The sequence below is a fragment of the Rhinopithecus roxellana genome, chromosome 14, assembly GCF_007565055.1.
Source record: "Rhinopithecus roxellana isolate Shanxi Qingling chromosome 14, ASM756505v1, whole genome shotgun sequence".
NCBI lineage: Eukaryota > Metazoa > Chordata > Mammalia > Primates > Cercopithecidae > Rhinopithecus > Rhinopithecus roxellana.
In genome coordinates, this window is record NC_044562.1 from 30,994,712 (window position 1) to 31,233,904 (window position 239,193).

At 44.6% G+C, this 239,193-nt stretch overlaps 6 protein-coding genes, 1 long non-coding RNA gene, 1 other non-coding gene and 1 pseudogene across 22 annotated transcripts; 4 read left to right on the forward strand and 5 right to left on the reverse strand.

Moving 5' to 3' along the window:
* Positions 1–8,398: 8,398 nt before the first annotated feature.
* On the reverse strand, positions 8,399–39,615 carry CNOT9 (CCR4-NOT transcription complex subunit 9). Of its 3 annotated transcripts, none has more exons than XM_010360236.2 (8): positions 39,201–39,614; positions 26,157–26,336; positions 24,154–24,269; positions 22,551–22,660; positions 17,653–17,762; positions 13,004–13,102; positions 12,698–12,789; positions 8,399–11,323 (listed from the first exon to the last, which is right to left on the reverse strand). In XM_010360236.2, the coding sequence occupies exons 1-8, from the start codon at positions 39,222–39,224 to the stop codon at positions 11,278–11,280; spliced, it is 777 nt and encodes a 258-aa protein (XP_010358538.1). In that variant the 5' UTR covers positions 39,225–39,614; the 3' UTR covers positions 8,399–11,277. The 3 variants fall into 3 exon arrangements, with proteins under 3 accessions (XP_010358538.1, XP_010358537.1, XP_030772080.1); XM_010360235.2 differs by having other exon boundaries at positions 8,399–10,738; positions 39,201–39,611; XM_030916220.1 differs by lacking the exon at positions 26,157–26,336 and having other exon boundaries at positions 8,399–10,738; positions 39,201–39,615.
* LOC115893312 lies at positions 16,027–16,133 on the forward strand. Its single transcript, XR_004053330.1, has one exon. It is a non-coding gene; the product is annotated as a U6 spliceosomal RNA (small nuclear RNA).
* A 205-nt stretch (positions 39,616–39,820) lies between the features above and the next one.
* On the forward strand, positions 39,821–161,602 carry USP37 (ubiquitin specific peptidase 37). 5 transcript variants are annotated; one of them, XM_030916214.1, is made up of 26 exons: positions 39,822–40,007; positions 45,306–45,446; positions 47,544–47,607; positions 49,694–49,917; positions 55,088–55,259; positions 59,482–59,582; positions 62,604–62,782; positions 63,401–63,478; positions 76,060–76,157; positions 78,014–78,098; positions 97,656–97,817; positions 108,456–108,587; positions 108,747–108,870; positions 111,045–111,235; positions 117,264–117,381; positions 119,948–120,027; positions 123,450–123,614; positions 125,997–126,062; positions 128,748–128,889; positions 131,212–131,467; positions 141,305–141,471; positions 147,815–147,875; positions 151,285–151,400; positions 154,622–154,691; positions 156,067–156,205; positions 156,787–161,602. In XM_030916214.1, exons 4-26 carry the CDS (start codon positions 49,762–49,764, stop codon positions 156,872–156,874), a joined length of 2,946 nt encoding a protein of 981 aa, XP_030772074.1. In that variant the 5' UTR covers positions 39,822–40,007; positions 45,306–45,446; positions 47,544–47,607; positions 49,694–49,761; the 3' UTR covers positions 156,875–161,602. The 5 variants fall into 5 exon arrangements, with proteins under 5 accessions (XP_030772078.1, XP_030772074.1, XP_030772077.1 ...); XM_030916215.1 differs by lacking the exon at positions 39,822–40,007 and adding an exon at positions 40,035–40,160; XM_030916217.1 differs by lacking the exon at positions 125,997–126,062.
* Positions 67,573–68,297, reverse strand: LOC115893189 (annotated as a pseudogene).
* Positions 160,338–194,900, reverse strand: VIL1 (villin 1). Its single transcript, XM_010360233.2, has 20 exons — positions 194,824–194,900; positions 190,395–190,480; positions 189,904–189,978; positions 188,469–188,665; positions 186,497–186,605; positions 186,233–186,343; positions 185,061–185,263; positions 184,873–184,951; positions 184,600–184,698; positions 183,678–183,831; positions 182,595–182,695; positions 182,368–182,505; positions 181,602–181,760; positions 178,778–178,957; positions 178,055–178,200; positions 176,875–177,019; positions 176,188–176,376; positions 174,471–174,539; positions 171,704–171,844; positions 160,338–162,649 (listed from the first exon to the last, which is right to left on the reverse strand). Exons 2-20 carry the CDS (start codon positions 190,467–190,469, stop codon positions 162,536–162,538), a joined length of 2,484 nt encoding a protein of 827 aa, XP_010358535.2. The 5' UTR covers positions 190,470–190,480; positions 194,824–194,900; the 3' UTR covers positions 160,338–162,535.
* Positions 194,901–206,579: 11,679 nt separating this feature from the next.
* Positions 206,580–207,841, forward strand: LOC115893153. The gene is made up of 2 exons (XM_030916082.1): positions 206,580–206,665; positions 206,817–207,841. The coding sequence occupies exons 1-2, from the start codon at positions 206,652–206,654 to the stop codon at positions 207,808–207,810; spliced, it is 1,008 nt and encodes a 335-aa protein (XP_030771942.1). The 5' UTR covers positions 206,580–206,651; the 3' UTR covers positions 207,811–207,841.
* CTDSP1 (CTD small phosphatase 1) lies at positions 207,827–213,977 on the reverse strand. Of its 4 annotated transcripts, none has more exons than XM_010360230.2 (7): positions 213,580–213,977; positions 212,036–212,184; positions 211,534–211,638; positions 211,344–211,400; positions 210,626–210,718; positions 210,336–210,521; positions 207,827–209,451 (listed from the first exon to the last, which is right to left on the reverse strand). In XM_010360230.2, the coding sequence occupies exons 1-7, from the start codon at positions 213,644–213,646 to the stop codon at positions 209,323–209,325; spliced, it is 786 nt and encodes a 261-aa protein (XP_010358532.1). In that variant the 5' UTR covers positions 213,647–213,977; the 3' UTR covers positions 207,827–209,322. The 4 variants fall into 4 exon arrangements, with proteins under 4 accessions (XP_010358532.1, XP_010358533.1, XP_010358530.1 ...); XM_010360231.2 differs by having other exon boundaries at positions 211,534–211,635; positions 213,580–213,973; XM_010360228.2 differs by lacking the exon at positions 213,580–213,977 and having other exon boundaries at positions 212,036–212,720.
* An 822-nt stretch (positions 213,978–214,799) lies between these two features.
* Positions 214,800–218,360, forward strand: LOC115893154. The gene is made up of 2 exons (XR_004053096.1): positions 214,800–214,931; positions 215,423–218,360. It is a non-coding gene; the product is annotated as an uncharacterized LOC115893154 (long non-coding RNA).
* SLC11A1 (solute carrier family 11 member 1) lies at positions 216,798–233,486 on the reverse strand. 6 transcript variants are annotated; one of them, XM_010360223.2, is made up of 15 exons: positions 232,872–233,486; positions 232,153–232,286; positions 230,905–231,027; positions 230,003–230,122; positions 228,545–228,651; positions 228,050–228,120; positions 227,650–227,717; positions 227,326–227,481; positions 224,884–225,042; positions 222,998–223,087; positions 222,768–222,887; positions 220,885–221,034; positions 219,506–219,579; positions 218,910–219,063; positions 216,798–218,770 (listed from the first exon to the last, which is right to left on the reverse strand). In XM_010360223.2, exons 1-15 carry the CDS (start codon positions 232,876–232,878, stop codon positions 218,660–218,662), a joined length of 1,644 nt encoding a protein of 547 aa, XP_010358525.1. In that variant the 5' UTR covers positions 232,879–233,486; the 3' UTR covers positions 216,798–218,659. The 6 variants fall into 6 exon arrangements, 4 of the variants coding, with proteins under 4 accessions (XP_010358525.1, XP_030771940.1, XP_010358528.1 ...); XM_030916080.1 differs by lacking the exon at positions 230,905–231,027 and having other exon boundaries at positions 217,867–218,770; XR_004053095.1 differs by lacking the exon at positions 216,798–218,770 and having other exon boundaries at positions 218,996–219,063; positions 220,885–221,074.
* Between the last annotated feature and the right edge of the window lie 5,707 nt (positions 233,487–239,193).

Consider the following 239,193-nt stretch of genomic DNA (forward strand, 5'->3'; position numbering starts at 1 on the left):
CATTTAAAAATCATCAATATAAGGCCAGGCACAGTGGCTCACACCTGTAATTCCAGCACTTTGGGAGGCCAAGGTGGGAGGATTGCTTGAGTCCAGGAGTTTCAGACCAGCCAGGGCAACATAGCAAGACTCTGTCTCTTAAAAAAAAAATTAAGGCCGGACACGGTGGCTCACGCCCGTAATCCCAGAACTTTGGGAGGCCAAGATGGGCAGATCATGAGGTCAGGAGTTAGAGACCAGCCTGAACAACATGGTGAAACCTGATCTCAGCTAAATATATAAAATTATATAAAAATTATAAAAATATATAAAATTTATAAAATATATAAAATTAGCCAGGCATGATGGCATGCGCCTGTAATCCCAGCTACTCAGGAGGAGGCTGAGGCAGGAGAATCGCTTGAACTCAGGAGGCAGAGGTTGCAGTGAGCTGAGATTGCAACACTGCACTCCAGCCTGGGCAACAGAGCAAGACTCTGTCTCAAAAAAAAAAAAAAAAAAAAAAGGACTGGGCACGGTGCCTGTAATCCCAGCACTTCAGGAGCCCAAGGCAGGTTTATCACTTGAAGTCAGGAGTTTGAGACCAGCCTGGTCAACATGGTGAAACCCCGTCTCTACTAAAAATACAAAAATTAGCCAGGCATGGTGGTACACACCTGTAATCCCAGCTACTCAGGAGGCTGAGGCAGGAGCATTGCTTGAACCTGGGAGGTGGAGGTTGCAGTGAGCTGAGACGGCGCCATTGCACTCCAGCCTGGGTGACAGAGCAAGATTGTGTCTCAAAAAAAAAAAAAAAAAAAAAAATCAATATGAGATCACTTGTAGAATTAAAAGCTAGGATATATAACTTCAAAAGACCAGAGAATACATCATCCTGATACCAAAGCCTGGCAGAGACACAACAAAAAAAGAGAATTTTAGACCAATATCCCTGATGAACATCGATGCAAAAATCCTCAATAAAATACTGGCAAACCGGATTCAGCAGCACATCAAAAAGCTTACCCACCATGATCAAGTGGGCTTCATCCCTGGGATGCAAGGCTGGTTCAACATTCGCAAATCAATAAACATAATCCAGCATATAAACAGAACCAAAGTCAAGAACCACATGATTATCTCAATAGATGCAGAAAAGGCTTTTGACAAAATTCAACAGCCCTTCATGCTAAAAACGCTCAATAAATTCGGTATTGATGGAACGTACCTCAAAATAATAAGAGCTATTTAGGACAAACCCACAGCCAATATCATACTGAATGGGCAAAAACTGGAAAAATTCCCTTTGAAAACTGGTACAAGACAGGGATGCCCTCTCTCACCACTCCTATTCAACATAGTGTTGGAAGTTCTGGCTAGGGCAATCAGGCAAGAGAAAGAAATAAAGAGTATTCAGTTAGGAAAAGAAGAAGTCAAATTGTCCCTGTTTGCAGATGACATGATTGTATATTTAGAAAACCCCATCGTCTCAGCCCAAAATATCCTTAAGCTGATAAGCAACTTCAGCAAAGTCTCAGGATACAAAATTAATGTGCAAAAATCACAAGCATTCTTATACACCAGCAACAGACAAGCAGAGAGCCAAATCAGGAATGAACTTCCATTCACAATTGCTTCAAAGAGAATAAAATACCTAGGAATCCAACTTACAAGGGATGTAAAGGACCTCTTCAAGGAGAACTACAAACCACTGCTCAGTGAAATAAAAGAGGACACTAACAAATAGAAGAACATACCATGCTCATGGATAGGAAGAATCACTATCGTGAAAATGGCCATACTGCCCAAGGTTATTTATAGATTCAATGCCATCCCCATCAAGCTACCAATGAGTTTCTTCACAGAATTGGAAAAAACTGCTTTAAAGTTCATATGGAACCAAAAAAGAGCCCGCATTGCCAAGACAATCCTAAGTCAAAAGGACAAAGCTGGAGGCGTCACGCTACCTGACTTCAAACTATACTACAAGGCTACAGTAACCAAAACAGCATGGTACTGGTACCAAAACAGAGCTATAGACCAATGGAACAGAACAGAGTCCTCAGAAATAATACCACACATCTACAGCCATCTGATCTTTGACAAACCTGAGAGAAACAAGAAATGGGGAAAGGATTCCCTATTTAATAAATGGTGCTGGGAAAATTGGCTAGCCATAAGTAGAAAGCTGAAACTGGATCCTTTCCTTACTCCTTATACGAAGATTAATTCAAGATGGATTAGAGACTTAAATGTTAGACCTAATACCATAAAAACCCTAGAAGAAAATCTAGGTAGTACCATTCAGGACATAGGCATGGGCAAGGACTTCATGTCTAAAACACCAAAAGCAACGGCAGCAAAAGCCAAAATTGACAAATGGGATCTAATTAAACTAAAGAGCTTCTGCACAGCAAAAGAAACTACCATCAGAGTAGTGGCGCATGCCTGTAATCCCAGCTACTCAGGAGGCTGAGGCTGGAGAATCGCTTGAACCCAGGAGGCAGAGGTTGTGGTTAGCCAAGATCATACCATTGCACTCCAGCCTAGGCAACAAGAGCAAAACTTGGCCTCAAAAAAAAAAAAAAAAAAGAATTGCTTGAACTCGGGAGGCAGAGGTTGCAGTGAGCTGAGATCATGCCACTGCAATCCAGCCTGTGTGACAGAGCAAGACTCTCAAAAAAAAAAAAAAAAAAAAAAAGAAAGAAAGTTAGAACTCCAATTTTGTTCTTAAGATTGCCTTGGCTGCACACGGTGGCTCACGCCTATAATGGCAGCACTTTGGGAGCCCAGGAGTTTGAGACCAGCCTGAGGCACACAGTAAGATTTTGTCTCTACAAAAAACAAAAATATGGTCGGACGCAGTGGCTCACACCTATAATCCCAGCACTTTGGGAGGCCAAGGTAGGTAAATTACAAGGTCAGGAGTTCAAGACCAGCCTGGCCAAGATGGTGAAATCCCAACTCTACTAAAAATACAACCAAAAAATTAGCCAGGGATAGTGGCAGACACCTGTAATCCCAGCTACTCGGGAGGCTTAGGCAGAGAATTCTTGAACCCGGGAGGTAGAGGTTGCAGTGAGCCGAGATCACGCCACTACACTCCAGTCTGGACAACAGAGCAAGACTCCGTCTCTAAATAAATAAATAAACAAATACATAATAAATTTTAAAAAATAAAAATAAAAATATTAGCTGGGTGTGGTGGTGCACACCTGTAGTCCCAGCTACTTGGGACTGAGGTGAAAGGATTGCTTGAGTTCAGGAGTTTGAGGCTGCAGTGAGCCATGATCACTCTACTGCACTCCAGCATGGGTGACACAGACCCTGTCTTCAAAAAAAAAAAAAAATTGCCTTGGCTCTTCTGGCAAAATTTTAGAATCAGCTTACTAATTTTCAGAAAAATAAACCTGCTGGGATTTCACTTAGAACTGAACTTAACAGGCTGGGCGCGGTGGCTCAAGCCTGTAATCCCAGCACTTTGGGAGGCCGAGACGGGCGGATCACGAGGTCAGGAGATCGAGACCATCCTGGCTAACACTGTGAAACCCCGTCTCTACTAAAAAATACAAAAAAAAAAAAAAAAAAAAAAACTAGCCGGGCGAGGTGGCGGGCGCCTGTAGTCCCAGCTACTCGGGAGGCTGAGGCAAGAGAATGGCGTAAACCCGGGAGGCGGAGCTTGCAGTGAGCTGAGATCCGGCCACTGCACTCCAGCCCTGGCGACAGAGCGAGACTCCGTCTCAAAAAAAAAAAAAAAAAAAAAGAACTGAATTTAACAAGCAGATCAATTTGAGAGAATTGGCATCCTCATAGTATTTTTAATATTATTTTCCAATCCATGGATATGATATATTCCTTCAATTATATAGCTTTTAAATTTCTCTCCAGAATGCTTCATTGTTTTCAATGTAAAGTTTCTGCATACCCTTTGATATATCTATTTCTAGCTACTTGATTTCTTATGCTTTATAAACTATTTTTGAAATTTTACTTTCTATTTATTGTTGTGTATAAAAACATATAATTGACTTTTTTTTGAGACAAAGTCACACTCTGTTGCCCAAGCTGGAGTGCAATGGCGAGATCTTGGCTCACTGCAACCTCCACCTCCGGGGTTCAAGCGATTCTTCTGCCTCAGCCTCCCAAGTTGCTGGGTCTACAGGCACATGCCACCACGCCCAGTTAATTTTTGTATTTTTGGTAGAGATGGGATTTCACTTTTTTTTTTTTTTTTTTTTTTTTGACACGGAGTCTCGCTCTGCCCAGGCCGTAATGCGGTGGTACAATCTCCGCTCACTGCAAGCTCCACCTCCCAGGTTCACACCATTCTCCTGCCTCAGCCTCCCCAGTAGCTGGGACTACACGCGCCTGCCACCACGCCTGGCTAATTTTTTGGATTTTTAGTAGAGACGAGGTTTCACCGTGTTAGCCAGGATGGTCTCGATCTTCTGACCTTGTGATCCGCCTGCCTCAGCCTCCCAAAGTGCTGGGATTATAGGCGTGAGCCACTGCGCCCGGCAGGCTTTCACTATTTTGGCCAGGCTGGTCTTGAACTCCTGACCTTGTGATCCTCCCACCTTGGCCTCCCAAAGTGCTGGGATTACAGGCATGAGCCACCGTGCCCGGCCATAACTGACTTTTTTTTTGTATATTGACCTTATAGTCTGTGACCTTGCTAAATTCACTTATTAGTATCATTATTATTATTTTTGAGACGGAGTCTCACTGTGTTGCCCAGGTTGGAGTGCAGTGGCGTGATCTCAGCTCACTGCAACCTCCACCTCCTGGGTTCAAGCCTACCTCAGCCTCCTGAGTAGCTGGGATTACAGGCGCTTGCCACCATGTCTGGCTAATTTTTGTATTTTTAGTAGAGATGGGATTTCACCATGTTGGTCAGGCTGGTCTTGAACTCCTGACCTCGTGATCTGCCCGCCTCGGCCTCCCAAAGGAAGGGGATTACAGGCGTGAGCCACTGCGCCCGGCCTCACTTATTACTTTTTAGGGGTTTGTAGGTTATTTCAGATTATCTACATACACAATCATGTTAGCAAATACCAAGATTTTTTTCTTTAAAATATTTTTTTTACTGACTGATAAAGGGAGGTATGATAGTTGACAAATGTGTTTAATTCCTTGTCTCATAAAGAATATAATATTTTATTGAGAGGTTTACTGTAGAGTTTTTGTTGATTCCCCCCCCCCCCCTTTTTTTTTGAGACAGAGTCTCACTCTGTCACCGAGGCTAGAGTGCAGTGGCACAATCTTGGCTCACTGAAACCTCCACCTCCCAGGTTCAAGCGATTCTCCTGACTCAGCCATCCAAGTAGCTGAGGTTACAGGCACCCGCCACCATGCCTGATTTTTGTATTTTTAGTAGAGAGGGGGTTTCACCATGTTGGCCGGGCTGGTCTCAAACTCCTCAGGTGATCTGCCCGCCTCGGCCTCCCAAAGTGTTGGGATTACAGGTGTGAGCCACTGTGCCCAGACTGTAGACCTCATCTGTATCTATCTAGATGATTGTGTGACTTTTCTCCTTTTATGTTGATGTATGAATTGCATTGTATTTTTTTTTTTTTTTTTTTTTTTTAAGATAGAGTCTCACTCTTGCATAAGCTGGAGTGCATTGGCATGATCTTAGCTCACTGTAACCTCTGCCTCCCCGGTTCAAGCGATTCTCCTGCCTCAACCTCCCGAGTAGCTGAAATTACAGGCATGCACGACCACACTCGGCTAATTTTTGTGTTTTTAGTAGAGACAGGTTTTCACCATGTTGGCCAGGCTGGTCTCGAACTCCTGGCCTCAAGTGATCCACCCATCTTGGCCTCCCAAAGTGCTGGGATTACAGGCGTGAGCCATCACGCCTCGCAATTGATTTTCAAATTTTGAATCACTCTTCTATTTTTGCAATAAACCCGTTAGATCTAATGCATTATCATTTTTATATATTGATAGATCTAGTATGTCTGGGAATCTTACATATACATTCATGGGAGAGGTTGGTCCCTGGTTTTCCTTTCTTGTAATGTTCTTAACCAGTTATGCTGCTTCAAAAGTGAATGGGGGCCGGGCGCCTGTAGCTACACGGGAGGCTGAGGCAGAAGAATGGCGTGAACCTGGGAGGTAGAGCTTGCAATGAGTGGAGATCGCCCCACTGCACTCCAGCCTGGGTGACAGAGCGAGACTCCGTCTCAAAAAAAAAAAAAAAAAAAAAAGTGAATTGGAATTTCTTTCCCTTTTCTGGAACTTCATATTAGATTACTGGCTTTGGTGTTCCTTCTTTTGCAATGTGTGAATTTAAGGTTATATATTTCTTTTCTTTTTCTTAGACAAAGTCTCACTCTATCACCCAGGCTGGAGTGCAGCAGTGCCATCTTGGTTCACAGAAACCTCTGTCTCCTGGGTTCAAGCGATTCTTAATCCTCAGCCTTCCAAGTAGCTGGGATTACAGATGTACACCGCCATGCCAGGCTAATTTTTGTATTTTTAGTAGAGATGGGGTTTTGACATGTTGGCCAGACTGGTCTTGAACTCCTGGCTTTGAGTAATCCACCCATCTCAGCCTCCCAAAGTGCTGGGATTATGGGTGTGAGCCACCACACCCTGCCGAGGTTATGTATTTTTTACTCACGGCACCCTCCAACTCCTGGGCTCAAGCAATCCTCTTGCCTCAGCCTCCCAAGAGCTGGGAGTACAGGAGAGCACCACCACACTCAGCTTTTATGTATTTACAAAGATGGGGTCGGCTGGGCGCGGTGGCTCATGTCTGCAATCCCAGCATTTTTGGAGGCCAAGGTGGGCAGATCACTTGAAGTCAGGAGACCAGCCTGGCCCACATGGTGAAACCCCGTCTCCACTAAGAAAATAAAATTAGGTGGGTGTGGTGGCGTGTGCCTGTAATCCCAACTACTTAGAAGACTGAAGCAGGACAATCACTTGAACCCAGGAGGCTTTGGTTCCAGTGAGCAGAGATCACACCACTGCACTCCACCCTGGGTAAGAGAGACTCTTCCTTAAAAACAAAAACATATATATCTATATGTATGTATATATATATATTTTTTTCTAGTTTCCTTTGCGATTTTCTTGACCCACGGGTTATTTAGAATTATACTGCCTAAGTTTCAAACAGCTAGGGACTTTCTAGTTCTTTTTCCTAGCTTACTCCCACTGTGGTCAGAGAATATTGTATTAAATTTTTTGAAAACTTTTTGAGGCTTGATGGTCCAGCTATGATCAGTTTTGATAAATGCTTAGGTGTAATTAAGAAGAATATGTATACTATTGGTTAAGAGTGCAGTGTTCTCTGAATGTCAATTAAGCCAGGTATGTTAATTGTGTTATTTAAATTTTCTGCTTGTTGGCCAGGCACAGTGGCTCATGCCTATAATCCCAGCACTTTGGGAGGCAGAGGCTGGTGGATCACCTTAGGCCAGGAGTTCGAGACCAGCCTGGCCAACACGGTGAAACCCTCTCTATTAAAAATACAAAAATTAGCAGGATGTGGAGGAGGGTGGCTGTAATCCCAGCTACCCAGGAGGCTGAGGCAGGAGAATTGCTTAAACCTGGGAGGCAGAAGTTGCAGTGAGCTGAGATCATGCCATTGCACTCCAGCCTGGGCATTAAGAGCGAAACTCCATTTCCCAAAAACAAAACAAACCAACACATTTTCTGCTTGTTATATCTGCTTTTGAAATAAACATATCAAAATATTTTTCTAAAAATTAAATTCCATAATGTATCAGGAAAGAAAAATATTTTATTCTATGGTTTCCTATTCCAAATTTTTTCTTTGGGTTTTTGAAAGCAACAACTTTGTATATCCCCCTTTCCTAGCCTTTAAGCAGCAGGAACAGTGAGCAGAGGAATAACATGTAGTTAGTAAGTAAGGCATGCTCTGAAGGCCACCAATGCTGCTCCTGTTCCACCAATGAAACAGCCACAGGCCCTCTAAGGCCCTTGAAAAAAGAACATGGAAGCATAGGTCAGCTGTGTCCCACTGAGAGTCAGGTATGGAAACAATCCTGGAGATGTGCTCCAAGCCTTGAACTTGAGGAAATGAACATCAAAGTTCATGATAAGGTGTTTCAAGCATTACCTTGTCACTGTGGAAGTCTCTCCCTACACTGGCACTAAGTTCTGGCCAATATGGCCAGGAGTGAAGTTCTGTCCCAGTAAAAGATACTTTCATCAGGCAAGGGGCATCATCCCCCTCCCAGCCTCCCAAACAGCTTTTGTACCTCAGATGGAGTCTCCCCAAAAACATGTTCACAAAAGAACCACCACTGCCATCTTGGTAGGGCTGTGTGTGTGTGTTGTGTAGGTGGATAGAGGGTAGAAGCAGGCATGACAAGGATCACCTGACCAAAGTGCCTAGTTACCCATATACTGACAGAATAAAATCTCCAGTGTAAAGGAAAAATTATTTTTACAAAAACAGAAGCATGTTTTATTTCAATCCTGTTGAGGGAGAGGGATGGGAAAACACAAAATAAGGGGAGGGGTCTCTTTATATAATACACACATCAGGATCAACTACAATGAATAATATCCATTCCACCCCTCCCCCACCAACTCCTATGTGGGTTCCAAGGCCAGCTAAGAATAGATGGGACAAGAATTAAGACACTTTGGCACAGTAACATGGCCAATGCACCGAAAGATGGAGAGAAGAGAATGTCCCAGGGAGCAAGGCCCTGGGCCTCAGCTGCTTCCCCAGTGGAGGGGGAATGAGAAAACTTTGGCTCAGCAGGAAGGCGGTTGTCAAAAAATCAGGGTTACCTTAACTGGACTCTCCAGACTCTGTATTCAGACTACAGACTAGAGCCAAGATGTGTATCCAGTCCATTCTGTTCTCTGCTTTCTCTAAGATCACTTCTCTTCAGGCTTGCGATTATTGAGGGTTTGCCTGCTTCTCCTCTTCATCTCGGAAGGCAAGGGGAGTAAGTGCTTATTCTGCCCTTCTTACATCTAGGCTACTTAATTACTATTTTCTTGCCTCTAAAAAGACAGAAGCCAACTAACAAGTCCGGCTCTCTTTGTGAAAGTCGGCTTGAAGGAGCCCTTGTGTTGGCAAAACTGCCTCCGCAAAAAATTTTTTTTTTTTTTTGAGCCTGCCCCTTATAGACCCTCCCTCCCCAGACTTGTTCAGACACCTCAATTGTGTGAGAAGTGGGCAGAAAAGACTTGGTCCCTCTCCAGAGTTGGATTAAGCAATCCCATCTTTGATTGGAGATGGGGATGAGAAAGCAGGTGCTAGCAGGGGAAAGGACTGGGGAAAGCAAGGCAGTTTACACTTGGTTGCAGATTCAAGCCTATGGATTGTGAAGAGCCATCTAAGCTCCAGAGAAGAGGAAATCTCTGACACGGTAAGAACAAGTGAATATTTTAGCGGCAACCCTGTAATTCCCATAGACCAAAAGAGAATGTGTCAAAAAAAAAAAAAAAAAAAAAAAAAAGACTGAGTGAGCAGAATTCAGCCCTCCATCTTCAACCATCTTCAATTTGAATAAAATTAACTCATACAGCTAATACTGCTCAAGTATAATCACGAAGACAGATGGAGCTGCTGAAATTCACACTAAAACAAATAATAGGATCAAGTGGACTGTCACCTTAATCCCAAGCACCTCCCTTTTACAGTTACCGAGAAAGTATCTTTGAAAACTTGGATTGAAGGTGAGGTCCACCACCGCCCCTTGTCCCTCAATACAATACCCTTCCAAGACAGCCTGATGAATTAAGACGTCTGTTTTAAGTTTAATAGAAGGGAAGTTTAAAAAAGGGAAAGCACTGAGATTTGGGAAAACTAGCAGCTAAAGCCAGAAACAAGGTTAAGGTCCTTGTGGCATTCCAGACTGGGAGTAGAATGGGAGAACGGAAACAGGTGGTAGGTTCCTGCTGTCCTTTGGCTTTACATCTTTCCCCTGCCCTCCCATTTCTCCCAACAGCTTGATGCAGCTATTGGCCTGCCAGAGGGGATGTAATGCCCAGACCAACTTTTTATTGAGCTTATGCAGCTAACAGACTTGTAAACAGTGCCAATTGACAAAGTTTTGCTGAATATTACAGCTTGTGCCCACTAAACACACCTCTCTCTGAGATTAAAAACAAAAAAACCAAAGTAAACAAATACTGAGAGAGAATGAAGAGACACATCTTGAGTCTTCCAGGAAGGCAAAATAAAAAACGCCACATGGCTTGGTCCCAGGCGTTCACCATGCCTAGAGTGCTGCTGCTATCACCACTGCCTCCCCTCCCTGCCAGTGGCTAGGTAGAGGTAGGGGAGAAGGGTCATCTTAGACATGCTGCAAATACAGCATTTGCTGGTGTTGACACCCTCCTGGGGCTGTGGTGGCAGACTGCTGTGTCAGGAGCCCACTTCCTGGGAGTAGCAGAGGGAGCCCAGGTCCTCAAGACGGCCTGAGATGGCAGCCCATGCACCTCAGCAGGGGTACCTTGCCCCTTTTCTCCAGTGCGGTTCAGCATTGAGGTTGTCTATTCCCAGTCGGTGATAAAACCTGAGCTGTTTTCCTCATAGGTTCCCCCTCCTTTCCCCAATTTGGGGGAGTAGTGGGAGGGAACAGGCAAGGATCACTGAGGGGGCAGGGGGATACCCCTGGGATCGGTGACCTGGCCCTCTTGCAGGTTCTTCACCAGTTGTGCAAGCCAGCGTTTCGTGGTGGTGTCATCTTTTAGCACCTGGGCGAAGGTTGTGTCTTTCAGCTGGTCAGGGAGGCACTGCCTGAGTGCTTCACGTGCCCTACATCAGAAACAAACAAACCAACCAGGGAGACCAACAAATAAACCCACATTTTGTGGACAGGGAAGAGCCCCCTTCTTAGACCTAAGTATTTAGTATACCGTGAATCTATGGCTCCTTAAGACGCCATTAAAATTCTCTAAAGCTGTATTAGGCATAGGCTCAGAGATCTCCAAAATCTGTATCCACAAACATTTTCTGAATGATGTCCCAATGTAGAATTTCATGAAAAAGCAAAATTAAAAGCTTCAATAGTTTACTTCCATTAAAACAGCTTTCTGATTTATTACAATAAATGCTGTCAAAATACTCATGTTAGAAATATATGGATTATGGCAAATAAAATATTTCAAAAATCAGTACATTAACAAGGATATAATCAAGATTATGATAACTTAATGAATTTTAATTCTATACTAAGTTATCAATTTGTGTCTTTACAGAAATTGCTTCAGTTTTATGGTTAAAAACCTTAATAAGAGATGAACAGTGAAAACAAAACTATGGTAGCAGCATTATCAGATGAACTTTTAAATGTTTCATTTTCTTTGAAAAGATGACCAGCAGAAAGTCAAATCTGAAAACCTAAAAAAGGTAAATGTTAACTATTTATAGAGCTATTTTAAACAAAGTTATAGATTTTGCACTCAGACTAGTTTTCTTTAGAAACTAGTCTGACTAGTTTTCTTTAGAAACTAGTCTGACTAGTTTTCTTTAGAAACTAGTCTGACTAGTTTTCTTTAGAAACTAGTCTGACTAGTTTTCTTTAGAAACTAGTCTGACTAGTTTTCTTTAGAAACTAGTCTGACTAGTTTTCTTTAGAAACTAGTCTGACTAGTTTTCTTTAGAAACTAGTCTGACTAGTTTTCTTTAGAAACTAGTCTGACTAGTTTTCTTTAGAAACTAGTCTGACTAGTTTTTTAAACAGACTAGAATTTTAAACAGACACATTTTTAAACTTTGGTGAAAACAAGAACCACTGAAGAACAGGATAAAATGGTCAACAAACAGGTAGGGCTTGAAGAAACTCAGTGGCAGGAGACTGAGTTCACATTAAATCAAATCAAGCTAGCTCTGCTCCCAGGAACACAGAAATCGCTCCATTATGTGGTTTAGCAGAATATGAGCAAGTTGCTTTCAGCATGAATTATGGATTTACAAAGCAAAAGGTCAAACATTTCTAAAATGCATTATATCTACAATGTATGATTTCTGGCAGAAAGATTATGAACATAAGCAGATAAAATAATTAGCTCAAGAAACTTATAGGAATCAAGGAGAGAACTGGAAATAGAATTCAAGAGCCCTCTGGGCTGTGTTCCTTTTTAAGAGATCTTTGAAAATATACTTCTCTTTCTGACCACATAGAGTAGCAACAGAAAATTCAAACAACAGGAGTAATGCATCATAAGGTTTCCCTGGAATCGCCTAGACTCTGTGGAATTTCACAGTAGGATTGAGAGTTACAGTGAGAAGATGAAACTCTGATGGCTATTAAAATTCAGCATTTCAGATTTTTTTTTTTTTTTTTTTTGAGACGGAGTCTCGCTATCTCCCAGGCTAGAGTGCAGTGGCCCGATCTCGGCTCACTACAACCTCCGCCTCCCGGGTTCAAGTGATTCTCCTGCCTCAGCCTCCCGAGTAGCTGGGACTACAGGCGTCCGCCACCACTCCCGGCTAATTTTTTTTTGTATCACCATATTGGCCAGGCTGGTCTTGAACTCCTGACCTTGTGATCCGCCTGCCTCGGCCTCCCAAAGTGCTGGGATTACAGGCGTGAGCCACCACACCCGGCCAGCATTTCAGATTTTAAAAGGAATCTAAGTTCTGTCTCAGACAAATTAAATGTAGTTATATCTCTACTTCCCTGTCCTAAAGACACAGGAGCTATGCCATGAGATTGGGAAACTGTTCAGCAGAGTATTTCCCTAAAGTCCTATACATCCTATCAATGTTTACCTGGGATTATCTGAAAGTCGAAGGTAACATCTCACTACATGCTTCAGCAGACGGGCAGAAGGCTCTTTGGATAGCTGCAGGACCATCTTACCCTGTTTCCCCCAAAATAAGGGGAGGGGTTGGAAAAAAACACACAAAACACAAAAAAATTCTAATTGACATCAGAGATCAGATAGTCCAAGAATCATAAAAGGTTCCAAAATTGTTATTTCTAGTCAGAAGACTGAAGTTGTTCAGTGCCAGTTATTAAGAGATTAAGCTGTGTGATGAGAGGTAGTTGTAAAAGGGATAGATGAAAGAACTCACCAAGATCATGGCAACATGGGAGAAACGCTCATAAGTCTGACATATATAAGCCAAACCAGTGTCATCTAACAAGATCTTCTGGAGGATGAATGTGGCAACCTGAAGCAAAACAAAATCGAAGAGTTTATGAAGTTGCTCTGATTTAATCTTCTCATTGTCTACTCATTTTCCCAGGCATGACTATCAGTCAGAAAATTGAGCAAGTAGGGATCCTTGCATATTATGTACAACTTACCATATATGTATAGTACAAAGAATAATAAATATTACCATATTGAACATTACTTTGTACCAGTTTTTTTTTCTGGAGGCTTTACATGCTTTATCTTATTTTTATAATAAATTAATGAGGTAGGTACCATTATTATTCTCATTTTACATACAAGGGTAGGTTCTGGGTAATAATCAAATTCTTAAAAACTCAGGAGACCTTCTCATTTATAAAGTACCTACTATGTGCCAGGTATAACTGTTAATCAATAATACACCAGGTTAAGATCCCAAGTGACAAAGTTATTGTGGCAGAGCTGAGATCCAAGCCTCATTTGAACATCTAAGGCTCTTCTCTTTTCCATAAGCCAAGATGATTTATTCAGCTATGCCTCATCTCTTCCAGATGAAGGCCTTTCTTTTTTTTCTAGATGGAGTCTTACTCTGTCACTCAGACTGGAGTGCAGTGGCTCCATCTCAGCTCACTGCAACCTCTGCCACCCTGGTTCAACTGATTCTCCTGCCTCAGCCTCCTGAGTAGCTAGGATTACAGGCTCTTGCTACCGTGCCTGGTTAATTTTGGTACTTTTAGTAGAGACGGGGTTTCACCATCTTGGCCAGGGCTGGGCTTGAATCCCTTGACCTTGTGATCCACCTGCCTCGGCCTACCAGCGTGCTGGGATTACAGGCGTGAGCCACTGCATTTGGCCGAGGTAAGGCCTTTCTTGTTCTTAAAAGATCTTCTTGAAGAAGTAAGATTTTAAAGTTTCTCTTTGAAGATTATTCTAACAGTAATAAAACATACCCTGGCTGTGAAGCTTATACGTGGCCTCAATTTTCCCCTCAACTTAAGCTCATTAAGTCTTACATAGAAGAGATATTAAAATATTAGTTTAATTCAAATCAGACAATCACGATAATGATACTCTTTCTTAGCTGCTCATCAAAATGAATTGTGGAATTCTTTTACTATTTTATTGAGGTTATAACACTGTAGAAGGCTGAATAATGGCTCTCAAAGATATCCAGGCCCTAATCACCAAACTCTGCAAATGTTACCTTAAATGAACAATGGGACTTTGCAGATGTGATTAAGTTAAGGATCTTGAGATGGGGGATTATCCCAGTTTATCCAAGTAGGCCTTAAATGTAATCACGAAGTGTCCTTAAAATCGATGTAGAGAAGCCCAGGCAAAGTGGCCCATGCTGGTAATCTCAGCACTTTGGGAGGCCAAGGTGGGAGGATTGCTTGAGGCCAGGAGTTCAAGGATGCAGTGAGTTAGGATCATGCCACTGCACACCAGTCTGGGTGACAGAGAAAACACCATCTCTTAAAAAAAAAAAGAGAGAGATGTAGAGAGATTTTACCACAAAGGAGAAAGCAATGTGACAAGCAGAGAGAGATCTGAACATGCCATACCACTGGCTCTGAAGATGGAGGGGGCCATAATCCAGGGAATGCAAGAAATGCAGTTCTAGAAGCTGGAAAAGGCAAGAAAAAGACTCTCCTCTATATCCTCCAGAGAAAGCACGACCCTCCTGATACAATGACTTTAGAATGGTGAAACTCATTTATAACTTGTGACTTCCAAAACTATAAAACAGTAAACTTGCATTGTTTTAAGCCACTAAGCTTCTAGCTTGTGGTAATTTGTTACAGCAGCAGGTTATATAGGAACCTAATACAAACATATACACAGTAAAGTGTGTTAAGTACACTAATCTTAAGTGTATCTTGAATTTTTACCTATGTACACATTATGTACTATAACCAGATTAAAATACAGAATATTGTATAAAATACAGAATATTTGGAAGGTGGAGGCAGGCGGATTGCCTGAGCTTAGGAGTTCAAGGCTAGCATGGGCTACATGGCGAAAACCCATCTCTACTAAAAATACAAAAAATTAGCTGGGTATGGTGGTGCGTGCCTGTTAGTCCCAGCTACTCAGGAGGCTGAGGCACAAGAATTGCCTGAACCCGGGAGGCGGAGGTTGCAGTGAGCCAAGATCATTCCACTTCACTCCAGCCTGGGTGACAAAGTGAGACTCTATCTCAAAAAAAAAGAAAAGAAAAAGAAAAAAGTATTTCTACCAACTCATGATTCCAACATTCCCTTGCACCTTTCCCCAGTCAATGTCCTTCCCTCAGAGATAACCACAAATCCAACTTATTGCCAGTAATTGGCTTTGCTTGTTCTTGAACTTCACATAATCAACATACAGTATGAATTCCCATGTGTCTGGCTTCTTTTGCTCAGCAGTGCCTTTGAGAGTCATCCATATATTGTATATTTAAAATAAAAAGTTTAAAAATAGCCAGGTATAGGGATGTGTGCCAGTATCACAGCTACCTACTCGAGAGAGGGAAGTGGGAAGACTGCTTGAGCCCCGGAGTTCAAGGCTATAGTGTGCCATGATCATGCCTGTGAATAGTCACTGCATTGCAGTCTGGGCAAAATAGTGAAACCTCGTCTCTTTAAAAACAATAAATTGGCCAGGCACAGTGGCTCAGGCTTGTACTCTTAGTACTATGGCAAAAGGCAGGAAGATCCTTTGAGCCCAGGAGTTTAAGAGTAGCCCAGGCAACACAGGGAGAACCTGTCTCTACAAAAAATAAAAATAATTAGCTGAGTGTGGTGGAGCAGGCATGTGGTCCCAGCTACTTGTGAAGCTGAGGTGGGAGGATCAACTGAGTCTGGGAGGTCGAGGCTGCAGTGAGCCATGCCTCTGTACTCCAGCCCGGGTGACAGAAAGAGAGAGAGATCCTGTCTCAAAATAAATAAATAATTTAATTAAAAATTAAAAAAACCAGTGCTCACTTAGACAGCACATATACTAAAATTGGAACAACACAGAGAAGATTAGTGTGGCCCCTGTGCGAAGATAATACACAAATTCATAAAGCATTCCATATACATATTTTTAAAAATAAAAAAACCAAAAAAATCATTATATCCGCTTACACCCAACTCAAGAATATTTATTAGACTGAAAAAGTAATTTAATGTGACAAGGCACATTTTAGAGCAGAGGTTGAATACTACCAAAAATAGTCAGCAATATGGAAAAGTAACCTTGAAAAAAAATCAAATAATATGAAATTTAAAAATTGAAAGTGATTAGAGAAAAAAATACGAAAGACAGATAATAGAGCATAACATGTTGCTGAACCAAGAGGCTTGAACAAATAAAAGAGAAAAATATACAAATTAACAAAAAAGACACAAGTAATACGCTCTTTCAGAAAAAAATTGAGACTGGGTGCAGTGGCTCACGCCTGTAATCCCAGCACTTTGGGAGGCTGAGGTGGGAGGATCATCTGAGGTTAGGAGTTCAAGACCGGCCTGGCCAACATGGTGAAACCCAATCTCTGCTAAAAATACAAAAAAAAAAAAAAAAAAAATTAGCCGGGAGCGGTGGTGCGTGCCTGTAGTCCCAGCTATGTGGGAGGCTGAGGCAGAAGAACTGCTTGAACCTGAGAGGTGGAGGTTGCAGTGAGCTGCGATTATATCACTCTGTCTCAAACAACAACAACAACAACAACAACAACAAAAACAAATTGGCTGGGTGCAGTGGCTTACGACTGTAATCCCAGCACTTTGGGAGGCTGAGGTGGACGGATCACCTGAGGTCAGGAGTTCAACACCAGCCTGGTTCATATGGTGAAATCCCATTTCTACTAAAAATACAAATATTAGCAGGGCGTGGTGACATACGCCTGTAGTCCCAGCTACTTGGGAGGCTGAGGCAGGAGAATTGCTTGAACTTGGGAGGCGGAGGTTGCAATGAGCTGAGATTACATCACTGCACTCCAGCCTGGGTGACACAGCGAGACTCCATCTCAGAGGAAAAAAAAAAAAGATACATGATTATCATCAAATGAACTTTAAAAATAATAAAAGACACTTGGAGGTAACCACACAAAAAAGTAAGTTCATCTAAAAAAGGAAAGAATTAGGCTGACCCTGAGACTTCTCTGCAATATTCAATGTTAGAAGACAAAAGGACTATGGCAATAGAGGTCTGAGACAGAACAATGAGGTAAGAATTCTGTACCTTGTCATGTTGTCATTCACGGTTAAAGTACATAGTAAGCAGAAGCTCAAGTACATATAATTGATTATGTATTTAAAAAAAGTCTGGTTACAGAAGGAGCAGGATTGAAATTTTAAAATTAAAAAAATTAAACTGTAATAATATACTTAGAATTTACCTGTGGAGTGAGATATGGGTTTGGAGAAAAGAAATTTAGTGTTTAACTTGATTTTCTTCTGAATGGTTTGGGTTTTCCAATAATTGTTTTGTAACAATTTTTATTCAAAAGAGAAAAAATATTCATACAAATTTCAAAAGCTTGAAGACAGAAAATGATTCCAGAACCGTAAGGAAGCAGCTCAAGAGTCAACACAATGTAAAATCTAAGTTAAAAGCACATACTGTTTTAGAAAGTTCACTTCCAGATTCCATAATTCGCAAACATAAAGGGATAATTTCTGTTGTCAATAAAAAGTTGATTACTTCTTGTTCATCTGTTTTCACCAGGGCCCCTAAAGAAAATAAGGACAAACAAAATTATTTTACAGTTAGGGTTTCCAGTTAAAATTAACTTCAAACTGTTTATCCAGTGAGTTGTGGAACTTAAATAACAGAACACAAACTGGGGTTTGTTAGTTAAAGGGATCAGATTCACACTCATGTTAAAAAAAAAAAAAAGAGAGGAAGACGGTGGTGCAATAGCTCACACCTGTAATCCCAGCACTTTGGGAGGCCAAGGTGGGCAGATCACTTGAGGTCAGGAGTTCAAGACCAGCCTGGCCAACATGGTGAAACCCTGTCTCTACTAAAAATACAAAAATTAGCAAGGCATGGTGGCAGGCTCCTGTAATCCCAGCTACTCGAGAAGCTGAGACAGGAGAATCTATTGAACCTGAGAGGTTGCAGTGAGCTGAGATTGCACCACTGCACTCCAGTCTAGGCGACAGACTCTCTCAAAAAACAAAACAAAACAAAACAAAACAAAACAAAGCACAAAAACTATGCTTTCTGCACTAAATTGTCTTGGTACCTTTGTCAAAAATCAACTGACCATAGATCTATTTCTGGATTCTTCATTCTGCTCCAATGGTCTGTAAATCTTTCTTTTCTCCAATATTACACTGCCTCGACTACTATAGTTTTCCAGTAGGTGTGGAAATCAGGTAGTATATATCTTCTAACTTTGTTAAGAAATGTTTGGATATTCTAGTTCCTTTGACTTTCCATATAAATCTTAGGATCAGTCTATTAGAAGGCTGCCATAACAAAATACCATAGACTGGTGGCTTAAACAACTGAAATTTATTGTCTCATAGTTCTGGCAGCTGAAAGTCTGAGATCAAGCTGGACACTGTGGCTCACGCCTACAATCACAGCACTTTGGGAGGCTGAGGCAGCTGGATCACCTGAGGTCAGGAGTTCCAAGACCAGCATGGCCAACATGGTGAAACCCCGTCTCTATTAAAAATAAAAAAATTGGCTGGGCGTGGTGGCTCACGCCTGTAATCCCAGCACTTTGGGAGGCCGAGGCGGGCGGATCACGAGGTCAGGAGATCGAGACCATCCTGGCTAACACGGTGATACCCCGTCTCTACTAAAAATACAAAAAATTAGCCGGGCATAGTGGCAGGTGCCTGTAATCCCAGCTCCTCGGGAGGCTGGGGCAGGAAAATGGGGCAGTGAACCCGGGGGGCGGAGCTTGCAGTGAGCCGAGATCGCGCCACTGCACTCCAGCCTGGGCCACAGAGCAAGACTCCGTCTCAAAAAAACAAAAACAAAAACAAAACCCCAAAATTAGCCAGGTGTGGTGGTGCACACCTGTAGTCCCAGCTACTCAGGATGCTGAGGCAGGAGAACTGCTAGAACCCAGGAGGCAAAGGGTGCAGTGAGTCGAAATCATGCCACTGCACTCTAGCCTCGGCAACAGAGCAAGAATCTGTCTCAAAAAAAAAAAAAAAAAAAAAAAAGCTGAGATCAGGGTGCCAGCATGGTATAGTTCTTGTAAAGGCTCTCTTCCTGGCTTGTAGATGGCCACCTTCTCACTATGTCCTCACATGGCAGAGAGCGAATGAGGGAGAACAAGCTCTTTGGTGTCTCTTCTTAGAAGAATACTAACCTCACCATGAGGTGCCATGTCCTCATTTAAACCTAATTCTCTCTCAAAGGTCCCATCTCCAAATACCATGACATCAGGGGGTAGGGTTTCAAAGCATGAAATTTTGGGGAGGACACAATTCAGTCCATAGCAGTCAGCCTGCCAATTTCTAAAAAAAATGCTGCTGGGATTTTGTTGGAATTACTCTGAATCTATAGATCACTTCGTGGAGAACGAACAACTTAACAATACTGAATCACTGATACACCAATCAATGAACATGGTTTATCTCTGCATTTTATTTCATTAGAAATCAGTTTTGTAGTTTTCAGTTATAGATTACGGATACATTTTAAAAGATTTATACCCAAATTTTCACGTTTTGGTGTTGTTATAAATGGTAGTTTAAAAAAATTTCAGCTGGGTGCAATGGCTCACAACTATAATCCCAGCACTTTGGGAGGCCAAGGCGGGAGAACCATTTGAGCCCAGAAGTTTGAGACAAGCCTGGGCAACAAAGTGAGACCTTGTCTCTACAAAAAAATTAAAAAACGTAGCCAGGTGTGGTGACGTGCCTATGGTCTCAGTTTCTCAAGGCTGAGGTGGGAGGATTTGTGTGATTCCAGGAGTTTGAGGGTGCAGTGAGCCATGATCATGCCACTGCACTCAGAAGTGGGCGACAGAGCAAGACCTTGTCTTAAAGAAAAAAAAAAATCAATTTCCTATTGTTCACTGCTAGTATATGGAAATTTAATTTTAAGTTTTGAGACAGAGTCTCCCACTGCCACCCAGGCTGCAGCGCAGTAGCACAGTCTTGGCTCACTGCAATCACTGCATCTCTACCTCCCAGGTTCAAGAGATTCTCCTGCCTCAGCCTCCCCAGCAGCTGGGACTACAGGCACATGCCACCACGCCCGGCTAATTTTTGCCTTTTTTTTAGAATTCTTTTTCAGTAGAGATGGGGTTTCACCATGTTGGCTAGGCTGGTCTTGAACTCCTGACCTCAAGTGATCCACCCGCCTCGGCCTCCTAAAATGCTGGGATTACAGGTATGAGCCAACATGCCCAGACATGATTGATTTTTTATATGCTGACATTTGTATCCTGCAACCTTGCTAAACTTACTAGCTTTAGTTTTAGTAGTTTTTTGTAGATTATTTGGGATTGTCTATGAAATAATATTGTCTGTGAGTAGCTAGTACTGTTTTTTTACCTTTCTAATTTGAAGGCTCTTTATTAAATGGGAGTAGTGAGAATGAACATCCTTGCTTTGTACTTGATCTTAGGAAAAAAGTATTCAGTTTTTCAACATTAACTAAAACTTTTTCATGCTCAAGTTAATGTTTTTATATACATTTACTATGGGAGATAAGGGTAAACATTTTTTACTTAAGAAAATAGGCCGGGCGCAGTGGCTCGGCCGGGCGCGGTGGCTCAAGCCTGTAATCCCAGCACTTTGGGAGGCTGAGACGGGCGGATCACGAGGTCAGGAGATCGAGACCATCCTGGTTAACACGGTGAAACCCCGTCTCTACTAAAAAATACAAAAAAAACTAGCCGGGCGAGGTGGCGGGCGCCTGTAGTCCCAGCTACTCGGAGGCTGAGGCAGGAGAATGGCATAAACCCGGGAGGCGGAGCTTGCAGTGAGCTGAGAACCGGCCACTGCACTCCAGCCCGGGCGACAGAGCAAGACTCCGTCTCAAAAAAAAAAAAAAAAAGGAAAATAATGTATCAGCTATTTCAGCTCTCAGACTCCTGGGTAGCAAAGAACTATCTCTGGGCTTATGAAATGTTAATCCATTCAAGCACTTTTTTTGTTTTGTTTTCTTCCTTTCTCAATGCTTTTTTCTTAAAATTATAAACCACAATCAGGAAATACAATTTAAAAGTTTGGCATTTAAGGAGTAACCATTGTCTCATATACTCAATGTAATCCCAGCCTAAAGAAAACATTTATATCCTTAACTCATAAATGTGTCATCTAAGTAGAATGATTTAAGTTAGCGTTAAGGATATAAATGTTTTCTCAGTCAGTCTGGTTAGAGTTTTATCAATTTTACTGACTTTTCCCCAAAGAATCAGCTTGTCTGGTTTTATTAACAGTCTAATGCTGGTCTCACAAAGAGTTGAGAAATGTTCCCTCCTTTCTATGTTCTGGAAAAGTTTTGTAGAATTGGTTTATTTCTTCTTTATGTATTTGGTAAAATTTACTAGTGAAGACAGGTGAGCCGTTTTTATGTTAGAAGGTTTGCAACTGCAAAAACAATGTATTTCATAGATAGATATAAAACTATTCAGCTTACCTGTTTTTTCTTGAGTGCAATTTGGCAAATAGCATCTTTCAAAGAATGTTTTCATTTAATCTAAGTTGTGAAATTTATGAGTATGGAGTTGTAAGCAGTATTCCCTTACTTTCCTTTTAATGTCTGAAGAGTCTGAGATCTGAAATAGCTGATATATTATTTTAAGTAAAAAGTATTTTATCCATACCCCCACAGTAAATGTATTTATACATTAACTTGAGCATGAAAAAATTTAACTAGGTGAACTGACAGATTCATATTCCTGGAGTTATGGGAGAATTACAGGTTTTCAGAATGCTTAGTGTATTTGACATGCACATTCTTAGGGTGTTTCAGATATATGAAGCATTCTGGTATTAGAAGTAAGAAAAACAAACAAAAAAAGACAGTGGTGTGTGCCTGTGCCCATGGTCCCTATTACTTGGGAGGCTGAGGCAGGAGGATCACTTGAGCCTAGGAGTTCAAGTCCAGCCTGGGTAACACAGCAAGACCCTATCAGGAAGGGAGGGGAGGGAAGGGGAGGGGAGGGAAGGGGAGGGGAGGGGAGGGGAGGGGAGAAGAGAAGTCAAGTCCCAAATGTAAACTCTTATTCCTTTAATAATACTCTTTATATATTGAATCGAGTTCTTATGCTTTATTCTCCCTACAATTCCAGCAAATGTTTCTACATATATGCTGAATTTAATCCCAAAGGTTGGATCTCAAAGCCTTATTAACAATACTTAGAAGAGTGCCTGATAAGAGTCATCATGTTCCTGATACTTACTGATTAGTGAATGAGACAACCTCAAAGAGAAAAATGAATGACTGGTGTACAAAAATCATAAGCGGCAAGACAAAACATCCAACTTAGACTACTACTGTGAGTATTTCAGGCTTGCAAAACAATTCTAATAACTTACCAATAACTCCAAGGCTGGTGAGCCGAAGATACTCAAAGGGACGTGTTTTGCTGACAGTGTGCAAAAAGGGGTACAAAAAAAGTGGGATGTGTGCTGCGAGAAACGCTGACCTGGAAGAAAACAATAATTACATTCACAGCCCAGGGTTGATTTCTAAGGATCCTGAACTTTCAAATTTCTAGGTGGTTAATTCTGTAAGGCCTTAACATTGTCAGAGCAAGGAATCCTTAGGAAACAATGTTACTGGTCATTAGTTTCAATCAATGGTTCTCAAATGGGGTAAATTTTCCCCCATGTGGCAATGTTTGAAGACATTTTTGATTGTCACAACTCAGGATTATAGAGCACTGTTGGCATCCAGTGGGCAGAGGCCAGAGATGTCATTAAACATCCTACAATGCACAGGACAGTCCTCTCCTGCCCTCTCCTTCCCACCACAAAGATTCATCCAGCCCCAAATGTTAATGGTTCAAAAGTTGAAAACCCTAGTCCAGGTCACAGTGGCTAAGAAAACACATGATTTTCCCTGTAGTCAGCAGAAAGTACCTTATAAACTGATTAACTTAAAATACCCAATTGTGGATTTTAAAAAATAGACCACAAAATGCTATTAAGTGTCCAAGAGATTGTCCTAGATTACCTCCCTCACCTATGACTGAATAATAGTATTCACAGGTGCAGTTGAATAAACCTTACAAACCAAGACAACAAAACAAAGCAGCCATTATCAGGCTTACCTGCTATACTTTAAAAAGCACATTCTTTTTTTGTTAGGGCATTTCAGATACACAAACCATTCTGAAAACAGTTTAGTCAAGGCAACTAATATGGAAATCAGTCTATTATTTTACATTATTTATAGTTATACCTTGTAGAAGAGCCAACGCCCAAGATTTTTAACACTCAAAGTACTCTTGTGTTTTTGTTAAGTGCTTAAAAGTCATTTTCTTAGTAACTTCTCTAAAGCTATGTAAGGTCAGTGCCAACCTAGCATTCATATTTCATAAGGAAACTTGACAAAGAGGAAAGGCTTTAGTAAGACGACTGTTAAGTGCCTTTGGGGTCACAGAAGTCCACAAAGTAGATTCCTGAACAGGATTTCCCTTTTCTTAATTTTTCAGATATGACAGGTGGCAAAAATATTTTAACTCACATGCCAATTCTCGCCTATTATAGAGGCTGCTGTGAACGCTATGTTAAGAAGGATTTTGATGTTAAATCTGGGTTCAGTGGGGGAAAAGTGCTGGAAAAATATTTACTAAATTTATCTTATATGCCATGCACTATGCCTCACAGATGACACAGTGTTAATAACAGGTTAGGGAGTGAGAAGTAGCTATATGCCTGATACCTTTCCTGTAATGTCAACACTGTTTCTTTCAAGTTCTTTGGGTAAAAGTAAACAAGAATCCAGAAGACTAGGGGAGAGAGAGAGAGAGAGAGAGAGAGATACAGACACACACAGACACACACACACACACACGCACACACACACTCGCTTGCTCTCTCTCTCTCTTGCATGCCCTTCCTTTTATTATTCAGAGAAAGTTTAGGACCATATTCAATGTATAGCTCCCCCAAGTGACTCACCCAAAGCATTTACCTGGTTTCTGGATGTGATGCTACACATTGCAGTAATGCCAGAGCATTGCAAACTCTGTTAGACTGGTGTGCTGTCAAGGTTGGTGGGTTGATAGATGGATAAATATTTACAATTTCCTAAAAAATGGAAATCAGCATCAGATGAATAAAGAATAACTAAAAATTAATTCCCATGGTAATAAAGCAAAACAAAAAAAGGCAAAGAAAATAGTTCTTAATTCTGTGCATCTTTTAAGAACTGAATCATCAAAGAGGGAGCAGAAATAATGCTCATATCCTTTCATCACAAACTTACTTGGCTGAGACTAGCTAAGACATTTCTACATTTGTCTCTAGGAAGATTTCTATGGAGGCAAATGTAGTCATCTACACTTCCTCCTATATTCTCCAGCTACTGAGGCTATCAGTTGAGGGATACTCAAGTTTTTATAATTCCTCCTTTTGCCAGCATCCTGCTTTAAGTTACATTGATGAGATCGCTGGCCAGAAAGTGTTAAGTCAAACACAGTGACTCATAAAGAAGTTTGAATCTGGTTAGGTAGTAACTATAGTAAGGACATGAATCAATGGGTGGTGATACGCAGTGAATATATGCACTATCTGGCAAAAAGTAATGATTTACTCAATACGATTCCGTTTACATTTTTTTTTTTTTTTTGAGACAGCGTCTCACTCTATCATCCAGGCAGAGTGCAATGGCATGATCATGGCTCACTGCAGCCTCCACCTCCTGGGCTCAATTGATCCTCCCACTTCAGCTTCCCAAGAGGCTGGGATTACAGGGGTATACCACCAAGACTGGCTAATTTTTACATTTTTTTGTAGAGATGATGTTTTGCCATGTTGCCCAGGCTGGTCTCAAACTCCTGGGCTCAAGCAATCCTCCCAACTCGGTCTGCCAAAGTGCTGGGATTACAAGCATGAGCCACTGCACATGGCTACAATTTTCCATTTACATTATTTGTAAAACTTTTACATAGAAAAACGTTCCCATAACAAAGATCAGTTTCTTGGCTAAATGCAATAGAGATGGAATGTGAAATTACTTAAGAGTTGAAAAGTTAATCTAATTATTAGGAATTTGGGGCAATACTTTAATGGATGATCATGCCACTACCTAGGTATTTTAGTATTGTGCCATATCAATTAATTAGCCAACAGTGACCATTCTGGTTTGAACCTAACTTCAGTTATCTATTCTTTAATGTACAAGTGTACCCACCTTTAATACTACAGCTGTTATATTTTCAACATTTCCTTTCCAGGCCAGGCACGGTGGCTCACGCCTGTAATCCCAATACTTTGGGAGGCCGAGGTGGGTGGATCACGAGGTCAGGAGTTCAAGATCAGCCTGACCAACATGGTGAAACTCTGTATCTACTAAAAATAAAATTAAAAAAAAAAAAAAAAGCCAGGCATAGTGACGCATGCCTGTAATCCCAGCCACTCAGGAGGCTGAGGCAGGAGAACTGCTTGAACCCAGCAGGCAGAGGTTGCAGTGAGCCATGATTGCACCATTGCACTCCAGTCTGGGAGACAGAGCGAGACTCCGTCTCAAGAAAACAAAACAAAACAAAAAAACAAACAAAAACCCTCAAGAAACATTTCTTTTCCATAGAATATATTGTACCTTGTGGTCCTTATACTCTACCTTCCACCTTCCTCCCGCTGTCATGTAGATTTATCTTACAGTACTCCTAAAGCTGTGTCTGTCAAAGTGTAGTTCTTAGATCACCTGCATCACAATCACCTGGGGGTGGTGAAAGTGCTTATTAAAATATAGAGTAGACGGCCCACCTCAGACTGACTAAATTGAATCTCTTGGATAAAGATCCAAGAATTTGCATTTTAACAAATACCTCAGACCGTTCTAAAACAGGTTCTTACGAATGCAGATTCTTAAAGAATCATCCTCCTAAAGTCTTCAAATCATTTGGGCAAAAGTAAAGAAATATACAAGGGTAATGAAAAGAACTGAACTGCCAATCATGTATGTAAACCCACCTGTAAAAGTGCTGCAATAGTACCAAATGAATGCCACAGCATGGGTGCAAGGTCAGGAACAGACTCTCGCTTCTTACTTAGCTCCAGCAAAGCATTCTCCCTTGTCTCAGGACTGGACAGCTCATTGATCCACTGATAGATCTTTTCTCTATCCACTTGTGCCAGTGCAGTAGGCACAGGCTTCAGATGAAGACAAGAAAGTAAATATGAGTTTATTAGAGTCAAACCAAGTCTTACCCTGCAACAGAGTTTTAGAGGAAATATATTTTCCATGAATACCAGGGGAGCTTTTCTAAATATATACATTTGATGTCAACTATTCAATCTCTTTGGCAGTTACTGATGAAAATCTAAAATGCACACATACCCTTTGATAATTCCATGTTTAGGAATTTATCCTGTAGGTATAATTGGGCTGTGCTAAAGACATACCAGGATGTTTACTGTTTCACTGTTTTAAAAGCAGAAAACTGGCCAGGCGCGGTGGCACACGCCTGTAATCCCAGCATTTTGGGAGGCCATGGTGGGTGGATCACTTGAGGTCAGGAGTTCAAGACCAGCCTGGCCAACATGGCGAAACCCCGTCTCTACTAAAAATACAAACATTAGCTGGGTGTGGTGATGGGCGCCTGTAATCCCAGCTACTCAGGAGGCTGAGACAAGAGAATTGCTTGAACTTGGGAGGTGGAGGTTGTAGTGACCCGAGATACGGCTACCGAACTCCAACCTGGATGACAGAGCAAGACTGTGTCGCCAAAAAAAAAAAAAAAAAAAAAGCAAAAGCAAAAGCCAGGTGTGGTGGTGCATGCCTGTAGTCCTAGCTACTCAGGAGGCCGAGGCACTAGAGTTGCTTGAGGTGGAAGTTATAGTGAGCTGAGACTGCACCACTGCATTCCAGCTTGGGCGACAGAGTGAGACTCTGTCTCAATAAATACATAAATAAATGCAGAAAACTGGGCTAGGCGTGGTGGCTCACGCCTGTAATCCCAGCACTTTGGGAGGCCGAGACGGGTGGATCATGAGGTCAGGAGATGGAGACCATCCTGGCTAACACGATGAAACCCCATCTCTACTAAAAATACAAAAAGTTAGCCAAGTGTGGTGGTGTGCGCTTGTAGTCTCAGCTACTCAGGAGGCTGAGGCAGGAGAATGGGGTGAACCTGGGAGGCGGAGCTTGTAGTGAGCTGAGATCACGCCACTGCATTCCAGCCTGGGCGACAGTGCGAGACTCCATCTCAAAAAAAAAAAAAAAAAAAAAAAAGGCAGAAAACTAACAAGTATCTCTCAATAACAGACTGGTTAAATATTAGTGCAGCTTTATAATGTGATACTATGTAGTCCTTTAAAAAAAGGAGCAGCTCTCTATATACTGAATATTGATACTAAGTAAAAACAAAAAAAGGGTTACAGAACAGCATATAAAATGTTTCCATTAATACATATATATAAAAATAAAAAAATACATTCTTACATATTTACATATAACATTTCTAGAAGGACACATAAAAAACTGTTAACTGTAGTTACCTCTAAGGTTGGGGATTTATAGGGAGACTTACTTTTCATTGTTTACACTAAAACCTTTTGCATAAACTTTTTTTTTTTTTTTAAACCATATAAATAGTTTTTGAGAGAAAAAAAATTATGTCTTCCCATTACTGGTCCCTCCCCAGTGATTCTGACATCCCCCCTCAACTGAGCAGAAAATCTGTAATTTGGAAAAGCTCTCCCTCTTAATGATTCTGCAATATATTATCTAACTACATCCCTTTGAGAACCATTCATTACTTACTCATGTAGGAAATACAGACTTAACAGGCATGCTTTCATTATTATGCTAAAGAATCACAATACTCCCCCCAAATCTGAGTATTTTATTATTCTCTACAGTCATCAAATATCTTTGTGATCTTGGTTAAGTTCCTTAATTATTCTTATCTGGAAAACAAGATGGGAGACTAGAAAAATGATAATGGCTACCCCTAAGCTTTAAACTGCTAACAAATTCCTGGTGATTTCTATCTCTATGCCCAATATGTTCTCAGGTAATTGCCCCCAACCATGAGAAATAAAAGAGGAGGTGGGGAAAAGCTATCTACACTTGCAGATGAGATCACTAATGTTCAGAGGAATTAACTCACTCAATTTAACCAGGTATGAAGTTGCATATTCCTGTACTTTTTTGAACTATAATACAGTTTCTCACAGTACTTGCAAGTTCCCAATAGACCTTAGCATGACAGAATGATGACCTACTCATTGTACAGATGTAAAGACAAAGAACAAAAAGAACTGCCTTTGTTGAAGAACAGAATTAAGCATAAAATAGACTTTGAGGTGGATTCAAATTTACTCTATCCAACCTGAATAATGGCCTTTTAAAAATGGAAGCTTGATTATAAGCTCTTAGCTTGATGTTTATTATTTCACTAGCCTGACAGAAAGAACCACAAGGTGTTCTGCTAAATAGACTGAAATACAATGCAGCTTAAGCTTTCTTTGAGTGCCTTACAGTAATCTGCTAAAAGCTGTTTTGTAACTCCCTTCAGGGATGGCCCTCAAGGAATCAATCATAAGCTCTTAGAGCAACAATATGATAGAAGGAATCTGGTAGCTTTTTTCCTCCTTTCCCCACAGCAAAAGCAGTGTTGTTCAGGCACTTGCCCTTTCTAGGCAGCCACAAACACGCCCTCAACTTAAAAACTATTTTTGGAAATGTAATTCCTACCTGAAGATAGGGTATGTGTTTATTTAGAATATTACATCACCTTAGACGCTCAGCAGGAACACAAGATAAAATTTTAGCATTAGGTTTCCTGCCCAGTCTCTTGGATGACCCCACAATCCAGTAACTAAAGGGGGCCTCATAGACACTGGTCTGGCAATACAGTACCTATCCTGATTAATCAGTACCCATTCCAGTCGACCTTCCCCAAAGTCTTGTCATACAGATACCACCATCAGTAAACTCCATCACCCGTACTAGAGCCAGTCTGTGACTTGCAGTTGGCATCTCATACCCCATCTTTGCCCTCGTAACCACTGGTTTGCATACCATGACTCCTGAACACCAGGCCCCATCCCCATATATTCTCTTTCTGGAGCTGGCCTGATGCCCGCAGAGAAGATGGCACTGCTGGCAGTAGTGTGGGCACTCTGAAAGGCCAATGCCTGGTGCGTACATGGGTTCCTAAAGCCATGGACACCTGCTGCTAGCAATACTCCAATTTGTGAGATTATTTGTGGGGGTTGCAGCCTCCATGTGCTTTTGATTCTAAGAGAGCTAGAACCATGTCAGGTGGGTGGTAATGTGGCCCCCATGGGCACTAGCTTGGTGTTATGGGTTCTGCTGTCATTCTAGCCAAAAGGAGGGCAGTTTGGTGCCAGGAAATATCTAGGGTAGGGATCCTCCTTTTCATCATCCCTGTTGAATTTCACCCCCAATTTAATAGCAATAGTAAGTTACACCAACTGAATACCCACCTGTCATGGGATGAATACAATTTTTAAAAAATAAAAATGAGAGCTTAAAACATACAGGGCTTACTCTGCCAGGCACTGTCCTAAATACTTATAATACTTATCAGCACTCTCATTTTATAGATAAGGAAAATCTGAGGCACAGAGAAGTTATTTAAAATTTAAATGGCAAGCTAGGATTTGTACCCAGGTGGCACAGGGTGTGGCACAGTGTGTGCCACCCAGTGTGGCAACAGGGCCCACACTTTTAACTGCTTTGCTAATACTGCTTCTCATCTGCCTGAAAGACGAAATCTGATCTAAAGATGACTTTTTTTTTTTTTTCCTGAGATGGAGCCTCGCTCTCTCTCTCAGGCTGGAGTGCAGTGGTGTGATCTCAGCTTATTGCAACCTCCGCCTTCCAGGTTCAAGCGATTCTTCTGCCTCAGCCTCCCCAGTAGCTGGGACTACAGGCATGAGCCACCATGTCTGGCTAATTTTTGTATGTTTAGTAGAGTTGGGATCTCACCATTTTGGCCAGGCTGATCTCAAACTCCTGACCTCAAGTGATCTGCCTGCCTTGGCCTCCCAAAGTGCTGGAATTACAGGTGTAAGCCACTGTGCTCAGCCTAAAAATGACTTTCTAATAAATTATATTACTTGACCTAGACAATATAGTTAATACGTAAAAATCTCAGACAATAAGTAAAATGTTACTGGTGGTAGTTCAACAAAATCTGAAAGAACACTCAGTACCATGAACAGAGCATTGATGTTAGGAGAAATTCTCTACTTACTGAGATTACAAAGCACTTAATAGGTGTTGTTTTCAGAGAGAAGTCAGTGCAATAGTTTGACATAGTTTCCTATGTCACATTATGGATCAGATGGGGCATAATTTACTTAGTGAGAACCACCAACACACACACAGACATACAACAAGCAATTTTGTAACACACATATAGGAATTTCATTGTTTCGGAGAATAAAAGGGAAAACATTCTTATATTTTGAGTTATATATTAATCTATATAACCAGATGACTGGTAAAATATTTTGGACGTCATCCCTAAATAAAACACCAAAACTCAAAATGTATCTACTCTTCTTCCATATCCCAAGAGTTATTTAGGCCCGTCTTTCACAAAAAAGAATCTGTAATTGACATCTTTTTAAAAGGAGGTGGGCAATAGAATAAGGGGTATGGCAGGTGAGGGAAGAGAAAGTTCTGTTGTACTCTCCTTTTTTAAAAACATGGTTTCATTTAATGATCACAACAAGGTAGTTATTAACCTCATTTAACAACCGATGAAACCACAGGCAGACAACAGGCAGATTTACTCCTCATGCCACTCTGTAATGATCACCTCTAAAGATTCCTAGTTCAGATGCTACAACTCTTTGAACTTTTAATTCACTAATACATTTCTAGGGCTGTGGATGACATGGAACTCAATCTAGTAGCACACATTGCTCACTGACAGGCAAGCAAATTCATCTATGACTTCCCTACTGGAGATTACCTTATTTGAAGCATTAACAATAATTGCAGGATACCAACCAAGAGAGCAGAGGTTAACATTTTTTGAGGCACAGACCCTTTAAGAATCAAATGAAGGCCAGGCGTGGTGGCTCACGCCTGTAATCCCAGCACTTTGGGATGCTGAGGAGGGCGGATCACGAGGTCAGGAGTTCAAGACTATCCTGGCTAACATGGCGAAACCTCGTCTCTACTAAAACTACAAAAAAATTAGCCAGGTGTGGTGGCGGGCGCCTGTAGTCCCAGCTACTAGGGAGGCTGAGGCAGAATGGTGTAAACCTGGGAGGTGGATGGAGCTTGCAGTGAGCTGAGATCACGCCACTGCACTCCAGCCTGAGTGACAGAGTGAGACTCTGTCTCACGAAAAAAAAAAAAATCAAATCAAATGAAAATTGTGGATCCTTTCCTCAGAAAAATACACAACTGCAAAACCACAAAAACCTACACATAATTTTAGGGAGTTCACAGAGTTCCTGCAATGCATCCGTGTACCCAGGATTAAGAATCTGTTTATCAAACTGAAGAAAAGGAAAGACCTCAATTTGCAAGTAACTACATGAGTATATAATTGGAACACACACTGGCGTGGGAGCCTGAAGTGGCTTCAAAATCCAGTTTTGCTTTTTCTAGAATTGTGTGACCTAGGATAAGTCACTTAACTTTCCAAACCTCAATTTTCTCATTGTTAAAGTGAAGGAACTATATTAGATAATTTCCAGTCTCAGGCAGCCATAAAATCTTAGAAATTACTTAGTTCTTAGTTGTGAGAGTCTAATCTAAGCGACTCTTTTTTTAAAAAATAAACTTTGATGTATAATTTGCATACAATAAAACCGAACTCATTTTAACTATTGAAGTGTATACACTTCAACAGATTTTCGAGAAATTTATACACCTAAGTAACCGTTACCATAATGAAGATATAGATCCATTTGCCCTAAAGAGTTCTCTAATGCCCTTTTCAGTAAACCCCTTACTCAGCCTGAAGCAATCATGGTTGTTTTCTGCTACTATAGATTAGGTCTGCCTTTTACAGAAATTATTAATAGGCAGTAACATTTATTGAGCATACCATGTGTCAGGCACTGTGGATTACATCATTTTATTCTCAAAATTCTAAGAGGAAACAGGTTAACAGAGGTTTAACATGCTCGAGGTCACACAGCCAGTATACAGAAGAATGAGACTGAAATTCTACTCTCTAGAATCGATGAGTTCTACCTGGTCTAAAGGATAGAAAGCACAAATACTCCTCCAAGTTGAAGAAATTACTCTTAAGAACCCAACAAAACTTTTTTTTTTTTTTTTTGAGACGGAGTCTTGCTCTGCCACCCAGGCTGGAGTGCAGTGGCCGGATCTCAGCTCACTGCAAGCTCCGCCTCCCGGGTTTACGCCATTCTCCTGCCTCAGCCTCCCGAGTAGCTGGGACTATAGGCGCCCGCCTCGTCGCCCGGCTAGTTTTCTGTATTTTTAAGTAGAGACAGGGTTTCACCGTATTAGCCAGGATGGTCTCGATCTCCTGACCTCGTGATCCGCCCGTCTCGGCCTCCCAAAGTGCTGGGATTACAGGCTTGAGCCACCGCGCCCGGCCCCAACAAAACTTTTTAAAATTTAATATTCCCTTAGCACAGAACTCATTAACAGCTGGATTTGGATACACAGTGAGCTCAATTACATAGCTGGACACACAGAATCATCATGAGAAGTCTGATTTAGATTATGAGTTATCACCCTTAACACTTCCAAGAATAGAAAAAAGCTCTATTGTACATTACCGAAGATTATTAATTGTAACCTGCTAGAGTCAACAGTCCTGGCCAGGCACAGAGACAGGTTCACACCTGTAATCCCAGGCCGAGGTTGGTGGATCACTTGCGGTCAGGGGTTCAAGACCAGCCATGGTCAAAACAGTGAAACCCCGCCCCTACTAAAAATACAAAAATTTGCCTGCTGTGGTGATGTGTGCCTGTAATCCCAGCTACTCGGGAGGCTGAGGTGGGAGAATCGACTGAACCCAGAAGGTGGAGGTTGCAGTGAGCCAAGATCACGCCACTGCACTCCAGCCTGGTTAACAAAGCAAGACCCTGTCTCAAAAACATAAAATAAAATAAAAAAATAAAGTCAACAGTCCTGTTCTTTTAATGAGTGTGTTAAAAACTATTATATTGGCCGGGCGCGGTGGCTCAAGCCTATAATCCCAGCACTTTGGGAGGCCGAGACGGGCGGATCACGAGGTCAGGAGATCGAGACCATCCTGGCTAACAAGGTGAAACCCCGTCTCTACTAAAAAATACAAAAAAAAAAAAAAAAAATAGCCAGGCGAGGTGGCGGGCGCCTGTAGTCCCAGCTACTCGGGAGGCTGAGGCAGGAGAATGGCGTAAACCCGGGAGGCGGAGCTTGCAGTGAGCTGAGATCCGGCCACTGCACTCCAGCCTGGGCGACAGAGCGAGACTCGGTCTCAAAAAAAACAAAAACAAAAACAAAAACTATTATATTATCAAAATTTAGTAACTCTCCCTCCTTTTCTGTTTAATGATTTGTATATGGAAAATGTATTTCAAATGACACCTTTTTTTCTCTCAAGAAAGCTTAACACACAGATAAAACATTTACCAAAGCAAGTTAGCAATGGTTAATTCCAAGTGTCACAAACACAGTGTACTGACAGTTTAAGTTGGTCTTCTACTTCTGAAAGATCTTAACACACAATGTGAAAAGTATAAAGATGTTTATAAGTTATGTTAAATAAAACACATGGACATTTATCTATAAATGGTAAAGAAAATGATTTCCTTCTCTGAGTAAACTAAAAAATTGATATTGATGGTTTCTTAAACAGAAAATAGCCAAATTATCAATGTAACTTTATGTTTAAGGGCCAAAATAGCTGTTTATTTTCCTGCCAATAAATAAAGAATGGAATCAGACTGAAATAGAGATTATTTTCCCAAGTCTGGAGATCAACGTGTAGATTTGGGTGTCAGCACGGTATTCTAAGAAAATGAACTTTCTAGGGCCGGGCGCGGTGGCTCAAGCCTGTAATCCCAGCACTTTGGGAGGCCGAGGCGGGCGGATCACGAGGTCAGGAGATCGAGACCATCCTGGCTAACACGGTGAAACCCCGTCTCTACTAAAAAATACAAAAAACTAGCCGGGCGAGATGGCGGGCGCCTGTAGTCCCAGCTACTCGGAGGCTGAGGCAGGAGAATGGCCTAAACCCGGGAGGCGGAGCTTGCAGTGAGCTGAGAACCGGCCACTGCACTCCAGCCCCGGGGACAGAGCAAGACTCCGTCTCAAAAAAAAAAAAAAAAAAAAAAGAAAATGAACTTTCTAATAGTGCTGGAAGTACTAAATTAGCTTGCCTTCATAATTTTATAAGAGCCAGAATGTATCTTATTTTATTTTATTTATTTATCTATTTAAGACGGAATTTCGCTCTTGTTGCCCAGGCTGGAGTACAATGGTGCGATCTCAGCTCACTGCAACCTGTACCTCCCAGGTTCAAGCAATTGTCCTGCCTCAGCCTCCCAAGTAGCTGGGATTACAGGCGCATGCCACGACACCACGCTAATTTTTGTATTTTCAGCAGAGACAGGTTTCACCACGATGGCCAGGCTGCTCTCGAACTCCTGACCTCATGATCCACCTGCCTTGGCCTCCCAAAGTGCTGGGATGACAGGCATGAGCCACCGTGCCCAGCCCAGAATGTATTTTTTCAAAATAACTTTTCAAAAATGAAAGTGAGTAAGCAAAGATAAGTTAGGCAATTTGCCTAAAGCTTCATCAGGAGACTCGGGAGGAGAAAGTGAATTAGATCCTTTAGAGTGCAGTGTTTTTTCTACTTGCCAAAGAGGAAGGCATCTGGGAGTCCATGACAGCTTCAATAAAGAGATGTAAAATAACTAATGATGCTGCTGGTTAGGTGGAAAGTGAGAGAAAGACAAGTGTTTGGGGATGCTAGAATTGTCGGTGGAAATCAGAGGGAAATTAAAAACAAAACAAAAACACATCGCCTTAAAGGCTTACCTCTGGTTGTTTTACAAGCATAATATCCATTACAGAATACCTATGGCATGCAAAGATTTGTAGTTTTTTTTTTTCCCCCTTTGAGATGGGGTCTCACTATGTTGCCTAGGCTGAAGTGCAGTAGCACGATCATGGCTCACTGCAGCCTGGAAAATTTTCAAACATATTTTGTAGAGATAGGTTCCTACTGTGTTGCCAAGGCTGGTCTTGAACTCCTGGCCTCAAGTGATCCTCCTGCCTTGGCCTCCCAAAGTGCTGGGATTATAGGTGTGAGCCTTTAATTTGGGAATTCCCAAAGCTGAAGTCTGAGAACAAGTCACATATCAGTGAGTGAACCTAGCCAACCACTGAGCATTTTGTTATTCTTTCTTTTTTTTTTTTCTTTCAAAGATGGAGTCTTGCTCGTCTCCCAGGCTGGAGTGCAATGGCGTGATTTTGGCTCACTGCAACCTCTGCATCCTGGGTTCAAGCGATTCTCCTGCCTCAGCCTCCTGAGTAGCTGGGATTACAGGCGCCCGCCACCATGCCCAACTAATTTTTGTATTTTTAGTAGAGACGAAGTTTCACCATGTTGGCCAGGCTGATCTCGAACTCCTGACCTCAGGTGATCCACCCGCCTTGGCCTCCCAAAGTGCTGGGATTATAGGCGTGAGCCACAGTGCCTGGCCGCATTCTGTTATTCTTATTTAATCTTTAGAATAATCCTGTGTGGTATTTCTGTCCTTATTTATCAGAGGAGAGAAAAAAAGAAATTATGCTCAATGGTGGCAGTAACGAATATATGAAGATGTTAGGATGTATTCCATCAAGAATGACAACAGCAAGGCCGGGCGCAGTGGCTCATGCCTGTAATCCCAGCACTTTGGGAGGCTGAGGCGGGCAGATCACCTGAGGTCAGGAGATCGAGACCAGGCTGACCAACATGAAGAAACCCCGTCTCTACTAAAAATACAAAAGAATAAATAAATAAATAAAAGAAAAATTAGCCGGGTGTGGTGGCTAATGCCTGTATAATCCCAGCTAGTTGGGAGGTTGGGGCAGGAGAATCGCTTGAACCCGGGAGGCGGAGGTTGCTGTGAGTTCAGATCTTGCTATTGCACTCCAGCCTGGGCAACAAGAGTGAAACTCCGTCTCAAAAAAAAAAAAAAGAATCACAACAGCCTACTACACTAAACATTTCTAGCATACTACTACTCAAGAGTCAAAATTTAAGATACTTCCCATACTATCTCAAGTTTTCCTTCTACTGAATAATATCCTGCATTTACATGTGACTACATTCTCTCTCTCTTTAATAGACAAGGTCTTGCTATGTTGCTCAGGCTGGAGTCCAGTGGCCATTCACAGGTACCTTCATAGCACACAGTAGCCTGGGACTCCTGGGCTGAAGTGATCCTCCCTCCTTAGCCTCCCAAGTAGCTGGGACTATGGGCACACACCACCTGACTTACATTCTCATTTGGCAGTACTTTGTATCTCCCTAGCTGAAATGATGATTTACCTACTATTTAAAAAAAAGAGATAAAGGCACATATACACACTTTCACTGTTAGGCAGAAAATAAGCATCTTCTGAAGTGGCTTTGATTATTCTGGGGACTGTTGCATGCATTAATTATGCTTCTCAAATTCCAGTGAGTGATAGGTATCATTACTTTCCCTTTACCCAGATCAGAATAGTGCAGTTTGGTTCAATGGAAGACATGAAGAATTGAGAATGAGGTGGCTCAACTTTTTATGTTTTAGTTTCCTCACTAGCTAAATATATCCTAGTGAATGAGTGGTATCAAGGAATTTATCAGAGTTGCTATGAGGTCCAAATATCGTAAGCGAAAGTGCATCTAAAAGTTCAAATTTTAAAATTAATGTAAGGCATTGAAAATTTGAAGAAACATGTATTGAGCACTTATTATAAGTAATGTACCACAGCTTTAATGGTTGTTTAAAAGATGCCTTAGGGAGCGACAGAAAATAAAAGGAATAGCTACAGAGCTTGGGAAGGCACAGGGAAAAGAGTGGCTCAGTATCAAAGATAAAATTCTGGAGAAGACACAATCAGATTCTGAGAGATGGACAAGTCAACCTTAGAAATAATTTCCCTTATTGGGGCCGGGCGCGGTGGCTCAAGCTTGTAATCCCAGCACTTTGGGAGGCAGAGACGGGTGGATCACGAGGTCAGGAGATTGAGACCATCCTGGCTAACACGGCGAAACCCCGTCTCTACTAAAAAATACAAAAAAACTAGCCGGGCGAGATGGTGGACGCCTGTAGTCTCACCCACTCGGGAGGCTGAGGCAGGAGAATGGCGTAAACCCGGGAGGCGGAGTTTGCAGTGAGCCGAGATGCGGCCACTGCACTCCAGCCTGGGCGACAGAGCGAGACTCCGTCTCAAAAAAAGTCTTTCCCTTAATAGCAGCACACTCATCTTTCAACTTGCGTTTCCCCACATTACATATATAATTTGGGAGAAGGAACAAAAAAGCTAGGGGAATTGCAATCACCTAATTGAGATATAAAAGATACTCTCTATATTTAATAGTTATAAACACTTAGAAACATTATGATAGGAGGCAGAGATACCAACGGCACTGGAAATGACGATGGAGATCAAATTTCAAAAAGCAGTTTTCTATAGCTTAGTCACACTTGGCTCAATTTTTCACTTTTTGTACTTACAGGCATGGCAATTTTTGGTGCTTTATTTAGTAATTACGTCATTTTGCCTGATAATACAATTTCAGTACATCACTTTCCTTAAATCATTTCCCTTTGGTTAAACAGAAAAAGCAGAATTGGTCTTCGGGCAGGTGTGCTCAAATCAAATGATCTCCTTTCACCATCATGGCTATGTTCTTTCAGTGGTCACTTTCCCTTCAATATTCTTTCATGCAGCAAAGTATCTCAGTCTTTATCTTGTACTAGGAACTGCCCTGGCACCGGGGAAACCATGTCAACAGGGCCCACATGATCCCTGTCCCTGCCTTCAAGGAGACAGACAACAAATAAGCGAATACAATAATTACACAGGGATCAGGGCTGTAAAGGGTACTCTACTAAAGTTAGAAGCTGCGGAACTAATTTGAAGAGGATAGTCAGGGAAGGCCACTCTTGAGACAGATTTAGGCAGAGACCTGAAGAAAGACGGATTTGGATAAACAGTTTAAGGAGAGGAAGGAGAGTTCAAGGAAGAGGTACCAATTACACTCACGCTGTGTGTGTAAAGGAGGAGGGATAAAAAGAACATTCACTCTAGTCATAGAGACCACAAAGTGCATGTTGGAGAAGAAAAGCGCGTTGCATTGGGTTAGGTGGCCAGTGTAGCTGAAGCTTGAGGAGGAGACATAAAACGAGATAATAAACGTGGGTTAAGGACCACATCATACAGGGCCTTTGTAGGCTATGGCAAGGAGTCTAGATTTTATTTAAATGCCAAGAGAAGTAGGATTACTTCAGACAGCTGAATTACACTTTCTTTTCTGTTAAAAGATCACGCGGGTAAAACGAGATGTGTCGAGGAAAGTTTTAAACGCAGAGAACCTAAGTCAGATGCAAAAATTACGCACTTCTTCGGGCCTCAGGTTTTCCATAAGAAAAGCAAGTGGTTTGAACGAGAAGCCATTTCCTTCCCGCTGCAACGCGGTGAGTTCTGAGAGCGCGAGCCGCGTCAGATTGACCATGGAATTCCCCTCATCGACGCTGGCGCCCAGAACACAACTGGCGCCCTGAAACTGTTGGTCAGCGCAATAAATCAATGAATGGCCTGCTACGGGCGCGAGACCAGGCCCTGGCGCCCGCAAAGAACGCGATGGGTCGCGCTGGAGGCCGCGAGAGGCGTCCGGCGAGGAAATACCGGCCGGCTCCACCACAACCAAAGCGTGCCGAGGAGGGGAATCGGGGCCTCGTAGGTTGAGTACAGAAAAAATCAGACTAGGGACCCGACACCGGGAACTAGGAGAGAAGGCCGAAACGTGGGTCTGAGGAAGGATTTCTGGTTCCAGGCCTGGGGACCCAGCCACTCACCGCAGCCGTCGCCAGGCTGTGCATGTTGTGAGCGGCCGCCGCTCTCCTTTCACAGCCGGACGCGTCCGACCTGCGTCCCGACTTCAGCACCCCTGCCGCGGAAAATAATGAGCCGCCGTAGCCGCCATCCGCCTCCGGCTCGCTCCGCCCCCTTCGCGGCCCTCTGACCTCTCACCCCTGACCCCACCCACACATCCTCTTCCCGCCTCCAGGCCCTCGGCCTAGTTAACAGTCCCAGAGTATGGCCTTTGCCCCTTAAGATTTAGGACTGGAAGGACGTCCGGGACCACTAGTCCCCGCAACTCCTGGCTTTCAGCAGGTTTTTCCAGAGAGCGGCATGAACTCTGACCCGCCTCCAAAGGCCAGTGAACGGCGGGAAAAGATGGACAGTCCCGGGAAGACAACTATTGCGCATGCCCGACTGGGCTGCGTAGGAGGGAAATGGTTGGGGGGGTTCGAAATCGGATGAAGGGAAAGTGCGCGTGCGTACTACAGTCACGGCTGGGGCGGGGCTGCCCGGGCTAGGCCGCTCTAGGTGCTGGGGGGGCGGGGCGAGGGCGTGTGAGGGGCGGAGTTTTTGGCTGGCGCGCACGCGCCTGTCTGGTCGCGTAGAGTGTGCGTGCGTGCGTGCGTGTTTGCGTGTGGTCACAGTTCCCGCCATCAGCCGCTCTCCCTGACTAGGGGTAGCTAGCGGCCTCCCTCCTTTGGGTTCGGTATCCCTACTTCCATTACCCCCGGCTCCTCCCTCTCCGCGCGGGCTCCGTGCTTTCCGCGGGTCTCTCTGGGGGCTCCGGACCCTCGGCGCAGGTAAGGCGGGCCGGGGTAGCTTCTCAATTGAGCCGTTTTCCCTAGAACCCTCTTCTTCTGTGCGATCCGCCCACTCGGCGTTCACTCTTCTGGAGTTCGCCCTGCTGCTACTCAGCCCGCCCACAACCCCTCGACGCACCCCCAGCCTCACAGGTACTGCCTTTGGGTGCATTGCCCCGGCTTTCCCCTCTCCTTTGACTTGGTCTCCACTGCCACTCTCTCCCTCCGAAACTCAAACCTGGCCCCTTTTCTCTGGGGCTGTTGTCCACCACTTACCTTCTAACAGGGCCTGCTGTCTCTTCAGGTGACTTTCGTTACGGCACATCCATCAGGCCTTGGACATGATACCCATTCACTCTCTTGACCATTTTCCCCTTCCTCTTGACCAGTCCTCACTGTAAAACATGAATTGTATTTTTGTTGTGCATTTCCTTGCGCCCATTTCTAGCCGCCAGATCAGGTAGTTAGATGTAACTATTTTAAGTCATGATCCATGAAAGGAAATGATGATTGATGACAAAGTCCTATGTCCTGGAGAGTTGTCCTAAAGTGGTTTGGGGTAGTCCTCTCAAAATTTCAGCTCTGTATAAATTCCTTTATTGAGGTGGCAATTCCTGACAAGTGTCTAACTGGAAGAGATATCTGAGAAGTAATGTCAAGCAGGCAGTTGGATATAGTGGGTTGGAGATCTTAGGAGAGTTCTGGGCTGGACACGTAAATGTGTGCGGTGTGTTTATGTGTATCTCATCTGCCATATTGATAGTAATTGAAGCCATGGATGTGGATGAAATTGCCTAAAAAGAGTATAGCGCCTAGGATGGAGCATTGAGGGATTCCTGATGTTTAATAACCGATAGAGGAGGATGCGTCTTGCAAACCATGAAAGAAGTCATGAGTAGTGTTGCATTCTACTGAAAGGTAAAATGGAAGGAGGACTGAAAAACCCAGTGATATAAAAGTAATCACTTGTCTTAAAGATGTTTGATGAAGTAAAATGAATATTTGGGTTCAGTCCTGGGCCCTCTTCTTTTACTCTTGTATTCCTCCCTAAGCTTTAAATTTGATCTATATATTGATGACTTAAAAATTGTTATTTCCAACCTATTCCCTTTGTTTCCAGCTCCACATCTAGATAGCCAGCTGTCTGCTTGACATCTCAACTTGATTTTTTTCTTAGGAGTTTCAGATGCAACACAGCCAAATCCAAAACCTTGATCTTTCTCTCCGTATCCAAATTCTTTCTTCTCCAGTGTCCCATTTTATTAAGGGGCCTATGACACAGGCTACACACTTGGGAGGCATTCTTGACTTCTACTCTCCAAGTTCTATCTATTCTACTTCCAATATTATGTCTTGCATCTTTTTCTGTACATTTTCACTATCACTTTTCTAGTTTAAGCCACAGCCCTTTTTCACCTGGACCTGATTGCCTTGGCTTCTGGTATTATCATCTGTAAAATGGAAATAGTAATTTTCAGCCTATTGGATTGTTATGAGGATTAAATGAGATAACCATGATAAGCACTTGGCACAGAGTAAATGGCCAGTAAGCATTAATTGTTATTGTAATTGTTATAAGCTTATCAACTTCAATACTCTTGTATCTGGTTACCTTATTTTCTTCTGTTCTTGCTCTTAGTCACTTTCCCAAAACCCAAACAAACCATATATGACTTCTCCATTCAGTAGTAACGTATTTATTTGCTTAAAACCTTTTGGTGGATTTCCCCCTGCTGAGTGCTTGTTACATTTAGGATAAAATTCGGAATCCTTACTGTGGTTCACAAGACTGCATAACCTGGTTCTTGCCTGCTTCACTAACTTTATCTTCCTCCTCTCCTTCACTAAACTCTAGCCACATTGATTTTAATTTCCCTAGTCACATCAAGTTATTTTACAATTCAAGGCCTTTAGGGATGCTGTTTGCCTGAATTGTTCCAGCACCACTATTTACCAGTCATCTCCTTCTGCAGTTTTCAACTTAAGTGATACCTTCTCAGAGAAGCCTTGTAGATGTTATCTGTCCTCTACCCCAAGTCTTAATCTTAAGTCTCATCATTCCATGTATCTTGCTTTATGTCATTTCTCAGAACTTGTAATTATTGTTACTATTTTTTGAGACGGAATTTCTGCTCTGTTGCCTAGGCTGGAGTATCATGGCATGATCTCAGCTCACTGCAACCTCTGCCCCCTAAATTCAAGTGATTCTCCTGCCTCAGCCTCCCAAGTACTTGGGATTACAGGCACCTGCCACCACACCCAGCTAATTTTTATATTTCTAGTAGAGATGAGGTTTCACCATGTTGGCCAGGCTGGTCTTGAACTCTTGACCTCAGGTGATCCACCTGCCTCAGCCTCCCAAAGTGCTGGGATTACAGGTGTGAGCCACTGCACCCAGCCCAGAACTTGTAATTATATATTTACGTGTGTGATTATTTGAAGTCTGTCTCCTATTAGAATATAAGCTAGTGACCACTTCATTTTTATTTCTCAATAATTTGTTAAATAAGCTGGAAGTGCTGTAAGAACCATCGTGTTTTTTGGAAGCACAAGCTCGCTGATATTCTTGTCATCTCATGACAAACCACATGACAGAAAACAAAGGGTTTTCCAGCTTTGGATACTTTTACCCATTTTTATATCATAAAACCATTCAGATTTTAAACTTTTTGAATTGGAGACAAACTTTAGGTCAATTTTCCACTTTCAGTAACAAAACTAATTTTATCTCCTTTGTCCATTTGCTTTATGGATCTTTTTTAAGGAAAGAAAGCCTTCAAAAATCAGAGTAGTGGTTTGTATATTTTAACAACAGGTTAATCTTTAAGACCAGTAAAGATGAGATTTCCATAAATAAAGCAAAATTCCATATTTAAGTCAGTTGTTGGTGAATGACAAAGAAAATATTAAAATATGGCCAGCTGCATTGGTTCATGTCAGTAATCCCAGCACTGTGGGAGGCCAAGGTGGGCGGATCGCTTGATCCCCGGAGTTTGATACCAACTTGGGCAACGTGGCAAAACCCCATGTCTGTAAAAAATACAAAAATTAGCTGGGTTTGGTGGCATGTGCCTGTGGTCCCAGCTACTTGGGAGGCTAAGGTGGGAGCACTTGCTTCAGCCTAGGAGATGGAGGTTGCGGTGAACCAAGATGGCACCACTGTATTCCAGCCTGGGTGACAGAATGAGGTTCTATGTCGAATTAAAAAAAAAAGAAAAATAATATTAAAATATAATAATTTTTGTATGTGTAGAACAGGACTTGTGTTGAAAAATAGGGAATTTAAAATGGAGATGTATGAATACCAAACACAAGTATTTGGATTTATTTTCTAGGTAGTGATGAGCTATTTAGTTTGGGAAGGTCCTAGCATCAATGGCAACCATTTAGCACTTACCAAGTGTTTGTTATTTTGTTGGAGTATACAATTAGAGTACACAAGTTCAGTGTGTTACTTCCCTGTCCCGTGCCCCACTTCTACCCCCTACTCCCACCTTAGGGAGAAAGTTAAGAAGATACCTAGTGGATAGTTTAGTTGAAAAGTGGTAAAAGGATGTTACAATGTAAAGGATTTGCTGGAGGTGAAACCCAAAGAGCTGAAACTGGAAAGGGAAGAGGTTGCCATAATTCACTGATGAGGATGAACTGTGGTCGTAGTTAAAAATGTAGGTTCTGGCATTAGACATAGCTTTGTTTCTCACTGACTTATTTATAAATTATGTAATGTCTCTAAACCTCAGTTTCCTCATCTGTGAAGTAGAGATAATATCCCTATCGCTTAGGATTATTATAAAAATTAAATGAGATAATGCATGTATCACATTTAGCACTGCTGGGTAAATGTTGCATAATAAATATTGGGTTGCATAATAAATACTAGGTGGGATGATGGCATAGCGATGAGTTTCTGAATTAGAGTAGTAGCTATTGAAAATCTGGGATTTGAGTAGATGAGAGTGAGGATAAAGCTGATGCTAAGATTTCTTGCCTGAATGATGGTAGAAAGACAAAAGTAGGGAAGTCTGGGAGCTTTTTTTTTTTCTTTTGAGATGGAGTCTTGCTCCTTCACCCAGGCTGGAGTGTAGTGGCGTGATCTTGGCTCACTGCAACCTTCGCCTCCCAGGTTCAAATGACTCTCCTCCCTCAGCCTTCCAAGTAGCTGGGCTACAGGTGCGTGTCACCACACCCAGCTAAATTTTGTATTTTTAGTGAGAACACATTGTGGTCTCAGTGTGTTCAAGATCACATTGGCCAGGCTGGTCTCAAGCTCTTGACCTCAGGGGATCTGCCTGTCTCTGCCTCCCAAAGTGCTGGGATTACAGGTGTGAGCCACAGAGCCTGGCCTCCAGGAGCTTCTTAATGAAGTCATGGACTGTATCATCTTCACATCTATAAGCCTACCAGAGTGTCTTGAAAGTGCAGTAGCTTAATAAATGATTGTTTACTAAATGAACAAAGGAGTTTAAAGTCGATGTTGTAGCATTCAGATAGGCAGTGAGAGATGTGCTGGTAGAACTTGAGAGAAAGTTCAGGCCTAGTGAGACCTAATTTGAGAAACAATGTTAGCTTTGAAAGAAAAGTGAAAGCACTAAGTTTACCCACCTTTTGAAATAGTATCAACATGTTATAGAAGTTTTAAGACTTAAGACATTATTATGTAACAATGTTTATAAAGTGAACAAAGGACATATTCTTTGTCACTGACTTCTTAGTTTCAAAATGTAGCAAGAATGAATAAACCAAGATACAAGTTGAACAAGGTGCAGGCTCATCCTGTAATCCCTCATTATGCACAGCAGATAAGTTCCTGAAGTTCCGTTGATCTTTTATGTGTGTCTCTGTGTGTCATGCATCATATTTTAAATGTTTTTGTTAAGGTAATCTGTAGTTTTTAAATAACCAAGAAGTTAGTCTTTGTTCTGTAAATGATCACTTTACTTTTTTTTTTGAGATAGAGTTTTGCTCTTGTTGCCCACGCTGGAGTGCAATGGCGTGATCTCAGTTCACTGCAACCTCCACCTCCTGGGTTCAAGCGATTATCCTGCCTCAGCCTCCTGAGTAGCTGGGATTACAGACATGTGCCACCAAGCCCAGCTAATTTTGTACTTTTGGTGGAGATGGGGTTTCTCCATGTTGGTCAGGCTGGTCTCGAACTCCCAACCTCGGGTGATCTGCCCGCCTCCGCCTCTCAAAGTGCTGGGATTACAGGCGTGAGCCACCGTGCCCGGCTCAGTTTCCTTTAAGTATTAATTTTGTATATTGGATTCTTTTTAAAAAGCACATTTTTATTTTCTTTAGCTGAGTTGATGGCTTCCGGAGAACTGGCATAGCTGCAGAATATGAGTAGCATCCCAAGAAGAGTGCTTTGCCTTTGGCACAAGGATCAGAATAAGGGTGAATTGTTATTACATAGAGTTTTTCGGTAAAAGTCACTGAAAAGTAAGTAACGTTTTTGTTTTGGATATATGTTTCAAAGAGCATGCAATCTGGCAGGAATTGACAGTTTTGTGTTTGTTTTGTAGTAATAGTTTTGTGCTTTGGCCGTGCTTTCTTTACTACAGAATGGTCTCTGGATTAAGGATGTTTTTCAAAGCAGTACCTAAAATGTGAGCACTTAAATAAATGTACAGGGCATAGAAACATTTTTGCCAATATTATTGCTTGAGCTTTCATGGAATGCTCAAAGTTGAACAGTAATTTTAATAATTGTGAAGATATTTAGAGAAAGAATCTCTGGACATATTTAAAGAATAATTCATTTTTTTTTTTTTTTTGTGAGATGGAGTCTTGCTCTGTTGCCCAGGCTGGAGTGCAGTGGCCGGATCTCAGCTCACGGCAAGCTCCGCCTCCCGGGTTTACGCCATTCTCCTGCCTCAGCCCTCCCAAGTAGCTGGGACTACAGGCGCCCGCCACCACGCCCGGCTAGTTTTTTGTATTTTTTTTAGTAGAGACAGGGTTTCACCGTGTTAGCCAGGATGGTCTTGATCTCCTGACCTCATGATCCGCCCGTCTCGGCCTCCCAAAGTGCTGGATTACAGGCTTGAGCCATTGCACCCGGCCTAGAATGATTCATTTTAATTATCTTTTGTCTTCTTAATTTTTTGCTTTAATAAGACATTTACCATTACCGAGTTTAAGGAAACCTTGTCTTTGTCTTAGGTTCATAGAAAGTTTAACTATTACTGGATCATGCTTCATGCTGAAAAAGAAGCTTAGTTTTTTACTGTTAACCAAATAGAGCAAGCCCTGATAATATAATGAATGAACAAATGTAGCTTATTAATTCATTTAGTGCAAAAGCAGGTAATGGACTAAATTGAGGCATTATGAAAAAGCTTATTATATTGGTTCTGCCAATTTTATTTCCTACATCTTTCATATGAAGCTTTTTAGAGAGGGTAATGTCTAAATTGAGTCTTGATTTTAGAGCCAGGAGAAGAAATTAAGGAGGGTTGGGGATGGGGAGAACACGTAAAAATTCTCTAGACATAACTTCTGTGTGTGCAAAGGTATAGTGGCATGAGAACATATAGATTTTTGAGGAAATAATAAGTAATTCAGAAGACTGGATTTGGGGGTTTTATTGGGAATAGACAGGTAAGCAGGGCCTGGCCTCTATGTCATGTTAGTGAGTTTAGATTTTATTGTGAGAACAAGTGGAGAGCTATTGAATGATATTAAGCAAGAGAGGGATATGATTTGATCTGCAGTTCATTATAGGGCTGTCTGAAAGGTGTAGGGAGGTAGAATTTTTTTTTTTCCTGACACAGAGTCTCACTGTGTCACCCAGGCTGGAGTGCAGTGGTATGATCTTGACTCACTGCAGCCTCTGCCTCCCGGATTCCAGTGGTTCTTTTGCCTCAGTCTCCCAAGTAGCCGGAATTACAGGTATGCACCACTATGCCTGGCTAATTTTTGTGTTTTTGGTAGAGACGGGGTTTCACCATGTTGGCCAGGCTGGTCTTAAACTCCTGACCTCAGACGAGCCACCCACCTCGGCCTCGCAAAGTGCTGGGATTACAAGCGTGAGCCACAGCTTCCGATCTGTGGAGGTAGAATTGATGGGACTCTACTGACTTTCCATCTCTAATCCAATACCTGTAATTATCAAGAAAGAAGCTAAAGACAAGTGTCCTGTTTCTGGCATGGGAAACTGGAGTAGGAGAGTGATGTACTCTTTGCAGCACTGAGTGGTGGAGTGGAAAAAAGTCTCAAGGATGTATCCAACAATGAAGTCACAAATTATAATTGCAAAAAAAGTATTACAGATATACATTGCTGGCCCAAGTTTCTGTAGCTCTGTAGCATTACTAGTTTGAGCAAAATGTCATGTTAACAGACAGTTCTATAAATATTTATGGACTTTATTACTTTGATGAATTCATATTACCTAGCACATTATACTAATATCTAAATCTGGCCATAGTAGGCACTTAAAAATTTTTAATGAGATGAGTGAATAATAATAGAGTACTTATAATACTTAACACCTTTAAACTCTCGAAAGTGTTTTCATATCTCTTCTTTTATCTTCAGTTATTTGCCATACAGTAACCAGAGACCTCCAACTAGGGGCCCCCAAACTGTATACTGCCTGTAGGTGAGTTTTGTTTGATTTGTAGCTGTTAAAAATAAATTTGAATTCATTGCCAACAATTAAAAATGGACAGTTTTACATAAACGTTTGGATGGCTTTATTTTCTTGAAAAGTTAGATGGTCTGGCAGTGCTAGGTTCACTATTTCTCCATGGTAATAATTGGCTAGATTGGGTAACAGTTGTTCAAATTTTGCCTGCTTAAGTCATTTCTGTCACCTGCTAGCCCCTATAGATAGCTGAGTTAGTGACTCCTGTTAACATTGTATTTATTGAGGTCTTTGGAGAAAGAGGTATTATAGACATGGAATAAATTCAGAAAACAGACATTAATTCCATTAATATTAATAACTGCTGTCTGCTGAGTGCCTAGTATGTGTTATTTCATTCTACAACACTACAACATTTGCTATTCCTATTTTGTGGTTGAGACAACTTATGGTTAAAGAAGGTAAGTTACAAATTAGTAAGTGATAGGGCTGGCTGGCTGCAGATTTCTAGACCTAGCATCATTTTCCTTTATATACTGGCCTTTCTAGCTTTTCTAGTTGAGCTGTTTAGGCAAAGGTAATGTTTAATTGTGTTTTAAATATTAAATTATAAGCAAGAATCCACTTTAGAAGTAGTGTTTTTAAAGGTTTGAAATAGTATAAAATTTGATTTAGCAATTTTAGATGCTTGCATATTTATATAACACACTATTTGATAACATTCTCTGCTATAACTGTAATTTTATTTACTTGCTGACTTTTGCAAAAGCTAATTTGAAGAGTTTTACACATCCCATTATTGCTGTAAGTTTAAGTTTTTTGTGTTTTTTTGTTTGTTTTGAGACAGGGTCTCACTCTGTCACCTAGGCTGGAGTTGAGTGGTGCGATCATGGCTCACTGCAGCCTTGACCTCCCTGGCTCAGGTGATCCTCCCATCTCAGCCTCTGTAGTAGTCGGGACTGTAGGAGCACATGACCATGCCAGGCTAATTTTTTGGTATTTTTTGTAGAGATGAGGTTTTTGCCGTGTTGCTCAAGCAATCTGCCCACCTCATCCTTCCAGAATCCTAGGATTACAGGCATGAGCCACTGCGCCCGGCCATTTTTTCTTTTTGGTTTTCAAATATTGCCTGACAAGCACCCAGCCATTTTTAAGTATTAAAAGGAAACCTGAATATTTGTCAAAGATAAAATTGGTAAAGATTCTTTCTAGGAATGGTAGTGTTAATATAAATGGTAGGTGGTTCTTTGGAAGAGAGGTTTTTTTGTTTGTTTTCTCTAGAGATTAAATGATTTTCTCAAATATTGTAATTCTGGAGATCAAACTAACTTGGTTATTTAAAAAATTTTTTTACTCATTTAATGTCTTCTGTACATAAGGATATGCTTAGATTGCTCACTGTTAGAAGGAAGCGTTTGGTGATATACTTTGATGTTTTGGGAAGAACTCCATTCTAAGAAATGGAGTCAGAGGCCTGAATTTTGTTTTGTTTTGTTTTATTTTGAGACAGTGTCTTCACTGTTTCCCAGGCTGGAGTGCAGTGGGTAATCATGGCTCACTGCAGCCTTGACCTCCTACGATCAAGTGATCCTCCCACCTCAGCCCCTCTAGAAGCTGAGACTATAGGCGTGTATCACCATGCCTGGCTAATTTTTTTTAGTTTTTTTTTGTAGAGATAGAACCTCCCTATGTTGCCCAGGCTGGTCTCAAATTCCCAGGCTTCAGCAGTCCTCCCACCTCAACCTCTCAAAGTTTTGGGATTACAGGCTGAGCCACCATGCCTGGCCTGAACACACTTTTTTTTTTTTTTTAAACTTATATTTGGAAATCCAGACCCATTAGCTTTCATGAAGAAAGAGAATAACCAACACTTTAATGGTGAAGGCAATTGCTTTGAGAATGGGATCTTATTACTGTTGACATGTCTTTAGTGGTAGCAGTATGGTTGTGAATGATACAAAATGTAGAATTGAGACACTAATAAGCACAGTACTGGACTCATGGCAAAGAAGGGAAAATGAAGGCACAGAAGAAATGCATGGTGGTTAGAAATTATTTTAATTACTAATAAGTTATAACTTATCTTATTTTTCTTCCTCAGAACCTGCCAGGTGAAGGTGCATTTTTGCTTTTTAATTTGGCTGGAAGCAATTTATTTTTAAAGAAAATATGTCTTCTCTGAAGATACATGGTCCTATCAGAATTCGAAGTATGCAGACTGGGATTACAAAGTGGAAAGAAGGATCCTTTGAAATTGTGGAAAAAGAGAATAAAGTCAGCCTAGTAGTTCACTACAATACTGGAGGAATTCCAAGGATATTTCAGGTATTACCAAATATTGATTTGGAATCGCTCTTGAAGCAGATCATTTAGTAAATAGCTATTGTGTGCTATAGTAAACATCACAGTAGCCCTCCTCCTAGATTCATATTTCTTGCTTCTTATTTCTAGGAGATTAATATTTTTATATACATGTTTTATAAATTATTCAGCACTATTGTTGTTGGTATATAATAAAAGCAGTAAGTAGTCACCATTATTGAAAATAAAACTTGTGGGAGGAAGCTGACAAGAGTTTGGATACTGTATATCTAAGCTATTTTTAAAACCACTTTAAGATAATTTTAGTTCATCCTTTTTTTCCCCTTAACATATATGATGATGGATTCATCACTATTTAGTGTTAGTTTTTAACAATTTATTAGTGTTTTCTAAAAGCCAGTGTCTACTTCCTGAGTAATCCTGCCAAATGTCATGGTATGAATCATTCAAGGATGATTATTCAAGGTTATCTTTACAGCTATTTTCTTCTAACTGTAAAGTTTTGAAGAATCTTCATTTTATCACTGCAAAAATTAATTTTCTTTTCACTGTTTTTTTTTTTTTTTTTTTGAGACAGAGTCTTCCTCTGTCACCTAGGCTGGAATGCAGTGGCATGATCTCGGCTCACTGCAACCTCCGCCTCCCGGGTTCGAGCGATTCTCCTGCCTCAGCCTCCTGAGTAGCTGGGATTACAGGTGTGCGCCACCACTCCCAGCTAATTTTTTTTGTATTTTTAGTAGAGACAGGGTTTCACCATATTGGTCAGGCTGGTCTTGAACTCCTGTCCTTGTGATCTACCAAAGTGCTGGGATTATAGGTGTGAGCCACTGTGCCCAGCCTGTTTTCACTTCTTTATTGCTTCTCTTATGCAACCAAGTTACTCATGTTGATATGAGTTGAATTTAAGAACATAATGTTTTACGTTTTTCTGCCCTTTAAGATCATATATATTTTACATACGTATACATATATATATATATATTTTTTTTTTTTTTTTTTTTGAAACAGAGTCTCGCTCTATTGCCCAGGCTGGAGTGCAGTGGTGAGATCTCGGCTCACAGCAAGCTCTGCCTCCTGGGTTCACACCATCCTCCTGCCTCAGCCTCCTGAGTAGCTGGGACTACAGGCGCCTGCCACTATGCCTGGCTAATTTTTTGTATTTTTAGTAGAGATGGAGTTTCACTGTGTTAGCCAGGATGGTCTCGATCTCTTGACCTCATGATCCGCCCACCTCTGTCCCCCAAAGTGCTGGGATTACAGCGGTGAGCCACTGCGCCTGGCCAAGATCTTATATTTTTAAATTAGATTATACAAAAGTGTAATATCCGTTCTAAAATATTCTGTTGAAAAACAATATATAACTTTATGCTTGAGAACCTGATCTTAGATAAAATTTCTATTTGTCTCTGCTTTTGAATTGTAAAAATAGATTGCCTGTGATTTCGTGTATCAAAGATAGACTTAAATAAGATGGAGGTGGTGATGGAAATATAGTTTGTCACATGCATATATCTGCTAATTGCTCGCCTCATCAAAAGAAAGGGTTTTTTGCAAATACAGACTCTTTTCTTTTCAATCCTCAGCCCAGTTTGGCAGTGAGTAAATATTCAAATGTTTAACCAAACACAGATCTTTAGGAACATGATGGTTTTACCTGTGACTTCAGCCTTATCTCAGTTCTAGATCAGTTTATGTTCAGCGTTCATTTGTTAACCATGTACAGGTTACTGCTATGGATATTGTGCTAAGGGATGGTTGGGCGCGGTGGCTCATGCCTGTAATCCCAGCACTTTGGGAGGCTGTGGCAGGAGGATTGCTTGAGCCCAGGAGTCCAAGACCAGCCTGGGCAACATGGTGAGACCCTGTCTCTACAAAAAATAAAATCAGAAACAAATAACCAAGCATGTTGGCACGTACCTGTAGTCCCAGCTACTTAGAAGGTTGAGGTGGGAAGATGGCTTGAGCCTGGGAGCTTGAGGCTGTAGTGGGCTGTGATTGTGCCACCACGCTCCAGCCTGGGTGACAAAGCAAGCTCCTGTCTGAAAAAGAAACAGAGTGGTTGGGGGTGGGGGATGGTAAGAATACAGAGCTGAATGAGACATCATTTCCTTCAAACTTAAGAGTAACCAGATAGGCTGGGCGTGATGGCTCACGCCTATAATCCCAGCACTTTGGGAGGCCGAGGTGGGCAGATCACCTGAGGTCAGGAGTTCGAGACCAGCATGGCCAACGTGGTGAAACCCTGTCTTTACTAAAAATACAAAAATTAGCAGGCACGGTCGTGGGCATCTGTATTCCCAGCTACTCAGGAGGCTGAGGCAGGAGAATAGCTTGAACCTGGGAGGTGGAGGTTGCAGTGAGCTGAAATCGCACCATTGTACTCCAACCTGGGCAACAAGAGCGAAACTCCATCTCAAAAAAAAGAGTAACCAGATACATTTTTAGCTGTAAAAATATTACAAAGATCCTGAAAGCAAGAAAGCAAGCCGTTTGCACTCTGAGGATTCAAAGGATAGATAGAAGTTTGCCAAAAGTAGTAAAAGTAGAAGTGATTTTTTTTTCTTTAACCCTGAATTTTCTGGCCAAAGTGGAAGTGATTTCTGTATGTGGACAAATACGTGAAATGTGAATCGGCACTCAGGGAACTAGAAAGTTATTTTTGAAATATATGGATGCTGAGGAGTGAGTGACAGAAATAAGACTGAAGAGCTAGGTAGGAACCAGATATTGATGTTTCTTGTTTGTCATAAGGGGAGCAGAAGTTCTAAGGAGCCAAGAATCTGAAATTCACATTTCTTTGGGGTTAGGCAGATGACTTTATTTCAGGTAATAGTGGGAGAATAAGAAGGACATATAAGAGGTTATTATGGGAGTTTAGATGAGGAATGAAAGTAAGAAAAGGGAGTGGATTAAGCAAAAAGGGAAACGGATAGATCTGAAGAGATTTCAAGAAGATTTAAGTTGTAAGATTTGGGAGGTGTGGGAGAAAATTATCTGGGGAGAGTCTCAAGGTTTAAGTGGATGGCAGTCCCTTTTATGTCTTCTGTGATAGGGAGCAGAGGGGAAGAATTGTGGTGTGAGGATTGGGAGAGATGAGTTATCTGAGGCGTCAAGCATTCAGAAGGTAAATAGGACTGGAGCTCCAACAGAGGTCTGGGCTTAAGATAGAGGAAGAATTGTGTGTCGTTACCATATGAATTGTTACTGAAATAGCGGGACTGGATGGGCTTTTCAGTCGGTGAAGGGTTGAAGTTCAAGAAGATTCTCATCTTGTTTGTTAATGAACAAACTTTGTATATTTAATTTTTAAAAAGTGGTAAATTGACTGAAATAATGCCTTTAATGTTACCTATTTTCCTTTTGCATGCTAAACGCTTATTTAAGTATTTTGGAGTTAAAAGCATTTAAAACAAATTATTGTGTTTTCCTAGAGAATTTCCACTCAAGGACATAATTTTAAGACCTACTTTGATGCTAAAAATGCATATATAATTTAAAATTTGAATATAAATAGGCAAAATTGTTTTTCATTCTTATCTAATAACTGACAAAAGTCAATTTTCTCTAGTTTTAAAAAAACTCTGAAATATATTATTAGTTCTTTGTTTATGCTTTTCAGAGGACATATCTTCAGCAAAAGGCAGTTTAGAAACCTTGATGTATGTCTGCTGAGAATATTAGAGAATAAGACTGCCTGACTGGCAGAAATTATTTAGATAATGAAGAAGCTGTAAGATTTACTAATTTAGCCTTGGAAAAATTTCATTTAAGAGAAAATAAAAGTTATCACTTCATAGCACATTTCCAAAGTCTGGTAGAGTCTAAGATGAATTATTGAACCAGTTCTGTGGAGAGACAAGTAAGTTAAGAGTTTCGAGGTACATGTGATCTTTGAATGAAACTTAAGTGAGTTTTCTTAGTTAAAAAAGAAAAATAAAAGGTGTGCTATATTGGTAAAGGTTTATTTTTGATGGTTTTTGAAAGTTTGGAATTCTTTTGAGGATTATTTAATTGCTTGGAATAATATCTTTTACATTGAAGCTACCCAAATAATTTGCCAAATGTCTTACAAACTTTTGTTTAGCAAAAGACAAAGATTCTACTCCAATTTTTTTTTTTTTTTTTTTTTTTTTTTGAGACAAAGTTTTGCTGTGTCATCCAGGCTGGAGTGCAGGGGCACGCTCTCAACTCAATGCAGCCTCCACTTCCTGGGTTCAAGCTATTTTCCTGCCTCAGCCTCCCGAGTAGCTGGGACTACAGGTGCACTCCACGATGCCTGGCTACTTTTTGTCTTTTTAGTAGAGATGGGATTTCACCATGTTGACCAGGCTGGTGTTGAACTCCTGACGTCAGGTGATCTGCCTGCCTCGGCCTGCCAAAGTGCTGGGATTTCAGGCATGAGCCATGGCACCTGGCTTTCTACTTCCATTGGGTTTTCTAAACTGGTGATAGTGTAACCATCCAAGGTTCTGAAATGTGTTAACGCAGTAGTTTTTATCCTCTATAACTATATTTTAAAATAAGGTATTCCCCACCATGAGATCAAGAGTTCTAGGATTGTTCCGTAAAATTAATTTTAATAGAAGAGTAAGTCCACATTTTATGTTGTCAGTTGGTTCTTGAAAACTGTGACTTGAAGTGAAACTATGGATAATGAAACTAATTTTTTTTCCTCATCAACATTATAATGAAGGAAATGATGTTATTTGAGGACTGGCTGTATGTTCTTTTGCTTAATGTTTATAACACATTAAAAACATCAGAAAATGAAGGGTAGCAGTGCTACCTTTAATTAATACCTCCATTTGACACACTATTCTTAGAGAATAAAAAGTTTTCATGGTTGTTTGCCATTTAGTACCAAGAACCTATTGACAACATTCATTAAGGGCTTTTAAAAAAAAAATTCTTTATTTTTCCTTCTCTATTACCCTTGGTGCAAGATCTCTGTATAATTAAGGGCTTATTGCATGTGTTTGCATCTCTAAAAGGTAAATATTTAATTTAAATGTATCAAGAAATGGGAACTTCTTTTGGTTGAAAAAAATTAAATTACTGTGGGGAAGAGTGATAAATGTAGCTTGGAAAGTATAAAGTTTAGTGTTTATTATACAGATTGGTGTACTTAGTTATCATACATTTTTTATGATAATTTTCCTTTTGTCTTGATTAGCTAAGTCATAACATTAAAAATGTGGTGCTTCGACCCAGTGGAGCAAAACAAAGCCGCCTAATGTTAACTCTACAAGATAACAGCTTCTTGTCTATTGACAAAGTACCTAGTAAGGATGCAGAGGAAATGAGGTTGTTTCTAGATGCAGTCCATCAAAACAGACTTCCTGCAGGTGAGTACAAATCATCCCAGGGTCTAACGTTAGTAGTTTTACAAGAATATGACTATACTACAGGCCAGTATTCAATTGAATTCATCAGCGTATTAAAAGGATTATACATCATGAGCAAGTAGGATTTATTCCTGAAATTCAAAGATAGTTCACTATATGAAAATCAATCTATGTAATACCTCATTCTTGACAGAATGAAGGACGAAAACCACATGATCATCTATATTGTTGCAGATGAAAACATTGACAAAATCCAACACTCTTCCGTGATAAAAACACTCAACAAACTAGGAGTAGAAGGAAACGACTTAGCGCAATAAAGGTCATATGCAAAAACTTAAAGCTAACATCATACTTAGGGGTGAAAAACTGGAAATGTTTCCTCTAAGATCTTAGCAAGGCAGGAATACCTGCTCTTGCCACTTCTAGTTTAACATAGTACTAGAAGTCTTAGCCAGAGCCTTTAGGCAAGAAAAGGAAATAACAGGCATCCAAATTGGATAGGAAGAAGTAAAATTACTTGTGTTTGCAGATGACTTGATCTTATATGTAGATTCCACAAAAGAATACAGTTAGAAAAAGGAGCAGGTTTTTTTTTTTTTTTTTTTTTAGATTGAGTCTTGCTCTGACACCTAGGCTGGAGTCCAGTGGCGTGATCTCAGCTCACTGCAACCTCCACCAGGGAGGAGAATTTAAATTACAGTTGGGAAAAGTTACCTTGTTGCATAAATCTTAGACACTTGCCTGTTTATGAAAATTATTCTGAAGTTTTACTCTTGCTGTGGAAAATAAGTCCTGTAAAAAAAATCACATGGTATGATCAGGTTCCTCTGCCCCCTCTAATCCCTTTCATTTAAAATAGTGTTTTTTTTTTTCTTTTAATGCCTTTACAGGCGCTTTTTCTTTTCTTTTCTTTTTTCTTTCTTTTTGAGACAGTGTCTCTCTCTGTCACCCAGGTTGAAGTACAGTAGCAAGATTCCAGTATGTTGCCCAGGCTGTTACCGAACTCCTGGGCCCAACCGATTGATCTTCTTTGGCCTTCCAAAGTGCTGGGATTATAGGCGTGAGCCACTGCCTGGCCCTACAGCCATCTTTTTAGGAAAAAATCTGTTGCTTAAAATGAGTTCTCCACTATTACATTAGTCTTGAGTTCTGTCATCTTCAACATTTTACTGTTACTTATATTTTATAGTTGACAAACTTGAATTTTTTCGACTTAAATATGACACATTAAAAACATCAGAAAATGAAGGTGTAGCAGTGCTTCCTTTAATTAGTGTCTCCATTCGACACCGTATTCTTGTAAAATAAAAGCTTTTTATGGTTGTTTGCCATTTAGTACCTACTCATTATGTGTTCATGCCACCAAATTGGAGCTATATCAATTTACTAAACTATTGAATTTTAGAATCAAGAAATTGAGGCCGGGCGCAGTTGCTCACACCTGTAATCCCAGCACTTTGGGAGGCCGAGGCGAGCAGATCATGAGGTCAGGAGATCGAGACCATCCTGGCTAACACAGTGAAACCCATCTCTACTAAAATTACAAAAAATTAGCCGGGCATGGTGGCGGGTGCCTGTAGTCCCAGCTACTCAGGAGGCTGAGGCAGGAGAATGACGTGAACCCGGGAGGCAGAGGTTACAGTGAGCTGAGATGGTGCCACTGCTCTCCAGCCTGGGCTACAGAGCAAGACCATCTCAAAAAAAAAAAAAAAGGTCAAGAAATTGAATACTATTTAAAATTATTAGAGTATGTCAGAGGCTAGTTTATATCTCTTTTAAAGGTTTTATTTCATCATACCCATATTAATGGAATCACTAGTTTTAACAATTGATATGTGTAAGAAAAGCACGTCTTCAAATACATTGGAGTGGAAAGCACAATATAGTGTCGGGGGACCCAATTTTGAACAACATAGCATAATGAAAAAATACAGGCTTTGGCCATAAATAGATTTAGGTTGATATTCTAGCTCTGCCTGTTATTTCTGTGTGGTTTTAGGTAAGTCACTTAATGACTGAGTTTTAATTTCCTAATCTCTAACGTGAAAGTATCACCTTGGCCGGGCATGGTGGCTCAAGCCTGTAATGCCAGCACTTTGGGAGGCCAAGGCGGGCGGATCACGAGGTCAGGAGATCGAGACCATCCTGGCTAACACGGCGAAACCCTGTCTCTACTAAAAAATACAAAAAACTAGCCAGGCGAGGTGGCGGGCGCCTGTAGTCCCAGCTACTCGGGAGGCTGAGGCAGGAGAATGGCGTGAACCCGGGAGGCGGAGCTTGCAGTGAGCCGAGATCCGGCCACTGCACTCCAGCCTGTGCGACACAGCAATACTCCGTCTCAAAAAAAAAAAAAAGAAACCTTGATTTCAGGGCTTCTTAAAGAGTGAGAGCTCATAAATGTAAAGTATGACTTCCTTATGCTAGGCATTCGGTAAGTCATTGGTATTATTAAAATAGCTAGCTGTGGGCTTAACTCTTAATTCATTCTGTGATCTTGGGCAAGTCATTTTAATATCAGGTTTAGTTGCTTTAGCTGCCCAAAAGTGATATATACTTTGCAGAGACTAGAGTAAAATAATGAATATGAAAATACTTTGGTTTTTTTTTTTTTGAGACGGAGTCTCGCTCTGTCGCCCAGGCTGGAGTGCAGTGGCCGGATCTCAGCTCACTGCAAGCTCCGCCTTCCGGGTTTACGCCATTCTCCTGCCTCAGCCTTCCGAGTAGCTGGGACTACAGGTGCCCGCCACCACGCCCGGGTAATTTTTTGTATTTTTAGTAGAGACGGGGTTTCACCGTGTTAGCCAGGATGGTCTTGATCTCCTGACCTCGTGATCCTCCCATCTCGGCCTCCCAAACTGCTGGGATTATAGGCTTGAGCCACCGTGCCCGGCCTAAAAATACTTTGAACAGTATAAAGCGTTTAATATAAGCATGCCATTTCAAACCAGTGGACAAAAGACTAATATTTGATAAAGTGTTATCTATAAACAAGACAAGTAACCATTTAGGAAGATAATACACTTGGATCCTTATTATCTCCTTTTATTTCACAGTGACCAAAGATTTGAATGTAAAAAAAGTATTGTAAAAAATACTTTCAACATAATCTCTGGATGGAAAAGACTTTTCGGGTATTACATAAAAGCTAGAATTAATAAAGGAGAAAGTTTGAAAACTTGTGTTAAAAAATTAGACAGTCTCTCTAGCAAGGAACAAAAGACAAATGAAGAAAATCGTAGCCAGAGTGACAAAGTTAATATTACTAATATATTATACAAAGACCTATTTTGCAAATCAATAAAAAAAAAAAAGTAGAGAAATTGACAAAAACTGCAAATAGAGAATTCAGGAAGCAAAACAGACGGCCCTTAGACATGAAAAAATTATCAACTTCACCAGACTCAAATTCTCACTACCACATTGGTAGCAATGTGAGGGGAAGCAAGATACTCTCATATACTTGGTAGAAGCATAGAGGTTTTTGTTTTGTTTTGTTTTGTTTTGAGAACTATGTAATGATGTAATGATGTTGGTTTAGTTTAAAATTGTATGTTCTCTCAGTAATTCTTATTATAAGGAGTTTATCCCACAAAAAGATTTATGAAAGGATGTTAAGCATTGTTTGCAACTTTGAAAAATTAAAACATTTCAAATGGTCATCAGTCGGAAATTGGCTAACCAAATTAAAGTATAAAATTTTTAAAAGTATATGCAAATTCATATTTATACAATACCTCGAATGTTCTTTGAACTACCATTAGTTTCTTCAGAATAGAAGCCATTTATTCTGCTGGATAAACTTACTTGTAGAGAATGTTTTGGAGTATATGTTATCGGAGATACACCTGTCACTGTTTCTGACATCCAGTGTCAGTGTTCATGTTGTCAGTACACAATGACTTTTCCATAGTGTTATTAATATAATTACCAGATGTTTATTCTAGCTTTTTTTTTGCTTTGTAAATTTTATCGTATTAAATGTTTTCAGGTGTGTGTATTATTTAATTTTTTTGCTTTAGATTCTTGCTCTAAATTTTAGTTTCTATGTAAGGTGTGTATTCTGTCAGAAAGAATTGGTTGATAGGCACTTTGATTTGTTTTCTTTTTTTCCTGTTGTTTCTTCCATTTCTTCAATATTATATAAAAATAAAAATGATAAATCTTTTTGTTAAGGTGAGTGATTTGGGGATTTAAAAAAATTTTTGTTTTTGGTCACCAGCCGTGAAACCTTCTCAGGGGTCTGGTAGTTTTGGAGCCATTCTGGGCAGCAGGACCTCACAGAAGGAAACCAGCAGGCAACTTTCTTACTCAGACAATCAGGTATGTTCATTTGAATCTTTTTAGCATTTTGAAAAAATGATAGTTGGCCAGGCACAGTGGCTCATGCCTATAATCCCAGCACTTGGGAGGCCAAGGTGGGTGGATCACTTGAGGTCAGGAGTTTCAGACCAGCCTGGCCAACATGGTGAAACCCTGTCTCTACTAAAAATACAAAAATTAGCCAGGTGTGGTGGCACATACCTGTAATTCTAGCTACTCGGGAGGCTGAGGTAGGAGAATTGCTTGAAGCCAGGAGGTGGAGGTTGCAATGAGCTGAGCTCGTGCCATCTCACTCCAGCCTGGGCAACAGAGCAAGACTCCGTCTAAAAAAAAAGAAAAGATAGTCGTAGACTATCAAGGGTATTTCTGCATACCTGAAGTGTATCATTTTAGCAAACCCAAACCATAGAGTAAGAGAACTTTGAAGCTCTTTTGTAAGTAAATTTATGAATTCTCTTTGGCTATGCAAAGAGGTGATCATTTAGTCCATTTATTGGACTAAGCAGTGAATAAGATTTCATTTTTGTCAGGTTCTTTTTATAGGTTAGATTTTTTGGGGGACATTTTTATTGAGATATAATTGACATGCAGTAAGTTGTATATATATATATATATTTTTTGAGACGGAGTCTCGCTCTGTCGCCCAGGCTGGAGTGCAGTGGCCGGATCTCAGCTCACTGCAAGCTCCGCCTCCCGGGTTTACGCCATTCTCTCGCCTTAGCCTCCGGAGTAGCTGGGACTACAGGGGCCTGCCACCACGCGTGGCTAGTTTTTTTTTTTGTATTTTTTTAGTAGAGATGGGGTTTCACCGTGTTAGCCAGGATGGTCTCGATCTCCTGACCTCGTGATCCGCCCGTCTCGGCCTCCCAAAGTTCTGGGATTACAGGCTTGAGCCACCGTGCCCGGCCCGTTGTATATATTTAAAGTACAGTTTGATATATTTTGACTTACATATATCCTTAAAATCATCATCATAATCAACATAGTGAACATAACCATAACTCTTGAGTTTTCTTATTCTCCTTAGTAATCCTTCCCTCTGATCCCTATCCAGAAGCAACCACTGATACGTTTTTTCCCACTATAGATTAGGTTGTAATTTCTGGAGTTTTACATAAATGGAATGAATGTGTAATATTGGGAGGGCAGGGTCTGGCTTCCCTCAGTGAGCATAATTATTTTGAGATTCATACATTCCTTGGTAGGAATTTAAATTGTTGAAATATTATTTAAATGCATAAGTGTTAACACATACAGTAGAAGCAAGTATTTATGCTTTCACAAGTAATAATTCCCATTAGTGAAGTCATAAATTCAATTTTGTGGGTCATGACTAATAAAATTTAAAAAGTAGAATAGAAAATAATAGAGCATATTGTACATATTAAGGATAAATACTGATTTTTCAAAGTTTTATTTTGTTTTATTTATACATATATATAATAGGTTTTGATGTAAAATATTTCTTACTATGCGGCCAGGCGTGGTGGCTCACTCCTATAATCCCAGTACTTTAGGAGGCTGACGTGGGCAGATTCCTTGAGCCCAGGAGTTTGAGACCAGCCTGGGCAACACGTGAAACTCTGTCTCTACAAAAAATACATAAATTAGCTGGGCATGGTGGTGTGCACCTGTAGTCCCAGCTACTTCGAAGACTGGGGTGGGAGAATCACCTGAGCCTGGAAAGTCGAGGCTGCAGGAAGCAGTGATTGTGCCACTGCACTCCAGCCTGGGTGACAGAGTAAGACTCTATCTTAAATATATATGTAATATATATATACATATGTTATTATGGGATGGGATAATGTTCAAAATTCTGAAAAAGTTGCAAAACAGTGGACATGTAGTATGCTAGTGTTTGTATAACAAAAAGTAAAATACTGATTTGTATTTGCATAACAGAACAAGGGAAGAATTAGTGGGAAAAGGAGAAGTGGAAGAACTGAGTAATGGATGGGGATAGTGAGACTTGCCATTGGTCTGTGGCTTTTAATATTACTTTGATTTGTAAACCTTGAGAATGTGTCACTCATTTGAAAATAAATTTAACTTTTTGAAGTATTCATTCGGATGACTTTAGAAGTTTTAAAATTTCCTATCCTAAGATTGTAATTCTGTAAAACAAAAGTAATGGGACATAACTTCCATAGAAAAATCACATACCTCTTAATGTAGAGATATAAAACTTAACTGGCAGAGTGTTCATGTAAAGCTCTATTTCCCAACTAATGCTTACATTGCCGTATTCTCTTTGAGTGTTCTTGCTATGTCTTAAGGGTAGACTCTTTGACTCATCCTCACAGTGAACTCTATGTCACCTTCCTTCTCCCTATCATATGTTTCATTCCTCCAAACTAGAACCCCCTCAAGAGTCATATGACTGTTTTGTTGGCATTTAAGTTGTGGCAACCAAATGTCACTGTCGCTTTTTCTTAACTTGTCATAATCATAATTGGATATTTTTTTTTCTCCAAAGATCAGTTCTCATGCTGATCACTAGAGCCATGTCTTTGTGTGTCTTTTTTATTTTTATTTTTTGTTAGTAATTCAAAGCAGTGTTCTTGCCTCCTCTCCAGGTGTGCTGTGGAGTTTTTAAGTTTATAAGAATGCCATAGGAAAATAAGTGTCAAGCTCAGTTTTTCACACTGACTGTACATTAGAATCACCTGAGTGCTTTTAAAAACAACAACAACAACAAAAAACCTGATGAATGAACCTTACCCCAGACCAACTGGAATAGAATCTCTAGAGATATATCTCCATTTGTATGTTTTCCTTTTTTTAGAGGTAGGGTCTTGCTCTGTCGCCTAGGCTAGATTGCAGTGGTACAGTCATAGCTCACTATAACCTCAAACTGTGGAGCTCAAGTGATCCTCCTGCCTTGGCCTTCTGGGATTACAGACATGAGCCACTGCACCTGGCTCCATTTGTATTTTTTAAACCTTTCCATTGGAGAATCATTGTTCTAAAAGTATTTCAGTGAATTTGAAGATTTAACTATCTCAAACTTTATTTTTACAGGCTTCTGCGAAAAGAGGAAGTTTGGAAACTAAAGATGATATTCCATTTCGAAAAGTTCTTGGTAATCCGGGTAGAGGATCGATTAAGACTGTAGCAGGAAGTGGAATAGCTGTTACTCGGACGATTCCTTCTTTGACATCTGCATCAACACCTCTTAGATCAGGGTTGCTAGAAAATCGGTAGGAGAGACTTTTTTTTCTTACTCATTAGCTGTATCTGTTTGTAAATGTCTTTTAGGCCTTTTAGAAATACCAATAATTTGAGGGGAAATAAAGTACAGAGTACATTTTTGGTAGATGTAGTGATTACAAGTGTTTGTCATATGTAGTTTATGTCACTGACACTTATTGAGCATGCAAATATACAGCATATAAATTTAAATATGGGCCAGGTGTGATAGCTCATGCCTGTAATCCCAACACTTTGGGAGACTGAGGTGGGCCGAACATGAGGTCAGGAGATTGAGACCATCCTGGCTAACATAGTGAAAACTCTTCTTTACTAAAAATATAAAAAATTAACCCGGCATGGTGGCACATGCCTATAGTCCCAGCTACTCGGGAGGCCGAGGCAGGAGAATTACTTGAACCCGGGAGGCAGAGGTTGCAGTGAGCCAAGATCGCGCCACTACATTCCAGACTGGGGTGACAGAGCAAGACTGTCTGGAAAAAAAAAAAAATGGTTTAGAGAATGAAATAATAGTAGTCCCATTTCCTGTCCTTAAGTATGTTGGTTTATGAATTTTTGTGATATGAATTATGGCTTTTTAAAAGTAACCTTTTCTTTGTTCTCTGTAGTACTGAAAAGAGGAAAAGAATGATATCAACTGGCTCAGAATTGAATGAAGATTACCCTAAGGAAAATGATTCATCATCGTAAGTTAATTTAAGGGCCTTTATAGTGTTAGAGCAATGTTTCTTATACTGATATTTGTAACCCCTGGGGAAGATTGGGGAAATAGTTTTAATTTATGAGAATTCCAAAGATGGAAGAGCAGAATTTAAAGTGGTTTGGTGACAGTAGACTGTGGCTCAATAGAGAGGGAAATTAGCCGTTGCTATTGCTTTGGTGATTTCATTGCATTTGTCTTATCCTACCTTTTTTTTAAATCTGCAGTACTTAGTGGGAGAATAGAACTGAAGAACTCTAAACAGATGTTGCTTGCTGGCTGCTGTTTTAGTGTAAACCCCTTCTTGTCTTCTTTATGCTTAATTTAAAAAAAAAATTTACTTTTTTACTTATGTAAAACGTCAGCCTAGAGGTTAAAGGATGTGAGCCTATGTGTTCTAGGCAAGTAGCATTGATCTTTCAGAGGTGTTTTCTGCGTTGAACAAAAGGGAATAGATCAACCCAGGGTGCTCACCAACTCATAATCATCATCCTCATTTTGTGAGGTTTTGGGTTTTTTTGTCTTCTAGGGGAGAAAACTAATTATACAGTTATCAGTTAAAATCTCAATTAATACCTTAACAGAATCAGTTGGTAGATAGTTAATTGGTACATGAGGTCAAGGGGTCACCAGAAAGGAGTTGGGAAAAAGCCAAATAAACTTTATGTATTAATTGATTTGCTGCTATAATGTATGTAAAAGTCTGAGTAAGTGGTAGGACTGGTATCTGAAACTATAATCACCATGGACTCAGATTCTTTCTGTCTTGTTGATCTGCCATCCTTAATAAGCAGCCTCCATTTTGTGGACCGAAGTAGCCACTTGAGTCTCTACTTTCATGTCTCCATTTCTATTAGTGGAAGAGAGCAAAGAGAGGGCATAGTGTTTTCCTTAGGCTGGAAATTACATATACCACCTTTGTGCATATCACATTGGCCAGAACTTAATCACATGGTTATATCAGGTTATGAAAAGGTCTGAGAAATATGCCTGTGTTCCAACTGTTGTGGCAAAAGGGTACAGTGATTATTTAGGGACAACGAATACAACTAATAGTCTGCCTTAGTTTGCCCCTACAGCCACTGAAATAACCCAGTTCACTATTCTTCCATACATAGAACACCGTTTCCTCTATCCAAATGGAGAAGAACGCCAAATCTCATGAGAACATTGTATCCAGCTCAGAGTCTAGGATCTTTGGGTGATCCTTCTCTCTGGGTGCAGTCTTCTCTCTAAGGTCCAAATGTACCTTGGACCATGCCCCTCATGGTCTGGTACCTAAAAACTAAAAGGCAAGTTAATTTGCATTCCCCACTCCAGACCTCATGCACACATCATTATACATTGCTGGAGTAGGAACAGAATAATCACAATAAAAATTTCTGTTTAAAATAGACAAGAATAGGAAACTGCAGGGGTCTTGGGTCTATAGCAGTGATAAAATCTTGCTAGGTGGAAATTGTGAGGACAGTGAAAGCGATGGAATAAGTTCCTGGTTAGCCCATCTAGTGGTCTGATTCTGTTGTCTGGGAGAAACCACCTTGTCCATTGTACTCCATGTGACCCCTGGCTTTACCCTCTGGCAGGTTTTCCTTGTTTGTTTTCTTTAAAGGCCACCACCAAAATAGATTTCGAAGACTGTATTTTTCATCAAGGCCATATAGCTTTTATAGCCTGCTTCATCCAAGCTTAAAGATTCTTTAAAGGTAAAACAAGCAGGCTTGAGAAAGAATTGGGGCCAATATATATATATGGTTTTTAATTTTTTTTTTTTTTTGAAATGGAGACTTGTTCTGCTGCCCAAGCTGGAGTGCAGTGGCGCGACGTCGGCTCACTGCAACCTCTGCCTCCCAGGTTCAAGCAATTCTCCTGCCTCAGCCTCCCATGTAGCTTGGGCTACAAACATGCGCCACCATGCCCAGCTAATTTTTGTATTTTTAGTAGAGACAGGGTTTCACTATGTTGGCCAGGCTGGTCTGGAACTCCTGACCTCAAGTGATCCGCCCACCTCGACCTCCTAAAGTGCTGGGATTACAGGCATGAGCCATTGCACCAGCCTGTTTTGTTTTAACATACTTTTAAATTTTGAAATAATTTAATTTGCAGAAAAGTCACAAAGATAACATAGAATGTTCCTGTATACCCCTTATCCAGCTTTTGCTAATGTTAATATCAGAGTTATTTTCTCACAAAATGGATTGTCTAGTTAACTCTTACCACTGCCTCAGTTTGAGAATCAAAAGCAATTGGATATTTTTATCCCATGGTTTCCAATTACCATACGATTTTGATTCTAGGCTCTTGGCACAGACAGCTATGTTTTTTTGTTTGTTTGTTTTTGCTTTTTGGTTTTTTTTGAGATGGAGTCTTGCTGTGTTGCCCAGGCTTGAGTGCAGTGGCATGATCTCGGCTCACTGCAAGCTCTACCTCCTGGATTCACACCATTCTCCTGCCTCAGCCTCCCAGGTAGCTGGGACTACAGGCTCCCGCCACCACACCCAGCTAATTTTTTTTTTTTTTGTATTTTTAGTAGAGACAGGGTTTCACCTTGTTAGCCAGAATGGTCTTGATTTCCTGACCTCATGATCTGCCTGCCTCAGGCTCCCAAAATGCTGGGATTACAGGTGCGAGCCACCTGTGCCCGTCCTGTTTTTTTTTTTTTTTTTTTTTTTTTGAGACGGAGTCTTGTGCTGTCGCCCAGGCTAGAGTGCAATGGTGCCATCTCAGCTCACTGCAACTTCTGCCTCTCGGGTTCAAGTGATTCCCCTGCCTCGGCTTCCCAAGTAGCTAGGATTACAGGTGTGCACCACCATGCCTGACTAATTTTTGTATTTTGAGTAGAGACAGGGTTTCACTGTGTTGGCCAGGCTGGTCTCGAACTTCTGACCTCAGGTGATCTGCCTTCCTTGGCCTCCCAAGGTGCTGGAATTATAGTCGTGAGCCACCATGCCTGTCCGCTATGTTTCTTTTTTTTTTTTTTTGGAGACAGAGTCTCACTCTGTCTCCCAGGCTGGAGTGCAGTGGTGCAATGTTGGCTCACTGCAAGCTCCGCCTCCCGGGTTCATGCCATTCTCCTGCCTCAGCCTCCCAAGTAGCTGGGACTACAGGCGCCCGCCACCACGCCCAGCTAATTTTTTTGTATTTTTAGTAGAGACGGGGTTTCACAGTGTTAGCCAGGATGGTCTCGATCTCCTGACCTCGTGATCTGCCCGCCTCAGCCTCCCAAAGTGCTGGATTACAGACGTTAGCCACCGCGCCTGGCCCGTTATGTTTCTTTTCATCACTGGTTGCAAGCTCGTTAGCTTTGGCCTAAATTCATATGTCTCAAATAGGACCTTGTTGAAAGCAAAAAGTAGCACTAACACAGACCAGTATCCTTAATTGTACTCTTTTACTGTAGAGCTATAGGTTCAGTGAGTATGAGATCTGCCTTTCAAGACATTAATATGACCGTGTTTATCAAATATTTTACTAAGGCATAAAATGGTCACCACCTTTCTAATCTGTAATATCGGTATTCTTACCTCCCTACCCTCTTACTAAGCCACTGCTACGTACTTTAGGTTTGTTATGTTAGCACCCCACTTTTAATAACAAATTTTGTATATTCAAGGTCTAGTTGAAGGAAACAAAATTCACTCTAGCGAGTTTATGCACAAAGGTATTTGTACACAATAAATATTAAATGGCTTACAGAATCATTAGAATAGTTGAAAAGACAGGCTCTAAGTTAAGTTTTCAGGAATTATTTTGAGAGGTTTGCCTCAAACCAGATCACCAAAGATGCTCCCAGCTATTCTATCATGAAGCTAACAGCTGAATTGGAATCTGTCATGAAAGCTGTCATCTCTAGAACCATGCTGTCACTTCTGAGATTGGAAACCCTGTACAGAAAAACCAAGGTGATATTTAGCATCAAAAATAGTGGAATAGTAATGCTTCTGCCTTATTTACACTTTCCAAATCTTGCATGTAATTGCCTTATTTTATTTTATTTTATTTTTTTAACAACAACAAAAACAAATTTATCTTTAATTATATCAATATTTGTGCATATAAAGACGGGTTGAGTTTCAGGATTCACCGAGCTCCAGAAATTGGCATTCTCAAGCCCCAATAGCTAATAAAAAAGATAAGATAGTAACCTATCTTACCTGGCCCTAAAAACTGGCATCCTCTAGCCCTGACAGCGGCCCATAGATTGGCAGACAACTGCTGAGGGTTCTGGTGCTGTAATATCAGTTCTGTTACAGTTCTTTCTCCAAGGGAACTAACTGCTTACGTGGCTCTTACACGACCTTCTTCCTCCACCAGTTGACAGTTTACAAGTGTCACCAGTTTCCTTTGCATTGGATGGCTCAGTGCACTCTGGTTCAAACTAGCTACACCTTTACCTCCACTTTGTGATTTTAAGTAGAGTACCAAATCCTCAACGCATTTCTTTGCAACCTCATAGTGTTTATTCTCACCTAGATTACTTAATTGACTGATGATCTGGTACCTGGGCTCCAACTAACTGGAGAAGTGCGAAGTTGATAGGAAGTACATCAATATCTGTGTTGATGGCAGTCTGGTCAAAAGGACAAGCTTTTCGATGAAGTTTATTCAAGCAGGTCTTGCAAACAGTGTGTGAACAACCTAAACTGATGGGTTTGTGCACATTCTCATCAAATTCATTATAGCAGACAGGACAGGACAGAAATTCTGTCCATTGAGCTGCCTGCACAGGCATTGTGGAAGCTGGATGCTCGGGTTAGCAGTCTAGCAGATCATTATTTTGCTGTGTAGTGTTTTGTAAGCTGAGGGGGCCCGGGGGGGGTGTCGCTAAAGGCGACGGAGGCACCTCGACTCGCCGAGGCAGAGCTTGGCGGAGATTTCAAGACCTCAAACTACATCGGGAGCTACAGGGACAGCCCCGTTGGCGGCGGTGAAGGCCGCGATGGGGCCTCCTTCTCCTCCTCCCTCTCCTTCCACCTCCACCTCCTCCTCCTCCTCCTCATCACGGAGGCAGACCTCAATTGCCTTATTTTCAATCTGATCCAGAACACTAACTAAGAAATGTAGGGTTACTTTATTAGCATTCTTGTTTCTGCACATCAGGGAGGTACACCAGAACGTGGTTGTGCATGCCAGTCTAGTACATTCACTACACTTTTGGGAAGTCCCAGTTGTTCCAATTAGAAGTCTGTCTGATAAGAACTAGGTTACTGATCCTTGTTCTGGGTTACTAATACTTTTTACACCATCACATCTAGATTTTTTTTAAGTTTGCACTCCTTAGAAGCTCACCTAGATGAGTATACTTGTGCAAATGACATTTAAAGCAGTGCTTATAGAGGAGACAAATAACGGAGTGGGAGAAGCAGGCCAGAGAAGAAGAGGAAGCCAAGGAAGAGTGTGATCTCAGGTAAAAGTACCACGGAGAATAGGCTTCATCTTGATCTAGCAGGGAAACTCTTGGGTTGTCCCAGCTTGAGGCAGGGAGACTGGGCTTTCATATTTTCATACTGGACTGTCCTTGGTTACCAGTTGCTCTGGCTCTGTCCAGGTGGGCAAAATGTTTTAAGTAGTTCAGATGCAGTCCTCTAAAGAACTACAGATGCTGACTGGTGAACCACATTGAAAATACACAGTTTAGGGGTGTGTAAAGGATAAAAAGGATCTTAGGGACTCTGATGGAACATCACCGTTGTCCACTAAAAGAGTTGGTACTATGGTTCCCCCTTCCCGTAGCTTGTACCGTTTATATTGACTCCTGTCTTGTATTAAGTTTATTCCATTTTGTCATGGATTCTTCATATTGTTGCTTCCCACTTTTGGGGAAGAATCTTCCAAAAGGAGGCTTAGTGGGATTAACTACAGTGTGTTGCTGCAGGTGATCTTAGGGCCCATATTGACATCTCTTCCTACCATCAATTCCATGCTTCCTCTATTAACACTTCTGCTCATCTTGATGGTTTGACTGAATGGCATTACCAAGATCTTCATCTGAGGGATTTGAACCTTTAGTCACCATGTGCTTGTCAGGCTGTGGTTGTTGTAATTGCCCATTATAATTACATGAGAGCTGTGCTCATTGAGCATGAGAGCATTAAAAGGCACCCTAGTGAATCCCCCTTATTCCCGATAAATTCCTCACTGCCCTCATTATATAGCAGCAACCCTTCTTCCTTATAATAGTCATTTACACCTGCCAGTATGGTAACTCCTTTCCTTTTCTGTGAATCTGCCTGCATGAGGAGCTCAAAATAACTAAGTAACAGCCATAACTTCAGGTTTAATTGTTCTTTAACTGTCCTTAATTAAAAAGCACCCCCTCTGGGAAGTAGGACCCACAAAATCTAATTTGGAGAGACAGAAAGCACAAATTCTCCAAGTGAGTTATTGAAAAATAATGGCAAATGGGGCGCCTCCTGCTTCTACTTCTTGGTTGCTGGACCCATGTATTTTTTATAAATAGAATAATTTGTTCGTATCTTGAAGACCACCCTATTCTTAGTGAGATCCTCTGCATACTGCACTTTTAAAGGGTATTGCCACACTTTATCAGGCCAGCAGCTTTGGGGTAGTACTGTATGTGGTAGGAACTGTGGATCTTCTGGTCATATGCTGTTGTTGTACCTCCTATTCTGCAAAGTGGAATCCTCGTTCTGAGGTACTATGTGAGTTTTCTTGTTAGTGAATGAGATACTCCTATGAGTCCTTGGATAGTAATGCTGGTCAAGGCACTGTAGACAGCGTAGGCAAATGTATATAGTAGTTCCCCCTTATGCATGATTTTACTTTCTATGGTTTCAGTTACCGATGGTCAACCTTGGTCCAAATATGTTAAATGGAAAATTCCAGAAATAAATAATTCATAAGTTTTGTTTTGGTTTTGAGACAAGGTCTTGCTGCAGACCAGGCTGGAGTGCACTGGTGTGGTCATAGCTCACTACAGCCTCCAACTCCTGGGCTCAAGCAGTCAAGCCTCAGCCTCCCAAATAGAACTGTAGGCATGTAGCAAATGCCTGGCTAGTCTTGGCTATTTTTATTTTTGTAGGGATACAGTCTTGCTATGTTGCTCAGGCTGGTCTTGAACTCTTGGCTTCAAATAATCCTCCTACCCTGGCCTCCCAAAGTGCTGGGGATTATAGGTGAAAACTACTGCACCTAGCCCTAATACATAGGTTTTAAATGGTGCACTGTTTTTAGTAGCACAACGAAACCTTGAGCTGTCCCATTCTATCTGGCCTGGGATGTGAATCATTCCTTTGTTTAGTGGCTCCACACTGTATATGCTACCCGCCCATTAGTCACTTAGTAGCCAGTCTTGGTTATCAGACCAACTGTGAGACTATTGCTGTGTTTATGTTAAGTAACTCTTATATTACTTAATAATTATCCAAAGCACCACAGTAGTGATGCTGGCAATTCAGATGTGCCAAAGAGAAACTGTAAAGTGCCTCCTTTAAGTGAAAAGGTAAAAGCTCTCAACAAAGAAAGAAAAAAAAGATTTTTCTTTTCTTTTTTTTTATTTTTTGAGACAGAGTCTCACTCTGTCACCCAGGCTGAGGTGCAGTGGCGTGATCTCAGCTCACTGCAACCTCTGCCTCCTGTTTTCACACAATTCTCCTGCCCCAGCCTCCTGAGTAGCTGGGATCACAGGTACCTGTCGTCTTGCCCAGCTAATTTTTGTATTTTTAGTAGGGATGGGGTTTCACCATGTTAGCCAGGCTGGTCTTGAACTTCTGACGTCGTGATCCGCCCACCTTGGCCTCCCAAAGTGCTGGTATTACAGGCATGAGCCACTGCGCCTGGCCAGGTTTTTTTTTTTTTTTTTTTGAGACAATCTTGCGCTATTACCCAGGCTGGAGTGCAGTGACACAATCTTGGCTCACTGCAACCTCCGCCTCCCGGGCTCAGGCAATCCTTCCACTTCAGCCTCCCAAGCAGCTGAGACTACAGGCATGCACCACCACACCTAGCTAATTTTTGTATTTTTTGTAGAAATGGGATTTCACCACATTGCTCAGGCTGGTCTCAAACTCCTGAGCTCAAGTGATCTGCCCGCCTCAGCCTCCCAAAGTGCTGGGATTATGGGTGTGAGCTACCGTGCCCAGCCAATAAAAAGAATCTTTTGCTGTGGTTGCGAAGATCTATGGTAAGAATGAATCTTCTATCCATGGAATTGTGAAGAAGGAAAAAAATATGTATGTTAGTTTTTGTGTTGCACCTCAAACTGCGAAAGTGCAGCCACAGTACAGGGTAATTGCTTAGTTAGAATGGAAACTAAGGGCAGGTCGGGCACGGTGGCTAATACCTGCAATCCCAGCACTTTGGGAGGCCGAGGCAGGTGGATGGCTTGAGTCAGAGTTGAAGACCAGCCTGGGCAACATAGCAAGATCTCATCTCTACAAAAATTAGCCAGGTGTGGTGACATGTACCTGTAGTCCCAGCTACTTGGGAGGCTAAGGTGGGAGGATCGCTTGAGCCTGGGAGGCAGAGGTTGCCGTGAGCCAAGATCACACCACTGTATTCCAACCTGGGCAGCAGAGCAAGCCCCTGTCTCAAAAATAAAAAAATAAAGTAGCATTAAATTTGTGGGTGGAAGCCATGAACAGAATTTGTTCCAGTTGATGGCAGTTGAGTTCAGTACTATCTGTGGTTTCAGTACTATCTGTGAATTTCATCATATTCGTTGTGGGTCTTAGAACGCGTACCCTGAAGACAAGGGGGAACTACTGTGTCTAGAGTATTGTCAGTCCCAATAAGGATTAATTGCTGTCTTTTTTGGTGTGGAAAAAATCTGATATAATCAATTTGCTACCAAATGACTAGTTTCCTCAAGGGATGCCCTTGGATCAGGGGCTTGGTCTTTGCTGTTAACCAATTGGACATTAAGCAGCCACAGTAGATAAACCTTGGTGAAGGGGAACCCATTTTTTATAGCTGCTATCTGCCACCATAGCTGTTATATTATTCAAGGTCCCTTTGTGGAAATAATGGAATGTCTAAGGACAGAAGCTGGCTGACATGCACTGGACATATTATTCATGGTCCCTTTGTAGATAACAGAATGTCTAAGGACAGAGGCTGGCTGACATGCACTGGACAAGTTATCCTGCTGATTGTTTAGTGTCTCTTCAGTGTTGTTCTCTGGTGAGCATTAACATGTAAAACAGATCACTCTTTGTCCATACTCCCATAAGTCTATCCATATACCTCTTCCATAAATCATTTCTCTCTAATCTTCCAGGCTTGCTCGTTCCAAGCCCCTGACTATTCATTCAGATCATTTGCCACCACCCAGGAGTCTATGACCCACTTCTCTGTCCATACAAAGTAGATGATGAGATGCATGTCTCAAAGCTCTGCACAGTGGAGGATTTCCCCTCACCACTATCTTTCAAGGCAGTCCCTTAGTGGGAGTATAGTGCAGCAGTAGTTTATTTGCAGTTTGTACCAATGTACCAAGATAACCTATCCATTAATCAGGCCCAGGTTTACTCCTCGTTTCAGCTTGACGTTGGAAATGCCCCTAAGGCATGTTCTTGTCATCTCTGCTTTCTTACTTGGGCCCAATTCCAATATACCTGCTTCCATTTTATGATAGATTGCTGTTGTACTCTCCTGGTCTTATGACTTCATGGGTGTGATAGTGCCCAGCTCCTGATGGTTAGCTCTGGTTGCACAGTCCCTTGATGACCATCAATCAGTCAGATGCTCTGTCTCTTCCAGGGCTTAATAATATGCCAAGAGTAATATGCCATACTTTACAGATGAGGTGTAATTTTTGGCTGCAGACAGCATGGTCTTGCTCTACAAGGTCTGGACTGCAACTCTCCTGTGGGTAACTCTCCACATTGTCTTTGTCCTTTAAGTTGGTAATTGGCTCAACTGAGCCTGTCTTCTCTCTTGAACACAGAAATACTCAGCATCAGCCAGTCAATACCATAGTCTTTTTGATGATTATTTACCCTATATCACCTGCATCTGTTATCTGTTGCTGTATCCAAACCACTCTAAAATTTAGTGACTTGAAATAGTAACTATTTATTTTTGCTTATGAGTTTATGGTCACCTGGGTGGTTCTGTTTATCTGGACCCAGTTTGGCTCACAGTACCTGGATTCTAATTTTGTTACACATCTGTGATCAGTAGATGGTTTGGCTAGAGTTTGACTGATCTAGGATGGACTCATTCATTTAACTGGCCATTGGGTAGTGAGGGTGATTGGGCTATTCCACTGTTAACAGGCTAGCCTGGGATTATTCACATAGCAGTGGCAGGGTTCCAAGAGAGTGAGTGGAAACCTGTAGGGCACCTTTAGGCTTAGGGTCAGAACTCACACAGTGTTAACTTCTCTCACATTGTTTTGGGAAAAGGAAATCACAGGACTAGCCCCATTAAGGGATGAAGAAATAGACTGAATTTATGATGAGAAGCTTGAATATAGGGAGTGAAATAATTTGGGACATTTTTAAAACAACTTTATTAAGGTACAATTTACATACCATGTAATTGACCCATTTTAAGGGTATGTAAGTTAATTATTTTTGGTAAATTTTTTGAGGTATGTTGCATCATCATTATCTAGTTTCAGAACATTTCCATTACCCCAATAAAATCTATTGTGTAATCATTCTACCACATTTCTAAAATACTGGAGATACTGCCTGAGCCCTATCCTTCTCTACCTTGTTTCATCCTAATTCACCAGAGATGAAAATCTTAGCAATTGTAACACTATAAGATGTCAGAGGTATTACTATCAGCAACAGAATTTCTGTTGCCATTGCCAAACAAGGGTCCAATTCCAGAATCCTATCCTTAGAGTGTGCTTCCTAGGCCCACTTTTAGTACCAGCTGTTGTAGATTATGTTGCCCAGAAGCAGAATCTGAAATGGAGATTAGTGTGTATATGAATTACTGAGGAAGTACTCCCAGAGAAGATAGTGAAGGGAGTAAGGAAAGCAGTATAGTTAAGGGCAGGAAACAAAGCATGGATGTGATCCTGGAGAAGTCACACAAGGACATGAAGGTTAGTCTTCATCCTGATATTAGAGAAATCTGTTATGTAGCTTCTATCGTAAAGTTGTTTTAATCCAAATCAAGAGAGCTGGGCTTCTCTACTGTAGCGCCTGGCTTTGTTTGTGACTCTGAGATTACAGGCAAAGTATCTCTAGTAACTTGAGGGCAGTCCTGTAAAGAAGAGTCGTTGGTACTGGCTATCAAAAACATAAGTTGGTGTGAAGGTATGGAAGAGAGAATACAAAAATGAGTCAGAGGGAATCTAGGTGGAGCACACTTAGGCATTGTCTGCCAGAGGCTTACTTCATGATGGTTCCCTTTAAATTAGCACTGTTAAAGCATGAACATTTATTTGAATGGATGCTCTCTACTTATATGGGTTGAGGTATTTGAAAATAATACAGGGGAGAAAAGGGCTTTTAACTTTGTATTCATGATCCTAAAGAATTTTAATCAATATAAATTAAAATGCTGTTGCCACTAATCTAATAGTATTTCTATTCATGTGGAATATATAGTTTTGATTTTGACTTTTCTTTTCTTTTCTTTTCTTTTTTTGAGACGAAGTCTCGCTCTTGTCACCCATTCTGGAGTGCAATGGCGTGATCCCTGGCTCACTGCAACCTCTGCCTCCTGGGTTCAAGTGATTCTTCTGCCTCAGCCTCCTGAGTAGCTGGGATTACAGATGCCTGCCACCACTCCCGGCTAATTTTTGTGTTTTTAGTAGAGACCGGGTTTCCCATGTTGGCCAGGCTGGTCTCAAACTCCTAACCTCAGGTGATCCACCCGCCTCGGCCTCCCAAACTGCTAGGATTACAGGCTTGAGCCACCACGCCCAGCCTGATTTGTTTTTCTTTGTAAATCTATAAACTACCAAGCTTGAACAGTTTACTTTTTTTTTTTTTTAAGACTAAGTCTCACTCTGTTGCCCAAGCTGGAGTGTAGTCACGTGATCTTGGCCCACTGCAACCTCCACCTCCTGGGTTCAAGAGATTCTCCTGCCTCAGCCTCCCAAGTAGCTGGAACTACAGGCACGCGCCACCATGCTTGGCTAATTTTTGTATTTTTAGTTGAGACGAGGTTTCACTATGTTGACCGGACTGGTCTCAAACTCCTGAACTCGTGATCTGCCCGCCTCAGCCTCCCAAAGTGCTGGGATTACAGGCGTGAGCCACCGCACCTGGCCACAGTTTACTTTTTAATTGATTCTTTTGGTCTTAGCTGAGTCATTTTATCTGGTCTTGCTTTTGGCCAAGAAAATCTAATAATGTCTTTGATTTGACTTTTATTTAAAGAAAATCCTCCTTTACTTTTGCTAAGTTAATCAGAATCACGGATTGAATTGGCTCTTGAGATGGTAATTAAAGATTATTTTTGTAATTCTCATTTGTTTAAGTCATTGACCTTTTGAGACTAACAATCTTGTAGCTTAATTTTCAAGCATATCAATGAATTCAGCACTTGAAATGTAAATGTTTTAATGACAACTATTTAAAATTAAGAACAATATTTTTATACACTTATACTATATTGATGTAAAATTATTAACTATAGGAACAACAAGGCCATGACAGATCCTTCCAGAAAGTATTTAACCAGCAGTAGAGAAAAGCAGCTGACTTTGAAACAGTCAGAAGAGAATAGGACATCAGGTAAGTGTTTGATCTTACAATAAATAAGGTGCTCGTTTATTATATATTTATTAGACTAGAAATAAAAACCTAACCCTGGACATACATCTGTACATTATTTTTATTTTTATTTATTTATATATATATTTTGAGACAGAGTTTCGCTCTGTCGCCCAGGTTGGAGTGCAGTGGCACAATATCGTCTCGCTGCAACCTCTGCCTCCCGGGTTCAAGTGATTCTCCTGCCTCAGCCTCTCGAGTAGCTGGGACTACAGGTGTGTGCTATCAGGCCTGGCTAATTTTTGTATTTTTAGTAGAGACGAGGTTTCACCATATTGGCCAGGCTAGTTTTGAAATCCTGAATGCAAGTTATCCACCTGCCTCGGCCTCCTAAAGTGCTGGGATTACAGGTGTGAGCCACCATGCCCGGCCTAATCTGGTGTTAGTTATTGGATGCCGATTTGTACCCAATACTTGGCTAAAATATTTTAAAGTATTAGAAATCCAGTTGGGACCAGCCTGGGCCATACGGCAAACAGATGTGTTGTCATCTAGGTTTCACTGTTCCATTTCTAGAGCACAGGCAAGTAAATTTAGCATAATTCTTAAGGGCCCTAGTATTTTCAGTATGGTAAGTGAGGATTGGCTTCAGCTTCAAGTCCTCAGCCACATTAGCCCCTACCAAGAGAGTCAGCCTGTCCTTTGAAACTTTGAAGCTAGGCATTGATTTCTCTCTAGCTACGAAACTCTTAGGTGGCATCTTCTTCCAATATAAGGCTATTGCATCTATCTCGAAGACCTGTTGTTTAACGTAGCCACCTTCATCAGTGATCTTAGCTAGATCTCAATAACTTGCTGCAGCTAGTTATTGAGTAGTTGCTTAATAACTCAGTAGTTGCTGCTTCACTTTGTATTTTTATACTGTGGAGATGGCTTCTTTTCTTAAACCTCATGAACCATATCTTACTAGCTTCACATTTTTCTTCTGCCTCTCTCAGCCTTCATAGAATTAAAGAGAGTTAGACCTTTACCCTGGATTAGGCTTTGGCTTAAGAGAACATTGTGGCTGGTTTGATCTTCTGCCTAGACCACTAAAACTTTGTCCACATCAGCAATAAGGTTGTTTTGCTTTGTTATTCACATGTTTACTTGAGTAGCACTTTTAATTTCTGTCAAGAGCTTTTCCTTTGCATTGGCTGTTTGGTGCAAAAGGCCTAGCTTTCATCCTGTCTCAGCTTTTGACGTGCCTTCCTGACTGGGCTTAATTGTTGCTAGCTTTTTATTTAAAATGAGATGTGCAACTCTTCCTTTCACTTAAAAACATAGAGGTTGTCGTAGGGTTATTAATTATCCTAATTTCAATATTTTGTCTCAGAATAGGGAGGCCCAAGAAGAGAGACAGAGATGGGGTAATAGTGACTATTTGGTGGAGCAGTCAGATAAATTGAGTTTGCCATCTTATATGGGTGCAGTTCGTGGTACCCCAAAACAGTGACAGTAGTAACATCGAAGATCACTGATCACAGATCACTGTAATAGATATAATTTAAATGTTTGAAACATTGCAAGAATTACCAAAATGTGACACAGACATGAAGTGAGCGAGCATATAGTGTTAGGAAAATGACACTGATTGACTTGCTTGGTGCAGGGTTGCCACAGCCTTCAATTTGTTTAAAAAAAAGAAAATACAAAAAAACCTGCAATATCTGTGAGCCACAATAAAGCAAAGAGCAATAAAATGAGGTATTCCTGTATTTGATGAGAAGGAAAAAAAGAGTTAAATATAATCAGGACTAATGTATACTTTTATTTTTAAATGAACTTGAATGGTTGATTTAGGAATTACATTTTTCCTTTGTTCATTTGTTTTGTAGGGCTTTTACCTTTGCAGTCATCATCCTTTTATGGTAGCAGAGCTGGATCCAAGGAACACTCTTCTGGTGGCGCTAACTTAGACAGGTATGCATTGGTTATATGACTTGTGAAAAACTTAGGAGCCCTTTTTTTCAGAATATCGAATGATGGGATAGGCTATGTATTATCATCTTAAGCGAATATGATAATTTAACAAAATTGATGAGACTCATAGAATCCTGACATGTTAGTTAGAAAGTATTCTAGAAATGGGCTGAGCACAGTGGCTCACACTGTAATCCCAGCACTTTGAGAGGCTGAGGTGGAAGGATTACTTGAGCCTGGGAGGTCAAGGCTGCAGTGAGCCATAATTATGCCACTGTACTCCAGCTTGAGCAACAGAACAAGACCCTGTCTCAAAAAAAAAAAAAAAAAAAAAGAGAAGAGAGACAAGATCTCACTGTGTTGCCTAGGCTGGTCTCAAATTTCCTGACTTGAAACAATCCTCCCACCTCCGCTTTCCAGAGTGCCAGAGTGCTAGGGTTACAAGTATTGAACCATTGCTCCTGGCCTCTACAGAATTTTTTTTTTTTTGAGACCAAGTCTCGCGCTGTCACCTGGGCTGGATACAGTACAGTGGTGCTATCTTGGCTCTCTGTAGCCTTGCCTCAACCTCCCACATAGCTGGGATTACAGGTGCCTGCCCACAAGCCAAGCTAATTTTTGTAGAGACGGGATTCTACCATGTTGACCAGGCTGATCTCAAACTCCTGACCTCAAGTGATCTGCCTTTCTTGGCCTCCCAAAGTGTTGGGATTATAGGTGTAAGCCATTGTGTCTGACCACTCTACAGAAAAATTTTTAAAAATTAGCTGGGCGTGGTGCTGTGTGCCTGTAGTGATAGCTACATAGGAGGCTGAGGTGGGAGACGCTCTTAAACCTGGCTCTGGGAAGTTTTGTAGTGATACCATAGATTGCGACTGACAACGTTATCAGACTATGGACCAATATATATTCTACCATCCCATGTGGATGAACATCCTAAGAATTCTCTCCTCTGAAGCATTTTTATTTTCCTTTTGTTGCTGTTGTATTTGTTAAGCTACCTTCCACAAATTTAGGAATTTCCCTTAAAAATCAAAAGCTGTATTACATCAGTGAGTGTCTTTTATTAATAAATTAGAAAAAGCTAGCTGGATATTTAATTGCTGATTCTATAGATAAGCTTTTTTTTTTTTTTTTAAAGATTTATTGGATATAAATATATAAGATACCGGCCGGGCGCGGTGGCTCAAGCCTGTAATCCCAGCACTTTGGGAGGCCGAGACGGGCGGATCACGAGGTCAGGAGATCGAGACCATCCTGGCTAACACGGTGAAACCCCGTCTCTACTAAAATATAAAAAACTAGCCGGGCGAGGTGGCGGGCGCCTGTAGTCCCAGCTACTCAGGAGGCTGAGGCAGGAGAATGGCGTGAACCCAGGAGGCGGAGCTTGCAGTGAGCTGAGATCCGGCCACTGCGCTCCAGCCTGGGCGACAGAGCGAGACTCTGTCTCAAGAAAAAAAATAAATAAATATATAAGATACCTGCTAAGCACTTGTTGAGAAAGTGTGACCATGCAATGCAGCACAGAGGGGGTGATGGTTTTAAATGTAAAAAGTGAGGGTAATGGCAAATGCCCATCAATGATAGATGGCATAAAGAAAATGTGGCATATATATACCATGGAATACTATGCAGCCATAAAAATGGATGAGTTCATGTCCTTTGCAGGTGAATGAAGCTGAAAACCATCATTTTCAGCAAACTGACACAGGAACAGAAAACCAAACACCACATGTTCTTACTCATAAGTGGATGTTGAACAATGAGAACACATGGACACAGGCAGGGGAACATCACACACCGGGTCTGTCCGTGAGTGGGAGACTAGGGGAGGGATAGCATTAGGAGAAATACCTAAAGTAGATGATAGATTGATGGGTACAGCAAACCACCATGGCACGTGTATACCTATGTAACAAACCTGCACGTTCTACACATGTGTCCCGGAACTTAAAGTTTAATTAAAAAAAAAAAAATAAGGTGAGGGTAATGGTAGTCTAATGTAGATGCTATATAATGGTGACCTATTATGTCATATGTTTGTTTGTTTGTTTGTTTGTTTGAGATGGAGTCTCGCTCTGTCACCCAGGCTGGAGGGCAGTGGTGCAATCTCGGCTCACTGCAACCTCTGCCTCCTGGGTTCGAGTGATTAGCCTGCCTCAGCCTCCCAGGTAGCTGGGATTACAGGTGCCCACCACCATGCCCAGCTCTTTTTTTGTATTTTTAGTAGAGACAGGATTTCACCGTGTTAGCCAGGATGGTCTCGATCTCCTGACCTCATGATGTGCCTGCCTTGACTTCCCGAGTGCTAGGATTACAGGTGTGAGTGTTCAGAACAGCTCTTTAAGCTAGTAAACCAGAGTGGAACAGTTGTGTATAAGTACTTTGGGTTGGAACCATAAATATGCTGCTTTCCTACTCTCTGAGTAGAGTGCAAAGACATGAAAATGGGACAACAATGATTAGCCTCTGCTTTACTGTTACCTGCATGGAGCCAGAATTGTGACCACTTAAAGTCCTATGCAGGGTAGATGGCCAGGCAGAAGTAACTACTAAGTCCTTGTCAAGAAGGCTTGTTCATGGAATATAGCAGGGAAACAGAGATGATAAAAGTAAATGAAATGAAGAGACTTACGTTGGTCTTCTTGGTGTACCCTCCATGTCTTAACAGTATTCTGGAAGAAAAGACTAAGGAAAATAAAGGCAAGGAGATTGGCAAAGAAGTAATAAATGAAAATGATGAAAGTCCTCACATTGAAAAGCCTGAAAAAATACCAAACAACAAATACTTTTTTAAAAGTCCACATTTTGTCAAAAAATAACAGATGTCGGTGAAGTTGTGGAGAAAAAGGAATGCGTATACACTGTTGGTAGGAGTATAAATTAGTTCAACCGCTGTGGAAGAGAGTGTGGCCATTCCTCAAAAACCTAAAGACAGAAATACCATTCGAACCAGCCTAGGCAACATGGTGAAACCCCATCTCTACTAAAAAGTACAAAAAAATTAGCCAGGTGTGGGGGCAGGTGCCTGTAAATCCCAGCTCTTCGGGAGGCTGAGGCAGGAGAATCGCTTGAACCTGGAAGGCAGAGGTTGCAGTAAACCAGGATCGCACCACTGCACTCTAACCTGGGCAACAGAGCAAAACTCTGTCTCAAAAAATAAAATAAAATAACCATTCAACCCAGCAATCCCATAACTGGGTATATACCCAAAGAAATATAAACCATTCTATTATAAAGACACATGCATGTGTATGTTCACTGCAGCACTATTCACAATAGCAAAGACATGGAATCAACCTAAATGCCCATCAATGATAGACTGGATAAAGAACGTGATATATATACACCATGGAATACTATGCAGCCATAAAAAAAAAATGAGATTATATCCTTTGCAGGGACATGGATGGAGCTGGAGTCCATTATCCTTAACAAACTAACACAGGAACAAAACCAAATGCCGTATGTTCTCACTTATAAGTGGGAGCTGAATGATGGGAACACATGGACATATAGAGTAGAACAACACACACACTGGGGCTTGTTGGAGGGTGAGAGGAGGGAGAGGATTGGGGAAAATAACTAATGAGTACTAGGCTTAGTACCTGGGTGATGAAATAATCTGTATAACAAACCTCCATGTCACAAGTTTACCTATGCAACAAAACTGTACATGTACCCCTGAACTTAAAATATAACTTAGAAAAAAAATTATATTGTAAAATTTTAGATGCTACCAGAAAGAAAATACATCCTCTGTAAAAGTGGAGAAATCAGATTGGCATTAACAGTATTGGAATAGGAAGCAGATAGTTTGATATTATTAGCAGAGTAACAGTATCAAAAACTTCTATACCTAGCTAACTATATTTCAAGAACATAGACAAAGAATGCAGTATTTATTTATTTATTTTTGAGGCAGGGTCTCACTCTGTCACCCAGCCTGGAGTGTAGTGGCATAATCATGGCTCACTGCAGCCTCAGCCTCCTAGGCTCAGGTGATCCTCCCACCCACAACCCCCCCAGTAGCTGGGACTACAGGTGTGTGCCACCACACCTGGCTATTTTTTGTAGACATGGAGTTTCACCATGTTGCCCAGGCTAGTCTCAAACTCCTGGGCTCAAGTGATCCACCTGCCTTCGCCTCCCAAAGTGCTGGGATTATAGGCAGGAGCCACTGCACCTGACCAAGAATGTTATTTTTCAGATGTGCAAAGACAGATAGAATTCATTCATCAAGAAGAAACTGAACAAGGAAGGAGTGGTAAGAAAAATCAGTGAACAAAAACAATTTTAAACTATATTTTTTATTCTAAATATTTTTAAAGTTTGTCTTTTTGCTAATAAGTGAATGTGGTAGAAAATTCAAATGACATAGGGTGTATATAGTAAAGAAGATGTAAATCTTTTCTTTCCTAACTCCTAGTATTCATTTTTCCTTTTTAGACATAACCACGGTTACTATTAATAAGATCCTTCTGGCTGGGCATGGTGGCTTACACCTGTAACCCCGGTACTCTGGGAGGCCAAGATGAATGGGTCATCTGGGGTCAGGAGTTCGAGACCAGCCTGGCCAACATGGCAAAACCCTGTCTTTACTAAAAATACAAAAATTAGGCAGGTGTGGTGGTGGGTGCCTGTAGTCCCAGCTACTCAGGAGGCTGTGACAGGAGAATCACTTGAACCTGGGAGGCGGAGGTTGCAGTGAGCCAAAGACATGCCACTGCACTCCAGCCTGGGTGACACAGCGAGACTCCATCTCAAAAAAAATAAAGTAACATCCTTCTGGGGTTATTTTATGTGTGTAAATACATCTTGATATTTTCTATCAAAGGAGGATGTTGTTGAATTAAAAGCAAATAATTAATAAAACATTGGACAATAGAAGAAATACAGGAGTAGAGAAGATTCAGGGAAATTAAAACATTTCAAGCTTTAGTTTCAGAGGAGGCTGCAATTACATAGACACGTTAAAATGTTAAAGATGGCTGGGAGTGGGGCAGTGGTTCACACCTATACTCTCAGCACTTTGAGAGGACGAGGTGGAAGGATCACTTGAATCCAGGAGTTTAAGACTAGCCTTGGCAAGATAGCAAGACCCCCATCTCTACAAAAACAGGAAAGGCTACATAACTAATCTAGGAATGTAATAAAACCTTGTAACAGCAATGTGAGAAGAGAAAATTATAGATCGTTTTTCACATGTAAACACAGAAGAATCCAAAATAAAGTATTAACAGTTGAATCTAATAGGGCATTGAAAATGATACACAATGACCGAGTGCGGTATATCCCAGAAATCAAAAGTAAACATTAGAAAACTTTTGGGATTGTGATAGATTTTTAAAACTATTTGATAGCCATTGGTGATACCTACTTTTAGCATATTAGTAACAGAGCATTGTGTTCCTAGTTGGATGAAAAGTTACCTGTCAAAAACTTAAGTCACATTACAATTATGGAACTTTGAGAAGTATTCCCATCAAAGTCAAGAAGAGGGTGATACTGTTCTGAAGGTTTTAGCCAATGCAGTAGGACAAGAAAATGAAATAAAGAGGTTTGGGAATTGAAAAGGGGAAAAACAGAATTGTCATAGTTTGCAGACAGTATTATGTGTTAAATATTTAACACAAAGAGAATCACCAGAGGTTATTAGAACAAATGAAAGTGCTCAAGGCCGAGTATGGTGGCTCACAGCTATTATCACAGCACTTAAGGAGGCAAAGGCAGGGGATAGCTTGAGCCCAGGAGTTCAAGGCCTGCCTGGGTAACGTAGTAACATCCTGTTCTCCACCAAAAAAAGATGAAAAAAGACCCCCCAAGAAAAACAGCTTTATAAGGTTTCTGGAATACAAGATCAATTCACAAAATTAATGGTGTTCCTAAATCCAGCAATAATAAAATGTAAACTGTAACAGAAAACAGATTGAGTATTCCTGATCCAAAAATCTGAAATCTGAAATGTTCAAAGTTTCATTAGAAATTTTTTGAGTGCTGATATAATGCACAAAAGGTCATGATCAAAGGAAATGTTCGCTGGAGTGTTTCAGACTTTCAGATTAGGGATGATCAACCAGTAAGCATAATACAAATACAGTATTTCAAAATCTGAAACTCTTCTTTTTTTTTTTTTTTTTTTTTGGGAGACGAAATCTTGCTCTTGCCCCACAGGCTGGAGTGCAATGACGCGATCTTGGCTCACTGCAACCTCTGCTTCCTGGGTTCAAGCTGTTCTCCTGTCTCAGCCTCCCGAGTAGCTGAGATTACAGGCGCCTACCACCACGCCTGGCTAATTTTTTTATTTTTAGTAGAGACGGGGTTTCACCATGTTGGCCATGCTGGTCTCGAACTCCTGACCTCAGGTTATCCACCCGCCTCGGCCTCCCAAAGTGCTGGGATTAGAGGAGTGAGCCACCATACCCAGCTCCAATTTTTGTATTTTTAGTAGGGAGGGGGTTTCACCATGTTGGCCAGGCAGGTGTCGAACTTCTGACCTCAGGTGATCCACCCGCCTTGGCCTCCCAAAGTGCTGGGATTACTGGGATTACAGGTGTGAGCTATCGCACCTGACCCTGAAACTCTTCTTTCCAAGCATTTCAGGGATACTCAACCTGTACTATTTATAAGAATTACAAAATCAGTGAGGTAGATAGGAATAAATCTAATAAAATGTGTTTTTTGTTTGTTTGTTTGTTTTGTTTTTTGAGACGGAGTCTCGCTCTGTCACCCAGGCTCGAGTGCAGTGGCGCAATCTCGGCTCACTGCAAGTTCTGCCTCCCGGGTTCACACCATTCTCCTGCCTCAGCCTCCTAAGTAGCTGGGACTACAGGTGCCTGCCACCACGCCTGGCTAATTTTTTGTAGAGACAGGGTTTCACCGTGTTAGCCAGGATGGTCTAGATCTCCTGATCTCGTGATCCACCTGCCTCAGCCTCCCAAAATGCTGGGATTACAGGCATGAGCCACCGTGCCCAGCCTAAAATATGTATTTTTATGAAGAAAAGGATTACTAGGGGACATAACGGAAGACCTAAGTAAACAAAGCTCAAGGGTATCATTTATCTCCAAATTAATAAAAAAATTAAGGTAGTTCCATTGAAGTCTCACAAAGTACTTTTTATGGACCCCCCCCACAAAAAAAAAAATCCAAACTTCTTTTTTTTTTTTTTTTGAGGTGGAGTTTCCCTCTGTCACCTAGGCTGGAATACAGTGGCACAATCCTAGCTCACTGCAGACTCTAACTCCTGGGCTCAAGCAATCCTCCTGCCTCAGCCTGCCAAATAACTGGTACTACAGATGTGTGCCACCATGCTTGACTAATTAAAAAAAGAGAGAGATGGATGGGGTCTCTTTGTGTTGGCCAGGCTGGTCTCAAACTCCATGCCTCAGGCAGTCCTCCCTCCTTGACCTCCCAGAGTGCTGGGCTTACAGGCATGAGCCAGTGTGCTCAGCCTTAAATTCTATTTCTTATAAGTAAGCTTATAAGAATAGTCAAGATAATTTTGAGGAAAGCTTAAGAAGATAGCTTGAATGGCCAGATATTAAGACTTAATGTTGGTGTGGTGTGGTGACTCACCCCTGTAAATCCTAGCGATTTTGGGAGGCCAAGGCAGGAGGATGGCTTGAGCCCAGAAGTTTGAGACCAGCCCTGGTAATATGGTGAGACCCTGTCTCTACAAAAAAAAAAAAAAATTCGCCACATGTGGTGGCATGGACTGGTAGCCCCAGCTACTCAAGAGGCTAAGGTAGGAGAATCACTTGAGCCCAGGAGGTCGAGGCTGCAGTGAGCTGTGATCACGCCAATGCACTCCAGCCTGGGCAATAGAACAAGACTTTGTCTCAAATCTAGAAAAGACAACGTTAAGTGAGGTGATTATTACAGGGGATGCGTTAGATTTAATCATTAATCCCTGGAGCAAAATAAAGACCCAGAAACAATCTTGTGCATATATGGGGACTACTTGGATCATGGTACAAGTGAAATTAAAAATTAGTGTAGGATCCAGACTTGTTAGTCAGGTGGGGAAAAAATTAAAAATATTGCAGCCATAAAAAAGAATGAGTTCGTGTCCTTTGCAGGAACATGGATGAAGCTAGAAGCCATCATTCTCAGCAAACTGAGAAAAGAAAACCAAACACTGCATGTTTTCACTCATAAGTGGCAGTTGAACAGTGAGAACACATGGACACAGAGAGGGGACTATTACACACTAGGGCCTGTCGGGGGATGGGGGGCAAGGGGAGGGGAGAGCATTGGGACAAATACCTAATGCATGCGTGGGTTAAACATAGATGATGGGTTGATAGGTGCAGCAAATCACCATGGCACATCTATATCTATGTAACGAACCTGTACATTCTGCACAGTATCCCAGAACTTGAGGTAAAATTTAAAAAATAAAATCTCTAGCTCTAAAGGTAAGGAATGCATGGGTTAGTGGAATAAATTAAATGACACTACAAATTCAGCAGTTGGACAAAATCTGAAAGTAGCCTATTGTATTAGTCTGCAATCACATTGCTATAAGGAAATATATGAGACTGGATAATTTATAAAGAAAAGAGATTTAACTGGCACACAGTTCTGCAGGCTGTACAGGGAGCATGGCAGCGTCAGCTTTTGGGGAGGCCACAGGGAACTTAGAATCATGGCAGAAAGCAAAGTGGGAGCCAACACTTAGAGAAGGAGGAAGAGAGTGAGAAGGGGGAGGTGCCATACACTTTTAAATGACCAGATCTCATGAGGACTCTATCAGGAGAATAGCACCAAGTTTAGCACCAGGATAATACTAAAGTGTTCACGAAGGATCCACCTCCATGATCCAGTCACCTTCCACCAGGCCCCACCTCCAACACTGGGTATTAAGATTTTACATGAGATTTGGGCGGGGACAAATATCCAAACTATATCAGCTATTCTGAGGGACAGCTGGCCTGGTCTCTTCACCAAGTTGATGTCGTGTCAAGTAAAGGGTGCAGGGAGTCAGGAGAGCACTCTTAAAGGTTATAAGTGATTTAAGAGATATAAAAACCAAGTGTAATATATGGACTTTGATTGGATCTTGATAAGAATAAACTGGGAATAATACTTTTTTGTAAAGCTATTGGCAAGGGCCAGTTGCGGTGGCTTATACCTGTGATCCCAGTACTTTGGGAGGCCATGGCGGGCCGATCACCTGAGGTTGGGAGTTTGAGACAAGCCTGACCAACATGGAGAAACCCCATCTCTACTAATAATACAGAAAAATTAGCCGGGTGTGGTGGTGTATGCCTGCGATTCCAGCTACTTGGGATGCTGAGGCACGAGATTCGCTTGAACCTGGGAGGTGGAGGTTGCAGTGAGCCGAGATTGCTCCATTGCACTCCAGCCTGGGCAACAAGAGCAAAACTCCATCTCTGAGGGGGGAAAAAAAAAAAAAGCTGTTGGCAAGGTTTAAATATGAGTCAGGTATTAGATGATGACAATAAAGAATTGTTAATTTTGAAAAAAAATTTAACATATAAAAATTAAGAGAAAAAAATTGGCTAAGCTCAGTGGCTTATGTCTGTAATCCCAGCACTTTGGGAGGCAGGGATGGGTGGGCGGATCACATGAGGTCAGGAGTTTGAGACTAGCCTGGCCAACATGGTGAAACCTCGTCTCTACTAAAAATACAAAAATTAGCCAGGCATGATGGCACACACCTGTAATCTCAGGTACTCAAGAGGCTGAGGTAGGAGAATTGCTTGAACCCAGGATGCAGAGGTTGCAGTGAGCCTAGATCACGCCATTGCACTCCAGCCTGGGTGACAGAGCAAGACTCTGTTTCAAATAAAGGAAAAAAAATAATGCAGGAATTTTAAGAGCATTGAAAAACTGACAGGAGGCTGGTGTGGTGGCTCACACCTCTAATCTCAGCACTTTGGGAGCCTCAAGTGGGCGGATCATGAGGTCAGAAGTGCGAGACCTGCCTGGCCAATGTGGTGAAACCCTGTCTCTACTAAAAATACAGAAAGTAGCCAGGCGTGGTGGTGTGCGCCTATAATCACAGCTACTTGGGAGGCTGAGGTAGGAGAACAGCGTAAACGCAGGAGGCAGAGGTTGCAGTGAGCCAAGGTCCTACCACTACTGCACTCCATCTACCCTGGAACAGAGGGAGACTCCATCTCAAAACAAAACAAAACAAAACAAAACTGACAGGAGTGTGAGGAATTACCAAACCAAGAAGGGAGGAGGAAATCCAGAGAGTTCCCAGGCACGTTGGCTGAACCAGAAGAGATTGCTGAAAGACTAAGCAGTACTTTTGACACACTCATGAGTCTAGAAGGACAATAGAAGCTAGGATCTACCAATATAGGGAGCCTAGAGTTTACTCCACATATTTCAATGTATACTGAAGGGTTCCCTCTGGGAATAAGGGTGAGCTAGAAGTAAGCCAGCCTTTCTGTGAATTTTATTTATCTGTATAGCCCAGTTATTGCAAGCACTGAAATTTAATTAAGTTGCTTATAAGTGGCTAGTATCCTAGATGATTGACAAAATAAATGTACTAAATGAAAATTATCTCTAGGGGAAGACATTTTCCTACACCTCAACATATTTCTGTAATTCTAAGATGTACATTTTTTTCACATTAGTATTTAAAATGGAAGTATAGGCCGGACGCAGTGGCTCATGTCTGTAATCCCAGTACTTTGGGAGGCTGAGGCAGGTGGATCACGAGGTCAGGAGATCGAGACCATCCTGGCTAACATGGTGAAACCCTGTCTCTACTAAAAATACAAAAATTAGCCAGGCATGGTGGTGGGTGCCTGTAGTCCCAGCAACTCGGGAGGCTGAGGCAGGAGAATGGCATGAACCCGGGAGGTGGAGCTTGCAGTGAGCTGAGGTCGTGCCACTGCACTCGAGCTTGGGTGACAGAGTGAGACTCTGTCTCAAAAAAAAAAAAAAAAGAAAGAAAAGAGGTATATCAGATGTTATGACATTTTAAATTGCTGCCAGGAGGCAGTTGTAACATGGTTGGCATTACCTGCACATGAGCAGACTTGGTTGTCATTTGTGGTATCACTGAAAAACTGTATTTTTTAGTCAGACCATTTAAAATGACCACTTAAGAAAGGGCAGCGAATTCTAGTTGTGATCTGAAAATCTGTGGGCTTCTTTTGGTAAGATTAAAATAACCTCAGTATTAGACCTTGCCAAATGAATGTCGTTGGCTTAGAAGAAAACTCCGGAGACATAGTGTGGCACTATATTTACTATTTAGAAATGCAGCATTAAAAAAAAGAAAAGAAAAAGGAAATGCAGCATCATCACACTGCTGGGCTTAATTGGAGGAAAAAAGAAAAGAAAAGAAAAAAACAACATCACCTTTGTTTTTAGTAGCACAGGCAGCAGCACTGTTTGGCTGAAAATCTATGACCCTGGGTGGGAAAAATGATTCAGAAGATTCAGATTCTGAATGTGAGTTATTAGAAATACCTTAACCAGTTTTATATTTTTCTTTTTGTATAAGAGCAACATGATAAAAATGCATATCTAGTTACATAAAAAGCTTCCAGTAAGAAGTAAAAATTCTAAGCCATAGAAGTCATTATATACTTTGGTTGGCATTATTTTTTCTTTCTTAGTACTACCTGAAATAAATGTTATGTCTTATAATTGGCTGTATCTTAGATTTGATTAAATACTGTTCAGTGTCCAGACATGCAGCAAGACAAGTTAACATGAATTATTACTAGAAGAAACAGTTTAGATCGGCAGTGGACCACAGGGCTCCACGTATTCTGGAATTAATGAGTCAGTGATTATAAAAGAACAATATTTAACACATCAAAAGAAATAAAGGAGATTTCTGTAGAAAACCTAAAATTCTGAAATTATCACATATTTTTAAAAATCAAATAGAAAATCTAGAAATGAAAAATACAAAAACTCAAGTCTGTTTTGGATGGTTTTTTCCCAGCATATAAAACATAATTGAGACCAGCTTGGGCAACATGGGGAAATCTCATCTCAACAAAAAATAGAAAATTAGCCAAGCATGATGCCTTGCACTTGTGGTCCCAGCTACTTGGGAGGCTGAGGTGGGAGGATCGCTCAAGCCCGGGAGGTCAAGACTGCAATGAGCTGTGATTATGTCACTGCACTTCAGCCTGAGTGACAGAACGAGACCTTATCTCAAAAAAAAAAAAAAAAAAGGAAAAATAGTAATTGAGAGAATTAGTGATCTGAACGATGACTCAAAAGAGGCTCTAGAATAAAGCATGAAAAAGGCAGTACAGTAGAGTGTAGGAGACATAGTTAAAAGGTCTGTTGTGTCTTATTAAAGTCTCAAAGAAGAGGGACATTGGGGTATCAACTGTATTTAATGATACTGGCTGAGGATTTTCCAAAAGTGATAAAATCAGACTTTAGAATTAAGAAGCCTAATGAATACCAAGCAGGATTGAGAAAAAGAACCTACCCTTAGGCATGTCATAGTGAACCTGTAGAAATAAAGACAAAGTCTCAAAAGCAACCAGGAGAAAACATTTCAGCTTCCAAGGAGCAAAAATATCTGACCTTTGACTTTTAGTTATAGCAATTGTAGAAGCCAGAAATATCTTCAATATGCTGAAATAAAACAACTGCCAACATAGAATTTTATTTGTTGTGAAAATATTCTATAATTTCGAAGTAAAGGTGAAATAGATACTATCATGCAAAACAAAATAATAACAGAATTTACCCACAAATATGTGCTAAAGGAAATGCTAAAGAAGTTTTTGGGCAGATGGAAAAAGAACTCAGATGAAAGGTTGGAGCTTCAGGAAGGATGAAGAACAATAAAGAGTTAATGTGCTGTCTATCTTGATAAACTCTGTTATACAGAACAATAGTAATATCTTGTTGGGTTTAAATGACAATAACGTATAAACCAGAAGGGAAGAAGGAAGACACAGAATAATTAAATGTTGTAAATTGTTCCTAGTTTCTTTCATTATCCAGGAAAAGGTAAAAGAATCAGCTAACACTAGACTTCAATATATAAAAAATGCACGAGTACACAAATATTGTACTCTAGTTCATAGTTGTTTCTCACAAGGGTGTAGGGTTAGCAGTTCTGAAACCACCTCATGTGTATACTTGGATTGAACAAGTAAACATTGTAGATATTGAGATCCAGACTTGCAATGTCAGAGAAAGAAATAAGGAAAGGAAGAAAACTAGTATGAACCTTTGGTGTTCAGTTAGAATCAGAGATGTCAATATGAACTCAAAGTTTTATATATGTATATACATGTATAGATTGATTCAAAATAAACATGCATGCATTTGTATGTCTTGGGTTACACACATACATTTCCTAGCTCAGTCCACTAGGGGGGACCTTGAAGCATTCACACCCGAGTAACATGAGCATCCCTAGTGCCAGACCCTGATTTTTTATTTTATTTTATTTTATTTTATTTTGTTTTACTTTAAGTTCTGGGATACATGTGCAGAACGTGCAGGTTTGTTACATAGGTATACATGTGCCGTGGTAGTTTGCTGCACCTATCAACCCGTCATCTAGGTTTTAAGCCCTGCATGCATTAGGTATTTGTCCTAACACTCTTCCCTCCCCTTGTCCCCCATCCCCCGACAGGCCCCCACGTGTGATGTTCCCCTCACTGTGTCCATGTGTTCTCATTGCTCAACTGCCACTTATGAGTGAGAACGTGCAGTGTTTGGTTTTCTATTCCTGTGTTAGTTTGCTGAGAATGATGGTTTCCAGCTTCATCCATGTCCCTGCAAAGGACATGAAATCATTGTTTTTTATGACTGCATAGTATTCTATGGTGTATATGTGCCACATTTTCTTTATCCCGTCTATCATTGATGGGCATTTGGGTTGACTCCAAGTCTTTGCTATTGTAAATAGTGCTGCAATAAACTTATGTGTGCATGTGTCTTTATAGTAGAATGATATGTAATCCTTTGGGTATATACCCAGTAATGGGATTGCTGGGTTGAATGGTATTTCTGGTTCTAGATGCTTGAGGAATCGCCATACTGTCTTCCACAATGGTTGAACTAATTTACACTCCCACCAACAGTGTAAAAGCATCCCTATTTCTCCACATCCTCGCCAGCATCTGTTGTCTCCTGACTTTTTAATGATCACCATTCTAAATGGCATGAGATGGTATCTCGTTGTGGTTTTGATTTTCATTTCTCTAGTGACCAGTGATGATGAGCTTTTTTTCACGTGTTTGTTAGCCGCATAAATATCTTCTTTTGAGAAGTCTGTTCATATCCTTCACCCACTTTTGGATGGGATTGTTTGGTTTTTCTTGTAAATTTGTTTAAATTCCTTGTTGACTCTGGATGTTTGTCAGATAGATAGATTGCAAAAATTTTCTACCATTCTGTAAGTTGCCTGCTCACGCTGATGATAGTTTCTTTTGCTGTACAGAAGTTCTTTAGTTTAATTAGATCCCATTTGTCTATTTTGGCTTTTGTTTCAATTGCTTTTGGTGTTTTAGTCATGAAGTCTTTGCCCATGCCTGTGTCCTGAATGGTATTGTCTAGGTTTTCTTCTATGGTTTTTATGGATTTAGGTTTTACATTTAAGTCTTTAATCCATCTTGAGTTAATTTTTATGTAAGGTGTAAGGAAGGGGTCCAGTTTCTGTTTTCTACATATGGCTAGCCGGTTTTCCCAGCACCGTTTATTAAATAGGGAATCCTTTCCCTATTGCTTATTTCTGTCAAGTTTGTCGAAGATCAGATGGCTATAGATGTGTGGTGTTATTTCTGAGGCCTCTGTTCCGTTCCATTGGTCTATGTATCTGTTTTGGTACCAGTACCATGCTGTTTTGGTTACTGTAGCCTTGTAGTATAGTTTGAAGTCAGGTAGCATGATGCCTCCAGCTTTGTTCTTTTTGCTTGGGATTCTCTTGGCTATACAGGCTCTTAAAAAAAAAGTTCCATATGAAATTTAAAATAGTTTTTTCTAATTCTGTGAAGAAAGTCAGTGGTAGCTTGCAGACCCTGATTTTTAAATACTGTTATTCAGTACAAGAAAGCAGAGCTCCTTGAAATAATTGTTGATTCCAGGGCTAGAGCAGGGAAAATGCAAGATCAGTCTATAACATCTTGTGGTGCCAGAAAGTAAAGATATGCACAAAAAAGTAAGAGGAAATGTCCAAAGGATACAGGAACCAACCTGAAAGGGTTATCAATGGCCCAAATTAGAACAATTATAGTAACAAAATGATAATATTGGATTAAACCTGTAGAAAGAAATAAATGTGCCTGAGTCCATACTGAAATGAATGAATGAATGTGTAGAGACTGAACAGCTCTCCCTAACAGAAGAATTCCAATTAAGAATTTTGGAGGATTGTAGGAATAAAATATTACCTTAATCAAATACTACAGTAATAATTGCAGGCAAAATCTATCATCGGGTGCTAAAATTAGTGGACAAAAGTTTGATGAGAAACAGGGTATTTGCATAGTCTCAGAGTATCTCCTTATATTTCTTAATTACAAAAGGAAAAATAGTAACTTTACTGTAGAGAAACCCAGAAGATATCTTAACCAAGAAATCAAGATTACCATCGCCAGTAATAAGACATTGTCATTATAGACTCTGTAATAGGATGCACTGAGGAGGTCACAATGTCACTTAGCTGTTATTGTTTGCAAATGCATAACCTCAATCCAATCATGAGAAAACATCAGACAAACCCAGTTGAAGGAAATAAAGTAAAATACCTGACCATTACTATTCAAAATTGTCAAAGCCATTAAAAAAAAGAAGAAATTGAGGATTGTAAGAGTAAAGAAACATGACAGCTACTTGCGCTGTGGGATACTGGGCCAGAAAAAGGACTTTAGTGAAAATACTGATGAAATTTGAATAATATGTGTAGGTTACTAGTTAATAGTATCGTATCATTGTTAATTTCCTGGTTTTGGTCATTGTACTATGATTATATAAGATTCTAATATTAGGAGTAGCTGAGTGAAAGCCATTCTGTACTATTTTGCAACTTTTTTGTAAATTTAAAACTATTTCAGGCAAGGCGCAGTGACTCAGCACTTTGGGAGGCTGGGGCGGGTGGATAGCTTGAGCTCAGGGGTTCAAGATCAGCCTGGACAACATGGTAAAATTTCATCTCTACCAAAAATACAGTAATAAAAAAAAATTAGCAGGGCGTGGTAGTGTGCATCTGTGATCCCAGCTACTTGGGAGGCTGAAATGGGAGGATCTCTTGAGCCTGGGAGGCAGAGGTTGCACTGAGCTGTGATGGTGCCATTGTACTCCAGCCTGAACAACAGAGTGAGACCCTGTCTCAAAAAATAAAAAATAAAACTATTTCAAAAGAGAAAGTAAGTGGTTAAACAAATTGTGGTATATTCATACAATGGAATGCTGTCTAGCAATAGAAAGGATGAACTGTTTATACACACAGCAGAATGGATGAGTCTCAGAATAATTATGCTGAGTGAAAGACCTCATAAGAAAGTGCATATTGTATGATTCCATTTATATGAAATTTTAGAAAATGTAATCTAGCTGAGAGCAGTGGCTCACGCCTGTAATCCCAGCACTTTGGGAGGCTGAGGCAGGTGGATCACCTGAGGTCAGGAGTTCAAGACCAGCCTGACCAACATAGAGAAACCCCGTCTCTACTAAAAATACAAAAAAATTAGCTGAGGTGGTGGCGCATGCCTGTAATCCCAGCTACTCGGGAGGCTGAGGCAGGAGAATCACTTGAACCTGGGAGGCGGAGGTTGCAGTGAGTCAAGATCGCGCCATTGCACTCCAGCCTGGGCAAAAAGAGCGAAACTCTGTCTCAAAAAAAAAAAAAAAAGAAAATGTAATCTATAGTGACAGAAAACAAATCAGTAGTTGCCTGGTCATAGAGACAAGGTCACAGGCAGAGAGGAGTGGGAGGGAGGGATACAAACGGGCACCAGGATACTTTTGGGAGTAATAGATATGTTCACTATCTTAATTCTAGTGATGATTTCATGAGTGTATATGTGTCAGAACTTAAAGTTATGCACTTTAAATGTGTGCATTTTATAGTATGTCAACTATACTAAAATAAAGTTGTTTTTATTTTTAATGCATAATACAATTTTTAGGACATCCATTAAAGTTCTAGACCGGGCATGGTTGGCTCACGCCTGTAATCCTAGCACTTGGGGAGGCCAAGATGAGAGAATCGCTTGAGTCCAGAAATTTGAGACTAGCCTGGTCAACATAGCGGGACCCCATCTCTTCAAAAAAAATATAAAAATTAGCCAGACATAGTGGTGCATGCCTGTAGTCCCAGCTACTTGGGAAGTTGAGGTGGGAGGAATGCTTGAGCCCAGGAGTTAAAGGCTACAGTGAACTATGACTGTGCCATTGCACTCCAGCCAGGTGACAGAGCAATACCCTGTCTGTTAAAAATATATATAATATATATAATATGTACAATATAAAATATATATATATAAGCCTATATTATTTCCAGACTAACGGAGGGGAGACAATGAAATAAATAGTCAAATATTCTAAAAGAAGGCATAAAGAAGAAAAAAAGGAACATAGAACATGTAGAACAAATAGTAAATTCATCATAAAATTCAAGAAATAAATCAGTACTGACATTACTGATATAATATACTAAATTTATATAAAATTTATATGAATATATACTAAATATTCCAGTTAAAGAGATATACAGGATTTAATGGAAGAAGAAAATGTATGTGCTATGTAAAAGAGAAACAACTACAATGTAAAGATGCGGAAAGATTGTAAACAAGATGAAAATAGATACATCCCATATTATCCAAAGTACAATATTTAAGGGTTTGCAGTAAGGGATAAAACTATTAGATAATGCTAACTTTTAGGTTAGAGGAATGCAGCGTTGTACTTGGAAGGGAAACTTGGGGTTTAGACAATAATAAGGTTGTTTACACAAGTGTTTGTTTTATGAAAATTTGTTACGTTCCATGTTTGATTTTTATACACTTTTCCCATATGAGTATTCTATTTCACAATTTATTTTTAATTTTTAACTTTTTTAATTTTTTTTGAGACAGAGTCTCTCTCTGCCCTCAGGCTGGAGTGCAGTGGCGTGATCTCAGCTCACTGCAACCTCCGTCTCCCAAGTTCAAGCAGTTCTCCTGCCTCAGCCTCCCAAGTAGCTGGGACTACAGGCGTGCACCACTATGCCCGGCTAATTTTTGTATTTTTAGTAGAGACAGGGTTTTTCCATATTGGCCAGGCTGTTCTCAAACTCCTGACCTCAGATGATGCACCTGCCTCGGCCTCCCAACGTGCTGGGTTTACAGGTGTGAGCCACTGCACCCAGCCTTAATTTTAAAATAATAGAGACAGTGTTTTGATATGTTGACCAGGCTGATTTCAAACTCCTGATGCTCCTGCTTCAGCTTCCCAGAGTGTTGGGGTTACAGGCATAAGCCACTGTGCTACAAATTTTTTTTAGGTAAAAAACCAAACAGCAACTAACACATGGCCCAAACAATCAGTAATTTGGGAGCAATTGGTTTGCCTTATAGAAAAGTAAATCTTTTAGAAAAGTATGCCTCACAACATACAGAAAAAGACACTTGTAACTGTATTGAAGACCTAAATAGAAGGGAAAGCAAAATTTAACTGTTAAGAGAAAATACAGGAAAAAATTTCTGTGCTCTTACGGTACAAGATAATTTTTTTTTTTTCGAGATGGAGTCTTGCTCTGTCACCCATGCTGGAGTGCAGTGGCACGATCTCGGCTCACTGCAAGCTCTACTCCTGGGTTCACACCATTCTCCTGTCTCAGCCTCCCAAGTAGCTGGGACTATAGGTGCCCGCCACCACGCCCGGCTAATTTTTTGTATTTTTAGTGGAGACGGGGTTTCACCGTGTTAGCCAAGATGGTCTCGATCTCCTGACCTCGTGATCCACCTGCCTCAGCCTCCCAAAGTACTGAGCTTACAGGCGTGAGCCACTGGACCCAGCAAAAAAATTAAAACTGATAATAGTAAGTAATGTAATCATATGAGGAAATGGAAAGTCACTGTTGTTTGAAGTATAAACTGGTGCAGCCTTTTTGGAAAATAATCACAATATCTCAAAAAATTAAAAATGAAGATTGAAAATACCTCTAACATTTTCACTTCTATGCATATAAACTAGAGGAATTTCTCAAGGAGATTGGGTAAGAATGTTTGTTGTATTATTTGTAACAGTGGAAAAAGTATACAGTAAATCTGTTCAAGACTAGGTAAACTAATGTAGTATCCGCAAAATGGATAACAGTGAAACTATAATATATTGTTTTCTTTTTCAGGCTATTCACATGGATTATTTTGGTTGTAGGTTAAATATGTTATGTATTATAACCCTCTCCATCTGTGTAGGAACAGATTTGCTAGTTTATGTTTGTAGAGTTTTCCCTTAAGTAATCATTATTACTGATATTTCCCTAAATTCAAGATTTTTTTCCTTAAACATTGACTTCTCTTAATCTATTCAGGGAAAATAGTAGTATTCAAAAATTTATTTTGCTTCTTCATTATTTATGCTTTTTTGTAGGACTAATGTTTCAAGCCAGACTCCCTCTGCCAAAAGAAGTTTGGGATTTCTTCCTCAGCCGGCTCCTCTTTCTGTTAAAAAACTGAGGTGTAACCAGGATTACACTGGCTGGAATAAACCAAGAGTGCCCCTTTCCTCTCACCAACAGCAGCAACTGCAGGGGTAGGTTAATTCTTTCATTTTACTTTCTTTTTTATAAATGATTCAATAGAAGTGTGCTTTGGTGTAAAACATAATTAAAGGAGTCACATTAAAGTTCTAAAATATTTAGAAATTAGATCACTTATTAAAGATTTGTTACATCCATAAGTAATGTTAACTTCATTTTCTGTTCGCCAAACAGTTTTAGAACTTTGGAATATATATAATATTCATTTTAAAGCAGAAAATGTGTATTTTCCAACCCGTTACACTTCATTCTGTGGCTGAGATACTTTCAACATTTTTTATATATTTTCCCTAGTTTCTTCATGGTTATATATTTATTAAACACAAAAAGGAGATCATAGTATAATAACTGTAGTAATTATAGTAGCTATCTTTTTAATTTTTTTTTTAAATAGAAATGGGACCTCACTATGTTGCAGGTTGGTAGAATTCCTGGCCTCAAGCAATCCTCTCTCCTCAGCCTCCCAAAGTACTGGGATAACAAGCATGAGCCACTGTGCCTGGCCAGTAGCTCTGTTACCTAAAGTATTTATTGTGTGGCAGATACTGTCTGCTAAGTGTTTAAATTGATTTTTTTTTCTTTTAAATCTTCACAACAAGTCTTTGAGATAGATATATTAAAAATCTGGTTTTATGAATAAAGTAAGACTTAGCAAAGTTAATTAATTTGCTCAAAGTGATATAGTCAGTAGTACAGCAGTAGTAAATCCGGGCAGTTGTGCTCCAATTGTGTTCTTCGTCACTATGCTATATTGCTTCTCTGTTATCTTTTTCACTGCACATTAATCTTGGCACCCTTGTATATTAACACAGAACTTGCAACCACGTAAGTGTGCATTTAGGTTTCTCTTTTTTCCAAATATAATTCAAGCTAGAATGAACATTGTTATACATATATGTATATTTTTAATGCTTGTTGGAACTTTTCTATAGGATAAAATATTGGAAGTAAAATTGTTAAGGATTAAGACTACGGAAGGCAGTTTGAAATTTTTAATTATTTTTACCAGACTGCTCTCTCATAACCTATCAACTTATTTGTTTTTAATCTCACTCAAAGTACTGCTTTTATACCAGCTTTAAACTTACAACATTACTTGAATGAGTGGTATATGCCAAGTGGCTTATTCATAGTAGTTTATATGCTTCATATATTTGCAGAAAACATCATAAAATTTGCAGTGAAAACAATTCACTCTCCTTTCTGCTTACCTGTTGCTTTCTCTAATCTTCATCTTTTCTACTCTTTCTTCTATGATGTTTGCTTTCCAGTCAAATGCTTAATTTCCTTTGTCCTTCATTCTAATTGTTCTACCTCAGTTATCTTGCTGCCTCCTAACCAGACAACATTTTATATTGGTCTTATCTATCCCATTTCATAACCATTCTTCATCTGGGTCTTTGTCTCTGTCTACCCTGATCTTACTTGTTTCATTTTCTTGTTGCCTTCTCTTGTATATTTTTTAGTTTACTTGTGGTTTCTGTTATTCACCTCCTTCAGACTCTTTTCAGAGCCTTGTGAGTTGCCACCCTTGGTGCTCTAGACTCCTCCAGTGTCTCTTTCATTTCTGTATAGTACCTATACCCATCTCTAGAAAAAACATTTTTGAGCAAAACTCTGTCTCAAAAAGAAAAAAAAAAAAAGATTCAAACTAAGGATCACAATGGACAAGCAAGAATAAATGAAATGGCAAATACTTGAACTCAGAAAAGATGGAGAAGAAAAGGTATATTGAAAATGAAGTTTTAAATTGAAGATACCGAAGTGAAAATAATTTCAAATGAAAATAGGCTTTAAAAAGGAAAGTCGGAAAAGAAAAAAAAAAAAGAAGAAGTATAAAAAACCAGAAAGGGCCGGGCACGGTGGCTCATCCCTGTAATCCCAGCACTTTGGGAGGTGGGTGGATCGCCTGAGGTCAGGAGTTCGAGACCAAACTGACCAGTATGGTGAAACTCCGTCTCTACTAAACATACAAAAATTAGCCAGACATGGTGGTGTGTGTCCATAATCCCAGCTACTCAGGAGGCTGAGGCAGGAGGATTTCTTGAACACAGGAGGTGGAGGTTGCAGTGAGCTGAGATCGCGCCACTGCACTCCAGCCTGAGTGACAGAGTGACACTCCATCTCAAAAAAAAAAAGCCGGAAAGAAAGTAGTTGAATTAGAAAAAGGCAAAGAATACACCCATATTACATATAATTAGTGTCCCAGAAGAAGAAGATCAAAGCATTGAGACAGAAGTAGTGTTAAAAAACTATAATCCTGCTGGCATGGTGACTCATGCCTGTTATACCATCACTTTGGGAGGCAGAGGTGAGTAGATCTCTTTTTTTTTTTTTTTTTTTTTTTTTGAGGCGGAGTCTCGCTCTGCCGCCCAGGCTGGAGTGCAGTGGCCAGATCTCAGCTCACTGCAAGCTCCGCCTCCCGGGTTCACGCCATTCTCCTGCCTCAGCCTCCCGAGTAGCTGGGACTACAGGCGCCCGCCACCTCGCCCGGCTAGTTTTTGTATTTTTAGTAGAGACGGGGTTTCACCGTGTTAGCCAGGATGGACTCGATCTCCTGACCTCGTGATCCGCCCGTCTCGGCCTCCCAAAGTGCTGGGATTACAGGCTTGAGCCACCGCGCCCGGCCGTGAGTAGATCTCTTGAGCCCAGGAATTCGAGACCAATCTGGGCAACATAGTGAAACCCCATCTCTACAAAAAGTACAACAATTAGCTGGGCTTGGTGGCGTGCACCTATGGTCCCAGATACTCAGGGGACTGGGGCAGGAGGATTGCTTGAGCCCAGGAGGTCAAGGCTGCAGTGAGCCATGATAGTCCACTGCACTTCAGCCTGGGAGACAGAGAACGAGACCTTGTCTAAAAAAAAAAACAACAAAAAAACTATAATCCAAGAAAACTTCACTGAAATAAAAGTCTTGAATCTATATATTGAAAGAGTTTTCCAGGTATCCGGAAAATTGACCTAGAATATTCAAGACAAATCTTAGTAGGACTATTAGACTTTAAAGACAAGGAAGATCCTCAGTTCCTTAATCAAAAAGATGAAATAATTTACAAGGGCAACAGAAATAGACTGGCATCAGACTTCTCAAAATCATCATGTAGAGCAGGATAACATTAACATCATTTTCAAGAAACTCGATGAAAGGAGGCGTGAAACAAATATTTCATGCCAAGCCAAGATGTCAAATATGCAAGCTAGAGAAAAAAAGTTTGAAGTATAAGAACTTGGAGTACTATACACACATTTGCTCTTCCTGAGGACTGTACAGAAAATGAGCTTCATGCATCCAAGAGTAACTGGAGAAACATTGACAAAAGCATAAATGATGAACATTTCATGTATTCAGTTATAGAACTAAGACAAACAATGGTGAGAATACATATAAAAGAATGGTATATAAACATTATGTCAGCTGGGCATGATGGCTAACACCTGTAATCCCAGCACTTTGGGAGTCTGAGGCAGGCAGATCACTTGAGCTCAGGAGTTCGAGACCAGCCTGGGAAACACAGAAAAACCACGTCTCTACAAAAAATACAAAAAAAAATTTAGCTGAGTATGGTTGTGCACACTTGTAGTTCCATCTGCTTGGGAGGCTGAGGTGGGAGGATTGCTTGAGCCTGGGAGGTCGAGGCCACAGCGAACTGTGGTCACACCACTGCACTTTAGCTTGAGTGACAAAGTGAGACACTATTTCCCCCCAAATTTTTTTTTTCTGATAAAGTAGTAAGATTGCAACTAAAAGAAAATGGGCAGAGAGAGAAGGAAGAAAGTAGAATAATGTAGTTGACTGTTTCATAAAGTAATAGGTGTGAGTCAAAGGATACCATTTAAAATGAATGGGCTGAGTGCAATGGCTCACGCCTGTAATCCCAACACTTTGGGAAGCCAAGTTGGAAGGATCACTTGAGCTTGATAGTTCAAGACCAGCCTGGGCAACATAGTAAGACCCTGTCTCTACAAAAATAAATAAATAAATAAATAAATAAAATGGGCAGGCTAGGCCAGGCACAGTGGCCCACATGTGTAATCCTAGCGCTTTGGGAGGCCGAAATGGGGGGTCACTTGAGGCTAGGAATTCAAGACCAGCCTGGGCCACATAGCAAGACCCTTTCTCTGCAAATACTAAAATAAAATAAAAAATTATCCCAACGTGGTGGTACATGTCTTTAATCCCAGCTACCGGGGAGACTGAGGCTGGAGGATCGCTTGAGCCAAGGAGTTTACAGTTACAGTGAGCTATGATCGTACCACTGCACTCCAGCCTAAGTGACAGAGCAAGACCTTGTCTCTAACATAAAATAATAAAATGGGCAGGCTAGATGGTTTTAAAAATTTATGATAAAGGGGTTAACAGCAATATAAAAATAGTCTAAAACTGTCTCGCAAAGCAAAACTGAACTCTGTGCTGCATACTAGAAATATACGTAGAACAGTAATTCAAAAAGTATTATAATAGAGGGAAGGAGAGATTATTTAATGAAAACAATTAAGAAATCAGAGGCTGCAGTCCTGATACCCAATAAAGTAGAACTTAGGTCAGAAATTTGTATGTTAGGCCAGAAACCTATATATTTCTTCTTCCAGGTCTGTCAGTTTTTACTTTATGTATTTTATAGCTTTGTTTTTGGCACATACACATTTAGGATTATATTAATTACATCTTAATGAATTGACTTCTCTATTGTTATGAAACGCCCCTTTTTATCCCTGATAATATTTTTCTGAAGTCTACTGTGTCTTATATGAATAGTGACTCCACATTTTTATGATTAGATCATCCAGTCTAAATTGATAGTTGAAGTATTTAGACCATTAACATTTTTCACAATTATGGATAAGGCTGAATTTAAGTCCACCATCTTGCTAATTGTTTTCTATTTGTTCCATCTGTCCTTGGTTACTTGTTTCTCTTTTCTTTCTTTCCTTTGTGTTCATTTTATCTCCATTATTGCCTCCTACCCCACACCATTTATATTATTATCATACATTTTACTTCTTTTTCTTCTTCTTTTTTTTTTTTTTTTTTGAGATGGAGTTTTGCTCTTGTTGCCCAGGCTGGAGTGCAATGGCGTGATCTCAGCTCACTGCAGCCTCTGCCTCCCAGGTTCAAGCAATTCTCCTGCCTCAGCCTCCAGAGTAGCTGGGATTATAGGCATGCGCTACCATGCCTGGCTGATTTTGTATTTTTAGTAGAGTTAGTAGAGACGGGGTTTCTCCATATTGGTCAAACTGGTCTCGAAGTCCGGACCTCAAGTGATCTGCCCGCCTTGGCCTCCCAGAGTGTTGGGATTACAGGCATGAGCCACCGTGCCCAGCCCATTTTACTTCTATGTATGTTACACATCCCACAATACGTAGTTATGTCTTTTTTACAGCCTTACTAATTCATGTACCATGTAGTTACCTATTTAAAGTGTATTATTTGGTGTTATTTTTTTACTTTAAACAGTCCAGTAGTATTTAAAGAAATTAAAACATGAGACAGAAATGTATTTTGTATTTTCCCACATGATTTCCCATTTTAAGTGCTCTTTATTCTTTTGTGCAGATCTGAGTTTCTATCTGGTATCATTTTTCCTTCTGCATGAAGAATGTCGTTTTAACATTTCTTACAGTGCATGTCTCCTGGCAGCAAGTATTCTCAGATTTTGTTTGTCAGAAAAAGGATTTAGCTTTTAATTTTAAAAGATATTTCCATTGGATCTAGAAATCTAGCTTATATAGAACTCTAACTTGATAGTGTGTTTCTTTCAGTATTTTAAAGATATCTTTTCTTTGTCTTCTGTTTTGTATAATTTCTGACTAGAAGCCTATGGTCTTAATCTTGTTTTAGTCTTAACTTTACAATTATGTACTTTGTTTCCCTAGTTCTTGCATATTCAAAATGTTTTCTCTAGCTTGGATACTTGAAAAATAGTTCGGACCCAAAATCCTTGGGTCATGCTTTCTTTCCTTGGGTTTCTTATAATGCTACTTTACTGTTACCTTGCTTTGTATTTGCTTTTCAGAAATAAGATGCCAGTCTAATTCTTCTGCACTTGTAAGTGATTTAATCTTTTTCCCTGAAGATGCTGAGACAGTTTTTTTCTGACTGCTTTTCAAGATTTTCTCTTTGTTGCTAATTTTTAGCAGTTTTATTTTGATGGGCTTCATTTTGATTCGTGTTTATCTCACTTGGGATTTGTTGAGCTTCTTGGATCTGTGGGTTTTTATCAGATTTTGAACGTTTTTATCGATTTTTTTCAGATTTTTTTTCTGACTCTTCTCTCCTCTGGATTCCAATTATATTTGATATAAATATAATCGTATTTGATATCATCCCACAGGTTAGTGGGAATCTGTTCTGTTGCTGTGTCTTCAGGTTCACTGATATTTCCTTCTACAGTGTCTAATATGCTATTAATCCCATCAAGTGAAATTTTCATTTTAAATATTGCGGTTTTCATCTCTAGAAGTTTAATTTGAGTCATTAAAAAATCTTCCACTTTTCTCGTTATGTTTATGATTTCCTTTCCATTCTTGATCATGTAGAGCATATTTTAAGTAGTCGTTTTAATATCCTTGTCTGCAGTGGTTTTGATTGTTTTGAAACTCCAGTTTAAGTTCTTCTTTTTCATTTCTGTTTTTTTTTCTTCTTTCTCAGCTATGTGATCTGCTTAAGTTCTTTTTGAATATAGAGTATCCTTTACTCTAAGGCTAATTTGCTTCCTTTCCTAAAGCATAGTTCCTTTGAGGTCTCTGTTAACACTGTGAATTCATCTAGGTCTCGCTACTCTGACTGGTGGAAATTCAAACTGGTGGAATTTTAGTCCCTGCATGAGTTCTGGGAGTTGTTTGGCCAATAGCTCCACAGTAAACATTCTTTTCCTTGAAGTTGTTCTTGATTAGTGTCAAGAAGACTGAGTTTCACTCTGCATACACAGGTTGGTATTCAGCCAAATATTCAAGCAGACTGCTATGCAGATTTCTGGAGCTTTTCCTTTGCTCAGTTCCCTCCTCTCAAATACTCGGTCCCAGAAATCTCAGCAACCTCAGCTTTTCAAACTCGTTTCTCTTAGCTCAACTTGGTAAGATTTCTGGGCTCTGTTTGTGTGCTCCCTGAATTGCAGTTCACAAATTGCCTCCAGACAGAAAATCTGGGTAATAGTAGGGCTCACATCATTTATTTTCCTTCTCTTAAGGATCACTGTTTTGTGTTGCCTTTTGTCTGGTATCTGCAAATAGCTATTTTCTCTCTTTTGTCCAGTTTTTTCATTGTTTATAGTAGGAAGGTAATTCCAGACTCTCATACTTCCTCATAGGCAGAAGCAAAAACAGTAGTTCTCTCAGGTACTCAAAATTGACATCACCCATGGGCAACACAGGAATATCATGTATTCCTGGATGTGTTGCCCTTAGGATACAGTACCCACTAGACATGTGGTTCACACCTGTAATCTCAGCACTTTGGGAGGTCAAGGCAGGCAGATTGCTTGAGCCTAGGAGTTCAAAACCAGCCTGGGTAACATGATGAAATTCTGTCTCTACAAAAAAATAGCAAATTAGCCTGGCATGATGGTGCGCATTTGTAGTCTCAGCTACTCAGGAAACTGAGGTGGGAGGATCATCTCAGTCCAGGAAGGTCGAGGCTGCAGGGACCCAAGATTGTGCCACTATGCTCCAGCCTGGGCAACAGAATGAGACCCTCTCAAAAAAAAAAAAAAAAAAGGATTGGATGTGAGGGCGATCTGGCTGTGACCTCTGTCACCCCATTGTCCACCAGGGTTGATTTGGCTGATCTGACTGGCTCGGCGGGTATCCCTTTCCTCCCTCACCACCCCATGTGCGTCCATCCCAAACCTGCTTGCTCAGTCAAAGAGGATGACCATCCCCAATAGAGGAGGACTGGTCTTCAGTCAAGGGTATACAAGTAGCTGCACTCCCCTGCTAGAACCTCCAAACAAGCTCTCAAAAAAAAAAAAAAAAAGGATGACATGGTATCACTGTTTGCTTGTGTGCTCTTCCAGTTTGGGCTGAATCTCATCATGAGGAAACAGCAAACCCAGTATGAGGGACGTTCTATTAAAGATAAGGCTAGGTCAGGTGAGGTATCCCATGCCTGTAATCCCAGCACTCTGGGAGGCCAAGGCAGGTGAATCACTTGATGTCAGGAGTTCGAGACCAGCCTGGTCAACATGGGGAAACACTCTCTCTATTAAAAATACAAGCTGGACATGGTGGCTCATGCCTGTAATCCCAACACTTTGGGAGGCAAAGGCGGGCGGATCACTTGAGGTCAGGAGTTCAAGACAAACCTGGTCAACATAAGGAAACCTCTACCAAAAATACAAAATATTAGCCAGACCTGGTGGTGCATGCCTGTAATCCCAGCTACTCGGGAGGCTCAGGCAGGAGAATTGCTTGAACCTGGAAGACGGAAGTTACAGTAAGTCAAGATCACACCCCTGCACTCCAGCCTGGGTGACGGAGCAAGACTCCGTCTCAAAAAAAATAAATGAACACAAAAATTAGCTGGGTGTGGTGGCACATGCCTGTCACCCTAGTTATTTGGGAGGCTTAGGCAAGAGACTTGCTTGAACCCAGGAGTTAGAGGTTGCAGTGAACTGAGATCATGCCACTGGACTCCAGCCTGGGCAACAGAGCAAGACTCTTGTCTCAAAAAAAAAAACAAAAAACAAAAACAAAAAAAAAAAACAGGCTGGGTGCAGTGGCTCATGCCTGTAATCCCAGCATTTTGGGAGGCCAAGGAAGGAGGATTGCTTGAGCCCTGCAGTTCAATACCAGCCTAGGCAACATAGTGAGATCCGTGTCTACAAAAATTAAAAAATTACCCAGGCATAGTGGTACACACTTGTAGTGGGGAAGCTGAGGTAGGAGGATTGCTCCAGCCTGGGAGGTTGAGGCTGCAGTAAGCCGTGATCACACCACCGCACTCCAGCCAGGACAACAGAGCAAGACCCTGTCTCAAAAACAAAAATAAAACAACCCAGGGGTAGGGAGAACTGTGTTCTTCAAAAATGTCAGTGTCATGTAAGAGAAAGCTGAGGACTTACTCCAGATTAAAGAAAACTAAAGAGACATGAAAACATCATGTGATCCTGGACTGAATCTTGTACGTAAGTGACGGAAAAAAAGCCATAAAGAACCTTAGATCAATTGAGAAAATTGAATTAAGGAATGTATATTAGATAGAATATTGTATCAGTGTTAAATTTACTGATGCTGTACAGTTAAATTAACTGTACTCTGGTTATTTATAAGAATGGTCGTATGAAATACACACTAAAGTATTTGGAACTAAAGGGGTTTAATAAATGCAACTTACTCAAATGGTTTCAGAAAAATATATAGAGAGAGGGATATTAAGTGATGAAGTGCATGTTACAGAAGTATGATAGTTGGTGAATATGGGTAAAGATTTTTGCATCTTTTCTGGAAGTCTAAATTTATTTCTAAATAAAAAGTGTTTGTTTGTTTCTTAAAAAACGTAGTCTCACTGTGTTGCCCAGGCTTTAGGGCAGTGGCGTGATCTCGGCTCACTGCACCCTCTGCCTCCTGGGTTCAAGCGATTTTCCTGCCTCAGCCTCCCAAGTAGCTGGGACTACAGGCACGTGCCTCCACGCCCAGCTAATTTTTTGTATTGTTAGTAGAGACGGGGTTTCACCATGTTAGCCAGGATGGTATCCATCTCCTGACCTTGTGATCCACCTGCCTCGGCCTCCCGAAGTTCTGGGATTATAGGCATCAGCCATTGTGCCCAACATAAAAAGGTTTTAAAATATGTTTGTACTTAGGAAAACGGTTTGGCAGTACCTAAACACATATATTCTATGACCCAGTAGTTCCTTTTCTGAGCATTCATTTTCAGAGAAATGAATAAGTTATATTTAAGTGAAAAAAATAAATTATAAGTAAGAATGAATAGCACTTTAGGTAAGCCCCCAGTCATGTCATGTTTAGCATTCATTTTGAAAATGTGTACTTTTCCATTAGATCAAACTAAGTATTTATTTATTTATTTATTTATTTATTTATTTATTTATTTATTTTGAGACAGAGTCTCACTCTGTTGCTGAGGCTGGAGTGCAATGGTACAATCTCGGCTCAATGCAACCTCCGCCTCCTGGGTTCAAGTGATTCTCCTGCCTCAGCCTCCAAGTAGCTGCGATTACAGGCGCATACCACCACGCCTGGCTAATTTTTGTGTTTTTAGTAGAAACAGTGTTCCACTATATTGCCCAGGCTGGTCTCAAACTCCTGACCTCAAGTGATCTGCCTGCCGCAGCCTCCCAAAGCGCTTGGATTACAGGCATGAGCCACCACGCCTGGCCTATTATTTTAATGTCATAATGCAGTGGTTCTCAAAGTACAGTCCCCAGACCAGCAGCATCAACATGATCTAGTAACTTGTCAGAAATGGACATTTTTGTGCCTTCTTTTTTTGGGCACATTTGTATCCAAACCTACTGCATCAGAAACCTCGGGGTTAGGATCCAGTAATATGTAGTTTAACAAGCCCTCCAGATGATTCTGAAACATGTTAAAGTGGAGAACTCCTACTATACTGAACATACTTTAGGAATTCCTGTTGCCTTCTAAAGCACTATTTCTTTAATTTTCAGCTTCTCCAATTTGGGAAATACCTGCTATATGAATGCTATTCTACAATCTCTGTTTTCACTCCAGTCATTTGCAAATGACTTGCTTAAACAAGGTATCCCATGGAAGAAAATTCCACTCAATGCACTTATCAGGTAATCATTATGTACTGTACTTATTGAGTAACCTTTTACTTCATTGATTATAGAATAATGGAATTTTAGATACTCAAAAATTTTCTGTGCCGTTATTAGTAATTATTCTTTAAAATATCATGCCATGTCATGCTAACTTTGTGTTTTTTGTTTTACCAGACGCTTTGCACACTTGCTTGTTAAAAAAGATATCTGTAATTCAGAGACCAAAAAGGATTTACTCAAGAAGGTTAAAAATGCCATTTCAGCTACAGCAGAGAGATTCTCTGGTTATATGCAGAATGTGAGTATTAATTGTTTTAAAACGTTTCAGAGACCTGACATGGTGGCTCATGTCTGTAATCCCAGCACTTTGGGAGGCCTAGGTGGGCAGGTCACCTGAGGTGACTGAGGTCAGGAGTTTGAGACCAGCCTGGCCAACATGGCGAAACCCTGTCTCTACTAAAAATACAAAAATTAGCCAGTTGTGGTGGCATGCACCTGTAATCCCACCTACTCGGGAGGCTGAGGCAGGAGAATTACTTGAACCCGGGAGGCAGAGGTTGTTGTGAGCCAAGATCATACCATTGCACTACAGCCTGGGTGACAGAACAAGACTCCATCTCAAAAAATAAATAAATATTTATAAAAATAAATAAAATAGGCCGGGTGCAGTGGCTCATGCCTGTAATCCTAGCACTTGAGGAGGCCAAGGCGGGTGGATCACGAGGTCAGGAGTTCAAGACCAGCCTGGCCAACATGGTGAAACCTTGTCTCTACTAAAGATTAAAAAAAAAATTAGCCGGGCATGGTGGCACACGCCTGTAATCCCAGCTACTCAGGAGGCTGAGGCAAGAGAATCTCTTGAACCTGGGAGGCAGAGAGTTGCAGTGAGCTGAGATTGCACCATTGCACTCCAACCTGGGCTACAGGGCAAGACTCCGTCTCAAAAAAATAAAAATTAAAATTAAATAAATAACATTTCAGAAATCATGGAACTTGATATGATTTTAGTGTGTTTCTTGATTTTTCTTTTAAAACAAGATTTGTGTATGTGTGTTCATTATAGATTGAAAAACCTGAGGAGAGTCTGGGTGTGGTAGCTCATGCCTGTAATCCCAGCACTTTGGGAGGCTGGGGTGGGTGGATCACCTGAGGTCAGGAGTTCCAGACCAGCATGACTGACGAGGTGAAACCCCGTCTCTACTAAAAATACAAAAAAATTAGCTGTGCGTGACGTTACATGTCTATAATCCCAGCTACTTGGGAGGCTGATGCAGGATAATCGGTTGAACCCTGGAGGCGGAGGCTGCAGTGAGCCGAGATTGTGCCATTGTACTCCAGCCTGTGTGACAAGAGCAAAAATCCGTCTCAAAAAAAAAAAAAAGAAGGAAAGAAGAAAAACCTAAAGAGTTGTAGTCCCGTCTCAAAAAAAAAAAAAAAGAAGGAAAGAAGAAAAACCTAAAGAGTTGTAGTAAGACTAAATGTGACTCTTCTATGTATTGTACCATATTTTAATATATAGATTTGGTTTACCAGTGCAAGGACCTGGACTGTGTTCGCTGCAAAAATTACCTTTTTTAACAAAGTGAGGAGTTATTACTGATAAAATTATTAAGAATATATAATCTGTCGTTTGTTTTTATTCACCAAATATGTAGCCCCCCAAATTCTTATAAGAATAAACCCGACTTTGTTCACATATGTCACTGACTTCCAAGGGCTTTCGCTGTATAAATTATAATGTTAATAAGCTATTATTTTTTGTTTGTTTTGTTTTTTGTTGTTGGTTTTGTTCTCTTCTTTTGAGACGGAATCTTGCTCTGTCACCCAAACTGGAATATAATGATGCGATCTTGGCTCACTGTAACCTCCGCCTCCTGGGTTCAAGCGATTTTTCTGCCTCAGCCTCCCAAGTAGCTGGGATTATAGGGACCGCCACCACACCTGCCTTATTTTTATTTTTATTTTTATTTTATTTATTTATTTATTTTTTTTAAGAGACGGAGTCTCGCTTTGTCGCCCAAACTGGAGTGCAGTGGCCGGATCTCGGCTCACTGCAAGCTCCGCCTTTCGGGTTTACGCCATTCTCCTGCCTCAGCCTCCTGAGTGGCTAGGACTACAGGCGCCTGCCACCTCGCCCGGCTAGTTTTTTGTATTTTTTAGTAGAGACGGGGTTTCACCGGGTTAGCCAGGATGGTCTCGATCTCCTGACCTTGTGATCCGCCCGTCTCGGCCTCCCAAAGTGCTGGGATTACAGGCTTAAGCCACCACGCCCGGCCTATTTTTATATTTTTAATAAAGATGGCGTTTCACCATGTTGGCCAGGCTGGTCTCGAACTCCTGACCTCAAGTGATCCACCTGCCTCAGCCTTCCAGAGTGCTGGAATTATAGGTATGAGGCACGCCCAGCCTCAGTGAGCTATTATTGTGACTAGAAATGTTTTTTTCTGATTAAAGATATTGTTGTCTTATTAGGATGCTCATGAATTTTTAAGTCAGTGTTTGGACCAGTTGAAAGAAGATATGGAAAAATTAAATAAAACTTGGAAGACTGAACCTATTTCTGGAGAAGAAAATTCACCAGATATTTCAGCTACCAGAGTATACACTTGCCCTGTTATTACTAATTTGGAGTTTGAGGTTCAGCACTCCATCATTTGTAAAGCGTAAGTAGTGTCTAAGAAATGATTTTCCCTTTTTACTTCTTTATGGCAAGTGATTAAAACTCTCCTACGATATACCAGATGCCATGAATTCTTTTCTGTTGTTAAGACAGGGTCTCACACAGTCACCTAGGCTCTGGGGTGCAGTGGCGCAACCCCAGCTCATTGCAGCCTAGATCTCCTGGGATCAAGTGATCCTCCTACCTCAGCCTCCTGAGTAATGAATTTTTATCTCATCTTCCTTTCTATGTCATAGGGAAATATAAACCAACAGATTATATCAACCTTTTTTTTTTTTTTTTTGAAATCTTTATCTTTCTATGGAAATGCTTAGGCTGGGCACAGTGGCTCATGCCTGTAATCCCAACACCCTGGGAGGATGAGGTGGGCAGATTGTTTGAGCCCGGGAGTTCAAAACCAGCCTGGGCAGTATGGGGAAACCCCATCTCTACAAAATATACAAAAATTAGGCAGGTGTGGTGATGCACACCTATAATCCCAGCTACTTGGAAGGCTGAAGTGGGAGGATTGCTTGAACACTGCAAGTTGAGGCTGCAGTAAGCCATGATAACGCCACTGCACTCCGGCTTGGGCAACAAAACAAGACCCTATCTCAGAAAAACAAAACAAAACAAAAATGCTTGGTGGAGTGAGAACTGAGGAAAATTTAAATACTTTATTATATGCTTTAGTATTGACTAAACACTTAATTTTGATCTGTGGTTTTATTTTTTTGATTCTACATCTTTTCCAGTGTAGAATGTTGAATTGTTTGGGAATGTTTTTCTTTGTCACAAAAAAAAACACACCTTATTACTTGCTTTTTTGGTTGAACCCCACATTATTTTTACTAAAAATATTTTTTTACAAAATAGATCCGAATTTGAATTATTTTTACCTTTGCAATGTTTTTGAACCATATTTACAGTAATTATCCACACTTACTTTCTACATTAAATTAATTTTCATACTTACCAGGATTTCTATAGCCTGCACATCACTTTAAAATATTTCACTTTGACTAATCTTCTAGTCATCTATAATACATCTCTGAATCGATTTTTTTCAGATACAGTGTAATTCTTCACAGTCTCTATATAAAAGAGAATTATTTCTATGACTTTCACACATGACTTAATGCAGAATTACTGACTCACACATAGTCTTTACTCATCAATATATTAAGTATACTGCCCTGTCATATCCTGTTACTCTGTGCCACTCATAAGAAACCTGACTTTGTGGGAATTTTTTCTTTTTCTTCCTGAAAATCTGTGGTATTCTTGAAATTCACAGTTTCACTATTTTACATCTAGTTATTAACACTTTTTGTTACTTTTGCCTTAATATGGTAGAGCCTTTTCATCGGAAGCTTTGGGATTTTCTCCAGCTCTAGAAATCCGTTCTCTAAATACTGCTTCTCTTCCATTCTGGAATTTTCTTCAGAAATATTCAAAATCCATATTGATTCTCCAATTTTCTGTCCTCCATATCTATTTTTCTCAGGCTGCTCAAAATGATAGTGTTCACTGACATCTTTTCCAGCTGTAACATTCTAGCTTTTTTTTTTTTTTTTTTTTGAAACGGAGTCTCGCTCTGTTGCCCAGGCTGGAGTGCAGTGGCCGAATCTCAGCTCACTGCAAGCTCCGCCTCCCGGGTTTACGCCATTCTCCCACCTCAGCCTCCCGAGTAGCTGGGACTACAGGCGCCTGCCGCCACGCCCGGCTAGTTTTTTGTATTTTTTTTAGTAGAGACAAGGTTTCACCGTGTTAGCCAGAATGGTCTCGATCTCCTGACCTTGTGATCCGCCCGTCTTGGCCTCCCAAAGTGCTGGGATTACAGGCTTGAGCCACCGCGCCCGGCACTGCATGATGTTTTAATGGAACACTAACTGAATGATTGCTTTACCAATTTTTAAAGTTCTTTTAAGATGTGCACTACCCAAGTAGCTGGGACTACAGGTGCGCACCACCATGCCTGGCTAATTTTTTTTATTTTTTGTAGAGATGGGGTTTTCCAATGTTGCCCAGGCTGGTCTGAAACTTGTGGGCTCAAGCCAACTTCCCACCTCAGCCTCCCAAAATGCTGGGATTACAGGCACTAGCCCCCACACCTGGCCCCATATTCTCATTTAGGTAGTGCCCTCACTTTTCCAGATCTTTACATGAAGGCCATTTGCTCAGTGATGTGTTTTCTTGCCACCCTATCAGATACTGTGCTCCGATCTTTCATTTTCCTCTTCCTACTGTGTATTTCCTCCTTTCATGTATCACTATCTAACATACTGTATGTTTTACTAGTGTCAATTTCATTGTCTCTCTCTCCTAGTATAATGATGGCTTCGTGAGAGGAGGTATTTTTGCCTTGGTTTATTCACTGCTATCACCCCAGTGCCTAGAACATTTTCTGGCCATATAGGAGGCTCTGTTAGATTTTCAGTGCTGTGTAAGAAATTGCTTCAAACATATTAGCTTAAAACAACACCCATTTATTCATCCCAGCTCTGTAGGTTAGAAAACTAAGCACAGTATGGCTGAGTTCTCAGCTCAGAGTATCATAAGACTGAAATGAAGGTATTACTGCCTGTGCTTTCATTTGGAGCCCAGGTTCCTCTTCTGTCTCATTAAGGTCATGGGTAGAATTCAGATCCTATGGTTGTAGGACTGAGATCCTCATTTTCTTGCTAGCTGTCCGCTAGAACCACTCATTTCCTAAAGGCTGCCTACAGATCCTTGCCACATGGCACCCTCATAGGCACTTCACAACAGTGCTGTTTGCTTTTTTCCAGGCTAGCAGACAGTATACATCTTTCTGACTTCAGACTTCTCTTTCTGTCCTCTAGACCCAGATTTAAAGGGCTCATATGGGCCGAGCATGGTGGCTCATGCCTGTAATCCCAGCATTTTGGGAGGCCGAGGCAAGAGGATCACTTGAATCTAGGTGTTCGAGACCAGTCCTGACAACACAGTGATACCCCCTTCTCTACAAAAAATTTAAAAATTAGCCAGACATGGTGGTGCACACCTGTAGTCCCAGCTGTTTGGGAGGCTAAGGTGGGAGGATTGCTTGAGCCTGGGAGGTTGAGGCTGCAGTGAGCTGTGGTCATGCCACTGCTCTCCAGCCTGGACAACAGAGCAAGAGCCTGTCTCAAAAACAAACGAAAGGGCTCATATGATTGGATCTGACCCATTCAGATAATCTCGTTTTTGATTCATTCAAAGTTAAGATTAGTAACCTTAATGATGTCTGCAAAATTCCTTTGGGCCAGGTAAAATAACATCATCATAGGTGTGGTAGCTCATAATTATCACAGGTTGGTTCTACCCACATTCAAAGGGGACAGAAATATACAAAGTCAAGGGTCACCTTAGAATTCTACCTGTGAGGCCGGGCGCGGTGGCTCAAGCCTGTAATCCCAGCACTTTGGGAGGCCGAGACGGGCGGATCACGAGGTCAGGAGATCGAGACCATCCTGGCTAACACGGTGAAACCCCGTCTCTACTAAAAAATACAAAAAATTAGCCGGGCGTGGTGGCGGGCGCCTGTGGTCCCAGCTACTTGGGAGGCTGAGGCAGGAGAATGGCGTGAACCCGGGAGGCAGAGCTTGCAGTGAGCTGAGATCCGGCCACTGTACTCCAGCCTGGGCGACAGAGCAAGACTCTGTCTCAAAAAAAAAAAAGAATTCTACCTGTGAGAGAGGCACTCAGTGAATGTTTGTTGAATGAAAGACAAATATACTCTTAATGTTTTTCAGTCTTTAGCTGTAACAGTAGGGAATTAGGATAGAAATATGAATATTACCTAAAGTATTGATAAGACAAAATGAAAAACAGTCAGCTACAACTATTTAAAAGAAATTTGCTTCTAGGTAAATTGAGTATGGTGTTTTAATCTCTGAGCTCACGTTTTTAAATTCTATAAAAAATATATTTGATAACTAAATCATTCTGCTGCCTAATAGAAGTATCCACATATGCACATAAAGAACATGTAGAATATTTATTTATTTATTTAGAGATGGAGTCTCACTCTGTTGCCCAGGCTGGAGTGCAGTGGCAGGATCTCAGCTCACTTCAAGCTCCACCTCCCGGGTTCATGCTATTATCCTACCTCAGCCTCCTGACTGCAGGTGCCTGCCACCACAACCGGCTAATTTTTTGTATTTTTAGTAGAGATGGGGTTTCACTGTGTTAGCCAGGATGGTCTTGATCTGCTAACCTTGTGATCCGCCCACCTCGGCCTCCCAAAGTGCTGGGATTACAGGCATGATGTACTGTGCCTGGCCAAGAACATGTAGAATTTTTCAAGCATTACTTATATAACCAACAACTGGAAATAACCTAAATGCTCATCAGTATTAACATGGATAATTATAGAATATTCATACAGATTAAAGCTATACAACAACGAAAATGCAGTAGAGTCATGCTCAGCAAGCGTAGTTAAATATTACAATCATGCCGAACAAAACAGAGGCCAACTAAAAATGTATTGCATAATCCCGTTATAAAAGGTTCAAAAACAGGCAAAACATCTATAGTGTTGGAAGTCAGAATAATAGTTGTCTTTTGGGACCAGGTGCAGTGGCTCACACCTGTAATCTCAGCACTTTGGGAGGGCGAGGCAGGTGGATCACGAGGTTGGGAGTTTCGAGACTGGCCTGGCTAACATGGTGAACACCCTTCTCTACTAAAATACTAAAAATTAGCCAGGCATGGTGGTGTGCGCCCATAATCCCAGCTACTTGGGAGGCTGAGGTAGAAATATCACCTGAAACCGGGAGGCAGAGGTTGCAGTGAGCCGAGATTGCGCCATTGCACTCCAGCTTGGACAACAAAAGTGAAACTCTGCCTCAAAAAAAAAAAGTTATCTTTTGGGAGAAAGAAGGAGGATAGTGATTGGAAAAGGGTATATGCAAGGGGGCTTCTAGGGAGTTGACAGTGGTGTTCTGTTTCTTTTTTTTTCTTCTGAGACAGAGTCTTGCTCTGTCACCCAGGCTGGAGTGTAGTGGCGCGATCTTGGCTCACTGCAAGCTCCGCCTCCTGGGTTCACGCCATTCTCCTGCCTCAGCCTCCCTGTTTGTTTTTTTATGAGACAGAGTCTCACTCTGTCACCCAGACTGGAATGCAGTGGCGTGATCTCAGCTCACTGCAACCTCCGCCTCCCAAGTTCAAGTGATTCTCCTGCCTCAGCTTCCCAAGTAGCTGAGATTACAGGTGCGCGCCACCTTGCCTGGCTAATTTTTGTATTTTTCGTAGACAAGGTTTCACCATGTTGGCCAAGCTGGTCTCGAACTCCTGACCTCAGGTGATCCACTCACCTTGGCCTCCCAAAGTGCTGGGATTACAGACGCCAGCCACCACACCTGGCCCTGTTTGTTGATTTGAGTGGTGATGAATGTGTTAACTGATAATTTATCAAGCTGTTTATCTGTAACAGGTTCACTTTTGTATATTATGCTGTACTTTAGGTTTTTAAAGTTTGGGGGTTGCTTATATAAAGTTTAAAAATTGGCCGGGCGTGGTGGCTCATGCTTGTAATCCCAGTACTTTGGGAGGCTGAAGCGGGAGGATCACCTAAGGTCGGGAATTCGAGACCAGCCTGACCAACATGGAGAAACCCCGTCTCTATTAGAAATACAAAATTAGCAGGGCATGGTGACACATGCCTGTAATCCCAGCTACTTGCAAGGCTGAGGCAAGAGAATCGCTTGAACCCGGGAGGCGGAGGTTGCAGTGAGCTGAGATCACACCATTACACTTCAGCATGGGCGACGAGAGCGAAACTGCATCTCACAAAAAAAATAATTTTTTTAAAGAAAGTACTTAAATACTTGCAATTGAGGTTTTATCTGTATTAATTTAATAAGGGTTAAAGTAAGCATGAAAAAAGTCTTAAATGTATGTAGTTCTTATGCCTGGTGAGAATGTGTCAGTACCGTAAGTTCTGTGGAAGAACAGTGTTTCTCAGGTATATTTGTATTTCTTGTGTATTGGTCTGAATGCTTACATGTCTCATTTTATTCTTACAGATGTGGAGAGATTATCCCCAAAAGAGAACAGTTCAATGACCTCTCTATTGACCTTCCTCGTAGGAAAAAACCACTCCCTCCTCGTTCAATTCAAGATTCTCTTGATCTTTTCTTTAGGGTAAATAATATCTTTTGTATTTTCACATAACTAAATTTTATATCATTGATAGTTGTATTTGAAGTTGGTTTCTTCACGGCAGAGTTTCTTTTTGTTTTTTGTTTTGTTTTTGTTTTTGTAGACAGGGTCTCACTTTGTCACCCTGGCTATAGTGCAGTTGCCCAATCTCGGCTCACTGCAACCTCTGTCCCCAGGTTCAAGCAATCCTCCCACCTCAGCCTCCCCAAGTAGCTGGATCATGCCACCATATCTGGCTAATTTTTGTATTTTTTGATAGAGTCATGGTTTCATCATGTTGGCCAGGCTGGTCTCAACTCCTGACCTTAAATGATCTGCCCACCTTGGTCTCCCAAAGTTCTGGGATTACAGGCGTGAGCCACCACACCTGGTTTTGGCAGAGTTTCAACAAAATTATTCATGGGGAAAACAGATGAGAAGTTTTTAAAATAATAATGATTTTTAAAAGCTTGATAAATCTAATTATAACTCATTGAAAAAGAAAATTAATTGATTAAATAGATTATAAATTTAACTCAATAGCCGGCATTTAGACAACCTTAGAAATAGTTTGTTGGCCAGGCACGGTGGCTCACACCTGTAATCCCAGCACTTCGGGAGGCTCGGGCAGGTGAATCACAAGGTCTAGAAATCAGGATCATCCTGGCCAACATGGTGAAACCCAGTCTCTACTAAAAATACAAAAAATAGCTGGGCATGGTGGCGTGTGCCTGTAGTCCCAACTAGTCAGGAGGCTGAGGCAGGAAAATCGCTTGAACTGGGAGTGGGAGGTTGCAGTGAGCCAAGATCACACCACTACACTCCAGACTGGAGACAGAATGAGACTCTGTCTCAAAAAAAAAAAGTAGTTTGTTATTTGTAAACAAATATTAAAGTATTTGAAGTAACATTCTAAAATTTGGTAACATGAAATTGAAACTGTAGATACCATGTAAGTTGGTATCCTAAGATCTGCAGAATAAGAAAATATTCTTTGCTTTTTCTTAGGTTATATGTACCCTATTAGAAACAGGAAGGAAGAGTCATGTTTATCCAAAGCTGTAGATACATATTTGTGTCTGTGATATACAATTACAGGTATTGAAAAAGTTTCTGGAGCATAATCAGATTGTTGTTATAGCAGTCCTTATAACTAGTGGAAATTTGCAAGAATCCCCCTTGATCTATCTAGTAGCGGTCCTTGTTTTGTTGTAGCAAATTGGCAGAATTGTCTTCCTAAGGTATAAAAATTAAAAATAAGGCCGGGCGTGGTGACTCACACCTATAATCCCATCACTTTGGGAGGCCGAGGCGGGTGGATCACGAGGTCAGGAGATTGAGACCATCCTGGCTAACACGGTGAAGCCCTGTCTCTACTAAAAACACAAAAAAATTAGCCAGGCATGGTGGCAGGTGCCTGTAGTCCCAGCTACTTAGGAGGCTGAGGCAGGAGAATGGTGAGAACCCGGGAGGCGGAGCTTGCAGTGAGCTGAGATCGCACCACTGCACTCCAGCCTGGTTAACAGAGCGAGACTCCGTCTCAAAAATAAATAAATAAATAAATAAATTAATTAATTAATTAATTTAAAAATAAAAAATCCGGCTGGGTGCAGTGGCTCACACCTGTAATCCCAACACTTTGGGAGGCCAAGGCAGGCCAGTCACCTGAAGTCAGGGGTTCAATACCAGCCTTGCCAACACGACGAAACCTTGCTTCTACTAAAAATGCAAAAGTTAGCTAGGTATGGTGCCACATGCCTGTAGTCCCAGCTACTGGGGAAGCTGAGGCACGAGAATCACTTGAACCCTGGAAGTGGAGGTTGCAGTGAGCTGAGATCACGCCCCCCCACAGCCTGGCTGACAGAGCAAGACTCTGTGTCAAAACAAACAGACAAAAAAATTTGTTTATTAAATGGTGAACATTGAACTCTACCCAAAGATAAATACTCCGCTTTTCTTTTAGTCATTTTTAAACTATCCTTGTTATTATCATAGACTTTGAAGATTTTCCTATGTATTTTTACCCTGATTTTTTTAAGGATTTCTTGTTTCAGTGTTCTCTAGGTAATGGTATTCACCCCAATCTTTCATCCTTTTAAAGCAGTTGTTCTTAGTGGGCTGTCACGAGAAGATTGAGTTCCATTATGCGAAAGGGGTAGTGTTACACCTAACAGACAAGAAATTCTACCTAACCTAAAGGTGATCTTACCTCTGCTATGGCCAAATGTTAAAATCTGGATATACTCTTGGTAGTGATTCATATGTGTCTGTGGGGAAAAGGCTGAAAAGGCTAAGAATCTTCTATTTTAGAGTCTAGTTACTATCATAAATTTAGATATTTTCTTGGTAAAAAAGGAAATTAGAAATTCTGAAACGGGGCATGATATTATAAGTATATTTTGAGGATTGGGTGTTAATTTGGTAAGGCTCGTGGCTCTAGACACAGAATTTTTAAAACTGGTTCAGAGTTGTCATTCCACTAATGAAACTGATAAGACTAGAGCAGATATTTGCATTGAAAATATTAATGCTGATTCACCTTCATGCTTTATTTTCCTTCTTTTTATAGGCCGAAGAACTGGAGTATTCTTGTGAGAAGTGTGGCGGAAAGTGTGCTCTTGTCAGGCACAAATTTAACAGGCTTCCTAGGTAATTTTTTTTTTTTTTTTTTTTTTTTTTTTTGCTATGGACTAAAGAATTCGCAGGTACATTTAATTGCTTTTCAGTTTTTCTTTTTAAAGTTCATACAAATATTACTGAATAAATGAAGGTTACCAGAATGGATTGGTAAAGAGGGTCAGGAAAGCTGAAATGTGCAGAGTGTAGAGAGAGGATGGAGAGCTAGAATGCTCTTAGATAAGAAAGGTGGCCAGGTGTGATAGCTGACGCCTGTAATCCTAGCACTTTGGGAGGCTAAGGTAGGATGATCACTTGAGTCCAGGAGTTCAAGACCAGCCTGGGTAACGTAAGGAAACCCCATCTCTACAAAAGAAAGAAATATATATTTAAAGGAAGGAAGGAAGGAAAGGAAGGAAAAGCATTTCAAATACTGAAGAGAAAAAGGGTCTTGAGAATTCCAATAAAATGACAATAGAGGATACAGCTGCTGAGACTTTGGAATAATTATAAGAACTAACTAGTCAATTTTTAATTTAGTAATGTGTAATATTCAGTTATAATTTGTTGTCCTGTGTTGTGCTGTAGTCTTTCTGTTATTCCCATACTTGCAGTAAAAACCTGCTATAGACACACACGTACTTAAGAATAAAATAGGGAGTAATTTTTTGCAGTTTGTTCATTCTTTCATTCTGAGGATCTTATAAATTAGTGAATTTCCTGTAATCATAAGATAAATTTTCTGATATAGGAATGAAATTAACTTATATTGTATCTGCTCTGTATAAACATAAAACTGAAGTAGTTACAAAAAATTATTATGTGGTTATAGGACAGCGTTTAGTTCTTTCCAAGAATAGATTGCAAACACCAATGTTATTATTAACATTAAGTATTTATGTAGCACTTTGCCTACAAAGTGCTTTACTTTCTTTTATTAGCTTCAATATTCTGTCAGTAAGTGTGGAATTTCTGGAACCTAGGCCCTAGAGACTAGTTCTTTTACATTTCATAATCTACTTCTTTCTAGAAAATGGGAGTTGGTTTTTTTTTTTTTTTTTTTGGTTGTTTTTTGTTGTTGTTGTTTTGATACAGAGTCTTGCTCTATCCCCCAGGCTAGAGTACAGTGGCACGATCTCAGCTCACTGCAACCTCTGCCTCATAGGTTCAAGCGGTTCTCCTTCCTCAGCCTCCTGAGTAGCTAGGATTACAATTGTGTGCCACCACACCTGGCTAATTTTTGTATTTTTAGTAGAGATGGGGTTTTGCCGTGTTGACCAGGTTGGTCTTGAACTCCTGACCTCAGGTGATCTACCCACCTCAGCTTCCCAAAGTGCTGGGATTACAGGCATGAGCTACCGCGCGACCAGCCAAGGAAGCTGGTTTTAAAGAAATGACTTTATAAAGGCTGGATGTGGTGGTTCATGCCTGTAATCTCAACATTTTGGGAAGCCAAGGTGGAAGGATTGCTTGAGACCAGGAGTTCAGGACCAGCCTGGGCAACATGGTGAGACCCCCATCTCTACAAAAAAATGTTGTGTTTTTTGTTTTTTTCAAACAAAGTCTCTTTCTGTTGCCTAGGCTGGAATGCGGTGGCATGATCTTGGCTCACTGCAACCCCCGCCTCCTGGGTTCAAGCCATTCTCCTGCTTCAGCCTCCTGAGTAGCTGGGATTACAGGGATGTGCCGCCATGCTTGGCTAATTTTTGTGTTTTTGGTAGAGACGGGGTTGTGCCATGTTGACCAGGCTGGTCTCAAACTGCTGACCTCAGGTGATCTGGATGCCTTGGCCTCCCAAAGTATATAAATTATAGCAGTATTATTATATTGCCTTAAGAGACTTATATTATATTTTTGACTTAAGAGACTGTTCTTTCCTATTTGTGAGTGGTTTGAGGCCAGGAAGGTGGGAGGAAGAATCTTAAGGCAAAGAATCGGTTGTTACCAGCTGTCACTAAGGAAACCATGTGTACAGTTAAAAAGACTAGTTTTGACCTCACATGCTGGATGTCTCTTCTCTTTCCCATTCTCTTGCTATTTGTTTTTTCAAGTGGGGGGAAAATAACTGCTAAGGGGAATTTTTCTCCTTGCTTTTCTTTCTTTTTTTTTTCTTTTTTTTTTTTCCATGGTAGATCACTTGTGTTAAAGGTTAATTTATTCCAGACTTATGTGATAGAAGCTTCTGTTTGTCAAATCCTGATATTAGTCTTGTTCTACTTTTGTTCAATTTAATATTCAAAGCCACTCTTCTTCTTGAAGGGCCTGTTATCGTTATCAAATCTGTTCACAAAGTTGGGCCTCATCTTTGAAGATCAATGATTTTGACTATCATTTTCCTGTTTTATATTACTTTTTTTTTTTTTTTTTTTCCTTTTACTGCTCCGTGCATAGCAGGGCTACGCTATAGGCAGTGTGTCCAGAGTAGCCTCATAGTGCCTTTTATTTTGGTTAGGTTATTTGAAATTCTAGTCAAAAGATTTAATTTTGACATTGGTTCCACATCAGTTGTGTCCTTGTATTCTCTCAAATTGTAAATTTGAAGATCCTGAGTTCTAGCATGCTTTTTAAAGAGAAGTACAATCCATAACTTCAATTTGCAAATTTTTGTTTGTGGCTTCTGTGATGAAGGCATATATGGTAAGAAACAATTTTTTATAAATCAGACATTTTTGTGTGTGTGCCTGGAACTGAAGTTTATTCCCATAAGATTTTTGAAATTCAATTTTTAAAGTGTTCTTATGGGTTGAGAAATATATTTAATCCATCAAGCAGAGATCGTGTTCTGTATGAGAAGTGAAAAGGTTACCACAATTTTAACCATAAAGAATTCAGTGCTTCTAAAGAGCTAAAAGCCTTTTCAGACCCACAGACAAGATTTGACATGCAAATTTTTGTAAAACTTTTTTATAGATGGGGAAACGTTTTGTATTTCTTCCTTAGCTTTCTACAGAGAAAGTGCTTCTGAAAATAAAAGAATAAGTCTCATCAAATCATCTTGAAATAATTAATGTTTACCATTAAATATAAGAGCTATGTAACATTTTAATAGACATTATTTTACCAGTAGTGGCTATATAAAACCTATTGCTTTTTAAACTATGTAACAGTGAAGTAAATAATTTAAGGATTTAACCCAATATCAATGCCAAATTTAACATTCTTGTCTGCTATATTTTATTTATTTGTGTTTTTTCTAGGAACATTGTAAGTATTTTACCCAAACTGCACTAATCCACCATTGTCCTTGTTTTGTTTTTATTTGTATGCTTATTAACTGGCCCAATGCCTGATACCTAACAGGTATTTAGTAAATATTCTTTGATGTGTCTTTGGTTTGGCCAAATGGATTTTTTAAATCAAAAGTCATCTACCATAGTTAGAGTGATCTGTTTCACTGTACAAGAGATACTTGTATTAAGTATGAATTAGTAAGGTTGTCATCTCCTATTTTTCAGGGTCCTCATTCTCCATTTGAAACGATATAGCTTCAATGTGGCTCTCTCGCTTAACAATAAGATTGGGCAGCAAGTCATCATTCCAAGATACCTGACCCTGTCATCTCATTGCACTGAAAATACAAAACCACCTTTTACCCTTGGTTGGAGTGCACATATGGCAATGTAAGTCCTTGAGACACTATGTCTTTACATTCCCTTTTGAAATAGAAAGCCTTTAGTATCTAATCAAAAGAATGACTGAATTACATAATATGACCCCAAGATAAAATCAGATCAGTGGCCAGATGCAGTGGCTCATGCCTGTAATCCCAGCACTTTGGGAAGCTGAGGCAAGAGACTCGCTTGAGTCTAGGAGTTTGAAACCACCTATGGCAACAGAGCATGACCTCGTCTCTACAAAAAAATAAAATAATAAAGCCAGCATGGTGGCACACACCTGTAGTCCCAGCTACTCGAGACTGAGGTGGGAGGATTGCTGGAGCCTGGGAGATAAAGGCTGCAGTGAATGGTGATCAGAGCAAGACCCTATCTCAAAAAAAAAAAAAAAAAAAAACTAAAAGAAAAGAAAAAATCAGACCAAGAAGGAGATTTTAATTTAATTTTGCTTTACTTTGTTTTAGTGTTAAATCACTGCCTGAAGTAATTGAAGAGAATGCTTAAAATATTTTCAAAGTTATTAGTTGCTTTTCATAGTGAGGTGCTTTTTAAGGAAGTGCTCTTTTTAGACTGCTAGAAGACAGTTTGATATACTTTGGGAATATAAATCAAACTTAGGTGATAATAAGAGTCACCTAGACACTAAAAATACTGATTTTTGTGTTTTTTCCCTGGAAGTTCTGTTTCAGTAGGTCTGAGATAGGGCCTTAGGAATCAATATTTTTAGCAAATGCCTCAGTTGACTCTTCAGGACATGCAGATATGAGAAACCCTATACTCAATGTTATGCCTTCATTCATATATTATCAGCAGTGTAAAGGACTTAAATGGCTACTAAAATTTCTCAAGAAAAAAAGAAGTAATCTTTACTTTAGGTTTTGCTTCATTATGTATGCTGGGAAAACCTTAGGACTTCTTTGAGTGTTCCCCTTTTTTCTACATATTTGCATTACTTTGAAGCCATATGTTATGTCATTCTTTTCTATACTCAAACACTAGTTTGGTGGAATAATAAAGTTATAGAACTTTAAAGACGAAAAACATTTTGGAGGTTTTTGTCCAAACCCTTAATTTTATACAAGAGGACCAAGGAAATTAAATGATTTTCCTAAAGTCATACAGTTAGTGTCTGAAAGAGCAACATCTCATGGAAGTTTACACTAGTGTCTCAAGGGTCTACTAAGAAAAGCATGTGGCCGGAGAGTCTAAGTGTTTCTGGTTTTTTCCTCTCACAGCTTTTCTTTGTGTGTTTTTGCTTGGTATGTACTACCTTCTGCTGGTAGAGCTATTACTCTTGCTGGCAGTAGTGCTATGTCACACCAACAATGTAGACTCTATGTGATCACAGGCCTGAAGCCAAGCTATCTGACTGTACAATTTGATAGCTTTTAGACCTTACACAAATTCCTTGACTTGTCTGTAAGAAAAACAATAGAATGGTTGTGAACATTAAATGAGATAATAATACGTAGAGTTCTTGGCACAGTGTCTGACATCTAGTAAGTCCTCAATAAATGAGAGCTATTACTTTAAAAGAACCGAGACAAAGTGATTTTCTCCAGGTTATTTTTTTCCTATGTATTACACTTGACTTCATTTCCAGTGCTGTCTATTTAGATTATTGGATCAAGGAGAGCCTAGAGATGGTATTTCATTTTCTCTTTTGGCCTTTATTGCTAGTAAATTTTTTTTTTTTTTTGTGATGGAGTCTCGCTGTGTTGCCCAGGCTGGAGTGCAGTGGCGCGTCTCCACTCACTGCAAGCTCCGCCTCCCGGATTCACGCCATTCTCCTGCCTCAGCCTCCTGTGTAGCTGGGACTACAGGCGCCCGCAACCATGCCCGGCTAATGTTTTGTATTTTTTTAGTGGAGACGAGGTTTCACTGTGTTAGCCAGGATGGTCTCGATATCCTGGCCTCATGAGCCACCGCTGCCTCCGGCCTTTTTTTTTTTTCTTTGAGATGGAGTCTTACTCCATTGTCCAGGCTGGAGTGCAGTGGTGCAATCACCGCTCACTACAACCTCCGCCTCCCGGGTTCAAGCAGTTCTCATGCCTCAGCCTCCCGAGTAGCTGGGATTACAGGCACCTGCCACCAAACCCGGCTAATTTTTGTATTTTTAGTAGATGTGGGGTTTCACCATGTTGTCCAGGCTGGACTTGAACTCCTGACCTCAGGTGATTCACCTGCCTCAGCTTCCCAAAGTGCTGGGATTACAGGTGTGAACCACTGCACCTGGCCTATTGCTAGTAATTTAAAAAGTATTATAGTTGTTTGCTTTTCAAGAGGACATAAAAGGAATTATAGTACAGAATAATTCATTTTATAAGTCAAATATATATCTTTAATAATTCATTTGTATACATTATATATTTTCTAATTTTCTGATAGTTCTAGACCATTGAAAGCCTCTCAAATGGTGAATTCCTGCATCACCAGCCCTTCTACACCTTCAAAGTGAGTTATATTTCTTATGTACCCAAAATCTGTATTTAAGGATTTGGCTTACCCTAATCTCCAAGATTGCCTCCCTGCCTTTTCATTATTGTTTTTCTTTTTGCATGATAATACTCTTTATTATCTATACTTTTGAAACTTTCCTGAATTTGATTTAGAATATATTGAAGGCTATAACAGATTTTAATCAGTGACACAAGGTTAGCTCATCCTCTCAATATTCTGTCTTAAAACTTTTTAAAACTTATTATTGTTAATATGTAATAATTTCATCCTAAAACTCTAAAAATTAACAAGGACGTAGGAGTCTAGGGACTTAAGGGATAAAATTACCCCTATTAGTCTAAAACACTCTTCCTTAAAGATAGGCATAGAATCCCAAAACATTTTTTACCTGTTGTTAGCCAGTCTGGAACTTCTTGTCTTTGACACCGAATAGGAGTTATTTTGAAAGGGGACAGGAAAACAAGCAAGCATTCTACAAATGCCCTGATTTTTTTTGTTGTTGTTGTTTAAGACCAAACTTTATCCAAGGAGGGAAGCACATGCCTTTTTTGTTTGCTTTTTAAATATATTTCCTCTGAGATTTTACTAGAGGAGTTCCTGATTAGATCATTTCAATTGATTTAGTTGTCATTTGACTTTTTAATTAATTTTTCTAAAAATTTGATGGCCCAAAGTACTTTTAGAGAAGAGACATTTTTGTTGTTTAAGGGCTTTTGGGGGGCTTATATAACCATAAAATGACATTTGGGAACTGCTATTTTCTTTTCCTCCTGTTAATTATTTTTCAGTGCAATTAAAACCAGATGACTAACATGACTAGAAATCTGAAATGGTACCGATATGAATACTCTTACCCGTTCTCAAGATACAAATGAGCAATACCACTTGGCTGCTTAGAAAGTGAGCAAGTGATGCATTTACAGGATGAATATTTTTCATTGCTACAGGCAAGCTGCCTTCTGTAAATATAGTAATTATTAATGGAATGTACTCTTTATGTACCAAGTCACTGTAGTTGCAAGAAAGAACTGATTTCATTGGGCATCATTGTACCTTGGCATGGTCATCTGTTCTCCAGGGTCTACTGGTATGAAAATTTGGGAGTTGATCAATAAAGAATGATTAGGCCCTAGAAGACCTGTCATGCCGATCAAACTTAAAAGAGGCTGAGTTATGAACCAGAATACCATTGATTCTTCTACAATGTCCTTTGTCACATTTGACCCTGGTGCAGTGGTAGCCAGGTGTCATCCTTCTTCAGCAAAATATTCATCTGGATAAACAAATTAATATGTTCAGGTTTGCTTGGTGAGCATGAAATCTGAAATGAGGAATTAAGATGGCTAATTGGCTATTATTACTAAAAACCCTTTTGAGCACATAATGGGAGGCTTTTCAAGTGTTCAGGCTGGAGTGCAGTGATATCCTGGCTGCCCTGAGCCACACACTATGTTTGGGCTTATCACTGACCACTTGCCTCTTTTCTTTGATCTACATTGCTATGTAATTTTCCTGATTTCCACTTTGGCCTCTTATTTCTTGGTGCCATTAGTCTATATGTTTATTTTCAGTTTTTACATTCAGGTTAATTGTATTTCCCAGTTTTCATTTTATATATATTTTTTGTATTGCATATGAATTTATGTTAACCTACATCAAAGAAAGTTCTTGTTCTTTGACCTTTACCACTTTTTTCTTTAGTTTATTTTCGGCTTACCTAGAAGACAACACAGTAACACCTTACTTATCTGGCATCATTAAAGGATTCCACATAAGTGAATTTTTATATAACTGAAGCTTACCCTTTTAAGCATTTATCTTTTAAAAAATTTTTAACAGTTTGGATGAAAATGTTTCTAAAATATGTTATGCTATTCCTTACATTCTTAAATAAAATAACTAAGGATAATTTAAGTATATCTTAATGACTTAGAATCAGCATTTTAAGTATCAATTATTGCACTGTGTTTCAATATGATATTGCCCTCAGAGGCTCTTATTACTAGACAGTTTGCTTTTACATTAAATGACTTTATAGTTCTTGTTTGCCTTTCTTGTGGTTATTCTTTCTCATTTCTTAGCTCTCATTTCTTGATGAACTTGATACACTATTTTATACACCATTTCCTGGGAAAGAAAGGGTCCCTCTAAGTACATGGGTTTTGGAACTGCCTTCCTCAGAAGCCTTTTTTTCTTACTTTGGAATCCCTATGTTCTGGAAAGTAGAGGTTGCCAGAAGTCTGACCTACAGATAAGTGGATAAGTGGAATGTTACTGTTATTTTTAAAGTGCATGGGTCATAATTTAAAAGATCACAAATCAGTCTTCATGCACTTTGTTGTCAAAAACATTTATTCATTGCTATGCCTGCATGAATTTAGTAGCATACTTTATCAAGACAATAGCAAATTTCATTGGGGTTGATCATTAAAAGAAAAAAGGCACAACATGATTAGTTTACTGATGATACGTAGTAGCATAAGAGTTGTCCAGTTTTCAAAGCATGGCTCTTTTGGAGTGGGGCAAAGGTAATGCTGAAATATACCTCTTTTGATATATCTTTTTTTTTCTGTTAAGTAATTTTCCGTAATGGAAAAGCAATTTGTTTTGGTATTTTTACATCAAAAGAATAACAAAGACAAATGTTTATCAGACTTTTTTTTCCCCCTTAAATTACAGGAAATTCACCTTCAAATCCAAGAGTTCCTTGGCTTTATGCCTTGATTCAGACAGTGAGGATGAACTAAAACGTTCAGTGGCCCTCAGCCAGAGACTTTGTGAAATGTCAGGCAACGAACAGCAGCAAGAAGACCTGGAAAAAGTAAGTAATATTTTCTTAAAACATCTGACAAAAATTTGTTTAGCTCTTACTGTCCAAACAAATGTCTTTTATAACCATCATCAAACTAATTAATTTTAAGGAAAATGCCTTCTCTGGCTACAGAAATCAGTCTGTTTACAGATGGATCAAGACTTATGATAAATTAGTTGTTCTGAACAAATTACTTTATTTTTTTGCCCTTCAGAGCTACTTTTGCATATTGGTCCTCAAATTATTACTTGCTTTGTTTTGGTAACAGTGTTGTTTGTTTGTTTGTTTGTTTGTTTGTTTGTTTGTTTGTTTGTTTGTTTTAAAGACAGGGTATCGCTCTGTTGCCCAGGCTGGAGTACAGTGGCATAATCATGGCTCACCACAGCCTCATCCTCCTGGGCTCAAACAATCCTCCTACCTCAGCTCCCCAGGTAGCTGGGACTACAGGCACGCACCACCATGCCTGGCTAGTTTTTAAAATTTTTTGTAGAGACAAGGTCTCACTATGTGGCCTAGGCAGGTCTAAAATTCCTGGGCTCAGCTCCCCTAAGTGCTTGGATTACAGGCATGAACCACTACTCCCAGCCTGTAGCAATTGTTTATGTGAGGGAACTGTAGTGAACATTTTACATCAACAGAGCAACCAAGTTATCTAATTGTTTAAATTATGGATTTATTAATTGGCTTAATATATAGATAATTATATGGATAGTTAATGCTTTGAGGATCTAAGCCTTTTTATGTGTTTGCATTATCTTATGCAACTGTATTTTATTTTAAGCCTCCTTTTTAAATAATAGAATTATTTTAGTAGTTATTTTTGTTCTGAGTTGTTTCCTATCTTACTTTAAAGCCAGAGGTAGTTTGTGGTTGCTCAACTTGAATGAGAAATTGAGTGAAAGTCCAAAATTCTCCCAGAAAACAACTTTTGAATATTTACATAATCCTTTTTTTTTTTTTTTTTTTTGAGACGAAGTCTTGCTCTGTTGCCCAGGCTGGAATGCAGTGGCACTATCTTGGCTCACTGCAGTCGCTGTCTCCCAGGTTCAAGTGATTCTCCTGCCTCAGCCTCCTGAGTAGCTGGGATTGCAGACGTGCACCACGACATCTCCCTAATTTTTGAATTTTGGTTTTTTATTTTTTATTTTTTTTGAGACAGAGTCTCGCCCTGTCACCCAGGCTGGAGTGCAGTGGTGTAATCTCAACTTGCTGCATCCTCCACCTCCCAGGTTAAGGCGATTCTCTGTCTCCCTAGTAGCTGGGACTATAAGTGCGTGCCATCACGCCTGGCTAATTTTTTATATTTTTAGTGGTGACGGGATTTATCCACGTTGGCCAGGCTGATCTCGAACTCCTGGCTTCAAGTGATCTGCTGGCCTCAGCCTCCCAAAGTACTGGGATTACAGGCATGAGCCACCACGCCCAGCCTAATTTTTGTATTTTTAGTAAAGACAGGTTTTCGCCTTGTTGGCCAGGCTGGTCTCAAACTCCTGACCTCAGGTGATCCGCCCACCTTGGCCTCACAAAGTTCTGGGATTACAGGCGTGAGCCACCTCGCCTGGCCTTCTTTACATGATCTTGATGTCATTTTTATTTTTCTCATTTATTATTAATAAGACCAGCTAGGGCCGGGCGCGGTGGCTCAAGCCTATAATCCCAGCACTTTGGGAGGCCGAGACGGGCAGATCACGAGGTCAGGAGATCGAGACCATCCTGGCTAACACGGTGAAACCCCTTCTCTACTAAAAAATACAAAAAAAAGCTGGCCGGGCGAAGTGGTGGGTGCCTGTAGTCCCAGCTACTCGGGAGGCTGAGGCAGGAGAATGGCGTAAACCCGGGAGGCGGAGCTTGCGGTGAGCCAAGATCCGGCCACTGCACTCCAGCCCAGGTGACAGAGCGAGACTCCATCTCAAAAAAAAAAAAAAAAAAAAAAAAAATACCAGCTAACATTTATAATGGTGTAATAGGCATAATGATGGAATATTTACTGTATAATCTAAATATATCTGGAAGAAAATAAATTGAAAATACTTATAGAGTAATTATCTCTGAGTAATCTATTTTGAGTGAATTTATCTATTTTTACATATTTTCCAAATTTTTACAAAATTAATGCTTATTTCTATCAAGAAAAAATAATCGTGTGTTCTTATATATTTATTTTTAAAGTTAGACTTACCATTTAGTTTATATATCAGTTATTGATTGTTAAATAACCCAAAGCATCAAAGAAAGGACACTTTAGAAATAAAGTTGCTACTATAAATGCTAACTGAGATTGCTGTATTTATAAGTATTCTGGTTTCTTCTAAAAGTAACTCTCTTCTTCAGGATTCAAAATTATGCCCAACAGAGCCTGACAGATCTGAATTGGAAAACTCAGGATTTGACAGAATGAGCGAAGAAGAGCTTCTAGCAGCTGTCTTGGAGATAAGTAAAAGAGATGCTTCACCATCTCTGAGTCATGAAGATGATGATAAGCCAACTAGCAGTCCAGATACTGGATTTGCAGAAGATGATATTCAAGAAATGCCAGAAAATCCAGACACTATGGAAACTGAGAAGTCCAAAACAATCACAGAGCTGGGTAGGTTTAATGAAGATTAAACCTCTGTTAAACAAAACATAACTCTTTCAAAGTCTCGTAGTGACAAATGAGCTCCAAATAACCGGAGATAAATAGAAAAATTAGCCGAGCATGGTGGCGTGACCCTTATCCCGGCTACTTAGGAGGCTGAGGCAGGAGAATTCTCTTGAACCCAGGAGGCAGAGGTTGCAGTGAGCCAAGATTGTGCCACTGCACTCCAGCCTAGGCGACAGAGTGAGACTCCTTCTCAGATAAAAACTAATAAAGGGAGGTGAAGTGGATCTGTATATAACAGGGCTGATGGCATTTTCATTCTGTATTATAAAAAGCTTTAAAAAGTGAGAAGCAAATATTGTGACTAGTACACAGATACTAGTGGTAAAGTATGCCGTATCCCTTTAAGTATACATCAGTAGTAAAGCTAACCTTCTTATGTGCGTTTAATATATGTTTGTGTCAGTTCTGAGGTGGTTTTCTCACCACTGCTGTTTAAGAAATTCATGGCCGGGCGCGGTGGCTCAAGCCTGTCATCCCAGCACTTTGGGAGGCCGAGACGGGCGGATCACGAGGTCAGGAGATCAAGACCGTCCTGGCTAACCCGGTGAAACCCCGTCTCTACTAAAAAATACAAAAAACTAGCCAGGCGAGGTGGCAGGCGCCTGTAGTCCCAGCTACTCAGGAGGCTGAGGCAGGAGAATGGTGTAGACCTGGGAGGTGGAGCTTGCAGTGAGCTGAGATCCAGCCACTGCACTCCAGCCTGGGCGACAGACTGAGACTTCGTCTCAAAAAAAAAAAAGAAAGAAAGAAAAAGAAATTCATATAATTCTTTCGTTTTCCTATATCGGAATTTACACCAGGTGTTAGGGTGTGAATAATTCAAGTTCTCCATCCCCTGCACAGTGCATTACTTAGTTTCTATGTTTAGATATATTTAGATACACAACTACTTACCACCATGTTACAGTTGCCTGCAGTACTCAGTACAGTAACATGCTGTACAGGTTTGTAGCCCAAGAGCAATAAGCTATACCATATAGCCTAGATGTGTAGTCAGCTGTACCATCTAGGTTTGTGTTAAGTATACTCGAAGATGTTCGCACAAAGATGAAATCACTTGGCCGGGCGCGGTGGCTCAAGCCTGTAATCCCAGCACTTTGGGAGGCCGAGATGGGCGGATCACAAGGTCAGGAGATCGAGACCATCCTGGCTAACCCGGTGAAACCCCGTCTCTACTAAAAAATACAAAAAACTAGCCGGGCGACGTAGCGGGCGCCTGTAGTCCCAGCTACTCGGGAGGCTGAGGCAGGAGAATGGCGTAAACCCGGGAGACGGAGCTTGCAGTGAGCTGAGATCCGGCCACTGCACTCCAGCCTGGGCGACAGAGCGAGACTCCGTCTCAAAAAAAAAAAAAAAAAAAAAAAAAAAAGATGAAATCACTTAATGCAATTTCTTAGAATGTATCTTCATCATTAAGCAACACATGACTGTACATAAGATGCTATACTTTTTTTTGGGTAGTTTTTATTCATTTTTTGTTATCTAAAGCTATCAGTGGGAACAACAGAGCTGAGCCATCCTGCCTTGTACTATGGGTATTTTGAAACTTTTAGGTAGATAACTTTTACTGTCTTTTCCTATGACCAGTTCAAATTTTTCTCTCTTGATAGCCCCAAGATCTAAACAACTGTATATTGCTAATGTGTTTCAGGTACACCAAGCATAGGATTTTGAAAATGAAGAGAATACTAGAATATCAGAAAATTATTTTCTACATTCTCATAGTTGGAACCTCTTCAATTTTGAATTATTTTGCATGCAAGTAAAATAAGAATTAGTATATCCACATTTAACTGGAAAGAAAAACGTGATGGTTTTTATACACAGGCATTAATTTTTTCCTTCTTGATACAAGTATCATTATGCAGTCCCCTTATTACATTTACAATCACTGCCCTTAGGTATCACTGGTTAATATTGGTGCTTTTGTCCCTTCCTGATTTATTTCCTGCTTTCTGCTCTCCTTTTCAGTTCTTTTCCCAGTCTTATAACTTCATAAAATTACAAAGGGACAGCTACAGGAAGAGGTAATATGTAGCAATGTCCTATATCATGCACTTCAAGGGAGCTACAGTTTTTATAGCATGAAAGGAGACAAAGTAGTTGGAAATGGCGGTGGGTAATAAAGAGGAAACCCACCCTGTCTCCAGGCTCTGGGGTATGGGGAGAAAACAACCTATACTTCAAAGAACACTAGAAAAATCCATAATGGGAGGCTTTAGAAGAAAAACTGGCCCTGACTAAACACTAAAGAGACCTGACAACCAAATGTAGTGAGTAACCTTAGGAGTCTAGGTTAGAAAAAATTCTACAAAAAATATTTTGGAAACAACTGGAAAAATGAGAATGTGGGCTATAGATTGGAATTATAAATAGAATTACTGTTAATATTCTTAGGTGTGATAATTGTTATGTAGGAAAATGTGCTTTTTAATTAAGAGATTCAGGCTGGGCTGGGTGTGGTGGCTTATGCCTGTAATCCCAGCGCTTTGGGAGGCTGAGGTGGTGAATCACCTGAGGTCAGGAGGTTAAGACCAACTTGACCAACGTGGTGAAACCCCATCTCTACCAAAAGTACAAAATTAGCCGGGCATGATGTTGCATGCCTATAATCCCAGCTACTTGGGAGGCTGAGGCAGAAGTATTGCTTGAACCCAGGAGGCGGAGGTTGTAGTGAACCGATATTGCACCATTGCACTTCAGCCTGGGCAACAAGAGCAAAACTCTGTCTCAAAAAAAAAGGCCAGGCGTGGTGGCTCACACCTGTAATCCCAGCACTTTGGGAGGCTGAGGCAGGTGAATCACGAGGTCAGGAGATCGAGACCATCCTTGCTAGCATGGTGAAACTCCGTCTCTACTAAAAATACAAAAAATTAGCGGGGCGTGGTGGTGGGGGCCTGTAGTCCCAGCTACTTGGGAGGCTGAGGCAGGAGAATGGCGTGAACCCAGGAAGCAGAGCTTACAGTAAGCTGAGATCATGCCACTGCACTCCAGCCTGGGCGACAGAGCGAGACTCCGTCTCAAAAGGAAAAAAAGAGAGAGAGAGAGAGATTCAGGCTCACGTGCTTTGGGGTAAAGTATTATAATATCTGCAATTACAGTGTATTCACATGGCTCCATAGAAAAAAAAGAAAAATGTGAGTGAGTGTGTATACACACACACAGTCTCCAAAGACAGCCTCTAGTGAACCATAGCTACCAGTATGCATACTCTTGTATAGACCCCTTCACAGTGAATTTGGGAAGGCTATGTGAGTGCAATAAAATGTGATTGAATTTATTCTGTGTCAAGTTTGTGATTAAACATTAAGATTGCCTGGCAACTTCCCCTTTTGTGCTTTTGGGAACCCTAGGCTGCTGTGTAAGAAACTTGGCTGCCCTGCTGGAGAGATCACATTGATAAGGAAAGACTCGTGAGATCACCAGAAGAAAGAGGATATCTAGCCATCTAGCCATCCCCAGCTAATCTTTCTTTTCTTTTTTTTTTCCTGGGCCGAACCAAGTCTCTCTGTCGCCCAGACTGGAGTGCAGTGGCATGATCTCAGCTTATTGCAACCTCTGCCTCCCAGGTTCAAGTGATTCTCCTGCCTCAGCCTCCCGAGTATCTGGGATTACAGGCGCCCGCCACCACGCCTAGCTAATATTTTTTTTTGTATTTTTAGTAGATACGGGGTTTCACCATGTTGGCCAGGCTGGTCTTGAACTCCTGACCTCAGGCGATCCACCCCCCCCCCCCCCAGCCTCCCAAAGTGCTAGGATTACAGGTGTGAGCCACTGCACCTGGCCCCAGCTGATCTTTCTAACCAACGCCACAAAGATGCCAAGGGAAAAAGAAAAAAATCAAGGGAGACATGTTTTTTGGCCTGAGCAATTGGATAGATAGTGGTATCATTTGCTGATATGAGGAAGGCACAGTTGATGGGACAAGGGAGGAATAAAAATTAAACAGGCAAATGGAGATTTCACCTAGTCATTTCAATATACAAGTTTAAAACTCAGGGAAGAAATTCAGACTAGAGATATGAATTTGATATTTTGTCAGTTTGTGAGGCTATAGTAATATATGAGATCACTTATGCAGAGAGCTTAAGTAGAAAAGACAGTCTGAAGAAGTGTCATGATCCCTTTCTTTCAGCAGCCTGTTTTCTCAGTTTCTGATCTTAATTCCAAAATCTTTTCTTTGACCCTATTTTGATTGCCCACTTATAGAAGTCATTACCCTAGACCAGTCCTTCTCAAAATATGAACTTAGATCATGAAATATAATCTGTGAACTTCCTGGAAATGCCCATTCTTGATACCACCTCAGACCTACTGACTGAGAAACTCTGGATGTGGGGCTTAGCAGTCTCTGTTTTGATAGGCCCTCCGAGTGATTCTCATGCAATACTAAAGTGTGAAAACCACTTCCCTAGACTTTGTCGTCATCAATAACTGTACCACCTTTGAAATCTTTGTTTCAAATATCCTTCCCTCATCCTTCTTTCCGTCCAGCTTACCTAGTGTCATATTCCGACTTTATTACTTGATTTTTATGAACACTGCCAACCCATTGACTCTTACTTTTTTGCTGTTCAGCACCTCCCTCTTATCATCACTTCCTTTCTTAGGCAGCCACATGCCATATTTTGGTACCCTTTTATCTCCTTCCTCTTTTCTTCTGTTGCAGTAGCCTGACAAAACCCAAATTCCCAACTCAACTAGCTACTTTTTCCATACCTGCACCCGAGCTGCTGATGATTGCTAAAGAAAATCACAAAACTGTGTTGAGCGAACTTTCCTTAAACTCAGGACTACACTCTTAAATGGGCACTAAATGCTACTAGTCAGTTTGGTAATACTTTGTTTTCTCACTCTCCATGATGTCTTCCTGTAATCTGTACTTCTTTCTCTCTCTTTCTCCCTCTCTCTCTCCCTCCCTCAAATATGCCCAGGCCATTCTCATCTCAGAGCTTTTGCACTTAAGCTCCTTGAGGGCAAGCACCATGTTGCTTTAATTATCACTATATCCCCAGCTTCTACAACAGTACTCGGCACATAGATTCTCAATAAATATCTGTGACTTAACAGTTGCGCTGTCTTGTGAATCAACTGAGGAGGGGTAGGAATACTAAGTAAAGTTTCACAGTCTCTAGACACTAGCCAGAAGGAATAGTGTGTACAAAGACTCAGAAATGAGAAAGCCCACAGGAAGTTAGTGGACCTAAAAGAAAGTTCAGAGTGATCTGCATGACTGGAGCATATGGTTAAAGGGGAAATGCAAAAGATGAGACTAGAGATCTAAGTAGTCTCCGGTTTTTGCATGGCCTAAAGCCATGTTTAGGAATTTGGGCTTTTGTTTCAAAGGCATTAGGAAGTTATTGGATATTTTAAGCAAACAATTATTTTGTAAGGATTTATGCTTGAAGACAAGACCATTCTAGCTACAGAAGTTAGAGAAAAACTATAGTAATACCTGAGACCTCTTAGGAAATTGTTGCGGTAGTCCAAACCAGAAGTTAGTGGTGTCCTAAGCCAAGGTTTTGGCTTGAAAAAAAAAGTTGATGGATTCAAGAGATGGTTAGGAAATAATCATTTATCTTATGTGAGGAGTGAATGAAAGGGAGAAGTCAGATCCTCAGATTTCTGTCTTTTAAAAGAAACTGTGGAAAATTATCTCATTCACTGAAATATAGAATATCAGGAAGAGAACGGGTTTCAATTAGGGTGTGGGGAAGAAGCAAACAGTATATTCAGTGTAAGAATGTTCAGTTAAACACATGAATCCCTTTTGATCCATTGTGCAATCTTTAAAAGTAGATTATTACTTCATGGCCATGTTTGTCCCCGTAGATTTTTAAATAGGTTCTGTATCTGTCTGATAATCTTATTCTGAAGACAAATGTATATTGACTTTAGCATCTTCAAGGAAACTTCCTTGATCTGCTTTCTAACACATGGATTAGTTACTAGTATAATCCAGGATTGTCTGAGGTACATTGAATCATTGAGTGCTCAAAATTATTAGTTAAGAAAAATTACTCTATCATATTTTTGAGTAGGTTTTGATAATAAAAGTAATAATACTCATTTTATACTCTAAAATAGCAACATCAACCCCCAAGTCTTCCTTCCACTTGAAATGCTCATCATCAGTTAACTTTGTATATCTCAGTTGCAAATTTCCAAAACAGATAATCTAATTGGTTGAGTCAAATAATCCATTCCCAGTTCAGCAGGCTTAGATGGGAGAGACAGGCAGGGTCATGTAGACTTCCAAGCTGCCCCTTCTAGGCCATGGGAAGGGTCGTTTCTCCAATAATAGAAGAAAGGAAGAAATTATTGACATCTCTAGGATAATTGTTTTTTGTGTGTTTAATTGGGATTATCTGTAATATAATTTTTCTGAACAATTGGGATTTTTCCACCAAATGAATCCTAAGTTTCTTTTCCTCTTTTAATAAATATTCAGCAATTCAGTACAACTCAAAATGCTAACTAGTTGCTGACTTAGAATCTAAAGCCAAGATGCTGTAAACTTCAGAGTTACCTGTGCTACAGAGAAATACAGTATTAGGGGCCGGGCGCAGTGGCTCACACCTGTAATCCCAGCACTTTGGGAGGCCATGGTAGGTGGATCACCTGAGGTCAGGAGTTCAAGACCAGCCTGGCCAACATGGTGAAACCCTGTCTCTACTAAAAATAAAAAATGAGCTGGCTCTGGTGGCACACGCCTGTAATCCAAGCTACTCAGGAGACTGAGGCAGAAAAATTCGCTTGAATCCAGGAGGTGGAGGTTGCGGTGAGCCGAGATTGTGCCACTGTTCTCCACCCTGGCCAACAGAGCAAGAGTCTTTCTCAAAAAATAAAATAAAATACAGTATTAGGGCAGGTAAAGAGCATATACAAACTCAATAACAATATGTATAGCATGAGTATATAAAGGTAATTCTTATTGGCCAGTTAAATACTTTTTGATGAGGAGGTTTACTTTAGTAATGTTTGATGTAGTTAACGCTTGTATTTGTATTGAAAATTACTATGGGCCAGGCATTGAAAATTACTATTACAGGTGGCTCAATCCTGTAATCCCAGCACTTTGGGAGGCCAAGGCTGATGGATCACCTGATGTCAGGAGGTCAAGACCAGCCTGACCAATATGGTGAAACCCCGCCTCTACTAAAAATACAAAATTAGCTGGGCGTGTTGGTGCATGCTACTTGGGAGGCTGAGGCAGGAGAATCCCAGCTACTTGGGAGGCTGAGGCAGGAGAATTGCTTGAATCTGGGAGGTGGAGGTTGCAATGAGCCACAATCATGCACTCCAGCCTGGGCAGCAAGAGTGAAACTCCGTCTCAAAAAAATAAAAATAATAATAATAATAATGATAATAATAAAGCTATTATGAAATGGCCGGGTATGGTGGCTCATGCCTGTTAATCCCAACACTTTGGGAGGCCGAGGTGGGCGGATCCCTTGAGGTCAGGAGTTCGAGACTAACCTGGCCAATATGGTGAAACCCCGTCTCTACTGAAAATATAAAAAATTAGCTAGGTGTTATGGTGCACACCTGTAATCCCAGCTACTCGGGAGGCTGAGGCAGGAGAATCACTTGAACCTAGAAGGCAGAGGTTGCAGTGAGCAGATACTGTGCCACTGCACTCCAGCCTGGGCGACAGAGCAAAACTCAGTCTGAAAAAAAAAAAATCATGAAATGTTATTGCTCTAACAATTCAGATAACCAGAAGAAAATCATAACTATCCTGTTTATTTTAGCTAGCCATAGTCTAGAAATTGAGAAGGAACAGGCCGGGAGGGGTGGCTCACACCTGTAATCCCAGCACTTTGGGAGGGCAAGGCAGGCGGATCACCTGAGGTCAGGAGTTCAAGACCAACCTGGCCAACATGGTGAAACCCTATCTCTACAAAAAAAATATAAAAATTAGGCCAGGGGGCCAGGCCCGGTGGCTCAAGCCTGTAATCCCAGCACTTTGGGAGGCCGAGACGGGCGGATCACGAGGTCAGGAGATCGAGACCATCCTGGCTAACACAGTGAAACCCCATCTCTACTAAAAACTACAAAAAAAAACTAGCCGGGCGAGGTGGTGGCGCCTGTAGTCCCAGCTACCCGGGAGGCTGAGGCAGGAGAATGGCGTGAACCCGGGAGGCGGAGCTTGCAGTGAGCTGAGATCCGGCCACAGCACCCCAACCTGGGTGACAGAGCAAGACTCCGTCTCAAAAAAAAAAAAAAAAAAAAAAAAAAATTAGGCCAGGCATGGTGGCTCATGCCTGTAATCTCAGCACTTTGGGAGGCCGAGGTAGTCCGATCAACGAGGTCAGGAGTTCGAGACCAGCCTGACCAAGATGGTGAAACCTCATCTCTACTAAAAATACAAAAATTAGCCAGACATGGTGGCTAATTAGCCAGGCATAGTGGCCTGTAATCCCAGCTACTCGGAAGGCTGAAGCAGGAGAATCGCTTGAACCCTAGAGGCAAAGGTTGCAGTGAGCCGAGATCGCACCACTGCACTCCAGCCTGAGCAACAGAGCGAGACTCCATCTCAAAGAACTGTGTGTGTGTGTGTATATATATATATATATAAAATATGTATGTATACATATATGTGTGTGTATATGTATATATATACATATATGTGTGTGTGTGTGTATATATATATAAATTAGCCGGGCATGGTGGCGGGCACCTGCAGTCCCAGCTACTCAGGAGTCTGAGGCGGAAGAATTGCTTGAAAGAGGTGGAGGTTGCAGTGAGTCACTGCACTCCAGCCTGGGGGTAGGGGGAGGGGAGGGGAGGGGAGTGGGGATTTCTTACCTTCCTGAATGTTTTAAACATACACTGTATGTTGCTATACACTCTTTTGATTTAGATATATACAATCCTTGTTTGATTATTAATGTTTAAACACATGTTCAACATACAGTGTGATAAATGGGGAAAATCAGCCAGGCACAGTGGCTCACACCTGTAATCTCAGCATTTTGGGAGCTCAAGGTGGGCAGATCACCTGAGATCAGGAGTTTGAGAGCAGCCTAGCCAATATAGTGAAACCTCATCTCTACTAAAACAAAAATCAGTTGGGCATGATGGCATGCGCCTTTAATCCCAGCTACTTGGTGGCTAAGGCACGAGAATTGCTTGAACGCAGGAGACAGAGGTTCCAATGAGCCGAGATCGTGCCACTGGACTCCAGCCTGGGCGAGAGAGCGAGACACTGTCTCAAAAAAATAAATGGGGAAAATCTCTTGATCATTTTGGCCTAATTCTTACTTCATTTGCTTTAAACAATATTTTATTTCCAGTACTTGGTCAGGTGACACTATGACCTATGGCTGTTTTTTCTTCCCCATCTTTACATAGTGTGTTTCTGATGATTAATTAACTTTTAGAACCATTGCTGTAGATCATTTGTTCTCAAAACAGAAGAGTTTTGCTTTCCAGGGGACATACGGTAATGTCTGTCATTTTTGGTTTTCACAACTGTAGAGGGTGGATGCTATTGACATCTAGTAGGTAGAGACCAGAAACACTGCTAAACGTTCTACAATGAACAGGACATACTCTTCGCCCCTCACCCCAACAAAAGCTTGTCCCACCCAAAATGTCAGCTCTAAGGTTGATCAACCCTGACGTAGATCTAGTAAGGTGAAATTGTATGTCCTAAGCAAATTATAGATGAAATTAGGGTAAATTCCTTTATAAACAGTAGGTGTCACTCTAGTTCAGAAATTTCCATTTATTAGAGAGGATTTTCCAAATTAATGTTATGTTCTGGTTCCTCAGATCCTGCCAGTTTTACTGAGATAACTAAAGACTGTGATGAGAATAAAGAAAACAAAACTCCAGAAGGATCTCAGGGAGAGGTTGATTGGCTCCAGCAGTATGATATGGAGCGTGAAAGGGAAGAGCAAGAGCTTCAGCAGGCACTGGCTCAGAGCCTTCAAGAGCAAGTAAGAGATATTTATATTGCTACTTTCTCTGTACTTATCTTTCCTGAGAAATAGAATAATAATAATTAATGTGTTGAGCACTTACTATGTGTCAGATATTGTTCCAGATGATTTACATACAGTAAGTCATTGGGGGAAAAAAAAGACTTGTTTGAGGCAGGGCTTGGTAGTTCATGCCTGTAATCTGAGTACTTTGGGAAGCTGAGGCGGACAGATCACTTGAGGCCAGGAGTTTGAGACCAGCCTAGCCATCATGACAAAACCCTGTCTACTAAAAATGTAAAACTTAGCCAGGCATGGTGACACATGCCTGTAGTCCCAGCTACTTGGGAGGCTGAGGCAGGAGAATCACTTGAACCCAGGAGGTGGAGGTTGCAGTCAGCTGAGATCACGCCACTGCACTCCAGCCTGGGTTTGAAACAGGTACATGGGTAGTTTTTCTTTTTTTGAAAATCCAAATGCAATAAAATGTATTGTTGGTTACCTTTCATAACTATAATTCATTGCTTGCTAAAACAGGATGGGATATTGTAGATTATTCCTAGTCCAAATTTATTTTTTTTCTTTTTCTTTTTATTTTCTATTTTAATTTTTTAGAGACAGGGCCTTGTTATGTTGCCCAGGCTGGTTTTGAACTCCTGGACTGAAGCAGTCCTCCTCCTTTGGCCTCCGAAAGTGCTAGGACTACAGATGTGAGCCACCACGCCTGGCTTCCCAGTCTAGCATTATTTTGCAAGCTGTAGAAACAGCCAGTATATCACCATGATTTTATAATAATTTATTTAAGGCATTGTATTTGTTTTTGGTTATTTTCTAAGAATATAAATTTTTGTGAATTATTTGAACATAGAATTATTAGAAATAGTATCTAAAATCTAATTTTCAGATTTTAGTGTTAGAACATTTATCTGCCTTTCTGTTTATTTATTAACATAGGGTCTTGCTCAGTTGTCCAGGCTGGAATGCAGTGGCTTGATCATGACTCACTGCAGCTTCAAACTCCTGAGTTCAAGCAATTCTCCTACCTAGGTCTCTCAAGTACATGGGACCACAGGAGCACCCACCATGCCCAGCTCATTTTTTTATTTTTAGTAGAGACAGGGTCACTGTTGCCCAGGCTGTTCTCAAACTCCTGGGCTTAAGCAGTCCTCCCACCACAACCTCCCAAAGTGCAGGGATTATAGGGCATGAGCTATTTGCACCCAGCCCTTGCTCTTTTCTTTATGTAGTAACCTATTCTTCAGTGTTCACTTTATGCCACTTGTTTTCCACTGTTACAATCACCTGAAATATCAGATTTATAGGCAATAGGATCTGACTTACAGGTCTGATTTTTCATAGTTATCTAATCCTGTGCAATCCCAGTCATGTTAGTAAACATTTACCAAGACTCCCTGGAATGAGTGGGTAGGTTTAGTGCTTATTTGAGGCCTGCTTTGGGTTCATCAGATAATCAGATTAAGAAATCTAAGCTGGGCACTGTGGCTCACGCCTGTAATCCCAGCACTTTGGGAGGCCAAAATGGGTGAATCCCTTAAGACTAGGAGTTCTAAACCAGCCTGGCCAAAATGGTGACACTCTGTCTCCGCTAAAAATACATAGGCCGGGCGCGGTGGCTGAAGCCTTGTAATCCCAGCACTTTGGGAGGCCGAGACGGGTGGATCACGAGGTCAGGAGATAGAGACCATCCTGGCTAACATGGTGAAACCCCGTTTCTACTAAAAATTACAAAAAACTAGCCGGGCGAGGTGGCGGGCGCCTGTAGTCCCAGCTACTCAGGAGGCTGAGGCAGGAGAATGGCATAAACCCGGGAGGCGGAGGTTGCAGTGAGCTGAGATCCAGCCACTGCACTCCAGCCTGGGCAACAGAGCGAGACTCCGTCTCAAAAAAAAAAAAAAAAAAATACAAAAATTAACCTGGCGTGGTGGTGTGCGCCTGTATTCCCAGCTACTCAGGAAGCTGAGACAGAAGAATCGCTTGAACCAGGATGCGGAGGTTGCAGTGAGCCGAGGTCTCGCCACTACACTCCAGCCTGAGAGACAGAGCAACACTCTGTCTCAAAAGAGAAAAGAAATCTATTTGGCCAGATAGGGTGGGTCATGCCTGTAATCCCAGCACTTTGGGAGGCTAAGACAGATGAATCACTTGAGCCCAGGAGTTTGAAACCAGCCTGGGCAACATGACAGAACCCTATCTCTACAGAAAATACAAAAATTAGCCAGATGTGGTGGTGCACACCTGTAGTCCCAGCTACTTGAGAGGCTGCTTGAGCCCAGGAGGCAGAGGTTGCAGTGAGCCAGGGTCATGCCATTCCACTCCAGCCTGGGCGACAGAGGAAGACTATCTCAAAAAAAGTAAATCTAGGCTGGCGCAGTGGCTCACACCTGTAATCCCAGCATTTTGGGAGGCCTAGGCGGGTGGAACACCTGAGGTCAGGAGTTTGAGACCAGCCTGGCCAACATGACAAAATGCCATCTCTACTAAAAATACAAAAATTAGTCAGGTGTGGTGGCGCGCACTTGTAATCCCAGCTAGTAGGAAGGCTGAGGTACGAGAATCGCTTGAACCCAGGAGGTGGAGGTTACAGTGAGCTAAGACCATGCTACTGTACTTTTGCCTGGACTATAGAGCAAGACTCTGTCTCAAAAAAAACAAAAGAAAGAAAAGAAATCTAATTTCTCTAGATCATTGGTTCTCAATCTTAACTGCACATTCAAATTAACTGGGGAGCTTTAAAAATACTGGAGTGGACTGGGTGTGGTGGCTCATGCCTGTAATTCCAGCACTTTGGGAGGCTGAGGCAGACAGATCATGAGATCAAGAGATTGAGACCATCCTGGCCAACTTGGTGAAACCCCATCTCTACTAAAAATACAAAAAAAATTAGCTGGGCATGGTGGCACGCACGTGTAGTCCCAGCTACTCTGGGGGCTGAGACAGGAGAATCGCTTGAACCCGGGAGGTGGAGGATGCAGTGAGCCAAGATCGTACCACTGCACTCCAGCCTGCTAACAGGCAAGACTCTCTCTCCAAAAAAAAAAAAAAAAAAAAAAAAATTTAAAAATACTGAAGTGGGCCAGGCGCGGTGGCTCAAGCCTATAATCCCAGCACTTTGGGAGGCCAAGACGGGCGGATCACGAGGTCAGGAGATAGAGACCATCCTGGCTAATATGGTGAAACCCCGTCTCTACTAAAAATACAAAAAACTAGCCGGGCGAGGTGGCGGGCGCCTGTAGTCCCAGCTACTCGGGAGGTTGAGGCAGGAGAATGGCGTAAACCCAGGAGGCGGAGCTTGCAGTGAGCTGAGATCCGGCCACTGCACTCCAGCCTGGGCGACAGAGCGAGACTCCGTCTCAATAAAAAAAAAAAAAAAAAATACTGGAGTGTTCTGCTCTGATACGATTGATCTGGAGTGTGGTCTGGGCATTTGGATCTCTCTTCTTTTAACATGGATTTTTAAAAGCTTCTCCCACTGATTTCTTTGTTTGTTTGTTTCTTTGTTTGTGATGGAGTCTCGCCCTGTTGCCCAGGCTAGGGTGCAATGGTGCGATCTTGGCTCACTGCAACCTCCGCCTCCTAGGTTCAAGCGATTCTCCTGCCTCAGCCTCCCGAGTATCTGGGATTACAGGGACATGCCACCACACCTGACTAATTTTTGTATTTTTAGTAGAGAAGGGGGTTTCACAATGTTGGCCAGGCTGTTCTCAAACTCCTGACTGTGTGATCCGCCTTCCTGGGCCTCCCAGAGTGCTGGGATTACAGACGTGAGCCTGGCCTCACTGATTTCAATGAGCAGCCAAGATTGAGAATTGCTATTTTAAAACCATTTCAGAACCAGCTGTTCCAGGGTTTTTTTGTTTGTTTGTTTTTCTTTTTCTTTTTTTGTAAGAAGTTCTACTCTAGCTATCTTGTCATCAAGATGGCAAACTATTTTACCAGTGATGTATCATAGTCATTTGTATTGGAAAACTTTTTTTTTTTTTGAAATGGAGTCTCGCTTTGTTGCCCAGGCTGGAGTACAGTGGCACCGTCTTGGCTCACTGCAGCCTCCCCGTCCTGGGTTCAAGTGATTCTTCTGCCTCAGCCTCCCAAGTAGCTGGGATTACAGGCACCCGCCACCATGCCTGGCTAATTTTTGTATTTTTAGTGGTGATAGGGTTACACCACATTAGCCCGTCTGGTTTTGAACTTCTGACCTCAAGTGATCCACCTGCCTTCGCCTCCCAAAGTGTAGAAGACTTACGTGTATGTTTGTTTGTATGTATGTATATGATGGAGTTTTGCTCTATCTCCCAGGCTGGAGTGTAGGGGCATGATCCTGGCTCCCTGCAACCTCTACCTCCCACGTTCAAGTGATTCTCCTGCCTCAGCCTCCCGAGTAGCTGGGATTACAGGTGCCCAGCTAATTTTTGCATTTTAGTAGAGACAGGATTTTGCCATGTTGGCCAGGCTCGTCTCGAATTCCTGACCTCAAGTGATCCACCTGTCTCAGCCTCCCAAAGTGCTGAGATTACAGGCATGAGCCACTGCACCCAGCCAAAACTTACTTTTAATATAAATGACCAAGGTCTGAGTTCTTAGCAAAAATTCCTTTATAGTGCATAAAAAGAAAAAATTCAGCACCTTTTTTCATAGATGAAAGACATTCATACTATTTGTTATCAGCTGACTCAGTTAAAACTTCTCAGCTATGAGGATAGGGTTATAAGAGGACGTGTCTTTAGTTTGGTATACCTGTGTCATTTTGTTAATAAGTAAGAGAGTCTTGCCTTTTGGTTTCAGAGTAGACTTATTCTGAAGAAAGTATAAAATAAATTTTTTAAAGTATAAAATAACTTTATACTCTAATATGAAAGTATATTTTTTCTTATTCATATGTTGTTTGTAAATTATCTTTTCTGAAGATGACGAAGGAAATTTTTTGTTATACTCAACGTTTCCCTGTCCTTATATAATGAAAATAGTCATCTATGCCGGGCGCGGTGGCTCACGCCTATAATCCCAGAATTTTTGGAAGCCAAGGTGGGAGGATCACTTGAGGCCGAGAGTTCGAGACCAGTCTGGGCAATAAAGCAAGCTCTCATCTCTACATAAATGAAAATAAAAATAGTCATCTAGTTTGAGACATTTCAGGAGATACTGAAGGTACTTTTTTGTTGTTTTTTGAGAGTGTCGCTCTGTCACTCAGGCTGGAGTGCAGTGGTGCAACGTTGGCTCACTGCAAGCTTTGCCTCCCGGGTTCACGCCATTTTCCAGCCTCAGTCTCTCGAGTAGCTGGGACTACAGGCGCCTGCCACCACGCCCAGCTAATTTTTTGTATTTTTAGTAGAGATAGGGTTTCACGTGTTAACCAGGATGGTCTCGACCTCCTGACCTCGTGATTCACCCGCCTCAGTCTCCCAAAGTGCTGGGATTACAGGCATGAGCCACCCACACCTGGCCAGAAGGTACTATTTTTTTCTAAGAGAACCTCAGATATATCAGAAAATTAATAGTCAGTGGCATTCGTGTAGTATTTGCCAAGCATCCACTATATGTCTTGGTTTCTTCAGCAAGAATAAAAATAGAAACCTATGAATAATATCTTGTGGAAATGTTCGTCTCGCTGTCTGTTACAGACTTAAGGTGAGTGATATGTTAGAGCTGGCTCTCAAAATCAGCTCAGGAGAGCCAGTTATATGCCCTTCCCAACTCTGTGTTCACTGTCACGTTAGTAGCTTAAAATTGGCCATGGTGGGAGTATTTATACCGTGGAAATAGGAAAATGCTATAAATCAGGGGAAAGGAAAGACACAAATTTGTATCTACTATGTGCCCGGCACTTTGTTTTGTTTTGTTTTGTTTTTTATTTTTTTGAGATGGAGTTTCGTTCTTGTCGCCCAGGCTGGAGTGCAATGACGTGATCTTGGCTCACTACAACCTCCACCTCCCAGGTTCAAGTGATTCTCCTGACTCAGCCTCTCGAGTAGCTGGGATTACAGGAGCCTGCCACCACACCTGGCTAATTTTTATATTTTTAGTAGAGAAGGGGTTTCACCACGTTGTCCAGGCGGGTCTCGAACTCCGGACCTCAGGTGATCTGCCTGCCTCGGCCTCCCAAAGTGCTGGGATTACAGGCATGAGTTTACATGCCCAGCTTACTTCTAAGGTTGTGTTTTAAGAGGACAATGTTGAAAAAAGTAAAGAACTTCCCCACTATTCCTCAAAAGGTAATATTCCAAACATCTGTCAGGTTACAGAAAGCATTCTTAGCAAATGCTTCCAGAGAAACTGATTTTATCTTCATTAAGTAAGTTTAATCAGTACCTCTTTAAATACCTTAGTTTTTGTTCTTTTCCCTTAGGAGGCTTGGGAACAGAAAGAAGATGATGACCTCAAAAGAGCTACCGAGTTAAGTCTTCAAGGTGTGGAGATCATTTTAATTACATTTTTTTAATGGTAAAATTACCATTCACACATAGAAGAACGTATAAAGAGAGTGTGTGTGTGTGTGTGTTTATTGTGGGGGATAGTGTGTGTGTGTGTGTGTGTGTGTGTGTGTGTGTGTGTTGTGGGGGATAGCCTCTCACTCTGTTACCCAGGCTGGAGTACAGTGGTGCAGTCTTGGCTCACTGCAACCTCCACCTCCTGGGTACAAGCAATTCTCGTGCCTCAGCCTCCCGAGCAGCTGGAATTATTGGTTGTGCCACCACACCCAGCTAATTTTTGTATTTTTAGTAGAGATGGGGTTTCACCATGTTGGCCAAGACTGGTCTTGAACTCCTGGCTTCAAGTGATCCACCCACCTCAGCCTCCCAAAGTGCCGAGATTACAGGCTAAAATGTGTTTTTCGATAACAAATTTGAATACCTCCCAGGTAAAGAAATAGAACCTTAGAAGCAACCTTTATAGCTCTCCTTTTTGTCTTCCTCCCAGAGGAAACCACTAATCTAACATTTGTATTCATCTCAGCTTGCTTTTTTCAAAATAATTTTTGTCATCTATACCCATATCTCTAACAATATGTTTTTTAATTTTGAAAAATTAGCAGAAAAATCTATCATCTGTTTAATGAAAGTTATAATTTTGTCACTGTTACGAGTCCTAGAAAAACATGATGTGGCTTCAGGTTCCCTGTGAATTTTCAAGAGCTTATTCTGGGGAAGTCAGTGGGCAGTCATGAGTGAGTGCATTCGGTAGCATAAGGTTCACATGTCATAGCATTTGGCAGAATTAATATGTGGACCAGGTATTAGAAGTCCATGAGATGGGAGACTGGAAGAAGTAGATATAGGAATCTGTTTCTCAAACGGCTTTTACCTAATCTTTATTTTATCCCCTCCCTCCTTATCCTCCAGTTTCAGACGTACCTGGTTCCTGGTTCTTCCACGTCTTCATTTTTTTGGAGACAGGGGCTTGCTCTGTTGCCCAGGGGCTGGAGTGCAGAGGCTCGTTCTCTGTTCACTGCAACCTCTGCCTCCTGAATTTCAAGTGATTCTTGTGCCTCAGCCTCCTGAGTAGCAGGGACTACAGGCGTGCAGCACCACGCCCAGCTAATTTTTTTTTTTTTTTTTTTTTTTTTTAAGACAGAGTTTCATTCCTGTTGCCCAGGCTAGAGTGCAATGGCATGATCTTGGCTTACTCTGCAACCTCCACATCCCAGGTTCAAGCAGTTCTCCTGCCTCAGCTTCCCGAGTAGCTGGGATTACAGGCACCCACCAGCACGTCCAGCTAAATTTTGTATTTTTAGTAGAGATGGGGTTTCACCATGTTGGCCAGGCAGGTGTCGAACTCTTGACCTTAGGTGATCCACCTGCGTTGGCCTCCCAAAGTGCTGGGATTGCAGGCGTGAGCCACCGTGCCTGGGTTCCAGCTAATTTTTTGTGTTTGATTTTAGCAGAGATGGAGTTTTGGCGTGTTGCCCAGGCTGGTCACGAACTCCTGATCTTAGGCAGTTCACCCACCAGCCTCGGCCTCCCAAAGTCCTAGGATTAGAGGTGTGAGCCACCATGCCTGGCCTGGTTCTTCCATGTCTTCTTGTGTCTTTTGAACATTCAGTGATGTAAATTAGATTAGTTTTCAACTTTTCCATTGCGGGCTTGGGGTATGGCTTTGGCTTTCTTAGGTCTGCTGAGTCAGTCACACATGTATTTCCAGCTTAGAATTTTGATGTTATATTCTCTTTTCCTATTCTTTGCATTCTTAGATTTTCTTTTTTCTTTTTCTTTCTTTTGAGACGGAGTTTCTCTCTTGTTGCCCAGGCTGGAGTGCAGTAGCGTGATCTCGGCTCACTGCAACCTCTGCCTCCCGAGTTCAAGTGATTCTCCTGCCTCAGCCTCCCAAGTAGCTGGGATTACAGGCATGAGCTACCATGCCCAGCTAATTTTGTATTTTTTAGTAGAGGTGGAATTCACCATTTTGGTCAGGCTGGTCTCCAACTCCTGACCTCAGGTGATCCACCCGCCTCGGCCTCCCAAAGTGCTGGGATTACAGGCGTGAACCGCCATACCCAGCCTCATTCTTAGATATTCATGTGATTGTAAGTCACACTATACTGTGATTTTAGTGAAGCTAATTATATATTAAAGCAAAAAACCATTTATGTACAAATACTCCTGGGATTCTTTATTTAACACCATTAGTAAAGATGGATGCTTCCAATGGACACATATTGTTAAAAAATATATAGATCTTATATTTGTTTAGTATATCTTAGGTGAAATTTAAGAGTTAAAGGTTGAATTTTCTTTAGCTTTTTTGGTACATTTCAAGAAATGAACTTTTTTTTTTTTTGAAACAGTCTCGCTCTGTTGCCAGGCTGGAGTGCAGTGGCACAATCTCGGCTCACTGCAAGGTCCACCTCCCAGGTTCAAGTGATTCTCCTGCCTCAGCTTCCTGAGTAGCTGGGACTACTGGCATGTGCCACCATACCCAGCTGATTGTTGTATTTTTAGTAAAGAAGGAGTTTTACCATGTTGGCCAGGATGGTCTTGATCTCTTGACCTCTTGATCCACCTACCTCGGCCCCCTCAAAGTGCTGAGATTACAGGCATAAGCCACCACACCCGGCCAAGAGATGATTTAATACAAAGAAAAAAGAACATTGACCTTTTTATAATCCTTTTTCTGTAAGGATAATTTATGTTTGCTAATAACACCAAGTACTTGAAATCTAACATATATAGCTTATATAGAATTTAGTGAAATTGGGTTATATGTAAAATTATATTCTTTTCTAATTTTATGCCTTTCTTATGAGGGTTAGATCCCTTTATCATATAAATATATTTAAAAGAAAAAGAGCGTTTATTTTACAGATACACATGTCTCCCATGTTCCCCAAGTGGGCTGAGCATGTTGGACCCTCTTATGTTTTATGTTTTCTTAGAATGATAAATGTGTACCTCAAGCTGTTTTATCTTTCTAATTATATCTCTTATGTCCGTTCCAAGAATTTTTTTTTTTTTTTTTTTTTTTGAGACAGAGTTTTGCTCTTGTTGCTCAGGCTGGAGTGCAATGGCGCAATCTCAGGTCACTGCAACCTCCGCCTCCCGGGTTCAAGAGATTCTCCTGCCTCAGCCTCCCAAGTAGCTGAGATTACAGGCATTAGCCACCGCTCCCAGCTAATTTTTTTTTTTTTTTTTTGTGTGTGTGTGTGTGTGTGTGTTTTTAGTAGAGACGAGGTTTCACTATGTTGGTCAGGCTGGTCTCGAACTCCTGAGCTCAGGTGATCCACCTGTCTCGGCCTCCCAAAGTGCTGGGATTACAGGCCTGAGCCACCGTGTCCAGTCTATTCCAAGAACTTTTATAAGATTTTGTGTTTGTATTCTTCAGAGTTTAACAACTCCTTTGTGGATGCATTGGGTTCTGATGAGGACTCTGGAAATGAGGATGTTTTTGATATGGAGTACACAGAAGCTGAAGCTGAGGAACTGAAAAGAAATGCTGAGGTAATTGTTTTCATCCCTGAGGACAGTTGGTCAGATTCAGTGTCACTCCTCCTGCTCTTTACTTGAAAGGCCCCACATTCAGTGTCCATTGCAGGTTCATTTTGGCCCTTGCACTAGCCATTACATGGTCTCATTTTCTCTTGTCATTTGCTGTTCATTTTTCACATGCAAGATTCAAAACAACAACAACAAAAAAAAACAGGAATACATCCTGACCACTTTGTATGCATGTTAGGTAAGAACTCAGTAAAGGCATGTGTGTATTAAATTACCTTTAGTTGGCCAGGCGTGGTGACTCACGCCTGTAATCCCAGCACTTTGGGAAACTGGGGCAGGTGGATCACCTGAGGTCAGGAGTTCGAGACCAGCCTTACCAACATGGTGAAACCCCGTCTCTACTAAAAATGCAAAAATTAGCCAGGTGTGGTGACATATGCCTGTAATCCCAGCTACTTGGGAGGCTGAGGCAGGAGTATCGCCTGAACCTGGGAGGCAGAGGTTGCAGTGAACCACGATTGTGCCATTGTACTACAGCCTGGGCAACAAGAGCAAAACTCCATCTCGGGGAAAAAAAAAATTACCTTTAGTTACACTGAATAACTATCATCTTTATAGTTAAATACCAAAAACAGTTGTTGCTCACTGAAAACTGTTGAATTGGTGATGTTAATTAGGGCACATTGAACTCTTTTTTTTTTTTTTTTTAACCCTTTTTTCTCCCTTAAATAATTGCTTTTTCCCCTCAAATTTTGATCATCCAGGATCCTAACACAATTACTGTCAGCACTTTGACATATTTCTTTGTTATTCTCACCTCCATGTATGCTTTTTTAAAAGTCATAAGTATAGTTTTTATTTCATTTGTTTTTTTTTTTGTTCTAGAGACAGAGTCTCACTGTGTTGCCCAGGCTGGCTTCAAACTCCTGGGCTCAAGGGATTTTCCTGCCTCAGCCTTCCAAATGACTGGGACTAGAGGCACACACTGCCGCACCCAGGTTATCCTGTTTGTTGAAGAGTAGTTATTTATAAGCTTATTTTTAATGCCTGTACTATATTGCCTCAAATGAATATCCTATTTATTTACTTTTTAGCTAACATTGAGTATTTGTCTAAGTTGTTTGTAATTTTTCACTATGATAAGAAGTTAGGAAACTGTATGCTTATAGCATTTTCCTTATTTTATTTTTTAATTTTTTTGAGACAGTCTCGCTCTGTCACCCAGGACTGGAGTGCAGTGACACAATCTCAGCTCACTGCAACTTCCTCCACCTCCTGGGCTCAAGCGATTCTCGTGCCTCAGCCACCTGAGTAGCTGGGATTGCAGGCAGGAGCCACTATGCCTGGCTAATTTTTGTATTTCCAGTAGAGATGCGGTTTCACCATGTTGGCTAGGCCGGTCTGGAATTCTTGGCCCTAAGGGATCCGCCCATCTCTGCCTCCCGAAGTATTGGGATTACAGGCCTGAGCCACCCTGTACCTAGCCGAACACAGAGTTTTTTTTTTTTTTTTAAGGCAAGGTCTGTCACCCAGGCTAGAGTGCAGTGGCATGTGCTCTTGGCTCACGTGTTTGTTTTCTATATTTTAGAATTTCTTCTTTTATATTCTCCAGAAGTAAATTACTAAATTAAAGTTTATGAACATTTTAAATATCTGGTTTACATATAGCCATATTCCTTCCCTGATTTTTTTTTTTTTTTTTTTTTTTGAGGCGGAGTCTCGCTCTGTCGCCCGGACTGGAGTGCAGTGGCCGGATCTCAGCTCACTGCAAGCTCCGCCTCCCGGGTTTACGCCATTCTCCTGCCTCAGCCTCCCGAGTAGCTGGGACTACAGGCGCCCGCCACCTCGCCCGGCTAGTTTTTGTATTTTTAGTAGAGACGGGGTTTCACCGTGTTAGCCAGGATGGTCTCGATCTCCTGACCTCGTGATCCGCCCGTCTCGGCCTCCCAAAGTGCTGGGATTACAGGCTTGAGCCACGGTGCCCGGCCCCCTGATTTTTTTTTTTTTTTTTTTTTTTTTTTTTTTTTTTTTTGAGACGGAGTCTTGCTCTGTCACCCAGTCTGGAGTGCAGTGGCCCAATCTTGGCTCACTACAAGCTCCACCTCCTGGGTTCACGTCATTCTCCTGCCTCAGCCTCCTGGGTAGCTGGGACTACAGGCACCCGCCACCACACCCAGCTAATTTTGTGTGTTTTTTTAGTAGAGACGGGGTTTCACCATGTTAGCCAGGATGGTCTTGATCTCCTGACCTCGTGATCCACCCGCCTCAGCCTCCCAAAGTGCTGGGATTACAGGCGTGAGCCTCCATGCTTGGCCTTCCTTCCCCAAATTTTACCTTATAGTGTTGTCTGCAGTGCATGAATATCACTTTTTAGTTTTGCTTTTTTTTTTTTTTTTTGAGGCGGAGTCTCGCTCTGTCTCCCAGGCTGGACTGCAGTGGCCGGATCTCAGCTCACTGCAAGCTCCGCCTCCCGGGTTTACGCCATTCTCCTGCCTCAGCCTCCCGAGTAGCTGGGACTACAGGCGCCCTCCACCTCGCCCGGCTAGTTTTTTGTATTTTTTAGTAGAGACGGGCTTTCACCGTGTTAGCCAGGATGGTCTCTATCTCCTGACCTCGTGATCCACCCGTCTCGGCCTCCCAAAGTGCTGGGATTACTGGCTTGAGCCACCGCGCCCGGCCAGTTTTGCTTTATCTTACCAAAAATGTTTTAATCGTATTTTTTAAAATATAAAAGTTCACTCTGATCCCTACAGCAACATAGCAACTCTTTTTAATATTTTTGTTCTCTTGTCCAATGCCTAACTCTTAATGTAACTGTTTTTAATAGAGCTATAGTTACTGTGTGCATTCATATGGGTTTGGAAAAAAGGTTAACATGTTCCTGATCCATGTAGTTTTTTTATATCACTGAATATTATTATATTGAATTTATATACTAACCAGTCAGCTATTATTGGGTATATTGTTAGTTGCAACTTTTCACTAGATAATGCCACAGTAAATAATTCAATACATATACTCTTCTTTTGACTTATTTCCTTAGAATAAATTCTTAGTTGGGGGTGGAATTCTTGGGTCAAAGGGTATGAACAGATTTTTTAATTGATTCTTATTATGCCACACACCGAAGCTTAGCCATGTCAGCTTTAATAATAAATTTATATTCAGTGTTTTGCTTTTATTCAAATGAAGACTTAAAAGTTATACCCACTTCTGTTTTCCAGACAGGAAATCTGCCTCATTCCTACCGGCTCATCAGTGTTGTCAGTCACATTGGTAGCACTTCTTCTTCAGGTGAATAGCCATCATGATTTCAGCATTTTATCAATGAACTAGTCAGCATTTGCTCCTTATTACATTGCTCTTTGCCTAGCTTTGTGAGGTATGTTTTTCTTTTTTCTTTTCTTTTGTTTTTTTTTTTTTTTTTTGAGATCCAGTCTGACTTTGTCACCCAGGATGGAGTGCAGTGGCACAATCTCAGCTCACTGCAGCCTCCATCTCCTGGGTCCAAGTGATTCTGCTGTCTCAGCCTCCCAAGTAGCTGGGATTACAGGCATGCACCACCAGGCCCAGCTAATTTTTGCATTTTTAGTAGAGATGGGGTTTCACCATGTTGGCCAGGCTGGTCTTGAACTCCTGAGATCAAGAGATCCACTCACCTTGGCCTCCCAAAGTGCTGGGATTACGGACGTGAGCCACCACGCCCAGCCCCGTGAAGTATAAGTTTTTCAAGAAAATCTTTGAAATCTACTTTGATCACACTCAGTGTGAATTATGTTAATAGGTGTAACTGTTTTGATTTCTCTATTCATAAGTGACCTAAATTCCCCTGAACAAAATACATTGATCAAAAATGGTGTCCCAGTGTAGCATATGCCTCCTTAATTCTCTGTGTATATAAAAATATTTTTTTCTTCTTTTGCTTTTTTTTTTTTTTTCCAAGAGATAGGGTCTCACTCTGTCACCAAGCTGGAGTGCAGTGGCACCATCATTAGCTTATTGCAGCATTGAATTCCTGGGCTCAGGAGCTCAAGAGATCCTCCTGCCTCAGCCTGCTGAGTAGCTGAGACTACACGTGCATGCCACCACGCCTGACTAATTCTTTAAAATTTTTTGTATGGACAGGTTCTTGCTTTGTTGCCTAAGCTGGTTTCAAACTCCTGGCCTCAAGCAGTCCTCCTGCCTTGGCCTCCCAAAGTGCTGGGATTACAGGAGTGAGCCACTGTGCCTGGCCTGTATGTTTTTTCAATAGGTTTTAGACACAGTGTTGAGGATAAGGTGAATGTGGTAGTTTTTTTTTCTCTTTCTCAAACTTCCTGCACCTGAGATAAATTCAATGTGTTTTTATTTTTTATTTGTTTATTTTTTGAGACAGAGTCTCGCTCTGTCTCCCAGGCTGTAGTGCAAGTGGTGCTATCTCGGCTCACTGCAACCTCCACCTCCTGGGTTCAAACAGTTCTCCTGCCTCAGCCTCCTGGCACGCCCGGCTAATTTTTGTATTTTTAATAGAGATGGGGCTTCACCATGTTGGTCAGGCTGGTCTCGAACTCCTGACCTTGTGATCTGCCTGCCTCAGCCTCCCAAAGTGCTGGGATTATAGGTGGGAGCCATCACACCCAGCTTCGGTGTGTTTTTAAAAACCTTGATTTTAAGATGTTATTTGTTTCAGGTCATTATATTAGTGATGTGTATGACATTAAGAAGCAAGCGTGGTTTACTTACAATGACCTGGAGGTATCAAAAATCCAAGAGGCTGCCGTGCAGAGTGATCGAGATCGGAGTGGCTACATCTTCTTTTATATGCACAAGTAAGAAACTTTGCCAAATAATGAGTTAAAAATCACCTGAACTCTTTTCTTTGTTGTTTGTTTGTTTGTTTTGTTTTTTGGTTTTTTTCCTTTGAGGATAAAATGTTCCCATCAGTTGATTGGTTGAAAATTTTTGGTTTTTGTTATCTTTGGTTAGGGTCTGTCTCTTGATATTTCCCTGTAAGTCCAGAATATTTTCTCTCATAACTCAGCATTAATTGCTCATTACACAGTAGTATCTAGGTATGGAAGTTTGGATAATTTGTTTTATGATAGAAGATGTCCTGTCATAAATCTTTTTGGTCATCCAGTTTTATCAGCTAGAAGACCTGATTTATATGTATGGGAATTACCTAGCATGTTCATTAAAGCTAACTATTGTCAGTTCCCCTCTAGTCTTAAAAATCAGCATTCAAAGGGTTAAGATCAAATGAGTGAACTGCTTTTTTAATAAAATACAGGCATGAAATGGAATTGTGAAGGCCTTATCTGTATCAATTTTATTTTACTTTTTCTCCTGCCTGTTTTTTGTTTCTACTTACTAAATTTCCTGTTTTATTTTTTGCTTGTTTTATCATAAGGGAGATCTTTGATGAGCTGCTGGAAACAGAAAAGAACTCTCAGTCACTTAGCATGGAAGTGGGGAAGACTACCCGTCAAGCCTCGTGAGGAACAAACTCCTGGGTTGCCAGTGTGCGCTGCATATTCTTACTGCTGCCCACCTCACCTTTCCTCTGCTGAAGGAGAATTTGGAATTCTGCTTGATGCGGGAGCAACAAACAGCTCAGGGCCAAACCAAAAGACAAAAATTGGAGTTACATAGAATGCTCCATGCTATTTTATGGAAACTTTGGTCTCACATCTGTAGCTGATTATCCTCTTTTTCTCCTATAAGAGTGGCACTTCCTTTTGTCTTAGGAATACATGTTGTAAATATATATCTGTGTGTGTGTGTGTGTGTGTGTGTGTGTGTACACACACACACACACACACACACAGGATGAATGGAGCCTTAAAGAGTTAGGATGAGCCCCCAGAATATGCCTGCTCAAAATTAATAGCACAGCAGTTTGGAGAAGAAATGAAGGTGTCAAAGAGTCCATTCACCTGAGAAATGTGTGAAGATGTACTTATCAGTTGGCTTTTAACTTTTATGTTCCTTGAGTAGTTTCACTCAAGTCTGTAACCTTTTGTGTGTGTTTCCTTATTAGTAAAGTTCACTGGAAAGCCAGCTCTTCATGTTACACTAATGACAGTTTGTTCTCTTTGCAAGAGAGGGGCATTGCTGTCACCTAACTTGAGGAGCTTTTTTTGTTGTTGTTGTCTGCAAATTTCATGAATTTGTGATGTCTTTGCTGTTTACATGCAGTCCCAAGAAATGGATTGTTGGTGCTTTGGAATATGTTACAGTCCCACATTTGATATTCTTCATAATTCTTCATATACTTTGTTCTCTCTAAGGAGATTTCTTCACACAGTATGTTCATCATATATCATCATCATTATTTTGGTGGTAAAGATAGAATCTTTTTTCTTTTTTTTTGTCATTCTACCATGGAGCAGCATTACCCTAATGGATTGCAACCAGAACTTTAAACAGGTAGAAAGATATTTCTCCAATTGGAACTCCGCAACAGGAATACTTAGGGATAAGGAAGAATGCTAGCATCTCTTTCTCTCAAATATAGGGAGGATAAGAAGAGTGTTCTTCTGATAAAGCTCAAATATAGGGAGGATAAGAAGAGTGTTCTTCTGATAAAGCTAAAATTCTGGACCACTAAAGCTAAAAGCCCTATTGCAAGTATGAAATTAAGTACTTGAGCTATAGGACAAACCTTGGGCATTTAACCATTTACTATCTGGCTTTGCCCTTAAAATAGGATTGCAATTAAAATGTGATTGGCTTAGGTAATCCCAAGAACTAAAAAATAACAAAGGTGCGTAATATATTTATCTACTTTTTAGTTGCTCTGAGTTGAGGCAAAGTAGAGCGGCAACATTAAGTGCTATGCTAGTCACTTAGCTGACATAACCAGCTTGGTTAAGCAGCTTATGAAACCGTATAAAGAATTGTTTTGAGGATGGAATTCTGTCCACAAAATAATTATCTGAGCCCAGATATCATTAGGATCACACAGAGTTAAGTGTAGCAAAATGAAACCATCGTTGTATTATTTCATGATTTTTCTTTTATTATAAACAAGGGATTATTCTTTAGTTCTCAGAGGTAGGGACAAACCACATGAGGTTTTCAGAAGGAAAAAACATTTAAAAACCCACCATCACTTGAGAGAATCGCTTGAACCCAGGAGGCAGAGGTTGCAGTGAGCCGAGATCACATCATTGCACTGCAGCCTGGGTGACAGTGAGATTCCATCTCATAAAAAAAAAAAGAAAAGAAAAAAAAAAACACACAAATCATCATCACAGAAGATGCAACATATTTTCTGAAAGATTGCCTTAAGAGAGCTCCAGCCCTACTCTTGGAACTTGGATGTATTCTAATATAGTAATAACCTAGTCTAAGTTTTGATTCTTTGAATTATATATGGCCTCACCAGTTTTGCTTAACTACTGATAAATGTTTTGCCTCCTGCCATCTACCTATATACATTATTGTAATGAATGTTCCAAAATGGTAGAGTGGTAGAAAATGCCAGAGTAGTTTAGAGCAGAGGAAAATATTTGTTTTAAAACTAGCTTTAAAATTTTGTTTCATTTCTACCAGGAGACTCTTTGGTTTGGTTTGATTTTGCTTGGAAATAATTGGTTTTCTTATAAATGAGTGAAGTGGTGATAAAATTCTTTGGCTAGTTATTAATTATTTTACCTGTCTTTGCATTTGAGAGGCACTGTTAAAAATTATTGGGAAAGATTTAAAGTGCAGGCTGCATTAAAACATGGAGAAAAATAGAAATAATGCCATAAGTCTAGATTGCCTCACGAAGCAGCCTCATTTGAATTGCTTTCATAGCTTTCATATGTGTATGGTTTAGAAGTACACTTACCTCAGAAACCTGATTTGATCTCTTGGGCAGGAGTTGTTGAAATAGGTTATGGGAATATATAAGTTATCTCATTGCTCATGTACTTGCATGTTTGGGACTCAAATTTTACTTGATGTCTGTCCATTCTTGTGGCCCTGTCAGCCTTCTCCTTCCTTTACTCCTTTAATCTATTTCTTTGACTACCAATGGAGATTTCAGCTGGACTATGTTGATGGGGCTTGTTGTTTTTTTTGAGCTGGCTGTATATATTTTAAAATTATAAATAGATAATATATTATTTTTTGCACATTGTTATCAGTTTGCCCAGAATTGGGGATAGGGCAGTTAGCATGTTGGGGCCAGGAAGGGACAAGTTAGATAAGGACTGAGTGCTTCCGTTGCAGGCAGTTTGCACAATACCTAATTAACCTTCCTATTGAAAATACCAAATGTGTGGTTACATTACTTTAAATGACATTGAATTGGAACTTGATGGCAATTAGTTCTAGATACAGCATTTTGATCTTTGTTGGAATTTTAAGGGAAAAATAAACTACATATTTGTTTATTTTAATCCCCTAATAGTACTGAAGGTTGGAAAGTTGCATGTAGCTGGATGCTGTTAATTTCTTTAATAGCCATGACTATAATTTAAGCCTATGAGAAGATAGACTGTTGTATAGGGATATATTCACATGTGTGTGCACACTCAGGAGTTTTGTCTCAGCAGGATAGAATAAGCAAATCCATGAATTGGTCTTCTGTTAATACTTTGATTCTAAAAATTATTTGTTTACTTGCTATGGTCTGTTCATTCTGGGCCTAACTTTAAAGGCTCAATAACAAATACAACAAATGTAAATATGTTTACATTTTAAGACGTATGCAGTGGTACTTACAGATCAGTTAATTAACTCCAGAAAGCAAATGTTAGACTACACATTTATTTTTCTCCTTGATCAAGTGTAAAATTCTGAAACAGAGGCTTTAAAATATAAAACCTCAGCAAAATAATCCATGAATTTACTGATTCTTCTATATCGTGTATAGTTACCATTATGTAACTGTACACGTGTACAGCTACGGATATAGTTGTATATCCGTTGAAAATTATCTGCAAACACCTAAATTAAAGAGAGAAAAAAAGTAGTTTGTAAACTCATTTGTGGTCTACTGAAAAGAGGTTATATTAAAGCAAATAAAAATATTTTCCTTCTCTGTCCTCTGAAATGATTGCAGTGGATACTCTTAGTTATCCCATTTTGTGGGGGTGGAGGGCCTTTTTAATTTAATTGACCCCCCGAGGTGGTCTTTTGTTTTAAACGGGCGGGGGCGGGGAGGAAACAGCTGGATCTCCAAGTACATGTGGATTTTGTATATATAGGAGATTTTTAGAAAAATCAACAACCCCTCACCAGATGCAAGTCACATAAAAGCGTTCCAATAAAATGGATGAATGTCTTTTTCCTCCCCATTTTGCTTTATACTGAGTATTGCACTCTTGCAAGTGTATGCAAAAACTAAATAGACTTCTGCCCTCCTCTTTTTATTGCATTACTTCAAAATTCTAATTTTGTCTCTACTGATATGTCTTATTAACATCTGAAAAATATATATATATATTTTATTGGAAAATTCTAGTTTGTTAGGCCTTGAAAGTTTTGTGACAGTTATTTTGCTGTATTTCACCACAATCATTCACCTTATGGCATGCTTTGATTACTAGACTTCAGGCAGTCTCATTCATTGTATCATACTTACACACAATAGTAAGTTGTCTCCATGTGTGCTATATGTCTGAGGTGTATGGAGTTTTTATTTAAAAAGTGTGCCAGGCTGAATATAAGCATTTGATTTTGTAACATTGGACTTTTCTTAAAAGTATAGAGGTTCAAAGTATAGGTATGTCCATTGGCATAAGAATAGAGAGGGTGAGGGTCTGGACCAGCATCCAGGTTTGTCCAGTCAGACGCCAGAAACTGGTCTTCAAAAATAGCGGGCCTGTGTGAAGAGTGAGACCACATGTGGGTGTGCACACCTCTTGTCCCCAGGTGTCCCTCCCTTTGAGCTTATCCTTCCCTCCCTAACTTCTCTGGCCTATTGTCATTGTTGTTTCTTTACATTTAAGGAGAGAAAAACAAAAATGAGATTCGTACACTTTGCCTAATTGAGCCACTACCAGGTTTTCTGGCAGCTGTGGCCACATTATTTGTGAGGTGATTTTTTTCTTTATGTTCAGAGTGACTTCTGATTCTGATTCTTTATATTTTGTATGGAGCGGCACTTTTATCTGTGTTTTAGCAGAACTGTTCCTCTGTATTCTTTACGGTTTTTGTTTGTTTTTGTTTCCTTTTTAAATTATGCATAGAGTTTTTTTGTGTGTATGAAATTAAAGCCTTTATTAACCTTCTGTTGATTTGACTGTTATTTCTGAAAAGGACACATTCTTGCTGATACTTATAACAACCTGTTCAAAGTTGTGGAAATCACCTTCTGTTGGCTTTCTGACGTGGACTTCCTTGCAGCATTGTTACTTCTTAAAAGGAACAGAATGGCAAACCAGTGTTTGGCCGTAGTCCCCATTGATTATTGCTATTTTCATCTGAGGAGCCTGTGAAGCTTTGTGGAGGCTTCTGGGTAAGTTTGTAAACCTAGCATTGGCCTTCACTAGGCTCTTCCTTTGCCTTACTATTAAGGGTTGGGAGAAGAAGTGAAATAGCATATGCATTTCTTACTTGCCTTTAGGTCTCAAGCCTAGCCCCAGTGGATGTGCTGCTCTCACGGTACTGTTTGGTATTTGTGAAACCTCCTAAGAGGGTAGTCTTGTGGACCATTCAACTCTCCTTCAACCCTTTAACTTACCCACTGAGTAAGGCAGTAAGGAAAGTAAATGTGAAAAGGAAAAGCTGTTACTCTGGGGAAGACGTAAACCTGCAAAATGCTTCAGCCTACCTGCCATAGATAAAAATGAGTCATGATAGAGGACAAGCTAGGTAGGGTAGTGCCTCAGAACCCTAATGTTCCATGGAGTGTTTGTGCTCTTCTAAGAAGAGAAAACTCTAGAACAGGAGTATTAAAAATGATGCAATACCTCAGGATAGAAACAATCTAGCGACCTTCTTAGAAGTTGAAATGAGGACCATAGGCTCCTTTTGGGGAATCATCTTTCTGAAGGAATAGGTACATTGTTAAACAAAAGTGGCATTTGCCACAGAAGTTTGTGCTCATAGGCACAAACTTTAACTGCAAATTTTCACTTCAATTGGTGTAGGACTAATATCGGTGAGAAAATGAGACCCCACAGTCAGGGTAGGGTACTGCTTTACAACCACAGCTCCTCTTCTCAAAACAGTCCTTTTTCTTTCTTCAGGTTTTGTTGCTTCCATCGAGGCAGAGCGGAGAAGGCAGCTGGAGTCATCCCAAAGGCCTGAGTGAAATCTTCAATGGACAGGTGTTCCTAGAAGAGAGGGACCAGAGGGCAAAGGTCACATATCCTTTCCTCCTCCCTTACCCTCAGGTGCCATTTGTTCTGATGAGTCATATAGATGTGGTGTATAATCAAATAAATGAAGAGTAAACACAAGCAATGTCAGGAGAGCCAGAAAAGGGATGGAGAGGAGGCGAATATGGTATTTTGGTATTCCAGAGGTTTATCCCTGGATTTTTTTTTTTTTCAGACCATGTCTTGTTCTGTTGCACAGGCTGGAGTGCAGTGGCACAAACTCAGTTCACTGCAACCTGCAACCTCTACCTCCTGATTTCAAGCGATTCTCCTGCCTCAGCCTCCCAAGTAGCTGAGATTACAGGCATGCACCACCATGCCCTGCTAACCTTTGTATTTTTAGTAGAGACGGGGTTTTACCATGTTGGCCAAGCTGGTCTTGAACTCCTGACCTCAAGTGATCCACCCTACTCGGCCTCCCAAAGTGCTGGGATTACAGGTGTGAGCCAGCACACCTGGCCTGATCCCTGAATTTTTAACAATGAAAAGATAATAGTGTGGTAGATTGAGATCTTCTTTTTACAAGGGTCAAGTTCACATTAGCCCAAATAAGAATTAGGACTCTTCTTTCCAAGCCTTAGTTTTCCTCTCTATTAAATGGGGAACGTTTCTTTTTTTTTTTTTTTTTTTTTTTTTTTTTTTTTTTTTTTTTTAAGACAGAGTCTTAGTCTGTTCCTCAGGCTAGAAAGCAGTGGCACACGATCTTGACTCACTGCAATGTCCACCTCCCAGATTCAAGCAATTCTCCTACCTCAGCCTCCTGAGTAGCTAGGACTACAGGCACCTGGCACCACGCCCAGATAATTTTTGTATTTTTAGTAGAGATGAGGTTTTGCCTTTTGGCCAGGCTGGTCTCGAACTCCTGGCCTCAGGTGATCCACCCACCTTGACCTCCCAAAATGCTGGGATTACAGGCATGAGCCACCATGCCTGGCCATTGTTTTTTTGTTTTTGTTTTGTTTTTTGAAACAGCGTCTTGCTCTGTCACACAAGCTGGAGTGCAGTGGCACAATCTCAGCTCACTCTAGCCTCAACCTCCTGGGCTCAAGCAGTCCTCCCATCTCAGCCTCCCGAGTAGCTGGGACCACAGGCGTGCACCACCATGTTGCCCAGGCAGGTCTGGAACCCCTGAGCTCAAGCATCCACCCGCCTTGGCCTCCCAAAGTGCTGGGATTATAAGCGTGAGCCACCACCCCCAGCCAGGAACATTTCTTAAAGGCAAATTTTCACTTGCTTTTATGAAAATGAAAATAATATTACATATGAAAGTGTACTGAAAACAAATTAGGCAGGCATGGTGGCACACACCTGTAATCCCAGCTGCTCTGGAGGCTGAGGCAAGAGAATCGCTTGAACCCAGGAGGCAGAGGTTGCAGTGAGCTGAGATCGTGCCACTGCACTCCAACCTGGGCGATAGTTTTCCATCTCACAAACACAAAACAAAGTATGTTGTTCATTTACCTCCACTTAAACAGTGAATCCAAGCTGCCCACAAAGTAAGCAGATGAGCCCTATAAGGGTATCTGCTCTAGTCTGGGTATATGAGATTTTATTAGGGCCAGGTGTGGTGGCTCACATCTGTAATTCCAGCACTTTGGGAGGCCAAGTCAGGCAGATTGCTTGAGTTCAGGAATTCAAGACCAGCCTGGGCAACATGGTAAAACCCTGTCTCTACCCAAAAAAATACAAAAATTAGCCAGGTATGGTGGTGCACATCTATAGTCCCAGTTACTCAGGAGGCTGAGGTGGCAGGATCACTTGAGCCCAGGTGGCAGAGGTTGCAGTAAGCCAAGATAGTACCATTGTACTCCAGCCTGGGTGAAAGAACAAGACCCTGTCTCAAAAAAAAACATTTTATTGCTATCACAGGACATACAACTCTTCTAGCAAAAGCCTGTCACCCTCAGGAGAAGTCTCCCTCCTGGGCCCTACTTTGCTTTGGATCAAGTTAACAGACTGCCTGCAAGGGAAGTAGGACCCACTCCAGCCCTAATGGATGGAGCAAAGTAGGAATCTAGTTCCATATACTGCTGTGGCACTTACAAAGGAATTGAGGCAGATTTGAATATTCCCATTTTCAGGTGATGCAGCTAAAGTTTAAGAAAGGCCGGCGCGTTGGCTCACACCTGTAATCCCAACACTTTGGGAGGCCAAGGCGAGTGGATCACGAGGTCAGGAGTTCGAGACCAGCCTGGCCAACATGGTGAAACCCTGTCTCTACTAAAAATACAAAAATTAGCTGGGCCTGGTGGCAGGCACCTGTAATCCCAGCTGCTCTGGAGGCTGAGGTGGGATAATTGCTTAAACCTGGGAGGCAAAGGTTGCAGTGAACGAGATGGCACCACAGCACTGCAGCCTGGGCAACAGAACGAGACACTCTCTCAAAAAAAAAAAAAAAAAGTCAAGGTCACCTCATTCCAATATATGTTCCACTGCACCATACTGACTTTCTTCCTTGAGTTTCAGGTATACTGTAAAGCCCTCTTGTCAGCTTTCAACTACCAGACCTGCAAGGTAAGCTGTTAACACTTGCAGTTGGCCACAGTTTTACCATTGTGGATAGCTTCATCACTCTTGGCTTACAGGTTTGGTTCCCAGTTAAAAGGCAACTTGTTAGCCGGGCGCGGTGGCTCACGCCTGTAATCCCAGCACTTTGGGTGGCTGAGGCGGGCGGATCACAAGGTCAGGAGATCGAGACCATCCTGGCTAACATGGTGAAACCCCATCTCTACTAAAAATACAAAAAAATTAGCCGGGCGCGGTGGCGGGCGCCTGTGGTCCCAGCTACTCGGAGGCTGAGGCAGGAGAATGGCGTGGGCCCGGGAGGCGGAGCTTGCAGTGAGCTGAGATCCGGCCACTGCATTCCAGCCTGGGCGACAGAGCGAGACTCCGCCTCACAAAAAAAAAAAAAAAAAAAAAAGGCAACTTGTTGGCCAGGTACAGTGGATCACCTGAGGTGTTCATGAGTTCGAGACCAGCCTGGCCAACATGGTGAAACTGCGTCTCTGCTAAAAATACAAAAAATTAGCAGGCATAGTGGTGGGAACCTGTATTCTCAGCTACTCGGGAGGCTGAGGCAGGAGAATAGCTTGAACCCGGGAGGCAGAGGCTGCAGTGAGCCAAGATCATGCCACTGCACTCCAGTCTGGGCAACACAGTGAGACTCTGTCTCAAAAAAAAGAAAAGACAACTTGTTAATCCTCATCAGTTTTTTATATTCTTCTGTGAATGTGTCAGATTATTTTGTAGGAGGAGGTTTTGCTTAGAGTGGGAGGGTAGCAGCACAAGGTACAACTGAGGTCGGGGGAAGGATTCCAGTAGAAGACACTAGGAAGGCCAAAGAACAAATTCAGAACTAAATTTTGCCTAGCTTTTTGAGTCGAAAAAATATTTGGATAAACAAGTCATACCAGCTTCTCTCATCCTGTGAATGATCCAGAAGATTAGATAGCACAATTTACATGTTTACTCTTGGCTAGGAAGTCACAACTGGGAGTCACTACTACCTTTCTAAGCTTTGGGTGTCTTCAGCCATAAGATGAAGGAATTCACTGAAATGACTTTTGTTCCCAGCACTAAGATGATAATGACACTGTTTAAGGCAAGCTAAATACCCTCAAGGCACACTCAGTTAAGAGTCCCAAATTAAAGTTGCTATAAAACAGCATCTCCCAGCCTTCATCTCTGCTGCTCTAAGCACCAAGAGGTAGACAGGGTAGAGGCGAGACTTGTGTGTTTCCTTTAATACTTAGGCTGCTCTGCTAAGATGGAGTTGCCCTAGGGAACATTTTATTGACTCCCACAGAGAGCCCTGAATTAAACAGCTTCTTAGTAAACACCTGTAGATGGATTTCAACCTCAGGGGGGTCTGATGCTCCAGATCTCTAACCTGTCATTAGATTTGCCTCCCACCCTGGGCATTCTCTCCTTAAGTTTCCTGGAAGCCTTCCCCACTCCCCGAGGCAGGGTAGGGGAGTGTTTGGTTTTGGTTTGGGGCTTCTTTTTGTTTTTTGCGGGGGAGGTTGAGACAGGGTCGTGCTCTGTCACCCATTCTGGAGTGTGGTGACACAATCACAAATCACCTGCAGCCCCAATCTCCTGGGCTCACCCTCCTGGGTAGCTGGGACAACAGGTGCACGCCACCACAGCAGGCTAATTTTTGTATTTTTTTGTAGAAACAGTGTCTCACTTTGTTGCCCAGGCTGGTCTCAAACTCCTGGGCTCAAGCAATCTGCCTGCCTTGGCCTCCCAAAGTGCCTGGGATTACAGGCATGAGCCACCGCACTCAGCTGAGTACTTGGTTTTGGAAGAAAGAGGATAAATATAAATGATTTGGGGATCAGTGGATGGGGAAGAGCTGCCATACCCCACATCTGTGTGTAGCACCCTCCCCCCAGTTTCCTCACAGCTGTGGCTGCTATGTCCTCGGTCTTTGCTGTCTATGGTCCAGCCTGGCTCTTCAGCTTTGTTAGGACTGCTGGACTCTGACCCCTCAGGCTAGATAGCAGGGACTACCCATCCTAGTGGACTTGTATCTTTCCGTTGGTCCTGTTCCTGAACGTGCAGTCCTGCCAGCTGATTACCAGCCTCACCCATGCCCACATCCGCCTCCCTGTTGTTTACTCATCAGTGCACAAATACTTAGATTACCATCTTGCTCTACCTGCAGCCAGACCCACCACCCCACTGTTGTCACTGGCTCACCTTGCAAGATTGGAGCAGACAGACAGATCTGAAAACCTCTCCTACACTCCCACGTGACACTGAACTCTGCTCTCCCACAAGAGTGTATACTACTTCCATGATTAAAAAATCAGCTGTAGGCCGGGCGCGGTGGCTCAAGCCTGTAATCCCAGCACTTTGGGAGGCCGAGACGGGCGGATCACGAGGTCAGGAGATCGAGACCATCCTGGCTAATACGGTGAAACCCTGTCTCTACTTAAAAATACAAAAAACTAGCCGGGCAATGAGGCGGGCGCCTGTAGTCCCAGCTACTCGGGAGGCTGAGGCAGGAGAATGGCGTAAACCCGGGAGGCGGAGCTTGTAGTGAGCTGAGATCCTGCCACTGCACTCCAGCCTGGGCGACAGAGCAAGACTCCGTCTCAAAAAAAAAAAAATCAGCTATAGGCCGGGCGGGCGCAGTGGCTCGTGCCTCTAATCCCAGCACTTTGGGAGGCCAAGGTGGGTGGATCACAAGGTCAAGAGATCGAGCCCATCCTGGCGTACATGGTGAAACCCCGTCTCTACTAAAAATACAAAAATTAGCCGGGCATAGTGGCAGGCGCCTATAATCCCAGCTACTTGGGAGGCTGAGGCAAGAGAATGGCGTGAGGCCGGGCGCGGTGGCTCAAGCCTGTAATCCCAGCACTTTGGGAGGCCGAGATGGGCGGATCACGAGGTCAGGAGATCGAGACCATCCTGGCTAACATGGTGAAACCCCGTCTCTACTAAAAAAATACAAAAACTAGCCGGGCGTGGTGGCGGGCGCCTGTAGTCCGAGCTACTCGGGAGGCTGAGGCAGGAGAATGGCGTGAACCCAGGAGGCGGAGCTTGCAGTGAGTGGAGATCGTGCTACTGCACTCCAGCCTGGGCAACAGAGCAAGACTCCGTCTCAAAAAAAAAAAAAAAAAAATCAGCTGCAGGCCAGATGCGGTGGCTCATGCCTGTAATCCCAGCACTTTGGGAAGTTGAGGTGAGTGGATCACCTGAGGTCAGGAGTTTGAGACCAATCTGATGAAACCCTGTCTCAACTAAAAATACAAAAACAAATTAGCCGGGTGTGGTGGCACACGCCTGTAATCCCAGCTACTTGGGAGGTTGAGGCAGGAGAATTGCTTGAACCAGGGAGGCAGAGGTTGCAGTGAGCCGAGATTGCACCATTGCACTCCATCCTGGGCAATAAGAGTGAAACCCCATCTCAAAAAACAAAACAAAAAAATCAGCCACAGGCCAGTGCAGCATCTCATGCCTGTAATCCCAGCACTTTGGGAGGCAGAGGCAGGTGGATCACCTGAGGTCAGGAGTTGGAGACCAGCCTGGCCAATATGGTGAAACCCCATCTCTACTAAAAATACAAAAATTAGCCAGGCGTGATGGCACGTGCCTGTAGTCCCAGCTACTAAGGAGGCTGAGACAGGAGAATTGCTTGAACTCGGGAGGTGGAGGTTACAGTGAACCAAGCTTGTGCCACTGCACTTCAGCCTGGGCAACAGAGACTCTGTCTCCAAAAAAAAAAAAAAAAAAATGCTACAGAAAACTGATTTTTAAAAAAGAATCTAAGCCTTCTTTGCTTCTACCATGATGGGGCTGTCCATTTAAAATTAGCAATCCATTTCTGCCTTCCATCAATCCTCTGGTTCAATAACATTGGCTGCCCTCCTTTAGAAATACCTCCTTTATTGGCCAGGCATGGTGGCTCACGCTTGTAATAGCACTTTGGGAGTCCAAGGCGGGCGGATCACCTGAGGTCGGGAGTTTGAGACCAGCCTGGCTAACATGGTGAAACCCTGTCTCTACTAAAAATACTAAAATTAGACAGGTGTGGTGGTGTGTGGCTGTAATCCTAGCTACTTGGAGGCTGAGGCAGGAGAATCACTTGAACCTGGGAGGCAGAGGTTGCAGTTAGCCGAGATCACGCCACTGCACTCCAGCCTGGACGACAGAGCAAGACTGCATCTCAAGAAAAAAAAAAAGAAAGAAATACCTCCTTTATGCTGCGTGGCGTGATGGTAACAGTGGGACTCCAAAGGCCTGGTTCTTGCTCTGGCTTTGCAACTAACTAGTAATGTTAGGCAAGTCACTTCATCTCTCTGGATCTCAGTTTTCTCAGGTGTAGAACAGGAGATAATAACAGCTTTCATTTGTAGAGTACTATGTACCAAGGGCTGGGCTTAGCTTGTCATCATACTGGGATCATCCCAATGTTACAGTGAGGACACATGTGCCTCCTAGCCTCCCAGCAACCTCACAGGTGGGAGAACCAGGAGAGAACACAGAAATGTGCTCTCTAAGGTAAAAGACAGAATTGAAATTCTCTGGGAACAAAACACTTTATATTGAGTCGAAACCCTTAACAGACTGATGTTCTGAGAGAGAAACTAGATATCTCTCTTCTGTGATCCCTTGATTAATTTGTAAGACTACTTTTTTACTTATATAGAGTATATTATCTCTCCTCTCAATACCCCTAAGTTAGATTGGCAGCCTATTTTGGATCTTCGTGAAGTGGTAATGAATATTAGAAATGTGTTCTTAGGCTGGGTGCAGTGGCTCACACCTGTAATTCCAACACTTTGGGAGGCTGAGGTGGGAGGATCACTTGAGCCCAGAAAGTCGAGGCTGCAGTAAGCCATGATTGCAACAGTACTCCAGTCTGGGCAACAGAGTGAGACCACAAATTAAAAAAAAAGTGTCCAGCCCCAAACTCCATTCCCCACACACACACACAAAAGTGTTTTGAACAAGCTCTTCTTGCTGTGCTAACCACAGTTACCGTATGGACCATGTGCTGATGAGTCTTAAATTCATATCTCTGCCCTGGTGTTCCTCTGAATTGCCTGCCCGCTGAACATGTATCTAAACCTCAAAGGATGTAGCTACCACTAAACTAAGCTCAGCCTGATCCAGTTTTCTATCGTGGAGAATGATGCTATTTTCTCTTCTCTCATACTCTTTATCCAGTAATTACCAAATATCGTTGATTTTACCTCCTAAATGTTTCTCTCCACCTCCTCCACCATGACCTATTCTAGGTTCCCACCTACCTGTCAGCCTGAGAGCAGTTATGCTGTCTCTCCTAACTGGTGTTCCTATGGCTGCTCTTGTCACCTTCCAGGCTTTTGTTCAAAGAGCAGCTGTAATTATTATTATTTTTTGTTTTGTTTTTTGAAACGGAGTTTCACTCTTGTCGCCCAGGCTGGAGTGCAATGGTGAAATCTCGGCTCACTGCAACCTCTACCTCTTGGGTTCAAGTGATTCTCCTGCCTCAGCATCCCAAATACCTGGGATCATAGGCACAAGCCACCACGCCCGGCTATTTTTGTAATCTTAGTAGAGTTGGGGTTTCGCCATGTTGGCCAGGCTGGTCCCGAACACCTGATCTCAGGTGGTTCGCATGCCTTGGCCTCTCAAAGTGCTGGGATTACAAGCAGGAGCCACCATGCCCAGCCTAGTGTAAGTCTGTCACTCTGCTACTTCAACGATAATGATACTCCCCTTCACTGCCAGGATACATGATATGATCCTTAACTTGGGGTAGAAGGCACTGCCAGTTCAGCCCTGCCTCCCTCCCTGGCTCTGCACACCACAGCCACTCTGGCTATCTTACAGTTTTGCCCCCATTTTTATTCCTTGCCTTTGGGCTTCATGTTAGCTGTCCCTTCTCCAGAACTAACTTACTTTGCCTCAATAATTCCTGTTTATCTTTCAGAAGGAAACCTCTAAATCAGGCTCCTCTTTGTAATACCTTTTTTTCTTTTTCTTTTTTTGAGACAGTCTCACTTTGTCGCCCAGGGTGGAATGCAGTGGCATGATCTTGGCTCACTGCAACCTCCACCTCCCAGGTTCAAGCAATTCTCATGACTCAGCCTCTCAAGTAGCTGGGATTACAGGTGTACACCACCACACCTGGCTAATTGTTGTAGTTTTAGTAGAGATGGGGTTTCACCATATTGGTCAGGCTGGTCTGAAACTCCTGACCTCAGGTGATCCACCCGCCTCAGCCTCCCAAAGTGCTGGGATTACAGGCATGAGCCACTGCACCCGGCCCTGTTTGTAATACTCTTCACAGCTCCTGTACTTCACTTTCTGGCACTTAATCCTTAAATTAAATAATAGTGTAACCAGGCTTCTCTGATCTCTCTCCTCCTGGGATATAAGCTGGTATGAAGGCAGGATCCCATCTGTCTTGTTCATCTCCAGCACCTAGTCACCTGTAGGGCCAAATCTGGGAGTCAACTGTGGTGGTCCAACAAATGGACTTATTTGTCCTCCTTTGAGGGTCTGACCTACCTCCTTCCTGCTGGGATCCACACCCTCGGGGAGCTCCTCTACAGGCTTGTTCACTAGCTGCTCCAGGGGGAAGATGGGCAGAGGCCCAGAACTGAGGTTGCTGTTAGCATTGAACACGTCCACTTTCGAGCTTGTGACCTCCTAGGAAAGAAAAGGAAACCACTGGTTACTTAGCTGGTGTGCGGCTACCTCCCAGGCTGCCTTTCTCTGTGAAGTCTCTAGGGCACCACCTTCCAAGAAGCCTCCCATGTCCCACCCCACCCTGCCACACATAACACTCATAAGAACACAACAGGCCGGGCACGGTGGCTCAAGCCTGTAATCCCAGCACTTTGGGAGGCTGAGACAGGCGGATCACGAGGTCAGGAGATTGAGACCATCCTGGCTAACCCAGTGAAACCCCGTCTCTACTAAAAAATACAAAAAAAAAATTAGCCGGGCAAGGTGGTGGGCGCCTGTAGTCCCAGCTACTCGGAAGGCTGAGGCAGGAGAATGGCATAAACCCGGGAGGCGGAGCTTGCAGTGAGCTGAGATCCGGCCACTGCACTCCAGCCCTGGCGACAGAGCGAGACTCCGTCTCAAAAAAAAAAAAAAAAAAAAAACACAACATAGGCCAGTCGTGGTGGCTCACGCCTGTAATCCTAGCACTTTGGGAGGTTGAGGTGGGTGGATCACTTGAGGTCAGGAATTCAAGACCAGCCTGTCTAACATGGTGAAACCACGTCTCTACTAAAAATACAAAACTTAGCCAGGTGGGGCGCCTGTAATCCCAGCTACTCAGGAGGCTGAAGTAGGAGAATCATTTGAACCTGGGAGGTGGAGGTTGCAGTGAGCTGAGATCACGCCACTGCACTCCGGCCTGGGCAACAGAAAGAGACTCCTCAAAAAAAAAAAAAAAAACACACACACACACAACATAGAGCTTAGTGGTCTGTTCTGACCAAAGTCCATTGGTGGAAAATGACTCTTTTCTTTTATGATTCATTAACTTTCCCATGGCTTCCCCCAGAGTTTGAGATCTAGCCTGGATATTTGTGACCCTGTCTCTCTTATGTCTTGTGAAATTGTCATCTATAAATTCACTTAACCTTGACCTATCTATACGTGCCAGTCTGTACTGTCAGTCCACCAAGAAAGGTTTCGTGAGTGCCGCAAGTTTTGACCATCTGTTGATTATACCCCAGTGTGCTTGTGAACTTACTCTTGAATTCTGGACACATTCCTCAGAGTTAGCTCTGTCTTGGTCCCTTTGTAAGCCTGTGAACTTCTCAAAGCAAAGGTTTTGATTTCATATTCCCATGTCCCAGGCCTAAAGGCTAAATACATTTCTTTTTTGGGGGGGTGGGGGGACAGTAGGGGGGGCAGGGGTTTTTTTTTGAGACAGGGTCTGACTCTCTTGCCCAGGCTGCAGTGCAGTGGCACAATTTCAGCTCACTGCAACCTCTGCCTCCTAGGCTCAAACCGACCTCCCACCCCAGCCTCCTGAGTAGCTGGGACCACAGGCACACACCACCACTCCTGGCTGTTTTTTATTTTTTTGTAAAGATGAGGTTTCCCCATGTTACCAAGACTAGTCTCAAACTCCTGGGCTCAAGCAATCCACCCTCCTCGGCCTCCCAAAGTGCTGAGATTACAGGCGTGAGCCACTGCGCCCGGCCTAAATACATTTCTGTTAACTCACTGAAAGACCAAAGGAGTTGTAGTTATTCTACCTAGAGAAGGGACCCCAAGGGTGACGGTGTGTAGAGACAGCATTATTTCTCCAAGTGTAGTCCATGGACTAACTACATGAAATTACCTTTTTTTTTTTTTTTTTTTGAGAAGGAGTCTCGCTCTGTCACCCAGGCTGGAGTGCAGTGGCCAGATCTCAGCTCACTGCAAACTCCGCCTCCCGGGTTTACGCCATTCTCCTGCCTCAGCCTCCCGAGTAGCTGGGACTACAGGCGCCCGCCACCTCGCCCGGCTAGTTTTTTGTATTTTTTTAGTAGAGAGGGGGTTTCACCGTGTTAGCCAGGATGGTCTCGATCTCCTGACCTCGTGATCCGCCCGCCTCGGCCTCCCAAAGTGCTGGGATTACAGGCTTGAGCCACCGCGCCCGGCCGAAATTACCTTTTTAAAATAAGATTTAAAAGATGCAGATTCCTAGGGGCCAATTCTTAGTCTATAAACCAGAATATTTGGGAATGGGGCCTCGGAATCTGCATTTTAATATGCTTCCCCCTTACTCCCTGCCCCCAGTTCCCAGACTTCTATGCATGATAAAATCTGAGAACCAGGCTGGGCGTCGTGGCTCATGCCTGCAATCCCAGCACTTTGGGAGGCTGAGGCTGGGGGATCACTTGAGGTCAGGAGTTTGAGACCAGCCTGGCCAACATGGTGAAACCTCGTCTCTACTAAAAATACAAAAATTAGCCAGGCGTGGCAGCACACACCTGTAATCCCAGCTACTTGGGAGGTTGAGGCATGAGAATCACGTGAACCCGGGAGGTAGAGGTTGCAGTGAGCCGAGATCCTGCCACTGCACTCCAGCCTGGGAGGCACAGTGAAACTGTGTCTCAAAAAAAAAAATTGAGAACCATTTCACTAGGAAATTGAGGAAACAAAACCACTAGAGGCACTGGAGTTAAACAGCAAGAAGAATGAGAAGTAGGGAGAAATAGGAGGGAAAGCACAGGACACTGGTGTCTTCTCTGCAGCATTCTTGGCTCCCACAGGTCTGACCACCAGCTGGCCACTGCAAGGCCCAGCCACCCTGCCCCAGACTCACAGCAGTGATCTGGCTCCAGTCCCTAGAGTTGCCAAGCTCCACCTTCAGGTCCTCATAGGATTTGGCGTTCTGCACATAAAGTAAATAACAGATTAGACCTGGATCTCAGCAGAGGAGATGGATGAGAAGCCATTTTTCCTCAGGAATGGAAAGAAGGCTGTTCTGGGGCCTAGTGGTAAGAAAGGAAAGAGGATACACAGGCTGAGGCTGGAGGAGGGTCCCTGAAAAAGGAGATTAGATGGTGGGGTTGGGACCAGAGGGGCTGCCAGAAAAGGGCAGGGCAGCTATATTTGTCCCAGCTCAGCCTGACTTGGGGATGGGGAGGATCTTTTCCCACCTGCAGGGGCCAGGGCAAGAACCACAGGCAGTGTGGAGAACCCTGCCTAGGCTATGTAGGCTCTGAGGAATGCAGGGCTCCTGGGGATGGGCGGGGGTCCCCCCAGATCCTAGAAGGGATCCCTGCCACAGAGGAGTGAAGGGACTATGGCTCTCTGAGGAGTCCCATCTCCATATCCTAGAGCACACTTATGCTGAATGAATGAATGAATGAATGGGTGAATGAGGCTGAGAGAGAAGCCAGCACACACTTGAGGTGAGGGAAGCGTGATAACTAAAGTGGACTGAGAAAACCTGGCATCTTGATATGCTGCCTTGAGTAAAAACTAAAATCAGCCCATCTAACTGCAGAATTTAAAAAACAAACCAACAGATTTAAGGAAATTAAGCTTTCTGCTTCCCTAAACCCATGTGTTGTGACAATTTAGAGCACCCAGAGCCACCAGGCCAGGCTTCACTCTACCTTGGCCTTCTTCCTACTGAAAACCTTTGCTGGAGTTCCATCCTGGGGATCTGCCCCTTGCTTCTATGTGGGGCCAGTTTAGGAAACGCCCCGTGGGAGCTTGGCACACCATCCCTCAGGTAAGGACCACATACATGACCCATTTTGCTTAGAATTTAGCACCAGGGGCCGAGTGCGGTGGCTCAAGCCTGTAATCCCAGCCCTTTGGGAGGCCGAGACGGGCGGATCACGAGGTCAGGAGATTGAGACCATCCTGGCTAACATGGTGAAACCCCATCTCTACTAAAAAATACAAAAAACTAGCCGGGTGAGGTGGCAGGTGCCTGTAGTCCCAGCTACTCGGAAGGCTGAGGCAGGAGAATGGCGTAAACCCGGGAGGCGGAGCTTGCAGTGAGCTGAGATCCGGCCACTGCACCCCAGCCTGGGTGACAGAGCAAGACTCCATCTCAAAAAAAAAAAAAAAAAAAAAAAAGAATTTAGCACCAGGAAGACATTTGTCAATTCTTTAGAACCAGCATGTTTCAGCTGGCACGGAGGATCCACCATGTTGCTGCAATGATGAGAACATTGTAGCTGGCACAGTAGCTGGCAGCCACACGTGGCTAGTGACAAACTGAATTTTGAATTGTGTTTAATTTAAATAATCAGTACATTTCTTACCTATACTATCCAGCAGCTTTGCTCTAAAAGTAGTGTGCAAACAAGGCACTATAATTAGCCTTGATTTTTGATAGACTTCTTCCCTCTCACCAGGAGGCCTAATGGCCTTAGTGCAGCCTTACTTTCTATTCTAAGCCTCTTCTAGCCCCTTTCTAAATCAGCAGTTCATATATCCCAAAGAGACAGAATGGCCTGCGGGAATCAGCACTGATCTCCAGGCAGGGCTAGAGAAGGTCATGCTGGGATGAGGCCACTCACACTCCACTTAAAGGGATCCCAAGCCAGGAACCAGCCTGTGAAGGTGGGGGGCTCGTATCCCTGCTTCACCACAATGATGGGGGTCTCAGGGTCACGCCCGCTGGGATGGGTCTTGAGGTATTCCTGCGCACTGATGGCTGCAGCCTTCTTCTCCTCCTCATTGGCATGTTTCCCAATCCAGAAGAAGACCTATTGAGAAATCCAGAAGATCAGTCCATCCTTCCTGTCCTCCCTGGCCCACAGGGCTCTGCCTCAGTTGTCCAGCAGTGAGGCCCTGACTTTGACCCTGTCTCTATCACTACCAGCCAAATGACCTAGGGCAGGCACCATCTGGCCTTGAATTTGTATCTGCGAAATTAGGAGGTTGGACAGATGCCTTGTACTTGGATATTCTGCAAATGTGTGTCTCCCAGACTGTCCAAAGCCCAGGATTATCAAAAACACTCCTGCTCTCATGTGAAATAAATAGGACTTTGGGAGAGAATATGCTCTTCCCTGCAGCCTCTCTTGAGCACGTTACTCCCCACCTTCCTTCTTTCTTACACTTCTGGTGTTCATACCATTTCCAGGGAGAAATTATGTGAGGACTAAGAAAATGTTGACACTTACCTAACCTTAAAGCCACTCTTTCTTGGCCCTGGGGATTGAGGTACCTGGAAAGAGGGGTCCCCAGGCCCTTGGTCCTACCTGGTCCCAGACATCTAGTAGGAACACGTCATCCTCTTCCAAGTCATCCTGACTGAAGTCAGGGATCTCTGTGGCCAGGAAGCGCCCAGTCTGGTTGGAACATTCAAACAGCCGGGGGGTGATGACCAGGTTTTCTTCCTGTAGTCTGCAGGATGGAGAGAAGATTGTACTGGCAGAAGGAAGGTGTGGCAAAAGGAGATTGAGGGCAGAACTCTGATGAAGGGACTCTGGCATGGAAAGGTCATCTCCAGCAAAATGCTCTGTCTTCTGATTGATAAAAGGGTCCCCTCTAATTCCAAGAGTGCTCTGAGGGAGAAATTGTCACTGCTTTCTGGACATGCATTCCAGTGGCTTTTGCAGAGCCTTGTTAGGAAGTTCCTCCTGATATCTTCCCTCCATCCCTCCTGCTGCTACTACAGTACATACCCTTTTGCTTTTGAACTAGGGACTAGTGGATCATGGATATTCTCTAGAAAAGCCATTTGAGCCAGGCACAGTGGCCCACGCCTGTAATCGTAGCACTTTGGGAGGCTGTGGCAGGTGGATCACCTGAGGTCAGAGTTTGAGACCAGCCTGGCCAACATGGTGAAAACCCGCCTCTACTAAAATACAAAAATTGGCCAGCATGTTGGCAGGTGCCTGTAATCCCAGCTACCCAGGAGGCTGCAGCAGGAGAATTGCTGGAACCTGGGAGGCGGAGGCAGAGGCTGCAGTGAGCCGAGATTGCGCCACTGCATTCCAGCCTGGGTGACAGAACAAGACTCTGTCACAAAAACAAAACCATTTGAAAGAAGGCTTGTGGCTGGTGCCCCTCAGCATCCCAGGCCTGTGTCAGGACCTAAAGGCAGGCTGGCCTCTGGCATCTTCTTACTGAAAGGCAAACCTCTAGCACTGCCCCTCGCTTTGAGCTGCCTCCTATGGCCAGGAATTCCCTTTGCCAAGGAAACACCCCACCAGGTCCCAGGCATACTATAATGAGCAGCACAGACACAGCCCCTGACCAAGAGGCTCCAAGGGCATGGGCTGCCTTTGATTCATCTTGTATCCCTGGGGGCCTGGCACAGGGCCTGACACACAGTGTCCTTAGTCCATGCCTGCTGTAGGTTCTGGGTGTGGGGATGGAGATGCTGGGAGGCTCCCCCACCTTGGTAACCTGGAGGCAGAGGGACCTGAGAGTTACCTCTTGGTGTTGGCATAGGGAGCCTTCCCGCCCAGGGCCATCCAGAAGTTGGCTGGCTCCTGCCCTTCCACCACCACTTGCTTCTCCGTCCGGGAGATGGTGTCAGCAACCATCTTGGCCATCTCCCGCTCGTCTCCGCTACAGCCCTAGGAAAAAAAAGGGTTGGCCAATTGCTAGTGCCACCCCTAACTCCACCCTCCTACCACATTCACTACCCAGAGTTCCAGGGTCTAAGAGGGCTCTCCTGGGTCAGGACCCTGTGTATACAGGCCACACAGGGACAATTACATGCTCTCCTCTGTCCTTGACACTCCAAAGAATAGAAGAAACTAGAGAGTATTTTCAAGGGTCGAGAGGGACTCCAAGAGGCTATGCATTCTTCTTACAGAGATCAAAGGAGAGGCAGTGACAGGCTCAGGATAGTGAGAGAGAGCCCAAGACATAAAGACAGACCAACCCAGGGACAGATGGAGGTGGCCAGAGAAACAGAACAAGAGAGACTGACTCAGAGAGGCAGAGAATCTGAGGATGGTCATTGACGAGGCAGAAAGATAGACGCAGAGCTACTGAGGAGGGAGAGACTGGGCTCCAGAGGTGGCTGAGAACCGAGCAGGCACAACTTAGTTGGCCAGGGGTTCCTGCCCTCACCTAGGGGCTGCTGTGAAACTGGGGGACTCCCAGGACCCACTTGGGGATGGGGAGACCTCTAGGCCCTGAACACACCTTCCCACACCATAGGTAGCAGCAGGACTGGGTCTTGAGGACAAAGACATCATTGGAATTGAGGAAATTAGCCCGCGCTGGGACCTCAAAGGCCTTTGTGTTGTTGGCGCCCGTTCCCTGGACCTGGAACAGTCGTGTGGAGGGCTCAGGCTCCAAGTTCTTAGCTCGGGAGGTGCCTCCCTGCAGGTGAGGGGAGAAGGCAGGGAGAGAGAGTCAGGAGTCACATAGTAAAGAAGATGATGAAGGAACAGAGGGGCACAAAGAGAACCAGAGAGGGACAGGGTAGGGCGGGGCGGCTTGCCCCTGCAACTCCTCTGATGCTCTGTCACCAGGTCTTTCTAAAACATTGTTTGCATCATGGCGCTTCTCTGCTCAAAAACATTCAGTGACTCCCTGTTGCTTATAGCCTAAAACCCAGCTCCTGAACTTTACCTTTGAAGGCCCCACATGATGAAGATGCAAACTGCCTTTGCAGACACTGCTACCATCAAACCCTCCAGCGTAGCTCTGCCGGGCTTCTTTTTTTTTTTGAGACGGAGTTTTGCTCTTGTTGCCCAGGCTGGAGTGCAATGGCACTCTCTCAACTTACTGCACCCTTCGCCTCCCGGGTTCAAGCAATTCTGCCTCAACCGCCTGGGTAGCTGGGATTATAGGCGCCCACCACCATGCCTGGCTAATTTTTATATTTTTAGTAGAGACGGGGTTTCTCCATGTTGGTCAGGCTGGTTTGGAACTCACGACCTCAGGTGATCCGCCCACCTCGGCCTCCCAAAGTGCTGGGATTACAGCCGTGAGCCACACCGCCTAGCCTTTTATTTATTTATTTTTTTCTTGAGACTGAGTCTGGCTCTGTTGCCCAGGCTGGAGTGCAATGGTGTGATCCTGACTCACTGCCTCCCAGATTCAAGTGATTCTCCTGCCCCAGCCTCCCCAGTAGCTGGGATTACAGGCACACACCACCACGTTCAGCTAATCTTTGTATTTTTAGTAGAGACAGGGTTTCACCACGTTGGCCAGGCTGGTCTTGAACTCCTGACCTCAGGTGATCCACTCGCCTCCGCCTCCCAAAGTGCGGGATTACAGGCGTGAACCACCACACCCGGCCAGTTCCACCAGGCTTCTGATGTTCCCTACAGAGCCTCTCCCCCGGGCCTTTGTCCTTGCTGTGCCCCCTGCATTGCGTGCCCTCATTTTACCTCTGCTAAACTCTTCAACTCTGACCCAAATGTCAAGACAAATGTGTCCTCTAAATCCCCTCCTGCCCATAAACTCTATGATATTCCCAGATTATTGTACTCCAGCTCCTCTTTTGACTCAACTTTTACCTCTGGCATTTCTTTTTTTTTTTTTTTTTTGAGACGGAGTCTCGCTCTGTTGCCCAGGCTAGAGTGCAGTGGCGCAGTCTCGGCTCACTGCAACCTCCGCCTCCCAGGTTCAAGTGATTCTTCTGCCTCAGCCTCCCAAGTAGCTGGGACTACAGGTGCACACCACCATGCCCAGCTAATTTTTGTATTTTTAGTAGAGACAGGGTTTCGCCCTATTGGTCAGGCTGGTCTCAAACTCCTGACCTCGTGATCCGCCCGCCTCAGCCTCCCAAAGTGTTGGGATTACAGGTGTGGGCCACTGTGCCTGGCCTACTTCTTGCATTTAACCACATGGTTCCTTTTTTTTTTTTTTTTTTTTTTTTTTAACCACATGGTTCCTTAGACTGTTGGTTCACTGCTAAAATGTCTGTCCTCTCCCAACAAGATGGTGAACTGTATTAGCATGCCATTCTTCTCCTTGCTTGGGGAATTGCAAAGGACTGTGTGTTTAAGGCACTCAACAGGCAGATTATTGCTTAAATGATTGCATGAGATGTCCGTTTCATTATGTTGGAAGGCACCAATGCAGTTTGCACAGGTGCATCATTTAAGCAAATCTAGCCAAAATATCTTCCTTTTTTATGTAAATGATTCAAGGAGTTGGGGTGTAGAGGGCAGGCAGTACTTACACATGGTGAATGTGCATTACACGTTTTTGTTTTGTTTTGTTTTCTTGAGATGGAATTTCATTCTTGTTGCCCAGGCTGGAGTGCAGTGGCACAGTCTCAGCTAACTGCAACCTCTGCCTCCTGGTTTCAAGCAACTCTCCTGCCTCAGCCTCCCAAGTGGCTGGGATTACAGGCATGTACTACCATGCCCAGCTACTTTTTGTATTTAGTAGAGATGGGGTTTCGCCATGTTGGTTGGGCTGGTCTTGAACTACTGACCTCAGGTGATCCACCCACTTCGGCCTCCCAAAGTACTGGGATTACAGGTGTGAGCCACCACACCTGGCCTTTTTTTTTTTTTTTTTTTTTAAAGATGGAGTCTCACTCTGTTGCCCAGGCTGGAGTGCAATGGCACGATCTCAGCTCACTGCAACCTCCGCCTCCCAGGTTCAAGAGATTCTTCTGCCTCAGCCTCCTGAGTAGCTGAGATTACAGGCACCCACCATCATGCCCGGCTAATTTTTTGTATTTTTGTAGAGACGGGTTTTACCATGTTGGCCAGGCTGGTCTTGAAGTCCTGATCTCAGGTGATCTACCCACCTCAGACTCCAAAGTGCTGGGATTACAGGCATGAGCCACCATGCCTGGCCCAATTACACGTATTTCTAAAGTAACCAAATGGGTTGTTTCTATTACCAGTTCCACATAGGTGATAGAACCTCCAGGGTAGTCTTCTATGAAGAATGGGCTTCACCCTAAGCCCTGCTCCCACCATCCATCCACTTCCCCATCTCCTGGATGCCTGTCTTGCCACAGTGGGTACTGCCAGGCACCTCAGTTCAGCAGCCACACCTGGTATACCACCATGCGTCCCTTGAAGATGGACATAAGATGAGGCGGCTCCTTGCCCATTGGGACCCGGATCTGGACTGGTTCACCATTGTACTTCTGGTCCAGAATGACGGCTTGATAAGCTGATGCTGTAATTTCATCTTGGCTGGCCTGGCTGCCCTGGGGATGAGCAGCAGGGAGTGAATGGGATAGGGTCAGCCCCCAATTCTGACCCCATCCTCAGCCTCAGCAACAACTCCATCCCCAAGTCTGACCTGGTACTAAACCCAATTTTCTTCCCCACCAAACTCCACTGTGAAACAGCCAAAACCCCAGTCTGACCCAGACCTCAGTTCTGATCTCAACCTCAAACCTAATTCTTTCACAGACCCAGCCCAGCCCTGACCTACCTGCAACCCCAGCCTTAACCCCAAACCTCCTCCTTTCCTTACTGCTCCTTCTTCAGGGAAGCATCACAGGCACCACACCACTCACTCCTAGACACACTGCCTGCTCCCTCACATCTAGACACAAAAACCCACGGGCACAGCAAGTGATAAGAATGTGCAGAAGGCAATGAAAATTGGAAGGGAGACTCAGAACCAAAAGGAAAAGCGCTGTGAATGGGGGTACTAGCAGGACCTCATAGCCAAAGCAGTCCTTCTTGAAGCGGTGAGATCCCCATCCCCAGAGGTATTCAACCCAAGGGTGATGGCCACTTAGCAGGAGTATGTACAAGGTGGAGCTAAGCCGGCTATGCTCTGGGTGGGATGTGGTGGGACCTGACCTGCCAGATGTAGAGCAGGTAGTGCTGCTTGTTTCCGATGAGGTAGGTGTAGAGCAGCAGGTAGCAGTCACCCCCATAGAAGTGGCCTAGCCACTTGGAATCCACAGGTACCAGTTCTAGGTTCTCAATGCGCCACACCTAGGGCCAGTATCAGGCCAGGGTGAAGTCCAGGAACAGGTTCCACCATCCCTGCTCCACCCAACACGGGCCTCTCTGCCCTCACATACCTGCACTTCCCCACTCCCATCATCTACCATCTTCTGCTGGGCAGCCACCTGAGGCTTTACATGCATGGATGTGGCATCAAACTTCATCTGTTCCACTTTGGCTAGAGTGGGGGAAATCATGACACCAATTATCACCAGCTGAGGCCCCCCAGGTCCTCACAACAGCCCTGAATGGTGGCTACAATTCTTAGACCCATTTTCAGATGAGGAAACCGAAGCAAGAGAGATTCAGTAGCTTACCTGGTTGCACAGAATGTGGCAGAGCTACAGTAGAGAACCGTAGCTCCCTCCCTCTAAAATTCCTGCTTCACCAGTGCCTCCCAGGGAGCCAAGAGAGGCATAAGAGCAAGGCTTTAGCTTTGTTGATCTACATCCTGACCCCTGCAGCATTCAGACTTCAAGCCTTGACCTTGTCTCCCAGCTCAATAGGGAGCTCTGCAATGATGGAGGCTGTACACTATTATTTCTTCTCTCCTAGGTGCCAGGCACCAAGCTTGCCCTCAGCAAATACTGGCGGGTAAGAGACTGAGCTATTTGGTTTCCAGGGAGGCTCAACCCCTTCCCAAATGAAACATCACATCACTCTCAGCTCCCTTTTTTTTTTTTGAGACGGAGTTTCACTCTTGTTGCCCAGGCTGGAGTGCAATGGCACGATCTTGGTTCACTGCAACCTCCACCTCCCAAATTCAAGCAATTCTCCTGCCTCAGCCTCCTGAGTAGCTGGGGTTACAGGCATGCACCACCATGCTTGGCTAATTTTTTTTTTTTTTTTTTTTTCAGTACAGACAGGGTTTCACCATGTTAGGCTAGTCTCGAACTCCTGACCTCAGGTGGTCCACCCGCCTCAGCCACCCAAAGTGCTGGGATTACAGGCATGTGCCACCACGCCCAGCCCTCTCGGCTCCCTTTTTGTGACAACTAGAGTTTGTCCATGTCCCCACCCGCTAGAATAAGCCCAGAGCCGATGTAAAAGTCTTCGTGGAAGACGCATGTCAGGGAAGGAGGGTGGGTGGTAGACCAAGTGGCTCTCCTGGCCCAGCTTCTGGATCCTGGCTCCCTCACTGCCCCGTAACTGGCCCTCACCCACGGAGCCCACAGTGTGGGTTTTGCTCAGGCCTGAAGTCCGGTTGGACACTGTCCACTTCTGGAATAGCTGCTGAAAGACGGCCGACTCAGCACCATCATTCTGCACCTCCACCTGTGTGCTTGGTGGGTACTGCTTGGCTTTGATGAAGTTCTGGGAAGAGAAAGGGCTGAAAGCTATGCCCCTCCCCTAGTCCCCACTCCCAATGCAAGCTAAAACCTGGCTCTAACCTAACCAGATCCACCATCAGATCTACCCCTGGTACCAAAACTGAACCCAAACCCAATCCCAATGCTAATCCCCAACCTAACCCTACTCTGACCCCCAGCATCAAGGTCAAATCTGATACCGCCTGAAACCTAACACCGGCCTCAAGACTCACTCTGACCTCAACCTCAAATCTAATACCCAAACACAACTCTGACCCCAATCCCAAAGCCAAATCTAACTCCTAAGGTGACCCTACCTCAATGCTAATCCTAATGCCCAGTCCCCAATCCAACACTGCCGCTGGCCCCAAGCCAGTTAGGGTTATGACTCCAGCCCCAGCAATGACCCCAAACTCTGACTTGGTCCTGGTCTGAGCTGACCCAATCCCCTTCTGTAGGAAGCCAGCCTCCTTCCATTTCTCCTTCCCTTCTCTAAACTCAGCTCAGGTGCAGGGAGGTGAGAACCCATATCCTGAGGTGGCCCCAGGGTTGCCTGGTGGTTGACTCCCTGGTGTGCAGAGAACCCCCAAGATGACTACAGAATAGCCCCTCAGGCCCCTCCCATTGGGCCGTGCCCAGCCCTCATCCTGCCGCTCCCAGCCTTCCCTGCCTCTGCCTGGCGCTATGCCCTGGTCTGAGCCTGCCTGCCCACCCCATGCAGCTATCTGCTCTCTCCCATCACTCTGCCCTCCTCCTGGATCCCCACCCCTACCAGCGCATGGCTCATGGCTCCCTTCTTCTCCTGCTCATTGGCTTTCTTCCCCTTCCATATGTAGATCTTCAGGCCCCCCTGGTCCAGGATGTAACAGTCCTAGAGTCGGGAGAGGTAAGAGTCTGATGGAGCTGGAAGTGCTGGACTGGGACAGCCTCACACACAAAAATAGTCTCTCCCTCCCATGCCCACCCCAAGCTCCCTGGAATTTTTCTGACTTGAGGGAGAGGAGGCCAGGCTGCAGTGGGCTGGGGGGTCTCCAGACCCTCTCACCTCGTGACTGAGCAGGTCCTGCGTCAGCGGCCGTGTGGCGACTTCCCTCACCACCAGATTCCCCTCAGCGTCAGACACACTGCAGGACAGAAGCAAGGCATAGATGGGGAGGGGCCCCAAGCCCCTCAGCCAGGGCACCTGCTCCCAGGGAGTCCCCAGCACCCAGGAAGACCCCACTGGGCACTCACTGGTACAGTTTGAGTGCAGCCTTGAGTGCCGGCTCCACCACCGTGTCGGGCACAGCTGCCTTCAGCTCCCCGCGCTTGCCCAGCACATGGTTCATCACCTCCATCAGCTTCGGGGATGCTGATTCATTCTCTCCATCCACCACGCCTACATAGGTGCGCCCTCCCCGCTCCTGGTCTCGGATCTCCTTGGCCAGAGTCAGGCCCTGCAGGAAGGCCCCTGGTGACCCATCAGGAGTAGTGGGGGAACAAGGCAGTGTCTGCCACCCCACACCCTGCCAGGCAAGCCCAGACCACCTACAGCAGCAGCCACAGGGGTTGAGACCCCTGCTCTGCTTTTCCCTGTCGGAGGGGTCAAGCTTTTAAGGCATATAAGGAAACCAGGGAGAAGGCAGCTGGGAAAGCAGGTTTCCCCACCGTCGGGAAGGTGCTCAAGTGGGCTTGCTGGGCTTTCTGTTCTGACAGTGTGGGAAATGTGTGCTTAGACTTCACAGTTCCGGACAACAGCTGAGCCTCAAGGATCACAGTACTCAATCTCTTTCGCCGGGTGCGGTGGCTCACACCTGTAATCCCAACACTCTGGGAGGCCGAGGCGGATGGATCACCCGAGGTCAGGAGTTCAAGACCAGCCTGGCCATGGTGAAACCCTGTCTCTACTAAAAATACAAAAAAATTAGCCGGGCATGGTAGTGCACGCCTGTAATCCCAGCTACTCAGGAGGCTGAGACAGGAGAATCACTTGAACCCAGAAGGTGGAGGTTTCAGTGAGCCGAGATCATGCCATTGCACTCCAGCCTGGGCAAAAAGAACAAAACTGCATCTCAAAAAAAAAAAAAATCTCTTTGCCCCTAAACATGCTTGCAGTCTCACAGTGCACACACAGCGTCAATGTGCTGTGAGTATAAACACACATATGCCCATGCCCATTTCATTCACCACTGGATCACCAAGGCTTGGCACAGGCTCTGCCACACTGTAGAGACTCATTCTATCTGAGTGGATTGATCACAAGTTCTCACACAAACTCCAACATGCACACCTGCCCCAAACACATGGAGAGTGATCCACCTTAAAACACACTGTCCCCAATAGTCAGTGGGGAGAGGCCTGGGGAAAGGAGCAGGTGGGGGCAGTTGAGGATCTGAGAGGGAGGTGTGGTGCATGGGAAGGTTTACCCTGAGTCTCTCCATGCGGTTACTTTCAGGTCCATTCCACTGGATGATAAGCTTCCCGAGGTCCAGGAGGAAAACATCCCCTTGGTTGAAACTCTTCCAGGACATCTCTACCTAGGGAGCCATGGGGGAAGTGCAGACCCCACTCAGAGCTCACCTATCATCCATCATCTTGGCCACCCCTCCTTGCCCCTCACCCCTCCTCAGCTCCTGCCCTCCACCCTGGGCCTCACAGCCCTGGCCGATGTTCCAGTGGGGCCTGCCTACCTCTCCAGCTACCACGTTCCTCTTGCCCTTGACATGCAGCAGCCTCCGGACATCATAGGAGTTGGTCTCCACCTGCTTCAGGCCAGAAGCCACGCCTCCTTTCTGGATCCTGAGAAGAGGTGAGCAGACCCAGGGGAGTGGGCTGGGAGGTGTGCCTGGCCCCTGTTCTCCCAGGTCCTGGCTGCCACGCTGGGGTCACCTGAGGGCCAGGCTGGGAGTAGGCAAGGTGAATGAGGTGCTGAGGATGCAAACTTTCGGGAGTCACTCACTATCAGGTCCTGAAAGTGCAAGGTCTGCCTGTGGCATGCCCTTGAACCACCCTGACAGTCAGAGCAACCTTAAAGTCTGCACCCTAGATCTTCACTCATCTCGCCCTAGTCCCTGCCCTGTGGAGAGGCCTGCAAAGAAGGGTCATGATATATGAAGAGTAGGAAATGTATTAATAGACCAGGTGTGGTGACTCCTGCCTATAATCCCAGCACTTTGGGAGGCTGAAGTGGGCAGATCATTTGAGGTCAGGAGTTCCAGACCAGCCTGGCCAACATGGTGAAACCCTGTCTCTACTAAAAATACAAGTTAGCTGGGCATGGTGGCGGGTGCCTGTAATCACAACTACTCAGGAGGCTGAGGAAGAAGAATCGCTTGAACCCTGGGGGCGGAGGTTTGCAGTGAGCCGAGATCACGCCACTGCACTCCAGCCTAGGTGACAGAGTGAGAGTCCATCTCAAAAAAAAAAAAAAAAAAAAAAAAAAAGGAAATGTATTAATAAATAGGGACAGAATCCTGAGGACAGGGGATCAAAGTGGAAGAAAAAACAAGAAGGGAGAGGTGCCACTCCAGTGCCCACGGGAGTGGACTACTGCTGTAGCGTGGGAAGAGAAGAGCAAGACAAAAAAGAAGAACGGGAACTGTGGCTAATTAGAGAGCCCCCGGCCTGTCCTACAGGTCAGTAACAACTCAGCTCCAGAGTGTGTGTTTTCCTGGGGAAAGCTAAGCTAGAACTTCAACTTGTACAGAAAAGCCAGCAGTCTGGTCTGGGAGTGGTAGCTCATGCCTGTGATCCCAGGACTTTAGGAGGCTGAGGTGGGAGAATCACTTGATCCCAGGAGTTTGAGACCAGCCTGGGCAACAGAGCAAGACCTTCATCTCTACAAAATATATATATTAAAAAATTAGCTGGGCGTGGTGGCTCAGGCCTGTGGTCCCAGTTACTCAAGAGGCTAAGGTGGGGCCAGGCGCAGTGGCTCACACCTATAATCCCAGCACTTTGGGAGGCCAAGGCGGATGGATCACTTGAGGTCAGGAGTTCGAGATCAGCCTGCCTATGGTGAAACCCTGTCTCTACTAAAAATACAAAAATTAGCCAGGCCTGGTGGTGTGCGCCTGTAATCCCAGCTACGGGGGACGCTGAGGCACGAGAATTGCTTGAGCCCAGGAGGCGGAGGTTGCAGTGAGCCAAGACTTTGCCACTGTGCCACTGTACTCCAGCCTGGGCAATAAAGCAAGACTCCACCTCGAAAAAAAAAGGAAGAAAAAGAAAAGCTGGCAGTCTTGGTTTTTAGTGTGGTAGGCCTGCATTAGAGATGGGGGAGCAGCCATTTGGTCTGTTGGCCAGAGTTGGGCGATTAGACACTGAGCTCTCCAGGACATTCAAGTAGGAGCTGATTTACAGAGATTCACAAGAGTTACAGAATTTCAGAACAGCCTCCAGACCAAGGACAGAGCAGTGGCAGAAATAAGAGTTGGGGAGTGGAAAAGTGAAGGACAATCGCCAAAAACTCATGAGGGTCCCCCTCGTGCCTCCCCCCACAGTTCCAGGGTCCCTTCCCCATCCCAGGTCACCTCCCCCTGCTCCGAGTGTTCTTCCCAGACCTGAACAGGTCTGGGTGTCCCTGCCTCTTCAGTTCAGCCCCAACCTCTCCATCCCTACCACTCATCCTCATTCCCTCAGCCTGCAACCCGCCCTCCCTACACAAGGCCTTGCTTGAAGTAGCCTCGGAAGGCCTCGCTTTCGTTGCCCTGGACCTCGCGGTGCTGCACAGCCCGGCCCTTCAGGAAGTCATCCATCTGTGTGGTGTAGATGGCAGCTGCCCCCTGCTCATCCAGGGATGAGTCCTGGCCAATCCAGTAGTGGATATCATAGGACAGGTTGCTGGCTGTCTTGTGGATCTAGGGAAAAGGTGTCCAGTGTACCCGAGACCCTGGGCTCCCACAGCCCCTCCCACTCTGTGTGACCTCCCACACATGTGCCGTCCAGGACCATGGGGGAGCGTGGCACAGGGCAAGTGCACTAGGCTAGTGGTTAGGGGCCCTGAGTCATGGCCCAGCTCTACCATTGACTCTCCGAGACATGGCTTCTCCTCTCCAGGCCTCACTTGCCTCATCTCAGAAACAACTTGCTTATGCCAGGCACGATGGCTCACGCCTGTAATCCCAGCACTTTGGCGGATGAATCACCAGGAGTTCAAGACCAGCCTGGTCAATATGGCAAAACGCTGTCTTTACTAAAAATATAAAAATCAACCAGGTGGGGTGGTGGGTCCCTGTAATCCCAGCTACTTGGGAGGCTGAGACACGAGAATCACTTGAATCCGGGAGCCAGAGGTTGCAGTGAGCCAAGATCATGCCACTGCACTCCAGCCTGGACGACAGAGCGAGACTATCTCAAAAAATAATAATAATAAATACCTAAAATAAAAATTTTAAATGAGTCAATATAAAGAAAAAAATACAAATGTCTTAATAGTACAGGTGGTACCAGGGTGTGGTGAAAATCAAGGTGATATGAAGATGACTACGAGGCTGGGCGTGGTGGCTCATGCCTGTAATCCCAGTATTTTGGGAGGCGGAGGCAGGTGGATCACCTGAGGTCAGGAGTTCGAGACCAGCCTAACCAACATGGTGAAAACCCATCTCTGCTAAAAAATACAAAAAAATTAGCTGATTGTGGTGGCATATGCCTGTAGTCCAAGCTACTCTCAAGGCTAAGGCAGGAGAATCGCTTGAATCTGGGAAGTGGAGGTTGCAGTGAGGCAAGGTCGCACCACTGCACTCCAACCTGGGCAACAGAGTGAGACTCCATCTGAAAAAAATTTTAAAGAAGGAAGATGACTATGGATTTTGGAAATGTGGACTCAAGTTAGGGTGATATGGCAACAATGCAGAAGTTTCCCCAAGAATGTGAATCCACAGAAATTGGCCTTAGCTGGGAGCTCAGTGGATCAAAGGCAGCAAGAGCCTTTGACCTCTGTAAAGCCACCACAAAGATGGGCACTTGGGCATACCCAGTAAATTCTGTCTTGGGGTGAAGCCAGGCCAACTCTCCCCATGGTCCCCAGCCTGTTTCCTCCCTGACACCACAGTGGGTTTTGCTCTCTGCTTAGCCTCCTCCTCTGCCCCTGACTCACAGCCAGGATGATGTAGCAGTCACCATCGAAGAAGCTCCCAAAGGTGCTGGAAGGAACAGGCACCATCTGCATGGCCTAAGGAGAGAAAAGGGGTCAGAGGGGCTGCCCTGGACCACCAGGACCCCTAGGCCTGGGAGGAGGAGGGCCCAGGGGAGGAGGCATCGGAAAAAAGAGCCGGGCCCAGGAATGAAAGGAGAGAAAAGGAAGAGAGAAGGAAACTGTGTGAGGGGCGGGAGAAGGAAAATCAATGGTGGGAAAGGAAGGGACGAGTGAGGAAGAAGAAGTGGAGAGGAAGGTTGAGAGACAGGGGGAGAAGAAATGGAGAAAGGGAAAGGGAGACCAGCCAGGGTGTGGATGATGCGGGAGGTGAGGGGCTGAGCTCTCGGGGGCTGCAGGGCAGGAGCAGAGGAAACTAAGAGAAATCCCAGGCCTCTGCCTTGCCTCCCTCCACCCCAGGCCTGCGAGACCCCCATGCCCAGACAGGGCCTCACCTCGATCCTCCATATCTGCAGCCCCGGGGTGGTGATGTTGAGAGAGCCTTTGACTTGGGCGCTCAGCTTGGTCATGGTGAGTGAGCCTAGGGGAGAAGGCATTGGGAGCAGGGGCACCCTGAGTTCAGATGCTGCCCTTCCAGTCTGCCCCTAGAGAACTCCCAACAGTGCCAGGAAGTCGCAGGCTCAGAGGCCTGGGGGAGCATAGAGGGTTACTCCTCACTCAGTGACCATTTCTGCTTGTTTAGTACCGAATCCGCAGTGTCTAGCACAGTGACTTTGCTCGATAAAGGAAGAGATGGGGAGGGAAGGAGTGAGGGATGGATGAATGAATGAATGAATGGATGAACAGAGTGAACCCTCCCACTGTGAACCACTCTCTGCCCGCTAAACTGGAAGGAACGCCCCTCCCCAAGCTTTTCTCCTCACGTCAGCCCTTTCTCCTTTTTTTTTTTTTTTTTCTTTTCTTTTTGAGATGGAGTCCTGCTCTGTCGCACAGGCTGGAGTGCAGTATCGTGATCTCAGCTCACTGCAACCTCTGCCTCCCAGGTTCAAGTGATTCTCCTGCCTCAGCCTCCTGCATAGCTGGGATTACAGGCATGAGCCACCACGCCTGGCTAATTTTGTATTTTTAATAGAGATGGGGTTTCCCCATGTCAGCCAGGCTGGTCTCAAATTCCTGACCTCAGGTGATCCACCTGCCACAGCCTCCCAAAGTGCTGGGATTACAGGCATGAGCCACCGTGCCCGACCAACCCTTTCTGCTTGGACCTGTAGCTGTGTCCACTCCAGCTGCTCATGAGCCTCACCTGGGGAGCTTCTGAACGTGCTGATGCTCCAGGCTCTGGCAGCATCCCTGGGGATTCTGATTTAATTAGGCCAGGGTGGGGCTGGGCATGGGTGCTTTATTTTCTGCCTTTTGGGAGGTGGAGCATGGGTGCTTTTAAAACTCTCCAGTGATTCTGATATGAGCGAGGGCAGACAGCCACTTGTGCCCAGTTATTCTCCTCCCTAGTTTTAAGGCTTCTCCTCACCAGGCCAGAGGCCACCCCGATCTCCATGGAGCCTATCACCCAGCCTGGCAGGGAGCTGCCCTCCATGAATGCTCCTTGAACTGATTAATGAATGAAAGGGCATGTGGCCAACAGGTCAGGCCTCCACTCGCTGACAGCCTGAAATCTCACTATCTAATCTCTCCTTGCACCTTGACTTTGAGTCACCCCTTAGTGACTTGGCCTTTTAGTACTTAGAAACTCCCTTTTCTGAGCCCTGAGGGACGGCTGCTGCTTCCCTGGCATTCTAGAGTTTGAGGTAAGGCCCTGCCCAATCTCTTGATCAGTGCCTCCTCTGGCTGATCATAAGCAGCTTGCTGTGTATCTGTAGGAGCCCCTTGGGCTTGGGTCCCATCTGATGGCCTGTTGGCTATGGCCTTCTCCATCAGGCAACCATGATCTCCTCCATCAGGTATTTTTCAACCCACCAAGTCCCCAGGGCTCCCAGGATTTCTGGTCCAGCAGAACCAAGCTGGGTATAAAGGAGGAGACCGTTTTCTGTTTCATTTCCATCATCACCTTTGTCTCTGTCCCCTCCTTTTATCTATCTATCTATCTATCTATCTATCTATCTATCTATCTATCTATCTATCTATCTACCTTTTTGAGACGGAGTGTCACTCTTGTTGCCCAGGCTGGAGTGCAGGGGCGCTATCTCGGCTCACTGCAACCTCCGCCTTCCGGGTTCAAGTGATTCTCCTGTCTCAGCCTCCCGAGTAGCTGGGATTACAGACGCAAGCCACCAAGCCCAGCTAATTTTTGTATTTTTAGTAGAGACAGGGTTTCACCATGTTGGCCAGGCTGGTCTTGAACTCCTGACCTCAGGTGATCCACCCACCTCAGCCTCATAAAGTGCTGGGATTACACGCGTGAGCCACCTTGCCCGGCCCCGTCCCCCTTTTTCTTTGACACTCACTAGCTGTATGAACGTGGACTTCCCTTCTTCATCTGTGAACTGAGGGAGTCAACTTAGGGGGTCAACTAAACTGATGATCTCTAAAGTCTCACCCAGGGACATGCTGATTCCAGGGGTAACTGGCAGCAAGAGAAATAGAGGGTGGACATGAGGAGGCACTTCTTGCTCATCAGAGGGGGGATTCAGGGCAGCAGGGACTTGAAAAAACCAGTGCTCCCCCTCCCCAGAGAGAAATCAGGATTGGCCAGCCCCCACAGGCCAAAGGTGGGCAAGGGGACTCAGGAGTGGCAGCTCTGAGACGTGGCCCCCCTACTTGGTATATACCCTCCAGCTGCTCCTGCCCTGTACCCATGGTTGGTCAGAGCAGATGCCTCTCCTCCACCCCTTGGTAGGGCCTCCTCCTCACTTCTCCTGTCTTCCCTGAACTGTTAGGAAGACCAGGGCCCCTCACTTCCCCCAACCCTGCCACCATGGGCCCTTGTTTGGATTTGAGTTGTCTCTTCCTTCAGCCTGAATTCACTGGCTTCCTCAACTCCTGATACTTTCCCTTCTGTGTCCCCAGACCAGGGAAGGGCACCGTCACCCCAAGACCTCAACACCAGCCATCTGTGCAGCATCCTGGACTCCTTTCGCTTCTGCCCTTCTGCCACCTAAACTCCCTTGAGTCTCCCCACTACACACAGCCCCCGGCCCCTCTCTGCTGGCACTCTGCCCTCTAGAAATGCCACGCTGCCGGTGGGCCCCACCCCATGCTGCCTCTCACCCCACGCCTGCTTGCACTGCTCCCACATGGAACGTTCTCCCCACCTTTCCCATACTAACGTGCTCTTCTAGACTCAAGTTAGATCTCATTTCTTCCAAGAGACCTTCCCAGAATCCTCAGGCTGGACAAGGAGCCCCTCGGCATCCTGGACTGTCCCCTCTCTTGACCCCCTGACCACATGGTGATGAAAGAACCTGTTCGTAAGTTTGAGGTCCCTGAGCTCCAAGACGTAGATATGTTTGTCTTTGTAGCCCCCAGCTCCTAGCACACAGTAGATGCTCAACAAATACTCATGATGTTGAAAGGCTGAACTGTGGGATGGAAGGAGGACCCTCCCGGGCGTTGGAGGGGTTTGGGCTCCTACTCTCTGCAGGCCATCTTGTGTTTCTTTCTTTTTTTTTCTTTTTTTTCTTTTTGAGACAGAATCTCACTCTGCTGCCCAGGCTAGAGTGCAATGGTGCTATCCTGGCTCACTGTTATCTCCGCCTCTGGGTTCAAGCGATTTTCGTGCCTCAGCCTCGTGGGTAGCTGGGACTATAGGTGTGCACCACGACACCTGGCTAATTATGTATTTTTAGTAGAAACGGGGTTTCGCTGTGTTGGTCAGGCTGGTCTTGAACTCCTGACCTCAAGTGATCCACCCACCTCAGCCTCCCAAAGTGCTGGGATTCCAGGCATGAGCCGCTGCGCCCAGCCCACCTTGACTTTCTTATCTGAGCCCTGTTGTACTCGAGGTGCGGCTCTGTTGTATGTGGGGTGCTGCCATGGCCCCTAGTTCCCAGTGGTGCAGCTGTGAGCTAGACAGGAATGTGGTGGGGCAGTGGAGGCAAAGTCCCAACCCTCAGACAAAAGACATCCTCCTGCTTCCCAGGCTTGTGAGAGCAGAGGGAATAGACACCCACCCACACCCTCCAGCCCAAAGGCTCTGCCCCTCAGTGGCCTGCAGGAGGCCCCAGCAGATGATGTCCCGAGAAGACAGTAGCCAGTGTGTCCTCAGAGCCTGGTCTGCACCTGGCCCCCATCCCTAGTTCTGCTAAATGGGCCCACAGTGGCTGGGGAGGCTAATGGGGCAGCTCCAGGTAGGGGGGAGATGGGGCAGAGGTGCATGCTCGGGTGTCCTGGTATGGCCCAGGACCTAAGGCCCTGCCACCTCCAGCCCCTTGCCTCTGCCTTTGCCTCTATCTTTGCCCATTCAACTCCTCGTGGCTGTTGCTCATATGCTAGGAGCAAGGAGGCAGGGCCCTGAGGTCCCAGGAGTGTCAGAGGAATGGTGACACAAAGGATAAAACACTCCAGATGAAGAAGAAATGGGCAAAGAGATGAGCTGGTGGGTAGGGGCCTCGGGGAGTGAGGTCAGGGAGACTAACTAGTCCCGGTCTGCCCAGGACTGTCCTGGTTTTAACTCTAGAAGTTCCAGGGCAATTGGGATGGTGACACCCAAAGTGGGATGGGGCTAGCCACAGGTAGGAGACTGAGAGAGCCATTGCCTGGGGCAGGGCCAGCAAAAGTCTCTCCCTGGAGGCCCAGGACAGACACGCGGGGCTCCCAGCACTTCTCAAACTATCCAGAGTGCCAAGCCTCCCTCTCGAGCCCATACCAAGGTGCTCCAGGAGGCCCCAAGTTGCCTGAGAAAAGCAGAGGACCCCCATCCCCTCACACCATCTAAGGTCTCCATGTGTTCCCACCAGGTTACCTTACCTGTCTTGGGGAGGCAGCTGCCACCTGGGAGATCTCAGGGAATTGTGGCAAGCTGGCTGCAGAAGAGCGACCTTTGTCCCCACCCACACCCCCTAGGAACTGCCTTCACCATATAAGGGAAGATAGGGCCCCAGAGAGGTGAGGGGGTGGGGAGGCAGGTGCTGCCAGGTCCCTGGAGCCCAGAGCCCTTGACAGCCTGACAACAAGAGCTGATGTGCCCCACCCTTGGCTTTTTTTTTTTTTAAGCCTCACTCTGTCATCAGGCTGGAGTGCAGTGGTGTGAACTCGACTCACTGCAACCTCTGCCTCCCAAGTCCAGGTGATTCTCCTGCCTCAGCTTCCCAAGTAACTGGGACTACAGACATGTGCCACCATGCCCGGTTAATTTTTGTATATTTAGCAGACAGGGTTTCACCATGTTGGCCAGGCTGGTCTTGAACTCCTGACCTCAAATGATCCAGCTGCCTCGACCTCCCAAAGTACTGGGATTACAGGTGTGAGCCACTGCGCCCAGCCCCTCCCTTGGCTTCTGAGTGAGCAAGGGATGGGGTGCTTTTCTGCCCAGGGCCCAGGACCTCACCACAGGCAGACAGCACTGTCCAGGCAAGGTCAGTGGCGCCTGAACTTTCCCCCTACCAACCAAGAGAAGGAGGCTCAGCTGTCCTCCCACCTTCCCTGGGGTGAATGGTTCACGGGGAAGGAGAGGCAGGACCCTGGGGTTCCAGAAGCCCCAAACCCAGGGATGCAGGGGCTCATACTCAGGGCCCCTCCAGAACAGATGAGAGGTCTCTTAGAGGTCTCTTCTCAGCATGACCCTCACTTAGCAAGTGCCCCCGTCAGCACAACTGCTCTTCCTCTCCACCCCCAGGGGCACTGGCTCCACCTGGAGTGTTTTTTTTTGTTTTGTTTTTTTTGTTTTTGTTTTTGTTTTTCTGAGATGGAGTCTCTCTCTGTCACCCAGGCTGAAGTGCAGTGGCATGATCTCGTCTTACTGCATCCTCCGCCTCCCGGGTTCAAGCGATTCTCCCAGCTCAGCCTCCCGAGTAGCTGGGATTACAGCCGCCCACCACCACACCTGGCTAATTTTTGTATTTTTAGTAGAGACGCGGTTTCACCACGTTGGCCAGGCTGGTCTTGAACTCCAGACCTCGTGATCCACCCACCTTGGCCTCCCAAAGTGCTGGGGTTACAGGTGTGAGCCACTGCACCCTGCCCACCTAGAGTTTTTATGAGATGCCATAAAACAGTGCCTTTGAACTCTGTTCTGCTACCCTCTCCCAGAAGCCAAGGTTTCCATGTCTGATCCCTGACCCTAGGGGATCCATCTCACTCAGGCAGGAAAGGAGTGCAGCCATCTCTGGCGTGGGTCTCGCTGAGAAACCAGCTTCACACGCAAACTTAGCACCTTGGGCAGCTGCCTCCCAAACTTCAGAAATTCTCCTATCACCTGTGAAGTCTGGTATTTAGGAAGGTGACATGAAGTTGGCTGGGTGAGGGCAGCCCCTCCTTCTGATCACAGCCTCCCAAGAGTTCTAGAGACCAAATGTACAGTAGTCCCCCGTTATCCAACGGGGGATACATTCCGGGACCCACAGTGGATGCCTTAAAATCTCAGATTGTATTGAACCCGGGTGCCATCAGCTGGAGCACGTTTCTGTTCGTGTCTTCCACCCACAAACTGAAGCCTTTTCCATTTTCACTAAACGCTTATCCTGCACTGTGGCCACACTTTTGCAGTTTGAGGTACAACAGCAAAATTAACACAAATTTCTGTTTCCTTCTTCACAATTTCATGAACAGAAGATGCATTCTTATCAAAGATCTTAGCAACCTCAGCATATGATGATTTTTTTTCTTTCCTTATTGAGAACTATTACCTTTTCATTTAAAGGAAACATGTTATGGCTTCTTTTTGGCACACCCAAATTGCTAGCATCACTACTCTTGCATTATTTAGTAAAATAAGGGTTACTTCGGGCAGAAGGTTGTTTTTATTTTTGTTTTTTGGAGATGAAGTCTCGCTGTCTCACCCAGGCTGAAGTTCAATGGCACGATCTTGGCTCACTGCAACCTCTGCCTCCTAGGTTCAAGCAATTCTCCCATCTCAGCTTCCCGAGTAGCTGGACTACAGGTGCGTACCACCATACCCAGCTAATTTTTCCTGTATTTTTATCAGAGACAAGGTCTCACCATGTTGGCCAGGTTGGTCTCAAACTCCTAACCTCAAGTGATCCGCCCGCCTAGGCCTCCCAAAGTGCTGGGAGTACAGGTGTTAGCCACCGTGCCCAGACCAATAAAGGTTACTTTGAACACAAGCCCTGCAATGCCATGACAGTGGATCTGATAGCTGAGACGGGTGCTAAATACCCGTCAGGGAGCGTGTAGCGTGTGGAGGTACTGGACAAAGGGAAGACTCACGTTTCGGGTGGGATGGAGTGGGGCAGTGGGCGATCCCATCATGTACTGAGAATACTGTGCAATTTAAAACTTATGAATGGTTTATTTCTGGAATTTTCCGTGTAGTATTTTCAGACCATGGTTGACTATAAGGTACCTGAATTGGTGGATAAAGGGAGACTGCTGTGTTTGTACACAGGTGGGGCATGTGTGTAGTATATATGTGTGCACATGCTCATGAGTTGTCTGGAAAGAGGAGTGAACACTAGAGGTGCTATTTTGTTTCTTTTTTTAAAAAAAAATATTGCTGGGTGTGGTGGTGCACACCTGTAATCTCTGCTACTAGGGAGGCTGAAGCACAATAATCGCTTGAACCCGGGAGGCAGAGGTTGCAGTGAACTGAGATTGTGCCACTGCCCTCCAGCCTGGGTGACGAAGTGAGGCTGTGTCTCAAAAAATATATACATATGGCCGGGCGTGGTGGCTCAAGCCTGTAATCCCAGCACTTTGGGAGGCCGAGACAGGCAGATCACAAGGTCAGGAGATCGAGACCATCCTGGCTAACACGGTGAAACCCCATCTCTACTAAAAAATACAAAAATCTAGCCGGGCAAGGTGGCCGGCGCCTGTAGTCCCAGCTACTCCGGAGGCTGAGACAGGAGAATGGCAGGAACCCGGGAGGCGGAGCTTGCAGTGAGCTGAGATCCGGCTACTGCACTCCAGCCCTGGCGACAGAGTGAGACTCCGTCTCAAAAAAAAAAAAAAAAAAAAAAAAAAAAATATATATATATATATATATATAACACATACATATATAAATATAAATATAAAAATATATAATCCTGTCTTCTATGTCACAGGTTATGAAAAAGAAAAAATAACACTTTTTTGTGAATAAAAAGGAGTATATATATATGTGTGTGTATATATATAGAGAGAGAGAGATACACTCGATTACAAGGACAAGAAAAAGGAAGGTAAAAACTCACCTATATTTTCATTACAGAGATATTCTCCAGATAAATCACTGTCACTGAATTGTTCTGGGATATTTCTTTCAAGTCATTGTCCAGCACAGGTATCTACCTGTCTGCATGTGTGTATTTATTTATTTATTGAGATGGAGTCGCACCCTGTCACCCAGGCTGGAGTGCAGTGGCGCAATCGCGGCTCACTGCAACCTCTGCCTCCCGGGTTCAAGTGATTATCCTGCCCAAGTATCTGGGATTACAGGTGTCCACACCATACCAGCTAATTTTTGTATTTTTAGTAGAGACTGGGTTTCACTATGTTAGCCAGGCTGGTCTCTTAACTCCTGATCTCAAGTGATCCGCCTGCCTTGGCCTCCCAATGTGCTGGGATTACAGGCATGAGCCACCACCCCCGGTCCTTTTTTTATTTTTTCTGAGATAGAGTCTCTGTCTGTTACCCAGGCTGGAGTGCAGTGGCATGACCTCGGCTCACTGCAACCTCTGCCTCCTGAGTTCAAGTGATTATCCTGCCTCAGCCTCCCAAGTAGCTGGGATTACAGGTGCCCGCCATGATGCCCAGCTAATTTTTGTATTTTTTAATAGAGATGGGGTTTCGCTATGTTGGCCAGGCTGATCTCGAACCCCTGACCTCAGGTGATCCACCTGACTCAGCCTCCCAAAGTGCTGGAATTATAGGTGTGAGCTACCATGCCTGGCCTGTGAGCATGTATTTTTAACTGTCATATGATATATTTTATTTTGCAATTTCTTTTTTTTTTTTTGGAGACAGACTCTTGCTGTGGCGCCCAGCCTGGAGTGCACTGGTGTGATTATGGCTCACTGCAGCCTCGACCTCAATTATCCAGGACTCAATGATCCTCCCACCTCAGAAGTAGCTGGGACCACAGGCACACATCACCACGTCTGGCTAATTTTTGTTATTGTTGTTTGATAGAGATGGAGTTTCCACCATGTTGCCCAGGCTGTTCTCAAACTCCTGGGCCCAAGCAATCCACCGGCGTTGGCGTCCCAAAGTCCTGGGATTACAGGTATAAGCCACTGCACCCAGCAACTTTCTTTTCAGTTGTTTTATAGTAATTCATTAGACAGCACAGTTTATGTAACCAATACCTCATTGTTGGACTTCCAAATTATATCCAATTATTTGATACTACAAAGAATGCTGTGGTAAATATTCCCATTTCCAAATATTTGCCATTAGATTACATCCACTATCTCTTTGGGATAGATTTTAAAAAGTGAGGCCGGGCACGGTGGCTCATGCCTGTAATCGCAGCACTCTGGGAGGCCAAGGCCGGCAGATCATGAGGTCAGGAGATCGAGACCATCCTGGCTAACATGTGAAACCCTGTCTCTACTAAAAATACAAAAAAAAAAAAAAATAGCCGGGTGTGGTGGCGGGTGCCTGTAGTTCCTGCTACTCGGGAGGCTGAAGCAGGAGAATGGCATGAACCCGGGGGGCGGAGGTTGCAGTGAGCCAAGATCACGCCACTGCACTCCAGTCTGGGCAACAGAGCAAGACTCTGTCTCAAAAAAAAAAAAAAAAAAAAAGTGAGATTGTTGAGTCAAAGACGTGAATAGGAAAACTGCCTTCCAGAAAAGCTGCATGAATGGATAGTCCCACCTGCAATACATAAGTGGCTGAGTCTCCATCTCTCCCCAGTGCTCTGTTACAGTATCGACGAAGCTCTCTATCAGTTTGATTGACAAAAAAGAAAACAGTCATTGTGTTGATTTATGTTTTTTTGATTATCAGTGAGAGACCATTTTAAAATATATTTATTAGCTATATCTCCCCTCATTAGTTTTTAATTAATTTGTTGGTATTGTTTATATAGTTAATGTCTTAAGACTGGTAATTTGCCTACTATTTATGTGATACTTGTCTCTAGTTTCTTGTTTGCCTTTTAATTTAGCCAGAAGAATCGTTTGGTGAACATGTTCTTAAAAATTGTTTCCAATGTCTTTGTTATGATAAATGTCAAACATATAGAAAAGTGAAAATAATATTACATGGACTCAAGCATTAACATTTATCATATTTTATTTATTTATTTTTTAAGACTGTATCTCACAGGCTGGAGTGCAGTGGTGTGATCTTGGCTCACTGCAGCCTCCGCCTCCCAGGTTCAAGCGATTTTCGTACCTCAGCCTCCACAATAGCTGAGATTACAGTCATGCACCACCATGCCCAGCTAGTTTTTGTATTTTCAGTAGAGACAGGGTTTCATCATGTTGGCCAGGCTGGTCTAGAACTCCTCACCTCAAGTGATCCATCCACCTTGGCCTCCCAAAGTGCTGGGATTACAGGTGTGAGCCACTGCGCCCAGCCCATGTGCCCAGCCCATGCATTTCTTTTTATTGTTATATCTCTTCAATGTTTTTCTTTTGTCTACAGTATTTTTATTTTTTTAAATTTTATTTATTTATTTATTTATTGAGACGGAGTCTCACTCTGTCGCCAGGCTGGAGTGCAGTGATGTGGTATCGGTTCACTACAACCTCTGCCGCCCAGGTTCAAGCAATTCTCCTGCTTCAGCCTCCCTAGTAGCTGGGACTACAGGCACGCGCCATCACGCCCAGCTCATTTTTGTATTTTTAGCAGAGACAGTTTCACCATGTCGGCCAGGATGGTCTCGAACTCCTGACCTCAGGTGATCTGCCCGTCTCGGCCTCCCAAAGTGCTGGGATTACAGGCTTGAGCCACCGCGCCCGGCCTTTTTACTTACCACTTTCTACTTCTTTTATAGTAACTCATTTTAAAATAACTTTTCCTTCATCTTACAGTGAAGTATTAATTACTTTTTATTTTTGTTTTTCAGACAAGGTTTCACTCTGTTGTCCAAGCTGGAGTGCAGTGGTGCAATCAGGGCTCACTACAGCCTCAACCTCCTGGGTTCAAGGAATCCTCCCACCTCAGCCTCCAGAATAGCTGGGACCATAGGCTCTCACCACTACCTCCGGCTAATTTTTTTGTACTTTTTGTAGAGATGGGGTTTTGCCATGTTGCCCAGGCTGGAATGGAACTCCTGGGCTCAAGCAATCTGCCCACCTGGGCCTCCCAAAGTGCTGGGATTACAGGCAGGAGCCACGGCACCCGGCTTACTTTTTATGTCTATTACCCCTCCCTCCCTCCCCGCCGACCCCAGTGATTTACTCCCTGCTACACCCAAGAACCTGGTGCATAGTAGGCATGCAATGAATATTTAAGGGAAAGAAATGGAAATGGAACTTATGATTCCTTTCTTTCTTTCTTTCTTTCTTTCTTTCTTTCTTTCTTTCTTTCTTTCTTTCTTTCTTTCTTTCTTTCTTTCTTTCTTTCTTTCTTTCTTTCTTTCTTTCTTTCTCTCTCTCTCTCTCTCTCTCTCTCTCTCCTTCCTTCCTTCCTTCCTTCCTTCCTTCCTTCCTTCCTTCCTTCCTTCCTTCCTTCCTTCCTTCCTTCCTTCTTTCTTTCTTTCTTTCTTTCGGGACAAAGTCTTACTCTGTCACTCAGGCTGGAGTGCAGTGGCGTGATGTCAGGTCACTGCAACTTCCGCCTCCCGGGTTCAAGTGGTTCTCTTGCCTCAATTCCTAAGTAGCTGGGATTACAGACATGTGCCACAATGCCCAGCTAATGTTTGTATTTTTAGTAGAGATGGGGTTTCACCATGTTGGCCAGGCTGGTCTCAAACTCCCAACCTCAAGTGATCGGCCCACCTCGGCCTCCCAAAGTGCTGGGATTACAGGGTTGAGCCACTGTGCCTGGTGGAATTTATTATTTCTATCTTTGTTATTATATTTAGGAAGCTAAGTGAGTGTGTTTTAAATTTGAACTATTTTTATTATTTATTTATTTATTTTAAGACAGAGTCTCGCTCTGTTGCCCAGTATGGAGTGCAGTGGCATGATCTTGGCTCTGCTCTGTCTCCCAGGTTCAAGCCATTCTTCTTGCGATCCACCTGCCTCGGCCTCCCAAAGTGCTGGAATTACAGGTGGGAGCCACCATGCCCAGCCTATTTTTATTTTTAAAATTGAATAAGGTGGAGCACGGTGGCTCATGTCTGTAATCCCAGCACTTTGGGAGGCCAAGGCAGGCAGGTCACCTGAGGTCGGGAGTTTGAGACCAGCCTGGCCAACATAGTGAAACCCCGCCTGCACTAAAAATACAAAAAGTTAGCTGGGCTTGGTGTTAGGTGCCTGTAATCCCAGTACTCTGGAGGCTGAGGCAGGAGAATCACTTGAACACAGGACGCAGAAGTTGTAGTGAGCCAAGATCACACCACTACACTCCAGCCTGGGCAACAAGAGTGAAACTGTCTCAAAATAAATAAATAAATAAATAAATAAATAAATAAATAAATAAATAAATAAATAAATAAAATTTAATAAATGTACCTGGTAAAATAATTCAAATTACAAACAGAAATGTAATAAAATGTGTCTCTTATACATTAGATGAATCTCATTCCCCCAGCCTCACTCCCCAGGATTAGCCACAATTATCTTCTCAGAGTAAGTGAAAGTATATATTCATATTTGTGTCTATTTTTATATATTGCCTTCATAGGAATACACCATCATTGTTATGAATCTTGCCTTGTTTCATTTAACAGTATCTCTTGGGGCCAGGTGCGGTGGCTCACGCCTGTAATCCCAGCACTTTGGGAGGCTGAGATGGGTGGATCACAAGGTCAGGAGATCGAGACCATCCTGGCTAACACAGTGAAACCCCGTCTCTACTAAAAATACAAAAAATTAGCCAGATGCGGTGGCGGGAGCCTGTAGTCCCAGCTACACGGGAGGCTGAGGCAGGAGAATGGCGTGAACCTGGGAGGCAGAGCTTGCAGTGAGCTGAGATTGCGCCACTGCACTCCAGCCTGGGTGAAAAAGTGAGACTCTGTCTCAAAAACAAAACAAAACAAAACAAAACAAAACAAAACAAAAAAAAACAGTATCTCTTGGAGATCATTCTATATCAGCTTGTATAGTTCCTCCTCACAGTTTTCATGACTACATGGTATTCAATAATAAAATGTATTTAACCAGTCCTTTATTGGTGGACACTTAGATTATTTTAAGTGTTTTGCTGTTACAAATGATACAATGGGCTGAGCACAGTGGCTCAAGACTAATCACCACACTTTAGGAGGCTGAGGTGGGTGGATCACTTGAGCCCAGGAGTTCGAGACCAGCCTGGGCAACATAGTGAGACCCAGTCTCATTTTATTTTGTTCTGTTCTATTCTGTTCTGTTCTGTTTTGTGACAGTGTTTCACTCTTGTTGCCCAGGCTGGAGTGCAATGGCAAGATCTTGGCTCACTGCAACCTCCGCCACCCGGTTTCAAGCAATTCTCCTGCCTCAGCCTCCCGAAGTAGCTGGGATTACAGGTATGTGCCACCACGCTCGGCTAATTTTTTTTTTTTTTTTTTTTTTTTTTTTTTTTTTTTTGAGGTGGAGTCTCGCTCTGTCGCCCGGACTGGAGTGCAGTGGCCAGATCTCAGCTCACTGCAAACTCCGCCTCCCGGGTTTACGCCATTCTCCTACCTCAGCCTCCCGAGTAGCTGGGACTACAGGCGCCCGCCACCTCGCCCGGCTAGTTTTTGTATTTTTAGTAGAGACGGGGTTTCACCGTGTTAGCCAGGATGGTCTCGATCTCCTGACCTCGTGATCCGCCCGTCTCGGCCTCCCAAAGTGCTGGGATTACAGGCTTGAGCCACCGCGCCCGGCCTTTTTTTTTTTTTTTTTTTTTTTTTTTTGTATTTAGGAGAGATAGGGTTTCACCATGTTAGTCAGACTGGTCTTGAACTCCTGACTTCAGGTGTCCACCTGCCTCAGCCTCCGAAAGTGCTGGGATTACAGGCATGCGCCACTGCGCCTGTACCTATTTTTTTAAAATAACACAAATTTTTAAAAATGACACAATGGGCCAGGCACAGTAGCGCATGCCTGTAATCCCAGCATGTTGGGAGGCCGAGGCAGGCGGATTACGAGGTCAGGAAATCGAGACCATCCTGGTTAACATGGTGAAACCCCATCTCTACTAAAAATACAAAAAATAAGCCGGGCGCAGTGGTGGGCACCTGTAGTCCCAGCTACTCGGGAAGCTGAGGCAGGAGAATGGCGTGAACCTGGGAGGTGGAGCTTGCAGTGAGCCGAGATGGTGCCATTGCACTCCAGCCTGGGTGACAGAGTGAGACTCCATCCAAAAGAAAAAAGAAAAGTTGTCCGCATTTTTAAAAATATTTTTGGGCCAGGCATGGTGGCTCACGCCTGTGATCCCAGCACTTTGGGTGGCCAAGGCGGGCGGATCACAAGGTCAGGAGATCAAGACCATCCTGTGAATGGTGAAACCCTGTCTCTACTAAAAATTACAATTAGCAGGGCATGGTGGCAGGTGCCTGTAGTCCCAGATACTCAGGAGGCTGAGGCGGGAGAATGGCGTGAACCCGGGAGGCAGAGCTTGCAGTGAGCTGAGATCAAGCCACTGCACTGCAGCCTGGGCGACAGAGTATGACTCTGTCTCAAAAAAAAAAAAAAAAAAAATTTGGCCACGTGAGGTGGCTCACACCCATTATCCCAGTGCTTTGGGAGGCCAAGGCGGGTGGATCACAAGGTCAGGTTTGACTTTGAGACCAGCCTGGCCAACATGGTGAAACCCTGTCTCTACCAAAAATACAAAAAATTAGCCAGGTGTGATGGTGGACACCCGTAGTCCCAGCTACTCAGGAGGCTGAGGCAGGGGAATCGCTTGAACCCACGTGGTGGAGGTTGCAGTGAACAGAGGTCACTGCTCTCCAGTCTGGGCGACAGAACTGAGACTCTGTCTCAGAAGAAAAAAAAACATGTGTGTGTGTGTGTGTGTGTGTGTGTGTGTGTGTGTGTGTGTGTGTGTATATATATGGATATTCTCAAATCACTGTCCAAGGAGATTGCACCCGTTTACAGGCCTGTTTCCCTACATCCTCTGGAGTGATTGTGTGTGTGTATGTGTTTGTGTGTTACAAGCAAACAGGGAATCTCTGCCCCACACCTGGCTCTAGTAGAGACATTTTCACATCTGACATCTCCAAAGCCAGAAGATGTCACCTTCCTCCATCTCCTCCACTCCTGCCTCCAGGGCCAGCTAGCCACCTCTTTCTGCCAAGTTATCTCCTATGTCACATCCATCTCTCCTTCCTTTCCTCTTTTTTTTTTTTTTTTTTTTTTTGAGACAGTCTTGCTCTGTCACCCAGGCTGGAGTACAGTGATGTGATCTCGGCTCACTGCAAGCTCTGCCTCCCAGGTTCAAGTGATTCTCCTGCCTCAGCCTCCTGAGTAGCTGGGATTACACGCGCCTGTCACCATGCCCGGCTAATTTTTTTTTTTTTTTTTTTTGTATTTTTAGTAGAGATGGGGTTTCGCCATTTTGCCCAGGCTGGTTTTGAACTCCTGAGCTCAGGCAATCTGCCCGCCTTGGCCTCCCAAAGTGTTGGGATTACAGGTGTGAGCCACCGCACCTGGCCCCTTCCTTTCCTCTTCATTCTGCCTCAGTTCAGGTCTTAATCCTCTATCTTTGGGACCATGCCTGTGGTCTCCCAATAGTGTCTTGTATCCTTGTACGCCTAATTTAGCTTCTAACGTGCAGCTGCCAGGTTTCAGCACAGCTCACTCCTGCTCAGGGCTCCTCAAAGGCACCCTCTGCCTGCAAGAAAAAGGCTACTCCCAGCCAGGTGCGGTGGCTCACACCTGCAATCCCAGGACTTTCAGAGGCTGAGGTGGGAGGATCGCTTGAGCCTAGAAGTTGCAGACCAGCATGGACAAGATAGTAAGAACCCATCTCTACAAAATAATAATAAAAATTAGCCAGGCTTGGTGGTGCATGCCTGTAGTCCCAGATACTCCCACAGGCTGAAGTGGGAGGATGGCTTGAGCTCAGGAGGTCGAGGCTGCAGTGAGCCACGATCATGCCTTCGCACACCAGCCTGGGAGATAGAGATCTTGTCCCCCACCCCCAAAAAAGGCCACTCCCATGGTCTGGCCATAGATCTGCATAATCTACCCACTCCTGCATTCTGCGGCCTCATTTTCTCATTTCCAAACTCCTCTGAGCCTCGCTCCTGCAGGGAGTGTTTTCCAATCCTGCAGGGCTGCCCAAATAGGGCTAGGTGTCCTCTGTCCTCACTCGCCTTCCACGGTTCTCCCGTGCTGCATTTGCAGAATTGCAGTGATCATCTGTTCACGTTTCTTTCTCTCCACCCTACGGTGTGAGTTCCCTGAGAGCAGAGGCATAGCCTGGTCCTGGCACGGTGCCTGGCACACAGTACGCACTTGATACATGCGATTGACTTGAACTTCATGTGGTTAGAGGGTGTGTAGGTAGGTGGTGGTGGTGGGGAAGCCTCACTGTGGTCTCAAAATCTGGAGCTCCTTTGCGTGTTTATCTGGCCTCTGCGATGCAAATCTGGGAGGATCAGTGTTTGCATGGAGAGCAGGAAGTAAGAGCAGGACCGGAGGATGAGGGCAGAGACCGGAGGGGACTGGGTATTTATCTAGCCAAGGGCTCTTGTGATCCAGCCCAGGCCAAAACTGAGACTAGGGTAACTGCAGGTTTCTTCAGGTAAGTGCTTCTTGAATCTTTTCTACCAGAGAAAAGCAGTGGAAGGAGGACAAAGGACGGTTTCACACAGCGCTGACTGCCCCTCACACAGACTTGGGGATCGATCAGCGTCTGGGGCACCAAGAGGCAGTCTGGGGGCTGGATTCACGAGGTAAGGTGTTGAGCAGACGGGATAGGGAGGTGGAGCAGGGGCGCAGGCACCAACACTTGAGAGAGGCACTTCCCCCTTCTTCCCTGGGTGTGTGCAGTGGGGGCTCCAGAAACGCCCCACCCCCGGGAAAGGGGCGAGTGAGGATGGCCCCATCTTTCCAGCCCCCGGCGAGCTCCAGCGTCCGCGAGGACAGGGAGGCCTCTAGCGGCCGGCGTGGGAAGCAGGCAAAGGCCGGCTGCGGAGGGCGGGAGGGCATTTCCTACCCCGGCCTGGGGCCGCGCGCTTTCGCAAAGGAAGTGCCTTCCGGACGCAGGGCGGGGCGGGAAGTGGGGCGGCGACGCGTCCAATGGCAGCTCAGAGGCCGCAAGGGGGCGGGGCGGGCCGAGCCCCGGCGCCGGCCCCACCCAGGCTGCCCCGCAGAGCCAGGCGCCGGAGTCCGCCGCACCCAGGCCAACAAGTTCTGCCGCTGGAGCCTCCACCCCGAGCCTCGCCCCGCTCCCCGCCTCTGCCTTCGGGGCCGCACAAGCCCCGCCCCTGCCGCTCCAGGGCAGAGGCCGCGCCCCCTTCCCTGCCGCATTCCAGGGCTGCCCCTCCCCAGGCCTTCGAATTTTGCTTTCCAGCTAGCAGTATCCCGTTGTGTGTCCAGGCATTTAATTAGTCCTGCCAAAAGGGTACATCTCCATTTTGCAGACCACATCCCCGAGGCGGGGAGAGGTAGAACAACACAGCCTGGAGGCTCAAATTTGTGCTCTGACGCTGCCCATTCCCACCTTAAGTGTCGAGGGACGGGCAGCCCCTCCAGGTGTGCTGAAGTGGGGGTCCCACGGCAGGTGCAAGGCCCACACCCCACTTGCTTAAGTACCCCGCAATAACCACAGAAACAAGATGGGGGTCTGGCTTTCTCTTTAGTTCTCATTACACTGGGGCTCTGTCAAAGAGAAGGCACTTAAATGGGAGGGCCACCTGATGCAGGCCAACCATATTCGCTCCCCCACCCGCTCTGGGGGAAGGGGGCACAACGACATCGCCATTTGACACCCCCCTTGGCACTGGTATGTGGGTCCCCTTAACCGTTAGACCCCGGGGAGAGCCCAAGGCCTTGACCTCTGGAATCGCCATGTTAGGAGGAGGGGCTTCAGAAACAAGAGTCGGAAGGCAGGATATCCTGGGAGCTGCCCCCAGCCAGCAGGGGGCTCTAGGGGATGGGTTGGCACAGGGGAGGGGGACAGCTTGGTCGGGCTCCCTGGAGATCCCAAACCCCACAAAAAGTCCCACCTCCTACAGATCCCGCAAAGGCACCGGTGAAGTCAAGTGGGCGAGGAGGCACTGATGAGCTGGCGTAGAGACCACCCCACACACATTTAGCTGGTGTGCCTAGCAAAATGCTGGGCACAGAAGGTGCTCAAGACATGCTTTGAATGAACGAACGGAGCAAAGGGATGTGAGGGACAGAGGACAGGGCCTGGGGCCCCTTGGCCCAGCTTGTTCCATTCAGAAAATAGTTTAAAAAATGTAAAAATCCTTTCCCTCCCTCCCCCCAACGTCTGGGCCCAGGAAAGGGGCAAGGGAGGGGTGTCTCTACCCTGACCCCACTCTCCTTCCCCTAAAAATCTATATACACATGTACATATTTATATGGCACCACAAGGGGGGTCTTGCCTATGCCCCCACACTTAAGAGCTGGGGGAGCCAAGCCCCAGGGCTGGTTAAGGCAAAAGTCTGAGGTCGTTGCTTGGATGATGCAGGGAGCAGCCCTCAGCTGTTGGCCCTGGAGAAGCTGTACTGTGGGGCCTGAAGGACAGACTCCTGCTGCCTTCCCCAGTGGTAACAGACCTTCTCCCCTCCCTCCAAGGCAGAGGCAGAGGTTGGTAGGGGCCCTCTCAGTCCCAAGAGAGGAGGTGGGGCAGGGGGAGGGGCTGGTTCTCCCCTCCCAGCCTAGAGCTGTGCCCCTGGAAAAGCTGGGCGGGGAAGAGGGGGCTCTATGCAAGGCACTTGATGTTCACCGTTCCCAGACTGGGGGTCCAAGGCAGGAACCCTGCCCCCAGGAAGCAGAACCGGAAGGGGCCAAGGGGCCCGATTTGGCAGCAGAGAAACATGGCAGCATGGACAGAGACAGAAGGGAGCAGCAGGCAGGGCCCCTCAGGTCCCCTGAGAATGGGGGAGGAGGTTCAAAGGCACTGACACGGGGCCTGGGGCTCACAGTCCTCAGTGTAGCCTGCTGCCCCTACACCGCCTGGTGGGGCTGGTGGGGGAGACACCCGCTTCCCCATGGCACTGAGTGTGGCGGTGGCCCGTGGGTTTTCCTAACAAAGGCCTGGGCAGTCTTCCTGGGAGGAGGTGTGGGTGTCATTGGTCAGGGGCAGGTCCTGGCCCCATCACCCTCACTAGCTCCCTGGCCGTGGCTGCCTGAGCACTGAGTACACGTCGTCCACGCGGCTGAGTTGCTCGAAGAAGGGGAGGAGGTCGTGGAGCTCTGTGTCACTCATGTTGTCAAACCACGAGGCCACCGGTACCTGGGGAAGTGGGGTGTAGGAAGGTGAGGGGGGCAGGTGGTCCTGAGTGCAGAATTTCCAGGCCAGCCCTATGTAGCTGCTACTCAGATCATGCGGTTTCTGAAAACCCCTCACCCATAGTGTTCCAACTTTTTTGACAGCAACCCCCAGAAAAACACATTTATAAACGTAAACAATGCAAAAGCTTCACGATTCTTAACCTTATTTGTGCAAAGCACTCGGATACTTTTTTTTTTTTTTTTTGAGGCAGGGTCTTGCTGTTACCCAGGCTGGAGTTCAGTGGTGCAATCTTGGCTCACCACAGCCTCTGCCTCCAGGGCTCAAGTGATACTCCTACCTCAGCCTTCTGCATAGCTGGGACTCCAGGCATGCACCACCATGCCTGGCTAGTTTTTGTATTTTTTGTAGACATAAGGTTTCACCATGTTGCCGAGGCTGGTCTTGAACTGCTGGGCTCAACTACCTGCTCACCTCAGCTTCCCAAAGTGCTGGGATTACAGGCATGAGCCACTGCACCCGACGGGATATTTTCTATTCGATTTCATTTTATTAAAATTCCTGATCAGGACCCACTAAATTAATTATGTAAGCCATCAGTAGGTCACAACTGGCAGCTGGAAAAGTTGAAACTTTCCAAACTCGGCTGCCCTTTGGGGGCCCCTATGCATGGCAGACGCTCTGCTGTGTGTGAGGGGAAAGGACCACATGGCTGCAGGGCAGGTGGACGAGGGTAGTGGGCAGCAGGCACAGGCAACTGAATGCAGGAAGGACTGGGAGGGCACCCACCCCCCAAATGGGAATCCGGGAGGCCAAGGTGGCCTGAATGGACTGACCCCTTCCTGGGCCTCAGCTCCTGTCCCAGTCCCAGTCCAGCCCGCACTCACGGCATTGTCCGGATGGAAGACATAGGAGGCGGGCGAGTTGTCCAGGATGAGCACCCGCCGCAGGTCTCGGCCCAACCGGCTCAGGTCCTTCACATAATTCCCCCGGTGGAAGACGCAGGACTCTCGAAACAGCCGGGCCCGGAAGGCCCCCCATTTGTCCAGCAGGTCAGCTACTGGGTCTGCATACTGGGAGCAAGAGGTGGGTCATCCTGGGGCCCGCAGGTTCACTGGGCTGCATGTGGGAGGTGGGTGGGAGAGTACGGTTGCCCCAAGACCCCTGTGGGGCTCACCTTGGCGAGGCTGGCGGTGAATAGCACACATTCAAAGAGCTCGCCCATTCGCTGCAGGAACTCATCCACATGAGGCCGCTTCAACACGTAGACCTGGGGGGCGGGCCAGTGAGGGGGCTGCGGGCCAGTGGGGCAGTGTGGGGGTGGCCAAGGGCTGGGAGGGCATGGGCCAGGGAGGCAGAGGCACACAGGAAGGAGGCTGGGCCTGCAGGCTCCACTTGGCCAGCTACCCTGACCACTGCTGGGGAAACTGCCACCCCCCCCCCCCAAAAAAATGATCAAAACTTCCACTCCACTGGCCAGTCCTACCTCATGAGGTCACTAATTCCCAGTCCCTTCCCCTGCCTCAGCCTAGTGTAGGAGTCCAGGGGCAGCCCCCTCACCCCAAGGCTGCAGGGCACCGGTCCCCGAGCCAAGTAATGGAGAACAGGCTGGACAGCACACAACCTATCCTGAATTACTTGAACTGGGTCCCGGGCAGGGTGGGGCGAGGGGGCACAGCATGGGGGAGCCTAGAGGAGGAGCCCACTCTGCAGGCCTGGAGTCAGCACAAGCCCCTGAGGTTCTGTGTGACTTTGGGGCAAGTCTCACGCCCTCTCTGGGTCTCTGACATTCCACATGTATGCAATTCCCATCCGAGGCGCTCTGGATTGGTAGGAAGAACCTAGGGTCTGGGAGGCAGATGCCAAGCCCACCACTGCCTCTTCCTGGCCCTCACCTGGTGGACCACCCCATCAATCTCCACAGGGATGATGAAGTCCGCGTTGTTCACTGGCTGTGGGGGGAAAAGAGCTGCTGGAGTTAAGAGGAGGAGTTCCAGGCCGTGGGGCCCAGCACACACCTCCCTCCCAGGCCAGGGTGGGGGACCCCTCCAAGACCCAGGCTGAGGACCGTTGAGCAGGGCCCACCTTGAAGGAGCTGTGCACCAGGGTCTCGTCCAGGTCGATGACCACGCAGATCTTGTCCGAGTCCTGGGCCTTGGCCTCAGGGAGCAGGTATTGGACTGGGGTCTGCTATAGGGAAGGCGAGGCTGGCTGGGGTGCCTCTCTCCAGGCCCCATCCTTCCTCCCATGTAGGCTTCTCCTCCTAGCCCTCTCCAGAGGAACCCCGGGCCCAGGGGACAGATACTTCCCCCTTCCCAGCTTTGCCCCTGCCAGCTCTGGGGCTTGGGTAGGCCTCCGGGTTCTCTGAGACCTCTCTGAAAACCAAGGTAGAAAAAGCTTCCACTTATGAGGGAGAATTCAGTTTCCCCACAGCCGGCAGGGCCTGGCAGGGGAGGCTGCCACCCATCTGCTCTTCACCTTGCAGGTCTGCAAGTCCGTCCTGAAAAGCTCAGTTAGGAGCCCCTTCCCCTAAAGCCCTGAATACTTAGTCCAGGTGCTCCCGCGGCCCCACCTGGCCCCCACGCACCTTGGGGATGGCGCCATTCTCCTCCACAAGCAGGGGCGCCCGGCTGTGGGCGGGCAGGACCTCCCCATCATCCCGGCAGACACAGCAGAAGAGTGAGTGGAGGATGCCCCGGCTTCGGGGCTTCTGGGAAGCTGCTGACTTCTGGTCACCTGAGGTAGGGAGGCCCAAGTTGGGGGCTCGGTGCACACTGGCCTGCAGAATCCTGCATGTGTGCCCAGGCATGAACCCCTGAGCCGGGAGGATCTTGCCGTGGCCCCTTCATCGAGGGAGACACATGAAGGCGGATCCTGACTTTCTCTGAAATGCCCCTGTCAAGGCCCCACAATCTGCTCCAAGGCTCCTGCAGCTCCCTGACAAATAGAGACCTATCAGATATTAAGGCGCCCACATAGGGAGTGCGTGGCCTGGAGAAGGGGGTCCTGGGGTGCTCTCTCCCTGCCTCTCACAGCCTCCATGACTGCTGATGATCAGCCCCACTGGGGTGCCTCCTGACCCCACCTTACCTGAGCACCCCTGCCCAGGACAGCCAGGGCCTGGGACCCAGGGCAGTCCGCCCCTGCCCTCCCTCCATCCTCTCCACCCCCATGGGTACAAAGTCCTCACTATGGCTGGACCCAGAGGCAGGGGTGCAGTCCTGCGGCCTAGAGCCAATGTCCAGTGGCCATCTGTTTGCCCCGCCCCGCCCAAATCTCCGACCTGGAGCCCAGGAGCGGCGGCCTGATTGACAGACACCCCTCCCACCCCATCCCCCTTCGGCCCCCGCAACTAGCCTTTCCATCTTGCCCTCAGCTCCAGGGCAGCCAGGCCCAGGCGAGGGTGGGCAGACCTGGGGGCAGCGTCCAGGTCCTGAGGTCCACACGGGGAAGAGGACGGGCAGACCCCCACCCCGGCCCAGCCACGCGCGAGGGGGGCGCAGCAGCTAGGCTTCGCGGGGTGGTGCGTGCCCACTAGGCGCACGACTCTCCCCGCGGGCGCCAGGCAACTCTTGGAAGTGCTGACCGTCCTCTGTGCCTCCGAGGGGCAAGGCGCCTCCACGCGTGACGCGAAGTTTGTGGGAACGTGGCTGTGTGTTGGCGGGAGATCCCTCCAAGCCTCCCTAGCCCGCTGTCACCTCGGCGCCCCCTCCCAAGACCCTACAGGACCGCAACCAAGGGAGGGGGGTGGGGCGGAGTCTCAGCGGGTGGCCCTTAGGCACCCTCTTTAGCTCCCCCATCTCCCAGCCCCATTGGCGCCAATGGGGGGGGGGCGACCATGCACCACGCAATGCCAGCCAGGAAGCCCCCGAAGGAGTTCCTTCTCTACTCCTGCCTCAGTTTCCTCACCTCGAGCGGACGGGAGCGCCCCAAAGGCGCCAGGCCCCGCCCCGCGTCTCTGAGCCTCCTTTGAGTTCAAACTCTCTCCCCGCTACCTCTCGGGCTGGGAGCTTCGGGCACGGCTGAGGCGGCCGCCCGGGGCGGCGGCGGCGGTTCCTCTGGGGAAGATCGCGGCCACTCCTCTCCTCCCACGGCGCCCCGGCTTCGGCCCCCTCCCCGCAGCCCCGGTACCTTTGCCCCGCAGCGGGCCCCGAGCCTCCTCCTTGCTGATCTGAGTAATGACGGCCGAGCTGTCCATGGGGCCGGGCGCGCTCCGCTCCGGCCGGACTCTGGCCCGGGCGCCCGGCCTCCCCCCCGGCTGGGGCCGGAATCGGGGCGCGGGGGGGAGGGGAGGGGTGGGAGGGAGGGATCCCCGCGAGCTTCGGAGGGGAGGGGAGCCAGGTTCTAGGGGGGAGGGGGAGGGAGGGGGCGCGGAGGAAACTTTGTTACAACATGGAGTTTCCTCCCCGCGAGGCGGATGCAAACATGGAACCCAGGCGCCGTTTCAAGGCTCCCCCTTAAAAGGGCAACGGCTTCGGCGTGACCTGGACTCGGCTGCGGCTTTCGCCACTTCTGGGACCGACGCGGCTAGGCGGACTGGGAGGCGGGCCGGGCCGGGTTCCTGCCGCGCTCCAGGGGGCGTCGCCTCCCTTCCTGCCGCCCGCCGGCGGGTCTGAGCCTCTGCGGCTGCGTGGCAGGCTCGGCACCCGGCTCACCGTTCCAGGCCGCCGAGCGCCCTGGGCCAAGGCCCGCCCGCGCGGAGCGCCCACGCCGGGGAGTGCCCGAGTGCGGCGCGGCTCCACCTCTGCGTTTTCTGAGGACCCGGGACTAGAGGCTTCTTGGTTTCCTTTCTGAGGACTTGGGGATAGCGCCACCTCATCTGTAAAATGGGTCTTCTCTCCTGTCTGGTGGTCGCAGAGGTCACTTCGCAAGGACGTCATGAGCCAGCGAAAGCTCTGCTGGCTTGAAACAGCTGTGCAAACCTCAGAATCACGGTCTTGAATAGGACGGTGGCCGCCCCCCGCAGCCCCTGGGCAAGGTTCCCCTGGTCTGTAGGGCGTGAAATTTCAACTCCCTGACCTGGGAAGTCCCCTGCCGACCTCTCCCCACGGCCCCACCCGGGGCCCCGCACGTCCACCCGCCGCGCACAGGCCACCACGCATTCCCGCCTGGAGAAGTTTTCGTATCCGCTGTTCTCTCCGCGTAGCCAAATTCTACCGACCTCGAGGAAATGCCACCTTCTCCAGGGGCCTTCCCCGGTCCCCTCCCCTGCCCGCGTTCGCCGGCCGCCCTGTGATGACTGGGGGTGCGGTGGGGGTCACTGGACTCGCTGCCCCCAGGAGCCCAGCACGGCGCCGCACGCGGTGGGCCCAAAGCCCGACCGTGGGGACCTCAAACCAGAGGCCCTCAAGGCTCGTTCCACCCGGCCTGTGGCGCAGTGCTAGGCACTTGGGAACGAAGGTCGCTGCCGTCTCGCGGGAAGCCCCTCCGTGGTGCGTGCCGTGGGTCTGCGGGTTGGTATTTTCACTCGTCGTTACTATTTTGTAAGTTCACCATTTAAAAACTAATAACGCCAAGCCCGACAAACACGCCTCGGCACTTCCTCCCCTCCCCCCTCTCCCGCGGGCCTCCGTGGCGGGGCGGGGCGGGCGCGTCCTGTCCCGTTCGGCCTCCGGGTGCGACGCGGCGCACGTCCGCCAGGCCCTGCCGAGGGGGAGCCGGGGAGGGGAGGGGAGGGGACGCCCCGCCCGGGGGCCGGGAGAGGAAGGGAGGGGAGCGGCGCCTGCCATTAGGTGCGACGACTTTGTGCCCTGAGGCTGGGAGCAGGGGGTGGGAGGGGACTGTCTGGGACTGATACCCCGGTCCCCGGGCTGGTTCCCTCGGCCCTCCTCCTGCTCCTGGATAGCCCACGGGGCGGCCACCATTGCGCTTCACCGTGATCGCCACGCGCTGCTGGCGCTCTCCCAGGCCTGCTCTGGCTGCGCCCCCTAACCTCATTTACCCCTTAGAACGGCCTCCTTATCCTATTTCACAGATGAGGAAACTGAGCTTCAAGAAAGGAAGCGACGTTCCCCGGGTCTACCGGCGAGGGCAAAGGCGGGATTCCAGCCTGGGAGCGGGACATCTGTCTCCCCTGCGGTCCGGCCCCCTGGGTGGGGCCTCAGCTTTATCTCCGGATGCGGGGCCCTCATGACCCCAAAAGGAAGCGTGTGGCGAGGGAATGGAGTCGTGGCCTCGCCCTTGGCCTGGGTTGGGTGGCGCGCCTTCCTCTCCCTCTGTGAAGGGGGCTGGAACCTGGCGGGCTGTCCCCCCACCCACCATTCCCGGACGGGCCATCCTGAGCTCTCGGGATTCCTCAGGAATGCCCCACCTCCTCCACCCCAACCTATCGCCACTTCAAGTCATTGCCCGTGCCGGTCTTTTCCCAGGAAGACCTAACTCCTCCTCCCATGCTCCCAAGGCAGCAGAGGCAGCCGCGCCTTCTGCCTGGAGCCCTGGACTTCTCTCCCCACGCCTCGGGGCAGGTAGTTACGGAGTGACTCGAGAGACCAGGATTGCGTGGGGGGAGGGGGTCCTTCGGGTGTCCTCACTCGGGGGGTTGTCTACACCCAGCTGCTCTCTATCTCTACAGGTGGAGCTCGCTTTATGGATTCTTATTTTTTGTCTGTTTTATCGATTCGCACCCCAGGAAAAATAAAATCATGGGGGCCACAAATCAGAAACGGGGAGGGGCAGAAACGGGATTCAGCAAGATGCTGTCTGGCACCTGTGGATTTGGAAGCCTCTCTCCCAACCCAGCCCCTTAGCTTCCCCATCTGCCAAACGGGGCTGGTAAAAGCCCATCCCAGGGGGATGGGGGGAGCGGTGCAGAAAGTCGGGGTGCGCTCAGCAGGCTCCTGGGGAGTGCCGAATGCAAAGGGAGCTTCCAGAAGAACAACTCTGCACCCCTCTTCCTGGAGGGTCGATTTGAGCCCGGGCTGGGAGAACCAGAGCTACAATGGTTGGAATGGGGGCAGCTCTAAGTAGACGCCTTCCAGTCTCCAAACGACTGACCTTGGCGCGACCTCATCACTAGCCCTTTGCCCAGGCCCTGGGTAGCCCCTTAGCCGACCCTCCGTGTCTTCTTGACCAACCTACCCATTCCTCTGCCGTCACCCCAGTCCTGCCCAAGATCTAAGACGTCCCCAGAAGGCTTCATGTCTTGGCAGATGTGCACAGACGTGCCCCCATGCTCCTGGCACTCTCATTATTCCTCCTGGACTGTCCTTTCAGCACTCCCCCCTACCCCTGACCCCCTTTCGGCAAGATTCAGTCCCCTTCCCAGGCCGGCCTCAGGGGCAGCGCCCTTCACCGCATCCTGCCACAGAGACTTGTTTGCACAGCTGTCTCCCGCCACTGGAGTGTAGGGCCCTTGAGAGCTGACATCTTTAATTCGGAACTTTGCCTCCCTCCCCCACTTGTAACACAGGGCCTGGCACAGGACTGGCAATGCCAAGTGAATTCACGAGAGGGGTGTGTAGGGGGTACAAATGGGGCACTTCCAGGAGGCTAAAGGATCTGGGAGATGCCTTTCTTCGCTACACGCCCCCCCATCTATCTTTTTCAGCTGGCATGGACTCATCTCCAGTGCCAACCCTAGAGGAGGCGGGCGGCCCTCTTGCCCAGCCCATGTACCCTCTGCAGCATTTGCCCAGGTCGCACAAGACCAGTCCCATCCCTTCTCTCCCTGAGGACCCACTCGCATCGTTGCCCTTTTAAGAAAGAGGAAATTCTTCTCATAAACAAGCGTCCGGACCTGAGCGCGGAGCCAGGCCGCCCGCCTTGCTGGGTCCCCGGGAAATCGGGGGTTCTTTCAGGTGCAACACCCGGCCCCGGTTCAACTCTGGGGAAAGGCCCGTTGGTCTCTCCTCGCTGCGGCTCTCCGCAGGTCCTGGGCTGGGGTCCGAGGGACCCGAGGCGGCTGGAGGAGGGACTTGGGGGAGCCTAGAAACAGCCTAGGGAGCGTCTGTAAAGTGCAGCCCCTGAATGGGGCGAAGGGGTGCTCAGTCGCTCCCTAAGGCAGAGGGGGCTCCCCGCCCACACAGCTTCCCCCGACCCACTCTCCCCAGAGGATTCTGGGGCCCCCAGGCGCGAGCCCCGAGCGCCAACCTTCCCCCGTCGTTCCGCCTGGCGGGGAGGGGGCGGGAGGGCCGGCGTCGGGACCGTCTCTGCCCCTAGGGGGAGCAGTCAGCGGAGAGGGAGCGATAACGGCGCGGCGTGGGAGTCGCGGCCGCCGGGTCCCCTGAGGAAACAGCAAATAACTTGGGCCTCAGAGGCACGGGCTCTTGGGTTCCTTATGACCTGGTGCCTGACGGAGAAAGAAGCGCGCCTCCGTTTTACTGTCTGGAAAATGGGTTGCAGGCGTAACAGAAAGGCTGCGGCGAATAGGAGCGGACCAGACCCTGGCGTACGGGTCTTCGGGATGCTTTAGAGACTTCGTGCCTTCCCGCTTCCCATTCCCTGCTCTTTTGGACGAGAAGGGAACTAGTATTTATGTAACTTTAATCAGGCCGGGTGCGGTGGCTCACGCCTCTAATTCCCAGGACTTTGGGAGGCGGAGGTGGGCGGGATCACTTGAATCCAGCAGTTCGAGACCAGTCTGGCCAGCATGGCAAACCCCGTCTCTACTAAAAATACAAAAATTAGCTGGGCGTGGTGGTGCGCACCACTCCCGGGGCTGAAGCACAAGAATCAATTGAACCCAGAAGGCGGAGGTTGCAATGAGTCAACATTGCGCCACTGCACTCCAGCCTGGGACACAGAGGGAGACCCTTTCCCTGTCTCAAACAAACAAACAAACAAACATTCATCAGACACTATTTCAAGCTCCAGTTTGGAGCCTGTCTCGTCCAAATCCCCAAGCCCTTACCCCACCCGTCCTTGGGCTGGCAGGTCACACCTGAAGGTGCTCAATAAATACCTTTTGAAATGTTTTTTGTTTGTTTTGTTTGTTTTTGTCCCCAGTGCCAGGCACTGTGTTAAAGTGCTCAACCTCCACAGCAACGGTGGTGGTGTCTCCATTTTACAGATGAGGACACTGAGACCCAGAGGTTAATCACATGGCTGTGCTAGGAAACAGCAGATCCCTAAAGCCCCCAGGTTGGCAGGTCTCAGGAACTGTCCCACTCCATCCTGCTCCCTGCATGCACCTCCTCCACATCCAGCAGGCCAGTCACGCCATGCATCCACTCCCAGCCATGCATCCACTCCCAGCCAGGCCCCGGGTGTAGGCCTAGCCAGAGGTCTCCCCTTTCTGATCCTCTTCAAGGAGCCCATACAGGAAGTGGTGGTGGGAGCTGTGGGCCAGAAAGGTGGCTCCATGGGCAAGGCAACAGGTCCAGACCTGGGGGAGGGGCGACCATGAGTTGGGGAGAGGCCAAGACCTCTGCGGAAGGCCCAATGTGTCCCCACAGACCCTCCCCATTGGTTGCCTCCCATCCTTGCCTCACCCATTCCCAAGGCATCCCCTGGCTCTACTGTACCAGGTAGGTGCTGAGACCCAGGTAGGCTGCGGCCAGCAGGGCTGCAAGGCCGAAGTAGGCAGGGTGGGGCAGACTGGGCAGGTAGCTGACCACGAAGTAGAGGTTGATGGCACAGACTAGTGCCATGATGCAGGAGGTGACGACCTTGCTCAGCCTGGGGGACACGAGAGAAGCTCAGGACTGGCTGGCTGCAGCTGGACCACCTGCATCTACTTCTCTTCATCTCCCAGTGCCCACACTGGGGGTGGAAGTGGATACACAAAGACCGCTTCTCTGGGCTGTGGGACCTGGAGCAGACAGACCCCCTCCCCACCTCCTGCCTCCTGGGCCCTCCAGGCTACACACTGGCGGGATTTGGCAAGAGCTGAGTCTGAGGTGAGAGTGAGGAGCTCAGGCTCTAGAAACAGCCCTCTGCCCTGGATTCCAATCTTGGTTCCCCAACTTGCTAGCTGTGTGACCCTGGGCAAGTTCCTTAGCCTCTCTGAGCCTCTGTGGCTTCACTGGCATAATGGGGAGAATTGTAGCTCGTACCTCTGGGTGGCTATGAGGATGAAATGTGGTGATGCAATCCAGCACTTGGGAAGGGGGGTACTCACGGGCCATTGGCAAAATCCTGCATGAGGGCGGGCATGCTGGTGAACGTGAGGATGGGCAGCACAGCGAATGGAAGCTGGGGAGAGCAGCAGGAGCCTAGGCTGAGGAATCCTGCCTCAGAATATGGCAAGGGTGGGGACAAGATGGGCGTGGCTTGTCACCCTCTGGGTGGGTGTAAGCTCAACTGCCCTAACCACAGTGAGCCTACTTCCCCGTCTCCTGCCTTCTCAGGTTGTGGACTCCAAGGCAGGAGAAAGTGTTTGGGGCTCTGGCATCAGGTTGCTTCGGTTTGAATCCCAGCTCTGCCACTAGTAACTTAACTGAGTGCATCAGTTTTCCCATCTGTAAAATGGGATAATGAGCCTGGGCAACATACATAATGAGCTTTTGTCTCTACTTAAAAAAAAAAAAAAAAAAAAAAAAAGGCTGGGTGCGGTGGCTCACGCCTGTAATCCCAGCAGTTTGGGAGGCCAAGGTGGGCGGATCACAAGGTCAGGAGATCAAGACCATCCTGGCTAACACGGTGAAACCCCGTCTCTAGTAAAAAAAATACAAAAAATTAGCCGGGCGTGGTGGCGGGAGCCTGTAGTCCCAGCTACTCAGGAGGCTGAGGCAGGAGAATGGCATGACCCCGGGAGGCGGAGCTTGCAGTGAGCCGAGATCGTGCCACTGCACTCCAGCCTGGGCGACAGAGCGAGACTCTGTCTCAAAAAAAAAAAAAAAAAAAAAAAAAATTAGACCTGCCACGGTGGCTCGCACCTGTAATCCCTGCACTTTGTGAGGTCGAGGCAGGTGGATCATCTGAGGTCAGGAGTTTGAGACCATCCTGGCCAACATGATGAAACCCTGTCTCTACTAAAAATACAAAAAATTAGCTGGGTGTGATGGTGGGCGCTTGTAATCTCAGTTACTTAGGAGGCTGAGGCAGAAGAATCACTTGAACCTGGGAGGCAGAGGTTGCAGTGAGCCGAGATCTCACCACTGCAATCCAGCCTGGGTAACAAGAGTGAAACTCCATCTCAAAAAAAAAAAAAAAAAAATTAGCTGGGTGTGATGGTGTGCACCTGTAGTCCCTGGTACTTAGGAGCCTGAGGTGGGAAGATTGCTAGAGCGTGGGAGGGCAAGCTGCAGTGAGCCATGATTGAACCACTGCACTCCAGCCTGGGTAACAGAGGGAGACCATCTGGGGCAGGGGGAGGGGGGGATAATGGTGATGCCTACCCTCCTGCCCCCAGGGTGGCTGTGGGGGCAATGGAAGCCTTGTAGGCAAGGTGTGCCTAGGACAGGGCCTGGCAGGCCCAGGCGAGGCTCAGCATGGGGGTTGCTGGAGGTCCCGTTTAGCTCAGCAGCGGGCAGGGCTGGTGGGTTTCGTGCATCTCACCAGCAGGCTCTGCAGCACGTTGAGCAGATCATTGAGGCCCGACAAGTCGCTCAGGTCCCGGAAGACAGCCACAAGCACGGTGGGCAGGATGGCACAGGAGCGGGTGAGGAGGACGCGGGCGAAGCGTGACCACCGCAGCCTGAGGAATCCCTGGGGTGGGGGTGAGCTCCTTGGTGGGGAGTAGACAGGACTGGGGATTCCAGAGGAGAGATCCTCTGTAGTCCCGCAACTGACTTATCCCTGGGGGCATGCTCTGTTTTTCCACTGTTGAATTGGGGGCAGCTCTGTCCCTAGGTGGCAAGAGGGGGTGGGTGGGGAGAAATGGGGGGCTCCCATCCCATAGCTGGCTGCTGAAGACTAAACAGTTTGGGGGAAAAGGCTTCTGTTAGTCCTGGGTCTGCAGCTTCTGGCTGCATCTGTTGGGATCTCAGTTTTCTCATCTGTAAAATGGGGCTTATAGTGTCGCCCTCTGGGCTACGTGAAGGAAACAAAAGCTGGGTGGGGTGGCTCACGTCTGTAATCCCAGCACTTTGGGAAGCCAAGGCGGGAAGATCACTTGAGCCCAGGAGTTCAAGACCAGCCTGGGAAACATAGGAAGACCACATCTCTACAAATAACTCTAAAAATTAGCCTGGTGTGGTAGCACGAGCCTGTGGTCCCAGCGACTTGGGAGGCTGAGGTTGAGGCTGCAGCGAGCTGTGATGGCGCCATTGCACTCCAGCCTGAGCAACAGAGTGAAATCCTGTCTCAAAAAAGAAAGAAATGCCGGGCGCGGTGGCTCAAGCCTGTAATCCCAGCACTTTGGGAGGCCGAGACGGGCGGATCACGAGGTCAGGAGATCGAGAGCATCCTGGCTAACAAGGTGAAACCCCGTCTCTACTAAAAAATACAAAAAACTAGCCGGGAGAGGTGGCGGGCGCCTGTAGTCCCAGCTACTCCGGAGGCTGAGGCAGCAGAATGGCGTAAACCCGGGAGGCGGAGCTTGCAGTGAGCTGAGGTCTGGCCACTGCACTCCAGCCCAGGCGACAGAGCGAGACTCCGTCTCAAAAAAAAAAAAAAAAAAGAAAGAAAGAAGTGGGGAGGGGGAAGAAAGAAAAGAAAAGGCCGGGAGCAGTGGCTCACGTGTGTAATCCCAGTACTTTGGGAAGCCGAGGCAGATGGATCATTTGAGGTCAGGAGTTCAAGACCAGCTTGGCCAACATGGTGAAACCCTGGCTCTACTAAAAATACAAAAATTAGCCGGGCGTGGTGGTGCATGCCTATAATCCCAGCTATGCGGGAGGCTGAGGCAGGAGAGCAGGAGAATGGCTTGAGCCTGGGAGGCAGAGGTTGCAGTGAGCCTAGATTGAGCCACTGCACTCCAGTCTGGGTGACAGAGTGAGATCCTATCTCAAAAAAAAAAAAAGAAAAGAAAAGAAAAGAAAAAAAGAAAAGGCCAGGCTCAGTGGCTCACACCTGTAATCCCAGCACTTTGGGAGGCCAAGGCGGGCCGATCACGAGGTCAAGAGCTTGAGACCAGCCTGGCCAACACAGTGAAACTCTGTCTCTACTAAAAATACAGAAATTAGCCAGGCGTGGTGACAAGTGCCTGAAATCCCAGCTACTCAGAAGGCTGAGGCAGGAGAAGCTTGAACCTAGGAGGGGGAGGTTGCAGTGAGCCGAGATCGCACCACTGCACTCCAGCCTGGGAGACAAGAGCGAGACTCCGTCTCAACAACACCAACGACAAAAAAAAAAAAAAAAGGAAGAAAAGAAAAGAAAAGAAAAAAGAAAAGAAAAGAAAAGAGAAAGGAACTACAAGGCCTGGCCCGGAGCCCTAGCCTCCAGTAGTGTGCCTGCTGTCCTTGGACCCCTTGCCCACCCGGGACCGCCCCCTGCCCCACCTCCATCACGAACTGTCCCGCGTAGGTGCCCGTCATGGTGGAGCTCTGCCCGGCCGCCAGGAGACCTATGGCCCAGATGTAGAGGGCCGCGGGGCCGAACAGGCAGCCCAGAATCACGCCCTGCAGGGACGGAGTGTGGTCGGACCGGTGGCCCCGCCCTAGGCCCCGCCCTTCGGTGGGCGGGGCGGGCGCCTCTCTGCGCCTCGCGCTCCCCGCCCACCCTCGCTCACCCCCTGGTAGATGTCCACGGCCACAGTGGCGTTGTTCATGGGGAAGATCTTGGCGTAGTCGTGGAGGCTGCTGTTGGCACAGATGTTGAACTGCGGGTACCAGGGCAGTAGAAGGAAGATACGAAGAGCACGCTTAGCCTTGGGAAACTGGGCTGCCTAGCCTTGACCAGGGTTCCAAAACTGGTGGCCCAAGGCTGAATGTGGCCAGACATATTTTGACTAACAAAATAAGTCGGGTTTGTTTTGTTTTGCTTTTATGTTTTGTAGCGATGGGGGTCTTGTCATGTTGCCCAGGCTGGTCTTGAACTCCCAGGCTCAAGCGAGCCACCTGCCTCAGCCTCCCAAAGTGCTGGGATTACAGGCATGAGCCACCGCGCCCGGCGGGTTTTTTTTTTCCTTTAATGTGGATTTGTTGCCAACATTTAAAATTGAGAAGGCCTGGCATGAGAACCCAGTTTCCAGCTTCTTTTTTGTTTTGTTTTTGTTTTTGTTTTTTGAGACATAGCCTCGCTCTTGTTGCCCAGGCTGGAGTGCAATGGCACAATCTCGGGTCACCGCAACCTCCGCCTCCTGGGTTCAAGTGATTCTCCTGCCTCAGCCTCCCGAGTAGCCAGGATTACAGGCATGCGCCGCCACTCCATCTAAGTTTGTATTTTTTTTTTAGTAGAGACGGGGTTTCTCCAGTTGGTCAGGCTGGTCTTGAACTCCCGACCTCAGGTGATCCGTCCACCTCGGCCTCCCAAAGTGCTGGGATTGCAGGGATGAGCCACCGCCCCCGGCCTGTTTCCAGCTTCTTTTATGTTCGTAAGAGCTGGCATCAGCACAGAGACAGCTGGCTGCCATGCCCTCCTCACACTGTCCACTTCTCACAGCTCTGCACCTGCCTGATCTTGAAGACAAGGGTTTGCAATCCTGATGTTTATCTCCCTCCTTGTACCAAGGAACAGAGTGAGACCCAGGGAGGAGTGTGACCTCCCAAGGTCACAGAGCAAGGCAGTGGCAGTGCCCAGGTCCTTGGAGGCCTGGCCACACCCACAGGGCTTAGCATTCAGGAAGCCCCCAACCCTGGCTGCAGTTGTTAGAGCCTCATGACTGAGATCCACTCAGAAGGGGAGGCAGACACAGGTCCCAGATCCCAGAGAGTCAGGGAGGAATTGCCTAGCTCCTTTTCCAGTATTAGCACAAATGTCACCTCTTCTAAGAGCCTTTCCTGACCAGCTGGGCTAATGCAGACCCTACTCCCATACCCCCAACTATGCTTCTTCACCCCCTTTATTTCTTCCCACTCTGCACTACCCTTCGGGATTCATTCCTGTCTGCTCACCTCGCTCTCCATTTAAGCTGCAGAGAACTGGGTCTTTGTAGCATTGACTGCTGTATCCCCAGAGTCTAGGATGTGCTTGGTACATAACAAATGCTCAGCCGGGCATGGTGGCTCACACCTGTAATCCCAGCACTTTGGGAGGACGAGGCAGGCCAATCACAAGGTCAGGAGATCGAGACCATCCTGGCTAACACGGCGAAACCCCGTCTCTACTAAAAGTACAAAAAATCAGCTGGGCATGGTGGTGGGCGTCTGTAGTCTCAGCTACTTGAGAGGCTGAAGCAGGAGAATGGTGTGAACCCAGGAGGCGAAGCTTGCAGTAAGCCGAGATCGCGCCACTGCACTCCAGCCTGGGCAACAGTGCAAGGCTCCGTCTCAAAAACAAACAAACAAACAAACAAGTGCTCGATTATTATTTGCTGAATGAATGATATCTGCCAACGGGGAAGATTATCAGGGCAGAGACTCAGAAGGGCTCAGCTGCATTGCCTAGGGTGCTCAGCAAGGCTTACAGGACTTAAGTACACGTGTGGCCTCAGGTGCAGGGGAAAGTGTGTCTCACCGCAGCCTGGTTGGTTTGCTGGTAGAAGGCCTGCCCAAAGACAGCCATGACAAAGAGGTTGATGATAAAGGAGACAGACAGGGCGATGGTGGCCTCTATCAGGAAGTACATGTTGGCTTCTCTGATGTCCACTCGGCGGGCTCGGTCTATCTCTCGAGACTACAAAGGTCAAAGGGAGAGGGAAGTGCCAAAGTCCCTCAGAGTCACCACAGTGTCCCCCACCCTCACACTTCTATGTTCTCCCCAAAGCCCAGTACCTTCTCAAGTCCCCTGCGTGGTCAGCCGATGGACTCCTACATCTCTGTTCTTGCCACAGAGGCCTGACTACTGCGAGCCACTTTGTGGGTGAAGCAAGGCTGGCCTTTGAGGTCCCTGGCTACCTCAGGTCCTGACACGCTCCTTCACTCACCTTTTTCCATCCTCAGACATGTCCAGCTTACTTTATTTTATTTTTTAGAGACAGGTCTTGTTCTGTCACCCAGGCTGGAGTGCTGTGGTGCAATGCATGGCTCACTGCATTCTCCAACTCATGGGCCCAAGTGAACCTCCTGCCCCAGCCTCCTGAGTAGCTGGGACCACAGACACACATCACCACAACCCGCTAATTTTTTAATTTTCTGTAGAGACAGGGTCTTGCTGAGGCTAGTCTTGAACTCCTGGGCTCAAGCATTCTCCTGTCTTGGCCTCCTCAAGTGCTGAGATTACAGGTGTGAGCCACTGTTAGGCTGTTAGGGACCCAAGCCTTGTTCATTTCTGCCCATGGCCTTTGCACTTGCTGTCCCTCTGCTTGTAGTATCTTTTCCCTGATCTGCTTCCCCAACTTTCAGTCATTCTCTATCGTATTTCTCTGTTTTGTTTACTTCAGAGTCCCTTTCACAATTATTATTATTATTATTATTATTATTATTATTATTTTAGAGGGTCTCGCTGTGTCACTCAGGTTGAAGTGCAGTGGTGAGATCTCAGCTCACTGCAGCCTCGACCTCTAGGACTCAAGCCTCAACCTCCTGACTAACTAGGACTACAGGTGTGCACAACACCCAACTAATTTATTTTATTTATTTTTTATTTTTTGTTGGTAGAGACAGGGTTTCACCATGTTGTCCAGGCTGATCTCAAACTCCTGGGCTCAAGTGATCCACCTGCTTCCCAAAGTGTTGGGATTACAGACGTCAGCCACCTCACCCAGCTCTACAGTTCTTTTTCTTTTTTTTCTTCCCTCCCCTCCCCTCCCCTCCCCCCTCCCCTCCCCCCCCTCCCTCCCTTTCTTTTCTTTTCTTTCCTTTTTTTTTTTTTTTTTTTTTTGAGGCGGAGTCTCGCTCTGTCGCTGGGACTGGAGTGCAGTGGCCAGATCTCAGCTCACTGCAAGCTCCGCCTCCCGGGTTTACGCCATTCTCCTGCCTCAGCCTCCCGAGTAGCTGGGACTACAGGCGCCCGCCACCTCGCCCCGCTAGTTTTTTTTGTATTTTTAGTAGAGACGGGGTTTCACCGTGTTAGCCAGGATGGTCTCGATCTCCTGACCTCGTGATCCGCCCGTCTCGGCCTCCCAAAGTGCTGGGATTACAGGCTTGAGCTACCGCGCCCGGCCTTTTTTTTTTTTTTTTTTTGAGATGGGAGTCTTGCTCTGTCACTCAGGCTGGAGTGCAATGGCACGATCCCCCCTCACTGCAACTTCCGCCTACTGGCTTCAAGCAATTCTCCTGCCTCAGCCTCCCGAGTAGCTGGGATTACAGGCAGGCGCCGCCACTCCCGGCTAATTTTTTCTATTTTTAGTAGAGACAGGATTTCACCATGTTGGCCAGGCTGGTCTCAAACTCCTGACCTCGTGATCCGCCCGCCTCGGCCTCCCGAAGTGCTGGGATTACAGGCGTGAAACACCGCGCCCGGCCTATAATTATTTCCTTTCTTTGTTTACTTGCTTGTCGTCCGTCTGCCCCACTAGCACGGAAACTCTAGAAGGGCAGGGGCCTTGACTGTCTTTCTCCCAGCGCACAGTAGACACTTTTTTTTTTTTTTTTTTTTTTGAGACAGTCTCGCTGTTGCCAGGTTGGAGAGGTGCAGTGGCGGTGCAGTGGCGCGATCTCGGCTCACCGCAACCTCTGCCTCCCGGTTCAAGCGATTCTCCTGCGTCAGCCTCCCGAGTAGCTGGGACTACAGGCGCGCGCAACCAGGCCCAGCTAGTTTTTGTATTTTTAGTAGAGACGGGGTTTCGCCATGTTGGCCAGGATGGTCTCGATCTCTTGACCTCGTGATCCGCCCGCCTCGGCCCCCCAAAGTGCTGGGATTACAGGCGTGAGCCACCGCGTCCCGCCTGATCCTCAATTATTACAGGCTCCGAAAATCCTGACAGAAGGAGCCAGAGGGGAGGGGCTCCAGGCTTGGAGGCGGGGCCAGCATGGCTCCGACTGAGTGGGGGTCTCCTTTGCCCTCCCCGCTGCTCACCTTGACCAGGGCCGAGTGCAGGTAGATGTTGTGGGGCATGATGATGGCGCCAACAATGCCCACCGCCTGCAGCAGCTCGGGGTGGCCGCAGCCCGGGCACGAGGGCAGGAGCAGGCCCCGAAGAAGCGCTCCCTGCTCAGGACGCGCCACCACATACTGCAGGGAGGAGCCTGGTCAGGACAAGCCCCGCCCCTCGCAACCACGCCGCGGTCACCATTTCTCAGCCTCCATCCCACCCCACCCCCACGCAGCTAGCGGCCGGAGGGAAGGGAGAGGAATAATCTTGGGGGGGTCTGCAGGGGGGTTGCAGCACTGGCTTCCTACCTCGTAGCCAAAGGTCAAGGCCATAATGGTTATAAGGAGTCCAAAAAAAGCTTCCAGCTTCCGCAACCCTACAGAGCAGAACAAACAAACCAAACAAACCAACGAAAAAAATCTGTAACATCAACAATTCGTAATGGGTAATACTACGAGCGCTTCCAGGCACAGTGCCAAGTACTTAACATTTGTTACCTCACTCAGTCTTCACAACCACTCTCTGATGTCTGTGCTATTATTTCCCCATGTTACAGGTGAAGAAAGGGATGTCCAAGTAACTTGCTAGAGGCCACCCAGGGAGAGTGAGGGAGCTCAGGTGCGCTCAGGCAGTTCGATGTCAGAGCCCTTCTCCCAGTACAGCACCCTCACCACCACCACTGCCCTATGAGATGGGGTGTGCACCCACCATAGTTATCGAGGAAGAGGAAGAAGAAGGTGTCCACGATGGTGATGAGGACGCCACCCCAGAGTGGGATTCTGAAACCAGAGTGACCCGGGTCAGCCCAGCCTGGTCCAGGGGTCTGTAACTCCTACGTAGCCTCAGGGCTGGAGACAAGAATCTGGCCTCCTGAGAGCAGGACCCTAAGTGCCCCCAGACAGCTAGGGCAAGGGGAGTGGGAGTGTGGCATAGAACAGTCGAGGCTGGGCAGAGCTAGAGGAGAGACCTGGCACCCGGCGCAGCAGGGAGTTTGGGGCTGCAATCCCAAAGTCCTGCATGACTCACATCTGTGTTACTTTAGACAAATCACTTTACATTCTGGAAAATAGGGCAGCAGCCCTGCTTCAGAGGGGACAGCAGGATAAAATAAACTCTGGGACGGACTCGTTGAGGTGGGGGACGGGAAGTAGCAGCAGCTGTTCTCGGCCTGGCCTGAAGAGTTGGGGTACACTGGGGCAGTACCGTCCAGCTGAGAGCAGATTGAATGCAATGGCCGTGCCGATGACTTCCTGCATGTCGGAGCCCACAATGGCCAGTTCGATGGTCAGCCAGAGGAGTGTGCGGGGCACCTATGGGGAGGAGATAATCCTTCATTAGGGGTGGGCCGGTTATTTGTCTGTGGTCTCAGACTACATTTACAAGACAGTCTTGCCAATTGGCTTCCTATATTATGTAGGAAGAGCTTACAGCAGATGGAAAGGCAGAGATAAACTTTTTTTTTTTTTTTTGAGATGGAATTTCGCTCTTGTTGCCCAGCCTGGAGTGCAATGGCACGGTCTCAGCTCACCACACCCTCTCCCTCCCAGGTTCAAGTGATTCTCTTGCCTCAGCCTCCCAAGTAGCTGGGATTACAGGCATGCATCACCATGCCCGGCTAGTTTTGTATTTTTAGTAGAGACGGGATTTCTCCATGTTGGTCAGGCTGGTCTCAAACTCCCGACCTCAGATGATCCACCCGCCTCGGCCTCCCAAAGTGCTGGGATTACAGGCGTGAGCCACCTCCCCTGGCTGAGATAAACCACTTTTTCCCCTGCTTCTTGTGGTATTTCTGGCAGTGGCACCAGGCAACCTGGGCTCTGGCAGCACTAGTGGCCATTTCATCAGCGTCAATAATGCTTCCAGGAGCTCAGCAGCAAAGGATGGCTCTGGGGCTTGTGCCAGGGGTGTAGCAGCTTTCTGATCTTTGGGTAACACCCGCTCCCCTTGCCCCCCAAGCCCTCCCAAACCTTTCGATCCCTGCATTCAATACCTTTGAAATGTCTAGTGCTATAATTTCTGTTTTCCAGACTGGACACTCACAACAGCCAAGTCCCTAGGGTCCACCCCAGCCAATGACCATTCCTGAGCTGATGCCTCCCATTTTTTGTCTTGGGCAAGTCACTTTCCCAAATTTTAATTGCCCCTTCTATGAAATGGCATGCCTCTCATGTCCCTCTAGACTGTGTGCTATCAGTTTGAGCCTCAGTCTTTTCATCTATCAAATGGAATTGGGGCGGGGTGCAGTGGCTCATGCCTGTAATCCCAGCACTTTGGGAGACTGGGGTGGGTGGATCATCTGAGGTCAGGAGTTTGAGACCAGCCTGGCCAACATGGTGAAACCCCGTCTCTACTAAAAATACAAAAATTAGCCGATCATGGTGGTGGGTGCCTGTAATCCCAGCTACTCGAGAGGCTGAGGCAGGAAAATCGCTTGAACCTGGGAGGTAGAGGTTGCAGTGAGTTGAGATCCCATCACTGCACTCCTGACTGGGCGACGGAGCAAGACTCCGACTGAAAAACAAACAAACAACAACAACAACAACAAAAATAGACTTGGGACGCCCCATGTGAGATGATGTGTTTATCTGATCGTGGAAGCTGGAAATGGCTGCTTGGGGTTTGGGGCCAGTGGTTCTCCCTGTCCAGGCCCCCCAAGCTCACCTTAGGGTAGTAGAGATGGCAGACTTCACCCAAGTCCTTGCCTGTCACCACGCCCAGACGTGCAGCCAGTCGCTGGCAGAGCAAGCCCAACACCGTGGCCCAGAGCAGCACCCAGAGAAGCTGTGAGGAGGCAGGGAGAGGCCTTCAACCAGAGAGGCCAGCCTCAGAAAGTCCCTGAGTTCGTGGTACCCTCCAACCAAGGACACTCCTTGGGGAGGGGGTGGGAGAGATGGAGTCCCATCCTGGCAGGGTGCTGGTAGTTCACGCCTGTAATCCCAGCCCTTTAAAAGGCTAAGGTGGGAGGATTGCTTGAGTCCAGGAGTTCAAGACCAGCCTGAGCAACATAGTGAGACCCCCCATCTCTAAATAAAAAAATAAATTACGCCAGGCGAGGTGGCTCACACCTGTAATCCCAGCACTTTGCGAGATGGGTGGATCACTTGAGGTCAGGAGTTCAAGACCAGTCTGGCCCACATAGTGAAACCCCGTCTCTACTAAAAATACAAAAATTAGCCAGGCATGGTGGCGGGCACTACTTGGGAGGCTGAGGCAGGAGAATCACTTGAACCCAGGAGGCAGAGGTTGCAGTGAACCAAGATTGTGCCACTGCACTCTAGCCTGGGTGACAGAGTGAGACTTCATCTCAAAAAAATAAAATTAAATAAGTAAATAGTTTTTTTTTGTTTTTTTTTTTTTAAAGAGAGGAGTCCAGTCCCCTACCCCCCACACAAATGCCCCACCTTCTGTCTGGCAGGGTTGCCCTGGGGACCCTTTTCGGACCCATTTGAACTTAACACCAGCTCCCAGGCCACACTGGAGAAACATGGCCAGCAGGGCCTTCAACACTTAGCCTGGTCACCTCCCTTTCGAACGTGTCCCCACTCAGGTCCCGACTTAGTTACTTTGAATCCCGCCACGGCGCCAGCCTGAAGATCTGACTCGATGTTTCCTGGGTCCAGGAAAGCAATGCTCATGAGGAAACCAGGACCAGTGAAGGCCCATAGCTTCCGCAGGCTGAAGGTGCCCTGTGGGGAGTGGGAGGAGTAGAGTGAGGGGGTCCTGGGTATAGGGATGGTGGCAGCTTACCTTGGCCATCCCCTAGAGGAGCCCCAACAGGCCCGTCAGCCCAGCCCTGCCCTCCATGGCCTATTCCTGGGTCTGCCACCCAGGGGATGGGGAGGGCATGGGTGGAGGAAGCAGCATGCTCTGATGAGTCACAGAGGATCTGCTTTCAGGATCTGCTAAGCTGAGCAGCCGGCTTGCACCTGAACTGCCTGCCCCTCTTAAGCCCTGACTTGTCAGGTCCTCAGAGACCCCACAGGGGGCTGTCTAAGAGGGTGAGGGGGCCAAGCCTCCCTGACCCAGCTCCTCCCTCCCCAGCTCCTTTTCCGACCACAGGGCCTCCTCTCTGTGGTCCACTGAGGCTATGATCCCCCACCCTGTTCCAGGGCATGGCCTATTGGCTTAGAAATCTGCTAAAGATATTGGAGGCTGGGAGCAGTGGTTAGCGTCTGTAATCCCAGCACTTTGGAAGGCCGAGGTGGGTGGATTACTTGAACTCAGGAGTTTGAGACCAGCCTGGCCAACATGGTGAAAACCTGTCTTTACTAAAAATACAAAAATTAGCCTGGCATGGTGGTGCATGCCTGTAATCCCAGCTACTCAGGAGGCTGAGGCGGGAGAATCGCTTAAACTCGGGAGGCAGAGGTTGCAGTTAGCTGAGATCGTGCCACTGCACTCCAGCCTGGGCTACAGAGAAAGACTCCATCTCCAAAAAAAGAGAAGATACTGGAAATGCAGGTGACAACATCCTAGATGCTAGATGCCAGCCTGCAGCCTCCTTCACTTCTCCCTATGCCCTTTCCTAAATGCTAAAACATGTCCTCAAGGCTCCAATCCCAATTCCCCCCAGGCCTCTTTTCCTTCATAGGAAAGCTGAGATTAATTGAGAACTTTTAGACAAATAAAGCACCCCAGCTAAGCACTGGGGACAGAAGCAGGAAGGGGCAGTTGCCACTGTTCACCACTGCTGCTCAAACTTGGAAGGGACTTGTCACCCATGATCATAAGGAGACCCCATTCTCCAGCCCATGGGATCCCATAGGATCCTGTCAATCTTGCAAGCCCCCAGGAAGTTTCCAGCATCCCACCGGTTTTGTGTCTGGGATGGGGATCTTCTCACTCAGGTAGGTCTCCCTGGGAGGCACTTGCTGTGGCCCTGGGCTGGTTGGGCTGGAGATGGAGCCATAGCTGGACCTGCTCAGCCTTTGGGGACCCTTGTCACCTGTTGGGGTACATGAAGCATGGTGAGTGTCCTGCCTCTTTCTGGTGGCCCAGAGTTAAGCCCACCTGCTCCCTTGCTTCCTCCTCCCGGAAAAGTGGAGAAACTAAGGTCCCTGGCCCCCGTCTTGGGTCCATCACCTCCACCTCTCAACCAAACATTCCAGATGTGTGGGACGCGGCAGCTTCAGAATTACTGTCCTCTCATGTGAGGACAGATGCCCAGAGGCAGATCTCCTGCCACAGACAATGCAGAGAGACCCTAGGCTCGAAGACGGGCAAGCTCAGGCCACATGTCTGCCCCTTGGCCGGACCCCTCACCTTCTCCGGCAGCCCAGAAAGCTCCAGGGGCTTTGATCCACAGACTTCAGACAAAGGAAAAGTAGACCCCTTAGGGGTGTGAAGGACCCCACCCCAGTGAGATTGAGTCTGATGTTCAGAACTGTGTTCTAGACCAGGACTCTCACGGGAGACCAGAGGCTTCCACAGGGGACCAAGGGCTTTCTTGCTTCCTTAAGTCTCCACCAGCCTAGTGACCTCCTCCACTCTACCCCCCAGTCAGGCTCTGTCCCCAGGGGCCACTACTCACCTGTCATTGGAATGTCGAATTCAGGTACTCTGGGAGTGTGAGCAGTGCTCTGGGCAGCTCCTCAGCCTGCACCCCGTCTCTGGGCACTGGTGCAAGTGGGTGTGCGAGCCCACGCCCTGTTACCCATCCGCAGCTGAGCGCCCTGCCTCTTACATCAACATTCGCTTCACATCGGCCGATTCACACACACACATAACATGGGGCGTTGTGAAACATTTTCCAAAGGCAGAAGTGGCCAGCCCTGGCGGAAGGGTCTGGTTACCCATGGAGTGGACCTTTGTTCCCCTCCCAGCCTGCCCTGTGCCCCACAATACATCTGTTTCCCTTCCAGGCACCCTGTGTTCTGTGCCTCCCAAGTTAGCTCTGATTTCAGATGCTTCTTGCCCCTTGTGTGTTCATGGCAATACCCCACGACCACACCCCCCTCTGCCACACACACACACATGCACACACATACACACACACATACACACACACATATACACAGAGTCAGGTCTTTCTTCTCCTCTTCTATCTGGAGTTCCAAGGCTCATTGGCCTAATGCGAGTCTTCATGTCCTCAAAGGCCTCAGTTTCCCTTTGAGGGCCTCAGAGGAAAGGCACCGCAGAAGGGACATGAATTAAAGATTCAGGCCCAGGATGTCCCCAGAAGATGGGGCACTGGGATCTGGTCCTGGTTCAACCACTGATTTACTTGAGATTGTCACCAGATCATATCACCTCTCAGAGTTGTTTATTCTATTCTGCGCCCTTCCCTTTTTTTTTTTTTTTTTTTTGATTTTTTTAGAGACAAGGTCTCGCTCTGTCACCCAGGCTAGAGTGAAGTGTGAAGTGCAGTGGTGCCATCACAGTTCACTGCAGCCTCAAACTCTTTTTTTTTTTTTTTTGAGACAGAGTCTCACTCTGTTGCCCAGGCTGGAGTGCAGCGGCACAGTCTCGGCTCACTAAAAGCTCTACCTGCCGGGTTCACGCCATTCTCCTGCCTCAGCCTCCGGAGTAGCTGGGACTACAGGCAACCACCACCACGCCCGGCCAATTTTTTGTATTATTAGTAGAGACAGGGTTTCACCATGTTAGCCAGGATGGTCTCAGTCTCCTGACCTCGTGATCCACCGGCCTCGGCCTCCCAAAGTACTGGAATTACAGGCGTGAGCTACCATGCTGGCCTTTTTTTTTTTTTTTTTCGAGAGAGTCTCACTCTGTCGCCCAGACTGGAGTGCAGTGGCATAATCTCAGCTCACTGCAACCTCTGCCCTCCATATTTAAGCAATTCTCCTGCCTCAGCCTCCTGAATAGCTGGGACTACAGGCATGCGCCACCATACCCGGCTGCTTTTTGTATGTGTGTATCAATTTTTTATTTATCTCGAGAGGGAGTCTTGCTCTGTCACCCAGGCTGGAGTGCAATGGCGCAACCTTGGCTCACCGCAACCTCTGCCTCTTGGCTTCAAGCAATTCTCCTGCCTCAGCCTCCTGAGGAGCTGGGATTACAGGCACCCGCCAACCACACCCAGCCAATTTTTGTATTTTTTAGTAGAGACGGGGTTTCACCACTTTGGCCAGGCTGGTCTCAAACTCCTGACCTCATGATCCGCCCACCTCAGCCTTCCAAAGTGCTGGGATTACAGGCGTGAGCTACGGCCCAGCCTTTCTTTTCTTTTCTTTTCTTTTGTTTTCTTTTCTTTTTATTTTTTGAGACAGAGTCTCACTCTGTCATCCAGTCTGGAGTGCAGTGGCAGGATGATGGCTCACGGTAGCCTTGAACTCCCAGGCTCAGCCTCCTGAGTAGCTGGAACCACAGGTGCATGCCACCAACCCTGGCTAATTTTTGTATTTTTTGTAGAGGCAGGTTTTTGCCATATTGCCTACTCTGGTCTCAAACTCCTGGGCTCAAGTGATCTGCCTGCCTCGGCCTCCCAAAGTGCTGGGATTACAGGCTTGAGCCACCGTGCCTGACCCAGTCAAAAACTTAGATGAAGTTTGGAAGGCTAGGGTGGGAGAGGAAGTCAATTTTCTGGCTCCTCATTGATGGAAGAGGCTGGAGGAACTAGAGAGGTGTGGGAGGAGGGATGAATGATGGGTCCAGAGAGGAGACAGCAGCATTGTGGTTTGTCATTCACTGTGCAATCCTATTGCTCATGGTACTGTCACCATCCCTTGCCTCAGAGGTTTGCACGTATTTCCTAATCACTGCTTTAGGCTCGTGTGGGGATGACTGGAGTTGAGGCTGGGATGTCTTCCTTTTTGCATATTTTGTGGGATCTTTCCTATAGTTAGGAACTCAGTAAGTGTAATTGATTAGCCATTGATTAATACGCTGCACAACCTCTAACTTTTTTTTTTTTTTTTTTTTTTTTTTTTTGAGACGGAGTCTCGCTCTGTTGCCCGGGCTGGAGTGCAGTGGCCGGTTCTCAGCTCACTGCAAGCTCCGCCTCCCGGGTTTATGCCATTTTCCTGCCTCAGCCTCCGAGTAGCTGGGACTACAGGCGCCCACCACCTCGCCCGGCTAGTTTTTTGTGTTTTTTAGTAGAGACGGGGTTTCACCGTGTTAGCCAGGATGGTCTCGATCTCCTGACCTCGTGATCCGCCCGTCTCGGCCTCCCAAAGTGCTGGGATTACAGGCTTGAGCCACCGCGCCCGGCCACAACCTCTAACTTAAGAGGCAAAACAGTGTAATAGTTAAGAGCAGAGGTCCTAGGCTACGTATCAGAGAGCAGGAAGCTACGTGAAGAGTTACAGAAATCTGCAAGGGCATCTCCTTGGGTCTGGAGCTGTTGCTGAATACTAAACCTTGCATGGGTGGGGTGATAGTTCATGAAGTCTAATTCACTCAAAATTCCATATATAGCTAAATATAAAGCTATAGAATGTTTAGGAAAAGACCTAGGGAAAATATTTAGGATCTAGGGCTAGAAGAAGACTTAATAGACTTGATATGAAAACCATGATCCATAAAGGGAAAATTTGATAAATTGGACCTCATCAAAATTAAAAACTAAGTAAAGGCCAGGGGCAGTGGCTCATGCATATAATCCCAGCACTTTGGGAGGCTGATGTGGGCAGATTACCTGAGGTCGGGAGTTCAAGACCAGCCTGACCAAAATGAAGAAACCCCATCTCTACTAACAATACAAAGAGAGGGGAGGTTGCGGTGAACTGAGCTGGTGACATAGAACTCTAGCCCAGGCAGCAAGAGTAAAACTCGGTCTCAAAAAAAAAAAAAATTAAAAGCTTTTGCTTGGTGAAAGACTCTGCTATGAAGATGAAAAGACAAGATATAAACTTGGATGACATATTTGCAAGTTACATATCTGACAAAGGTCTAGTATCTAGAAATATAATAATCTTTTAAAACTCAACAGTTAGGCTGGGTGTGCTGGCTCATGCCTGTAATCCCAGCACTTTGGGAGGCCGAGGCGTGTGTATCACCTGAGGTCAGGAGTTCAAGACTAGCCTGGCCAACATGGTGAAACCCCATCTCTACTAAAAATACAAAAATTAGCCAGGTGGATTGGCGCATGCCTGTAATCTCAGCTACTTGGGAGGCTGAGGCTGAAGGATCGCTTGAACCCAGGAGGCAGAGGTTGCAGTGATCCAAGATCGAGCCACTGCACTCCAGTCTGGGCAACAGAGTGAGACTCCATCTCAAAACAAACAAACAAACAAACAACAACAACAAAAAAACTCAGTAGTTAAAAAAAATAGGCTGGGTGCCGTGGCTCACGCCTGTAATGCTAGCATGTTGGGAGGCCGGGGAGGGTGGATCACGAGGTCAGGAGTTCAAGACCAGCCTGGCCAAGATGGTGAAACCCTGCCTCTACTAAAGATACAAAAAATTCGCTGGGCATGGTGGCGTGCACCTGTAATCCCAGCTACTCAGGAGGCTGAGGCAAGAGAATCATTTGAACCTGGGCGGAAGAGGTTGCAGTGAGCCGAGATCACGCCACTGCCCTCCAGCCTGGGCAACAGAGTGGGACTCCATCTCAAAAAAAATATGTAATAATACAACAGCTAAGTGTGCTGGCTCATGCCTGTAATCCCAGCACTTTGGGAGGACAAAGCAGGTGTATCACGAGGTCAGGAAATCGAGACCATCCTGGCTAACACGGCGAAACCCCATCTCTACTAAAAATACAAAAAATCAGCTGGGCGTGGCGGCACGGCCTGTAATCCCAGCTACAAAGGAGGCTGAGGCAAGAGAATTGCTAGAACCCGGGAGGTGGAGGTTGCAGTGAGCCAAGATCGCCTCACTGCACTCCAGCCTGGGTGACAGAGCGAGACTCCATCTCAAAAACAAAAAACCAAAAACAAACAAAAAACCCCCCCACAACAATGAGTAATGAGAAATAGGCAAAAATAATGAACAGATATTTCACCAAAGATGATGTACAAATGGCATATAAACACACGGAAATATTTTCAACATCATTAGCCGTTAGAAAAAATTTCAAATTTCGGCCGGGCGCGGTGGCTCAAGCCTGTAATCCCAGCACTTTGGGAGGCCGAGACGGGCGGATCACGAGGTCAGGAGATCGAGACCATCCTGGCTAACACGGTGAAACCCCGTCTCTACTAAAAATACAAAAAACTAGCCGGACGAGGTGGCGGGCACCTGTAGTCCCAGCTACTCGGGAGGCTGAGGCAGGAGAATGGCGTGAACCCGGGAGGCGGAGCTTGCAGTGAGCTGAGATCCGGCCACTGCACTCCAGCCTGGGCGACAGAGCGAGACTCCGCCTCAAAAAAAAAAAAAAAAAAAAAAAAAGAAAAAATTTCAAATTAAAATCATAACAAGATTCTGCTATTCAACTATCAGAATGGCTAAAATAAAAAATAGTGATGACACCAAATGTTAGCAAGGATATGGAGAAACTAGATCACTCATATGTTGCTTGTGAGATTGTAAAATGGTGGTCAGTCTGAAAAAAGTTTGTAAATTTATTTTAAAAGTTTTTTTTTGTTGTTGTTGTTGTTTGTTTTTTTGTTTTTTTGCTTTTTGTTTTGAGACAGAGTCTTGCTCTATGGCCCAGGCTGGAGTGCAATGGCATAATCTCGGCTCACTGCAACCTCTGCCTCCTGGGTTCCAGCGATTCTCCTGCCTTAGCCTCCCGAGTAGCTGGGACTACAGGTGTGCAACACCATGCTTGGCTAGTTTTGTACTTTTAGTAGAGATGAGGTTTCACCATATTGGCTGGGCTGGTCTCAAACTCCTGACCTCAGGTGATCCACCCACCTCAGCCTCCCAAAGTGCTGGGATTACAGGTGTGAGCCACCATGCCCGGCCTAAAATTTTTTATTTAATTTTTCATTATTATTTTATTGTATTTTTTAGAGACAGGGTCTTGTTCTATTGTCCGGGTTGGAGTACAGTGGCACAGTCATAGTTCAATGCAACCTCCAACTCCCGGGCTCAAGTGATCTTCCAACTTCAGCCTCCCAAGTAGCCGGGACTACAGGAATCTGCCACCATACTGAGCTTACCTATTTATTGTAGAGACAGGATCTTGCTATGTTACCCAGGCTGGTCTTGAACTCCTGGGCTCAAGTGATCCTCCTACCTCATCCTTTCAAAGTGCCAGGATTACAGTAATGAGCCACCACATGCAGCCCCTGTGAATTTCTTAAAAACTAAACATGCGGCCGGGCGCGGTGGCTCAAGCCTGTAATCCCAGCACTTTGGGAGGCCGAGACGGGCGGATCACGAGGTCAGGAGATCGAGACCATCCTGGCTAACACGGTGAAACCCCGTCTCTACTAAAAAGACAAAAAACTAGCCGGGCGAGGTGGCGGCGCCTGTAGTCCCAGCTACTCGGGAGGCTGAGGCAGGAGAATGGCGTGAACCCGGGAGGCGGAGCTTGCAGTGAGCTGAGATCTGGCCACTGCACTCCAGTCTGGGTGACAGAGCGAGACTCCGTCTCAAAAAAAAAAAAAAAAAAAAGAAAAAAAAAAAGAAAAAAAACTAAACATGCAACTACAATACCACTTCGCAATTGCATTCCTTGGCATATTTCCCAGAGAAATGAAGATTTATGTTCGCACGAAAATCTGTGTACAAATTTTTATAGCATCTTTATTCATAATAGCCAAAACTGGAAACAACCCAGATGTCCTTCAAAAGAGGAATGTTAGTCAAACTATGGTCCATCTATCCCACAGAATACACTCCTGGGCATTTATTCCAGAGAAATTAAAACTTATGTTCACAGAAAAACCTGTACATAAAGCCAGTTACAGTGGCTCTCGCCTATAATCCCAGAACTTTGGGAGGCCAAGGCAGGTAGATTGCTTGAGCCCAGGAGTTTGAGACCAGCCTGGGCAGCAGAATGA

Excerpts from the sequence above, each read along its gene's own strand:
- CNOT9 (XM_010360235.2), bottom strand. The coding sequence starts at position 39,224 with ATGCACAGCCTGGCGACGGCTGCG. Across the intron at positions 13,103-17,652 it reads GAAGTGAACTTTCTAAAACA|GTTGCCACATTCATCCTCCA; the intron begins GTATGTGCTTTT and ends GTTTTGCTTCAG. Across the intron at positions 12,790-13,003 it reads CCCATGTTGCCATGATCTTG|GGTAAGATGGTCCTGCAGCT; the intron begins GTGAGTTCTTTC and ends TGGGGGAAACAG.
- USP37 (XM_030916214.1), top strand. The coding sequence starts at position 49,762 with ATGTCTTCTCTGAAGATACATGGTCCTATCAGAATTCGAAGTATGCAG. Across the intron at positions 128,890-131,211 it reads AGCAAGAAGACCTGGAAAAA|GATTCAAAATTATGCCCAAC; the intron begins GTAAGTAATATT and ends TCTCTTCTTCAG. Across the intron at positions 154,692-156,066 it reads TGGTAGCACTTCTTCTTCAG|GTCATTATATTAGTGATGTG; the intron begins GTGAATAGCCAT and ends TATTTGTTTCAG.
- VIL1 (XM_010360233.2), bottom strand. The coding sequence starts at position 190,469 with ATGACCAAGCTGAGCGCCCAAGTCAAAGGCTCTCTCAACATCACCACC. Across the intron at positions 171,845-174,470 it reads ACTGGAGCCAGATCACTGCT|GAGGTCACAAGCTCGAAAGT; the intron begins GTGAGTCTGGGG and ends TTTCTTTCCTAG. Across the intron at positions 162,650-171,703 it reads TGGATCCCAGCAGGAAGGAG|GAACACCTGTCCATTGAAGA; the intron begins GTAGGTCAGACC and ends CCTCTCTTCTAG.
- CTDSP1 (XM_010360228.2), bottom strand. The coding sequence starts at position 212,257 with ATGCCTGGGCACACATGCAGGATTCTGCAGGCCAGTGTGCACCGAGCC. Across the intron at positions 210,719-211,343 it reads TTGATGGGGTGGTCCACCAG|GTCTACGTGTTGAAGCGGCC; the intron begins GTGAGGGCCAGG and ends CCCGCCCCCCAG. Across the intron at positions 209,452-210,335 it reads TCTTCCATCCGGACAATGCC|GTACCGGTGGCCTCGTGGTT; the intron begins GTGAGTGCGGGC and ends CCACTTCCCCAG.
- SLC11A1 (XM_010360223.2), bottom strand. Across the intron at positions 230,123-230,904 it reads GCGCCGTGGCGGGATTCAAA|CTTCTCTGGGTGCTGCTCTG; the intron begins GTAACTAAGTCG and ends GCCTCCTCACAG. Across the intron at positions 227,718-228,049 it reads CCTCTTCCTCGATAACTATG|GGTTGCGGAAGCTGGAAGCT; the intron begins GTGGGTGCACAC and ends TCTGCTCTGTAG.